At 42.1% G+C, this 243,793-nt stretch overlaps 3 protein-coding genes across 4 annotated transcripts; 1 reads left to right on the forward strand and 2 right to left on the reverse strand.

Moving 5' to 3' along the window:
* Positions 1-12,713: 12,713 nt before the first annotated feature.
* IRS1 (insulin receptor substrate 1) lies at positions 12,714-76,872 on the reverse strand. The gene is made up of 2 exons (XM_019977769.2): positions 72,746-76,872; positions 12,714-13,737 (listed from the first exon to the last, which is right to left on the reverse strand). The coding sequence occupies exon 1, from the start codon at positions 76,478-76,480 to the stop codon at positions 72,767-72,769; it is 3,714 nt and encodes a 1,237-aa protein (XP_019833328.2). The 5' UTR covers positions 76,481-76,872; the 3' UTR covers positions 12,714-13,737; positions 72,746-72,766.
* A 7,120-nt stretch (positions 76,873-83,992) lies between these two features.
* On the reverse strand, positions 83,993-99,337 carry LOC139186237 (large ribosomal subunit protein eL21-like). Its single transcript, XM_070800412.1, has one exon. The coding sequence runs from the start codon at positions 86,087-86,089 to the stop codon at positions 85,592-85,594; it is 498 nt and encodes a 165-aa protein (XP_070656513.1). The 5' UTR covers positions 86,090-99,337; the 3' UTR covers positions 83,993-85,591.
* Positions 99,338-108,456: 9,119 nt separating this feature from the next.
* Positions 108,457-242,321, forward strand: RHBDD1 (rhomboid domain containing 1). 2 transcript variants are annotated; one of them, XM_019977790.2, is made up of 8 exons: positions 108,457-108,780; positions 110,818-110,984; positions 136,752-137,249; positions 139,178-139,310; positions 173,262-173,350; positions 176,750-176,806; positions 186,523-186,666; positions 241,244-242,321. In XM_019977790.2, the coding sequence occupies exons 3-8, from the start codon at positions 136,817-136,819 to the stop codon at positions 241,354-241,356; spliced, it is 969 nt and encodes a 322-aa protein (XP_019833349.2). In that variant the 5' UTR covers positions 108,457-108,780; positions 110,818-110,984; positions 136,752-136,816; the 3' UTR covers positions 241,357-242,321. The 2 variants fall into 2 exon arrangements, with proteins under 2 accessions (XP_019833349.2, XP_019833339.2); XM_019977780.2 differs by lacking the exon at positions 110,818-110,984 and having other exon boundaries at positions 108,459-108,780.
* The last annotated feature ends 1,472 nt before the right edge of the window (positions 242,322-243,793 follow it).

A 243,793-nucleotide genomic window follows, 5' to 3' on the forward strand; every position in this document is an offset into this window, starting at 1 on the left:
CTGTCCAAAGAGTCGCACAGAGTCAGACATGACTGAAGCGACTTAGCATGCATGCATGCATTGGAGAAGGAAATGGCAACCCACTCCAGTATTCTTGCCTGGAGAATTTCAGGGATGGATGAGCCTGGTGGGCTGCCATCTATGGGGTCACACAGAGTCAGACACAACTGAAGCGACTTAGCAGCAGCAGCAAGCAGGGTGACAAAATACAGCCTTGATGTACTCCTTCCCTGATTTGGAAACAGTCTGTTGTTCCATATCCAGTTCTAACTGTTGCTTCTTGAGCTGCATACAGATTTCTCAGAGGGCAGATAAGGTGGTCTGGTATTCCCGTCTCTTTAAGAATTTTCCACAGTTTGTTGTGATCCACACAGTCAAAGGCTTTGGCATAGTCAATAAAGCAGAAGTAGATGTTTTTCTGGAACCCTCTTGCTTTTTCAATGATCTAACAGATGTTGGCAATATGATCTCTGGTTCCTCTGCCTTTTCTAAATCCAGCTTGAACATCTGGAAGTTCTCAGTTTATGTACTATTGAGGCCTGGCTTGGAAAATTTTGAGCATTACTTTGCTAGTGTGTGAGATGAGTGCAATTGTTCAGTAGTTTGAACTTTCTTTGGCATTGCCTTTCTTTGGGATTGGGATGAAAACTGACCTTTTCCAGTCCTGTGGCCATTGCTGTTTTCCAAATTTGCTGGTATAGTGAGTGCAGCACTTTCACAGCATCGTCTTTAAAGGTTTGAAATAGCTCAACTGGAATTCCATGGCTTCCACTAGCTTTGTTCATAGGTCCACTTGACTTCGAATTCTAGGATGTCTGGCTCTAGAAGAGTGATCACACCATCGTGGTTATTTGGGTCATGAAAATCTTTTTTGTATAGTTCTGTGTATTCCAGGGAAAAAAGCCCAGTTTATCAGAAGTGTTTTTGTCGCTCCAGAAGGGCCTTGGGTTCCAAAAAATCATTTTGTGAAGGGAAAATACCCAACCTCAACCCATCTGTAGAGCTGACGGGAGAAAGTGGTGGGGACAAATTTCACTGATCTAATATTTTGCCATAGGCTAGCCCCTAAATTCTATTAAAATGTTCTGCTGCTGCTGCTGCTAAGTCGCTTCAGTCGTGTCCGACTGTGCGACCCCATAGACGGCAGCCCACCAGGCTCCCCCGGCCCTGGGATTCTGCAGGCAAGAACACTGGAGTGGGTTGCCATTTCCTTCTCCAATGCATGAAAGTGAAAAGTGAAAGGGAAGTCCCTCAGTCGTGTCCGACCCTCAGCGACCCCATGGACTCCAGCATTCCGGGCTCCTCCATCCATGGGATTTTCCAGGCAAGAGTACTGGAGTGGGGTGCCATTGCACACCATAAAAATCATGAAATTTTCTGATTCTAAGAAGCCATCTATTTGTTTCGAATCTTTAATGACTATAGTAGAAGTCACAGACGCCATGCCCAGGAATAAAAAATGCACAGTCATACCCAGGAAAAACAGTACATTTGCTTTTAGAGTGTAGACAAATTTTTGGATCTCAGGTTAAGATCAGATAAACTTCATATTTTATAAACAATGAAGGAAAGAGCCAGAGAGGAGTGCTTTGCTCAAAGTCACTCAGTGGCAAAGCAAAGATGAGAGCTGAAGTGTTGCACAGTCACTAAAAGAAATACCCCCATCAGATTCTCATCTGTCAAACATTTCAGCAAACACAAATAGCAGGGTTACTCTATTCAGGAAGAAATTTGTTTAGCTCAGCCAACCTTATTTTCTTTTTCAACAGATGAAGTAAACCAGATTCAGAAATCTAATACATTTTTACCTATGGGGCATGAGACCCTGCTAACTGGAGTAGTTGGTATGTGGTAGTGATGAAAGTGGTATGTAAAATTAAAGGAACAATTTGAATTTAAACCAGAAACTCGCTGCTGATGTAAAAAACAATTTAGTCATTTTAGATGCATCATTAACTTTTCCTCCTAGAATTTTATGATGGGGTGGGGAAGGAAAGGGGGCTGTGGTGTGCATGTGTGTGTGTGTGTGTGTGTGTGTGTGTGTGTATAAGTGGTGTGATATGGTGCGTGTGCGTGTGAGACGTGCTGTGATGTGCTGTGGAGGGTGTGTGTGTGTTTTGGCTGCCATCTTCTGTGAAAAGCAAATGTTAAGTTGTACTTAATTGAGCTTCAAGAGGTTAAAGAGAGACAGCTGAGGAGCACTTGCATCCCAACCTAACAAGAGCCCCCCAGAATCGTCAAGAAGAACGTTAGACTTGGGAGGTGGGAGTGGGGGAAGGGCACATGTTGGGTCCAGCAATGGGAGTGTGAATCAAGAACTCTCCCCATGGCTACATTAGTAAACAAATAATAATAAGAATATGTGGAAGTAAAAAAATATATTTTAAAATAGATTTATTGTCCATATATTAGCAGCTGGAGAACAAATAAAGTAAGTCAGCAGATCAAACCAGTCAATCCTAAAGGAAATCAACCCTGAATTTTCATTGGAAAAACTGATGCTGAAACAGAAACTCCAATACTTTGGCCACCTAATGCAAAGAGCTGACTCATTGGAAAAGACCCTGATGTTGGGCAAGATTGAGGGCAAGGAGAGAAGAGGGCAACAGAGGATGAGATGGTTTAGATGGCATCTTTAACTCAATGAACATGAGTTTGAGCAAACTCTTGGAGATAGTGAAGGACAGGGAAGCCTGGCATGCTGTAGTCCATGGGGTCACAGAGTTAGACATGACTGAGCCACTGAACAGCAACAAAGTTTAAAAGAAAATGAAGCAAACAAAAAAAAAAAGAGAGAGAGAGAGAGAGAATTTTCCACAAGGCATTTTCTGACAACCCTGTGCCAGAAATGTGTATCAGGATTTCAGTGAACATTTCTTTTTTCCAGGTTCCATGTCTTGCAGTTGTTGAAACGCTGGAGTTAAGATGGGAATGAGTGGGAAGGCCAGCGCTACACTTACCATCAAATGACCTTAGACAGGTTTCCTTCTAGATCTTAGTTTATTTTACTCTTCAAAGTGGGGTTATATGCAATATCTACAAACATTTGGGATGAAGGCATAGGAGCTGATCCACGAACAGTGACAGGCACGCAGCAAAATGCTTGAAAATGTGAGCTGTGGGTGTTCCTCCTTGGGTTTTCACTATATCTGATCCAGAAGGAGTTCTGAATTCATGGGCAGGGGACTGGGGCCCTTAGATCCCTGACTTTACCTAGGAACAAGGAGTTGTACCATTGATGTGTAAAGGATTTAACCCTTTCAGATTCTCTGATGCCTTCTAGTCTCTTTGAAAGCTGGCTACAGGAGCCTTTCCACCTGGCTGCTCTGATTCCCACACTCCAGCTTTCTGGTCCTTATAGCTGTCCCATTTCAACGCTGTCTCTGTCCCAAACTCCCCACCTCACTGACTCTCCGGGTCAACCTCAGCCACCCTCCAGGACAGGACTTCCCAGTGTGCGCGCACTTCATACCCTGCAGACAGGGCCATGAGAGCAACTTAAAAGGTGCTAAAAGGGCGTTAAAGCCCTTTCAGGGTCTGTTTTAATCAATCTGGTACAGATACAATTTTAAAATAAAGTCATGTTAAATAGCAGTGGAACAGAAATTCAATTTTCTTACCCACAAAACAAGTGGTCCAGACATAGATCACTTTCAGAACAAATATGAGAGCACCACGGGAACAAGAACTGGGGCAGCTGACGCAGGAGACATGGGTTGATCCCTGGGCCCAGAAGATCCACTGGAGTAGGAAATGGTAACCCACTCCAATATTCTTACCTGTAAAAATTCCTTGGGCAGAGGAGCCTGGTAGGCTACAGTCCATCTGTGGAGTTGCAAAGAGTCGGACACGACTGAGCATACACTCTCTACGCTGCCACATCACAGCACATAATGCTTACAAGCTCACTCAGTCATGTTCGACTCTTTGGGACTCCATGCATGGACTGTAGCCCACCAGGCTCCTCTGTCCATGGAATTTTTCCAGGTAAGAATACTGGAATGGGCTGCTATTTCCTCTCCATAGCACATAATAGTTCCTCAACAATACCATGGATGTGATGAAGGAATAAACAGTGGGATTTTATAATTTTAAAATACCAAGGATTCCTTTCCAGCCTAATAACTTTTAACAATGGTTCCTTTTTTAATGCAATAATCTTCATCTCATAGGTTATTAGGTATTATCTTCCTGACCAGAATCCATGCTCTTGGCACTGTTTTCATTCTCAGCACTCCAGTTGATGACAAGTTGGGAAAAGGGAAAGGATGCCTGTTTACTGTCTCTCCCATTGGTCGAAGTCCTGCTATTCTAGAGACTATACTCTATTTTAAACCTCCTTTAGAATCTCTTGAGGAAACCCTCTATTTCAAAGCGATAACATTTAATTGATGATTTGTGCTTTTTTTTTTTTTTTTTTGGCTGTTGATCTAGAAAAACTGAGGCACCAAGGACAAAGTATCATTCTAAATTTACTCTAACTCAGCTCCATGTGCCTAACTGTAAAAGTATTTTAGTATTTGTAGGCAAAACTTGAAGAAGTCTGTTTAGCACTTCAATAATCAACCACACAGGTTGATCCCTGGGTTGAGAAGATCCACTGGAGTAGGAAATGGCAACCCACTCCAGTATTCTTACCTGGAAAATTTCCATGGACAGAGGAGCTTGGTGGGCTACAGTCTGTCCAACAGGACTGTAATTGTATCAGCAGATCCAAAAAGCTGCTTGAACAGGTCCAGGAGAATTTCAGAAGCTCAGGGAAAGGGTCTCTGTCTCATTCCAATTGTCTCTCTTAAATAAGGCTAGACAACCTTTTTTGATAAAGGACCAGACGGTAAGTGTGCTAACTGGGCGGCTGTTTGGTCTTTGTCACAGTTACTCCACTCTGCCATCGTGGTGCCGTAGGCAATATGTAAATGAATGAGCAGGCCTATATTTCAATAAAATGTTATTTACAGAAACAGGCTCCCGGGCTGTATGTGGCTCCTGGACTATAGCTGACAAACTATAGCTGATTGAATGATCACGGAGTGTTGTGATGTATGGTAAAACCAGCACATGGGGATTCACGAACTCCCTTTGTGTTTTATGGAATATTTTTTCTTTCTCATTATAAAAATCAGACATGATCAAAAAACCCAGAAAATTTAAAATTCATCCATAATGCCATTAAACATGCCACCACTTGTAATATTTTGAGATTTTTGTTTGGGATTTTATTTTATAGAATCAGGATAATGCTGTATTTATTGCATATTTACCTAGTACTTGTATTTTTATGCTAAGTTTTACATTTCTGCTTTATAGATTGTGCTTTTTCAAGAGCCACGAGAAACTCCAGCAACATCATCATTTCTCTCACATTTACAGTTAGAGGCTATGGGACTTGAGATTTGGAGAAACTTATACAGAGAAGGGAGCAGAAAGGATACTGCCTCGTGACTGCCAATAGCACATTCCACCAAGGTCAGGGTGTAGAACAGCCCCAGAGAGAAGGAGTGTGTGTGTGTGTGTGTGTGTGTGTGTGTGTGTGTGTGCATGTTGGGGAAACAACTTGTCACAAATATAGCTTCCTGAGGCCCCTGTTAAAAATCCTTATGTTGTCAGGAGATTCTGTAGGTAGTATACAGTCCAAGTTTTGAGAAGGACTATGGGTTCATGGGATTCAGGACACACCACCCGCAAATACAACCGTCTGGCCACTGAATATTTTAAGCTAAATGAGTCTGAGAAAGCAGCAGCAGCAGGAAGGTCACTCTGACCTTCTCCTGCCCTTCTCCCCTGAAACAGGTCATAAAACCCTCATGTGAGAGGTGCCCTCCCTATACTCAGAGCAGAGGAGCATCCTTATTCTCAAAGACAAAGAGACATTAAAAAGAATGCAAACAGACAGGACTTGCTAAGTTTCCCCCAGTTTGGTACACTAGCCCCAGACTTCTTATCCTATTCCTCCATGAGGGTCTGCACTCATCAAATGCAGCACAAAAACACTCAGCTGTTTCTTCGGGTCCTTAGGAAGGCTCCCATGTCATGTAAAAATTCATACATCTCAATTTATAGGTTTTTCTCTTGTCAGTTTGTCTTTAATTTTCAGTCCAAGCCAGGGACCTCCAGAGAGTCAAGGAAAACCTTTTCCTGCCCTACAGGGAATATGAGAGAGGGGATTCCTGTACTGAGGCAGCTTTGACCATTCTATCACTTCAAGTCAAGACCCTCTCCAGCTCAGATGACCCCACTTTTTCCTATCGCCAATCTTCGTCATTGATCTAAGCATCAGTCTCCCTACCAGAGAATGTAAGGAGGTCTGATTTAAAGGGTTTAAGGAGGCAATATGTAAAACCTGATGCCAAAACACACCACACACACATACACACACACACACACACACACACGCATCTGGATTTTTTGTGGCTTTCACATCTCACCTACTTTCCTGCTATGTTCCTGAAGTAAAATCATCTCTATTCTGCTGCTGGGGACTATGTAGGTAGCTGAAGTGCTAAAGAATCCACCCTCCAATGCAGGAGAGGCAGGAGATGGGGGTTCGATCTCTGGGTAGGGAAGATCCCCTGGAGAAGGAAAGAGCAACCCACTCCAGTATTCTTGCCTGGGAAACCCCATGGACAAAGGAGCCTGGCGGGTTACAGTCCCTGGGGTCTCAAACAGTCCTTGCTGAAAAAGGGCAAACTTTTGTTTGCTTATTTTTGGCCATTCCACACAGCTTTCAGGATCTTAGTTCCCCACCAGCGATCAAACCCTGTGCTCCCTGCAGTGGGAGTGTAGAGTCTTAACCACTGGACCCCCAGGGAGGTTCCAGGGGTGAACTTCTTAAGCAAACCAGTATGGAATCAGAAAAAGACTTTTCACACTAGACACAAAGATAAGGAATTGAAATAAATGTAATAAGGGTCTATTACTTTGTAGGGTGAAAGTTATAAGTTGGAGAGAGTTCTTCTTTCTGGCTCCTGTGAAATCATATTTGCTCAGTACATTAATAATACCAAGGCAGGTGGAATGATAGTGTTTTTAATGTACAGAATTCATTTTTTAAAAGTAATTGGAAACCAGAAACTTGCAGTGGTGAAGATGGGAATACAAACTTTGCCATCGCTCAGTCCATGGTTGAGAGGCTGGCCATCCCATAATATCCCTGGACCACATCACGCGCTTTCTCTCTTCTGCTTGCCTTTCTGGGAAATAAGGACCAAGATAGTATATACCTCTGGTTGATAAAAGGATAAAATGAGATAACTGTTGTACATCCTGGCAACTATGAATACAGAATAAATGCTGCTATTGTTTATAATAGAATCAGTGAGGTAATTACAGATTATCCTTGCCTGTTCATTCTCACAGGCATCTTATTGACAACATCTTACTTGCTATAGTCCGGCATATGTGTAAAGGTAATAAGACAATTTTTGCTATAAATTGGACCATTAATTCACTCCAGCTAGACTTCCCTCAAATTAATACTAATTAGCGATGTTTACTTGTAACTTCAGTAGAAGTTAGAGTGATGTTTGCTTTGCAATACCACTGGGAGGGGAAAAAATCATGTTTTTTAAAAGAATAAATGGAGGAAGCCAATATAAAGTGAAGAGAAAATAATGACTTCAAGCATTTATTCAGTCACGTTGTGTGCGACTTCTGAGCAATAAAGATATCATTTACACTGCATGCCAGGCAGAACGAAGAGTCTCTGTCCTGGTGTACCAAGTAAGGATAGGAAAGACAGAAGTATCAGTCTTTTTACTTTCAGTGGAGCAATATGCTCATTAACCAGAAATTAATTTAGAAAATTGTATCTCAAATCTGTTTCCAAAGTGTTCAATAATTTGGGTCTGCCCTAACAACATGAGACTCGTCCATCATCTGTTTGTTTAAGCAAGAAAGCTCAATTTGGGAGGACCTGGGGAGGTGGCTGTTTATATATTGGCCACATAGTTTATTATTTTCAAAAATCATTGATGTTCTACCCCTTCTTATAGTGAAACAATCCAAAGACTCCACTTGTACAGAAATCAGGATTTTTCAAACATGCCAACCACAAGGGTCACTTATTTAAATACACGTTCCCAGGCAGCTCCAGGGGATTGGCATTTTGATGACTCCAGTCATCAGATAAGCTTGAGCAATAGTTCCCATACCCATTCTCAGCCCTGACCTGTACTGGAGTCTCCTAGAGAATATAAAAAGCAACTGAAGGTGCAAGGAACTGAGAGAGTAGCAGCAAAACATATACATTACCATGTGAAAAATGATAGCTAATGGGAAGTTGCCGTATAACACTGGGAGCTCAACCTGGTGCTCTGAGACAACCAAGAGGGGTGGGATGGTGGGGTGGGAGGGAGGTTCAAGAGGGAGGGGATATACGGCTGATGTAGTTGTGGATGGCAGACATCAGCACAACATTGAAAAGCAATTATCCTCCAATTTTAAATAATTTAAAAAAAGGAAAGCAGTGATACCCAGCTCCACTCCAGACAAAGTGCATCAGCCTCGCTGGAGGTGGCCTGGTCAGTTTTGTTTTTCAAAAGCTACCCAGATCTGCATCAGAAAAAGAGCTTTGTTGAAGATCAACAAAGAATGCAAGAGACCCCAGTTCAATTCCTGGGTGGGGAAGATCTGCTGGAGAAGGGATAGGCAACCCACTCCAGGATTCTTGGGCTTCCCTGGTAGCTCAGACAGTGAAGAATCTGCCCACAATGCAAGAGACCTGGGTTTGATCCCTGGGTTGGGAAGATCCCCTGGAGGAGGGCATGGCAACCCACTCCAGCGCTCATGCCTGGAGAATCCCCGTGGACAGAGGAGTCTGGTGGGCTATAGTCCATGGGGTCTCAAAGAGTTGGATGCAACTCAGCACAGCAACAGAACACATATCTTTCTACTCCAGGAAGGATGGATTTTTGCTCCTCTCTCTCTTCCCATTACTTCACCACCACCAAAAGCAACTCCTAGTCTGTCTTTTCAGAGGTCTTTTTCTTTATCCTCTTGGCCATTGGAAGCCAGGTGAAGAGGGACAGGGTGAGGTAAATCTATCCATTCAAAAATCATTTATTACAGCATTTAAACAGTGTACACTGCTCTTACCCAATCAAGTGGCCCAGAAAACTTTAATTGGCAGTTTGTTTCATGTCCCATAATTGAAAACATGAAGGATCACTAGCATTCACATCCGTGAATTCATTTAGACAGTTTTCTTTAATTAACGATGAAGACACTACAGTTCTAAGTACCAGACAGAATCAGGGGGGAAAGAAAAACTGAAAAATAAGCATAACACTCTAAAGAAAACTTGGAAAAAGTGAATCTAAATAAAAATATAGACCTGGCCTGGTACCCATTACATATATACATCATACATATGGTATACACATATATACAGTAAATGTTTTGGTAGCAATACAGACCATGCATTGGTCCTTTTGAACACAGATGAAGTAGCACCAGAAGCAGCGCCACCATCTTAAGATGATAAACCTAACTGCACACACATCAAATGAAAAAATATAGATGGATTTAATTTGGCCCACCCTGTAGCCAAGAGGTGTAAAGAAAGAACTTTGTAAGAAAAATGGTTCGGGAACTATATTCTTAAGCCAATAGCAAAATTCTAACAAGAAGGAAAAAAAAAAGCACTAAAGATGTCCATACAGACACATTTTTCTGTTTACTGAATTTATCCTATCATGTGGCATCTTGATTAACACTGAGGAAATTAACAAAAAAAAAACAGAGAGAGAGGTGAATAGCCAAAGTCTATAATACCAAGATCTCTTGGTGTACACATCACAGATGCCATCAACAAACTAGGAAGACACCTCTCCAGCCATGCCTTTGTTTTTCTAATCATATGAGCTAATTCTAAGCTCTGGATTACTGATAAACTCATTAAAACTAGGGTCAAACACCTCCAATATCATTCCATCTCCTCCCAGCATCTAATTTGATGCTCTGGTTACAAGTAGGCAAGAAACCCAATATGCTATCTGACCCATGCCTTGTCTGTCCACCCTTAGTAAACTGATTTCTAGAGCTGTGGAGGGACCCTCATGATCCTCTCTGGCTTAGCTTTAGAAATGACCAACGGCACCAAGTGCTTAACCTGTTGGTCTACTGATTACAAGGCTCTACTTGCCCTCCATGACTAAGCTTACAGAGTGAAAGTCTTTTCTCTTACTGTTGGCAAGGTCCTATGTCCTCATATCCCTAGAAGCCTATGCTTCTTCCTTTCGAATTTCTCAGCAACCTATGCAAATGCAGCATTACCTCCAACGAACATATACGAGGTCCTAGGAACGCTAACTCTCCTGTCAAGTCATCGCAAAGGATCGAGTTTCTATCTGGCCTCCATCCATTCTCCTTCCCATGCCTTCCAGAGGGTCTCATCTTTCCCCAGTCAAGGTCTCAATGTGTGGAGTGTTTCTAGTTTCAGTGCCTCCCTGTGTGACAGACCAACCCACAGAGCTCTGCCAAAGCAGCTGAACACTGTACATTCATCTCATTTTTTGTGGCTCTGTCTTCAGTGGATGAGACCTTCCACCGCCCCCCGCCCCACTTTGAAACCACCTGTAGTAAATAAAAATCAGTTTTCAACTACATGGCATATTGCATTCAAGATGCAGGACTGAACAAAACAGGGCTTCAGCATTGTCAAATACTGTTTCTTACGGTTTAGTAAAACTGTTTAACACTTTAAAGATCTCAGATTTAAAAGACAGCTAGGAGGCAAGCATCAGGGAAAGAAAAGTTAAAAATCACTACTTTTGGTTAGATGATTTTTGGAAAATTCAGTTTTTGCAGTCAACGTCAGTTCGTCAAGAGAGTCCCTGACCTTTGAAAGTTAGCAAGAAATAGCCACAAATGTAACATCAGTACTGAATTGTCATTATTGACTCAGGTGGTTGATCATTAATGGATTCTCTTCACTTTTAGCTGGTTCTAGAACTTTTTTGTCCCCCCAGGATAAAGATATCATCAAAGTCATGGAACATATTTGTTCTTTCTACAAAGGAGAATTTTAAAACTCTGCCTAAAGTCTCTAAGAAAGAACACTGTGAAAGGTTGGTCTCATGAAGAAAAAGCCACTAACTTATAGGTTAACCAGAGGCCACTAGAAGTCTCATTAATGTAAGCCCTTGGCTGGCTGACAAATACTTTGAAACGGATAAAAGCCAAGTCTCCCAAATAAGAACTGAATACAAGGACTTAGCAGCTGAAGGTCAACCCCTCAGGGAGACAGAGCATAAGTTTTTTCCTTAAATACCAGCAACTTCCAGTTTTAAACGGGTGAAGTTTGGTACTACCAGCAAACCCAGCTCAGAGACCACTAGAAACAGCTTAAATAGGAGTGTCTTACCTTTATACTACATGACTCAACAAAACAGATGAGAGGAACAGAAACCAAGAGACGTTTTTCCCGTCTGGTTCATTTCTTGTTCGCACCCAAAATATGTTAATAATCCCACGTAAAGAGGTACCTTGGTAATACATATTCAAAGTTTAGGTTCCTTGAGAAATAACCACCTTTATAGGAAAGTGGGTGGGGCTGACTTTGTTCACTGATATCTGTCCTTGACTACTTATGTCCTCAAGGGAAGAGAGTGGGACAGCTTGCTTCCTTCCTACACAAGCGAGAGTATGAGTCACAATACTTGAAAAATAAGAGCTTGACTAAGAAAGTCTTTTTCATGAAAGGGTACAAAAACAAAACCGTTTCATATCAGATTTTAAAAATCAGTGGTGTTGTCTCCTAATAGGAAATGATGTCATTCAGCAAGTTCCTTGAAAACAATGGGTTCTTATGACTACAGACGTATTTATCTTAGAAATTGATGAGCATGCAAATGCTTAGAATCTGCAATGGTGAACACTGTACAAGAGTCTGTGAGGTACATGTCATCCGGCTGAATTAACAGTAACACGGGCCTCAGCAGGTGAAGGGGTCCACTGATCCCTACTCCCTTTTGAGTAGAGTGAGGGGTGGGGGTGGGGGTCCCTGACCCGTTGATGAGCAGCCACTGCGATGGCCCCCAACCCTGGCCCCTTCCTGGCAACCCCTCCCCCAACCAGGGAGCTCAACCCTTCAGTGAAAGAAAATCTTGCTCCTCTCAACAGCAGGGCTGGGGATTCCTGATAGAGCATTCACACGGACTCCAGGGGAGCCTGATACTAGACTTAATTCACTGAACTTTTAGGAAGTTTCCTGATCAAAAGATTCAAAACTCTGTAGGCAATTTCTTTTAGTATGTTCATTGCCATTTCTCTTTCATGAGGAAAAATTCCAAGATGTGTGTACTTTCCAAACAAGAAAAGGATTAACATTTTCACTGCTGGCTAGATGTTTCCCTAGCAGGTCATTATGCTTTGATGTGCTCTCTGCACCCTGGGTTTTATTAACTAATCACACACAGGCCAGTAGCCACCAGGGCGAATGGACCAAATTACATTTGGTTAAATAATGTTACACTGGACGTTCTCAGAAAACATGAGATAAGAGTCTTAAGGAAAAGTGACAATGTAGCCCTGGTCATTGTAAAAGACACGTTCTGGAATTTTAATTTCTGGTTAGAAATGAAAGACAAGTACTCACTTGTCTTACATCTTTTTTGAGACAATGCAGGAAATGAAAGATCCTAACGTGTGCAACAGGAAAAAAAAATTTGGTGGCAATGGAACAGGAAGTGGGGGAAGGGGGAGAAGAAAAGATCAACAGTCTCTAGTTTATTATGAATAGAAAGAAATTTCCAGAATTTACAAACACCCACATTATTCATTCCAAAGAGAGCTTTTGATTCAAAGGGATCACCCATGTCTCCTCCTCTTTACAGTATATACAAAGGAAGACACTGATTGCCTTTTCTTGTAATTTTGCTTCCATTCAATTGCCAATTTTAAGCTGACACTTGAAAATACCCAGCAGAATATATCCTTCTTCAGTTTCATTAACATGGCCTATTGCCTTACAGGAAAAAAAAAAATACAAAATTAAGATCAATTCTTGTAAGGATCTCAGCTCAACATCAAGGCTATATTACAAGAGATAGTATCAGCAAATAGAACTATACAATTGAGAACCAAAATCTATGGCACTATGATTCTTATTATATTACTTTTCTGAATTACAATCTTAAAACAAGGATCGTACCCTATTCTACTCTTGTTAGCCTTGTTTTAAGCATTTGCTCCACTCTTTCCAATAGAACACTGTATACCTCAGTTCCACATCCCCCCCCAAAAAAGATGTGCTGTAAGAAAAGTTACATTTTAATTAAAAAAATTACACATATAAATCAAAAACCTATGTTAAATATTTAATACTCTCTCCACCCAACGCAACAGTTCCATAGGAAATAATTTACAATGATGCTCTGTCGTACACGGTTTCAGCAGCAGATGAAATGTGTCTTGTAAATGCAATGAGCGTAAACTCATTCTCTTGTGGCACGGTGGCCCATCAGCTCATGTGGCCAGCTAAGTCCTTAAGGTTGAAGATGAAGTTTATGCAGACTCATTGTTCTGGTGTCACAGTGCTTTTTTCTTGGCACGATATAGAACGTGCAGTTCAGTCAACAAACTCCTGAGGATTGTGTAAAGTAAACAAACTGAAATGGGTGCATCGTACCATCTACTGAGGAGGAAGATGTGAGGTCCTGGTTGTGAATCATGAAATATTTAGAGTCTGGGTACCCATGAGTTAAAGGAGGATTTGCTGAGGTCATTTAGGTCTTCATTCTGAAAAGAAAAATGAAAGAATCCGTCATCATCAGCATCTCAAAACACACGTTCAATCACTTCTTTAGCGTTTTTCTTTAAAAAGGGACAGCAGGACAGCATGGGATAAACTGAAGTTACAGGCACAGGCAGTACTGAGTACTTCAGAAAAATAAACAAACTGTATTTAACTTCTTTTTTTCTTTTAAAATGCAAGAGTCTAAAGCAATCACAAAGTCACAATAGTCAATATTAAGTCAGCAAACCAATCGATGTGGTTTGGAGGTTTCAGAGGTTTAGCAACACAAAAACACAGAACACTTTGATGTTCTTATGATCAAAATAAAAACGTCCACTGAAGCTTTTGTGTAAAACAACTACAAAATATGGTAAGCAGGTTACCATCAGGCTATGTTTAATCTTCTTTTGATTAAAAGTCAAATGGAGATTTTAGAATTTGAAGTTGCAGGGTTTTCCCATTATAAAATCTGAAATTGGTTTTTAAGTTGACATTGGTTGATAGGAAAATTCTAGATGCAAAAGAATGTCTAAGCAAAAGAGACCTAGTTAATCATTAAATTTAAAAAGGGGGTTCTAATTTAGGTCTAACAGAGATAAGTTATTCTGGCAGAAACACAGCATTTCTTCTACGCAGTTTAAAAGTCAGATCACAATGAGCGTTACCCATTCCCCTTAGGAGTAGACCCCTTCTCAAACTTATAAAGTCTCATTCACTCTCAATCTTAACATTAGATAGTCCTTCTGAGAGCCTTATTTTTCACGCATCCAAAAGGTATCTATAGAAACATCAATATTTATAGGATGTCCTGAGAAGGAGGAGGCACAGCAGAGCTAATCAATAAATACCTGTCAAATAAGTAAATGGTTGCATTAAGTACTACCGAGGCTACAATGGTGAATTCTGCTATAGGCTCCGCTTTCCAGAAATTCTAGCGAGGAAGGTAAGCTTCATTCACAAATAGAGAATGCAAAGTTGAAACAGGGTGAATTCCACAAAAGGTACAATAGGTGTTTATCAGTGGTCCCCAATCTTTTTGGCATCAGAGACCAGTTTCATGGAAAACAATTTTTTCCAGGGCTGCAGAGAAAGGATGGTTTTGAAGTGATTCTCATAAGGAGCATGCAACCTAGATCCCTTGCATGCACAGTTCACAGTAGGGTTCACACTCCTATGAGGATTTAATGCTGCCACTGATCTGATGGGAGGCAGAGCTCAGGCGGTAATGCCAGCAACGGGGAGCAGCTGTAAATACAGATTAAGCTTCCCTGTCTCACTCATCCATCAGTCACTGCCTGATGTGTGTTTCAGTTCCTAATGGCCTACAGACCAGTAACAGTCCATGGTCCAGGGATTAGGGCCTCCTGCCCTGGATGTACAGAGGAGAGAAGAACATTTCTAGCTGGGAGCGTAAAGGAAGCACCTCACTGACACACTTGGCTTGGTTTGGAAGCCATGGAAGAGTCTGGAGGTGTGGAAATGGTGTTTCAGTGCTGGCACAGAGCAGGAACTCACTAAATATGAGTGGAAGGAATGAAAGGGACAAGGCACACTTCCCACGGAGGGCACAGGACAAAATAAGCCCAGGGGGGATGAGCACACAGCCCTGGTTAGGCCAAGTGAGGAAGGTAGTTTTGTCAGAACACAGGGTATCTGCAAAGGGGAAAGAGGAGAGACGTCTACAAACGCGGGTTGTGTAGGTGGTGAGGCACCGTGAATGAGAGACCAAGACATCTTTAAATAAGTGAAGGGACCACAAGGACATGCTTTGTGATATGATCAGCACACAGCAGTAACGATCCATGTCCATGGCAAGGGCGGCAGCAGACCTGAAAGTCCACACAAGGTAAATGTTGACCAATACAAATTTTTTTTTTCCCCTCTGCCTCTCGCTCTCCTCTTTGCAGGAGAGTATGGCTGGGACCCACCAGCATTGATCGTCTACAAAACCGCTTCAGGTAAGCTGAAATTTACCAGATAAGGATTCAAGTTTTACTAAGAGATTTCTGTTCATTTCACAGTATTAACTTCAGCCCTAAATAACAGATAAAGTCTATGTTTCTACTTACAAATAAAGACTTGACATGGAGACATCAAGGTAAAAACAAACAAACAAAAAACCACACTAGGCTTGTCTCTTTTATTATCAAAGAGACAGGATTTACTTCATGTGGTGGCTACAAGTGAAACAATAACCTAACCTTTCTAAAACCCCAGAGATCTTACTTACTTTCAAGTTTCTTCTGAACCTATATTGCAATCTATCAAAATGTTCCTACCAGGATATCTATGTACAGCTTAACACAGTTTCATACATCCTAAAATTAGGTAAGAAGGCCATGTTTTATTAAAAGGCTTGAGACAAACATGCTGCCAATTTAAAAAGTCAAGGGTATGCTTTTGATTTTACATCTGGCTCTTATCCAGAAGAGCTGAATGAACAGCTTAGCACAGGAACAGACTATAACCAGCGGTGTCATCACACGTGCCAACCTGCATGGATGCACAAGGGTGGAAATTGGGGCCCCTTTGAGGAGAGGAAAAGAAAAATATATAGTGCCTGGAGGCTGAAATCTATTGCTGTGGACCACACACACATACCCGTGCACCCTTGAAACCATCCTGGTAATTTTCCACAAGCAGTATGGTCAAAGGGCAGGAAATCAAAGGATATATCAATCCCATCATATACCGTCCCCTCCAAAAAATTTCGGCATACTACTTTTCAAAGCCTTCATCATAAATCCTGATCAACACAGGCCTCAGTCACTAATGCAACCTACCAGTGCCAGCTGGTCTAGGAATAAGTGAGAAAGCGGTAGGTAAGGTTGACGCGGAGGGGACAGGAGCAGAAGCTATCGATAAGCAAGAGAGGAAAATTTAAAGGGACAGTCTGACATTTGCCCAGTTTATTTTTGTGCAAGGGTGTGTGTGTGTCCGTACATAAAGTTTAGCTACTGAGTAAACAAGACAGATTTTTCACAAAGATCCTCAGTGAGGACTCTTGCGCACAGCCACCTCAGATCTGCATACTTATTCCAAGCATGCAGCATTGTTCAAAGCATTTTTGGAATGCCTTCTTCAAGTCCCCTTTCTTTCTTTCTTGCAACTGCCTTCTCAGCTTTGGGCATACCCTTTTGAATGGTCTCTATAGCAGCCAGTTTGGCCCTTGGAGGGCACATCTGATCTTTGGAGACAGGCAAAAAGCTTTGAGACCCAAATATGGTGAATAAAAGAGCTGATTAAGCTGGGTAATGGTTCCCAGTGAGGTATTATCTAAAGCCAAAGAACTCCAAAACTAAAGTTCCAAAAACATCACTGTAGAGTTTTGTTGGAAAGGAACTGTCCTAACTTTACAGACAGACCTTAGCAGATGCCTCATGGGACTTCAGTTTATCTGTCTATATGCCTGCCACTACTTGCAATCCATAAGGGCTGAGCTTGAATAAAGCAACCCACTTGAAGAAGGGCAACCATGCAAATTTATTTGCATGCCTGGCATGATATAGTGACTAAACGACAAAAATACACATCTATGAATGTATATTCATACATTTTTGCAACTTGGAAATATACCCATCCATTCTAAGCTCCCACAGTCATTAAATGCAATAAACATCTGTTGAGTGCCACAAATACAATGGTAAAGACTGTAATACATACTGAAAAAGAAGACATGGGTAATGTGTGTTTAATGCACTTTATATACACAATTTCAAGACTCCCAATCAACCACACAAGGCAAACATTGCTAGGATGTTTTACAAAAATTCATTTGTAGCACTCATAAACTGGAAACAAGAAAAAGCAAAACATATCCTTGGAGAAGAACTGTGTAAATATCAAATGGTGATGTTCCTGTGATCTATTCTCTCGAGTTACATCACTGGGGAATAACTTTTGAACCCAGAAATACGATGCACCTGGCACAAGATTTAGTAGCAGGAAATTACATTTTGACAAAAATTTCATCACCACATCAGCATCTATGGTCCGCATGTGTCTTCTCACAGGATAAAATCCGCCTAATCCCGTTGCCAGTAATGAAAAATGCAATTTTTAAAGCATTATCAAATAAGTCAACACTTGACTATGCTACTTGAGACCTATGGATTATTGCATTATTGTATCCAGTAGGAATTTACATCTCCTGGACTCGACCCACTTAAACTCTGCTGGCTAGAGCTGAAAAACAAATAAAGCTTCTGCTTCCTTTCACACTGTCTCAGCCTACTGATTAGTCTCCACTGGGTGAGCAGCTGAAACAGCATACAGTTATGATATAAGCACAAAAGAAGGATCTGCTCCTTTTCAGCAATACATTTTTAGTCAAACCCACTGTCTAAAAGTTTTTATCTTGTATTTAAACACCTTGAAACTTCCTGCCAACTTATTAAGTGCAACATAGTTGAAATACCTGGTTAGAACACCACTTTCTACTTTACTAAGAAAACAGAAGTAAAAATATTGTAAGTTGCTTGGCTGTTGTCATGCACTAAAATGTAGCCAGAAAGAAACTCTTCTTCATCCAACTATGGCTGGGAAAAAAAAAAAAAAGACTATAGTAATGACTTTTCTTCAATGGAGATCATTGTTTGAGATCTTACACTGTAGACTCAACTAGAAAAATTCATATAAATAAATTCCTCCACTTGAAGAAATGTGTCAAACAGCATATTTCTCTTTCGCTTAACATAAACAGCTGTGACTGAAAACAAAAAAACCTTCAGCATAATAAAGAAAATTTATAAGAGACAGTAAATGTAAGGAAGGAATAAACATAATTCATTATAATCATTATAATTCCTGTCACCTAAGGAAAACTACTATTTAGCTATGGTTCTGATTTTACTATTTACTTAAAAATTTTGAACTTTTAATATTCTATATCTAATGTCAAAGATGTTTAAGTAGCGAGGAAGATAGTGCTTTAATAGATTTAATATTTAGATCTTTCCCATTCTGAAAAATCTGTGATAAGATAAAATGTTAACCAACTTTTTAAACCTTCTTGGTATTTTAACCCCTTTCCCATCCTCCCAATTCATTGTGTATGGGGAGAAGTATGATGATTTAAAAGCAGGAAAAAAAAAAAAAACCAAAAACCCTCTGGCTTCTTGGGTTTGTTTTCCAAATGCCTAAGTCCTTAAGGAAATGGCACATGCAAAGCATTTAGAAAAACTGGTGGGGGCATAAGGGAACTCCTTTCAGAGAAGATTACCTTTGATTGGGATTAGAAAAAGAAAGAAGGTGGAAGGGATGTGAGAGCAGAGAGGTTGGTGGGGAGCTCTGTACCTTGCAGGATGCTGAACACGGCACCGGTGATATCTCTCTTTATCCTGTCTTCCCAGATTTGTTCATTTCTTTTTCACACAGTTATATTCAACTGTGTACCACTAACCATGACCACAGTTTATTTCTTTGGCTACCCCACTGATGCTAATGCAATTAATTCACAGTCACGTATGGATATGAGAGTTGGACCATAAAGAAGGCTGAGCACCAAAGAATTGATGCTTTTGAAGTGTGGTGCTAGAGAAGACTCTCGAGAGTCCCGTGGACAGCAAACAGATCAAACCAGTCAACTCTAAAGGAAACCAACCCTGAATATTCATTGGAAGAACTGAAGCTGAAGCTCCAATACTTTGGCCACCTGATGCAAAAAAGCCAACTCACTGGAAAAGACCCTGATACTGGGAAAGTTTGAGGCCAGAAGGACAAGGGATCGACAGAGGATGAGCTGGTTTCATGACTCACTGGACATGAGTTAGAGCAAACTCCAGGAGATGGTAAAGGGCAGGGAAGCCTGGCATGCTTCCATGGGGTCACATGGGGTCACAGAGTTGGACACAACTGAACAACACATGGCCAATTTAAAGCTGACCGAGCCTTCTAGAACGCTTCCGTATAATAGAACACCTTAGAAAACACTGCAAAATTACTGTTTTTAAGTGTACCTGAAACCTGAAAAACAGGCCCAGTAATTCTTTTTTAAATCATCAGTATCAAATACATTTATAGTCCCCGAAGTGTACCATGCAGTCTCAGATGGATAAGCAAGAGCAGGGATCTGTCTGATGGACTGGGTGAAAGTCCTTATGCAAAGAATTTCCTGGCTCAGAGTTTGGCTTGTACCAAGCGCGCTTGACGGTAGCATCTAAGGCGGAAGCAGAGTTACCAGCCCAGCTACCCAAGGAACAGAGAATTAAATCCAGACAGCTTCAAGTGTGGGCCAGGGGGACTGTCTCTCTGCTTTTCACAAGGTACTACTGAAGTGTACAGGCAACCTGAGACTTTGGGAAAAGACAGATCTAAGTAGTGAAAAAACATTCTCTTTTAAAGCCTTCAGACCATCATCACCAAAAAGAAGGAAAAAAAAATCAAGTGAGGATTGAACTCAAGAAGTCAAGTCAGAAGTAAGACCCAAGGTATTTGCTACTTTATGTTGAAAGGAGACAGTCATTTTAGCTAAAGAAAGGCAACCAACCTCTTTCAAAATAGGCCAGAAGTGAGCTGGAAAGACTTGGTTTCATGGTCTTAAATGGCAAAGGGTAACCGACCGGCCAAGCCAGTGCTTTAATGGAGCTGCTTAAATAGCAGTTTTGCCCAGTGCGAGTCACATGGGGGAGGGCTGGTGAAAATAACACGGTTGCTGGCCAGCCCTTCCATGGCGCAGAGTTGCCAAGGAAAGAAATTCAGGGAGAGCTGCCAACATGTGAGAGGCCATCTCACTCCAGCTTCCCTTTTGTCCCAGGGAAAGACCTTCTGGCAGGGCTGGTGACTTCAGGAGACCACCAATGAAGACAGGCACACGTATTATGCACAGGAAAGAAGAGAGGGAGGGACCAAGACCCTGCCCATCGCACCTGTGGGCTCCCGCTGTGGTCCAGCCAGGTGAGGCTGGACCGGGTGATGCTGGATTTCTCCTTCCCCAGCAACAAAGGGGCAGAAGATGCAAGGCACTGGAAACCTTTTAAGAAGGCTAGGGACTTATGGAGAAGCTGGTTTAAACAATGACAACATATGGTCCTCAACCATGAAAAGTATTCCATCAATGATCTACTAAGGAAATCTGAATAAATATTCAGAAATCTCTGAAGCCAAAGACTAATCACTTCAGTTACTACCCATATTTTTCTTAAAGATGGAGCATGCTGATAAAGCCAAAGGTAATTAAAACATAAAGCAAAGGGGGTGTCAACACCCTAATAGTCTCCCCCACTAAATGTGAACCCAAATGCCTCAAATCTCTCTTCTGCCAAAATTCTAATCTATCCCCATGTAGTAGTACGAGAAAATCAAGGCAGAGGAAGTCAGAGAAACAATCCCTCTAACATTTCAAGTCAGATCACGTGTGCTGGGGGACAGGAAGTTTTCATTTTCAAAGAGCTCAACTAAAATAAACCTGTTACTTGAAGACATGAAAATAATATGATCTCATCTTCCCTACCTGAGGAAGAAGGTCATAAAAGTTGCTTTCTTCCGCTTTCATGGGAGCGCTTTCTGCAGTATATTCTCCCCAACAGGAATTACAATTGCACCTCTGAGGTTTATACTGTAATTTCATACCAGTTTTGTTTGTTTGTGTCATGTTCAGAAGTATGGGACATAGCTTTTATTTGGCTCTGATACAAATCTGTAGACTTAAATGACAATCACTTCATTTACAATGTGGTGTAGAGAGAGTAAAAAGTGTTTGCAAAACCATTTCTACTAATTAGGCAAAAGGAAAGCGGGTGAACCTCATCCCCTTGCCTTTATTTTTTGCTGTTAAACACTAAATAGACGTCACAGTCTTTGCCCACTCCCTAGAGTCTTCTCGTAAACTGAAAGAAACAAGCGCCTGAGTGTACCTTCGAGTAACTGTCTGGCTGCTCAGTTGTTCATTATCAGCCATCATCAGCATTTTTGTAACAGCCCAGGAACAAGAGTGTAGAACAAGTATTCGCACAGACGGCCGTAGGTCTGCAGAGGGCTGAGGCAAGGATCATTAACGCCACTGACATCACTTTTGGCAGCCAGAGAAAAGGGAAAACCTGTGTTTAATCTATTTCCTACTCACCACAAGTTTTAGTCGGAGTCCCCGATAATATGGGTTGTGGTTGACTTTATGGAAGAACTTGGTAATGCAAGAAAAATGTACTGAATTGTACAAGCATCTTTCAAAGGAACCACGAGGTACCACAGCCATGTGGCCCTGATCTCCCTCCTGTAGGTGTTTTGGTCATTAAACTGGCCTAACAGAGAGCAGGGCCATTGCCAGCTGGTCCTACGAAGGTCAGACTCAGTAGAGGACTTTCCCTACTACACGCATCTGATTAACATCTCCTGAAACACATCATTCTAAATCACAAATAAAAAGGATTTAGCCTTTGTCTTCCTTCTTTTTGCTTTGAGTATATCAAGGGGAAGTGTTGGGAAGAATTCATCTGGGATTTTTGGCAGTTAAATATGCATGTACATGCTCAGTTACTCAGTCATGTCTGACTCTCTGTGACCCCAGGGACTGGAGCCCACCAGATCCCTCTGCCCATAGGATTTCCCAGGCAAGAATACTGGAGTGGGTTGCATTTCCTTCTCCAGGGGATCTTCCCAACATAGGGACGGAACTCGTCGCTCCTGCATCTCCTACATTGGCAGGCAGATTCTTCACTACTGCACCATGTAGTTAAGTGAGCTGTTTTTCTTTTTTTTCCTTAAGCAGCCTAAATAATGAAAGAACACTCTCTGAAACCAACTCTTTCCCTTGAGTTGCCACTACCTGAGTGATACGCAAATAACCTGTAAGCAATCTTGCCTTCTAAAATGTAGTTTAGGACACTCCACCCACAAAGGTTATTTTGAGAATGAAGATAGAGCCATTACACGGTTGTTGCATGTTTTTAGACTGATCAATTTTAACTCAGGACTTATGTCCAAGTTAAACTTAAAAAAGAAAAAAAAAACTAAGAATGTACATTCTCTCTTCTCCTGCTTCTCTTCCCTCCGTAATTTTGGGCAAGTTACAAACTCTTGTAAACCTCGGTGCTGTCACCCATAACATAGGCTAACAGTGCCCATTCTATAGGGTCATCTCTTGAGGTTCAGCGAGATAACACATGAAAAGTTCTCATCATTGTGCCTTGCACATAATAAGCCCTCAGACATTAACTCTTACTGGTACTATTCTCATGAAGAACTAGAAATCCTTGGATCTCCTATCCCCTTCTGATAACCCGAATACATGGCAGACAAAAATGTCCTGGTGGGAGAAGGAAGCAACAGGGAAGCCACAGACAAGATGGCGGCCAAGAACCGAACCTGAAGTCAAGATTAGGAGGTGTCTTGGGAAGAGAGAAAAGTTACTTCAGAGAGGAGGTGGGTATGGGGGAAAGGCCAGAACAAAACATAAAAGTAGTAAAAGTTGTAGCAGTAAAATGCTAAAAGTAGGACCTTGTGAGATGAAGTCCTTGATCTTTAGACAAAAAGTCTTGTCTTCAGACAAGACAAAGACCTGCTTACCTACTGAATACAAAGGGAACAGCTCCAGTTGAACACTGGGATAAACAGCATCACCAGGTCTTTGAGCAGCTCTTCAATGGATGCCATCTACAGAAATGTCACAGAAAGGCCACTTCTGCTGCTTGCCAGGAAGAAATTAGAAGCTTGAAGATCCCCACCCTATCTAAGTCAGCTAACGAAAAGACTTATGCATGAAAGAATTTACAAAGAGTTCTCATGAATAGGCTTAAATGGATGGTCACTGGGACTCTTAGGTACTCTCTCCAGGTGCTAAAGCATGTTTCTAATTGTTGGGGAAGGGACTGAGTGCTTGTTGTTTCCGAATTCTTTTCCCCAATCTCTCAACTGAACAGGAGAGTGAGGTCAATGCTGCTTGAGGAACTTGACGAAAAACTGAAATTGCTGCCAGATGCACATGTCTAATTGTTGGCAGCTGGAAAAGGAAGGGAAGACATCAGAAAGATGATCTGGAATAATTGATAATGGACACATCACTCACATCTCTAAGGTCTCTGAAGCAGTGATGCATATTTCTAACCAACTGCAAACACTTCTTTATTGTCTCAGATAAGGGGGCAAAGCTCTTCCAGTGGAAAAGGGGGGCTGACCTTTCATGCACTGACCCCAGGCTCCTGGTCCTCCACTTTCATCTTTCAAGTCTCACCACCCACTGTGCCCATTCTTCCCTCTTTTCTTCCATTATCAGACATCTCAGCCTTGTCATTTTTGACTTGGAAAATGATATTTGCTGAAAATTCCCTACCAGCATGCTGAATTAAGTGCTTCATGCCAGTTCAGGGCTGAACTAGAAGCATTCTGAAGACAGTTGGGCCAAGTTCTTAATGAAGATGTAGTGACAACTCTTAAGGAATTCTTATGAAGAATATTTACTGGGGGCTCTGAGGTAATCACAGTCCCAAAGGAAATAAATGGGGTCTGTGAAGGTGATCCCCAGCCCCACTGGAGTACCAGGCAAAAGTCACCTGGACTTTAGCTAAACGGTACTTGTGGGGCTAAGCCCACTTCTCACGCCTGAGACCTCCTGCTGCTGCTAAATCGCTTCAGTCATGTCTGACTCTGTGCGACCCCATAGACGGCAGCCCACCAGGCTTCCCCGTCCCTGGGATTCTCCAGGCAAGAACACTGGAGTGGGTTGCCATTTCCTTCTCCAATGTGTGAAAGTGAAAAGTGAAAGTGAAGTTGCTCAGTCGTGTCCGACCCTCAGCGACCCCATGGACTGCAGCCCTCCAGGCTCCTCCATCCATGGGATTTTCCAGGCAAAAGTACTGGAGTGGGCTGCCATTGCCTCCATGTATTCCATGAAGTCTCTAGAGCAATAATTCTCAATTTGAATGGGTAGGGATAATTTCCCCCCTCAAGGGACACTTAACAATGCCTGGAAACACTTTTGGTTGTCACAGTTGGAGTTAAAGTAAGAGAGAAGCTGTTGGTATTTAGTAAGTAGAGACCAGAAGTGAAAAGTGTTAGTCGCTCAGTTGTGTCCGACTCTTTGCAATCCTATGGACTGTAGCCTGCCAGGCTCCTCTGTCCATGGGATTCTCCAGGCAAGAACACTGGAGTGAGTTGCCATTTCCTTCTCCAGGAGATCCTCCCAACCCAGGGATCAAACCTGCATCTCTTGCATTGGCAGGAGGGTTCTTTACCACTAAGTCCCCTGGGAAGCCCACAGCAAAGAATCACCTGGCCCCAAATGTCAGTTGAGCTGAGTCTGAGGAACCCTGTTCTGAAGTTATTGCTATAGCAGAGGAAATGGAGGAAGACATACACATGCTTATCAGCTGTTTCTGGAATCCCCACCAGTTTTAGGGAAGAATCAGAGGGAAGACGTGCTCTTGGTTCTCAGGCTTTATTTCTGACTGTCACACCATGACTTGAGTCCCGAGGGTGCCTCCCAACTTATCACTGATGGGAAGTTACCTCTACTGAGTCCTGCAGCCTCATGACCTAGAAGACATCTAGTTAATCTGATTAACCAGTCCTACCCCACGTTTGCCTCTGTCCCTGCTCCAAAGGAAAACAGGAATCTTCTGGATGCAGGGAACAAAGCTGACTGAAGACGTTAGATTAGCAGGATTGCTGAGGCCAAAGCAACAGATCTAGGGGAAGACTATCATGGTGTGATGATGCTCCTCTTATTCTGACCCACAGGAGACAGATCAACCCCACAAGGAAATGCATCTGAATACTCCCAGGTCTGTATCTCTGCCCAGCCGAGCCAGGACCTTCTGTCTGGTCTTGGATGAGTCATTTGATCTCATTTTGCCTCCACAGTACAATGAAGTGGAGAAAACACCTCGTTTTCACAGTCACTTGCAAAACTCCATTAGATAACAAGAGAAGGACATTGTGAAGCAGAAGACAGTTTCCTTATGTGGCTTGTGACTATTAGTCCTGCTCATTGCCCTTCAAATATCTGGGAGGGGGAAAAAAATTAAGGATTAGGTCAACTCTATTCCAGAGTTAGTCAACTTTTAAATTAAATCCACTAACTTTGCTCTCTCAGGGGCGACTCCTAAGTCACAAAACTGTTTCCCACACGTTTTCACTTTATGAAATAAATATCCACCTTGGAAGATGATTTATTACCAAAAAAAAAAAAAATAGTCAAAGTACAAGACTGAGATAGAAACAGCAACTGGAATTTCTAAATATAAGATGTGTTCCCAGGAAGACACTTTTAGGTCTGTTTTCCCTCAACTTAAACTTGAAGAAAAATAACAGAGGAGGTGGAAGAAGCGGGCAGGGTACATGTACCATCATCAGTAAGAGAATTTAGGGTTCAAAATTCTAAAATCTAGACCATGAGCAGAAAGAACAAATTGATTTCCAGGTAGTTAGATACAGATTTTTTTCTGATAAAACTTCGTGATAGTAATAAGAACAGATCCTCTTTTCAATACTGGCCCCAGAAGCTGCTACGGTCCTAAGATACACAAAGAAAACAATAGCTTCTATTCTTTCTTGACTGTAGTCTGAGCTGCTGACAAAATGCCTTCAAAATAAAACCGAACCACACAATTTCACCATTACTATCCACCAGCGACAGGCTATAATTAACACTTAATTAACAGCTCTATGATGAGCTCTGCTGAATTCTGCTCAAAAATTGCCTTACATTTTTTCCATAAAACCAAGTCACCAGTGGACAATGGCCTACCTGTTTACTTGGTTTCTCCACGCTTTCCTTCCTCAACAATCAGTTAAAGAAGAATGGGACTAGGTTGAGGTCCAGACCAAGACGGATTCTTCAGAGATACTCGTCTTCTGACTTTCAGCTCTCCTCACTCCCAACCATCAGCAGTTCCTAACAGAGACCCTAACACAGCCACTGACTTAACACACATAGTGTCTTCTTGGAACCTCAGAGAACTTCCAGTAGAAATAAAAGCCCTTGCAGAGTCTTTCAACAGAGGTGCAAGCACTGGGAACACCCAGATCTTCGCTAATTCCTGTGCTACAGGCATTAGCTGGAGAAAGTCAATAGGAAAGTGACTTGAGAACCACTGCACATAAGTAAATAAGCTAGGACCCTTCTCCACGGTGGCCTTCTGCCTCTGCCTTTGGCCATTCAGTGGTTTATTAGCACTTGTTCCAGAGACAAAGCCAGGAAATATAAGAAAAACTCAACAAAAAGTGACTCACACAATATCACTTACATGTGTAATCTAAAATATGATACAAATGAACTTATTTACATAAGAGAAACAGTTCACAGACTTAGAAAACTAACTCATGGTTACCAAAGGAGAAAGCAGGGGAGAGATAAATTAGGAGTTTGGGATTTGCAGATACACACTACTATATGTAAAATAGATCAATAGTAAGGTCCCACTGTATAGCACAGAGAACTATATTCAATATCCTGTAATAAACCATAATGGAAAAGAATATGAAAAAGAATATATCTATGAATCACTTTGCTGTACACCAGAAACTAACACAACATTATAAATCAACTATACCTCAATTTTTAAAAAGTCCACTTAGCAAGTTTTTCCCACCTGAGAGTTCTATCAGTTCTATCAAAGTAGTAAGGAGGATGGTACAATGACTAAGCAAAATATACATATGGATGACAATTATCCCAATTTTTGTTCTAGACACCCCATTCCTATTGCTATAGGCAACTTCCACCGCATGATCAAGCCACTGTATAAAGGTCTCATGGATTAATAGGAACAGAACAGTCAAAGTAGTCCCAGGGCTGATATTATGGGGACTTCCCTGATGGCCCAGCAGATAAGGAAACCACCTGCCCATGTAGGAGATGCAAGGGACATGAGTTCAATCCCTGGATGGGGAAGATACTTTGGAGGAGGAAATGGCAACCCACTCCAGTATTCTTGCCTGGAAAATTCCATGGATAGAGGAGTCTTGCGGGCTACAGTCCAAAGGACTGCAAAGAGTCAGACACAACTGAACAATTGAGCACAGTGGTACCTTGACCGTGTGGTTAGTTAAGAGTTAAAATGATCACTAAATGAGTTGCCTGAGCTCACAAAACTGGTTAGTAGTAGCACGGAGGTAAGATGGAGTCTCCACCCATATTCTTTCTAATCATGAGTCACTGAACTCAATAGCCCAACTCTTTAGAAAAACAAAATAGAAAAAGAAGATAGGATAGTATTCTGTATATATACGTGCAAAACAAACTCCATGGCAGCCCAGTCACTCAGCTACAAGCAGGGGGTTTCTTTAGGTGATGGACGTCAATACGGAGCAGAAAAAGACGTCCTCTAAAGCCCCTGAAGACTATATATTTGCTGTAACTGAAGATTACACAGCAATTTAGTTTGAAATCTTTTAACATCATGGGTATGAATAGGAACTGAGATAGAAGAATACTTCACTAAAAATATTTCTGCTTTTGCAGTACCATGGCTGACTTTGGCCTCCACTGTTAAGGCATACTAGAGAAGAGTACAGAAAAAATGAATCACAAAGAGAAAATGAAGCAGTGCTTGTCTCACTTTAACGTGCTTAGGGTCTCCTGATGATCTGGTTAACAATGCAGATTCTGAATCTCTAGGTTTGGAGTGGGGCAGGCCCCAGATTCTGCATTCCTAACCAGCTCCCAGGTGATGCCAGGGCCACTGATCAGAGGACCACACTTCAAGGCGCAAAGGAGTGGTGATAGTGGTAAAGTCGTTACATTGCGTCTGACTCTTTTGCGACCCCATGGACTGTAGCCCGCCAGGTTCCTCTGTCCACAGGATTTCCTAGGCAAGACTACTGGAGTGAGTTGCCATTTGCTTCTCCAGGAGATCTTCTAGACGTAGGAATCCAATCCACATCTCCCACACTGGCAAGTGCAGTCTTTACCAGTGAGCCATCAAGGATTACACACTGAATCAAAATATGCTTCCACTTTCCCCGTAAGAAAATTTGAGATACCAAGGGAGCATTTCATGCAAAGATGGGCTCGATAAAGGACAGAAATGGTATGGACCTAACAGAAGCAGAAGATATTAAAAAGAGGTGGCAAGAATACACAGAACTGTACAGAAAACAGCTTCAAGACCAAGATATTCACGATGGTGTGATCACTCACCTAGAGCCAGACATCCTGGAATGTGAAGTCAAGTGGGCCTTAGAAAGCATCACCACAAACAAAGCTAGTGCAGTGATGGGATTCCAGTTGAGCTATTTCAAATCCTGAAAGATGATGCTGTGAAAGTGCTGCACTCAATATGCCAGCAAATTTGGAAAACTCAGCAGTGGCCACAGGACTGGAAAGAGGTCAGTTTTCATTCCAATCCCAAAGAAAGGCAATGCCAAAGAATGCTCAAACTACCGCACCATTGCACTCATCTCATACACTACCAATATAATGCTCAAAAGTCTCCAAGCCAGGCTTCAACAATACGTGAACTTCCAGATGTTCAAGCTCGTTTTAAAAAAGGCTTAGAAAAGAGGTTTAGAAAAGAGGAACCAGAGATCAAATTGCCAACATCTGCTGGATCATGGAAAAAGCAAAGAGAGTTCCAGAAAAACATCTATTTCTGCTTTATTGACTATGCCAAAGCCTTTGACTGTGTGGATCACAATAAACTGTGGAAAATTCTGAAAGAGATAGGAATACCAGACCACCTGACCTGCCTCTTGAGAAACCTATATGCAGGTCAGGAAGCAACAGTTAGAACTGGACATGGAACAACAGACTGGTTCCAAATAGGAAAAGGAGTACGTCAAGGCTGTATATTGTCACCCTGCTTATTTAACTTCTATGCAGAGTACATCATGAGAAACACTAGACTGGAAGAAACACAAGCAGGAATCAAGACTGCCGGGAGAAATATCAATAACCTCAGATATGCAGATGACACCACCCTTATGGCAGAAAGTGAAGAGGAACTAAAAAGCCTCTTGATGAAAGTAAAAGTGGAGAGTGGAAAAGTTGGCTTAAAGGTCAACATTCAGAAAACTAGTATCATGGCATCTGGTCCCATCACTTCATGGCAGATAGATGGGAAACAGTGGAAACAGTGTCAGACTTTCTTTTTTGGGGCTCCAAAATCACTGCAGATGATGACTGCAGCCATGAAATTAAAAGACATTTACTCCTTGGAAGGAAAGTTATGACCAACCTAAATAGCATATTCAAAAGCAGAGACATTACTTTGCCCACAAAGGTCCGTCTGGTCAAGGCTATGGTTTTTCCAGTGGTCATGTATGGATGTGAGAGTTGGACTGTGAAGAAAGCTGAGTGCCAAAGAATTGATGCTTTTGAACTGTGGTGTTGGAGAAGACTCTTGAGAGTCCCTTGAACTGCAAGGAGATCCAACCAGTTCATCCTAAAGGAGATCGATCCTGGGTGTTCATTGGAAGGACTGATGCTGAAGCTGAAACTCTAATACTTTGGCCACCTCATGCGAAGAGCTGACTCATTGAAAAAGACCCTGATGCTGGGAGGGATTGGGGGCAGGAGGAGAAGGAGACAACAGAGGATGAGATGGCTGGATGACATCACCGACTTGATGGACAGGAGTTTGGATAAACTCCGGGAGTTGGTGATGGACAGGGAGGCCTGGCATGCTACGATTCATGAGGTCACAATGAGTCAGACACGAATGACCGACTGAACTGAACTTCCCCGTGAGTATTAATTCATCCTCCAAAATCTCTCTGAAGAACAAGGATGATTCCACGTGCTAGAATCTCATCCCTAGAACAATCGATGTGTGCAGAGGAAGACCCAGAAGTAGTACATTGTATAGTATCAGGGGACGAGGCAAAGCCACCATAACTTAAAGGAATCAACATTTGGGAAAAACTGAAAAATAAGCACAAAAAGATAGTCTGTGTGTGCTAATAATTTCCATTCAGGTCAACAGGCAGTAGGAAATTGATCCCCATTTCTACAAAAAGGCAAACAGCCCTGAGTCAAGAATATGGCCATCAGTCTGATTTATCAGGTAGTCAGTTATCAGATTCCATTGCCCTATCCATGAAGTTTCACAGGAATGCAACACCTTCATTATTAGATGGCAGCTTCATTCCCTGGGCTGGACCGTGTGCTCTGACCAGGAGGTACAAGTTTACTGGTCTGGAACAGAAGCCCAGGCAAGGCAAGCATAGATTTCTAGTGGCTTGAGGAAATAGCAGGAAAATGATGAGGTGGCCAGAGATAGCCTCCAAGGGCTAATTCCACTGGGCATGGCAGTTCACATGCCATGCCTTTCACACAAGTTGTTACCCCAACTATTTGGGACAGAGAACGTATTTTGCCAAGATCTCTGGGAGACAACAGGAAGGGAAACTGCTGTTGGACCCACGTGGACACTGCACTGTGGAAGACTTTAGCGCCCCCAGTGCCACCTGTCGGGGAGGCAGGAACTTGAACAACCTCGAACAGCATCAGTGAGTTTCTGGTAAAATGCCATTAAAAGCACCTAAGTCACTAGCCTGTAACAAGGCTTAAATGAGAGGGTGACTATATAACATGTGACACAGACTCTGACAATTGAGCCAATTACAGAACAATTCATTCATTCTATCCAGTAGCTAGAAGCCACCAGAAACCATAATGGGAGGGGGACAGAAGAGGAACGAAAGGGGAAGGAAAGCACCTGACACTGAAGCTCTCTGCTCTTGGTCATGCTGCAGACATGTCTGCAGAGGGGAATATCTCAAAAAATGTTGTCATGGAAATGCCAACATTTACACTTATCATATGACACCACTAGTCTCAAATTAGGAGTATTTCCCAAGTTACAGCTGTTTTAACACTGGGTATGAAGGCACTGGAGAAGGAAATGGCAACCCACTCCAGTGTTCTTGCCTGGAGGATCCCAGGGACGGGGGAGCCTGGTGGGCTGCCATCTATGGGGTCACACAGAGTCGGACACGACTGAAGTGACTTAGCAGCAGCAGCAGCATGAAGGCACTTCCTATGTTGTTTTCAACTTAAAATTTAAAAGCTGATCCATTATTAAAATTGACTGTCCTTAGTGAGTATAAAGCACTTTACGCTTTACTAGTTGAAAGGAAAAACTACATCTATGCATGATAAGTTCACACCATATTCCATATATTCCATGAAGTTTAATTTCCTAAGACTGTGAAAAAGCTTCATTTGACTGACTAATATCTTTTCCCTAATAGTTTTTGAGGTTTCTTCTCTGCAACTCTCAGCTTGACTTATCAGTGTTTAATACATAATTGGCACTCAATAACTGTATTATCTAAAAAAGTATCTATAGGAAAATCATAAGTACTCATACACATATTCTAATGTCCAAAAGACTTAATTAAGGGTAATTTCAGCCTAAGAAGAAATGGGTTATTAAGTTTTCTGAGATTTGCCTCACATTTGGCAGTGAGTAAAGTCAGGGTTTGTTAACCTTTTAAAAGTAATATCCTCTTTTGCTAAATAATATTAAAATCTCAATCAATTTTTTAATGCTACAAGTTAAATATGGCTAAGAAAATTAAGAAATTTTAATCTCAATTATAACTGATTTCAAATAATACAAACTCCTGTCTTCTCCTTCCTCCTCAAGTATTTAAGCAAACTATTCCTAGGGTAAAGATGTGGTATATAAAATTACCAAATCCACTAACACTCATGAACACATCACAGTAATTTAGAGTCTTCATCAACAACATAGCCAGCATTTGCTCCATGTCAGGCACTATATTAGGGGTTTTAATATGCATTATTTCATTTAATCCTCACAGCCACCCTAAGATTGTTCTACTGTCTCTGTTTAAAAATAAGTAAACTGAGGTTCAAAAAGAATGAGTAAATTCCTCCAGATCTCAAAGATAGTAAGTGAGGCAATTTGGATTCAAAGCCATGCTCTTGATCATGAATGTATAGACAATGCTATAAAAAGAATGGGTGGAAGTGCTGTCAAACCTCTCATCTAAATAGAGGCCACTAGAACACACAAAGTTATTTTTATAAAAGGAAATGAAGAGTACGCTTCGTGTTTACAAAGGGTAATGAGAAATTACATAGTGAAATGCCATTCTGATAAATCCATATGAAATCAGCTAGAACAACATTTCACATAATAGGCACCTGGATATCGGAAATGCCTTCACTTCTGGAAAATAGTTTGCAAAAGAGATTGTCATCATAAAAGTACCTCTTCATCCCTTAATTCATGCCCTCCTGGAAAAACAGTAAATATGAACTCTCTCATTCCCTGGAGAGTCTAGACAGTGGTAGATGCAATAACTGGGTGTGACTAATAGATTCTGACAAACACACACAAACAGAGCCCTAAGGTAAAGAGTGAGGCTGACATTTACTGGCCCCATAAAATAGAAACCCTTTTCACTCTAGGATCGTAGCTCTTCTGGCCCAATGCTTGCAGCTCAAGATCTAGTGGGCTCGGGGCTATTTTTATCTGACAACTTTTCCTTCAGTCCCTTCCATCCTTTATTTAGAAAGCCAAAATAAAAACCAAAAAAAGTATACTTATAGAGCCATAAGCCATACACTAGAATAGGTAAAGAGAAGTCCTCTGACATAAAAAGCCACAAAAGAACAGAAGATGAAAAAGTAAATCATAAACAGCTGCATCTCCCCTCCCAACTGTTTACATTCTTAGACATCCACTTTTCAAAAATATTCCCTACGTAGATCAAAAACAGGCTGTACTTTGAGAAGGGGCAAACAATGACGTTAGCTTTAAGATATTACACAGTTTACATATAAACAGAGCTGAGTTTATGTGCCTTATTCTGGTTGTCGAGAACAGATCTGAAGGGCTCAAATAGAGAGCTATCATTGTGTTAATTATCTGTCTACAGAAAACTCTAAAATACAAAGGTGACCTTTACAATTCTCTAGCTTGAGTGTATGTTCCCCATTTACGGTATAAGATACTACTGGCTTCACCAATCAAAATAATCCAAAAAGCCTTCTCAAGTTGAACTTGGGTAGCACAAGCCCTGGCTGACGCTGAATGCAGTTACTGGGGGCACTCTGTCCCTTCATTTCCCATACTTTCCTCCCAACTTTACCCCCTCCTCCTCCCAACTTCCCCCCCTGCTCTTTCCCCTAATCCCTTCTACCTATCTATCACTCAGAGCCACCCATAAATACTTCTCAGCATTGATATTGATACTAATCACTATTACTGGCCCCATACCAATAACCACTGTTCAGATTCTTGCCTTTGAGAATTACAACACGAATCCACAATTAATGATCCCTAAGGGCATGGATCTCCCCATCCCATCATCACCTATGCACCTGGAAGAGGAGAAGGGAGGACTTCAATCTCTAAAAGTCTAGTTTGTTACATTCTCAAGATACCAGCAGTTGGCAAAACCTCTTTAAAATACGCCATCCATTCACAGACCTCATGGCATTTACTTTGAACTGTCCATATATCAAAGGAGAGACTTCATTCTAAAATGTTCCAGCTTTAAGTGAACACAAGCCCACTCCATCAGGAGCAGCCAATTAATGAGAGCCAATAAAAAATTCAGGAAGATAAAAGATTTGGCTGTCCTGAACTACCATTAAGAAATCACTTATCCTATACCCACGTGTCTCAGGTACAAGCCAAGGTGAATCACCAGCTTCATCTTTCTGAGAAAGTTCTGATATTAAAATCTGGCATTGATGATCTCAATGAAATCAAAACACATGCTCCATGGAAGGTGGTGAAACAGCCCTGAATATGCCTTCCTTGTCAGTGAATCATGGTTGCCCAAAAGTTTCCAAGGACTGTTTGTAAACATTAACCCTACAACAAGGTCAATGTCTTCACATCCAAAAAGGTAGCTGCAAGTGTTTCACACCTAGAGGTTTCATGATGAATAAACAAAACAATATATTCCACCTTTAGAATATTAGTGAAAAAAGGTAGTTTTGAAATCAGATGACTTTATTGATCAATTATACCTTTACTGATACAATAGCAATGTGAATTGACTCAGTGGTCCAAACCACAACTCCGATAGAACTACAAGGAAGCACCAAATTGACTCCTTTAAGATATAATGGTTCCGAGAAGGCTTTTTATTGATCTTTGCTGCCCAGAGTCATCATTAAAAAGGTTGGCTTATGTATATAAGTTTGCTAAAGAGGGAATCGAAAAGGTCTGTAGAAGCTTCAATGCTCTGGAAGAGAACTCTTCTAATCAAAAATGTTATAATTAAAAAAAAAGATATTATAATATCTTTTTTTTTAATTTAAATTTAATTTAAACTTTTTAAAATTTAAATTAAATTTAATATCTTCTTTTTATAATTTAAAAAAAAGATGGTTAAGATTTTATGTTTCTACTGCAGGGGGCATGGGTTCTACCCCTGGTTGGGAAACAAAGATGCTGCATACCCTGTACAGTGTGACCAAAAAATAACAAATATATTTAAAAGAAAAAAGATACGATGGTTTCTCTCCTTAATAGTCTTCAGAGAAGGAAACCACATGTAGCCAAAGAGAGGTCTGGAGGACTGTATCCTTATTTTCAATGATGAAAGGCAGGTATAAGAAGTACAAATTTGATTGTTTATAAAGTGTTACAATGAATGGAGTCATAACAATGACTCCAAGTAATACAGCATTTAGGGACCTACAATACACAGAGTGAGAAGTCCTAGTACATAATGGTTAGCACCACTTCTGCAGACCTAGTCCTGGATATGCAAAAAGCCAGCAGTTCCAAAACATGTTCTACAGAACAGGCGCTCCAAGAGAAAGAAGGTTCTGTGGCCAATGACACTTAAGCAGTATCTCCCTCTTGACATTAGAACCTTTACATTTTGTTTAACCTTGTGTTTCCTAAACTTCTGATCAAAAAATATGTAGATTTTATTTCACACTAATGACTCTAACATCCTGTAAAACACACTTTGGAAAAGACTATGTTAAAAATTCCAAGCCCCCTCCCCCATCCCCATTCCTTGCAAAAAAGCATTTGCCCCTGAACTTTGCTATTCAAAAAATATTATGATGACATATCAGACAAAATAATATACAGAGATAAACTAAAGAAATGTATTGGGGGATGGAAAAGTCGATAAAAAATTAATTGAACACAAAAATATACTTTGAGGGTATCTCATCTGTTTTTTATTCCTAAATTCCTAATATCATTTGTAGTCAATAATTTACAATGTGGCATGCCATGTGTCAAAAGTATTATTTGCCGCTTTGATTTTTGAAAGAAAATGAATGTACAGAGATAAAATGAAGAGTGGCGAGAGCAAAATTCCTTCCCTAATCCTTTATAGACTTGATTTGACTTCAGAAAACCATCCTTTAGTTTTCCTGGTTCATGTATGAAAGGTGTTTTATTTTCGCCTTCATGGCATTGGTGGATAAAGGTCATATAAATGAAATGGTTTATTACTGTACAAATAGTTTTAAATAATAATTGAAGAAATACAGACAAAAGTAAAAATATTTTACATTGCTAGAAAAACCAACCCTACCATGAGTCTACCACTATGACCAACCACCCAGGATGAGTACATTTAAAATTAAAAAAGAAAATTAATGACAATATCATACATTATTTCAAAATATTAAACAGAATATATTATTTTTAGCCTAAATCATTTCTCAAGATACTGCTGGGTATACTGGAAGAATGTGAAGTCTGAATGTTTAAATGTGAATATTTAGATGGGCAGAAATTTTACCTTATGAGGTTAAACCTTGATTAATATAGAAATAATTACAATGACTCAGACTATGACTTTGATCCCTTTCTTGGCTTCCAAAAGGCTGCAATGATATGCATATTTTCTAAGATATCTTTATGTATATAAGTTATAAACTCCCAGAAATATGGAAATGAAATAGAGCATAACATTTTATAGGAGTAATCAAAAAGGCAACGGTGGCAGGGAAGGGAAGTTAAAGCACCAGATGTAAACGGCAACAGCCCCAGAAGGGCTGCTGAGGACACAGCCAGAGAGGACACAGTCCAATCGAAGATGCCTAAAATGTCCAAGGAAGTAGAATTTTTGCAACTCTTCTGATAGACACAGGGATTATCTTGAAGACGTTTTTATAAATCCCTGAAGCAAAAATGCTCAACGCACATTACAAATTACTGTAGCCAATAATTGCAGAATAAGAGAGGCTGTGCAATTATACATTCACTTCTGTTTGTGCCCAGAAGATGACTCACAGAGGCCCAGTGGGGGATCAAGTAAAAATAAGCCCTAATATCCAAAACTGCCTGTTTCAGGGGAAAAAAATATTACACAAGGCTCAAAGCACAAAGTCACAACTAGTAAGTAATATTCATTAGGCACTCATGTAGTATGGAAACCTAAATGCTCATTTATAAATGTGAGATAAAACTGCTGTATTTTTACAAATGAAATGCTGGTAAATGGAAAAGTTCTTTCCACAAAGCAAAACACCTTGTTCAGAGCAAACTTTTATGGAGGTCTGGAACAAATGAGCTTCTAAACATGGTACCTGCATGTAATAGAGGGGCAAATGAGTACTGGGTTCTTGAGTCTGAAATTACAAAGGTTTTGACATTGCCAGCAAAGCATGGCAGCTGGCAAACATTCCTAACCATTAACCCACCGAACAGCAGCTGAAGCAAGCCACATTCCAAAACTCTACAACCTCTTCTTACAATGTAATAAAATGCTGATGTGCAGGGAAATTTATTTCCTCTACTAAGGCTGAATGAAGATCATGTGAGCAGAGAATAGCTCATTACAAACAGAGCAGAGAGAAATTTTCATATGTATTTTAAAAGTGAATGAAAAATAACACCAAAACTTAACAATTTTCAAAATTCATGTGAAGGCAAATAAAAACCACTTTTTAAATCTAATTTAAAACATGCCATTTTCTTTACGCTAGTGAAAACTCTATAGAGACTCGAACGTCACAATAAAATGTAAATATGCCATGAATCATGAAGCCATGAAAACATACTGAGATGTTTTGTCTTCCAGAGATCTGTTAGAACTCATACACAGGCTTAGACAAGAGAAAAGTCACTCACAGAATAAGCCCACCCTCCAAACAAAAGTCTTCTCCTTTAGGTGCATAAATGAAATTTGGAGTTCATTTTGCTTGTTTTATTTTTACATTGCTTGTTTTGTTGTCTGGTGTCCTAAAGACAAAATTAAAAGTTAACTTTAAAACCAAGATTCCATAAGTGGCTTTATGAAAATGTTGTCTGAAATATTATTTCAACAAAAGGTAGCATTTAGAATCTCTCTATTCCTTGGAGCAAGTTGAAATACCCAGTTAGTTTATAAAATGTCAGTAGCAGAGAATCTCAGGAACAGCAAATCTAATGGTGTCCGGCGCACACTTCCCTACAAAGATAAGCAGTCATCCTTTTTTTCCCTTCTTAATCTGCTGTGGCTCCATTAGTAAGCCCCTAAAAATGTAACCTGGCATTTACACTCTTATCCATCTGGAATGTCTCTACGTCAGAGGAAAACCCTCACCCCTCTGTGAAAGATGAACAAGTACACAGCTGGTAGAGATCTGGGCACGTAGGAAGGAACCCCGCTTAAGTGCCTACATCCACATGGCTCAATGGTTAATCCCGCATATACCCTCTTCTTCCCACCTTCCGATGAAGCCAGTGAGGAACTGAGTGGGTTTTTTTAATCACTGAATTCTGTACTATTATCAGACACCTAACAATTCTTTTGTTAAAAAGATATTGCAAGAACAAAGCCTGAAAACTCGCCAGAGAAGCTGTCTGAAGTCCAGGGTGTTAACCATCACTAGAAACCTTGGAAGCCAGTGTGTACAAGGTTAAGGCCAGTTTTGTGAAAGTAACATTGTGAAATCTAATCCTGCACCTCTGCCCACCTCCCAGCAGTAGACTCACACATGTGCCTTGCCGTGGAGATTCGGGAAGTGCTGAGGTTTTCCACGCTGCTTCCATGAAAACCAACACTTCTAGGTTTCACTGCTGGCTCGCGATGTGAAGCTAAACTTAGACATCAAGCTGCGTTCTCTATCAAGCTACAACATCTCACTGGCTGTAGACAGGAATGCAAACGTACAGACGATTCCAATTAACTATTGCTTTTAACGAGCAAAGCAGGGCAATCAAACCCAACTCTCCAGATAAGTTAACTACAACAGCATAATTGTTTTGGAATGCTTTCAAAGCCTGGTGGGCTACGGTCCGTAGGGTCGCAAAGAGTCAGGCAGGATGGAAGTGACTTAGTACACATGCACGCTCCGTATTAAATTTAGCTTTTGTTGAACCTGAGGTTTTGACATTACAACCACAGGGGGTGCTATTTACACCATCATCTGTATGAAACAGTCCTAAGGAGTGGTGATCAGCTGGTTGTGGGTTTTATTAAGTCTACCCAGAGGTATACTTGAAAATTATCCATTTTATCTCTGATACTATGTTTATGTAACTCTTCCCAGCCACTTTCTCCACACTGGTCAACTGTCAATTACAGTGATAAAGTTTTGCTTCTCATCTAAATTTACACTAAATAAAGGTCAGTTGAGGTTTCAAAGAACCTCCTTCTTCCCACCAAGAATCCTAAATTGCAGATGATAACAAGTTCTAAAATTTGAACAGAACTAAGATTTTACAGGTATTTCAATAAATCTGAAATTCTCCCAAGCCAAGGAATTTGCCCGAAGAAGTGGTTTTTGATCTAGCGAAGTTCTAAGTTGTCAGCCACTTAAATGACTGTTTCATTAAGGTAACTTGGAAATCATGATAGAGCCATAAACATGGTCACAAATAAGAGAGGTTGCCAAGTGACATTGCTTTCCTTCATAAACTACAGGAATATTAAGGTTTATCATTAGTTTAAGCAAAGATCCCTGATTACTGGCTTGTACAGGCACTTCATTCTGATTATCCAAAAAGCATATAACGGTGGGCAAAAATGACTGATCTGTATATAGGGCTGATCTACAGTCCTAGATCCATATAATTCTGGCTTACTACAGAAGCACTCTGAATACAATTAGAAGGCTCCCTAAGGCTCATGCTCTTCCAACAACTGGGAATCATTTTCCAGAACAACACAGGTTTAACTTTGGTTTGACTGATTAGCAAAATTTTTAAAAACCTTGCTCTTCATGGTAGAAAAACGCACTATTACCATCTGAATGTAGCATCCTAACTCAGAATCAATGCCCAGAATTCTTTGGGAAGCCATTATGTCTGTCATAGTGTACTAATAACTGAAGACACATAACTCATGTCTCCTGTGATATAACCATCTAAAAAGGCATGAGACTATAGAAATGTAAAAACAAGATAAGGAGCAAAACATTACAATGTACATTTTACCTACCAGGTCTACCTACAATTTCTGTTGCAAGACTTCAATTCTGTTGCCACAGCTGGAAAGCAACCACAGACAATACATACATGGGTTTAGCTGTGCCCCGCAAAGCGACAGAAACAAGCGATGGTCAGATTTTAGTCTCTAAGACTAATTTGTTGACTCAATCTAATGTGAAGTCAGTAAACCACATATTTCACTGTAAATCAGGAGTAAGAATACAAAAGAAAGATAGTGCTAAGTCATGTCCGACTCTTGCGATCCCATGAACTGTAGCCCACCAGGTTCTTATGTCCATGGGATTCTCCAGGCAAGAATACTGGAGTAGATTGCCATTTCCTTCTCCAGGAACTCCCTGACCCAGGAATTGAACCCAGGTCTCCTGCATTGCAGGCATATGCTTTACCGACTGAGCTATGTGGGAAGCTTTTAAGAATACAAAAGGGACTGCACATAAAAGCCAAACTGGGGGGCAAGGGAGGGATGGATCAGGAGTTAGAAAGATGGCACCCCACTCCAGTACACTTGCCTGGAAAATCCCATGGACGGAGGAGCCTGGTAGGCTGCAGTCCATGGGGTCGCTAAGAGTTGGACACGACTGAGTGACTTCACTTTCACTTTTCACTTTCATGCATTGGAGAAGGAAATGGCAACCCACTCCAGTGTTCTTGCCTGGAGAATCCCAGGGACGGGGGAGCCTGGTGGACTGCCATCTATGGGGTCGCACAGAGTCGGACATGACTGAAGCGACTTAGCAGCAGCAGCAGGTGCAAACTATTATATACAGAATGGATAAACAAGATCCTGCTATTTAGCACAGGGAACTATATTTGATATCCCGTGATAAACCGTAATGCAGAAAAGAATATATAGGGAATTCCCTGGTAGTCCAGTGGTTAGGACTACATTCTTCCACTGCGGTGGGCCTGGGTTTGATCCCTGGTCAGGGAATGAAGATCCTGCAAGCTGTGCAGTGTGACCAGAAAACAAAAGGAAAAGAATGTGTATGTGTGTGTGTGTGTGTGTGTGTGTGTGTGTATACTGAATCACTTTGCTGTACAGTAGAAATTAACACAACTTTGTCAATCAACTATTCTTCAATTAAAAAAAAAAATCAGCTCACAGTAACAACCCTACAAACCGAAAGCACCTTTCAAATGCAAGGAATCAGGTAAGGAAAATAGCTAACAAGTGGTCTGCCCAAATATAAATAGGTTATTTTTATTCTTATGGAATATTATAATGCTATTTTGATCACCCAGAAGAGAACAAGACTACCTTCAGAACATTCTGTGTCTTTATCTTCCTTTAAATGTGTTTGTAGTAAAGAAGGCACAGAAATTTTCTGAATGGAAAGATAAAAGGGGGAAGGAGACAATATCTTTAAAGGCAAGGGATGAAGATAGTGAAAGGAATAAAGAAGCTTCAAAGACCACATGGCTGAAGCGCTTACACTGGAGGGTCTTGTTAGTTTTAAATTCACCATTCTCTAAATATTCCCCATACCAGTCTATTTTCGGCTCCTTTTTATTCAAATGACTACATTTTTAGGGTTTTTCTTTTTATACCATATTGTGGTTTCTTCAGTCCTGAAATTATGCAAGGTTCTGTATGAAGGCTCTCTGAGAAGGCTACTAAGCACATTTATGACAAAAATATGACAAAGAAAATCCATGAAAAGTGCCAAAGAGACACATCTCAGATCCTGGTGGTTCCCCCACTTTGAATGCTAGCATGACAATGAAATGAGCCATTCAGAGAGCATGACTTTTAAAAGATACCATCTGCTTTCTCTCCCTCTCTAACCCCAATGATCCAAACCATTATGGTACATTTGATTTCCAATGGCCAAGGTATCAACCTCTTTGTGGTCTTTCTCTCTTGGTTTCTATAAGTTATATTCCATTTGGAATTATTCATTATCCTCACAATAATTTCAAATCAATTTTAAATGTCATCAAAAAGGACCTTATATAAATCCCCCATTCACAAAAACTCTGACTTCTGAATTGAATTTCTCTTTAGTAATACCAAAACTATTTTTTCTTCTTTGGCAATACCAACAATGAACCTCAGGACATTTAAGATATCCTACTTAATATAAAAATCTCTGAACCAGTCACTTAGTAGTCAGAGCTTCAAAACTCATTTATCTCAATGTGATACAATATATAAGCCACAAATACTAGTACTAAGATGAAAACCCTTGACATAACTTTGCAAAAGAAGCATGGATAACTTTTAACAGTACACAATCCAGTATCATTTTTACCCCATTTGAAAACAAGTTTTATTATTTTTTCCCCACACCAAATTTTCTAAATAATATTTTGCTTTTGCTTTTATTGCACTAATTAAAGTGTGTGCTCCTTTGGTGATAACAAGGGATCGCTACAGAAATGTGACAAAGATTCAAGTTTTAAAATATGAATTTTTAAAATTGGACTCCACAAACCTAACACATAAAGACTGGAGAAAGGAGAGAACAAAGGAGGATGTTAAGAATCCAGAAAAGGAGCTGAGGCAGCAGACCATGGTGTTGGCATTGTGGCATCATCATCTCTGTGTGAGAATGATCTATAGTCAACTTATAAATTCAGTGTTCTAACTCATGAGTGTTGTAAGTGTTATAAGTGTTTTAAGATATAAGTGGTATAAGTTCAGTGTTGGAGTCATCAAGTTGTTATGCTCATCTGTACATATGTGAGGGAAACCCTGATGGCTCAGTCATCTAAAGAATGTGCCTGCTAATGTAGGAGATGCAGGAGATGCAGGTTCAATCCCTGGGCTAGGAAGATCCCCTGAAGTAGGAAAAAGCAACCCACTCCAGTATTCTTGTCTGGAAAATTCCATGGACAGAGGAGCCTAGCAGGCTATGGTTTATAGGGTCGCAAAGAGCTGGACACAAAGGAGCACCCATGCATACATACGTGAGCAGATCAGAACCAGATCACCTGCCGAGCTGGTTTTCCTACAAGATTATGCCCCACGTGCTACTAACGAAGTGCTCCCTAAAAATCTTAAAAATGCAACAAACTAGTGAATATAACAAAAATAAAGCAGACTCACAGATCTAGAGAACAAACTAGTGGTTAGCAGTGGGGACAGGGAAGGGGGGAGGGGAAAGGGCAGGACAGTAAGAGGTAGAAAGTACTGGGTAGAAAACAAGGTGCAAGGATATATTATACCACACAGGGAACATGGCCAATATTTTATAACAACTAAAATGGAGATAACCTTTAAAAATCATGAATCACTATATTGTACATCTATAACTTAATATTGTATAGCAACTATATGTCAACAAAAAAATTAATTAAAACAAATAAAGACCTAATGGGGCACAATCACACTGACATAATGGGTACAGAAATGCCATCACTATAACGCTTAGAACGCTACTGCCCACATTTTGATTCTTGGTAATTCTCTTCAAAGCCAAGACAATTCACTTGTATTTCCATTTCCTTCCCCTTGGATTATACCCCTATCTACCTCAATCTCATGCTAGCACTTCATCATATCATATTTCTTTCTTAGGAAAAAAAAAAAAATCTGCTCAAACTCTCCTCCTTCAGGAAACACACAGTTGAGCTGACATGGGAATTGGACATGAGATAATCCCTTTAAGATCTAAAATGTTATTGACTAGTAAGTAGCAAGCTCTTCATGAATAGCTATTTGTTGTCAGACAAACTTCTTTGGAGGGTCCTCTTGATGCAGCTGTCTTCAGGACTGGTTCATATCCAGCGCTCAGGGCCAGGAGGAATTTTGATGGGGGCCCTGTGAGAAATCCGCAATTTACTTGTGTTTGCTACAAAGTTGGCTAGCATCACTGTTCCAGAGAGTTCTTGAAAACAACCCATGAGCACTAGTGGCCTTTCTTGGGCCCATAGGAGTGAAATATCCCTGGAGCTTTGCCACCTGCTTGTTTAACAACTGGCCTCGCAGCTCTGAAACAATAAGAAACTCCAGTTTCTACTGAGCAAAATGCAGGGAGCAAAAAAAATGGGCTTCCCATGGCTGTCTTCTACCACACCCTGAAAAGGAATATGTATGATGCCATTACCAGCTGAACCTAACTGGTACCAGAATAAGGTCATTTTCAAAAGTAAAATTTATTTAACACAGGGACCTGATTTTCATAGTTAAGAAAAAAAAAAGGTGAGGGAGAGGTTGAATGGAATTTTATATCGGAAAACTAAAATATTGGACATATTCAAACTAAAATATATGAGAAAGAGCTCTTTTATTCTATGCTTATCAAAAAAGCCTCATTTGCATCTACTAGCAAAGTCTCAGAATGAACAGACTGTGATTGAGTGCTCATTTTTTGGATTATTTATCCTTCATGTTTCATCTTTGATTTCTTGTTTGGTTTTCATAGAACAATCATATAAAGGATCATTTCTATAAAAACAGTCAAAGGCTTCACTAGTTTCCCCCAAGGGCCTCTCTTAATCTGATCGCTTTACCATGTGCATTAAAAGTCCTAGGAAAATAATTATCTTTGATTTGTTTCTTCAACCATTGACTCATCTAATTCTGCTAGATCTTATCATGACTACTTGTGAATCCTGGCCCTTCTTTAACCACTTTCATTGACTTCATGAAATCCTGCACCTTTTGCAAAATGTACGTTTTCAATGTTGAATATAATGATGGAGGCACAGTCCCTGGTTTAATGATCATTGTTGTTCAGTCACTAAACTGTGTCCGACTCTGTACGGACTCTACCAGCCTCCCTTCCTTAGTTATTTGTAATGTGATTATAACTCAGACTTCTACAAATCCATTTAGAGAGAGAAAAAATTCATTTAACTGTGTTCTTGTTTAGTTGCTTCAGTCATGTCTGACTCCCTGCGACCTGATGCACTGTAGCCCACCAGGCTCCTCTGTCCATGGGATTTCCCAGGCAAAAATACTGGAGTGGGCTGCCATTTCCTTCTCCAAGGAATCTTCCCGACCCAGGGATTGAACCCATCTCTCCTGCATTCGCAGTGGATTCTTTATCACTGAGCCACTAGGGAAACTTGGTATTAATGATAGTGAGATAATACACAATGGGAGTTTTAAAGCGGTTCATTCATAAATGATATTTTTATAGCTTCTACTTCCCAACTAAATCCTTATAGCTGCAGGAACTCGTATCATGAAGATCACTCTTCCACCACCACCCACCCCAGCTACCCATCTATTAGGGTTTCATCAACCCGTTCACACGTCCCTATGCAACTACTATAGCCAGCTGTCCAGAGCAACTCCAAATAAGAACGATCACAGAATTAACACCTTAAAGCACACAGCATATCCAAACATCATGAAAAGTTACCTCGGCCAACATTTTCCAGGAAGTAGGTAAAATCCGATTTAAAGAAAGCAATAAAAGTCAGTGCTAACTCATGCTACCTGACTGGTGCCATATGTTTCCATGATAGGTTTTAAATGTCACAGAAAGAACGCTCTGAAACGTAGGAGTTGGAGCAGACTAGTCTCTAGCATACAAAAGATTAAAGGATTAAAATGAACTAATACTGCACTTCCTAAAACATACAGATTTCCACTCAGGGCCAGTCAACTGACAGCCAAGTGATACCAGCAAGTCTAAATTTGGATCTCATAATCTAAAAACCACTTAAAATAAAAAGAGTGCTGAAATAAGTACAAGTACTAATAGGGCCAATATGGGAATGGGTCATGTCAGGTGACATGGATTCCAAAACAAAACAACCGAATCGAGGTATATAAAAACTGGGTTAGTTATTTACAGTTGGTATGCTTGTTGGAGGCTTATATCAAAGCTCCTACCCCAGAAGGAAGGGCTTTTGCCATTCTTTTTTTTTTTTTTGGCGGGAGCAGGGGGGAGATGTTGGATGATCTCTCTTGGTTTATTTTATTTTTTTATTAATTACTTTTAATTGGAGGGTAATTGTGTTACAATGTTGTGTTGGTTTCTGCCACACATCAACATGAGTCAGCCATAGGTATACATATGTCCTCTCCCTCTTAATTTCCCATCCCACTCCTCTAGGTTATCACAGAACACTGAGTTTCAGCTTCCTATGTCATACAGCAAATTCCTACTAACTATTTTACATATAGCAATGTATATGTTTCAATGCCACCCTTGCAATTCATTCTACTCTCTCTCCTTTCCCCACTGTGTCCACAAGTCTGTTTTCTATGTCTGCAACTCCACTGTTGTTGTTATTGTTCAGTCACTCGGCCATGACTGACTCTTTGCAACCCCATGGACTGCAGCATGCCAGGCCTCCCTGTCCCTCATGATCTCCCAGAGTTTGCCCAAGCATCTCCATTATTACCCTGCAAACAAGTTCATCAATATCATCTTTCTAGATTCCATGTGTGTGTGTGTGTGTGTGTGTGTGTGTGTGTGTGTGTGTGTTAGTCGCTCAGTTGTGTCCGACTCTTTGTGACCCCACAGACTGTAGCCTGCCAGGCTTTTAGACTCTCTCTCTCTCTCTCTCTCTCTCTCTCTATATATATATATATATGCATTAATAATGCCATTCTATACAGAAGAATTGGGATCTGGCTTTAAAGAAACTAGAGAGGTATGTCTTACAAGGAATGTGTCAACAATCACCAGGTAGGCGGCTGAGCATCCAGATTGGCCTGGAACTGAGACCAAACTGTAGTCATAATATTCAAAGGGCCCCGTTTGGCCAGTGGGCATCCCAGGGGCCTGAGCAGTAGGCTGCAATGGCAAGACTGAAGAGGAAATCTCCTGAATGCACCCCTGGGTGATGCTGGGAATGAATGTAGGAAAACCAATCTAGGTCACAGGTGGCTTTAGTTCCTATCTAAGAGATCCCAGCTGATTGGCTCTGTCAAAAGAAGAACTCCATACAGAAGAACTCCATGTCTCTGCAACAGGAAACTTGGTAGGCATGTTGGGTGGTCCTGGCACATATGCTAACCTTCTTAATGGAATTCCCATCACACTTAGAATGAATCCAAATGACTCACCACAGTCTATCAAACCCGCCAGGATCTGGCCCTAAATTACTAGTCCAGGCGCATCTTCCACCCCTCTCTCTGCTCCTCTGGAAGCATTGGAACATGCTGGAATCCTTTCCACTGTAGGACTCCATCTGCTGCTGCTCCTCCTGAGAACAGTCGTCACCGGCACAGTTTACACGACTTTCTCCTGCACCTCATTCAGGTGCTCAACACTGCCTCCTTTTCTGACTACCCTTATCGAAAACAGCCCACACTACTATTCACCACTATCACTATACACTACTTAATATTCTCTGCAATGCTTAGTCTCTGAAATTACAGGACTTTTGTTTGCTTGTTTATCATTTGTCTCTTCCACTGCGATCATATATACTCCATGAGGACAAAAAAATTTTCACTCTGCCTGATTCACTAGAGAATCTTCATTTTCCAAAAACATATCACAGAATAAATCACAGGGCACAGAATAAATACTCAACAAGTAATTGGACACATTTCGATTGCATTGATATAAATAATTTTATGACATAATAATGAAAATAAGCAAATAATCACTGATAAGATGAAAACAACCCCAGTCATGGCCAAAGGGCTAATCAAAGGCAAAAGTGTTTGTGTACTGCATAATACGCCAAGAGTTGACTGGCAAAACTGCCTGGAGCACTCCTCTGTATTTGCTGACCTTAAAATCCACTTGAAACTAGGCTCTGGCTATTACCGATTTGGATGCCCTCAAAAGTTCACTAAGTTCTTGATTCTTCTTTAAAGTCATCAGAGCTGACTGAGGCAGGATAGATGGTACCTTCTGTGACCCATTATCCAACAGCATTGTAACACTTATTTGCATGACAGGACCATTCACACACTGTATTTTATGGAACTCTATTCAGTATAGCTCAATATTGTTTATGCAACTGAAAAGATAATCAGAACCTAGAAACTGGTACTAGAATTCTCCGAATCCAATGCTACCACCATCACCAAATCACTCTGTGACCACAAGAATGCTCTTAAAAGCATTGAAGACATGCCAAAGATTGCAATCAATGGCACAGAGTCAGAAAAGAGTTATGAACAAACAATGAAACTGAAGTCAACTGAGGACATCAGCCCTTGCCCAGCCAAGGATGGTCACTGACAATGCAGAACACAAACGCAAAATCAGGACAGTCCAGGTTCCTATGATCAGTAACTGACAAGGAAAAAGAAGCTCAATCAAGACTGCCCACGGTGTCTCTGGCAAGTTCAAAATTAGACCAAAGCAGTCCAGGGCTCTAACACCCTGTGGAACCACTTCTGGGTCTGGCCTTCCAACCAACCAGCCCATGGATGGAAGACATAGCCATGCAGGACATGTCATTTCAGGCTCCCTAAGAGTTTCACTGACTCTTAGGCAAATAACTGACTCATTGGAAAAGACCCTGATGCTGGGAAAGATTGAAGGCAGAAGAAGGGGATGACAGAGATCAAGATGGTTGGATGGCATCACCGACTTAATGGATATGAGTTTGAGCAAGCGCAAGAGTTGGTGATGGACAGGGAAGTCTGGTGTGCTGCAGTCCATGGGGTCACAAAGAGTCAGACATAACTGAGGGACTGAACTGAACCAAAGAGTTCCACAAGAGGCTAGAGACTTAACTTCCATTTGAAAAGCAACAACTTACCATTCCATCATTATAATATCAAAGTTGTTCAATAAAGTGATTCTTTTAGTGGTAAAAGGGGAGATAAGAGGATGATTCTTCTGGTCATTATCTCTAGAAAACTTTGCATCTATGACTCTTGGAAAACAGGTGTGTGCAAAAAGTCATAAGCCCATGGAACAGTCTTCCAGCTCTTCTGAATGAACTCGGGTCACACTGATAAAAAGCATACATTTACCTTAGTTAAGATATATCATCCATTGATTGCCTTACTATTATATAAGACATGCCCTTTCAAGTTGTGTAAAATATAGCATCATGGTTTTCATTGCTCTCCTATATGAGAAGTACAGTCACTGGAAATATACTCCTCTCCCAGAAAGAAAACAGGAGATTGAAAAAAAGAGCATTAATAAAGTTCTAGTAGTCATAAATGCATTTTTAAAACTTTATGGTTAGGGTTGACTAAGTCATAGATGCTCCTAGAGAGGGAAATGGCAACCCACTCCAGTATTCTTGCCTGGGAAATCCCATTTGTCAGAGAAGTCTGGCAGGCTACAGTCCATGGGGTCACAAAGAGTTGGTCACGGCTTAGTGACTGAGCACTCACTCAGGATGATAATAAGGGTTCTTGGCTGATACTACCACAAAAAATCTGTGTCATCTTGAGCAAGTTATTCAGCTTCTCTGGGCCTAAGTTTAAAAGTGAAGTTGCTCAGTTGTGTCCGACTCTTTGCAACCCCGTGGACTGTAGCCTACCAGGCTCCTCCATCCATGGGATTCTCCAGGCAAGAACACTGGAGTGGGTTGCCATTTATCTATACAATGAATGGTTTAAGCTTTATAGTCTTTAAGGATGCTTACAACCCTAATATTCTTCTTAATAAACTCAAGAGACTCATACATGGTTTATATAATCCACTCTACGTGGAAAATAAAATAGCAAAATAACTAAAATTCTAACTCCTGACCTCTGGGTAATTATAAATTATTAAGTAACTATGGCCAATGACTAGCTACAGAAGTGTGACACAATTTTACACCTCCTCCAGTTTACTCCTTTGTTCTCATTTTTCCCCTGTTTTCTTTTTCCTTGACTGATGGAGCTGAATGCCCTGAACTTTGGACTACAAACGCACCTAGTGAGCCCTTGAAATTACTGCTCTGGATAGCTAACTAGTATTGTGCACCTGAGCAAAGGAAGGAGCACGCCGCTGTAAACGCATCTTCAGTCACGTGTACCCTCCTGTCATTTTTTGTCGCTGTTGTTCACTCGCTAAGTCATTTCTGACTCTTTGTGACCCCATGGACTGCTGCACACCAGGCTCCTCTCTCCTCCAACTATCTTCCAGAGATTGCCCAAACGCATGTCCATTGAGTTGGTGATGCTATCTAACCATCTCATCCTCTGCCTCTCTCTATTCTTTTGGCCTTCAGTCTTTCCCAGCATCAGGATCTTTTCCCATGAGCTGGCTCTTCGCATCAGGTGGCCAAAGCATCCGAGGTTCAGCTTCAGTCCTTCCAATGAATATTCAGGGTCATTATCCTACTGTCATTATTCTTCCCCAAAAACCATGACCTTGAAAAATGCAAGTCAGGACCAAGAATGTGCTCACATCTCAATACCCACTCTCCCCTGTGGGGTAAAAATAAAGGGTAACCTTCAAAATCACAACATAGCCCACACTACCAAGGTCATTTTATCCCAGCAAGAGTAAATCCCATTCTTTCAGCCAGCTTACAGATTCCAAAGCTTGCTTTCTTTAGGACTAGTAAATTGCACCATTCAAATTCTAAGATCAACTTTAAAGAGTTAATCTAGTTCCTTCACTAAGTGAGTCATACTTTCCTTTCCCTGTGGCCTCAAGATGGTCACCATTCTACCCAGCACAGCAAGGAACACCAGTTTTCTCTGGCAAAGGGTGCCAGAGTAGAGATATTTATCAACAAGAATTCTGTGGAAGGAAACATTCAGTGCCACCCATCAGTACTTTTATTTTCCATATTTAGTGTATAAAAAAATCCATAGGAACTATAAAATGCATCCACATACCTCCTTTTAAAATTTAACAAATACACCGCAGTCTTTAATCCTGATTTATACTTTCAGCTTCTAAAATAATTTAGCCCACGTGTAGAGTTCCTTCTGTGCCAAACTAATAATTCCTAGAATTTCACAGTACAAAATACTCATGCACCGAGAAACAAATATCTGAACTAGAGAGTCAGAGTCAATGTATCTTTTCAGGCACTCAGTCACAATATACTTTTCCAGTCAAGATGTATATAGGAAGCTGATCGAACTTGAAAAGCATTTTGAATAAGGAACAAACATAAACCAAAAGCATCCTTGTGTTGTAAGGGCAAAAGGGAAGTGGAGGGATTTAAACTCAAACCACTGCAAATCTTAGGCTCAAAAGGCAATTCGTAGTTTCCAATTGCACTTTTACTTGATTCAAACAAAACTGTGAGATTGGGGAAATACTACCACAGCCAATGTTACGGACCAGAAAATCAGGTCAAAGAAAGCTGGATCCCAGGAAGTGGCTGAATCAGGAATAAAATTCACATCTCCTCATTTCCTGCCCATGCTGGTTCTATCGTATCATTCGACCTTTCATATATTATAGTCTACCTGGCCTTGCCTTGTAAACAATACAGAATCAACCTTATATGCACACACACAGTAGATGAGCCAATGGGATGAGTGAACATTAGTATAAGGTTCTTCTCCTAGCAGAGTAAATACTGTTGAGTAGTAGGAAATGAAAGAATCTTATCGAGACAGGAAAAATGATGCTGGCAAATTCTCCCCAGACCCCTAAGCCCCCCTACCCCCCTTTCTAAAATCCTCTTACAGAAGCTCATTACAAGAAATCAGGAAAGCAGAACTGAAACCAAAAGCTTATCTGACTGATAAGGACATACTTACACAGGATGCAATAAATTACCATTGCTTCCTGTTTTAAGTATTCTTATCTGGAGGACACTAAATGTTTTTTTTTTTTTTACCACAGAACCTCACATTTAGGACACGTCCCAAAATAGGAGCTTCTGATCTTCAGCTGTCAGCTGAAATTGTTTCATAAATAGCCCAGCATATGTACTCTGGAGGCTTGCTAACACTCTAAATGCAAATATAGTCCAGTCACACCAATTCCTCTTAGACTTTGGTGGCAATCGAGAAGGCGCAAAATCCAGCAGCCCCAGAAATTCTACAGAGGATCCCATGAATATCCCCAGTCAATGACCTATGGACCTCTATTTGGGTATTTTTGGAATTTTGAAACAAAAGCCATTAACAGATACAGATCCCTATTTTTAATATCTGGTTCGTAAAGGAACGAAGATTTATTTCAGGTCAGTTAATTTTTAAACAAGTTTAAAAATAGTTTTTGCCCAGAGATTCATTTTGATGAAAAGGATGTGTTTAAGGAAACCCTTGGGCCCTATATTTTTAAACAACTTTTCCAGAAGCTTTGCTAGTCAACAAGTACAGACAACAAAACTGATTATACGGGAATGTGCTTGAAAAATTACACATGTAACCCAAGGTAAGAATACATGCAGACGCACACATACACAGTATAAAAGACGCCTAGCTATAATCTTTATGATCTAGTATGTCAGGAATTCTATTGCCAGAATTACACAACAAGTTGAGACCATTTCAGAAAGAGAGAGAGAGAAAAAAAAAAATCAATGTTTCCCCCTTAACTATGCCACATAACATAAACGGCCTGGGACCGTATCACTTGTCTTTTGTGTCTTTGTATTTGAGCAAAATATCTATGCCTTTATGGCCCTCTTATCACTCTGTGCTATGATTACCTGCCCTACAGCACACTCGCTCGCCCCAGGCGGGTACAAAGGGGTTTGACTGTTCTCAATGGAAGTCAGTCTACAAGAGTAGCCTTAAGATTGATTTCACCTTGAACACAGTAAATGCTCAAAAATTTTTGTTGAGTGTTGAAAAACTCTTCAATATGCTCTTCAAGCCCCTTTTAGACATTTGTTAAGTAACTGCCTTTTTTTTAAGCCCAAATGATAAGCACAGATTCCCACAGAGTGGCCCCTTTATGAGTCTAGGAACAATTCTGCAATCCAGGAAGGAAAGCCCTGTCCCCAGACTACAGGTCCAGACAGGAATGAATTTTGTGGCCGTCTTGTGAAATCCATGTCTGGTGTGAACCACGTCTTGTGTGAACCACACACTGCACCCAGACCAGGCAGCGGTGCCTGGCCAGTTCCAGATTCCTATTGCAGAATCGATGATGATCACGCTCACATGATCTGGATTATTAACTTGATTCTTTGAGACCTGGGAAAGAATTATGGTAAGAAAAACAATGTGTTTTTAAAATATCTATGCTAAGTTGCTTCAGTTGTGTCAGACTCTTTGCAACCCTAACTATAGCCTCCCCTACCAGGCTCCTCTGTCCATTGGATTCTCCAGGCAAGAATAACTCAAGTGGGTTGCCATGCACTTCTCCAGCGGATCTTCCCGATATAGCGATCGAATCCACGTCTCTTAGGTCTCCTGCATTGGCAAGTGGGTTCTTTACCACTAGCGCCACCAAAATATCTATAGTAAGGCAATATCATAAAATATTCCTTAAAAGATTACTAGCGAAAGGATTCATAAAACTGTTTTAAAAAATCCAAGTAGCTAGGTCCTTGGAGGAAGAGAGCTTGAGAAGGAGCTGGTGATCACAGTGGCTCCAAGGTGATACAAAAATCTATAATGTTCTGATTTGCATTTCTCTAATAACTAGCGATTTTGAACATCTTTTCATGTGCCCATTGGCCATCTGTATGTCCTCCTTCACACTGGTCAGAACGGCTATCATCAAAAAATCCACAAACAACAAATGCTGAAAAGGGTGTGGAGAAAAGGGAACCCTTTTACAGTGATGGTAGTAGCGTGACTTGGTATAGCCACTATGGAGAAGAATATGGAGGTTCCTTAAAAAACTAAAAATAGAGCTACCATCACCTTGAAATCCCACTTCTGGGCATATATCTGGAGAAAAACATGACCCCAAAGGATACATGTGCCCCAGTGTTCATTGCAGCACTATTTATAATAGCCAATCAGTTCAGTTCAGTTCAGTCGCTCAGTCGTGTCCGACTCTCTGCGACCCCATGAATCACAGCACGCCAGGCCTCCCTGTCCATCACCAACTCCCAGAGTTCACTCAGACTCACGTCCATTCAGTCAGTGATACCATCCAGCCATCTCATCCTCTGTCGTCCCCTTCTCCTCCTGCCCCCAATCCCTCCCAGCATCAGAGTCTTTTCCAATGAGTCAACTCTTCACATGAGGTGGCCAAAGTACTGGAGTTTCAGCTTTAGCATCATTCCTTCCAAAGAAATCCCAGGGCTCATCTCCTTCAGAATGGACTGGTTGGATCTCCTTGCAGTCCAATGGAAGCAAATGTCCATCGACAGAAGAATGGATAAAGAAAACGTGGTACATATATACAACAAAATAAATTCTCAGCCATTGAAAAAATGAAATAATGCCATTTGCGGCAACAAAGACAGACCTAGAGAGTATCATACCAAGTAAAGTAAGTCAGACATAGGAGGAATATCATACGACATCCCTTGTATGTGGAACCTAAAAAGAAATGATACAAATGAACTTACTTACAAAACAGAAAGAGACTCAGAAAATGAACTTATGGTTGCCAAGGGGATGGGATAGTTAGGAACTCTGGGAAGGCCCTGTACACACTGCTATATTTAAAATGGATAACCAACAAGAATCTACTGTATAGCACATAGAACTCTGTTCAGTGTTATATGCCAGCCTGGATGGGATGGAGTTTGGGGATAATGGATACATGTATATTTATATGGCTGAATCCTTTGCTGTTCACCTGAATCTACTACATTGTTTATTGGCTATCAGTTCAGTTCAGGGTTTAGTTAATTGGCTATACCCCAATACAAAATAAAAAGCTTAAAGTTTAGGGGAAAAAATCTATAATGGTCTGCTGTTATTGAACAAAGAAACACTGACAAAGAGCCAATTAAAATGGAAAGAACTGGAGAAATTAGGAAGCAAATCTCCAACTGTATGCTGGGTTGGTCTGAAACACTCTACTCCAGAATACTGACCAATTCTGGGCAGGAAAAAGATGCAGGATATTGTGTAGATTTGGGGAAGAACCACAAAATTGACTAAAGGTTTGAGAAACCAGAATGCCAACTAAAATCTAATAATGTTTAATATAAAGGAAAAAACTAAAAGCTGACTTCACAAAGGTCTTCAAACACATGTAAGAAAATATCCCATAAGAGGTCAGTGGACTAGATAAACAAACTATGGTACATCCATATAATGGAATATTATTCAGCAACATAAAGAAATGAACTATCAAGCCACAAAAAAGGACATGAATGAATCTTAACAAACATACCACTAAGCAACAACAGACAGTCTGATAAATAAATGTATGTACTGTGTGATTCCAATTATATAACATTTTGGAAAAGGCAAAACCACAGAGATATTAAACAGATCAGTGGTTTACCCCCAGATGCTGGGTATTAGGAAGAGGTTTAATAGGGAAGCACAGATAATCTTCAGGAGAGTGAAACTATTCTGCATGATACTGTAATTGTAAACACAAGACCACAAGCATTTGTCAAAACCTAGAACTTTATATCAAAAAGAATAAACCTTAAGTGTATGCAAAAAAATTTTTTTTTTAATTCAAGAGGTCATTGATTACAGGTGGAATACAGAATGTGATGGAAGCATCTAGATATATCACAAATGCATGAGGCAATCTCCCTGAGGCAGGTGGAGATATGAGGTGCTGACCTAAGTAACTCTGGAAATGTGGCAAAAATCTACAAAACTAAAGGCAAAAGAAACTGCACTCTAGTTGATAAAGTCGTTTCCTATAGGGCATGTGTTGACAATCTGACACTGCTACATACACATATGCAGTGAAACTGAACCAGTAAGTACATGGATGAAGGATGGTGACAGCCGAGTTTCTCCCTGTTGGGGTGGGACGTAAGGTTAAGCAAAGGGCAGAAGCTAGAATAATCCACCAATAATCTGACCAATAATGATCCAGTGATCAGAGTTCAGACATTAGCATGAACCCATGATTAGCTTAAGTTACTTACAGATGGTTACATGCAGAAATTTTTATAGATATGTGTGCGTGTTTAGTTGCTCAATCATGTCTGACTCTTTGCAACCCTTTGGACTGTAGTCTGCCAGCCGACTCTGTCCGTGTGTGTATGTATATGTGTATATGTGTATGTACATGTATATGTGAATGTATATATACACACACATGAGCTTCTCAGATGACGCTAGTGGTAAAGAGTCCACCTGCAATGCAGGAGATGCAGGTTCAATCCCCGGGTCAGGAAGATACCCTGGAATAGGGAAAGGCAGCCCACTCCAACATTCCTGCCTGGAAAATTCCATGGACAGAGGAGCCTGGCAGGCTACAGTCCATGGGGCCACAAAGAGTCAAACACAACGGAGCAAACATATATATATATATATATATAGAGAGAGAGAGAGAGAGAGAGAGTCTATCTATTATATATCATATATACTATATATAATTATATATAGTATATATAATATAGTATATATTATATATACTATAATATATAATTTTAGTATAATTATATAGTATAAATATATATAGTATAATTATATATACTATAATAATATATACTATATAATTATATATAGTATATATAATTTATAAACATATATATAGTATTATATATATCTAGGTTAATACACACACATACATTTCCTTGCTCTGACAGCTGAGAGAGCAAAAAAGAAATAACATTCCAGTAGCAACAAACAAATCTAGTGCCAAGATCTTGGTTTCTAACACAATTCTCTAGTAAAAGGAATCAGAGTTCCCTAGAGGAATGGATGATATTAGGACAGGGGCAGGAAATAAGATAATCGTGGAGCATCTTATAGCAATAGAAAGTAGAGAAATGTTTTAAAACATTCCTACTGGGTTAAAAATGAGCAATAAAACAAGGTTACTGCTGCTACTGCTAAGTCACTTCAGTCGTGTCCGACTCTGTGCGACCCCATAGGCGGCAGCCCACCAGGCTTCCCCGTCCCTGGGATTCTCCAGGCAAGAACACTGGAGTGGGTTGCCATTTCCTTCTCCAATGCCTAAAAGTGAAAAGTGAAAGTGAAAGTGAAGTCACTCATTGCCTTCTCTGAAAACAAGGTTAGGTGATTTTAAAAATATTCATGTGTTCTGCTCTCTAAATGGTTTTCAAACACCTTTAAATTTCCTGGCCACTTTAAAGAACCCTAAATGGTAAATTTGGAGAAGGCAATGGCACCCCACTCCAGTACTCTTGCCTGGAAAATCCCATGGACGGAGGAGCCTGGTAGGCTGCAGTCCATGGGGTCGCTAAAGAGTCAGACACGACTGAGCGACTTCACTTTGTCTTTTCACTTTCATGCATTGGAGGTGGAAATGGCAACCCACTCCAGCGTTCTTACCTGGAAAATCCCATGGACAGAGGAGCCTGGTGGACTGCTGTCTATGGGGTCGCACAGAGTCGGACACGACTGAAGCGACTTAGCAGCAGCAGCAGCAAACGGTTAATTGTATTTGATGACTTCTTCTTTTTTACAGAAAAGTAGGATGATGCAAAATTGCTTTCAGAGGAAACTGACTGCAATTAAATGTCAGCAAATAAATATATATTTGAAACCCAGAAAGTCATATTCAGTTTAATGAACATTGTCTACTCACTGATGAAACAGTTCATGTTTATGGCTATTGTCTTCTAAGAATTTCTGTTTAAATTTATTTCCAGCCTCATTTCCTCTTTTAGTAAACTGAATAATAACAACAGCAATGTTGTTATGATTTCCTGTTTTATATTCTGCACACTTAAATGCATTGTTTTATTTTTTCAATGTTTTTTTAGAACCTTACTGTACCTTACAGAAGTTTATATATATATATATAAATTTAAATATTCTGATAAAAATATAATTTATATCTTCAATTTAAAAATAAAAAGGACAGGGGCCTTGTTCCTTGTTATCACTGCTAAAATCAGAGTGAGGGAAATAATCTCACATTTCCTCACCATAAAAACTGGTAACCACTAAAAAAGTCACCTCAAAATTGTGGAATTTACTCTTGTGATGTATGGATATACCAGGAACATACCGAATATCCTTATTAGTAAATTACACAGTAATATAAAAATAAAAGCATTTTTTTAAAAAGTAGTTTCAAGATACTGGTCTTTCCTCCCAAACATTTTATACAAAGAATAGATGCAGAGAAAAGTAAACATATTAAATAATTTTCCATCAGAATTTTCAAACAAAACTTCAGAAAAGAATTGGTATGAGCCATAACCAGTTTTGCATAATAGTCTTCAAAAGAAACCTCTTAAACAGTGAAAACTACTACCATCCAGTACCACGACATAAGCTGTGGTTCACGGCATCAACATACACACGTGGCCCAACACACGGTGGTGGCCACACACAGTCCCAGTCTTTTCTGGGGCCTCCTGGAGACCTTACTTACCCCTCACACCCTTCCCTGAGTGTTACATGTTCCAGATATTGCCTTTCACATAAGGCAACCTCTCCCAAGCAGACACACACCAATTTCAAGTCTTTACTTCCTTCTGTTTCATATCCTGTCCCATGAGGTCAGAAAAATGTGACTTTGTTTCATTTGTGAGTCACAAGGTAACCCTGATCACAAGTGAAAAGCCACAAGGAGTATAAAAAACATACTTAGATCCAGGCAAAAGGATGTGATGAGTAAAAGTACAGGAATAAATCAATGTGAACCCTTCAAGTCCATGAAAAGGGCTGGCAGTTTTTGTTCCTTCTCTCAGTGGGCCTTATTTGTCCCCCAAGGAAGCCGATCCTTTCTAGCCTTTCTTTCAACGGGTCCTCAAAAAAAAAAAAGCTCTATGAGAGCCTAAATTTTCACCTGTTTTCTTTACAGTTGTAATTCAAGAACTCAGGGATATGCTTGGCACTCAGGAGAAACTCACAAACTCCTTGTTGCATTAATTAACCAGAACGTTTGAGTCTTCAGCACTTCCCCACAGCTATCTTCAAGTCGGGTTATGATTTCTTCAAATTTCCAGGTTCAGTAATTACAACAGCTTAATTTTGGAATGAATGGAAATGTTTAAGAAGTACTTACCAAGTGTCAGACAGTGGTAATGTAGCTAAGAAAAACTCTAACTCTCTGTCCTCCTGAATAGAATATGAATCTGTTCTATAGATAAATGAGGTGTTGGCACCTTTCCCATACTGTAGTTTAAAAACATATGGCCCCACATTCATTCATTCAGTATCTACAACAAATAGTGTCGACCAAATGCCAGAGGCATTGCACTAAGCATGTAAACCTTGTCAACCACCCTGGCAGAGAGAAAAATAGCCTAATTCAATACCAGACCCATGCCCATTGAAAATACTTTCACATTTTAGAAAGTAGCATAAATGCCAACGTGACTATGTAGGACCAAGAAAATTGAAGTCCTATTTAAAATAAAACAGAACATATTTATGTTATAGATCTTGGGGACTTGTGGGGTTTTATATTAAAAACAAAAAATTTTTGCTATATATAAAATTGCTTGGATGCTAATTGTTAGCGTAATACTTAAAACTTCAAGCAATGTTGAAAAAAATTACTATAATAGGTGATAAGCTAGTTTAGAACACATAGTCTAATCCTTTGGTCATCAAACTACTCCAGCTTCAACCAAGCGCAGAAACAGAATGCAAGAGGAAAGTCTCATATCTTGGCAATGAGGGTCAACTGCTCAGACCAAGGTAACTTTTTAGCAGAGTAATAACAAGTACCACACTGGCAAAATGGACTTGTTTAAATTTAATTCCTTTCCCCAGACCTTATTCATATTTTAGTAGAAAGGCGAATTAGCAACAATCTACTCAAGAGGAAAAAAAAAGGATGAGCATGGGGACAAATTAGAAGGGTCCTCTATGAATCACATACTTAATAACTGGCCTCTTTTTTGAAAAAACAGAGGTAACTATGATACAATAATTATTTTTCAAATACTTTTTGCATTGCTTTTGATATCTTCAAACCTCAGTAAAAACGCTATGCTTTGACCTAGATCAGTAGGCTACAATTAACATCAGAAGAACTCTATTAGTACAACAAAAGTTGATGAACTACTGTTGGAAGCAGAGAAATAAATTTTGTCAAAACAAAGCAAAATTTCTGTCAATCTTTCAAAGAATGGTTTGGGGGAGCAGAGGAAGTATGCAAGGATTTCAGACACAGCAATGATGCAGCTGTAATTAATTTTCCCCCAGTTTTCACATCCGGTCATATCAGACTGCAAAGATTCCTATAATTCTGTTTGATGATTTTTTAAATATCTTGTTAAATCTGAATTTGACTTTAAAAATATTTGGCAAATGAAAGGGTTTGAGGGCCTCAAAACAGATCCGCAGTGTTGTCTTCATTTAGGATTTTTCTAAAGCTATCCTCTTCCTGGATTCAACAACTCTCTCCTTAACCGTTGATAAACAAATTTTTAATTTGGCAAGCATTTTGTGAGCACCTCCACTAATACTGGAGTCATGAAATAATTAAGTGAGACTACTCTCAAATAGCTTACAATTTCTAGGAGGAAAGAGGAGCATGAAACCAGTGATTCAAGCCAGGAAAGGGGTTTCCAGCATCTCTCAGGAAGGGGTAAACTTTCTGAAAGAAAGGAAAGAGACAGCATGCTAGGTACACTGGAACCCAGGAAACCAAAGGCTCTAGATATTTTCTTTGATCAATTAAATGAATTGATTTTACACTGCAAATGCAATTTTATAGATGGTGAAAATCCATTCTGAACTCATCAGAGCTAAGAACTTTTCATTTATGTCTCTAAATACCTCCTGCCACTATTTTTTTAAATAATATTCTGCAAGCCAAAAAAAGAAAAAGCCTGAAATGTCTTTATCTCATGAGTAACCATGGAATGGTGTTCTATTCTTAGAGAAGAGACATTCATTTAAAATCCACCAAAAAGTAGCTAGTGAATTAGATCAAATTGGGTGGCATGGGGTTTTGTTGAGTACTTGATGCTGCAAAGACACTTTGCAAGAGCCCAGTGGGGTGGGAAGCAGGCTCTGAAGGCACAATGACATTCCTCCAGCGAGTTTCAAGCTGGAGGCTAAAAGTACCAGCCATTCATTTTTCCGTCCTGAGACACATTCCTCACCCAGTTCAAAGGCCCAAGAAACACAAGCCTGCACACTTTCTGAAGGTCATCCCTTGCAGGGACTTGTGAGGGACCAAGCCCGCAAGATATTTTTAAAGACCCAGTTTTAGGAATAGAACCCTTTTTATCAGACTGTAGTTTCCTCTCCATAACCCTCCGCTTCACCTCCCCACCTACTCACCTCCCCGCCTACACACACATCTAGGGTGCCCTACTAGTGGAAGTAAAGTATTTTCAGAAATTAAGTCATTACCTACTCTTTTTTAAAAAATGCAATATTTATATTCCTTAACCTGAGGAATGGGATCAGGTTTGAAAGGAAGTTATTGTTTAGCTGTGGTTTAAAGCATACACTGGAATTGGGCAGGGGGGAAACAGCAATCAAGGGAGGATTTGGGGGTTAGGTGGGAGTTGCCTAAAGTAGGTTATAGATATCCCGCTCAGCCAGGCCCTCGAAACATTTTCAGGATGTCCCTCCCCTTCCCCTGCCATGACATACTTCCTACAGGGGCCCCATTTTGTTTTGTTCTGTAACCCTGGGAGCATTTACGGCATGGGGATTCTGGTAAAAGAAAAAAGCAAATGCTGACTGGTACATGATCTGGGGCAAAGAATTACAACTCTGCCTCGGCTTTGAGTGTGATGTTACCAACCCTTTGGGTTTGTTTTCCGATAATTAGCAACTCTTGTTCCCAGATCTGGACTCATACTCAAGTGGGAAAACCTCTTTTAAGCCATTTAAAAGTCTTTGACACTATTTCGGTCATGGCTTCCCAGCTCTCCCCACTCAAGTTTCAGTTCTCATCTGTTTCAGCTTCAGGGGTCCGTGGGGAGAGGGCAGTTTGGGTGAAGAGGTAGAGAAAGGATTGTTCAAAATGTCTAAAGCCCCCCTGGGCTCTGGATGCCTTTCCAGGACATTTCATTTCCAGTCCTATCTGAGCCATCTGAGGACTATTAGAAAGGAAAATTCTCCAGTCTAGGAAAACACCATGAATATTTTTACCAACCACCAATGGCATTAAAAATATAGACAACAGCCTGGTATGAGAAACCCCAGTAGTCACGTTTTTTGTTTTTCTCAGAGGTGAACTTCTAGCTTTCACTTATCCAGCAAGAGGCATTCATTCTTTCGAACTCTCAGAACTATGAGACTTCGGTGTCCAGAAACTCTTCAGAAAGATCCTTAACCTTTATACTTAATCCTACTACACTATATTAAGAACTAGTTATTCATTCAGTCTTAAAGAGGTTAAGGGCTGGGTGTTGAATGCTCGAGTACTACTATGAAAGTGAACTGGGGAAGTAAAGAAAGCTATAAAATGATAGTACGTGAAAATCTAGATACCTTCCCCTTCTCTAACAATTAGGAGAAATGCTTCAAAGTTAGAAAAAGAGACCATTTTTTAACCAATGCTTTTCTTCTTCCTGGGTTATGTGCTTATTTTAACTTGATGATTCAAAAGAGGCATGGAAAATAGAGTACTTTTCTTTTTCCCTTTAACAGGAACAAAGCATTGAATCCACTCGAAGAGGTATCTTGTCTGCTGTGTTCCTTTCCTGCAGAAATGTGAGGTCTGAGCCTGTTCTTCCATGGAAGACTGAGTTGTTGGGCATGTAACCAACTTTATATAACTAAGTTTCAAGATTTATGAGCAGCTCATCTCTAGAAAGATAAACAATAAAACAGTGTTGGTGGTGACCTCTGAGAAGACAAACTGGGGTACAGGAGTGGAAGGAAGTCTTAATGGTGACTCTATACCTCTAAAAAATGTGTAAACCACTTGAAACTTAGAGCATGTTATATGCATTGCCTGTACCAAAACAGTAAAGGGGAAAAAAAAAGCTTGGATACAGCAAACTATCATAAAACTTGGTGGACTTTTTTTAAAAAATGCTTTTTTAAATATTTCTAGAGGAAACTACTACAAGCTTAAAAACAAGTATGACTGCACACCATCAAAACAAAGAAAGAGAGAGAAAAGAGAAATGGCAAATCTCAAAAGAGATTATACTTCCCGCCAGAAGCAGGCTCAGGAACCAGAGATCAGAGGGCTAGACGTTTTCACTACTAAAAATAAAAGCCACCCACCCAAAGGCAGGGAGGAAATGTCCTTGAATATAGAGCTTCTAAGACCAAAAAAAGAGATTTCACTTTATTATTATTTTTTTTTACAGTTCTCATCCTCACCCCATGTTTCCTAACACTGACCAACCCATGACAAGTACTCACTAAACTTCTGCTCATGTAACACCTGGACCCCTCTCCTGGCTACTCCACTTAGACTAAAGATAACTTTTTCATGTTTCTTGCAAATGTTATGTTTGCTATCAAAAGAGGCAAAAATGAACCATTTTTCCAAAGGAGAATTACAACAGCTTTATAAACTCTTTCAATATACTAGTGTTATGGTGAGGCAGGAAGCTGAGGTTAGAATGATTAAGAAAAGTACAAAACTTAAAGGTAGATGGACACCTGAAGTGTAGGAGAAAATGCTAATGTTCATAAATTACACCTTCTGAATATTCCCTGGTGGCTTCTTAATATTTCCTGGTGGCTCAGATGGTAGAGAATCCGCCTGCAATGCGGGAGACCTGGGTTCAGTCCCTGGGTTGGGAAGATCCCCTGGAGAAGGGCATGGCAACCCACTTCAGTATTGTTGCCTGGAGAACCCCATGGACAGAAGAGTCTGGCGGGCTTACAGTCCATGGGTTCGCAAAGAGTCCGACATGACTGAGCAACTAAGCGACTAAGTGCGTGCACACACACCTTCTAAATCTTGATTTCTACCTTTCCCCAGCACCCACCCCCACCCCCACCAAGTTCTGCCAGAAGAAATTTGGTAGTTCTTGGATAAACTCTCTTCATTCCCATTTTCATCCCCATTTCCTTGTCTCCATCCCCACCCTCTTAGCAAAACAAGTGCCATCTGGAATACAACAGGTGCTCAATGGTACTTATTGAGGCAAAAGGGGAGGGAAACCAACAGGAAATTGTAGTTTAGGGTTTGTCTGGCCAAAGAAGATCACTGACATTGAGGAAGGGAGGTGGGTGGCCTCTATAGATCTGGAAAGTTTTTCTGATTATTTCCACAATCCCTTAGACTCAAGGATAAGTATGATTATTCCTCACATTCCATAGAGCCCATTCAATAATTTAAAAAAAAATGGAGATTATTTTATTGGAGAATACTGCATAATAGTTAAATACATAGTAATTGGGAAGATCCCCTGGAGAAGGAAATGGCAACCCACTCCAGTATTCTTGCCTGGGAAATCCCATGGACAGAAGAGCCTGGTGGGCTACAGTACATGGGGTCACAAAAGAGTTGGACAGGATTTAATGGCTAAACAGTAACAAAATAACAAAGTAATTACTGAATATTTCAGAGACCTTCAATTGCTCTATTCTTAGCAAATGTCTTTTTTTTAAATGTTGCCAGTCTCATTTATATCATAATCTTCATGAAAGTATGAATCATGACTCTGTGCAAAATTTAATTTGTTTGCCACACTAGATATATTTGAAGGAAAACAACAAAAAGAATGCCTCTTTGATCATTTCAACAAACATAATACAACTATCAATTTCTCAAGATGAACTAATACTGCTCAGTTACATGACCTAAGTATGTCAAGGACAATCAGAGAACTCACACTTAAGAATTTTTTGGTCAACAGAAAAAAAGAGGGGAGGGTATAGTCTTTTCCTTACTACAGTCTTTCCCTTACTACAACTTGGGCTATACAGACATCTTCTTCAGCCTGACCAATTATTATCAGATGCATATGAATTTGGCTCTAACAGAGCCAGGGTGATGCTGGACAGGGTGACATAGAATGGAAAACAAAAACAACAAAATCAAGGAATGGCAAAGACCATGAATGCAACTCAGTTTACTCAATAAAATATTCAAACTAGGGTAATAAAATCACAAAAGTCTCCTCTCTGATTGAAGATAAATACAATTAAAATTATACTTAGACCCATATTCAATTCCATGGCCATCATTAACAAAAATGCAGAAAGGGGGCTAAAAAAGAAAAGCAGCATTTTTAAAAGCTGTGTTATGCAAAGACCACTGACTCATTGAAGAAGCACAAATAACATTTAGCCAAACAAATTTGTTTTAACAAACAGACTACAGTAGAGCCTGCAGCAAGACTATTAAGATGGAAAATGTTCCTCTTCCCATAGATGATAGTACCTTATACTTATCTGCTCTATTCTCCCCCTATTCCTTTAAATTAAGAATGGGAGAAATACTACCATTTTCATAATGGAAGATAAGAATAGAAAAAAAAAGATACACTAGTCCATCATTTTAAAAAGCTTTACAACTTATTTTTTGCCATATTTCACCATAGTTTGAAATGAGTATACTATGATACCATACTAATATTAAAATGTAATTCTGTTTGGGGGAGGAGCTAAGATGGCGGAGGAGTAGGATGGGAAGAACACTTTCTCCCCCACAAATTCATCAAAATGTAATTCTGTTCAAGTTCAAAGTGATTACAACTTCTGAGCTTATTTCAACATTTTTAAGAGAACTTTTCAAGTTTGCCACATAGCTATAGACTTTCATGGTAATGAAATAATGTCAATTACATAATTATAAATGTGGTACAGTATCTATAATTTTAAATACAAGAAAAGTACTAGCATAAAAAAAGTTACAGAATATTTAGTGTGAAACTGACTTCAAGTTAATCCACCAGAAGCAATTTTCCCTTAATACAATTTCCAGTAAGTCTGTAACATAAGGAAATAATTGAGGAAATGGTTTTCTTTAAAACAAAGCAAAACAAAATGGTGAAGCATTCCATTATTCTAAAACTACCAACCCACCAAAATAAAAGGAATCATTTATATACAATACAGCTAAGAAACATATCTGATTATAGGAGGAGAACTGGAAAAGCATAGGTCAATGAAGTTTTGAATGAAAGAGTCAATAGACTATTCTAATGATTTATGAAATCCACATGGAAGTGCCCAAAGGCTAGAACCTTCTGAAAGCATTGGCAACTGGTCAGGGAGGGTTACACTGGGTCAGCAAAGCACTGAACAGCTCAGACGACCAATCAAAAATCTGAAGCACAAAAACTGGACAGTGCTAACTTCCGCCAGCAAGAGAAGCTTTGAGATTTTTCACACACCTAACAGAGAAAAATAAAACTAAACAAAAAATTGTGCATGACTTCCTAGAGTTCCCAATCAGCCTCTCTGATTTACTCTCCATTCATTCAAGTGGCTACCTCATTGAAGGATTCTGATGGAACAACTGAGAAACATTATCCATAAAGAGACCACCAGCTCTATTCCAACAGAATAACGTCATGGACATGGATTGGTTAAAGCCTGACCTAAACTGTCAATAAGGAATCTTCCTACGAAGCAGGAGATAAGGGTTCGATGCCTAGGTCATGAAGATCCCTTGAAGAAGGAAATGGCAACCCACTCCAGTATTCTAGCCTGGAAAATCCCAAGGACAGAGGAACCTGGTGGGTTACAGTCTTGGTGGTGGTGTAGTCAGTCCCTAAACCATGTCCAACTCTGTGACCCCATGGACCGTAGCCCAGCAGGCTCCTCTGTCCATGGGATTTCCGAGGCAAGAATACTGGAGTGGGTTACCATTTCTTTCTCCAGGGACTCTTCCCCACCCACGGATTGAACCTGGATCTCCTTATTGCAGGCGGATTCTTGACCAACCGAGCCACCAGAGGCTACAGTCTATGGGGTCGCAAAAAAAAAAGTGGGACAGGACTTAGTGACTAAACAACAGCATATTGTCAGGTGGGGAGGGGTGCTTCTAACAGCTGACCTTAAAGTGAAGGAATCAGCAGGTAACTTAGATCCTTCAGTCAGTTCAGTCATGTCCGACTCTTTGTGACCTCATGGACTGCAGCACACCAGGCTTCCCTTCCCTATCCACCACCAACTCCTGGAGCTTGCTCAAACTCATGTCCATCAAGTCAGTGATGCCATCCAATCATCTCATCCTCTGTCATCCCCTTCTCCTCCTGCCTTCAATCTTTCCCAACATCAGGGTCTTTTCAAATGAGTCAGTTATCCACATCAGGTGGCCAAAGTATTGGAGCTTCAGAATCAGTCCTTCCAATGAATATTCAGGACTGATTTCCTTTAGGACTGACTGGTTTGATCTCCTTGCCATCCAAGGAACTCTCAAGAGTCTTCTCCAACTTACATCCTTACATAAATTTTATTTTTAAAAGGGGAGGAGGGAGAGGAGCCAAACTGAGTTTAGAGAAGGTTCTAAAAATTTAGACTGGTATAGTCAGGAAGGTTTGTCTTAAGGTCTGTTAAAACCTGAAAATGTTCCATCCAAATAAGAAAGGTTGAAATCAGTCCTGAATCAAATCAAAAGAGTGATTCAGAAGGTAGAACGGGACAGAACATTCTAAAGCACTTTATTACAACCACAACAACAGCTTCTCCAGAAAGAACCCTCATTACAACTGACCCATTAAAGAATATCTGTCATTTTCTACAAAATATCACTATGTTTAGAGCTGCAAAAGAAGTTAGAATAATTTAGAACTAAATTCTCAAGTTACTGAAAAGGAAATAGGTCCAGAGAAATTAAGCGACTTTCTCAAGGTCACCCGGCTTAGCAAAGGACACAGACTGTGTTACAACCCAAGATCTCTGGTTCCCAGAAACTGTTCTTTCCATTGTATCATTCAAGATGGCGTTAAATTATTTTCCAGAAATTTTGATAAACAACAACAACTAAAAAGAATAGGGAGACAGGAGGGTAGTATGCCCTTTTGAATTCCAAGTCTCTTACTCTAAGACAACTTAGAGATACTGTTTATTTGGGGGCGGGTCAGGGGGCAATCTGGAGAAGGCAATGGCACCCCACTCCAGTACTCTTGCCTCGAAAATCCCATGGACGGTGGAGCCTGGTAGGCTGCAGTCCATGGGGTCACTAAGAGTCGGAGACAACTGAGCGACTTCAATTTCACTTTTCACTTTTATGCATTGAAGAAGGAAATGGCAACCCACTCCAGTGTTCTTGGGTGGAGAATCCCAGGGACGGGGGAGCCTGGTGGGCTCCCTTCTATGGGGTGGCACAGAGTCGGACACGACTGAAGTGACTTAGCAGCAGCAGCAGCAGCAGGGGGCAATCAGATAAATGACTACAATATGTGAAATTTTTATGGATTTATTCTTAAAATAAAAAGCTACCCAAACAGTGGTAGAAATTATGAAAATCTCAAAGTTTTTTGGAACAGAGAAGCTTGCTCCCACCTGCTCAGACACAGTATTGGGGGACAGAATTACTCAGGGGGCATAGAGTTACTTCCTTACATTTTCACCTGCGATGTTTCAATCGACACCTAAGGAAAAATGCTGCCTTTGGGGCTTATGATTCAGCGACTACAACAGTGATTGCTGGCTGCTGAGAAATACTTATTTGAGAGGCATGGAGAAAAAATACTTTCACAGAATTTGTCTTTGTTATTTTCCCTCTTTACTGTAGAAAAGACAAATTTGAACAAATTTCCAATCTCATCTGGTTATACAGCGCAGAGAAGTTTGGCTATGTTGAGGGAGCACAACACAAATTTAGCAAGCTTTCAAAATCAGTTCGTCCAGCCTGTCTGATGAGCTGTCACTAGAGCTGTCACTGATGGGGGGTGGGGGTGGGGGATCGGTTTTTTAGAAGCAATCCGAATTACCTCCAAACTCAGTAAGGAACCCTACCCAAGCTCTTATAATGAATCTCTAGATTCTCACGACTGGCAAAGATATATCAGATGTTTTCATTTCACTGGGAACTCCCGAGGGCCTAGGATGGTTAGTTTTTGTTGATCTTACCTAGCTTCGTGCTTTGCAAATTGCAAGCACTCAGTTAAGTGTTAACTCCAAGGCAAATGCAAGCCAAACGTGTTTTCCGAATGATCCCCACACGGTGCCTGCCACAGCACTTGTATTTTCTACTCCAATGTTTTGTTTTGTTTTTCTCTCCTCCCTCCCAATAGTGAGAGAAGTAAATGTAAAACTCCTGAGCCAACCCAATCAATCCTAAGCCACGTGCTGTAGTTTTCTGGGAAGGTGAAGGAACAGGAACGTGGCGTAGTAGTAAACCGTAGTAAAGAGAGGAGGGAAACAAAATGGGGCACGTCACATGGTCACGGCCTGGATTTTTCTCAATTAAATATAAGAGGAAGTGTGCGTTTCCGGCCTCTGTCAGTGGGCTGGTTGGACTTTCTCATTCTTAGGATTCTGGTCTGGATGCACACTAATAGGGCCGGCTGCACAACATCCTCCGGGAAGGGGGTGGAGGGGGCGTGTGTTTGGCTCCGTTTTCCCGGCACCAGAGGGAAGGGGTGGCGGGAGAGAGGTAGGCTACAACCCGGATGCCTGGCCCGCCGCCCACGCCGGACCCCGGACCAAGGCCCCCCAATCGACCCCCTTCACCCGAGGCCCCACCCCACCGCTGCTGCAGCACGACCTGCGCTCGCGCTGATTGGCTCTGGCGGGGGCCAATCAGCGCCCGGCTGCCCCGCCCACTCGGGGCCAGTCTCTGCCGCGCTCTGCTGGGGCCAAGGGCTCGGCGGCGGTCGTCGCCGCCGCCGCCGCCCACCACGCGCGGTTCGCAGAAAGGGGCCCAGCCGCCCCCCGCGCCCTCGGGCAACCGGCAACGGACCGGGTGGGAGTCTGAGGGTAGCCTCCGCCTCGATACTAAGCCCCCCAACCCCGGGCCAAAAGGGACTTGCAGGAGGGAGAGGGAGCCAAGCGCCAAATAAATAGAGAGGCATGTAAGAAGCAGAGGTGACCGTGGATATGAGAAAGTGCCAGACAAAAAGGCCACACAGCGAGGTGACAGGAGGGAGGAATGGGGAAGGAGAGATGAGAGGCAGACTTGGAGGTAGGAGTCCTGGAAATCACAATTAGGAAATGCAGTGGAAGGAAGAAAAATGGACTTTTTTCCCAAGGGGACAGAACAAAACGACCAAAAAAAAAAAAAAAGGAACCTAAAATAAATGGCAAGAGCCTATGTCTTTGCCAAAGCCTGCTCTACCTGCCCAGCTGCAGTTTCCAAACAAAACAAACTTGAGGTAAACGCTGGTTGAAGATAGCTGGCTGTTGTGCCCTTTCTGCCCTGCTTTTGGGGCTCTCCATTAACTCTGGGGAGAGTAGGCCACAAGTACTGCGAAATTCTGAAATGGAGCCAAAGAGAAAGAGAGAGAGAAAAAAAAGACAATGGCAGGAACATGAAATAAGAGGTGGGAAAACAAGGGGGATGGGAAAGGAGGGTACCAAGAAAAAAAAAAAAAAAATCCAGCAGGTTAGAACCCAGAGGAGACACCGATGGACGAGAGAGGAGAAGATAAACAGAAAAGGTGATCAGACAGAAGGTGAATCAAGGGCAACCAACACTCCTGGGCACCTGCGCTAAATGCCTCAGAAACATTTTCCTGTAACAGACGGTGAAAAACATTCAACAAGCAGAGACGTTTAAAATGAGGAGTTAAGGGAAAGAGCACACACACATCTCCAAGTCCCTCATTCCTTTTCCTGTTTTAGGTTTTACCTGAGAAATAGGAAAGACAGGCAAAGATAGCAATTGCTGAGAAGTTAGGAAAACAATGTTTTCACAAAGTAACATACTCCTTCCCAGGCAAAGGGGTTTGCCACAGACAGGCTTGATTTCTTTTTGTTTCATATGATAATTACCTATTAAATTACAAATTTAAAGGCAACAGGGCAAAGGCAAACAAGCAGAATTCAAGATGTAAATGTGCCAAGTAGCATTTGGTGCCTCACTTAAAACACACACACACACACACATACCCTCACCTCTCTCCATTTACATCTTACAAATACACATTGTAGAATTTTTCTGGCATGGTGCTGTCCATTGCTGGTCTATTGCTGCTCCAAAATTATTAAGGAATGATTATATGGTTGTTCCAGAATACTACATTTTTCCCTCAGAAAGTTAAGAATAGAAGATTGTTTTGTTTGCGTTGGTTTGTTTTTAATGTATCCTCCATAAAAGGAGGATTTTATTTTAAAGCCGTTTTGAAAAATGAAAACTTTATTTGGTCAACTTCCTTCAAAGCAAAATATTATTTATTCTACTTTCAAAAACAAAAACAAAAAAACCCTGATCAAATTAAGAAAACAGGTGAGGAAAACTTATTGTTTCTTAGCCTCTTCTTTCCTCTTTAAAACCAAAATCTTGGTTCTGCTTGGATTTTTTTTCCCCCTTCAAATTCCCATTCTTTATAAATGAGAAACTTTGCAACACAAACAGTTAAAGTGTTAGAGGGATCCACATGTCCCAAAACATCATTTGAAACAACCAAAATTTTTACTGTTGATGCACACAATTAAATCTCTCTTCTAGAGAAGGAATCATGAATGTAAATCTAAATACTAATCAAATGTTTTGCATAATATATATCCCCTAAAATCTTAGTTTGAATGTTTCTATACCTGTACCTTGTTCCAGAAAACAGCAAATGATATGGGTCAAATATTAGAATCAATAGGAATATGAACCCAATATACACATGAATTCCTTATGGATGGGCACATATTAAGAAGAATAATGTAAAAGCACATTAGATGAAACATATATAAAAAGGTTATCACAAGATAATGTTTGTCAGAATAAAGTGTTTCCAAATGCTGGAAACATCTACATTGCCAACTCATCACATTATTTGCAAACTATACTCCTCTCCTCTTCCCACAATTATGACCACCAGAAAAAAGGCTCAACAGAATGAAGAGTAGGCTAATTTCCTATTAGAAATGTTTTTCATTTTCAGTACAGCCTTAGCCATAGAAGACCCGAAGCCAACTTTCAACATTTAGTGAGGTATCCACTCTAGAATTTAAAAGGTAAACAGTAAGTATCCTACAAAGGAAGAGGACAAGGTTTAGCTCTTACATTCAATGCAGATGAAAACCAAACTCTTCCATCTCCCTGACTTAATATTTCTTTTCAAAGTAAAAATGTTAAGTAATTTTACAGAAGATGTACAGTAGCCCCCATATGATCTATGTGGGGGTCTCTGTACAGGCCTTTGCAAGAACAGACAACTGTAAGGCTGACACAGTGGGCTGAATTTTCATAACTCTTAACTCAATAATGGGTCCCAGATGCATGCAGACTTCACTGTGTAAAAGCAGCCATGCCTGTGAGGTGATGGGTCCGTGTGTGGGTAATATTTCATAAATCTTCATTCAGAAACAAAATGTCACCAATAATTACTTTTTAAAGAGAGTCATAGACAGACAGCTATTTCTCTAAATCTGTAAGCCTAAAGCAAGCTCGTACTTCTGAATCTTTTTAGGGCAACAGGAATAAAAATTGATGTTTCCCACTACTAGTTATGTTGCCTTGGTATTGTGAAATCACAGAACTAAAGTGCACAGGGCAACTTGATAAGATCAACCTCAAGAGCTCTGAGAAATTACCTTTAAATGAAGGGCTTAGCCCCTGGATTAACAAATATTTTTGTAGAACTGTCCCTTCTAGAGACTGACCTCAGTATATAGTCAAAAGAAAACTTCCATAAGGAGATCAAGGTTCTTACAAACGAACTTTACAAACCTCAGAACTGGTATTAACAGGATATATGTCTTGGAAATACTAAAGTACTTCACTTGGGAAACTCAAGAGGAAAAGCCCTCTGGAGTGGCTGCTCCTATAGATTTATCTAACCATCAGGCACATGTCCCCTCCTGTGCCCAGACCTCTCCCTCCCAGGAGTGCACTCCCTACAGAAGCAGAGGGAGGAGAGAGAAGGGCCCTGGGGCACAGAATTCGAGCACCAGGTTAAAAGCAGTTTTGTCTTCTGACTTTGTCACCATGAAACGCACCTGCTGTGATGTCCAGTTGAGCTACTGGAGGTCCTCTGGCTGCTTCTGGAAAGTGATGCTGGCATAGGCGCTTAGATCCTCGCTGGAGCGGCTGGTGGGGCCGCTCTGACTACTGGCCAGAGGCTGATGAGGGGCCGGGAGTGGAGGAGGCTGCGGTTGAGGTGGGCACTCTTGAGGGCGCTGTTTGAAGTCCTTGACCAAATCCAGGTCTATGTAGTTAAGACCATTCTCCAAACCCCCAGCGGCCCCGCACACTTGGGCCAGCTCCTTGGGGGCTCCCCCGAGCTCCCCAGGCCTCAGCCACACGTTCTCGAAGGAAGCAGAGCTGTGGCGTTTGACATCCTCGGCGCTGCTGCTGCTGCCGCCACCGCTGCCCCCGACGGCAGCCCCAGCTCCGAAGGGCATCGTGTTGCCCACCCGGGTGGCACTGGGTGTAGAGGAGAAGGTCTCGGAGCTGTGCCGCCTCCTGCACCCTTGAGGGTCGGCACGGATCACTTTGGCACTCTGGTTGCGGTTGGGACTGAGGTTCACCCGCGTGAAGGCGCTCGGGCCCCCCAGGAGGGCCGAGCGGGCCGCCAGCTCCCCTGTTCCCGGAGGAGGCGCAGTGGAGGAAACAGAGGCTGTCGAAGATGAGGAGGGAGCGGCCGCGGTGGCCCCGGGCAAGCTGGCATCCTCCACAACGACGCCCGTCCGCATGTCGGCGTAGCTGATGGGCGCGACAGGTGAGGTGTCCACGTAGCTCTGCCGGGGACCACCCATCTGCATGGTCATGTAGTCGCCGCAGCTGCTGGGCACTGCCCTAGTCGGCCTGCACACGCTAGCAGCTCCAGGGGGCGCCGGGCCCACCCTGCCGGGCTGGACCCCCACGCTCTTCTGCCAGGTGGCCCTCCGGCCCGGCCCCAGGTCCATGTTCATATACTCTTCTGCGCCCGTATCCTCCTCTCTGGGAGCTGGCTGGAGCTGGGACGGACACCTGATGGAAGGCGAGCTGTGGGACGCCACCGGGCCCGATAAGTAGCCTGGCTGATCGCTCCCAAATTCAATATTCACATACTCCCCTGGGCTCTTGGGCTCCGGAGGGAGCAGCAAGGGGGGCGGTGGCTGCTGCTCTCGGGCCCGAGGTAAGGTGCTGGCCTTGGGATCCCCCAGAGACAGCCTCGTGGGCCGAGCCAGGCGGTTGTTGGTCTGGGCAGCTGTGTCCACCTTTCGAGGCAGATGGGCCTGCAGGACCTGATGATGGAGATGCGGGAGGCCGGGCTCCGGCCGAGCCCCACAGTATCCCCCGCCCAGGCTGTCGCTGCTGGTGGACGAAGAGGAATCTTCTGCGGCCGCAGTGTAGAGCAGTCGACCGGAACTTGAGGAAAGGCGGAGGTGCTGGTGGTGCCGGGGCTCCTCCAGCTCCCCAGGACGCTGGGTGTGCTTAAAGGACCTTGGCAATGAGTAGTAGGAGAGGACGGGCTTGTGCTGGGGGTCCTCGGGGCCATAATAGCAGTCGGAGGGGCTGCTGGTGTTGGAGTCCCCGACGGGCGACATGTTCATGTAGTCACCTGTACAAGACAAGAGTTTGCCACTACCGCTCTCCACCGGAAGTTTGGGGTGTGGCAGGGCGTGAGAGTGGTGGCCCCCTACCCCGTTTGTCCAAAGCTTGCCATAGCTGCTCCCAGAAGGGGCGGCACCGCTGCTGCTGCCACCGCTGCTGGGCCCACCTCCAATGTCAGGAGAGCAGCTGCCGCTTGGGGACATCATCATGTAGCCGTTGGGGTCCACTCTCTGGGGATGGCGTCTGATGGGGTTGATGATCTGCTGCGGGGCAGACACGCTCTTGGGGCTCATGGGCATGTAGTCCCCACTGCCTTTCCGGCTGCCGGGCACTGGGGCCACCCCTGGGGACATGGGCATGTAGCCATCATCAGTGTGAAGGCTGGAGGTGTCTGGGCGGTGGTGGCCCCCACGCCGCTCCAAGGGGTGCATTTCCAGACCCTCCTCTGGGTAGGAGTGGGTGGGCACGAAGGCGGAGTGCCGGTAGCTGGGTACTCGGCCTCCACTGCCACCTCCTGGTGGGTAAGCGGGCATCATTTCGGTATATTCCTCAATGGAAGCCACAGAGGACTGAGACGGGGTTTTCTGGTGGGAAATGGTAGGCGAAGTGCCCGCAGAGTGAGTCCGTTTTCGGAACCGATTATCCAGATCTGCCGCACCGGCTGCTTCTTCTCCTGGCAGGGCTGGGCTCGTGCCCAAGCCGGCGGCTGGCACGTAGCGGTGACCATTGCCACCCCGGGGCAAAATGTAGTGACCATTGGGGGCAGTGAGGGTGGAGGCCCCCTTGCCTCCCATGCAGATGTAGTTGCTTAGCTCCTCCTCACCCCGGGCGGGCGGGGTGTGGCCCAGGGAATCTGGGGTGACGCTGCGGAAGGAACTTCGGAAATCGCAGGGACTGGAGCCATACTCATCGGAGGAGATGAAGCCGCCATCACTGGGGGAACCAGACACAGAAGCACTAGACCGCCGCGGGAAGAGGCAGTCTGAGGTGGAGCCATGGCCACTCGTGCTGCTGGACGACAGACTGACGGGGCTGGTGGCGGAAGGCGAGCAGCGAGAAGAAGGCATGGGGATGGAGCGGCTGTGGTTGAGAGGCGGGTGCAGCCGGGAGCTGCCTCGATGGCGGTGGGCGTGGGTCCTGTTGGTGCTAGGACTCACAGGACTGCCGTCCACTGAGGCGGGGCGAGACATGGTGCCTTCGCCATCACTGGAGGCACGCACGCGGAAGGAGCCCTGCTTCCCGCCCACCAAGCTGGCCGGGGAGGTGGCTGTGATGCTCTCGGTGCGCGAGCGGCGGGTCAGCCCCACCTGGCTGGGTGGAGGGTTGTTGAGGTGGTGCCTCCGCAGGGGCACACTGATGGGGTTGGAGCAGTTGGAGGAGGACTGGCTCTTGCTTCTAGGGCGGAACTCATCGCTCATGGCCCGCATGGCCTCCAGGATTGTCTCGTGCATGTTCTGGGCCACCACGGAGTCGTCCACCTGCATCCAGAACTCCCCGGGGCCCGTCACTGCGGAACGGCCCACTTCGATGAAGAAGAAGTTCTCTGAGTGGCCGCAGCGCCTGATGTTCATCAGCTGCAGCACCACGGCCGCCGCCTCCGAGTTCAGCTTCACGAAGCTGATGGTCTTGCTGGTCAGGCAGAGGCGGTAGATGCCAATCAGGTTCTTTGTCTGACCCAGGCCCTTGGGTTTCAGGATCACCTGCCAGACCTCCTTGAAGGCGGGTCCTGGGGGCACGTCCCCGTAGCTCAAGTCCTCACCGGCCTCTCCGAGGCCGGAGCTGCCACTGCAGCTGCCCCCGCCGCCTCCCGCCCCAGGCGCCGCGGCCCCGTCGTGGTGGCCCTTGGCACGGTTGTGCAGCTGCAGGAGGGCCTGGTACCAGCTGTCCTGCTCGGCCTCGCTGTCTGCCGCGATGGCAAAGTGCTCGTCCCGGGTGTAGAGGGCCACCAGGTGCTTGTTCTTGGAGTCCGCCCGCTTGTTGATGTTGAAGCAGCTCTCCAGGGGGATCGAGCGTTTGGGGGCGCTCGACTTGTGCCGCCACTTCTTCTCGTTCTCGTAGTACTCGAGGCGCGCCGGGCCCCCAGCCTCGCTGGCCGCCCGCAGCACGAAGAATCGTTTGTGCATGCTCTTGGGTTTGCGCAGGTAGCCCACCTTGCGCACGTCCGAGAAGCCGTCAGTCTCCGGAGGGCTCGCCATGCTGCCGCTGCCGCCGAGCAGAGGGAGGCGCCGAAAAACAACCGGGTGGGGGGCGGAGGCTCCTAGCCGCGGCCCCGCACATGCAAACAGGGCTGGAGGAGGCAGAAACCCCGACTCCGAAATCCACACCGCCCTCTGCGCCGGGGAGGGGCGGTCGAGGGAGGACGCAGCAGCTGCGCCAAGGAGATAGCCCCGACCCGAGTTTACTGGCGTTTCATGCCCTGGGGGGGAGGCAACGCGTCCGGCGCGAGTGCAGCCCGGATCCCCCGAGAGCCAAGTCTCTTCTCAGCCGCCGCGGTCGGGAAGAAGCTAAGATGCATCTCTCACCGCCGGGGCCAGAGTCCGGCGCTGGCAGGCGGCGGCCCGGGCGGGCGGGCGGGGTGTGTGTGTGTGTGTGGCGGGGCGGGGGGGGGTGGGGGGGGTGGTCCTAGCCTGGCCCCTCCAGGCGCGCGCGCGCGCCTTCCCTCCGGAGTTCCTCTCTGGAAGTAGCGATTCCCGAGGCAAATTAAATATCCTTGGGCAGGGGGAGGCGAGCTGCCAAGTCCCAACGTTGCACGGGGTTCTCCCTCCTCCTCCTCCTTCGCCTCTTCCTCCGCCTCCTCCCACCTCCCGACCGTCCCCGCCGCCACCAGCCGCCCAAATACCAGCTCAATCGCGGAGACCGCGGCGCTGCGGCTGTTGCTGTTGCTGCCGCAGCCCGCGGACGCGTCCTCTGCAGCCCCCGATCGGGCCCATGTCGGCGGGCGGAGAAAGTGGCTTTTCCACGCGAAACACGACTAGGCAGCCTGGGGAGCTGGGGGCGCGCCGAAGGGACAGGCTCATCCCTGCCCCTTGCTCCAGTGGGCCGGGGAAGAGGGGAGGGGACGAGGGCGGGAGGCGAAGGCGGGGAGGGGGGGGTGTCGGGGGTGCGAGCGGGAGGCTGGGGAAGGAGTCGGAGGAAGACGCCTCTTTCCCGGGAGGCGCTGCCGCTACTTCTCCCCTCCTCCCTCCTCCTCCTCCGAGAGTTGCCGAGAGCCCCAACCAAAACAAGCGGCGGCGTCTGGCTCTGCGCGCCGACCGCGCCGCCGTCTCACTCGGGAGGAGAAAAAAACACGTGACGGAGCCTCCGCGCTCCGCAGCCCGGCCGCCGCCGCCGCCGCCGCCGCCGGGAGGCTCCCGCCCGGGTCTCTACATTCCCGGCCGAGCCCGCCCCGCGCCCGCCCCTCTCCGCCCCCCGGCCTTGCCGCAGAGGCGCCCGCGCCCGGCCTCGGCACCGCGCTCGGGCAGCGCCCCTACGCGGCCGGCAGCCCGGGCTCAGAGCCGGCCTCCTCGCGCGCCACCCAGGGCGCCCCCCGGCCCGCAGGAATCCCCGCCGCGGGAGCGGGCGGGGGTGTTTGGGTGTCTCCCCGAAAGCACGAGGGGAGTCTGGGAAAACGGGGGAGGGGGGCGAACCCGGGAAGACGCAGGAGTGAGGGTGGGGGGCGACGGGGGGGGCACTGCGGCTACTGGGCCCTGCGTGGGAGGGCCCGGGGAGGAGGGGACTCGAGAGCTGGGCTGGATCTTACCTAACAGGTAAGAGCAGCCCCTCAGGAGAGAGTGTTTCTAGTCAACGCTTTTTTTTTTTTTCCTTCCCTCCCTGGAAATCTAAAAGCTGGATTTCAGTTTCAGTGTGATAGGCCATGGTGATATCTGTATTTTCGTGAGGTTTTACTAAAAGACTTCCGGGCCAGCCTTTCACCTTGGAATCCCCGAATTTGCTGCAGTGAAGTACCACGAAAGAATAGAGGGACGCCCAAGGGCAGCGACTGGGGGAGGGAAGGAGGAGGTTATGGTCACTCCCAAACAAGAAGAGTTCGGGGGAAATGTCGTGTGTCCGGAATGGTGGGGTTAGCTGCTGATCCATTAGGGAGAGAATGTAAATATCACAGCTTCTCCCCACCCCATCCCACTCCCGTCTCATCCTAGCGGGCGGTCGGGGAGTCACACCTTGGGAGTGAAGGCTTGGGGAGAAAATGAGACGCCCCTTATCACATTCCGAAATCTATTTGTGATTAAAAAAAAAAAAGTTAGGGACCTACAGAGGGTTCGTAAGGTCAAAACCCTACTGGGTAAACATTGGCCGAAGTGTCTGTTTCACACACAGCTTCCACACCCATCGAACCACCCCATAAAATTTTTACCCTTGACTACAAGGATAATCGTGAGAAAACAAGGACGGTGCCAGCTGAGCTGTACAGGAAAATGGGTGTTTCGTGGGTAGCAGAGGTCAACAGCTTAGGTCTACTTGCGGAGACTGTTAGGCTGTTAGCTTGCGGTATCAATCACCACAAGCAAACGCTCCCCAAAGTTTTGTTTGTTAAGGTGATCTACAGATCATTAAGGACCCTTTAAAAAATGACTCCTCATCTGTTTGACGTTATCTTATTTTACCACCCCAGTCCTGGCCCGTTTGGGGGTCTCCACCACCCCCTCGGCGCAGGAGACACTCCCTAGTAGCCAGCACTCAAGCACTACCCGAGGCTCGCGGCAGTGCAGGCGCTGGGCATGCGCTGGGCAGGACCCGCTGGGCTGCGGAGAAGCCAGCCTGGGCCTAATACCGGGCTGAGGGGCGGGGAGAATTTCTTAGGATAGCCTGCTGATTGGTGGGGCTGCCTGTCTTTCAAACCTTGCACTGCAGGAGGGGAGGTGGGGAGAGAGGGTGAGGGTACCAAGGTAGGTTGCAAAGCGTAGTAAAAAAAAAGGAGGAAAGAAAAAGAACCAAAGGCGCCATTCAGCAGCGTGTGATACATGAACTGGGGTAGCCGGTAACTGTAGAGGAGCTACACCCCACCAAAGCCTGGGAGCTTTTCATTTCTTCCCTCACCTTCTTATTCCCTGCCATCATGCAGCCTCATCTGAGCCTCGTTCATCTGTAATTTGTGTACAAGCTGTTGAATTGAAAGCCCGCCCTTCTCTCCCTCTGACAGCTTGGTGATGTGGGCACACGTGCCCACAACAGCAAAGCTATAAATAGCAGATGTAATCCGGTAACTAGGCGGCAAAGACAGTGACCGGGATTCTGGGGGAATAGCGTGTTTTATGGGGAGTAGAAGAGGAGAATGCGAATAGGAAAGTCTGAAGTTAGTAGTAAAGTAATTGTGGGGTTTTACCCTTGGAGAGGGGAAAAAAGGTAAAAGTGTTGTTTACTAGTAACAATGTAAGCTAAGGCCAAAGGGCTTTTTACAGGTTTGATGTTTAGCGCAGGGTGGGGGTGGAGAATATTTCACATTTTGTGGGAAAAATAATCCAAACCCATTTACTTTAGAAATGATGCCTCCGTTCAAAAATAAAGCTAAATGAAGGTAGTATACCTCTATGGGAAACAAAATACTCTTTTCTAGGAAAAAGAGGGATCTGAAAGATCAACTTAATTTGCAAATATTTTAGAAAAATCTTCACAGAAAGGTTAGAATTTTGGTCATACAAAAATGTTATTTTTTATTATAAAAGCTTTTTAAAAAAAACTCTGTGGGAAAGGATCTCTACTTTAAAAGCACAACTTCAGTGGCTAATATATTCATTAGAAATCATGAAATAAGTCAGATTGTTGACTTTTTTTTCCCCAAATCAATGGATTTCCCATCATAGATAATCACTGATGGTAAGATGTTCTTGTCCTTTCTTCCTACTTGCTGATGTTTTACTACCAATGTTAAAGGTGTTTAATAGTTAATTAAAATTATACTATAGTAATTTATATTTCTTTACTTTTTTCTTTTATTAATGGGTTGAGCTAACTCTGGAAATGCGTATATGATTTAGATACAGAATAAAAAGGATGCTTTTGTGGAAACTAACTGAAGTAATTTTGAGCAGGTACAAGTATTATCCTGCCAGCCTATGCTAAATTAGTCTTTTGGTGTACTATAATGAGATATACTGTATGAAAAATTGACTCCCAACTGAAAATTCTCAGAAACCAAAACAGCATCCTTATCAAATACTAATCTATTGCTCAATGCTGCCATCTATAGGACATTTAGAGATGACTTGCATAACAGGCTAAACTGGGACAGTTACTAGTCTCTTACTCATGTCTGAGAGACACGCAACCCCATGGACTCTAGCCGGCCAGGCTCCTCCATCTATGGAATTTCCCAAGCAAACATACTGGAGTGGGTTTCCACTTCCTCCTCCAGCGGATCTTCCTAACCCAGGGATCAAGCCTAGGACATACAGAAGTATAAGTTACTGGCAAAAACAACCAAAATGAGAATTGAGTTGGCTGAAGGCTCAACTAACCATTTGAAAATTTTAAAGTATTTCTTATATCAAAGTGATGCTTTATTTCAGTGAAATAGATTGCAACTGGAAGAGCTGTTTAAATATTACCAATTCTAGAATTAGTTTGGACAATTTAGAATGATGCTTGGAGGAAAATAAAATTGTGTAGTTTTTCTAACTTCAGTGGTTTTTTTTTTTTTTTTTTTTTAAGATTGCTCTCAGTAGTAAGCAATATTTGAGTGCCTACTCTGCAAGACAGTATGAAAAGTATAAAAAGAAGCAGCTTTTTACAGTTTTGGTGGGCTAATAAGAGATACAAAATAATTGATAACCAAAGTGTGTGTGTGTGTGTGTGTGTGCGTGTGTGTGTGTACGTGCGTGCGTGCATGTGCATGCTAAGTCACTTCAGTCGTGTCTGACTCTTTGGGACCTATGGACTGTAACCCACCAGGGTCCTCTGTCCATGGGATTCTCCAGGCAAGAATACTAGAATGGGTTGCCATGTCATCCTTCAAGGGAACTTCCCAACCGAGGGACCAAACCGTCATCTCTTATATCTCCTGCACTGGCAGGCAGGTTATTTACCACTAGCATTAAATGTCAAATAAGTGATATTTACTTAGAGCAGATGGAGATTATGCTAGGTAAAATAACTAAAGAAATATTTTAGAGGAAAGAAGCCTTAAGCTTAAACCTGAAGGGTGGATATAATTCATAAGTGATTGGCAATTCCCGGCCCCATCCCACCCCCACATTCAGGCATTTCGGAGCACTTCCTTGGGTTAGGCCTTAGGCTGGCCACAGAAGATTTAAATACCCTGAGGGGATCCTGCCCACAAGAAGCTTACAGTGAAGAGAGACAAACGAATACAGTTCAGGGTACTGGGGTCTCAGGCCTCTGTGATCTACAGAAAACGGTGATCTCAGGTGAGATTCCATAAAAACCAACTGCCTTCTGATTTTAAAAGTCATAAGTCACAGAGTCAACTTGGGACCCTTCAGTTGTCTCTCTCCTTAATAATCTTATTTTCTCTTGTAATTAAAATCTTTCATCCTTTTAGATTAAAAATGTGAAACAGTGAAATCAAAATAGTTAGCTAAAAATCACATTTAGCTGGAAAATTTGCAAGATCAACACATCTCAAACCTGAGGATCTTGTTAAAATGCAGGTTCTGATTTAGAAGGTGTAGGGCAGGCTGAAGTCTGCATTTTTTACATACTCCTAGTGATGCTGATTCTGCTAGGGGGTAGATGCGGGCAGTACACTTTCAGTAGTGAAGTTCTAAGTGATTGATGGTTCATTTAAAGGCACGGTAATATGAGGCTGTGAAAGTCAAGCAAGATACTTACATTTTAGGATTGTATGCATACCAAGAACAACGGCAATAAAAAAATCAACTTAACTAGGACAATACAACATGAAGGTTTCTCTCTTTTCTATCTCAAGTATCAAATCTTTCTGACAAATGTGAAGAGTTAATTCTCTCTCAAACATTTGTGTTAGTGTTTTCCAAAGTGTGATGATAAATGCACTGTGAGTGCTCAGTCGGGTCCCCAGCTCTTTGTGAGACTGGACTGTAGCCCACAGGCTTGCCTGTCCATGGGATTTTTCAGGCAAGAATACTGGAGTGGGTTGCCATTTACTCTTCCAGGGGAACTTGCCCACTCAGAGATTGAACCCTAGTCTCCCGCACTGCAGACACATTCTTTACCCCTGAGCCATCGGGGAAGCCCCAGAGAATGTTACTTACAGTAAAATTTGAGAATCACTGGTTTAGGCACACAGGAAAATTAATTAAATACTTTGGGAACAGGATTTCAGAAAGACACTAATACTTTCAAAAGACAATTTCAAGACATTTTTTGGTTTTGATATAAATTAAGCCAGAGATAAGGGGCTTTGCTCAGTGGTAGAGAATTCGCCTGCCAACACAGGAGACAAGGATTCGATCCCTGCATCAGGAAGCTCCCCTGGAGAAGGAAATGGTAACCCACTCCAGTATTCTTGCCTGAAAACTCCCATGAACAGAGAAGATTGGTGGGGTCACCAAGTTGGACACGACTGAGCACCCAAGCATGCAAGCCAGAAATAAATAGATGAGGTTGAAGGAAAGGGAGGGGGTAAAAACTTTATGCTGTTGTTTAATTTTTCCATTTCACAAATTTTACCAATTGGTGATTTTTTTAGGTTAGCCCTTAATAACTGACACTTATCCAAAAGACTTGCTTTTGCTTTTTAAAAATTGTCTTGATTGCTTTAATGTGTTTTCATTTTCCTTTGCATTCTTTGGTGAGGATTGAGGTTTGGCAATTTGTCGTCTTAGATAATGCCATCAAATCTGTTGATAAGTTAGTTAATCTAAAGAGAGAAGCCTCAGCTGTTTCTTGTATTTAAAGAGACATATGTTTTATGCAGAAAAGCACATGCCTAGAAGGGTTTGTAAACTTTATAACACTTCTTGTTGATTTTGCCTTATCTTTCATCTTAAAGTTGTTGTGATTCTTTTGTTTGTTTTTTGGTGCAATGCACTCAGTACAAAATGTGATAACTAAAAAATCTCTTCAAAATAATATTTGTTTCTTAACAGAAATTGAAGTAATGATGAATTTTCAATGCCTCTGTTAGGTGGCTCAGGTAAAGAACCCACCTGCCCGTGCAGGAGACAGAAGAGACATGGGGTTTGATCCTTGGATCGGGAAGATCTCCTGGAGGAGGGCCTGGCAACCCACTCCAGTATTCGTGCCTGAAGAATCCCATGAACAGAGGAGCCTGGTGGGCTACAGTTCACAGGGTCGCATAGAGTCAGACACGACTGAAATGACTTAACATCCACGTACCCAGGGCTCTAGAGGTAAAAACTAATAGGTTTTACTAACAAAGAATTGCTGGATCCACATGACCCTCACTTTTCTCACACTCTCTCCTTAAATGCAAGATTAAAAACCATGTTTTTTTCTTCTCTCTCTCTTTTTTAAAAATAGTTCCTCAAACTTCAGACTGGGCTCATGACTTCAGGTCCTTCATTTTAAAAAACAAAAACCAGCTGATTAGAAGTTTAGACATATTTGCTATGTGTGGATTAGGAAGATAGGAGTTAATCTGAACTCAAGATGTTTGTAATTACAGAGCTACCAGCGGTGTTGCAGGGTGTGACTCTTCAGATGGGCAGAGGACCACCCACATCAGAATCATCTGGGTGCTTGTTAAACTCAAAGCTTACATATTCCCTAATACCCCCCACTAGCCCTCTCCCCACAGGGTCCCAAAGTTGGATGTTCTGTAGATCCATGTGCCCTTCCCCATTTCCTACCCCTGCTGCTGCTGCTGCTGCTAAGTTGCTTTGGTCGTGTCCGACTCTGTGTGACCCCATAGACAGCAGCCCATCAAGCTCTGCCATCCCTGGGATTCTCCAGGCAAGAACACTGGAGTGGGTTGCCATTTCCTTCTCCAATGCATGAAAGTGAAAAGTGAAAGTGAAGTCTCGCTCAGTCACGTCCGACTGGTAGTGACCCCATGGACTTCAGCCTACCAGACTCCTCCATCCATGGGATTTTCTAGGCAAGAGTACTGGAGTTGCTTGCCATTGCCTTCTCTATTCCCACCCCTACTCCCAGGAATTTTATGTGTGCTGAGATTTGAACACTACTCATTAGCCTGCATCTACACTGTAGGATATTATGAAACTCCTATGGATTGAACTCCAGTAATTGCTACATTCTGTCAATAGTTTTATTCAGAAATACTCTACCATATTTCTTTAAAACTTTTGACCATGACCTAGAGCAAAAAAAAGAAAAAAGGACTTCCCTTGTAGTTCGTCTGGTAAAGAATCCGCCTGCAATGTGGGAGACCTGGGTTTGATCCCTAGGTTGGGAAGATCCCCTGGAGAAGGGAAAGGCTACCCACTCCAGTATTCTGGCCTGGAGAATTCCATGGACAGTGTAGTCTGTGGGGTCACAAAGAGTCGAATACGGCTGAGCGACTTTCACTTTCATTTTTCACTTTACAACAAAAATACATTTACAAACCTTGTACCTCAAGCCCTGTCCACAGGTACACTTAACCGAAATAAACTTATTCTTACTCTTTGTAATGCACTCAGATCATTCTACTTTCTTTCTGTCCCCCTCTTTTGTTCCCATGGCTCTTTTTTTCCCAAAGCTTGCTGCTGCTGCTGCTGCAGCTAAGTTGCTTCAGTCGTGTCCGACTCTGTGCAACCCCATAGACGGCAGCCCACCAGGCTCCCCCATCCCTGGGATTCTCCAGGCAAGAACACTGGAGTGGGGTTCCATTGCCTTCTCCGCCAAAGCTTGCTAAGATCTAGTAAATTAATTTCCAAGCACATTCAGGTGTCATGACTAACAGTGTGAAAAGTTTGTTTGCCTTCTTGTGTCTTTAATGTAAACTTCTAGACATTTCTTAAAATTTTGAGAGAGGGGAGAGGAGAAGAGAGGGATAGAGAAATTTATAGGAAAGATTTCCAAGATAGTGTGTTCTTATTTTTACCAATCCTTTAAAAAAATATTTTCAGATGAAAGTTTACTTCTAGAAATCTACTTCTAGATTTATTAAACTTTACTGATTTAAAATTTTTCCAATAACAAATAACAGTTTTCCTCTTTATCTTGAATTACTTTTTTATATAAATACTATCTGGCAATTTATTAACAACAGAGCATACCAAACAACAAACTGTTTTATATCTTTCAGAAAGAAAAAAAAAAGACTAAATTTGAGAAGATGGCACCCACTGAATTTGGACACAATTACAATGTGGTTTAAGTATTTCCTTGGGGAGGGGACACGACGCCTCTACTCAATTAAGAGAAACATTTGTACATTTGTACAGTCTTTATTTTTACACCCATCATGCCGTGAATTTATAGAGAATGGGCTCCAACAGGTCAACTGTTAGAACTGTTTTTAACTCCTTAACATTGATCCTCACAAAGTATACTTCTCTGGGTGGAGGAAACTGTTGTTTCAGCTGAACCCAAGCCCCTTTCTCTTTGGTTTCCTTCTTGTACTGATCATTTTCCTTCACACATTTCAGGAAACTGTCTCGGCTCTTGGAGTGCTTAATCTGCTTGATACACGCATTAATTCTCTTGACCAGAATCTTGCCTTTAACTTGTTTGTTTACAGTGATGCCAACAGCATGCTGGGTAATGTAGACTCTCCCAGTTTTGCCATGATAACATTTCTGGAGCATTCCTTTTTGAACATTACCCAGTCTCTTGGTGTCTACAGTATCATCCTTCTTGTAGATTTGCATGTATGTAGCCAGAGGAACAATTCCAAGTTCTCCAAAAGGCCTAGAGAACATGTGGAGGGTGCCCCTCCTCTCTCCCTTTGTGCTGGTCATTTTGGTGAATTGCTGGAAGAAGATGGTTCCAGCCAAGAGGTTGAATTACTTTTAAAGATTAATGGAAAATAATTTAGCACATTCAAACGACAAATATCAATATCAGCACTTCATGTTAAACTGGAAAAATAAGAAACAAAATCTTATGTAAAATAAATCAATACCCAACAATAAAATTATGCAAAACTGAAATGATTATATCATTGGTAAAAGTGAAAGTCACCCAGTTGTGTCCAACTCTGTGATCCCACAGACTACGCAGTCCATGGAATTCTCCAGGCCAGAATACTGGAGTGGGTAGCCATTTCCTTCTCCCGCGGATCTTTCCAACCCAGGGATCAAACCCAGGTCTCCTGCATTGCAGGCAGATTCTTTACCAGTTAAGCCACAAGGGAAGCCCTGTATATCACTGGTGGACACACAATTTACCAAAAAGTAAAAACCATAACTCTTGAATATTTAGAGAATTACTAAATATACTTAAACACATGTATCTGTGAATTGGAAGACTTTACTATTGTTTCAATTCTGCAATTTTCTCATCATGATATAAAAGTAAAAAAATCAAGAAAATCCATGTATAATTTGTTTTGGCTCAACTGAGAATGGCAGTTGAGCCATCTCACCTTTGCTCAGTGATGATCTGCCCACTTCCGTCAGAGATCTTGCTTGTTCAGTTCAGGTCAGTCACTCAGTTGTGTCAGACTCTGCAACACCATGGACTGAAGCACGCCAGGCCTCCCTGTCCATCACCAACTCCCAGAGCTTACTCAAACTCATGCCCATTGAGTCGGTGATGCCATCCAACCATCTCATCCTCTGTTGTCCCCTTCTCCTCCCGCCTTCAAACTTTCCCAGCATCAGAGTCTTTTCGAATGAGTCAGCTCTTCGCATCAGGTGCCCAAAGTATTGGAGTTTCAGCTTCAACAGCAGTTCTTCCAATGAATATTCAGGACTGATCTCCTTTAGGATGGACTGGTTGGATCTCCTTGCAGTCCAAGGGACTCTCAGGAGTCTTCTCCAACACCACAGTTCAAAAGCATCAATTCTTTGGTGCTCAGCTTTCTTCACAGTCCAACTCTCACATCCATACATGACTACTGGAAAAACCATACCTTCGACCAGATGGACCTTAGTTGGCAAAGTAATGTCTCTGCTTTTTAATATGCTATCTAGGTAGGTCATAACTTTTCTTCCAAGGAGCAAGCATCTTTTAATTTCATGGCTGCAATCACCATCTGCAGTGATTTTGGAGCCCCCCAAAAATAAAGTCAGCCACTGTTTCCACTGTTTGTCCATCTATTTCCCATGAAGTGATGGGACAAGATGCCATGATCTTCGTTTTCTAAATGTTGAGCTTTAAGCCAACCTTTTCACTCTCCTCTTTCATTTTCATCAAGAGGCTCTTTAGTTCTTCTTCACTTTCTGCCCTAAGGGTGGTGTCATCTGCATATCTGAGGTTGTTGATATTTCTCCCTGCAATCTTGATTCCAGCTTGTGCTTCATCCAGCCCAGCATTTCTCATGATGTACTCGCATTTAAGTTAAATAAGCACAGTGACAATATCACCATGCAATCTTGCTTGTGCATATGGACATTTGCACAGATTGCAATGCTTCCCACCAAAATTGCTTATTCTCTTTCAGTTTGGCCAAGGTTAATTGTGGTTTATTTGTTGGCAATAAAACTGACAAAAATCTTTCTTTCTCCCTAACAGCCTTTTCAATTTCTCTTTTCCCTAATTCCCTTCCTATCACATTTCAACTGACTGTAAAATGAAGCGCCAGCAGGTGGTTCAGGACCACGGAGAGCGTGAGGAAGAGGCACTACCAACATATTCTAGTCATACAGGTGGGGGAAAAGATGTTCCTAAAATAGTTGCTGGACAACTTTCACTTAAAGGACATTATTGTAATGAAGAAAAGTAGAATTTTGATTCTCTGATATTTGGGAGAAGGTATTTTTCTTGACATCATTTCAGTGTTTTCTAAACTTCTTCATCGAATTCTATGTAACGAAAGACAAGAAGACACCAAAAGTCGGCAGAGCCAGAAACTGCCAGTGCACAACCTCTTTTGAGGTTTCATGTTTATGATGTGTGGCCTTTTATGTAAATTTTCACATTTTTTAACAGTTATGAGCCTCACCCGTCTACCGTAGAAGAGAATGAAATCATTCAGAGATACATGAAGCTGAGGATGGATAATTAGAGGAGTGTGTGAAGGCTCCAGTCTTATGTTTCTAGACCTGCCCTGGGAACTCGCAGCTTGTCCTTCAGTTCTGTGAACTACCAGAATCCTTTCAGTGGTTTTCCTCTTCTCTCCTTTTAGTTTCCATAAGCTAGATTCATTTGAGTTTTGTTACTTGCAACTGTGTCCTACTACTGCAGATATGTAGGATGAGATGGATAAATGAGAAGAAAAGTAATTCTAGGCTAGAAGCAAAACAAGTTTATAGCAAGGAAGAAGGAATGTAACTTGGGATTTTCTGGGACAGTGAGAAAATGAGCTTAAGAAAATTGAAGTGGTTTATAAGGAATGTATTTAAATAACTTCTCTGTACTAGAACTGAGTAAGAGTATATTAATCTTTAAGCTCTTCAGAAGGCAGTTAAACAAGAGCTATACAAATTTTGAATGCATATGCCATTTGATCCAGCAATTCCACTTTCAGAAGTGAATTCTGTGGAAATAATCATTCATAGATATTCACTGAAATTTGTCTTGTGACTGAAAATAACATACATGTCCATCAATAGTGAAATTATTAAATAAGTTATTCCATATTTACATGTTGAAATACTGCATAGCCATTAAAGATAATTTAGGAAACTTATTTGTATCACTGTGAAACAATTCTCACAGGAAAAAAAAGTCAGGGTACAAAACTGTAATATAAATGCTCTCATTTGCGTTTTTTAAAAATCACAGGTATATTTTTCTACATAGACAAACTCTAGAAAGGCAAACAAATCTTAACAATGGTTTTCTCTGGGAAAGGGACTCTGTTTTCCCATATTCTCTTATAGTGCTTGTTTGATTTTTCAACTACATTCTTGTATTACTACTGGAATTAAACCATGATATTTAATATAGCATGTGCAGAACAAGGAAAATTTTAATAACACGTAATGGTTATCATTTGCTTAGGAATTTCTATATAACCATTGATTTAAGCCCTTTAATATGTTTTCTCATTCAGTCCTCCCAGCAACCCTGTAAGAAAAATGTGTTTCTCAAATTGCACTTGACGTTGCTGCAAATAAGGCTCAAAGAATCTTAATTCAAAGTGCCATAATTCCAAACCCTGGCTCCAGAGCTTTTATCTTTAACCATTCCACCCCTGTGCCTCCATGAGTTGCTCCTGACTTTCTTGTAATACACCCAAGGACAGATTTCTGTGGATAAAAAACTAAACTTCCTTGTAGATAGTCTATCAATGACATCCAGTAAGGATTTCTTCATAATGACTAATAAAGTAGAATAAGCTTACCCTTCTGTACCAGGTACTTAGATTTGGGGTAGAGGTTTTCTTAAACTGAGAGTTAAGGTAAACACCACTTTGTAAATTTCACTAGAGAGCAATGAATAATAATAGTTTATCCAGCAGTTGGAGCCATTAAATTGTTTAATCTGGGTAATGACAAAGTTGGACTTTGTAGTTAGATCACTCTTGTAGTTTTGGAGGATGGACTTAGAAGAGAAAAGGTTGGAGGAAGAAAGGTAATCAACATGGAAATTTATTAGGCATCTACACAGCATTCACTTTCTTCATCTCCTGCCAAGAGCACCCTGATCCTCTGTGGATTAATTCATAGAAGGCAATTAATTTAAGCCTTCCTTAGAACTGAATTGTCTTGTTCAATTGGCTCTGCCATTTACCATCATTGTAAATGTTGGTAATTATCTAACCTGCCTCATGTCTCAAGTATTAAAAACATGGGAATAATAATGGTTATCTCCCTGGGCCATTGTGAGATTTTAAACAGATAGTTCCTATATTATCAATGCTTTATAAATATTAGTCACCATCATTATTGTTGTCTTAGCCATGTATGTTGAATGAGATTACTCCCACCCGTCATCTCTCTCATCTTTAATCCCTCATCCTTTGCAGATCAGAGCCTACCATATAGTGGTGAGAATCATAGAAATTTTATCCTTCAAGAAGGAGTAAGAGTTTGCTAGGTTGACTCTCACCTTAACTTACTTTATTTTTCTTAAGTATCACAAGTTACATACGTTAAATATGCATGCATGTGTGCTTCAGTCGTGTCTGACTGTTTGTGACACTATGGACCATAGTCCACCAGGCTCCTCTGTCCATGAGATTCTCCAGGCAAGAATACTGAAGATCTCCAGGGGATCTTCCCAACCCAGGGATCGAACTCACATCTCTTACATCTCCTGCACTGGCAGGTGGGTTCTTTACCACTAGCCACCACCTGGGAAGATACAAGTTAAATATATCTCCAGACAAATATGTGTTGAATAAAGATGGCTTAAGGGAGCATTCCAGGCATGGAGAACTATTTGAACAATGGTGGGAAAGCCATGAAGAAAAGCAGGTGTTCTGTGTGGACTGGAAGAAAAGGAATACACTGCCTGACTATAAATGAGATCATGCATGTAAGGGATTAATCATCACATAATCATCACAGTTCCATTATAAGAAGCAGGGACTTATAAACTCTTCGAGGGGAAGAGGGTCCTCTTCATTTGAGAATCACTCATAGCAAGCACTCAGTACCCATTGTAGAACTGAGTGCTTTTACATTAACTCGAGGGCCCACACTGCTGACTTTGAAGGCAGATCAAAGAGTTTGGAATTACTTGGCAAATAATAAGGAGTACTTATGATAAACAAGGGAAGTAACATGAGCAGATCTGAAAACAGAATAAAATGGAAATCTTGGGCAAGGTAGGTTAGGTAGAAACCTGTTCAAAAGATCAAATGAGATAATGAAGGTCCGGGTTAGAAATGAGGAGGAAGGAACATATGTGGGAAAAAAAAAAGAAACAACTCAAGAGGTGGGGATACTGAACTTTGAAAACAGCCAGCTGTTTGGAACAATTTTAAGAGAGAAGTCAAAGATGACTGGGATTTTGGTCCTTAGCAGTTGGGAGGATGGTGGGACCTCTGACTACTTTTTACACTTTTCTTTTTTTTAAGAAATGGAAGACTATATTATGCACAGAAAAAGTAGTAGCTGGAAGTCAGCATGTTTGTGCCAGTTCCCAATCCCTCAAGCCCACAAGGATGACTTAGTTGGCTGATACAAACTTTGCATAGAATATAGAGAGGAGTCCAGGGCTACAGGCCTCACAAGCGGCAAACAAGCCACCCTCCATCCTTGCCGTTCTCCAGGGAGTGAGCAGATACCGGCAGTCACTCTGTGTGCTCCTTGATCTATTTGACTGCTCATATGACTAGCTACAGAAACTGCCCAACGTCAGAAGACAGATCTGTGTACCAGCTGGACACTAAGAAACAATTTTCAGAGACTGCTTTGGGCCCTGGGAGGATGCCCCTCCCAATGCCATTTTTTTCAAGTATACTCATTGGATCAGTTTTAAGGAAAACTTGCTTGAAGTTCTTTTCTTTTTTTGCTCAAACTCTAACCTAATTAATTTTTCTTCTCTTAATCCTTATTCATTATTAATTAGAATTGTTGGTAAGTAACATTGGTTTTTGTCATGAAATTTCTGTTCAGTAATTATATAAGCTAATTTCTGCAATAAGCATGGTGAAGATTATTTTTATAACTCAAAATAATGGTGTGTTATGAGCAATTTCCTAGAATCTGCTTTTGGAATCCTTCTTTGCATCTAGTTTGGAGATTCTTTTCCAAAATAAGGATCAGAACATCAGATAATACAGTTACTAAACATTTCATCTGAGCTTTAAAAATGCATTGAACATTTTACTGCTTAATTCCTCTAGGTAACATAGAAATCTTTGGGGAATTTTTGTATTGTATTAATTGAAGCATATCAAGGTCGATTGATTCTAAACACCATAAACTCACGTAACATGAGGCAAAAGTAAAAATTAAAACTTGTGATCTCTATTCCACTTCATTAATTCTTTTTGATGGAGGAAAAGGGTTATTTGAAGAGTTGTCACTAGATTTGTCTCTAGCAAAACTAAAATGCTTATTGTTATTATTAGTCTAGTTGCTTGTCAGTTGGAAGAGTGAATTTTCCAGGAATTCTTCAAAGTATAACTTTCAAGACTCTGGCTACCAAAGATTAATTCTTATCTTTCTCTAAGTTGTAATATATTCGTGGGTGCTTCAAACATTAAAATAAAGGTCGACACTTTGAAGTTAAGGAAGTAAAAACCAAAGTGGGTATTTATAGCTTTAAGTTTTGTTTGTTTTACAAAAAGAACTGCTTTGGGTGTCTCATTTGTGAGGTAATGCTGATGGTTCCTCTATTAGTGTGCAGGTTGGGCTGTCTTTGTCACCGTATCTGGCTTCAGCTAGGAGGTGGATTCAATAATGTTATGCTGACTTGCAGGCTACAAAGCCTCTGACGAAAGGTCATCACATCTGAAGTCTGATTTTATGTCAGTAGCTGACCTTCTTTTCACCTTCTTCCCCATGGACTTCTTAACTTAGTATTTCTAAAGATATTATACAGTGCCATCTTGCTGACTTAGACGAGACTGTGACAAATTTAATGTCACTTCACCTTTGCAAGGGAGAATTCAAGACCTATCACTGTGTCCAGAACCCAAGTAGCATATCTGAATATTGTAAACTGCAGAACTGGTTGCATTAACTAGACTGGAATGGAAATGATGAAAAAAAGGCAACTTGTGCAAGGAATTATCAGTTCATCTTCTGGAGAAGGTTATCTCGGAGGTCAAATGTTTCTTTTGTCTAACAATGTTGGAATAAAGAAACGTTCCTACTTATAGTCCAGGCTAAGGGATGAATAATCTTTTTAACTGTGCCCTATATCCAAGATGCTGTCATTTACAGGGTGTGAACACAAGATAGAAAACACAGGTTTAATGCCTTTCCCCACTCTCAATGTTTTTAAAAGAAAATTTGCATTTTGGTTGATTTTTCACTGAAGCAAAATGACAATTTACATTTCAATTGTGGTTTTCCCTCGGCACACTAAAATGTGGAGTTCATTGAACATGTCAGTCTATCAGCATTTTCTACAGCTATTGTTTCCAGTGTCTAAAATGGTGTGACAATACCACTTTGATGATACTATTTTTGTCCTGTATGACAGCACATAGTGAGTTACATACTCCTAATACTATGTTTACTCCGTGAAGGTATGAGCAGGCAAGGTCAGAAGTTACATTAATCATTTGGGGATGGGCTCATTTGGTCAAATGTCATCAAACAATCTTCTGAGAACTAAAAATTAGTCAAGTTATTGGCTTAACTAAAATGCCTGGTGGGTTAAAGTAAATGATTATTCAGTTAAGTCACAGACAGTTGATCTGGTAGGCCTCGTTGACAATGTTCTAATTAATGCATTATAATAGTCAATCAAAAATTACTTACTGGGCACCGATCAGGTACATTACACTGATACTCAGTAGGGAGCCACAAGGAAATAACCCACTAAGACATTAGCTAAATGAAGACACAAACTGAGCAACCATAAACTGCAAGCTAATGGGGCAGACATTTGTCATTATGAAGTATCAACCTGTAACTATGGGACTGAATGACCCCAAAACACAGATGTGTTATGATCATCCAACTAAGCAGGGATCCAAAGGATCCAAAGCCTAGCCCTCTTTAAATCACAGCTGTCTCTGCCTGGGAAAATAGGGAGGATGCAGAAGTTACGACTGGCAGTAAAACGACCACATAGCCTGCAAATTCTCCAAGGAACTCCATTAATAACTATTAGAATCATCTGGGGATCAGGGTGCTTGGACAAAGTCAGACTGCTAGAAGCCACCTGAGACCTCATTAATGCAAATCCAGTATGCACATTTTAAATAAGCTCTTTAGTTAATTCTGGAGTAGACAGTGTATAGTTTACATACTGAGAAATACACTTTATGGTTTCACCTAGAACCCTAGGCCTATACCATCCTTTTGTTTCTTTTGGGAAAGTATAACTTAAGTGTATTTTTAATGTATATGAAGTCTAAAATGGATATGAGAATTCAAAACTATGATATCATTTTCAGGTATTATTTCTATTACTATTATCTTACTTTCTTAAATCTGTAAACTGGTAGCCTGCTGGCCAGATGTGGTCCATGGGTGGTTTTTTAAATTGGTCCAAATAGCATTTTTAAAATTAATTGTCAACATAAAGATTAGAAGATGATACATCAAAATTTGAAATTCTAATTTCTCTTTAAAAATTAGATGATCTGAGAGCATTGGCCCTTGATTCCCAGATGGCCTCAGTCCGCCAGAACTGAAAAGCAGCTGCCCCTTTTGATGGCCAGTTTGCCATGATCACGTGGCTCCAGGTCACCCCCTGACACCATGGCCAAGTGTCAGGTGCCATTTGTCACCACAATGTTTCAGATGCTTTCTTCCATCCAGCCCACTTGACTCATTTGTATCACCTGCCTACCTCCTGGAGGCACTGGAGTTGGTGACCCCTGTCTTAAGGGTGCTTCAAAACCAATTGCTTTTGAACAGTATTTGATGATGAAGACAGATATTCTGCATTCAGACTTGTTCGACTGCATCCCCCTGGGATGTCCATACTATGCTCCTGGGCAGAATCTGGGCTAATTCGTTTAAAGAATGGCCATTAATCAAAAGAAGGCCCAATCTAACTCAAGTCTTTCTAAGAGGCTACACAATTTGCCTTGTCTAATTGATGTGCATATTTTATTTTGTACGTGTTTTTTATAGCAAAAGGAAAGATACTGCTAAAGATTGTTGTTTTACAGAAAACATGGTTACTATATTTTACCAAAAATAAAGATAAATAATAAATTTAAGAAACTCTTAAAAATTCACTTTAAATCAATCACATGTGATTAATAGCCCAAGAATATTAAAATAGGCAACATGTGGTCCATTTTCTTTGTTCTATAAAAAATATAGTTAAAATACTGTGTATTATTTCTCAGCAAGGCCTCAAAAATAAAATGTGTTACCTTTACCCCAGACCAAATATAATCTGGCAATGGAAAAACAAGCCTTTCTCTTCATTATTTTAATTCCCTTGATTATGCACACTGAAAACAAGTCTCAAGGAAATTCAAAATAAAAATCTGTTTATGAAATATTGCCTGGGTTTAAGTTTGAAAACTGCATCTCATATCATTTCTCTCTTGCAGTCCAGCTGTCCCTTTTAGCCAGGGCAGTGGAAGCTCTGTGGATGAGTTCATGGTGATTTAGGTTTGGGTTCTAAGTCTCTCATATTTTGTCTCTGTGAACTTAAAACTAGTCATTTTGATTCTGAGCTTCTTGTCTGTAAAATGTGATAATAATCCTACTTTATAAACTCATTAGGAGGATAAATGTAGTTTTATGAATGAAGTTCATGGCACAGGTTCAATAAATGATAGCTCTGTTTTAATCAATGAGGGTGACTCTTTTTCTGATACTATTGTTGTTCAATCACTCAGTCATGTCTGATTCTTTGTGACCCCGTGGACTGCAGCATGCCAGCCTCCCCTGTCCTTCACAATCTCCCAGAGTTTGCTCCAGTTCATGTCCATTGAGTCACTGACGATATCTAACCATCTCATCCTCTGCTGCCCCCTTCTCCTTTTTCCTTCAATCTGTCCCAGCATCAGTCTTTTCCAATGAGTTGGCTCTTCTGACACTGACTAAACAATATTTCATAGGTCCTAAGAAAAATCCCTAAAAAAGTATGCCGTAAACCCTTGTTTCAGTTTTCCTTTAAAGGAAATTTATTCACCTAATAAAAGAAAGGCAAAGGAATGTATTATTCATGACAAAGCAGTGTTTAGGCTAATAGCTAATCATCACTGCTGACTCTTGTTCAGTCTCTAAAAATTAAGGTCTACAGAAAAGTAAATGTTTCTTTTAAAGATTAACTTTTATTTTTGAAAGTAAGATCAAAAAATCTACTAACACAGATCCAAAAAGGAGTTGCTAGAAAGTCAGGTGATCTTTCAAAGAATCGCATTGAAGAAATGGGGCCTGTTTACTAGTCCAGGAAGGTGGATTAGTAACACCCCTAGTATCAGGCAGACCTTTTCTAGACTTCTGGTAAACCCATCCTCACTTATCCCTGCCACTCAAGCTGTTGTTTTTCCTCCTCAAAGCAGAAGACTGAATATGAATGATGGAAAGGTTGATATGACAGTTAACATCTTTTTGAACCCTTACTATCTGCCAATCACTAACATATATATTTTATATGACTTATCACAATCAATGGAGAAGGCAATGGCACCCCACTCCAGTACTCTTGCCTGGAAAATCCCATGGACGGAGGAGCCTGGTAGGCTGCAGTCCGTGGGGTCGCTAAGAGTCGGACACGACTCAGCGACTTCACTTTGACTTTTCACTTTCATGCATTGGAGGAGGAAATGGCAACCCACTCCAATGTTCTTGCCTGGAGAATCCCATGGACAGAGGAGCCTGGTGGGCTGCCATCTATGGGGTCTCACAGAGTCGGACACGACTGAAGCGACTTAGCAGCAGCAGCAGCATCACAATCAATCTTGACAAGAAGCCACAAAGGAAGGGATTATTGCTCTGTTTAAGAGGTTGGTCAGATCACACAGTCCCTTGGTTGGGCTGGGACCGAAGCCTGGTTTGCTTGAATTCAAGCCAGTTATAAATGCAATAATGATTGGTAGTGTTTTCTGTATTTTTTTTTTAAAGCAGTGAATGAATATATTTTTTCTTGTTAAATTTAAAATAATCAACTTATTCTTTGCTTGAGTTTGTTCCAGAGTTGTTGATTTTGTTTAGTTATATTTTTTTCTTTATTCTTTTCCTATGACTTACTGGCTCTCAGTAGATAGAGATTTTTAAGCTTAATTTTTTTTTTGACTCATGCCCTATAATTTAGGAATTTTCTTTGTACAAAGCTGTGATTGCCTCTCATGGACATGACAGCACAGGATATATTTATTAAGTAACTGCAAGTCATATTTAGTTTACTGACTCCCTCGATTTTATTTTCTCTGTTCCAAAATATAGCAAAACTGTATATTCTACCCATTTTTCTACACCATTAAAGTTTTAATTAAATTTAAGTGAATTTTTAAGTGTTAAAAATTATGATGATTCTTTATATCTCAAACTTTATCTTCCTTTTGGCTCAACAACTCTTAGGTCTAGTCATATTTTAATATCTTACTATCTTTGGTTTTTTCCAAATGTGCTATTTATTTTTTCTTTAGATCGTAGAATCTTAAAATACTTAAGCTGAAAGAGAACTTGGAAATAATTTCATGTGATTATTCCATATTACAGTTGAGAAAATTGAGTTTTGGAGGGTTTAAATGGCTTACACAAGACCACAGAGCTAGTGCTAGAGCTGAATATCACATTCCCTGAAAACCACTAGCGAGTTTGGGTTTTTCAGTATGAGCCACCCACCCAGTTTTCCTCCTTGCGTAGCCCTGCAATAAGCTTTTCTCTGCTCTAGCCTTTGCAGTTATGGTTTGTTTGGCCTCACTATGCATCAGGTACACAAACTTGGCTTTGACAACAAAATGATTCAAAATCGTGTGTATGTATATAATGTATGTCAATTAATATATTAATATTAATACAGCCTACATAGATAGAGAGGGAGAGAGAAAGAAAAAGCAACAAATGTTAACATTTAGGATATTTTGAAAATATACAGAAATTCTCTGTACTATTTTTGCAACTTTTCTATAATGTCTGCAACTATTTCAAAATAAATTAAAAACATAATTGGGAGCATGAAAACTTATGTGATATACCATCCACTTAAAGACTGACATTCTGATAACTTAAGAAAAATAAACAGTAAGCTATAAAAAATCTTCACTTAACTATATTTAACATTCTCAGATAAAGGTCAGCCTTTACTTAGATAGTTATCAATTGAATAATAAATTCCCTGGAAAAGAGATGCTTTTGTTAGAAGTCAGGTGTGTTAGAAAAAGAAAAATCTAAATTATGTAAAGTGAAGCTATCTGTGATCATAGGTGATGTCAAAAATTCCCTCCTCTTCTGCTCTGCCCATGGCTTCTGTTTTCCCTAGTCCTATTGTAGGAAATTGGGCAAAACCTTAGTAATAATTCTGCAAATTTTCCTACTGTGTCTTTTATCCCAGTTTCTCTGCTTCTTGTTCCCTCTAGTCAGGACTGCCACAAGCTGGGAGACAGGTGGACTCATTGACCTTTAATAAAATTGCTCAAACTCACGTCCATCGAGTTGGTGATGCCATCCAACCATCTCATCTTTTGTCATCCCCAGGAGACTCCGTGGTTAAGAATCTGCCTGTCAATGCAGGAGGCATGAGTTCGATCCCTGGGTCAGGAAGATCCTCTGGAAGAGGAAATGGAAACCCACTCCAATATTCTTGCCTGGGAAATCCGATGGACAGAGATGCTTGACGGGCTACAGTCCATAGAGTCACGAGTTGTGACTACACACACACTCATGCCTAATGGTGGATGGAAGGGCACTTTTTGAAGAGATTTTAACTATTAGCAAACAGTGGTGGAGATACAGCTGTGTATATGTCCTTAAAGAAGGTCCTAAAATCACCATGGACTATGGGCTGGTGGGAAAGACAGCCTGAATCACCTACTGCTACCATCATCACAGCCTCATTTTCCGTATCTTGATACAAATTCCTCTTTTGAATATTTTTTCCTAGCAAGAACATTTGCAGATCTTCCTTTGCTAAGAATTCATTATCTGAATTGTTTTTTCATAAAGGACATATAGAGTCATCATGATATATTCTGTCAGATTTGAGGAGATGTAGTTTGGGAAGCCTTCTATGAGATCTCATGGCACATAGAAAATGTGATATGGCAGTTTGGAGTGAAATTATTCATTGTAGTCATGGAAGCATCAGAATTTTAGTTGATATGAAAACAGAAGTGGCAGTTGCAGATGTGAAAGAAAAATGTTGTTAAAGGAACAATTTTTAAAATAAACTGCTTATTTAGGATTTATTATTTGAAAGAAAAAGGAACGGTCAAACAATATCTACTATTATCCTGGAAACATAAGAACAATGGGACATCTGTAAACTCAATTTAATTTTTAGATAATAATCATGATGAGTCAAAATACGATTAAGGAAGATTTATCCAAACACTCAATAGAAAAAAAAAAAAAAAAAAACTTCCTGAAATAGAAAAATGTAGAAAATTGAAAGAAACACAGTCATTCAAAATAATTCTGAAAGGGATAATAAATAGCTGTCATTTTATCTTTTATAGTTTAGATAATTAGAAGCAATGAAAACTTTATGTAAACATGTACATGAATAAAAACAAAATTACCTTTTATGTGGACAATGATATATCCAATGCAAAGCAGTACTGGATTTTAATATTCAAAAGTAGGAATAGCGTATGAGAAAGCTTGAGCGAGGGACTTCTCTGGTGGTCCAGTCGATAAGAATCTGCCTTGCAATGCACGGGGTGCAGGTTCGATCCCTCAGTGGAGACCTGAGACGCCACGTGCTGGCGGAGCAACTAAGCCTGCTTGCTCCAACTGCTAAGCCATGCGCATCAGGGAAAGATCCCACATGCCGCAGTGAAGACCTGACACAGCCAAGTAAACACATGTTTTTAAAAAAGAAAGCTTGAACCATCAATCCCTCTAACCACTAGCTTTGTGAGCTTTGGTAAGTTACTTAGACTCTCTGATCCCCTGTTTCCTTATTTTCAAAACGGAGGTGAAGTGCCTGGCCCATAGCAGACAATCAACAAATGGTGGCAATCCCATGGACAGAGGGGCCTGGTAGGCTGCAGTCCATGGGGTTGCTAGGAGTCGAACACAACTGAGCGACTTCACTTTCACTTTTCACTTTCATGCACTGGAGAAGGAAATGGCAACCCACTCCAGTGTTCTTGCCTGGAGAATCCCAGGGACTCGGAAGCCTGGTGGACCGCCGACGTGGGATCGCACAGAGTCGGACATGACTGAAGCGACTTAGCAGCAGCAGCAGCAGCAGTAGTAGTTAGAAAAACAGTTCATGTGCATAGAGTGTTTATTGTGTCCCAGGCACTTTCATAAGAGAGGTCTAAATGCATTATCTTACTTGTCAGGTAGATGTCACAGTGATGGTAATAGTGAGATCTTGTAAGATCTTAGAGGAGTGACAAAACAATTTTTACATTTACTAAAATAATACTGAGTTGTAAGAAAATGAAAGCTGTATCTGAAGGTCATAGCAGTAGAGAGTCAAATGTTGGGTTAAAGTTCGGGGAATCCTGAGACTGTTAAGCTAATACCCTTCCCTTCTCTGGGTGCTTTGAAAAGTACTCAGCCCCCAGCTCGCCCATGAAGGTACTGCCATTTCAGATGCTGAGATGAGTATGGCCTCACCATCTCTAGATCCTTCCAAGAGCCTGGGTCCCAAGAGAGAGCCTTTGACTGACAGCTTCCCAGTTACATTCTTGCTTCATTAGCCTGACTGAGTCGATTAGTGACAATTGATATGCAATTATAATAATGACCATAATAATGTCAAGATAATTAACCATCACAGGTCTACTGCAAGTGCATTGCTCCTATTTGCAGTTTTAGTGATAACTATTACTTCCAGGACTTCTCTTGTTGGCTGTAGAATGAACTCAATCATGATAGATTCTGAATTCTATATTCTTCATTTAAACCAATGGAAACCACTGAAGTTCTAAAGCACATGTTTCCTTATAAAGGCTCAAAGATCATTCATTGTAAGAATTTCCAAAACATTAGCATGTTGATAGCATTCTTATTATTAATTTTTTTCAAGGGGTATTTAATATTCTCTATATTTTACATCCACAGTTTACAGCTAAACTTTCCCATTATTCTCCTAATTTTTTTTTCCCATTCCACTTGGTCCAGCACATACATTATTATGCTCAGACCCTTTCCCATAACATACATCCTGGGTTGACAGCTTCATCACCCAGGTTGCTTGTGCTTAGTGTCACTCAGTTGTGTCCGACTCTTTGTGGCCCCATGGAATGTGGCCCGCCAGGCTCCTCTGTCCATGGAATTTTCCAAGCAAGAATACTGGAGTGGGTTGCCATTTCCTCCTCCAAGGGGTGTTCCGGACCCAGGGCTCAAACCTGCATCTGTTAAATCTCCTGCACTGGCAGGCAGATTGTTTATCACCAAGCCACCTCATACACCAAGAATACTGGACATAATAGCATAAACTTTTCCTTTTCATTCCTTGTTATTGACCAAAATAACACCCTACTCAGATGTTACACAAAATATAAATCACGTTAACGATTGATTCCTTGTAATATTGTTCTCACTTTACTTTTTTTTTTTTGCGCGGTGGGGGTGTGGGGAGGGGTTGGAATTCTCTTCCATTCATCTCAGTGAAAGAGTTAATTTAGGCAAATTGATAAGCAGTCCAAGCTAAGGCCCCTTTAAGGAGGAGGTGAACTTTCTTTCTTTTTCACATTCTTTTGCCTTAGACACATAGGCCTCAAAGTTAGCAGTATCTCTCATTCAAGGACTCGCTTCTTTTTTAGCTCAGAACGTATGTTATAGGAGAAGGTCTGGGTAAAACTTCCACAGCCTTGAGCTCTGGGTTAACCTGTTCCTTCTGGCTAATCTCGTGCTGATGTCAACCCAGGATGTATGTTATGGGAAAGGGTCTGTGCAAAATTTTCACAGTCTTGAGGTATTATTTTTTTTTTTTTTCTATTCTCAACAACTAGCAGAAAAGTATATATTTCCCTGCTTAAAACTAGCAAAGTGGGTAATATTTCTACCCGCTTCTGATGTCTATGTCAGAAGCTTCTTTCTGTCACTATTACTTTAATAACATTTCTACTACACAAAGCTCTGAATGACTGAGACTGTCTTTGGTCCCGGAGTTAAATCTTCTCCTTTGGAGACCATGAATCCAGCAGAACACTGTAAGCTTTGATCTATCATCAGTAGGTCCAATCCCACTTGGACCTCAAATAAACTATTTAGATATCAACTCCACAAAGCATTCACTCATCTCTGCAGTTTCGGTCAATATGATCTTCCTTTGAAGTCTTAAGTTAATTTAACTAAACTTCACTTAGAGCAGTTAGCTCTATCTGGTTTCACTGAAATGTATGTAGACCCCTCTACTCCAATACAAGACTAAAAGATCCTAGAGTATAGCATCCAAAAACAACTTTGAGGTATCAACAGGATTTACATACCATAAAGTTCACCCATTATCTGTGTATAGTGTGTCTTTGTGACTTTTAATAAATCTACAGAGTTCTGTAACCATCTTCAAAAACCAATTTTAAACATTTCTATCATCCCCCAATATTTTCACATGTCTATTTACAAAAGTATGAGTCCAAATTAATAGTCTTTTTTAATATAAATATCCAATCTTCCTAGCATTATTTGTTTAAAAGATTATCCTTTGCCTTGGCAATTTGTTGAAAACCAACTGACCACATAAAGGTTTATTTAAATTCCATTCCATTGATCTCAATGCCTATTCCTACACCAATAATAACCTGTCTTGATATTTGTAATGGTATCGAGTCCAAGCTCAATCTGCTCCCTGCTCTACAGGCTAGTGAATCCGAGAGATGAGGTGTTGAGGCAAGAAATATGACTTTATTTGGAAAACTGGCTTACCAAGAAGATGGCAAACTGATGTCTCAAAGTAACCATCTTATCTGGGTCTGGATGCCAGGTTCTTTTATAAATCAGAGATAGGAGGAGGTGAGACAACAAGGTAAAGAGGCCATTAATCTTGCAAATATCTCCTAGAATGGCAAGCCTCAGGCAGTGGGATGTGTTAATTTCTTCCTTTCTGCCACCTAAGGTGGATAGGGTTCTGAAGTCCATGGGGTAGCAAAGAGTCAGACACTACTGAGCTCCTGAGCGACTGAACTGAACTGAATTGACCTAAGTAAGGAGGATAGGGTTCTAGACAGTCACTCTAGTTTAAAAGTCAGGCAGAGGGGCAGGATTCTCTAAGGTAGGCCATTATGTATGATTGGGCTTCCAGGGTGGCTCAGATGGTAAAGAATCTGTCTGTTATGTGGGAGACTTGGGTTCTATCCCTGGGTTGGGAAGATCCCCTGAAGAAGGAAATGGCAACTTGCTCCAGTATTCTTGCCTGGAAAATTCCATGGACAGAGGAGCCTGACAGGCTACAGTCCATGGGGTCACAAAGAGTCAGCCACGACTGAGCAACTAATACACATATATATAATAACAAAAGCAAGTCAAAGAAACAGTTTCAATGTGGAGTCAGAATTGGATTGTCCCTGCAACAGTAACTTTAGAGTACATTTTGAGTAGCATCATTCCTCTAATTTTGTTCTTTTTCAAAGTTGTTTTGGCTATTATAGATGTTTTATTCTGTATTATAAAAATCAGCTTGTCCAATTTCTATCCAAAAATCCTAAGAATTTGAGAGATTATGTTGATTCTATTATCAATTTAGAACTGCCATCTTAACAATATTACAATTCAGGTCCATGAATATGGAATATCAATTTCTCTCAGCCATTTTAAGTAGTTTTCAGTGTATGAATCTTCATCTCTTTTGTTAGATTTATTTCCAAGCATTTTATTCTTTGTGATGCTATTTGTAATGAAATGTGCAATGAAATATTTCTTGCCATATAGGTAAAGAAGGATGTCACAGCCAGGAGGGATTCCAGCCTTTCAAATACAAATTTCTTAGCCCAGGAAGCAATACTGGTTATTAGACAGGCACCAACTGCAACCTAGGCAGCATATTAAAAAGCAGAGACATTACTTTACCAACAAAGCTCTATCTAGTCAAAGGTATGGTTTTTCCACTAGTCATGTATGGATGGGAGAGTTGGACTATAAAGAAAGCTGAGCGCCAAAGAATTAATGCTATTGAACTGTGGTGTTGGAGAAGACTCTTGAGAGTCTCTTGGACTGCAAGGAGATCCAACCAGTCAATCCTAAAGGAAATCAGTCCTGAATATTCATTGGAAGGACTGAAGCTGAAGCTGAAACTCCAATTCTTTGGCCACCTGATGTGAAGAACTGACTCATCTGAAAAGACCCTGATGCTGGGAAAAATAGAAGGCAGGAGGAGAAAGGGATGGCAGAGGATGAGATGGTTGGATGGCATCACTGACACGATGGACACGAGTTTGAGTGAACTCCAGGAGTTGATGATGGACAGGGAAGCCTGGCGTGCTGCAGTCCGTGGGGTTGCAAAGAGTTGGACACAACTGAGTGACTGAATTGAACTGAACTGCTTCTCAGGTAAGCTCTGAGGAGCTGGGAGTTTGGGTAGATGTTAGAAAGTGCAAGAGGCAGCCATCAGCCACATCTGCAACCCCTTAAGGAGAAGGAGGGATTAAGGAAGAGAAAAGTGAAAACCAGGATTTGGCCCCAGATAGATGAGAAGACTCCTGAGAGTTCCTTGGACACCTCAAACCAGTCAACCTTAAATCAACCCTGAATACTCATTGAAAACACTGATGCTGAAGCTGAAGCTTCAATATTTTGGCCACCTGATGCCAATAGCCAACTCATTGGGAAAGACACTGATGCTGGGAAAGATTGAAAGCAGAAGGAGATGACAGAGGATGAAATGGTTGGATGGCATCACCGACACAACGGACATGAACTTGGGCAAACTCCAGGATATGGCGAGGGACAGGGAAGCTTAGCGTGGTGCAGTCCAAGGGGTCGTGTAGAGTCTGACACAACTTGGCAACTGAACAATGAACAGGTGAGATGTATACGAAAGAAATGATTTTAGTAAGCTTGGATGTTTACATCTTCCCATACATAAAAGAGTGCTAAATCCCTTAATGCAGGATATCTGGTTTTCCTTAATTAACAATCATCTTTTAATATTCAGATTACCTGCCCCTTGCTGCAAAACTTCTATATAGCTTGACTCCTCCCCCAGCCTCCTGCAAAACAGTTCTCTCAGGGTCACCTGAGATGCCATCTCCTGGGTTGAAGTCCTCATGAATCCCATGTAATAAACCTAACTCAACTTTTAGGCTGCATGTATTCTTTCAGTTGACAGAAATGATCTTATTTTTGGACTTTTAACTTGTATTAGAGATACATTTAAAAAAATTTTGATCTTATATTCAAAAACTGTGCTAAACTTATTTATTAATTCTAGTAATGTTTATATGTGTTTACCCCACTGTTTTTGTGGCCTGGAGAATATACTTTAAAAGAATATAAACTCTGCTGTCACTAAGTTCAGAGGTCTATAGATACCTGTTGGGTTGACAGTGTTGTTCAAGGCTTCTATAGCCTTAGTGGTTTCCTGTCTAGTTGATCTACCCATTATTGAGAGTATGATATTAAATTATTAAGTTATTGTCTATTTCTACATTCACACCAATATTTGCTTCACGTATTTAGGACTGTTTTGGGTGCATGTACATTTCTAATTGTTACAGTTTCTTCATGCATTGACTATTTTATTACGAAATGTCTGTTTCTAGAAATACTTGTCTTAAAGTCGTTTTGTCTGTCATTATTATTGCCACTGCAAATCTCCTATGGTTGCCATTTGCAGGGCCTATCAAAATGGCAACCCACTCCAGTACTCTTGCCTGGAAAACTCCATGGACTGAGGGGCGTGGTGGGCTACAGTCCATGGGGTTGCAAGAGTTGGACATGACTGAGGGACTTCACTGGAGAAGGCAATGGCACCCCACTCCAGTACCCTTGCCTGGAAAATCCCATGGACAGAGGGGCCTGGTGGGCTGCAGTCCATGGGATCACTAAGAGTCGGACACGACTGAGCGACTTCACTTTCACTTTTACTCTTAAGTATTGTTGTTAGTCTTTTTGTCATAATACATGATGCAATTTTGTACTTAAAGTTGTTCTTGTTTTAATTTTCAAGTTTCATAATAATTAAGCTATAAATTCTTTGATGAGTTTCACACACCTTTCCCTACAGTGTTGGGTATAATAAATACTTGATCCATTAAAAGCAATCAGATAACAAACAAGTTCCTCTTTAAACAAAATAATCCAGTTGTGTTATTTGCTAACAGTGTTGTCGTCTGATGCTTTGTCACCTTCAGTCCAGGTTTTGAAACCTGAGAATGACACTTACCTGCCCTCCTGCAGTTCCAATCCTAGACTTATGAAGTGTACAAAGGTTGTTACCACAGCTCCTCTGTGTTCAAGAATCACATTTTAGGAACACTCATTTAAGTCAGATGGCTTAATCCTAGGCACTACTGCTCTCATGAAAAACTTTTATAAAGAAAATTGGGACTCCCCTGGTGGTCCAGTGGCTAAGACTTCATGCTCCCATTGCAGGGGGCCCGGGTCCAACACCTTGTCAGGGAACCAGGTCCCACATGTTGCAACTAAGACTTTGCATGCTGCAACAAAGGTTGAAGACCCTGCAGGCTGCAACTAAGTCCCAGTACAGCCAAATAAATAAATATTAAAAAAAAAATTGTCCAGACCATTACATAGGTCTCTGATATTATTCATAATGTGCCTAATACTGCTTATTCTCGCAATTAAGATATAAGAGTACACTTGAACTTTAGGAATCATGATCTTACAAGGTAATTTATAATTGTATAACTTGTGCTAAATGACCTTTTTGAGTATTGATTCTTTGATATTTTGAAACGTTGCCTCAGAAAAAAGATCTTGCTGACTGCCACATATGGTAATGTTAAAGACATTACAATTATTATCCAAGTGATCTGTTTGTCAATTTAAATAGGGTCTGAGTTTGATACATGTTGATGTCAATGGGCTTAAAAAAATTTGTCTGCTCAATGAATCCTATAGGACAAAAAAGGTCATTTTTTAAAAAGCTAGACTTTTTCTGTACTCTTAAATGGCTATGAAATTGTTCATTGATAATACTTGGAATTGAATATAATTGCCTAAGTATACTTCTAAATCCCCATATATGATGACATTTTTATGAGATTATTGCATTGAGCCTCTTTGATTTGTGGCTTTCTTAAAATCGCCTATGTATTTGATATGTTAAGAAAAGGACAATAAAAATTATGTGATTATAGAAAGGTGCAAACGGTAGTAGAGAATGGAAGCTAAGGATTAGTATTAACTAAATTGATGCTCATGATCATGGACAGGGATAAAAGGGAATGCCTTCTTTTTGAGAAATTACTTTTATTTTTCTAAGGAAATAAGGAGAAGGGGATGACAGAGGATGAGATGCTTGGATGGCATTACCTACTCAATGGACATGAGTTTGAGCAAGCTCAGAGAGTTGGTGATGGACAGGGGAGCCTGGCATCCTTCAGTCCATGGGGTTACAAAGAGTCGGACACCACTGAGCGACTGAACTGAACTGATACAAAAATATTCCTACTGGCAATTCACCTGCACCCTTCAACTGAATTTCTATTTGGAGAAACGCAGCTTCTCCTTGTCAGCCAAACTTTTTGATCAGCATATTGTTTTCAGAAGAAAGGAATAACTTGCAAGGCTCAAGGAACATACTTGCAAACTGCCAAGAATCTTCTTTATCACTTGAAAGTCTGTTATACACCCTGCACGTGAGCTAAATCTTCATTTAAATTCCAAACTCCAAAATAAACATTTCCATGAAGAATTCTTGCAATACATAATAACAAACGATAATCAAAAGGCTTCTGATTCAGGCAGTTTTTAAGTAGACTATCTAAACACAGCTGCTACAACTTCCAACAAATACAGGGCAGCATAGAACCACCTGCTCTTGGTTTCTTCCTTGGAAAACACGTTATTGTCCCCTTAGTTATTATATTGTATGAAATACAGCATTTAACTTAACCTGACTCCCACAACCGAACATAAAACTTGCTCCAGGGCAGAAATGGATCCATAATCAAAATAACATCAAATGATACAGTAACAAAAATTACTTAACACCTAAAGCCTTAAAATGGCAAATGAACTTCGAAATGTAGCCTCAAGTGGAAGCTCTACGGAGTGAAATGTACACCCACAATCTTGTTTTGCTAGCTTGCTTTGTAACCACGGGTTCCGCCCTGAGGGTCGGCTGCTCTTCGGAGTCTGATAACTCATGAACAGGTATCTCTTCCGCCATCCAGTCCACGTGTGTTACTCTTCCACACAGCTGGTCCTGAGCCCGTGGGAGGGCTCGGAAGGGCAGTTTCTCAGCCCGATCGGGCCTACTCCATCCCACGTCCATGTACTCGAATGCAGGCCATTCACTTGCTTTACGCATGACAGGCAGCCAACAGTTACTTATGGCAGAAGGAATATTATTATCTAGGTGTCACTCGGAGCTTGGAAGATGAGTGGAAGGTACAAACCCTCCACACTATGCTCGGCCGCAGCCCTTTCCCTGTCGCGTCCTAGGAGCGTCCTCCAAGCCACCAACACCGCTCGCGGTCCCTCGGGGAAACCTGCGAGGAAGAGCGCGCACGTGCGCGCAACTGAGCATGCGCCGTGGCCCGCCCACTGGGCGAATGCAGTAGAAGCGACGTCGCAAAGTCAACCACTCTCTCTCCCCGCCCCCAGGCCGCCGGGACCTGGAGCGTCCGGGAGCCGGCGCCCATGCGTGATGACGTACCTGCTCGCGAAGACGTGGGGACGCAGGCGGGCCGTAAGAGAGCGTAAGTTTCCGCGTCTGTTCGTCGCCGCTCTGGTAGTCCAGTCGGGGCCGCGGGCGCGGGCGCCTGTGGGGCTAGGGCTGCGGGCGGCTGTCGGCGCTTCCTTGCGACCCGAGCTGGGGCGGGGTTAGAGGCCCAGCCTCCGCATCCAGGGATCTCTCGGCCGGTCCGAGAATGGGGATTTCCTGGAGCAACTCTATCTGGAGATCTAACCGTCTTCACCCTGCGTCTCTGCTTGAGGCCGATCGCACCGGGAAGGACGGGCAGAGGCGCTGGGAGGATGGGATCGTTGGTTTCGGGGAGAGGGGGTGGTTAAAGGATCCCTGACGAAAGCTCGAAGTTTAAAGTGGTGTTGCATCAGCAGTGGCTTGTGGTTTCAGTTTCTCTTGTAAAGAGGAACTCTTTCTCTGCACCTGTGTTTGGCAAACAATCCTAACCTGAGTAGTGATATTTCCCTTAATAGGGGACAGGAAGTAAACTAAGTGTACACAACCCTTTTATATCCAGGCCTTATAAACCTATTCAAAAACGGATCCTATGCGTGTATGTTTTTCTAAACCAAGCATAAGCTCTCTTGAAGACTCAGGGTTACCAGCACAATAAATAATTGCGTAGTTATGACTGAGTCATCGAGATGGGTAGGCCCTTTTGCAGTGACAGCTGGACTTTGCGGCTTTTTGGGGTTTTTTGTTGTTGCTGTCCTTTGGAATTACTTCTTAAAAATCTGTCTGATGTCTCACATTTATATGACACACTTCTGGTTCTAATAACTTAAATCTAAAGCTTCTAATTTGCTGCTGGTGTGGCATGGGTTGAGAAAACAAGTCATGTTAGAAGAATGCAGTGCATTGCGTTCCTAAGTTGTCTCAGGATTACTGGCATCAACAACACCTGGTAACTTGTTGGAACTGCAAAGTGAAGAGTCTTACCCCAAACTCCATGAATCAGAAATCTGTTTTAAGGAGATTGCCAACTGATCCCAGTACACCTGGGTGCTAAAGTTTGAGAAATGCTGGCGGGACTGATAAAGAGCAGCCAGCCATTGTGGAGTCACAGAATGGAATTTGAATCCAGGTGAAGCCTTTCCTAGGTGTAGGACCTTGGACTGAAGTGAAGTGAAGTCGCTCAGTCGTGCCCGACTCTTCTCTTTGCGTCCCGTTGGACAGTAGCCTGCACCAAGCTCCTCTGTCCATGGGATTTTCTAGGCAAGAGTACTGGAGTGGGTTGCCGTTTCCTTCTCCAGGGAATCTTCCCAACCCAGGGATCGAACCCAGGTCTCCTGCGTTGTAGACAGATGCTTTACAGTCTGAGCCACCAGGGAAGTCCTGTAGGACCTTGGACTAGTTACAGATAACTTCATAAGGCTGTGGGTATTCTTTGTGAAAATTCAGGAAAAATGTTTTAACACAGATGGAAAACAGATGAGATGTTATTAAGTAATTTCTTAGAATGAGATGTTAAGTAATTTGCCTAAAATAAGTACATAGATTATGCTAGAAGGATTCTTCTTTGGTTTAGATGTGAGTTGTAGTGCATGAATATTGTGCCTCTGCTGCTGCTTAGAGGGCATTTTGTTTATGGATTCTCATTGTGTTGTATACAGTTGAGGTTGTCCAGTGTAGGATATTCAGTTAATACCTCTGCTGTGGTATTTTTAAGAACCACATTAGTAATTGTGTTAAAGAGTAGTTTTTAATTCTTTGGCCTTTTGGTCTTTCCCAACCTTCTTTTGCCCCAGAACTTGTTAAAAAAAATAAAATAAAGTGGATAACTGACCATAGACCAGCCTCAGCCTTAGAGTTGAGAAGTATTACAGAGCAGTGACTTGAAAACAAGAGGCAAGACTGAAGATGTTTCTCTCCTTATCTTTTTTTCCCGCGTGTCATACAGCTCCGCAATATTAGCAGAGAAGGCCTCATCCTATCCACTTATCTCTGTTTTCCGGAGGCATCACAGGAATTAAGTTAGATATGCCCTCCATCCACTGTTTTGACCAAACATCAGTTGCGGTGTTTGCTTACATTTTCCTTCCCTTTTCAGGGCGTCAGTGTTGGGGGTATATAGAGAAGTATTCAGGACCTGAAGCAGCTGCCCTAAAGCCTAGACTCACTGTGATGTTGAGAAGAGTGCCACACTGTGGTTGAGACTACACATCACTTTGATAAGTCTTTGCTCCTAAGTCTGCACTGTGGTTCCTGGGTATTGTGGTGAGTTTTCAGATAAACAGGAGTCAGCGTAGATTTCAGCTCCTATAAGTAGTTTTGTTAATGCTGCTACTAACTTAACACTGTCCCACCATGAAGCCTTCAGTTTTCACAAAGGCCCATTTTTCTTGTCCTCTGTGTCTGAGAGGCAGGTCTCTGCGGTTGGGGTCAGGCAGACTCTGCTTTGAACCCCGCTTCTTGTTACGTACTCATCATGTCCAGCGGACAAGTTAATATCTTCCCAGTATTCATTTCCTCTCCTATAGAGTAGGAGTCATGGTGTGGACGGAGAGGGCAATGGCACCCCACTCCAGCACTCTTGCCTGGAGAATCCCATGGATGGAGGAGCCTGGTGGGTTGCAGTCCATGGGGTTGCTAGGAGTTGGACATGACTGAGTGACTTCACTTTCACTTTTCACTTTCATGCACTGGAGAAGGAAATGGCAACCCACTGCAGTGTTCTTGCCTGGAGAATCCCAGGGACGGGGAGCCTGGTGGGCTGCCGTTTATGGGATCGCACAGAGTCGGACACGACTGAAGTGACTTAGCATAGCATAGCATAGCATGGTGTGGACTACCTTAAGACATTGAATAAAATAAAATCCAGTGCAAAACACGTCTGTGACACTGAGAGGCTCAGGTAACTGCTAAACATTGGACAAGGGAGAAAAGGTGGTTATCACCTCAAATCTAGCTTGATCTCATTCATTGCCTCGTAATATTTTTATAAATGAGGTGATTCTGTTAATTACCTAACTGCACTGATTTTTTCTTTTTTAAAGCAAAATGCTGAGGAGTCAAAGCTTTCACATTATTACGTATGAGAGAAAGCAAACACTTGGAGAAAGTTAAACCTCTAAGCCCAATGGAAGAACACCATTTTCAGGTCTATCACTGTAACAGAGCAACTTTCCTGCATTGTTTTGTGTGTGTACTGAAAGGACAGGGTCAGGATCAGGGGTTAATATTTAAGTATCTTCAGTTAACAGGGATAGCTAGAGGAAGGGGCACTTGTCACAGGAGATGAGACTTCACTGAAGACGTGCACCAAAGAATAAGAAAATGCTGTCAGCTCTGAAATCATTAGTTTGCAATATGGATGCTTAATGATAGCAAAGCAAAAAGTTTTGTGTTCCATTTTTTAAAATACCAAAAATCTCTTCTATTTCTGTGTATATTACGTATGAATATGTGAGCACGGAAGGTGTCATTACTAGGTCGTAATTTTGTTTACTTGGCAATGTATGTAATGTGGGAGTGGGGACAGATAATCTATACATTATATGTGTATTTGTAAAAATTCTTTTAAAAGCCATTACAGAGATAGAAATGCCTTAAAAAGATCACCTTTTGTGCTGCAGTTCCAGTCAGTCAGCTAAGCAGGGGACCTCAGATTTTTGTAGCAGGGGAAACTGTTTAGCAGCATCTTGTAAAGCTCAGGAGCTGAGAGGCTTTGAGAGAGTTTGAAGGGCTTATCCTGAACCTCCTGCAGTGACCCGGCTGAGTCAGAAGGTGTGAAACTCCTCATCTTGGTGTGGAAATCCTCAGGAGATTGAGCTGTACTGTACCCAAGAAGTCTGGGCGCTGAGAATTCCTGAGTGGGATTCACAAACATGTTCTAAAAACAACTTCCAGCATTTTCAGCAATGTCAAACATGCCATACATATGCTTCTCTTACAGAGAAATGAGTGGCTATTAGAAAAGAAAAATCCAACCTTCAACGTGATTAATACAAAAATAGGAATCTAGGCACATATTTTGAGAAATCATCTGAGGTTTTTTTTTTTTTTTTTATAATCACTCTAAGCTTGTGACATCTGTTAGCACATTTAAAACTATTTAGTATTTTAACTGGCTGTTGTTTAGCATTATAAGTGACTCAAGGAACAAGAAACAAGGAGTCAGTGGAAATATATTACTTGTGTTTACTGTCCTTTGGTTTTCTGTTGTATGAAAACAGCTGGTTTGCATTTATATGGTAAAAGGTTTTTCTTAAAGAGTTAATTTCCAGTTAAGAGTGAGCTTTCATAAGAAAAATAATCTCAAATGCTAAGTATTTGTTAGATTGTTATTAATAGCAGTAGTAGTATTATCACATTGTCCTTTTTCACACACTGAGGAGGGTTTCCTGGTGACAGCTGGGGTGTGGGGGAGGGGGAGTCACTTTCAATCAACCAGCTGCTCTGTGCAACATCATGATGGTGATATTTCAAAGCCAGTGGATAATTTTGGCTGTATTCAGAAGAGAAAATGTATCAAATTTCTGGGAAGCAATAGATAGTGTGCAAGAGCCCCTGGGGATCTAGCTGGTAGCCAGCTAACAATGTGTGCATTCAGGTTTGCATGTTGGTGTTATTTACCACCTCCTCTTTTGGACATTGTTACATGGATATCATAATTATAAAGCAATAAAGTCTAGTTCCATGGGGGCAGAAGGCTCATTACTTTATGGAGAAGAAGGGAGAATGGAAAACAAACTTTGGGGATGTGCTATGTGCTCTTACATGACAGGCTATTGCATTTCTTCTTCCTGATGATGCCAGAAAGTAAGTGGAATTTTCATCATCCTTGGATAAAGAAACTGAAGCAGGATTGATTATGTGATTTGCCCAAAACCACATACTAGTAAGTGTCTAGATTTGACCCCAAATCTGGCTTTAACCCCAGGAATGTTGTTACTACACCAATGGCTGTTTCTTGCTTATGCATTTTTTAAATCCAAAGTCACAATATCAGGATAGTTATGAATGAAATTTAGATACAGATGGCAATGACTTCAGTTTTGTATAAATAATATATAAGGGCCTATGTGTATTTCCCTTGAGCAAAGTCTCTTGGGCAACACTGTGAAAGAAATTTTGCTACCTTTTTTTTATGTTAAAAATACAAGACATTTGCAGTGATGTATATTGTAACGAATCAGTTGTGATGCTGACTTTGAACAGATGTAGGAATAAACATTGTGCCTGCTGCCCAGGTAGTAGAAGTTCCTACACACCAGAGTCTTCAGGTCTTTCTCTTTCCAAGGAATGTTCATTTTGTATTAATAAGGGACCTTTTTGCTTTCTAAACATTCACCCTGTGTTACATCCACCAAATGATGACTTAAAATTTCATCCATTTCTTTTTGTGGAATGGCTCCACTGCTTTGACTCTGTGTCCTGGACATTTCATCTCCCTCCGCGTTGCCCACAGGATAATACTTGATCCAGGACTTTCTTTCTTTCTTTCCGTCCACACCCCATAAAGTGTTAGTAGCTCAGTTGTGTCTGACTCTTTGTGACTGTGGATTGGGGATTGTAGCCTGCCAGGCTCCTCTGTCCATGAGATTTCCCAGGTAAGAATACTGGAGTGGGTAGCCACTGTCTTCTCCAGGGCATCTTTCCAAACCAGGGATTGAACTGGGGTCTCCTGCATTGCAGTCAGATTCTTTACAGAGCCATAGAAAAGTCCACATCCCATACTGAATTTTAAAACTTACCTTTGCTATTTTCCAGACACTTAATGCATCTTTATTTGCAGACCTGTTACAGTTCTTTATCACACTGTAATGTTGCTGTTTGTCTGTCTGTCTCTCTCTCAAGACTATGGTTGTCTATAAGGACAGAGCTTGTCTGTTAGTAGATGCTCAGATATTTCTTAAATGATGGAATATAGATGAAGATATATTGACTTACATGCTTAGTGCTTTTATTGCTGTCGTTTCGCATTCATTGGTTTTCTTCTCTGGGTTCACGATTAGAGAAATGTGGATATTTAGATCTGTTAATGAAAGTGCATTGTGGTGGAAAGGAGGGTTAAACCTTTCCACAGAAAAGCATGCAGGATACCTCTGCGTTCCTTTCTGAAGGCTATGAAATTTAAGTCTCTTACCCCCTTTTTCCTTTCTTCTCTCTCTTCCTCCTCTCCTTTCTCCCTCCTTTCCTCCCATGAATCTGAATAATTCATTGTCCTAAAGTTCTAGCCAGAAGTTTTATCAACTGATAACATTTTATTAGGTGTATAGACTAGTCTTACTTTCAATGCAGAACAAAGGGAGTACATCACTTCAGTAATTAGAAGTTTTCCTGAAAAACCATCAATTTTGTATAAGTAGAAGCCACATTTAAGACAATCAGTTCTTCCTTTTGAAATAATATTCCTTCATTTAGTGTCCAAATTTATGCACCAAGTGTATGGCACCGAGAGGGCTTTGCCTTGTGTATGCAGAAGCTGCTTTTGTGCTCACCTCCTCAGCTCTGTGCACGCTTCTCTCTCTGGGAATAGCTTGTGTATGGCCAGCCTTTGGGATGCTGCTTATATACCCTCCCAGTTGCGGTTCTTCTGGTCAGCTAGAGTGTTGTATGGACTCAATAAAAAATGAGAGTTGGTGATGCTTGAAAGATACTAGGATCTGCTGCTCGCCCTTGGCAAATGCCCTAATATCTGGGTAGGGTTCTTCGACTGTGAAAACAGAAGTTAACTAAGTTACCTTGATAACTTGTTCAAGAAAGTGAAAGTTGCTCAGTTGTGTTCAACTCTTAGTGACCCCATGGACTATACATGGAATTCTCCAGGCCAGCATATTAAAGAGGGTAGCCATTCTCTTCTCCAGGGGATGTTTCCAACCCCTGGGTCAAACCCAGGTCTCCCATATTGCAGGCAGATTCTTTACCAGCTGAGCCACAAGGGAAGCCCAACTTATTCAAGAACAGGAGATTTAATGGAAATATATAAATAAGCTCAGAAAATCTACAGAAAAGCCAAAACCACAGGACAGCAGCCAGATAAGCACTCGAGGCTTGAGTAGACTTGGGTGAAGTGAAGTGAAGTGAAGTCACTCAGTCGTGTCCGACTCTTTGCAACCCCGTGGACTGTAGCCCACCAGGCCCCTCTGTCCATGGGATTCTCCAGGTAAGAATACTTGAGTGGGTTGCCATTTCCTTCTCCAGAGTAGACTTGGGTAGATCTGGAAAATTCTTTAATGTTCTGAATATCAGATCCAGAAGCTGTTTAGTATCTCTGCACAGGTTTTAGATTCCAGGAAAAGAGCTGTTACTCCAGTTTTGGTCAGTGTCACCCTCGAATCCATGTAGGAAATGCACCCCTGATTTGTGGTCCTTCCAGGACCACATCCAATGGGAGTGAGAGCCATCTCTCACCTGTTATTAAAAGAACGAAATTGATGCTGGCCAGACAGCAAAGCAAAACAAACAAACCCAGGCTGTCTCCACCACCTGGTAATTAGCCGACGTCCTCTGTGCTTGAGGAACATGAACATTTCTGATGTCTGGCGTGCCATTCCCCTCTTGACTTCTTCCTGTGCTAGGAGGATTTCAGTTCCATAAATAATTCACTAACAGTTCTTACATGCGTTAGTTTAAATGGGGTTATGGCTCTCACCTTTTCACGGACTTTAGGTAAACAAAGAAATCCGGTGTGGAGTGAGCGTGAGCGTGGAGTTCCCTAAATCCTCTTGAAGGGAGTGACGGTGGACTGCTGGCACTGCTGCTCCCTGAGCGCCTCCTGGTTGAAGGACCCACGTCTGAAGGGCTGTCAGTCGGAGAACTTTAATGAGCCCTCATTACACTAAAACTTGTAGTCTGTGAGAGAAGGAACCGGCTTATGATTGATACTGGAAATCATAAGTGATGATGGATCAGAATTGGAGTTGGCACTAATTCACCTCACGATGGAGCACAAGTCAAGATTATATACGAAATCCAGTATTTTACTTTTCATGTATAAAGATCATCTAATCAAGAGTATAACACTCTAAAAAGGGGGGGGAAATTAAACTTTTGCCATCTGACATTTTTTTTTAATCCTAAAATGGAGGCTCATTAAATTCTCAAATGTAATGATTCAGATCATCTTGACAAAAACTCTGGTTTGAAATTTTATTGTTAAATTTATTTTAGTTAAACTTTTTTTTCTGTTTTGTTGTGCCTTCCACATAGCCCATCATGTTTTTTAAAAAAGTGTATAATTGTATCACACAATACAGTTTAAAAATGTAGGATCATAGGTAGCCCAGAAAAAGGCTATTTGGTTACTAAGTTATAAAATCAAGCTTTTTAGAATTTTTAATCAGTTCAGTTCAGTCCCTCAGTCATGTCTGACTCTGCGACCCCATGAATCACAGCACACCAGGCCTCCCTGTCCATCACCAACTCCCAGAGTTCACTTAGACTAACATCCATAGAGTTGGTGATGCCATCCAGCCATCTCATCCTCTGTCGTCCCCTTCTCCTCCTGCCCCCAATCCCTCCCAGCATCAGAGTCTTTTCCAATGAGTCAACTCTTCGCATGAGGTAGCCAAAGTACTGGAGTTTCAGCTTTAGCATCATTCCTTCCAAAGAAATCCCAGGGCTGATCTCCTTCAGAATGGACTGGTTGGATCTCCTTGCAGTCCAAGGGACTCTCAAGAGTCTTCTCCAACACCACAGTTCAAAAGCATCAATTATTCGGCTTAAACCTCATTTTATGTGTTTATATGCATTAAAAATCATATCACTTTCCAATTTATGATTTTATATACATAATCTCATTTGAGCTTCACAGTCCCACATGTGGCTACATTATCTCCTTGTACTGGTGAGAAACCAGCAGTTAGTAACTTTCCTATAAAGTCACATGGCTGGCGTATTTTGGAGCTTTTACCAAAGACCATGCCCTTAACTACTGTCCTGTACTCCATATGTTAATATTACTAGTCCTGTATGTCATTTTGACAAAAAACACCGTGATGTTTCCTTAGCTAGAATCTGTCTGTTTACCCCCCCGTTCGCTGACAACTTCTTTGTCTTCAGAAACTGTTCGAATGTGTTGTGCTATCCATCATCTTGTGCATCTGTTTGCTGTGGATGTGGCAGCAGCTCCTGTATTGCAGCATTGTGCCCTGTGAAGACTTGTCCTTTATGTCTTAGAGTAGCCTGACAGCCTCTCATGTTGAATTCAGCAAGGTTGCTTTTTGCCTAACAAAGCTGAGTGTTGGCTTTCTAGGTGAAAAGTAATTAAGTGCTTTTAAAGATGTATTCGATTAACAGGAAGCAGATCTGTGTAAATTAATTATAGCCGTAATGATGTCATAGCCTTGTCTTTTGTTATTAACCAGATAATTGACCAGAAGTTTGGAAGCTTATTGTCACTGACAGCGGTTTGACCTTGTATGCTGTCTGGAGTCACACATGCACAATGCATGTAAATGCAGTTGGCTCATTGAGCTGCATGTGTTGTCAGAACATCTGATCTTGGGTTCTTACTTTCACGCTGCTTTTACTTCTTTGCTGAAATTGTTGCCCTCGAATGTTGTACTGATATCTCTTACTAAAAGCATCTGGCCAAACACAGATGTTTTGTGTCATTGAATAATTGTAATCGGACGTGAAACCTTGACACTCCTAGGACATACAGTCAAGTAAACAAATGCCAAAATTAAATGAGTCTTGGTTTTAAATTCCATGTGAAGGAAGGTGAAATAGCTTTTGGTAGAGAAGACTTAAGGGGGGAAAAATGGGCATATTTGGTAGGTTGAAAGAGAATTTATCCCCTCTTATTCTAATTTGTCCAAGAAAGTTCAGAGTATATGGTGTTTAAATATTTGAGTGACAAGAGCCTCTAACCTGGGTAGTTTGGGTTACAGAGTGGAATGATAGAAATAAAATACAGAGTGGATGTGGGATAACATTGGCTAAAGAGCAGCAGTTCCCGAATACAGACTGTCCTCCTTCCCACACACTTTAGACTCGAGGAATAGTCAGCTCTGCCAAAAGTGACAGAGGCATTCCCCAAACCACCAGACTGTACAAAATCATGTGGTAAAAACCAGAGAGCTTATGGCGCAAAGGGTACTAGGAGCAAAACACTCAAAACCTTTATCAGTGGTACCTTTAAAAAAAAAAGATAGGAACCTAATGGTAGCATGGTTTTACACTCCTTAAATGATAAATACAGAAGTACATAAGAAATATGGCACTTTCCCTTCCCAAAGTTCTAAACTTTGCTGTCAGAAGTGGTTGTCAGAAGGACTGAAGCTTGTGAATAACTGTCAAGTGGTGGAGGAAGGATCATCTGGATGGGTGAGTCGTAGCTGGGGACGTGGAGGTGTGTAACTTATTAAATACGCAGTGAACTTTAGGCCGCTGGTGAGTGTTCAAAGTGCGCAAATGTGTACATTTTATGAATGTCTGTACAGCTTGCTTTAGCAGAGTGCAGTTTCCTGCATTCACTTAAGACTTGCTGATGAAACTGCGCAAATCCAATGCAGACTTTGTATTCAGATTGTTCCCTGATATATCAATATTAATTGCATTTGAACAAATCTGCTTGTTACAAAACAAGCATTATAGCAGAACTGAGCAGCCTAATGCGTTTAAACTTCGCTAAGCATATTTTGGGTTTCTGTGGTGGCGCAGTGGTGAAGAACCTGCCTGCCAGTGCAGGAGGTGTGGGTTCAGTCCCTTTGTCGGGAAGATCCCTTGGAGGAAGAAATAACCGACTTCAGTATTCTTGCCTGGGAAATCCCATGGTCAGAGGAGCCTGGTGGGCTACAGTCCTTGGGGTCACAGAGAGTCAGACATGACTGAGCAGGCACACACAAGCATGTTTCACCTATTTGCTGTCTCTATGCTAACAGCTTTCCTGGTGGCTAAGATGGTAAAGAATTTGCCTGCAATGAGGGAGACCTGGGTTCGATCCCTGGGTCAGAAAGATCCCCTGGAGAAGGGAAAGACTACCCACTCCAGTATTCTTGCCTGGAGAATTCCATGGACAGAGGATCCTGGCGAGCTACAGCCCATAGGATTGTAAGGAGTTGGACACGACTGAATGACTAACACATATACTAACAGCACAAATACCTTTCCTCCTTTTATCTGCTTTTTCAAAGTCTGATGCAGGTAGGGATTCTTCCTAAGGTATTCTCTGAATTGAATTGACTTAATACCTTTTTATATTGGCACATATTTGTACATTTATATTGGCACAAATTTGTACATTTGCCCATTTCCAGAAAGTGTCAGTTTTAGAAATGACTTAAGACAGAAGTTGGTAGTAAAGGGGGAAAAAAAGCAACCAAATGACTAGTAGCTCTCAGCAGAAGAGAGCACAGGCACTTCTTAGGTGAAATTAAGCCTTTCTAGCTCTGGTAGGATTTTGCACAGGGACGGAGAAGTCTGAACAGTGTTTTATGACAATGTGAAAATGATTCCTCTGCAGCAGTCCCTCGGGTGAGTGAGACCTATGTCAGGGCCTCAAATAATATGAAGGTACATTTCTGCAGAAGTCCTTCAAAGGCAAAATGATGTGATCCAACCAGGCAGCATTTGGAGATTTGGCAAAGAAATTTGCCTTAGAAACTCAAAACCCTTTTCCTTTGCCTTGTCACTTCTCTAAAAATGTATTGTTCTTTTGTTAAGATTCTGTATAAGCCCAAGTTCTAGCCATCTTTTGAGTTACTCATCACTGGGTACTTTCTTATGAATCATGATCACCCTGAATAAAATGAGAGCAAGGATGGGGTAAAGGTTACCCTTTCCTCCCAAAGAGGCTGTTGTATAGAAATTTTTACACTTCATGAGTGCTACCTAAGTATTTGTTGAATGTGAAAAGAAGATACCCCTTCCAGGGTGAAACACAGGGCTAAGAGTTGGAAAAGTGTCACTTAAGAGGTTGTTGTTGTTCAGTCACTAAATCCGACTCTGTGACTTCATGAAGTGCAAAACGTTAGGCTTCACTGTCCTTCACTATCTCCTGGAGTTTGCTCAAGCCCACATCCACTGAGTCAGTGATACTATCTTATCCTCTGCTGCCCTCCTCTCCTCTTGCCTTCAGTCTTCCCCAGCATCAGGGTCTTTTCCAATGAGTCAGTTCTTCGCATCAGGTGGCAAAAGTATTGGAGTTTCAGCTTCAGCATCAGTCTTTCCAATGAATGTTCAGGGTTGATTTCCTTTAGGATTGACTGGTTTGATCTCCTTACTGTCCACATAAAAGGTAGAAAAGATGTTTGCCGTTCTGTGGCTTAGATTAAGCCTTACTTTGCAGGATTGGGCCTGAGGGTGAAAGAATGCTGGGCAGGGCACCCTTCATATCCCTGTGCTTCATGCCCTTCTTTCCAGAGTCCTTGCCAGGTCGAGCCCTGGTCCTGGTGGGAGGAAAGTCAGCAAAGGAGCAGGGGCTTTTGTTCCTCAGCTTCTCTATGTGTGTAGAGTATATTCCAAAATGAGAAAAGTGACATTTGGATTACTGTTACTGTTTTGTTTCTTAACTTGATTTTAGAAACAGATTTTGTTGTTGTTGTTTTTTAAGCTATGACAATGACAATTACCAAAAGAGGTTGGGTATTTGAGCATTACTTTGTACCTCAAGTTACTTTGTGTCAAGAAACAGTTACATTTGGTAGAGTAAAAGCTCTATGTTCTGAAATTTTCTACATTTGAAATACTTCAAAGTGCGTATATATTTTGGTGTGTGATGAAAGTCACCAATTGCACTTTCTTAGCAAAGACAAGTCTTTATGCTCAAATAATGTCCTTCCTAATTCTTTTGGTGGTTGAAGTGTCATTTCTCTTATCAAAAGACAGTAGGAGTGACTTCCTATTTCAGCAATGACATGTGAAGAGCTTGCAGGTCATTACCCTGGTTTTCACAACAAGAAGAACCCTGAACAAACTGAAAATCAGTGACTTTTTCTTAGATCTGTCAGAATTGAGGTCACAGGGCAAACTGCCACCCCCAAATCTGGAGATAAAGGCTCATTTTGAGAATTGCAGCTAAGCTTGTGCACACAGTGGAAGTATCTTGGTGGTTGTTCAGTTATCCAGTCATGACCAGCCCTCTGCAACCCCATGGATTGCAGCACGCCGGGTCTCCCTGTCCCTCACCATCTCCCGGAATTGGCCCCCGTTCATGTTCATAGCCATCTCGTCCTCTGATGCCCACTTCTCCTTATCTGCAATGCAGGAGACCCGAGTTCAACCCCTGGGTTGGGAAGATCCCCTGGAGACAGGAATGACTACCCACTCCAGTATTCTTGCCTGGAGAATTCATGTAGTACAGCTTTTAGTGCGCTTCCCTGGTGGCTCAGATGGTGGAAGTACCACAGCTAGTGATGAGTAGCTCAAGAGTTGGTTAGAACTTGGGCTTATACAGCATCCTAGCAAAGGAACGATACATTTCTTTGAGAAGTGACAAGGCAAAGGAAAAGGGCTTTGAGTTTCTAGGGCAGCAAATGGTAGGAAGGCAAAAGGGTCAGGGAACTAATGGAAGATCAGGGCTAGCTGACAGAGTTTGCCGTGCACATCTTTTGGGGAGCCAATTTTAAGGTTGTCTCTGGTGATTAACTTTTGTCCTGCCTGGTAAAGGGGGAGGGGTTACACATATTTATGTCCTGCTTTTAAGCAGATTGGGGAAGCAGCTTTAGTTGTATCTGCTTGTTCTTAATTATATTCAGCTCAAGATAATCCTTATGCCAAGTGGCCTGTTTGGGGGTGCACCTCTCCTGCCCTACAGCTTACCTAGAACCATGGCCACTGAGCAGTAGTAACTCACTGAAATGCTTACATGGCAGTTCTGATAAACTACTACAAGAATAGGCTATCTTAAGAGTTAAAAACTCACAACTTTCATGCAGACAGACCTGATTCACAACTCCCTTTTAAGAACAAGGACTCTGGAGCCAGATTATCTTGATTAAAATCCCCACTCATCTGTAAAATGAAATAATACCTGCCACATAAAGTTTCGAGGATTGAATGGGATATGCAGGATGACAAAACTAAGACAACTTAGTGATGAGTTTGATGTCCTTTGTTCATAGAGTGGGGGGACAGGGCACCTCCCAAGCAGCGGAGCCTTATTCCTGGGGAATTTGGGGCCAGAGTGAGTTTTATGAGGGCTTCCCAGGTGGCATAATGGTAAAGAACCTGCCTGCCAATGCAGGGACGCGGGAGATGTGGGTTCGATCTCTGGGTCAGGAAGACGCCCTGGAGTAGGAAATGGCAACCCATTCCAGTATCGTTGCCTGGAAAATTCCATGGTCAGAGGAGACTGGCGGGCTATAGTCTATGGAGTCACAGAGTGTTGGACATGACTGAGCACACACACATGTACATGCATGAGTTTTACAGAATGTTAGAAGAGGCAAGAAACAGCATGGTTGGCTAGGGGGTAGGGGGTGGTTTCCTTTTGAGGCGAGCAGGACCTGTTTTTTCAAAAGAGTAAGGTGACCTGACTAAAGCTGATCTGGAGGATTGTGGTTGGCTTTAGGTTTCTTGGGCAGCGAGGCTGTTCCCATAAAAGCAGGCTGACTTGGGTTTAGATTTGTGGCATGAGCCAGACCTTTGAGGCAGCCTTCATTACGTGGGTCCTGATCTGTGAATTAACTTTATCGGGTAATAGTGCAGGTGTAAAGCTTGAGGACAGTGCTGCCAAGGATGAACTCGTACTATATGAGAGTGTAACTTTAGTCAACGTGTTGAGGAAAACTTAAACTCAGTAACAAATGGGTATCTCTGTTTAAGTCATTAAAACATGAGCTGAGATTGAATGTGTTGACTGTGTGCTTGACGTCATTCTAAGAACTTGGTGTTTTAGGTCACTGAATCCTTGCAAGAATTCTAGGATCAGGTTTGTTGTTATTCAGTCACCCAGTTATGTCCAACTCTTTGCAACCCCATGGACTGCAGCATGCCAGGCCTCCCTGTTCCTCACCATCTCCCGAAGTTTGCCCAAGTTCATGTCCATTGCATCAGTAGTACCATCCAGTCATCTCATCCTCTGATACCCTCTTTTCCTCCTGCCTTCAGTCTTTGCCCAGCATCAGGGTCTTTTCTAATGAGTCAGCTCTTTGCATCAAGTGACCAAAATACTGGAGCTTCAGCCTCAGCATCAGTCCTTCCAATGAATATTTAGGATTAATTTCCTTTAAGATCGACTGGTTTGATCTCCCTGCTGTCCAAGAGACTTGGACAGGATCAGGTTTAGCTATTATTATTATTATTCCATTTTCACAGCAGGAAATGGGGGCTTAGGTTAAGTGACTTACACAACTTCACACAGCTCTTAAGGCTAAAGCCAGTCACTGGGACCAGTTTAGACTCCAGAATATGTGCTCTCAAACCCTGAGGTATCCTGAAAACACAGTGTAGTGGAGATGATAAAAAGACATCCTGTTGGCACAGGTGGATCGTACACGTGGAAGGCATTGTGGGAGATTTTGTGAATGCTGAGATGGCTGAGGAATCTGACATTAAGGGTGCAACTCAGGAGAGGGGCTCTGAAGGTTGGGGCAGAGTTGAACGGGTTGGGAGGAGTGGCAGGGAGCGTGTCTCACGTCAGGGCATGATGCCCACATCCCTGTGCCCTTGGTGTCCTCTGACAGACTTCCAGCCTTCAGTACCTGCGGTTCTTTACCCGAGTGTTTCTGTAGCCCGTGACACCCAGGAAACTGCTCTGACAAGCCACCAGTGACAGGGAGTTAAGGCAGAGTCCTAGCCCTTGGCATTAACACTGAGGGTATTATCTGTACCAGCTCCCAGAGTTCCTGGTAAGATAAAGCCTGGCACCCACAGTGATAGCTCACTTGACAATGCATCCATTTCAGTGGGTCTCATTATTGCCACGAGCAATACCTACCTTAAACTGGGTGGCTCTATCTTAGCTCTTTGGTGAGATCTTACTTTTCATACAAGCAAACCCTTGGCTAAATGGAAATATTTAAACATTCACCCTTTTCTCACTTATGACTACCTAAAATAGTTCTCACTGAATTTTATGCTATATAAGGAGAGATTGAGCTAAAAATGAAATGTTTTAGTCTCTCTCTTTTTTTTTTTTTAAGAACTTATAAGAATTCTCTTAAACTTGAGTTTACCACCAAGAAACAGCTATGTGAAAGCAAAGTAGCTGACATCTTGTTTCAGGGTTTCTATGAAGTTAAAAAAAAAAGATGGACTGTGCATCAGAAGTTTGAGCTGTTTCCTGGTCTGCCTCTAGACCACAAACTAAAATTGCAAAAGATTTTTATTTAACCCCATATAGTCATTCCAGGAATTTCTTACGTGCTGTGGAAACGTGCTGCTGACAAGTGCTCAGTCATGTCCGACTCTTTGAAACCCTGTGGACTGTGGCCCTCCAGGCTCCTCTGTCCATGGGATTTCCCAGGCAAGAATACTACGGTGGGTTGCCATTTCCTTCTCCAGGGGATCTTCCCAAGCCAGGGATTGAACCCAGGTCTCCTGCGTTTCCTGCATTGGCAGGTGGATTCTTTGCCACTAGTACTACCTGGGAAACCCATGGAAATGTGGACATTTACTTTCTGAGTGATGGATAGGACCATGGAGGGGTCTCAAAAGCATAGACAGTAGCGGCAAGGATGGCGTTTGTGAGAGGCAGAAGGTTGAAGGGCTTGCCAGATAAACAAGCACTGTCTGGTATGATGAGCTGATTTTGAGTTCTAGTAGTCCAATTTAAGAGCACTGTCATCTTGGTCTCTTTAAATGAGAAAGAAATGGAATTTCTCTCTCTGAAGCTTTCTCACTAAAACTGCTGAAAGGATTTCCATTAAACTGGGCAGTTATGTTCTGAATGGTGGTGGTGGTGGTTTAGTTGCTAAGTCGTGTCCGACTCTTGTGACCCCATGGAGTGTAGCCTGCCAGGCTCCTCTGTCCATGGGATTCTCCAGGCAAGAATACTGGAGTGGGTTGCCATTTCTTTGTCCAGGGGATCTTCCTGACCCAGGAATTGAACCAGGGTCTCCTGCATTGCAGGCAGATGATTTACCAACTGAGCTATGAGGGAAGAACTCAGACTTAAAAGCTATGGTATGTATGTAAAATTCACTTTGGTGACCTCTGGTGGTGAGAGAGCCCCATAGGACTGCCCATCAGTGGAGATGGCCATAATTATTTAGCACCTTGGACAGAGGAATTTAACATCCCCAGAAAGTCTCAAGGGCAGAAGCTTCATTGAGCGCCTTCTCATCTGGACAGCTGTACAGAGCAGGCTTCAGAATGACTAGCAAGACAGTAAAGTGACATTTTTTTTGGGCCAGTGCTGGGTAGACCAGCTGGTAGATAACATGGAACTAACTTTGTCTTCCCCAGATTGTGAGAATTAAGTGAAATGAAGCAAGTATACTTAACTGTTTTGTAAACTATAAATAGCTACATAAATATTAGTTATTATTGAGAACAATATAGAAATATTATAGGACTGGAGTATAGGCTAAAATGCTTGAAGTTGATCTGATGATTATATCAGCTAATACTTACAAAGTCCTTGTTATGTTTCAGGCCTTGTCCTATGTGTTTTACATATATTCACTCATCAACTACTCTATGAGATAGGTCTTATTATTCTTTAATATCTGTTTTATAAGGGCTTCCCTGGTGACTCAGTGGTAGAGAATCCATGTGCCAATGCAGGAGACATGGGTTTGATCCCTGGGTTGAGAAGATCCCTTGGAGAAGGAAATGGCAACCCCCTCCAATATTCTTGCCTGGGAAATCCAATAGACAGCACCTGGCAGGCTACAGTCCATGGGGTCACAAGAAGTTGAACACAACAAGTTCATACAAATGACAACAAGGTCATACAATTCCAAATAGTTGAGCTGGAATTTGAACCCAAGCCATTAAGCTTCAGAGTCTACTCTGTTAACTATACTATTCAGTCTTATTACAATGATGATGTAGAGAAAGCTGATCTAGTAAGAAAACATGATGGATTGGGGGCAGGGAATAACATGATGACATTGGATTTTAAGCAAATCGAGTCAGGCATAACTTAAGTAAGATTGGGGGAGGAGCATCAGGTGATGAGGGTCTGACCTTTGGTTGGGTCTGTCACCACACATATGACCTTATTAATGGCTTCTTACTTGTCTGGAACATTCTTTAACTTCTATGTCATTTTAGTGGTCTTAAATCCTAACTCCCCAGAGGTCATCTATTTTGCCTTCCACATGGACAGCATTGATATTAGTACTTAAGACGGCCTTGTAAAAGACAGTTGGACCTAGTTCCAGTAAGGTATGGGAAATTTTATGTTTTCACTTGGAGAGATGGTATATAAGGGGGAGAAGGAAAGAGGAGGTCTCATGTGTTAAAAACTAGGTCTTGTGTCTTTAAGCTAGGTCTGGCAGCTGAAAATCAGAAAGACTTAGCCCGTTGGTATCTGAGAGAGTTTAATGGTCGTCTCGAGCCGGGTAAGGTTCTTACATAGCTAGGAAGATGAAGCGTACGAGATTGGAGAACCCTTGTGTACATGGCGATGTCAGCAGTCTTCAAAAGGGGAAGTGTTCTCAATTCTCAGTTTCTTCTGGACCAGTCCAAGCTGTAGATATTTCCATGCATAGACACTGGAGTGTAATTACTGAGTGTCACAGTATTCCTGAAGACTAGATTCCAATTACCTTCTTCCTATAATTTGATTCCAGTTTTCATTGTTTGTTCATGAAGTCAGTTTTCATTCAATTGTCCTCATTTCTTTGTATCTCTCTGCCTCTAATGTGAAATAAGAAAACAGAATCCTACTCTGATTCTCTTTGATTTTTTACCATTAACGTAGCTCATGAAGTCATGTAACAGATTTTGATGGCCAGAAAAAAATCTGTTGTTTATGTCCTTAAATGCTGATGGTGCTGTGTCGCAGCTTCCACACTGCACCCCTGGAGCTCCCCATTGACTCATCAACTCAGGTAGATGATACATTCTGGTCAATTGAACACCACACAGTGGTGTGAAGCCAGACCATCTGCTATTACAGTTAATGTTTTAAATACTAAGTTTTAAAAGTATACTTCCTATGTTATTGATATAACTGTGTATATTGTATTTAACAACTGTATCACATTTTAAGCTATGTAAGCTTTTTGAAATGCATTCATATATTTGAAAAGGGGAACAAATTACTTGACAAGTGTTTGGTTCATAAATTCTTATTTTCCACTAAATGCAAATACATATTATACTGAAGCATTTTCTTACTTTCAAAAATATCTTGAAAATCTGCACTTTGTAATTGGATTTTCTTGGAGCTAATACCTTTAGGAAAAATAAAATTATGCTAAGATGTATTACAGGAAGAACAACAGATTATATTATTATTGTCTTGGAACAAAGCATTCTCATCTATTGGCCCTATAGTAACAGGTGGTAAAAACAGTCTATGTTTGGATTAGAAAAACCATGAATGAAAAGGTTGCAGAGAGTTGGTGGCAATGAGAAGAAATGGTCCATTTCATTTCATTCTTAGAGAAAATAGACTATGCTGGCAGTGAGAGAGAGAGAAAATGCATCTAATTGTTTTGTGAATTCACTTGGGTGAATATCCAAGTCAGTGTGGTATTTATGATGCTCTAATTTGCTGTTCAGCTCTTGTAATTTCAAAAGTGGAGGACGTTTTTATGTTTAGCATATCCAATCTGCTATTTCCATAGTTGTTTTTTTGCTTTATTTGAATCGATAAATCACACTGACCCTCTGCATCTTTCAAAACAAGATTTTACAGTGTGTAGAGTTGAATGTCTTGGCCCCAGCCCGGCCCCTGCTACTGAAGTACATTTTCGTTCACTTTTAACACATCACATCACAGGGGAAGAGATGGATGGTAGTGCTAAAATTCTGGCAGTTTAACCAGAATGACTTTGTGGTTCCATCTTTTTTTTCCATCATCTTTCTTTTTTTTTTCTGAGGCATTTGTTAAACTGTTTCTTGAAGGGGGTGTGGGAGGGAGGCTGAGGGAAGGGACATGTTCATCTGTATGGTTACATGTACCAGTGAACATGCATATTTATATTTTAAGCAATAAAAATTTAAGCATGTGCTCAACATCATTAGTCACTAGAGAAATGCAAGTTGGTACTGCTTCACACACACTTAGGATGGCTGTAATAAAAAGGATGGATAAAAACAAGTGCTGTTGAGTATGTATGAGTATGGAGAAATTGGAGCTCCTTACACTGAAGGGGAATGAAAAATGGCACAAAAATTTGGAAGACAGTCTGGTAGTTCCTCAAAAAGTTAAGCATAGAGTTACCGTGCTAGGTCACTTCAGTCGTGTCTGACTCTGTGAGACCCTGTGGACTGTTAGCCCACCAAAATCCTCTGTCCATGGGATTCTTCAGGCAGGCAAGAATCCTGGTGTGGGTTGCCATACCCTCCTTCAGGGGATCTTCCCAACCCAGGGATTGAACCCACATCTCTTAAGTCTACTGCGTCAGCAGGCAGATTCTTTACCACTAGCGCCACCTGGGAAGCCCCAGAGTTAACCCAGCAGTTCTCTTCCTATAGGTATATGTCCCAGAGAACGGGAAAGGTATGTTTCTACAAAGAAATTGTACGTGAATGTTCATAGCAGCAGTATTCTTTATAGCCAAAAAAGTGGGAGTAACCCAAATGTCCATCACAAATGGATAAAACAGTGTGGTTTATCTATATAATAAAATATTGTTGGATCATGAAAAGGAACTCTTAAGTACCGGTACTTCATACAGTATAGATGAACCTGGAAAATAGTGTGCTAAGTGAAAGAAGCCAGACACGAAAGGCCACATACTGTATGATTCTGTTTGTATGGAGTGTTCAGAATAGGCAGATTCATTGAAGTGAAAAGTAGATTAGTGGTTGCCAGGTACTGGGTAGGTGGAGGGTTGAGGAGGTAAGTACAGAGAGTTTCATTTAGATGGAACAAAAATATTCTGGAATTAGATGATGGTGGTGATTGTGAAACCTTGTGAAATATACACAACCCACTGAGATGTGTAGTATAAGAGTAAAATTTATGGTGTGTGAATTATAGCTCAATTTTTAAAAATCAATATTTAAGCATCTGGAAAGTCAGGCATTAGCAAAATATTCAACCTGAGTGATAGCGGGCCTCTGATAAATACTTGCAAAGTGACTTGGACAAACATATGTTCTCCTCTATGATTTTTTTAAAGAGGATATGCTTAAATATATATATGGAGTTATTTTATTTTCATATAAATATATATATGAATGAAGTTTTCCAAAGGCGTGAAAATAGTAATAATAACATATCATTATTCTACCTCAAATATGTATTGATAATCCTTTTATTGATTCTTAAAGAAAAAGCTCACACAATTTTAAAAGTTCTCAGTGAATAATTTTAAGATCTGTTGCACTTTTAATGACATAGAAGGCTGTTTTCAGAATAGTGTTCAATTACTCCTATTAGGACTGTAGTTTCTTTCTTGTGATATTAATTTGGTTACTATCAGATGCCAAATCGGGAATATAGTTTATAACTATATTATATATAACTATATATAATATAGTTTATATATGTTTGCAGTTTAATAGCCTGAGTCCTTGAACATTTAAACTGAAAATTGAGATACAGGGTCACCATGGTAAATGGTGATGATGAAATATCTCTTGCTTTTGTAAGTAGAATTGAAAATCACTGTACTTAGTTTCTTTTCCCTTTTTGTAAAACTCCTTTCTTCCGCCCGTGAGACACGTTGGGCTCCCAGATTATAAATTCAGTTTCTTTTGTTTGTTCTAACCACTTAGTTTTTCTTATTACATACCTGTTTAATTTTTAATTTCTCATTAAAAGTAAATGCGGCTAATTTTCCTATCAATATTTTAAGAGGTCTTCCATTTCTCTCTGTCACAACCTTGATGTAGCTCTGTCTGGTGTGTATTACTGCATAATTAAAATGCCATTATTTTATCAAATAGTTCTGGCAAAGCAACTTACTAATACATTTTAAATGCAGCAGAAGTTTATTCCTGTAAAGTTGAGGTAAACGTTACAAACACTGTTCAAAAACTGAAAGTATTAAGTGGAATAATATGTATAGTGCTGTGAGGAAGGCTGCTGCAATTGTAGGAAGAATACTTAGGGATGAATGTATCATAGGTATTCAGACCTTGTCAGTCAGTCTAATTTATTGTATAAGGTAGATATATTTAACATGCTAATTATGATTCATTGGACAAACACAAGTCATATGAGTATATGAGTCACTATGCTAGGCTCTGGGTATTCAGTGTGGCTAAAACAGATAACTCTGCCCTCAGCATTTATGCTGTGACCCTGAAGTTTCTCGGGTGGGAGCACCTGAGTATCTGGATCATAGCGGATAAGGCAGAGACCAGTGTGAGATGAGCCCAGAGGGGCAGGCAGGGCACTGGTTATCACAAGCATGTAATTGTGGTCAAGAGTTTGGACTTCATCCAGCCTTTAACAATAAGCCTTTGATGGCTTACTGCAGGGTATTCCAACTTCAGTTTATAATGATTACTCTGAGCAGTGGTGGAAAGTGGTTGGTGGGTATAAGAAGGAGAAGCAGAATTTGTTGTAATCCAGGCAAGCTATGATGGTGGTTTAGGTTAATGTAGTGGATCTAGGGGTAGAAAGAGGGAGATTGATAAAAAGTAGTTTGGAAGAATTAAAGTGTGGTGGTTGGGATTTGGGGATAAAGAGGGGAAAGTATGTGTTCAGGATGTTATCAGCATCTCCAACATGAATAGCTAGGTGGATGGGGATTCTGTGTCCTGAGATCTGGAACGTGGAGGGAGGGCCAGACTTGGAAGGGACCTTCCAATGTTCAGGTTGGGACATGTTGAGTGTGAGGGAAAGAAAGTGTTTATAAGGCGAGGGCAGGGTTGGAGTGAGGGCCCAACCTGCTCTTCCTTGAGCTGGTATAACTGGTTATGGTCTGGGTACAGATTAGAATAAACAAATCACTTTCAAAACCAAACACATTGCTCCAGTTTCCAGGTCATCAATCTTGCTTCTGTGCTGTCTCCCACAGCTTCAGTTCAGTTCAGTCGCTCAGTTGTGTCCGACTCTTCGGGACCTCATGTACTGAAGCACGCCAGACCTCCCTGTCCATCACCAACTCCCAGAGTTTACTCAAACTCATGTCCATCGAGTCAGTGATGCTTTCCAACCATCTCATCCTCTGTTGTCCCCTTCTCCTCCTGCCTTCAATCTTTCCCAGCATCAGGGTCTTTTCCAATGAGCCCATTCTTCGCATCAGGTGGCTAAAGTATTCCGCTTCAGCATCAATCCTTCCAGTGAATATTCAGGACTGATTTCCTTTAGGATGGACTGGTTGGATCTCCTTGCAGTCCAAGGGATCTCAAGAGTCTTCTCTAACATCACAGTTCGAAAGCATCAATTCTTGGGGACTCGGCTTTCTTTATAGTCCAACTCTCATATCCGTACATTACTACCGGAAAAACCACAGCTTTGACTGGTTGGACCTTTGTAGACAAAGTGATGTCTCTCCTTTTTAATATGCTGTATAGGTTGGTCATAGCTTTTCTTCCAAGGAACAAGCGTCTTTTAATATCTTGGCTGCAGTCACCATCTGCAGTGATTTTGGAGGCCAAGAAAATAAAGTCTCTCACTGTTTCCATTGTTTCCCCATGTATTTACCATGAAGTGATGGGACTGGATGCCATGATATTAGTTTTCTGTGAAAAAGCTAACTTTTTCACTCTCCTCTTTCATTTTCATCAAGAGGCTCTTTAGTTCTTCTTCACTTTCTGCCATAAGGATGGTGTCTTCTGCTTATCTGAGGTTATTGATATTTCTTCCTGCAATCTTGATTCCAGCTTGTGCTTCATCCAGCCCAGGATTTCGCATGATGTACTCTGCATATAAGTTAAATAAGCTTAGCTTAACTCTCTAGAAATTTCTGTATATTGATGGACAGGACAATATTCATCTTATAGGAAATGCCACTTGTGATCTGTTCTGTTTGGTGTTCTTAGAACTGTGCCTGCCTGACCCACAAGGTCAAATTACATATTTGATCTTCACATTAACTAGTTGGATTTTCTGTTACCTTGTTACAAACAGGCTACACCCCTCACCTTGGATGTCTGACTTGGTATAACTTACAAGAAAGGAAACTGGGCCACAGATCTGATATGAAACAATACTTGGCTTGATCTTGGCTACTTAAAAGACTTGGATTGATCTTGGCTACTTAAAACTCAAAACTTTATGTTCCGTTGGCCTTTGTGAAAGCAGAGCCTGATACATATTTTGCACTTCTCACATATGGTTTTATCTGCCTTTGCACTATTAAGCGTGTCGTTTTATTCATCCTGTGATTTTTTTGCAGCCAGTATTTTTATTTCCTTCAACAAATAGAAATGGGCCATTTAGGGACTGAGATTGCTAGGGTTTTGGTCTTTGCTGTGCCTCTGGTGCCTGGCACAGGGGCTGGCATGCAATCAGCACTTGTTATTTATTAAATAAATTAGTGATTGAAGGTATGGCTGAATAGTCATTCTGTGAGAGCAAGAGAACGGGCAGATTATATTCTTCCTAGAAGGTTATATCTCTGAAATCTGAGAAATAAAGGCTGTAAAATATAAATTTGGGAACCATCCTGATAAAAAGAATTATAGAAACCATGAGAGTGGAATTCAATGAGTATATGCAAAGTAGAGTGTAAGAATGGAGGGAAACTGCAAAGTAAAGAAAGGGGGATTGGAAGGAGTCAGGAGATCTACAGGAGAGCCCAGCGGCCCAGGGGAGCAGGAGCAGCCATCAGTGGGGAGACAGAGGTGAGAAGGGAGGAGAACAACAGGGGGCCTTTGGGTCTGAGCAGAAGTCAAGCAAGTGTAACGTGAGCCTGGGTGCACAGTGTAAGAGAGGCTCGGGGAAATGCCACTATCTTTTTGTTTGTACTCTTCATCTCTAGTAATTCCAGTTGAGAGGAATTTGCTTTTCTTTTATGTCTTGGCTTTTCTTAAGCAAAGACAATTACTTTTGGTTTTCTGCTGCACATATGCCTGGTATCATAGGACACTGTACTAATACTGAAGGGTTTATTTTGTGATCTCTTTTAAGCTGGTTACTTAATGACCATGGCCATATTTTTCCATTATTCCCATTACAGGTAATGATGTAATTGCAAACTTGTCACAATAGTTGGAGGTTTGAAAATCAACATGAAAGTCAATGGGAAAAATATAGACTGTTTCTCCAAAATTATCTGGGAGCTTTTCAGTTGAAATTTTATTAAATTCTCTAGTTTATGAGATTGCTACAAAGCTATAATGATAAGCCCTGGCAATAAAGAAATTTGAGTGCTAATAATAGGGATACACATACGACACGTGCATATATGTATAATTTTTTCTTTTGGGTGTGATGTTAATAAGAATCCATATGGGGGGTGGGTTAGGGAGTACATTTGAGTCTTATTAGAATGCTCTCATTTGTGAAAGCTTTTTCTCTTAAGTGAGATTACTTTATTGTAATGAAAAGTTGTTGTTATTTAGTTGCTTAGTCGTGTCCAACTCTTTAGCAACTCCATGGACTGTAGCCTGCCAGGCTCCTCTGTCCATGGAATTCTCTAGGAAACAATACTTCAGTGGATTGCCATTTCCCTCTCCAGGGGATCTTCCTGACCTAGGAATCAAACCCACGTCTCCTACATTGGCAACTGGTTTCTTTACCCTTAAGCCACCTGGGAAGCCCCAGTGAAGATAGTAGCTACCATTTATTCAGCACCTACTTTATTCTAGACATGTTACAGTGATCCTGGGAAGGAGGTATTATTACTAATTTAGAGTGAAGTAATTGAAGTTTAAGTAGTTTGCCCAATGTCCCAGGGCTAGTAAGTAGAAGAGTCTAGCCATTTTTTAATCCAAAGCTGTGCACTTTCCAGTGTGCTGTCTGAATGAGAATCTTTAGTGTATCAGAGTGAGGTATGTATTTGACTGGAAGCCAAGAAAGCTCAGAAAAGGGGAAATCAGGCAAATCAGAAAACCACTAGAGGAGAACTTTTTTAGCATCCTTTCCCCTAATCTGCCTGTTTACCCATATCTGTACCTGACATTTGTCTTCTTCCTTGTTGTGGTGGACAAGGCTGTTCCTCTCAGGACTTGATTCTGTTTATCTCTTGCATCTTTAATCTGTGCCCCTTTCTTTACTAGCTTCCTCCCAAAAGCATAACCCAGACTCCTTCCAAAGCAAAGGCCTTTGGTGTTGTTTAGTCATTGCTGTGCAACAAACCACTCCAAAACTTAGAGAAATTAATTTAAAATACTTACTGGGCTTCCCTGGTGGCTCTGTGGTAAAGAATCCACCTGTCAATCCAGGAGACATGGATTTGATCTGTGGTCCAGGAGGATCCCATATGCCCGAGCACTCCAGTTACTGAGCCTGCTCTCTGGAGCCTGGGAGCTGCATCTCCTGAAGCCCACACACACTAGAGCCTGTGCTCCGCAATAAGGGAAGCCACCATACTGAGTAGTGGGCACTGAAGGTAGAGAGTAGACCCTGCTCACCACAACTGGAGAAAAGCCTGCACAGCAAAGACCAAGCACAGCCAAAAATAAACAAAAAACTTTAAATATCTTATTATTGATAAAAGCTATCATTTGTTTAGCTCACTGTTTTGTGAGTCAGCAAATTAGTCTGGGCTCAGTTGGATTTGTGTTTTAGTAGCTCAGTCGTGTCCGACTCTTTGTGACCCTATGGACTGCAGCCTGCAAGGCTCCTCTGTCCATGGGGATTCTCCAGGCAAGAAGACTGGAGTGGGTTGCCATGCCCTCCTCCAGGAGATCGTCCCAACCCAGAGATCGAACCCAGGTCTCCACGTTACAGGCGGATTCTTTATCATCTGAGCCACCAGGAAAGCCCAAGAATACTGGTGTGGATAGCCCTTCTCCAGGAGATTTTCCCAACCCAGGAATCAAACTGGAGTCTCCTGCATTGCAGGTGGATTCTTTACCAGCTGAGCTACCAGGGAAGCCCCCAGTTGGACTTACTTATTCACTTTTGGTCAGTTCAACAGGTCTGTTTCTGAGGCATTAGCTGATCAGTGGCTGCGGCCATCAGGTGACTAGAGCACGTGTCTTCCATCCTCCAGCAGGCTAGCCTGGACTTGTGTGCATGGTTGCACGGGAGGGTTCCAAAAGAGAACAGAAGTCTGCAAATCACCTTGAGCCTAGATTCCGAACTAGTGTCCTTTGCTCTTCATTCTGTCAACCAAAGTAGTTCACAAGGTCAGCCCAGGGCATGGAGAAGTAGACCAGTGAACAGGGTACTCTTTCCTCGCTGGTGAATCCAGTTTACCCTTCAAGACCATAACGTCAGGCTGAGTCGCGGCCTCGGGTCGCGGCTTCCTCTGTCCCTGCATTTAAAACACGGTGTGGCTGCTGTTGGTTTAGTTCTTAGGAGAAAATGAGTTCCTTAAAGACAGTGACCGTGTTTCAGTCCAGGATTTGGCACGTAGTGGAACATTTAAAAGTGGAAACTTTTGTGAAAATAAAGCATTGTAGCAGTTAACATCTGGCAATACGGACTAGAAGATAATATATCCTTGCATTTTAAGACTTGCCAGTGTCGAACAACTTTGGGGCAGACTCTAATATATCAACATTGAAATTTCTTTAAAATTAGCATTCTGAGAAGAAATCACTAAGTATCTGTGTAGTATCATTAAATATTTGTGTAGTATCTTTGTCTTTTTGTTAGGTTATAAGTATTTTTTATACAGGAGGCAAGTCACATTTTTATGGCATGTTTGTCCAAAAAAGCATACCCAACCATTCACTGGCCCACTGGGATTTGGGATAACATTTCTCCTTTAGGATGTACAATGAGGAGAGACGGCAGCCGGTGTCCTGGGAGTTGCTCTGGACGACATGGAATATAAATGTTTCCATTAAATGGGAGATGAGATATATGTAACATAAGCTCATCTTCCTGTGAGCATATCTTGTCAATGCCCTAATTCTTAATTGGTGGATTTTCATGTGCATTTTTTTATTGTATTTTAGACTCAGCTGCCTGTGTATTCCCCAAACCTGACCACATCTTCCTATCTCCGGCTTGATATCTCACCATGCATCGGAGATCAAGAGGAGTTAACATCGGGCTGCTTCTGCTCCTTTCTCAAATCTTCCAGGTTGGGATCAACAATGTTCCACCTGTCACCCTGGCAACGTTGGCTCTCAACATCTGGTTCTTCTTGAATCCCCTGAAGCCACTGCTTAGCTCCTGCCTCAGCGTGGAGAAGTGTTACTATCAGAAGGACTGGCAGCGCCTGCTGCTTTCCCCTCTTCACCATGCGGATGACTGGCACCTGTATTTCAATATGGTATCCATGCTGTGGAAAGGAATTCATCTGGAGAGAAGACTGGGGAGTAGATGGTTTGCCTACATCATCGTCACATTCTCCCTCCTCACTGGGGTGGTGTACCTGTTCTTGGAATTTGCTCTGGCAGAATTTCTGAATGAGCCTGACTTCAAAAGGAATTGTGCTGTCGGTTTCTCAGGTAAGGCAGACACATTTCTAAAGGTAGCCTGCCTGAAGACAGTAAGGGAGGTGCAGCTGTTGCTGTCTTATGAAGCGGGGGTCCCAGCTGGTGAGGGAACTGACATCTGAGTGGCTAAGGACTGTGGGGGCTTGGATTTTGGAGAAGAGGCTGATTGGAGCACAGGAGAGTCATTGATTTTGCTATTTCCTATTACGCTGCATTATTCATTCTTGGACAGTTTAGACTATGGTCTGCCCACAGGTGGTTTTGCAGGAAATAGGATTTTGGAACTATGCCCTGGCTCCATTGTGATGGGGCTAGAGAGAGAGATACACTGGTGTATTTGTGATAGGGAGTTCTCTAAAAAGATCAGCAGCCTCTCAATAATTAAAGGTACCATTAATTAATTAATACCATTAATTAAAAGCCATTAAAGGTACCACACCCTCTGATGGCACCTCCTTACCATGATATTCTCTATACGTGTGTGTGCACTCAGTCATGTCTGACTCTTTGTGACCCCATGGACTGTAGCCCACCAGCCTCCTCTGTCTGTGGGATTTCCCAGGCAAGAATACTGGAGCAGGTTGCCATTTCTATCTCCAACGGATCTTTCTGACCCAGGGATTGAACCTGAGTCTCTTGCATCTCCTGCTTTGGTAGCTGGATCCTTTACCACTGCGCCATTTGGGGAGCCCAGTCTCTATGCACAATTTATGCTATTTAATTAATGTAACAGGTCCATAGGGAGGTGGCCTTGTGTTGATTTTCTAAGTAAGGAAGCTAAGGCACAGAGAAATCAGTCATGGTTATACATCTCGTAAGTGATGGAGCTGGGATCTGAAACTAGTCTACATGACTTAAACCACGTGTTACGTTGCCTCTCACTGTTGCCCCTCACTAGTTCTTTTCTTAAATTTTTCTTGTAGGGCTGAATTGCCATCAGACTTAAAATAGGTCTTCTTTAAAAATTATCATGTGAAGGGTAGGAGGGGAATTGTTCTGAAACAGAAGGAAAATAAACCCTTCCCTTTTCTTTCCCTGCTGTCCTTTCCCCTTTCCTCATCTTCATGCATCTAATTATGTGAGAAGAAAGGAAATATGCCCTGCCTTCAATATGTCTTTCCATAGGAGTTAGGAAAAAACACATTAATGGTGTTTTTTCAAATTGAGTTAAAAATCACATAGCATACAATTAATGATTTTGAAGTTTAAATTCAGTTGCATTTAGTACCATTGCTGCTGCTGCTGCTAAGTCGCTTCAGTCGTGTCCGACCCTGTGTGACCCCATAGATGGCAGCTCACCAGGCTCCCCTGTCCCTGGGATTCTTAAGGCAAAACCACTGGAGTGGGTTGCCATTTCCTTCTCCAATGCATGAAAGTAAAAAGTGAAAGTTGAAGTCGCTCAGTCGTGTCCAACTTCTAGCGACCCCATGGACTGGCCTACCAGGCTCCTCCGTCCATGGGATTTTCTAGGCAAGAGTACTGGAGTGGAGTGCCATTGCCTTCTCCGCATTTAGTACCATTACTAGTATGTTATTCCCTTTTTATGTGTTATATATTTAATAGCATACTCAAAGGCAGTATGAACTTCTGTTAAGAAACATTGAAGGAGATTTCCCTGGTGGTCCAGTGCTTAAGGCTCCGGGATGCCACTGTAGGGGTTGAGGGTGTGACCCTGTTGGATTACGAACGTCCTGCATGCTTTTCGGTGCAGCCAAAAGATCAAAGGAAAAAAAAAAGAAACATTGAAGGAATGGTTACCTTGAGGATTGTCTTTCTGCCAAATGTTGGGTTGACTTGTTATAAGGAATAGAATATGTTTCAAAGTCAAGGGTTGGATGTAGTCAGATAATCATTTTTACTTCAGTTAGTTTTTTTTTGCCAGTGTTGATCATCTCTGCATTTGGATTGCTGATATTTGTTTGCTCTTTATTCTCTTTTAGGAGTATTGTTTGCTTTGAAAGTTCTGAACAACCATTGTTGCCCTGGAGGCTTTGTCAACGTTTTGGGCTTTCCTGTATCCAACAGATTTGCTTGTTGGGTGGAACTCTTGGCTATTCATTTCATCTCGCCAGGGTGAGTGTTTACTCTTAGAGAATACAAATGAAGGACCTGATATTCCATGGAGAAAGAATTGTAGTAATAATGAGGTAACCCGTTCTCTTTTACAGTGAAGTTTATTCTTTAACTCTAAGGACAGAATACAGTTAATGGTTTTAATATCAGATATTCCTGTGTTTGAATCCTGTCAGCTACTGAGCTGTGTGATTTTGATGTACTTCTCTTATGTGAGTTTCCATTTTCTCACCTTTTAAGTAGAACCTGGTACACAACTTAGGGGGTTAATATTAACCAGCCTGTCAATTAGTTAATTCTAATAATGATAATTCAGAGAGGCAGCTAGAAACCATATAATTTTAAAGATTAAAATATCAAAAGATATTTTACAGGACTAATGCTTTTAAGCCACTTAAGTTGTGAATTGTCTTGGTGATTTGATGATAAGCAGATTTTACCCACAGTCTTGACATATGAACTGGATCAACTCTGAACTGTTTTGGGTGGACTGAAGCACAGGACCCCATTCCCTTTGATTCACCTCAATGTCACTGTGGCTGTGTCAGAAGCACCTCTGGAACCCTGGAGCTCCAGGGAATACAGTTTGGGAATCCCTGACATCTGTAACTTTTCCTCTACAGATCAGGACAAGGAAATTCAGAAAGCTTGGAGACTCATTGAACAGCTGGTGGTAGATACCAGGCTAGTTAGGATTCCAGCCTTCTGATTCCTGGTCTGAATGTTCCCAGGGGAGTGGGGATGGAGTTGGGGGTTGCTTTTCCACTCTGATTCTTTTTTCTACTTTCTCTTCAGAAAAAGTAGTGAATCATTTTTTTTTATTTCCCTACGTTGATTCTTTTCTCTGCTTTCTCTTCAGAAAAAGGAATGAATTGTTTTTTATTTCCCTACCTCTTCCACCAGCTGCACTTCTCTTAATCTGTGTAATGCAACTGGAAGCCCATGGTTTGCACATTTATTTTTAAACGCTGGGGACCTGGAAGCTATTTGGAGAAGGGAGAGATTCAGGAAGGTTCAGAAAGAAGTATGGATATTTTTTGGCTGCTTTTCTTTTCAGTAAGGAGCTCTTTTGTTTTGCTTTTGGTTTGTGTGACTATGTTGGGTGTTGTACTTTATTTGAGAGTGTTCTCCTTGGGCTGCATGTCAGGCCAGTAACCTTGAGTCCTTCTTTAATGCTAATTTCCCCTCCCGTCAGGGCAGCCTTCGCCAGCTGGTCTGTAAAAGGCAGTGGTGTGGCCGCTGAACTCCACTCATTTGCAACTGTATTGTTATCTTGTGACAGTTCTACCAAGAAAGCCTAACAAAATCTTCAAAGTTTTCTTTGAAAAAGGGTCCAGTAATGTGTGTCCCATATCTGAACAGCCCTCTCTATACCTTGTCACTCACAGCTCCCTGACTTGCTCGATGTGACTCGGTTCTCTGTGTAGACCAGAGACTCTTGTGTGTGAGGGCAACACCCAACATTCATATGAAAATCACTCCCTCTGGTACTTGAACTTTTATTCTATAATGAATCCATTGAATAGCTGTGCCTTTAATATTCTCATGCAACTATTGCTTAAGACTCTCATCTTGCATTTTTATTTTTTAGCAATACCACCCCCGCCTCCATTCCTTTTACATAGAAAAGACATGGTTGCATTTTTATGTAATATGCTTATTCTGTATGGAGGGACCTGATATTCTGAGCCTGGGAATTAAATGGAATTTCCTTTGAAGTCTGAAAGACTAAATCTTTTGGTTTTTGAAGATTTGACTACTTTAGAATGATAAACTGATGATATCCAGGCATCTCCTTATGTGTGTGTCCAGTAGAGACAGAGTTGAGCGCTGGTCCAGCAAACCTAAGAAGGGAGTGCTTCTTTGAGAGGGATCTTGGAAGAATGGGAGAAACCAGAGCTCTGCTGTTCCGCATTATTATTCTCCTGGTGGTTGTCAATTAGAATTTTCATTGGGAAAACATTGTAAATCTTTAGAACAAAGCCTGCTTTATTGATGGACTTAATGAGCTGCCCTTTGGGAGGGGAAAAAAAAAAATCTGCCAAGCAAACATTTGTGGCCCTCTGTGTTTTATGAAATCCACAGAATTAGTAATTTCCCCCAGTTAGGGAGTTTTATGGAGGGAAGCCACTCCAAACAGCCAGCCCTGTGAGGCGTATGGACCTGCACAGCAGGGTGAAGTCACCACTCTTCTTTGCTGGGCCTTTTGCTTTTGATACTGAAAGCTCAGCTTCTCTGTACACCAATGCTGAATCAAATTTCAGAGACAGTTTTGGGTGAAGTAAAAAAGGATAGTTTTGCTGCTTTGCTAGTCAAAGGGGGACACACAGCAGGTTCAATGCCCTCAAAACCTTGTGTCCTCACTTGGGGAAGATAGAAGTGTTATAGTAATTATTCGAAGAGGGAATGATCAGTCCATGGCCATTTCTTCTGATGAACTGGTGGTGAGGTAAGTAAGAGTCAACATCATCAGTTTTCAGGTCCAACTAGTCTGGGGTCTACAGGCTTGTGGGCAGCATACTATCCTTAATCATTAACCTCTCCCCTTTGAGCAGGGGTCAGTATCCACAGAGCAGCTCAGAGAGGTTGTGTGTATCCATTGATGGAGAAACAGGACCTTGCCTCAAGGCTGCTCTTTTGACTGTTTCTCCCTGGCTTTGCATCCTCTCCCTTCCCTGATTAACAACTGCTTGAATCTGCCCACTGGGACTCAGGGAAGGTCCTGGAGGCTGAATGAAGGCTGTTTCCTATCGTCACAGAAATGGGGGCCACAGAGGCCTTGTGCCCAGGAGCCCCACAGGGCCCTGCACGGTGTCCCTGTCGTGGCTCCCGTGTGTGGCTTGTGCCAGTGACAGCTGCACCTCACTTGGTCGTTTCCTTTCCCTGTGTGTCCTGGGACCCCGCTTGGTGGTTGTGTCTGAAGAAGTGACCCTGCTCCTAAGGTGGCACAGGAGGGAGGAGATTCCAAAATTCTAATTTTCACCTTAAAGCTCAAATTTTATTGACAATAGATACCACTGGGTTTTTATGGGGTTTTTTTGAAGGCTCACATTGTTTATTTTTAAGAAAATGTGTGCCATTTTCCATTTATTTAACCATGGGCAGTCAGTTTTTCTTTCGAGTAAATGTGATGAGGGAGAGCCCTTAAAAACAGTGGCCAGTTCATCTCATAGCTCAACCAGCCACACTGGTGCTTTACTGGGAGATAAGCTCCTTAGTTGGATATAGAGTTGAAGTGCTTTTTGCCTATTTCCCATTTTGTCACATAGCATATGAAAAAGATGTATGCTTTTTAAGAAATTAAAATTTTACTATTTATCAAGGATATTCTTAAGCAGAGCTTCCATTTTTCTCTTTGAGTGTGAATCTGTGGCTGTGAGACACACAGCAACTCTTGATATTTTTTTGGAGTCATTGCCTTGATTCACTTGATTCAAACAGCCAAGCCACAAGCAGTTGTAGCTGTTATGTTGTTGTTGTTTAGTTGCTAAGTCTTGTCCAACTGTTTGCAACCCCCTAGACTGTAGCCTACCAGCCTCCTCTGTCCATGGCATTTCCCAGGCATGAATACTGGAGTTGGTTGCCATTCCCTTCTCCAGGGGATCTTCCCCACCCAGGGATCGGATCCCTGTCTCCTGCATTGGCAGGTGGATTCTTTACCCTTGAGCCACCAGGGAAGCCCCCGTTGCTCTTATATCATTAATTAAAATGCCAGTACATGGGAAAGGGCAAATAATGCCTCGGTATTCTTATGAAAATAGTTTGGACTTCATGAACTGCCGGAAGGGCCTCTGGGACCTCCCGTGGTCCAAGGAGCCCACTTTGAGAATCACTACTCCCAGCTCTCTCAGGCTGCCTCTCTGGCACTGCACTTCGCTGTGTCTTTTTTTTTTTTTTTTTTTTTTAATTTAACAAAAATTTATTGATTGCCTAGTATATCCCACTCCAGTGTTCTTTTTTTTGTTTGTTTGTTTTTTAATTTTATTTTATTTTTAAACTTTACATAATTGTATTAGTTTTGCCAAATATGAAAATGAATCCGCCACAGGTATACATGTGTTCCCCATCCTGAACCTTCCTCCCTCCTCCCTCCCCATACCATCCCTCTGGGTCATCCCATTGCACTAGCCCCAAGCATCCAGTATCGTGTATTGAACCTGGACTAGCAACTCGTTTCTTATATGATATTTTACATGTTTCAATGTCATTCTCCCAAATCTTCCCACCCTCTCCCTCTCCCACAGAGTCCATAAGACTGTTCTATACATCAGTGTCTCTTTTGCTGTCTCGTACACCGGGTTATTGTTACCATCTTTCTAAATTCCATATATATGCGTTAGTATACTATATTGGTGTTTTTCCTTCTGGCTTACTTCACTCTGTATAATAGGCTCCAGTTTCATCCACCTCATTAGAACTGATTCAAATGTATTCTTTTTAATGGCTGAGTAATACTCCATTGTGTATATGTACCATAGCTTTCTTATCCATTCATCTGCTGATGGACATCTAGGTTGCTTCCATGTCCTGGCTATTATAAACAGTGCTGCGATGAACATTGGGGTACACATGTCTCTTTCCCTTCTGGTTTCCTTAGTGTGTATGCCCAGCAGTGGGATTGCTGGATCATTAACTTGTATGAAAGGAAAGATGGTGGCTTCATGCAGCCAGGGCTGGGAGAGAAAGGGAAGCAGTGAAGTATGCAAGAACACATGTAACCATTGAAATCGCTAATTAACAATTCCTAATTAGCCTGAACTGTTAACGCTTTGTCCGAAGGAGAGTGGCCACTTGTCTCTGTCATTACAGGGACTGATTATAAGTTCTGTTCCACATGAACTTAGATGCAGGGAACTCTGGTCCTGCTTTGAGTTCTCTCCTTGCTTACATTTTGTGATAAGGTGCTTCTGGCATATTCATCTAAAATGCAACACGCATGTTCTTTCTTCCCCAGTAGTGCTGGGATAGGGAACATAAAAGGCATACCTTGTGTTTGAGTGCCAGTTGACACCTCTGTGGAGTTAGCTTCATAGCAGTCTGTTGGACTTTTGCCTTGGGAATTAGGAATGAGGTTGAGGAATAACAATTTGGACGATGATGGTTACATTGTCTCCTGTCCCAAGTGTTCTTCTAGAACTTCACTTAGAGATGGGGTCTGGGGCTCCTCCCCCTGAATTGAGTGGGTTTGTGGCTCATTGCAGTCAATAGATGGCAGCAGAAATGCCATGCTACTTCTGAAGCAAGAAGTCCTTTGCCTTATGAGCGGCAACACTGGCCCGTGGAGCCCACATTCCCTGGTTCACCCATGCTGTGAGCAAGCAGCACACAACACGTGAGTGAAAGGCTGTTAGAAATAGCCGTGTGTCAGCCCAGCCTCAACATGGTGGGGGCGACACCAGCCACCGTGTGCTTCCTGAATTCCTGACCCACAGAATCTGCAAGTGGAAGAAAGCAAGTGTTATTTTATGCCTCTGCATGTGGGGAGATTTGTCCTGTGTAATGCCAGACAGGTGAATGAAAAAGAAGTGGGGAAAGTAGAATGAAAAGCAGAGGAGTACAAAGGACAGTATGGGAGAGAGTCTGGAGTGAAGGTGGAAGAGAGCCAAGGAGGGCGGCTTGGGGAGGAATGCATGCTGGGATGCTGTGGTACCGTGGGTCACGACAGCATCCCCCATCAGGTAACAGGGCTTTAAAGCAGCGGTTGGCACTTGGGGGTTCTAATCCTTTAAAGGGTTCTGAAATCAGTGTAGTGAGACCCAAGCAGCGTTTGAAAGAGAAAGGAAGAGAGGAAGGAAGGAAGGGAGAGAGGAAAGAAAAGAGAAAGACAGACCAGTGTTGAATGTGGTAAGGGTGTTATTTCCAGGCACTTTTGTTTTAGGTGTATGTGTGCTGCATTTCTAAAGTGTATTTTTAGTGTGGGACAGTACAAAAATTTGGGGAGGTGCTGCTTTAAAGCAGCTATTAGTTGCTTAAACTAGAGTTAAATGCATTTACTCTAAGGTCCGGGACATTTATTGTCTTCAGTGGAAGAGCTTTAGATTGCCGGGTCTTGAGGGACGATGAGAATAGGCTGTGATGACAGATTTCTGCCAATTTATTGTTTTTCATTAGAATAAGTAGTAATTCACAAGACTTATTAATTAATAATCATGCCAGCTCTCCAGATAGCTGTCTATATGGATATGTGTGCTCACAGATTTAGACTTCACCTACCTAAATCAGAATTGCTAGTAACGATTGCTCAGTTATAAACATTATTCTTAAAAATCCTTTGGAATTCAAGAGAAAGGGTTAGTCTAGAGCAAAGGAGACGATGAAGTATAAAAGTTAACACATTTTGCCCAAAAGTGCAACGTTCCTTTCCAAGCTTTTTAATATATTGATAGATTCATTTCCAATAGCTTAGTAGAAAATAAAACCCAAATGAATATAGGGTTAAAACACACCTTGGGAGTTTGTGTAAACAAGCAAATGACAAATGGGTAAATCCAATGATACCCAAGTTAATTGTGCTTTGGAGAGAAAGCTCCTTTAACAAGATGGACACATACACACTGCTATATTTAAAACCGGTTACCAACAAGGACCTGCTGTATAGCACAGGGAACTCTGCTCAATGTTATGTGGCAGCCTGGATGGGAAGGGAGTTTAGGGGAGAATGGATACATGTATATATGGCCTACTCCCTTCACTGTTCACCTGAAACTCTGACAACATTGTTAATTGCCTATACTCCCATACAAAGTAAAGTTTTTAAAAATGGCCTGAGGGATGAGAGCTAAGGAGGAACCGTGGTCTTCTCAGGGCCAGGGAGGTTAGTGGCAGCTCACTGAGAGGAGAGACGGCAGCCGTAAGAGATTCCTGTTTTCCAAGTGTAGGTTAAGCTGTTTTTTCAAGAAGTTATACCAATTCATCATGTCATTTTTGTCAGTTTTAATGCAAATTGACCTGTATTGGAGGGGCCATAATTTTTTTTAAAAACCCACTTTTTTAGTAGGTGTAATGTATTGTTGCCAGGTTGTTTGGTGTGTTTGTGTATGTGTGTATATACAAATGTATTTATTGGCCAGGGTGAGCATTTTCTGAAGCATTGTTTTTCTGTTTATATTATACAATGACATCTTTTATTTTGTATCTACTGGCACGGTTGCATTTTTCTACTAAAGTTGGATGACACATGTATATAGAATTGATACTCACCCTCTGTTTTATTTCATGGAAGCATGTTTTCACAGCCTGTTAAGCAGTTCAGCTTGAGTCAACATTCCAGGACTCTCCTGAGCAGATTCTTCTTCTGCATTCCTTGGGTGTCCATTTATACATTTCCTTCCTTCTCTCTTTACAGGCTCCCATAAGGGAAAGTTGCGTGAGTTATAGAAAAGAGTGAGTGAGTTTGTCTGTCTCCCAGGAGGGCTTACAGTTGAACAGAGCTCAAGGTGAGAGCAGTACTTAACGAAAGCAATGATTCCCTAGGGTTAGGTTTTATGAGATAAGAATGAGAACTTTGGAGGCAGAGAACTTTCCCTCCCTGGAACTTTTTGAGGGACAGAGGAGTGTATAAATCATTTCCCTGGCTCTGGAGTCCAAGCTTGTGGCAAGAGAGAAGGCCCGTCCTTGTCCTGGACAGCTGAACCATCCCTGACCACTTAACGAAGAGCCTCAAGCTGAATAGGAAGTGCATCAAGAGCAGAAAAGAATTTTATCTGATTACTGTGTTTTCTTCTTTTTTTTAATGAGAGATTTAGTGTAACAGTTTCTTTTAAAATCTGGTTATATTACCTAAAGAATTAAACTGAAAAGAAAGCAGTAGCCAAATGAGAGTGTAACCTAATTTCTCAGCTCCTAATTGAAAACCAGTATATTCATGCCTGCATGGCATGGCTCATAGCTTCATTGAGTTACTCAAGCCCCTTCGCCTTGATAAGGCTGTGATCCACGAAGGGGTATTCACTGTAGGAAAGTTCAAAATATATACAGATAAAGAACACAAATTGCCCATAATCTCCTACCGGGAGAAAACCACTTTCAGCATTCTGCCATTGCACACCCCTCCCCTCAAACTCAATTCTGTTTCCTACTTTCTTGTTTAACTTGTTACAAGCTCAGCTCTTCAGAAGCCTCAGCTTTAATGGTTGTATAATGATTCGTGTTGTAGTTTCCTTATTTTCTCATTCACTAATTTAACATGCTAATTTTATTACCTAATCATGCAAATTAGAAGTGAGAATGTTTATTAAAGCATTATTTGCTAGTCTTGGCTCCCAGATCTGAATATGTCCTTGGAGTAGATTTCCAGAATCAGTTCATGGGTTTGAACTATGTTTCATGGCTCTTTTATTCATTTTTCTAACTTGTTTTCTCTAAGCTGGTTCTCATTTACAGCCCACCAACAGCATATGGGAGTGCCTACTTCTCCACTTCTTGACCAGACTGAATATTTGCTATAATATTTTTTTTTTAATTTGATACATAACAAAAATTGTTTCCTTACGGTTGTTTATAATCTTTTGTTAGTGAAATGGGACAACTTTGTATTCCTTTCTAATAAATTTTATTTCCTTGTCCATGACTTATCTTTGTGTCCCCAACATGCTTTCAAGATGCTACACAACTTAGTGACTGAACAATATGAATAAATTAATTGTTTATTGTTAATGAGTGGTGATACTGAATTTCAAGGGGTTCTTATTAGATTACATATACTAAGGGACCTTAAGTACACAGTACAGTTTTAAGTTATGTAAATAATAACTTGGGGCTTCCCTGATGGCTCAGTGGTAAAAAATTAACTTGTAACAGAGGAGACTTGATTGATCCCTGGGTCAGGAGGATCCCCTGGAGAAGGAAATAGCAGCCCACTCCAGTATTCTTGCCTGGAGAATCCCACAGCGAGGAGTCTCTTCGTAGTTTATCATGGCTATCTTCTTACTGGGTCTTCACATAACAGAGAGACTGAAAGAGAGAGAGCATGCGACCATCATGACCTTCAACTCAGTTCAGTCGCTCAGTTGTGTCCGACTCTTTGCGACCCCATGAATTGCAGCACACCAGGCCTCCCTGTCCATCACCAACTCCCGGAGTTCACTCAAACTCACGTCCATTGAGTCGATGATGCCATCCAGCCATCTCATCCTCTGTCGTCCCCTTCTCCTCCTGCCCCCAATCCCTCCTAGCATCAGAGTCTTATCCAATGAGTCAACTCTTTGCTTGAGGTGGCCAAAGTACTGGAGTTTCAGCTTCAGCATCATTCCTTACAAAGAACACACAGGGCTGATCTCCTTTAGGATAGACTGGTTGGATCTCCTTGCAGTCCAAGGGACTCTCAAGAGTCTTCTCCAACACCACAGTTCAAAAGCATCAATTCTTTGGCGCTTAGCCTTCTTCACAGTCCAACTCTCACATCCATACATGACCACTGGAAAAACCATAGCCTTGACTAGACGGACCTTTGTTGGCAAAGTAATGTCTCTGCTTTTGAATATGCTGTCTAGGTTGGTCATAACTTTCCTTCCAAGGAGTAAACGTCTTTTAATTTCATGGCTGCAGTCACCATCTGCAGTGATTTTGGAGCCCAAAAAGAGAAAGTCTGACACTGTTTCTACTGTTTCCCCATCTATTTCCCGTGAAGTGATGGGACCAGATGCCATGATCTCGTTTCCTGAATGTTGAGCTTTAAGCCAACTTTTTCACTCTCCTCTTTCACTTTCATCAAGAGGCTTTTTAGTTCCTCTTCACTTTCTGCCATAAGGGTGGTGTCATCTGCATATCTGAGGTTATTGATATTTCTCCCAGTCATCTTGATTCCAGCTTGTGCTTCTTCCAACCCAGCGTTTCTCATGATGTACTCTGCATAGAAGTTAAATAAACAGGGTGACAATATACAGCCTTGATGTACTCCTTTTCCTATTTGGAACCAGTCTGTTGTTCCATGTCCAGTTCTAACTGTTGCTTCCTGACCTGCATATAGGTTTCTCAAGAGGCAGGTCAGGTGGTCTGGTATTCCCATCTCTTTTAGAATTTTCTACAGTTTATTGTGATCCACACAGTCAAAGGCTTTGGCATAGTCAATAAAGCAGAAATAGATGTTTTTCTGGAACTCTCTTGCTTTTTCCATGATCCACCGGATGTTGGCAATTTGATCTCTGGTTCCTCTGCCTTTTCTAAAACCAGCTTGAACATCTGGAAGTTCACGGTTCACGTATTGCTGAAGCCTGGCTTGGAGAATTTTGAGCATTACTTTACTAGCATGTGAGATGAATGCAATTGTGTGGTAGTCTGAGCATTCTTTGGCATTGCCTTTCTTAGGGATTAGAATGAAAACTGACCTTTTCCAGTCCTGTGGCCACTGCTGAGTTTTCCAAATGTGCTGGCATATTGAGTGCAGCACTTTCACAGCATCATCTTCCAGGATTTGAAATAGCTCCACTGGAATTCCATCACCTCCACTAGCTTTGTTTGTAGTGATGCTTTCTAAGGCCCACTTGACTTCACATTCCAGGATGTCTGGCTCTAGGTGAGTGATCACACCATCATGATTATCTTGGTCATGAAGATCTTTTTTGTACAGTTCTTCTGTGTATTCTTGCCACCTCTTCTTAATATCTTCTGCTTCTGTTAGGTCCATACCATTTCTGTCCTTTATCGAGCCCATCTTTGCATGAAATGTTCCCTTGGTATCTCTAATTTTCTTGAAGAGATCTCTCGTCTTTCCCATTCTGTTGTTTTCCTCTATTTCTTTGTATTGATCGCTGAGGAAGGCTTTCTTATCTCTTCTTGCTATTCTTTGGAACTCTGCATTCAGATGCTTATATCTTTCCTTTCTCCTTTGCTTTTCACTTGTCTTCTTTTCACAGCTATTTGTAAGGCCTCCCCAGACAGCCCTTTTGCTTTTTTTGCATTTCTTTTCCATGCGGATGGTCTTGATCCCTGTCTCCTGTACAATGTCATGAACCTCCGTCCATAGTTCATCAGGCACTCTGTCTATCAGATCTAGTCCCTTAAATCTATTTCTCACTTCCACTGTATAATCATAAGAGATTTGATTTAGGTCATACCTGAATGGTTTTCCCTACTTGCTTCAATTTAAGTCTGAATTTGGCAATAAGGAGCTCATGATCTGAGCCACAGTCAGCTCCCGGTGTTGTTTTTGCTGACTGTATAGAGCTTCTCCATCTATGGCTGCAAAGAATATAATCAGTCTGATTTCGGTGTCACCCATCTGGATGTCTCTGCTTATTAATATGCTGTCTAGGTTGGTCATAGTTAGACGCTATTTTTCCTAAATGTCCATTTGTATAAGCATTAACTTCTTTGATTTGCCCTCTTGTGATTCAGAAGCAGTGTTCAGTTAACCATTGGCAGGATTTCTAAGCAAGTTTTTTGTTTTCTTTTTTTCTTTAAATTAATTTATTTTAATTGGAGGCTGATTGCTTTACAATATTCTGGTGTTTTTGCCATACACTGACTTGAATCAGCCACGGGTGTACATGTGTACCCCATCCTGAGCCCCCATTCCTCTAAGTAAGTTTTAATTTATGTGTATGAACATGTCTTGTCTTTTCTTAAATGGCACTGCTGTGGTTCCATTGTAAGATGTGCAGGTCATACACAGAGGTAGATATGAGAAATTTCCATCCCAACTAGAGCACACTAGCGTGGAGGACTCCTGCTGTCCGTAAATTACTCAGACCTTGTTTCAGACCTGCTTCACCCAATCTGTTGGCTCAGAATAACAGAGAAGAACAGTAGGCAGAAATGAGGAAGCAGCTGTTTTTCCAGTTGAGTGCAGAGTTGTCTGGAATAAGGTTCACTGCGCAGGTTGAAACTAATTGGCCATCATGCTGTGATGTAATTGTGGGTTTGTGGATGATAATACCTACCTAATCTGTACTTAACTAACTAGGCTTGTTAATGATCAATTCTGGTGACTTGGTGACAGGTGCAAAGCTTGGGTTTACTATACTGACTGTCTCAGGTAATGATGACTACAAGTTAGTTTTAAAAGATGAAACTTTTTAAAAATTAAAAAAGTGATATGCCGTAAGTTAATAGCTGCATCTTATTAAATTAAAGAGCCCTGTGTAATATGTGTTTTACAGGAAAATGTGTTTTTTGATCTGAAAAGTTAATTACCAATTGCAGCAATTATTTTGAGTTGATTGTTTTCTTACTAATAGTTTTTTCATTAAAAAAATGAGCCCTGTGAAGTATAGTACATTTATTTCCCTTGGGAGTATCAGTATTTAGAATGTGCACTTAGGTCTACTTGGATCTTTTTTTCAGGAGACATTTATTGGAGATAAATGTTACACAGAGTTCACTCTCAACTAGTAAGATGATAAATCACATCTCTGGAGATTTTGTGGTATATTTACTTAATTCTTCCCATTTCAGTATAAGAAGGAATGTTTTTAAATAGAAAGCTCTTTATATTTGCTAATTTCTCCCTCCTCTTCTGCAGGATTAAATGATTTTTAGTTAAAAGTCTTGGGAGTTAAATAGTCAAGAGGACTGTTTTCCATTTACATTCAGGTTTGGTTTAAATTATGCAAAATGAAGACAGTCGGTGCTATGAATTGAAATCATTAGTGCATCAATTATTCCATGATAACCAGCTGAGAGCAGGCTTCAGACTACATGAATGTTCCTTCCATTTCAACTTGGCTTCTCATTAGCTTATATGAGAGATAAAATAATTTGATTCTAATTTATCTCTCTTTAAATGGACATTGTTCCCCTCTGAATTCAAGAGGAGATCATTTTAATTTTGCAGTTGTTTATAACACACAGGTCAAATAAATAACAAATTTTATTTCCAGCAATATATGTCTCCTTTATGATTTATATTACCATAGTTTCTTGATTCTAAGACATACTTTTTCCCCCTGCATCTTTTTTAGGGCAAAATAAGCCGTGAACGTAATAAAGATAACATCATAAATCTGTGGGGATAATAAGGGTTATTTAGCAAATGGTACTTGAAGAAGACTTTAACCATTTGGAAGAAACTGTTGTTGTTCAAGAAACTGTTGTTGTTCAACTTATAGTTTTAATTCACTATAGCCTAAAACAACTTTCATGTATTATGTTTAGAAGATTTAAAAAATATCATCTAAAAAATGTCTAAGAAATTTCAGTGAGGTAAATTTTTCAGGTCTTGAGTTGAGAGGAAACTTCTAAACATAAAACAATAACACAATCTCAAATGTAGGTAAAAGCAATTTTCTCTAGGTCCAAATATACTATTAGTTAAAAGACCAAAAATATATTAGAAATATATTTGGAAAAAGAAGATCATATTTTTGTGGTGAATGGTACTAATTGCAAGAAAAAGTCCATCAATAGGCTGTTAACAGAAAAAAAAATGAATGCGTAACCTAATAAATGTATGACAAAAATTCATTATTGACCAAATAATGAATATTAAAATAATGGGCTACTTTACTTATTAAACCAATAAGACTAAAAGATTATCACTGTTGTTAAAAGTTTGGTAAAATGAGAGTTTACATAAACTTCTGTTGGTGCTGTATCTTGGTATAAACTTTCTGAAAAGTCATTTGGTGATATGTATCGAAAGCTGCAAAAAGTTTATACCCTTTAATTTGATAATTACTTTTTTGTCTAATTGTCCAAATTAGAAATAACAGTAAATACAAAAAACGATAGATGTAAGCGTATTTATTGTCATAAAGTGTTGGAAAATTGGAAACCACTTAACAATCCAATAACAGGTAAATGGTTAAAATATAATGTAGTAGAATATTATATAGCCATTAAAATGCTATTTTCAGAGATTATCTTAATAGAATTGGAAGATCTTCAAGTTGAGTAGAAAGTAGAATACAAAGTGTTACATGTGATGTGGTTTCAATTTTTTTTTCCAAACAAAAAGGGCTAAGGAAAAACAAATAACAATATTATTAGTGTTAATGTTGTGGAATTTTATCATCTTTCTTTAACTGTGTTTGGTCAGATTCTCTATAGTGAGCATGCATTATTTACATGGAAAGACTTGAGTTATTAAAATATAAACACCGTATTTGCATAATCCTTAACTTTCTTGTCCCTCCCAAGTTCCAGGAAGGCAGAGCTATCATCTATTCTGTTCTCTGCGTATCCTCAGTGTCTACAATAGTGCTTGGTACATCATAGCTACTCAGTAAAATGTATGTTTGTTGAATAAAGACACTTTTGAGGTGACTAGCCCAATTAAAGATAATAGGCAAAGTGTAAGTTGAGTTACTGACCTTGTTCAGAAGTCTAGCATGGAAAGAAGTCAGATGTAAAACCTGAGTGCCTAGTTAGAAGGCAGTGTCCGTTCAAATGGGCAAAGAGAAAATGACATTCATGAGGCTGAGAGGCAGCTCAGCAATGGGGCTAGAATGGTGGAAGTGCCCCTGGGCTCATCTCATCCTCCTGAGAGACCACATGTTCCTACATCAGATAATGAGATAAACAGGGACTGTGCACTGGCTACAAAGGCAGCTTGAATCACCTCTAAAACTGAAGAGATTTTATAGGCTATATTATCTGATCACAAAGTAATGATAAGGACTTAAAAAAGTAAATATGAGGGGCATCCCTGGTGATCCGGTGGCTAAGACTCTGAGCTCCCTATGCAGGCGGCCTGGGTTCACTACCTGGTTGGGAAACTGGATCCCACGTGCTGCCACTAAGCCCTGGTGCAGCTAAATACACAAATACTTAGGGGGAAAAAAAGACTGAATTTGAGTAAAAGGAAAAAAAACAATCCCAATAATTACTCATAATCACTTGGAAATTTAAATAACTCCTTGATGAAGAGGAAATACTTTCAAATGGATGTATGTTTTCATAAACTTTTTTTCCCTGTACTAAGAGATAGCTTTTTTGATTATTAAAATTTTGGACTCATTAAACCCAAAATTTCTTTATAAAAGAAAACATTATGGAACAAATAATACGCGTATGTAATTTTTTACAATTCTCTGAGTTTCCAAGAGGTATTCCAACATCAGTATTGCATACAAACTTGTAGAATTTATTTGATGAGATCTTACCAAGTGTCAGTTTGTGAGGACTTAAATCCTGTCACTTTGGAGGGAAGATGTCCCAGTGTAGCTGAGATTGCACAGATTTTTTTTTTTTTTTTCTTGTTTAGAACTTCTTGTTTTAGTGGCCATGTGGGACTTTAGCTCCCCAACCAAGGGTAGAACCCATTCCCACTGCTGTGGAGGCACAGAGTCTTAACTGCTGGACCACCAGGGAAGTCCTGACATTGTGCAGATTTTGATGAACCAGCTGATTTTACTTGGAGGGTGGCATGCATTCATCGAATGATATAGACCAAGTAACTTGAACTCTGAACAAAGGCTCGCATTGCTTCCTATTCCTCTCCAGAGATTTTGCGAAGTGTGCTGCTCCAGTGGGTAAAAATACTTAAGGACTTGATAGTGCAAGACTGTATACAGAGTCTGCTTCTCTAGCACAAATTTTTATAGATGTTGAAAACGTTGTTGTCAAATGGTATTTTAAAAACTGTCAGGTGTGTGTGTTTTTCAAAAGAGTTTTAAATAATTCAGTACTATGCAGGCGGTAGAAAAACGGCTTTATAAACTCGCAGTGTTCTTTTGTACTGAATATACAAGTAGAGTCTATGAATTAAAAATGAACACTATCCAATCCATCTTTTTACTAATAACCAGTGTAGTGTTGATGGAAATTCACTGTTACTGTTTTTTCTTTCTTTGTTTTTTTACATTTTCCCATTAGAAAATTGCCTTGAAGTTATTTAAGCATAGGTGTCTTGTGTGTGTGTGTGTGTGTGTGTGTGTGTGTGTGTGTGTGTGTGTGTATGCATGTTCTGTTGTGTCTGACTCTTTTGTGACCCCATGGCTGTAGCCCGCCAGGCTCCTCCGTCTGTGGGATTCTCCAGACAAGAATACTGGAGTGCGTTGCCATTTCCTCCTCCAGGGGCTCTTCCCCACCCGGGGACTGAACCTGTGTCTCTTGCGTCTCCTGCACTGGCAAGCAGGTTCTCTGCCACTTTGTCACCTGGGAAGCCATCGTGTGTACTTACGGTGAAATAGGTTTCCAGCAGGAGCGGTGTCTGGTTTGTCTGTCCTGATGGCTGACTCCTGGCAGCCTCCTTCCCTTTTCTTCCCTCTTGTGTGCTGCTGACTAAAGGATGAGGAAAGAGTCCATGTGGAAGGTAGTTCACTTTGAGTAAGTGTCAGAGTCCTCAGAGCATGCCCATCCAGACAGTTGGTGTCTGAGTAACCTTGTGGAAGATTAAAAGTCCTCTCCTTGATTTGAGAGTCTAATTGGGAGTAAAAAAGTAAGGGTCATGGATTATTATGAGTCTTCACCACATTTCTCATTGATTCATCACTCTTCTCATATTTCTCCTGATCTCATCCAGGAAAGCTCATCCCTGGATAAAGCTAAGTGGCATGCATCATCCTGTGTACAGTTCTTCTTCCTGCCCATAAAGAACTACAGGTTTTCTGAAGGCAGAAGAATTTTCTTCTTCATGATGGTCATTACTATGGCTCATATTTGGTTTTGTTTCCCTCGGGTGTTTGGCACTAATAGTGGTATTAGTCATGTTCTAAAAAGACGCTTACTCCTTGGAAGAAAAGCTATGACCAACCTAGACAGCATATTAAAAAGCAGAGATATTACTTTGCCGACAAAGGTCCATCTAGTCAAGGCTATGGTTTTTCCAGTAGTCATCTTTGGGTATGGATGTGAGAGTTGGACTATAAAGAAAGCTGTTGTTGCTGTGTCATTTCAGTCATGTCCAACTCTGTGCGACCCCATGGACTGCAGCCCACCAGGCTTCTCCGTCCATGGGATTCTCCAGGCAAGAACACTGGAGTGGGTTGCCATTTCCTTCTCCAATGCATGAAAGTGAAAAGTGAAAGTGAAGTCGCTCAGTCGTGTCTGACTCTTAGCGACCCCATGGACTGCAGCCTACCAGGCTCCTCCGTCCATGGGATTTTCCAGGCAAGAGTACTGGAGTGGGTTGCCATTGCCTTCTCCCAAAGAAAGCTGAGCACCGAAGAATTGATGCTTTTGAACTGTGGTTTGGAGAATACTCTTGAGAGTCCCTTGGACTGCAAGGAGATCCAACCAGCCCATCCTAAAGGAAATAAGTCCTGAATATTCATTGGAAGGACTGATCCTGAAGCTGAAACTCCAATACTTTGGCCCCTGATGTGAAGAGCTGACTCACTGAAAAAGACCCTGATGCTGGGAAAGATTGGCGCGAGGAAAAGGGGATGACAGAGGATGAGATGGTTGGATGGTATTACCTACTCAATGGGCATAAATTTGAGTAAACTCCTGGAGTTGGAGATGGACAGGGAGGCCTGGCGTGCTGCAGTCCATGGAATCGCAGAGAGTCTGACATGACTAAGCAACTGAACTGAACTGAGTCATGTTCTGGAGTTGTCAGATCTCTAACCTGAGAACCTCAGAGTTAGGCATTAAATGGCTTTCATGGCAAAAGATTTAAGGTGTATTTGCCAGGATGGAAAAATGACCGTAAAGTCATAGTGGTTGAAAACACCTGTCTTTAAGCTGTTTTGCGTTGTAGCAGTTTTAGGGCAAATTTTAAAGATTCGCCCTAAGAAATGGTAAAAGTTCATTTAAAATTCATAAACTGCACTCCAGTGTCTCTCAGTGCACCACATATGATTGCTATCAAGATTGCTATCAAATGTCTTGAGCAGACTGATTATATACTGTTTAACACACATCCTTTGTAATGGTGTTTCAGATAATACAAGACTGACTTGTTCTGAGTACAGTAGGGACCCCCTTCTTCTGAGAAAATATGTTCCGAGACCCACAGTGGATGCCTGAAATCAGGGATCATGCTCTACCCTGTATGAATGTTCTTCCTCTACACACATACCGAGGATAAAGCTCAACTTACAAATTAGACACAGAGATTAACGGTTGTTGTTGTTGCTCTTGTTCAGTTGCGAAGTCATGTCCAGCTCTTTGCAACTCCGTGGACGGCAGCATGCCAAGCTTCCCTGTCCCTCACCATCCCCTGGAGTTCGCCCAAGTCCACATCCATTGAATCGGTGATGCCATCCAACTGTCTCATCCTCTGTCACTCACATCCTCCTGCTTTCAGTCTTTCCCAGCATCAGGGTCTTTCCAGTAAGTTAGCTGTTCACATCAGGTGGCCAAAGTATTGGAGCTTCAGCTTCAGCATCAGTCCTTCCAATGAGTATTCAGGGTTGATTTTTTTAAGGATTGACTGGTTTGATCTCCTCACTGTCCAGTGCAGTCTCCAGAGTCTTCTCCAACACCACAGTTCGAAAGCATCCATTCTTCTGTGCTCAGCCTTCTTTATGGTCTGATGCTTACATCCATACATAACTACTGGAAAGAGTAACAGTAACAATAATAAAATAGAACAATCACAACAATATCCTGCAATAAAAATTGTGTGAATGTGGTATTTCAGAATACCTTATTGTACAAATTTAATATTTTTTCCATCTTAATTAAATGCTTATCACACACCATGATAGCCAAACGTTTGCAGTTTGAGATGTGCCAGCAAAGCTAGCACAAATCTTTTTCCCTTCTTCTCAATTTCATTGATAGAAGATTCATTCTTATTGCAGATTTTAGCAACCTCAGCGTACGGTTTTTCCTCTTTATTAAGTTGAAAACTTTTACCTTTTCACTTAAAGGAAAAACTTTATGGCTTATCTGTGGCAGATCTGAATTGCCCTTGTCCTTTGGGGCTGTGATTAAGTAAAATAAGAGTGAGTTGAACACAAATCCTCGGATACCATGGCAGTTGATCTGATAACCCAGATGCTACTCAATATCTCCAGACATATATGCTGGACAAAAGGGTAGCTGACAGACCGAGACAGCGACAGATTTCATCAGGCTACTCAGAGCAGCACACAATTTAAAATTTATGAATTTTTTTTATTTCTAGAATTTTCCATGTAATATTTTTGGACCATGGTTGAACCTTGGGTTGCTGAAACCTCAGAATGCACGATCATGGATAAGGGGACACTGTTATATTTAGCCTGAAATGACTCACGAGAGCTGTTGTTCCCTGTCCACATAGAGGTGGACTGCCCAGCTAACGAGATGGGTGTTTTTCCTATGCTCTGTGTTGTTCTAAGATCCTCTTCCGAAGTCTTCATTTTTAATGATGACTTTGACGTCTTTTGATCTACATTCTATAGAATTTTGCATGCTGGTTTCAGTTGAGTTTTCATAAGGTTCAACTCAGAATCAGCGCTTTAAAAAGAAAAAAGATTGGATGGGGAACGGGCATCAAAAGATCTTAGAAAACAGTAAAGAAAATTAAAACCACCTGGTGAAACAAGTCTTTTAGTAGATTTGAAGGAGGCACACATAGCTGTTTTGAAGAAGTTTGTTGAGGGGTACAAATTAGAAATCAGTACATTAGTTCATTTTGGGGAAATGTTTTATGGGTAAAACATGATCCAGTATATTGTTAGACTTGTGTTACATGAACAGTTATATGGCTTCTGGTCACACGTGTGGCGTCTTATCCTCATGTTCCTCGTTGAAGATTATACATCCTAATTATGCTTTCCCAGACTTAAAAAGTCTGAGCAAAAGCAAGAAGAAGGTATATCCATCAGTGAGGAAGTACTGGGTACAGATGCATTACTCAGTTCTCCTCCTTTCAACACACAGTTATTGAGCATCACTCCTGCTTTCTCTTAGATCTCCCTTTCATAACCCTGGCCCTTGGTTTTACTTTTCAAAGATTCAGTTCCTCATCTGTTATGTAGGAACTGCAACAGTATGCATTTCATGGATTTGTTGGGAGGACTAAAAAGATAAACAGAAAAAGTCCTGAAATCAGCATCAGACTCATTGGAAAAGCTCTCACCATTTCAGTGCCTCTGAGCTGTCTTCTGTGGGTAGAAGAATGGCAGATGAAGCTCACACAAGTCTGAGGACATCAGAGTCCCTGAGAATGACACCTTACTGGACAAAAGTATCTACGTATTTCAGAGAGCTCTTGAAATAGTAGGTGCTCTGTCGCTCAATAGGGTCCAAATCTTTGCAGGTCCCGACTGTAGCCTGCCAGGCTCCTCTGTCCATGGAATTTTCCAGGCAAGAATACTGGGGTGGGTTGTCATTTCCTACTCCAGGGGATCTTCCCACCCCAGGGATTGAACTCACATCTCCCATGTCTCCTGCACTGACAGGCAGGTTCCTTACCACTGGTGCCATCTGAGAAGCCCTTTAGAGATAGTAAATGAGTATTTAAAAATAGTGTTTCTCAATTTTAACAAGTGAGGTGAGTGGATTTTCACTCACATTTTAACACTTCCAGTGTATTAAGCATTATATGGACCACTTTTATATGTATTTTCTCTTTTATTTCTTGCAATGGTATTTTTATTTTCTCCCACACGTGACAAATTGAGCTGTATCTAATACAAGGGTATGGTGGTTGATTTAGTCACTAAGTCATGTCCTACTCTTATGACCCCATGGACTGTAGCTTGCCAGGTTCCTCTGTCCAGGCGATTCTCCAGCCAAGAATACTGGAGTGGGTTGCCATTTCCTTCTCCAAATACAGCTCACTGGGAATTCATACATTGAGTTGAACATTTGGGTTAATATTTCTTTAGTGTGGTAACATCCTTTTTGACACTTTTATTAGAATTTTCAAGCCTTACATGTCAGGCTTTCTCACGAGACTGCAGCAGAGATGTCTGTCAGCACAGAGGTCTCATTTGAAGGCATGACTGGGGAAGGAGCTGCTTGCATGCTTATGTAGCTTTTGAAAGAACTCAGTTCTTTGTGGGTTGTTGGACTGAGAGCCTTGCTGTCGACTCTCAGCCGGAGGCCATCCTTAGTTCTCTGCCACTTGAATCTCTCTGTAGGTCAGCTCACCATATGGCAACTTCCTTCATCAAAGCCAGCAAGGAAGAGTCTGCTCACAAGGCAAAAATTAATTTTATGTCATATGATCATGGAAGTAGAATGCTTTATTCTATAGGTTAGAAGCAAGTCCCAATCCCATCCATGCTTATGAAGAAAGAGTTTATGAAGGGCATGAATACTAGGAACCACCAAGCTCCTCTTAGAATCTGTCCACCAGAGCTTCTTTCTCAGGAGAGCTCTCTCCACACAGTGACAGGGTAGACCAACAGCTCCTGTCTTACGTCATCATAAAGCTAGTGATTCTAGAGAAAACAGAGCCACTTACCTCCTTGTCATCCATATATGTACCTGTTCCTTACCAGTTAGGATTCTTGATGGAAAACAGAAATTAACTCTGGCATATTTAACCATGGAAAGATGTACTGGAAGGATGACAAGCAACTCCTAGAATTGTTGAGAAGAGTGAAGTATTGGGCTGGGGGAAGACCTGTGAGAACTGGATCGACCCTTGTGCCATTGTCACCGCCTCACTGCACTCTCAGCACTGTCTTCTCAAGATTAGGTGTGAGGTGTGTCTCACTGGCCATGTATCGGTCCCGTGTCTGTGCTCCAGCTGCCAGCAGGGGAGGTGAGGGGACATCTGCCCTGCATGGGCCTCCATCAAAGGTGGGACTGTGTATCTTCAACTGTGACAGTGCTCCTGAGATGAGCCCCTGTGGATCTCATGGCTTCACTGGGATTACGTTGTCCACCCAGATGTTCAGCCTAGTATGTTGTCTTACATAAACACATTCTACTCTAATGGGCGGTTTTCAGAACTGTTGCAGCTGGCGGTTCTTTGCCCTTGTTCAACATCAACTGTGCCTCACAGGCATACCAATAAAGCGGCTACAGGAGCAGCATGTGATGTCCATGGCATGTCTGGGTCTCTAAGTCGTGGTGAAGGTTGGGCATTTGTAATTTTGATTCAGACCAGATTTAACCACAAATGGAATTTACCTTTTCTGAAATTATAGGTTAGCTTTATGATCCAGTTTTCTTTCCTAATCTTTCTGTTGGATTTAGAGGCTCAGGGATTACCGTAGCTCTTTACTGTCTTCAGTTTTGACCATGTTTATATGACTCTCTTGAATACGTGGGTGTATTAGCTAAATTATCATGTTTTCCTAAGAACAAAAAACTTGTAAATCTTTTGAAGTAAGTTCACATGTTTCCTTGCACGTATTTTCAAAGCTATACCTACTCTCTTGCTGCTTTTCAGAATATATTAAGACCAACTTACCAAGAAGGGAAACAGATGTCACTTCTCTGGGGGTACATTGTAGGGTAAAGAGTCTTGCCAACACTCAAAATGTTTTTCTTGTTAGCCTGCCATGCCAGCTGAAATCTCATCATTAGAATTTGAATTTTGGCTTAAGATCAGTGGGCCTCAACCCCAACACATAAAATCACCTGGGGAATTAAAAACAACATAAATCAACAAGTAACCCAAAAACAGCAATGTCAGGATACCACTCGAGAACAATTCTGCAGAATTTCTGCGAGTGGTGTCCAAGGAACTATGACTTTGAAAATCTCTTTAAGAGATTCAGTTGAGTCGCCAGTCCAGGTTCAATGCACGATACTGGATGCTTGGGGCTGGTGCACTGGGACGACCCAGAGGGATGGTATGGGGAGGGAGGAGGAAGGAGGGTTCAGGATGGGGAACACATGTATACCTGTGGCGGATTCATTTCAATATTTGGCAAAACCAATACAATATTGTAAAGTTTAAAAATAAAGTAAAATTAAAAAAAAAAAAAAGTCTCAGTTGAGAGCTAGGATTGAGAGCCAGTGGATTAAAACTACCACCTGATAAGAGAAGCCTACCATTGGTGTTCTGGTATGTATAAGCACAGTGTAGAAGTCACCGCCACAGTTCCCAGCCAAGACTGTTCCTTGCTGTCCTTCTCTTCTTGTGTACCCCATAATGAACTGTCATTAATTGGGGTCATCTAAGCCAGTCTCTTCCTACAGCTTCAAAGAGCCCAACTACCATAGGGCCATGAGATTTCTATGACACTCCTTCTGAAAATACCTCTAAAAGGCTGATTTGCTTCATAACAGTAGCATATGTTAAAATCAGGCTATAAACAATCCCACTTCTCTTTCATTTCACATTTACTTTCTGGAGGTGATATGCACATAACCATTCATGTGGTATCCAGAAATATTTTCGTCTGTAGTAATAGCAGATGGCAGAGCATTTTCCTGTGCCAAGTTGCATTTACTCTGCCGCAGCACAGTGTGGAAGTGATCATGGCCTCTTTCAAATAGTCTGACTTCCCGTGTGCATTTCAGTTGTGGTGGGAAGTTTTCTTGCGTATCACTTCAATATGTTGTAGATTTACTTGGAATCCTTGGAATGTGTGCCTGGTGTAGTCACATGAAAAGTACTTTGAAAAATATTTTTGAAGCTTAATGATTAAAAGTCATCAATTCAACAAACATTTCGTAAGCATCTGCTGTGTACTAAGCTAGTGGTTTTCCACTAGGATAGGTGGTGTGGTCTCCAGGAAGGATGTTGGAAATTTACAGGGTTATTTTCAGGTATCATAATGATTAGTGGGGGAGCTACTGGCACTTGGTTTGTGAAGACCACAGGTACCAGCTGCCCTGCAGCCTGCAGGACTGTCCCCCTCAACAAGAATGTCCTGCATACACCACACCCCCATTCTGTTGAAAGGACTTTTATGTAGGTGAAAAACCTGTTTATGATTATCTGAGCCTGAAACCTAATTGTGCTTTTCATGTAAACACAAAGATTTTCTCTTTGGCATGGATTTAATAGGCAGTGACTTTTTCCAGGAAAATTGTAAATTGAATTGTAAATGTCACTTAAGAGAAGATTGTACTTTGCATTATTCAGAGTCAAAAGTCTCCCATAAAGTCACGTCACCAATGAAACCCTGCCCGCGGTGTTTGAGTCACAGAGAGCCCATCTGTCCCCACCTGCCTTTGTGAATCTCTCCTTCATGCAGATTCTGTACATGGGGGCAAACAAAGGATCACTTTGTGTGTCTTCTGGTGGTGGTGTGCCTGAACGTTTTTTTTAAAATCTCGTTTATTATTTTTGGCTGTGCTGGGTCTGCTTTGCTTTGTGAGGGCTTTCTCTACTTGTGGCGAGTAGGGGCTTCCCTTGTTGGGGAGCATGGGCTCTGGGGCACGGGGGCTTCAGTAGTCGCAGTGTGGACTCAGCAGTTGTGGTGCATGGACTCAGCTGCCGCACGGCTTGTGGAATCTTCCCGGGCCAGGAACTGAACCCATGTCCCCTGCATTGGCAGGTGGCTACTAATACTGAACCACCAGGAAAGTCCCTGAACATTTGTAATTCATAGTATTTTATTGTGTGATTTAAAATTTTCTAGTGTTTACAACTGGGGCGTTGAATTGAGATTGAGTATATGTGTTGTGTCTGTGTTTTTAAAAATGTGTGTATAGATATGTTATTTATAAATTCCATTACAAGAAAACAGAGTGAGCATTAAAGAATATTCGGGCTTGGGGGTCATTGGGTGTGATAGGGTTCGTAGCCAGTAGGTTAAGCAGCAGGGCAACGGCAGACACACCTGCAGACAAAGAAAGTCTTAAATGCTATCGTCTTAAAAACTCAGACGATACTCCAAGAGCCAAGAAGCCGCCCCTGCCTTGTCCTGAGGCAGCAGTCAAGGGTGATCAGGAAGGCTGTTTCACTCGGGCTCAGCTAGGCAAAGGGCACAGTGCATATTAAGCTGTGCGGAGTGGAATCAAGGCGTTTGCAAATGGCTCAAGCCTGGGATGGGACAGGGATTGAGGGCAGTGCAGAGCAGATGGAGAGATTTGGGGCAAATGGAACCTACTCAACAGTGATATGGAAGATATGAGAGAGGGAACCTAGGAGGTAGCCAGCTACATGAAGTGTCTGGTGAGGAAAAGAACACCAGCCTCACTTAGGGAATTACACTGACTCTAACATCTGTGCTCCAGTTAAGTGTACTGGGTTATTCATTTATTGTGTGTGTAATTTCACTTACCTGTTTTTCTCATTTAATTTGGCACAACTTCTCATTATGTTTTGAAGGAGATTTGAATAATAGCACAGTCTCTAAAGAACCTTATTAATGCTACAAAGCTAGTGATCTTGATTTCCATCTGGAGGTCAACTTGGAAACACTAGCATGTGCCAAATGGAGGAAGCTTTCTTAACAATTTACCTCAACAGCAAAAATAGTTAGATTTATCCACCACATCAATGAGAGAAATGTTGTCTTTTAAACAAGAACCTTGTCCAGTTACTGTTTTCTTTATATATTTTTAAAAAATAATGACATTCTTCCCAAGGTAGCTCAGTGGTAAAGAATCTGTTTGTCAGTGTAGGAGACATAGGAAAATACAGTTTTGATTCCTGGGTTGGGAAGATGCCCTGGAGGAGGAAATGGCAAGCCACTCCAGTAATTTTGCCTGGGAAATTCCGTGGACAGAGAAGCTGGCTCCAGTCCATGGGGTTGCGAAGAGTTGGACATGACTGAGCACCCAGCAACATAGTAAAAACACTCTTTTAAGAAATTTGGAACAAAGAAGCAGGGATATTCGTTTCCCCCATATTATTGGTTGCTATTTCTATGTATCTCCTATTTTTAGATATGTATATGTGTATTTGTGTGCGTATAATGCATCAGAACCAGGGCTTCCCTGGTGGCTCAGACAGTAAAGATTCTGCCTGCAATGCAGGAGACCTGGTTCGATTCCTGGGTCAAGGAGGACCCTGGAGAAGGGAATGGCTGCCCACTCCAGTATTCTTACTTGGAGAATCCCATGGACAGAGGAGCCTCATATGTTATATACTTAAAGCTATAATATCATGGCCCTATGTATACAGATATTCGAGGAGTCAAGTAAAGTTAAATATATGAATTTTGAATCATTCTTCCTCTCAATTTCCAACTTGGTATCCAACTATCTAGTGAACACTCCCCTCAGTATTTCTGTTTAATTGTCTTGCAGGCATCTCAGAGTAAACACATCAAAATGGAGCTCTTAGATTCTCCCCCTTCGCTCCCCTTTTTCTCTGGTTTTCCCCATCTTAGTAGGTAGTTCCCTCATCTGTCTCATTACACAAGCCAGAAGCCTAGCTTTCTCCCTTTTCCTCACCCCCTGCACTGAATGTATCAACAAATCCTTTATCTTGGCCACCAAATAGACCTCAAGCCATTCTTTTCCTCTCCATGCTTACTGCTCCCACCCTCTTCCAAGCTGCTGCCTCTCACTGAGCTACATTAGCCTCCTTCCTGGTATGCTGACACTTGATAGTCTGCTCAGCAGACAGAATAGATCACTGTTAAGAATTCTCCTTTTTAAACTTCTCTGGTGGCCTCCCAATGTACTTATGAAATAACCCAAATTCCTCCACATGGCACATAAGGCCTATAGGACTTAACTTTTACCTGTTTTTCTAAATTCATCTCATGCTGAAATTCATGGTTTCCATCATCTCGCTATATTCAGCCACCTCATAGCCATCTCAGTGTTTTTAAAACACCAAGTTCTTCCTTCCCTCAACGTTCTTCCATATGTACTTTTCCCTGCCAGAGGCTCCCATCCTCGCCTCGTGGCCTGCCAGCTTCAAATCCTGTGTATGTCACTTTAAATGCCACTTAAGGAGCCATCCCAGACCACCCTAGGGAAAGTGGAGTCACTTCCCTACACTTAACACAATTTACAGTTAGTGTGGGTGTGGGTGTCTGTTTCCCCCACCAATTATAAGCCCTGTGAGGCAGTGACTGTCTTGTTTATGTAGTAGTCAGTCAATAAGTATTTGGTGAATGAACGAATGCTACTTCCTTGAACCAGCTCGTGGGATTCTCTTGCCGCCAGGCTAAGAGACGTGGACTTGAGAGCCAAGGAATTGCTTGGTATCATCTATTATATTGGAAGTGCTTGTGCAAGAGAGGCTCCTCCAACCTTTGTCATGCTTATTTTTGTCTGGGTCTTGTTTGTCTGGGACTGAAGTAAATGTCAGCAGTCAGCTCCCAGCTCTATGTTTGAGGTTGGTGCCATGTTTATCAAACCAACATGGAGACTAGAGATTGCATTACCTTTAAGGAGATATAATACTGGAAGGAGACTAGTTTTTCCTTCTGAGGCCACAGCGAGCTGGAGAGGGCATGAGGAAGTTATGGTGAGAGACACACAGTTCAGGCATCTCCCAAAGTGCCATTGCTAAAGAAACAGTCTGGCTGTGGTTGAACAAAGCATCACAGATAGAAAACAGATGGTTTAAGAACAGGGTATCTTGGGAAGAAGCCATCTGATCAAGATTTTCCATAGTGATGTTCATTAAAGCTGAAGAATTCTTGCTACATCTTGTTTCTGTCATGGCAGTCAGGGGCCTTTTATTAAGATCCCCAGACCTTCTGATCCACTCAGTCCCTGCCTGGTAGTAACTGCTTTTACAGGAGGAAATTCTGGAACATCCGGTACCAGAGGCCACTTCTACCTGACTGTCTTTAACCCTACCTTACCATCTTACCTTGTCCAAGACCAGGTCTCCATCAAGTTGCATCCTTAATGAGGTCTTTTGCTGTTCATCCATGGTGAGATCACGTCTTAGAGTAATTCATTGCCTGCTTTCTGAACTGTGCCTGAGAGGATCACCTCTGCAACTGTGGGCAGAGTTTGCCATTTAACAGAGGTCCTGTAGAGCTTGTCCTGGCTTCTGATCATAACTTTAGTTTTGATTCTTCAACAGCGCGTGTGACATTTGTATAACTGCTTAGCTCAGCCTGTTAAAGGAGTGGGGATCAGCCGAGGCTGGCATAGTAGGAAAGAACACTGTCTGCTGGTATTAATAATATTGTCTGCATATCGTCTGTGGAACTAAAATCCACAATAGTATCTTTTCTTCAGCTTTATTGAGAGGTAATTGACCTTTGATCCACAATAGTATCTTAGTTTTGCTCCCAAATTATCTTTCCACTATTACTATTCCTTACATGTAGCAACATTGATTTGATATTTGCTTTTCATATTTTTTTTCAGTTTTTTTCTATAAACACGTATTGAACCCCCACTCTGTGCTCAATACAGAAGTGCTGCATCGCTGGAGGTCCACAGGATGAAAAACAATGAAGATTTTTCCTAACTATAGAACGACATGAGACCTCAGGTTGAAAAAGCAACAGCAAATCTCAAGGAGGGAATTAAACCAGTTTACAGCTGGATTGGTCCACAATGGCAGTAAATCTAACATAAAGAGGAAATCTTAAAGGCTGAGAGAAGAGCCAGATCACCTATAGAAAAATGACTGTCCAATGGTCAGAGCATTTCTTAGCAGCAGTAGTAGATTCAGAAATAGGACGTTCTTGAACAAAAAGACTGGCAGAATTTTTTACTCTCTGACTTGAACTGAAAGAATTGCTAAAAGTTGGATTTTAGAGAGAAAGAAATTGATCCCAGATGTAGGTTCCACCATGAGAGAGCAATGGGCCAACAAAGAAGTTGGACATGTTCATAAACTTAAATGATCTAAGGAAATGGCTGCCTCTGTGTTAGGATTTGAATACAAACAAAATGTTTTTCCAATTGAGGATGTAACTGCTTAGACTTAGTGCCGGTATTGGAAATTCTTCTGTTTGTGATGAATTGTTTTCAGGCAAGGATTTTTAATCAGAGGTCCATGGATAGGATTCAAGGCATCTGTGAACTTCTTAAAATGATAAGTGACATACCTTGTGAATGTGGAGTCTTTCCGCAGACAGGACCCATGGCGTTTATCAGACATTTAAAGGGATTTAGAACCTGGACAAGCTAAAGGACTACTGGATTATTGTATTGTCCCCCCGTTAAGAAGAAATTATATCAGCACTTAACTCTCCCTGACAGTGAGATCAGAGCATCTGGATTTGAATATCGGATCTGTCAGTTACTTTGCAGAACCACTGAGACCCTGGACAGGTGATTTGCCTTCTGTCTGTAGTTCACACAGCACACAACCTGTGTGGCCACACACAGCAGTGGTATATCTGGCTCTTGTGACCACATCTCACCATCACAGTCAATGTTTGACTATAGCTGTTAGGATTTTCTAAAGAGTCCCTCTTGAGCTATGAGAAGAAACAAAACTTCTAAGTCATCAATTTTTGGCTATAATAATAGACTTAGTGCTGTTGTTCTGTTCAGTGAACACATGGTTTGTGTAATATGTTGTCCAAGTGTGCAGGAGTGAGCACGGGGAGGAAGTGTGTGTTCAATCATTGTCTCTCCCAGTGAAACTTGATACTAAAGCAGCTATTCACTGGTGACCGGTGTTACTTGTGCTTTTAGAGTGTAGTTGTACTGTAGGTCAGATGTGTGCGTTTGTGTGTTAATTTTAATTCTACTTCTCCGCTCCTTCAGGAGTTGTTTACTAAGAACTAGAGTTAGGCCACTCACCAATGCTGCTGATGCTGTACCAGCTGTGGTCATGGATGCAGAGTTGAGGACAGCGGTTCCGTCTCTGAGGAATTGCCATAGATTAGGATGGAGGAGACAAGGTCTCCACCAAATCCTCACGCCAGCCTGAGATCTTCTCAGGCTGTTCCTAAAAGCAAAGTTTCCCCAGCCTGCCACCTGGGGTGTCAGCCAGCAGGTATAAGTAAGAGCAGAGAAGAGTGTACCTTCTAGGAGGGCTGCTGTGGAGCTCGGGGAGCCTCAGATGTCAAAAATGTTGAAACATCTGTTTAGCATGTGTCATTATGATCCTAGTAACACAGTCTGTTTCTAAAGCTGTGACATTTGACATTCCCAGCCACTAATTAGAGAGCCCAGGTATGTCTTCTTCCCTCAAAGCCCCAGGCCTCCTTTATCCCTGCCTCCTTCCCAGCACTCCCAGGGGCCGGGATAAAGTGTCCTAATCCTAGGACTGGGCTGCCCCATCCTACTGGGGAGAAGGTAGCTCCCAGCTCCACTTCCGTTTCCTGTCTGCACGTCTGTTTCCTCTCTCATGACATGGGTATCTCTTAGAAGGCGAAGGGCAGTGGTTTGTCAAACAGTTACCTATAGCATGGAGCAGGTTAACTCACCTCTTGAGACAAGCATGTGATTCCTCTGTCATGGATGGCATCGTTACCTTTTCTGTGTATAATATTGAGACTTTCTCAGGGGTTGGTTGTTTATGTTAGCTATGCTGTGTGCAGCAGGTGGGATCTTAGTTTCCTGACCAGGAATCAAGCCTTCACCCACTGCATTGGAAACGTGGGGTCTTAACCACTGGACCACCAGGGAAGTCCTGAGAGGTTCTCAGTTTTGACTGAATAAGATCATAAGCTCTTCTTGTTTTTTATTTTAAAAGAAAAACACTTCTGTATAGCTTAAATGAAATGATAAGGACAGTAAGAGTATTGAGATGAGACTTTAGTGGAAAATGCTGAATTTAGGCAGATAATGAGATCAAATTGCCAACGTCTGCTGGATCATGGAAAAAGCAAGAGAGTTCCAGAAAAATATCTATTTTTGCTTTATTGACTATGCCAAAGCCTTTGACTGTGTGGATCACAATAAACTGTGGAAAATTCTGAAAGAGATGGGAATACCAGACCACCTAACCTGCCTCTTGAGAAATCTGTATGCAGGTCAGGAAGCAACAGTTAGAACTGGACATGGAACAACAGACTGGTTCCAAATAGGAAAAGGAGTATGTCAAGGCTGTATATTGTCACCCTGCTTATTTAACTTCTATACAGAGTACATCATGAGAAACGCTGGACTGGAAGAAACACAAGCTGCAATCAAGATTGCCAGGAGAAATATCAATAACCTCAGATATGCTGATGACACCACCCTTATGGCAGAAAGTGAAGAGGAACTAAAAAGCCTCTTGATGAAAGTGAAAGTGGAGAGTGAAAAAGCTGACTTAAAACTCAACATTCAGAAAACTAAGATCATGGCATCTGGTCCCATCACTTCATGGGAAATAGATGGGGAAACAATGGAAACAGTGTCAGACTCTCTTTTTGGGGGCCCCAAAATCACTGCAGATGGTGACTGCAGCCATGAAATTAAAAGACACTTACTCCTTGGAAGGAAAGTCATGACCAACCTAGATAGCATATTGAAAAGCAGAGACATTACTTTGCCAACAAAGGTCTGTCTAGTCAAGGCTATGGTTTTTCCTGTGGTCATGTATGGATGTGAGAGTTGGACTGTGAAGAAGGCTGAGTGCTGAAGAATTGATGCTTTTGAACTGTGGTGTTGGAGAAGACTCTTGAGAGTCCCTTGGACTGCAAGGAGATCCAACCAGACCATTCTGAAGGAGATCAGCCCTGGGATTTCTTTGAAAGGAATGATGCTAAAGCTGAAACTCCAGTATATTGGCCACCTCATACGAAGAGTTGACTCATTGGAAAAGACTCTGATGCTGGGAGGGATTGGGGGCAGGAGGAGAAGGGGACGACAGAGGATGAGATGGCTGGATGGCATCATTGACTCGATGGATGTGAGTCTCAGTGAACTCCGGGAGTTGGTGATGGACAGGGAGGCCTGGCGTGCTGCGATTCATGGGGTCACAAAGAGTCGGACACGACTGAGTGACTGAACTGAACTGAATGAAACATAGTCTCTGGTCTGCTAGCCTCCCTTCCTTAGTTATTTGTATTGTGATTATAGCTTAGACTTCTACAAACCCATTTAGAGAGACAAAAAATTCATTTAAGTATGTTGTTGTTTTCTGACTCTCTGTGACCCCATGGACTGTAGCCAGGCTCCTCTGTCCATGGATTATCCAGGCAACAGTTCTGGAGTGGACTGCCATTTCTTCCTCCAGGGGATCTTGCCGACTCAGCGACAGAACCCAGGTCTCCTGCATTGGCAAGGCAGATTCTTTACTGCCGAGCCACCAGGGAAGCTTAATACAAAATATACGTCTTTTTTTTTTTTTTTTTTTTTTTTTACTATATTAACTATTATGCTCTAATTTATAAATGAGGTTTAAAGCTGATTGTTTAATAGGTTGGGATTTAAAATTGACATTTTCTCCCATATCATGTTATAGCTGTATAACTTATCATAAAGATTTGCTTGAAAAGTTTCAAAGATATTGATGTATTTTATTCTCTTCAGTTAAATTGAAGTTACTGTTTTTAAAATTTTGATTCTGGCCTCTTCTTTGCTCAAACCACCACTTTCTTTGCCATTCCTCTAACTAGTTGGAGAGTTTATTTGCCTAAAAATAGAATAAAATAAGTACAGTTTGGTTTTTTTTTTTTTTTTTTTTTTGGAAAATCTAAAGGAGAGCACAGTTAATATTGTTCTTCCCTGAAAATGGGAAACTGACTGTCTGATCCCATGTTTTTATTATCAGGTCACACATGCTGTTAGTTAGAGATATTTGATGAAAATAACAGCTATCCTTAAGGAATGATTATGTGTATGTGTGTGCACACATGCATGCCCACATGTGGTGTGACCTTCAGTGTGTGTAGACGTATGCAGAGCCTTGTTTGGGCAGTAGTGTGATTGAGTTGGCTATTGGGCAGGACTGTCCTGACTACACAAGGCTTCCTTTCATCTTTTTCTCTGAAGTGCTCCCTTGTCTGTTTCTTTCCTGTGAGCCAGCAACTCTCCCTGGCCCTGAGACCGTGGCAGTTACTTGCGGCTGCCTCACTTGTGGCGTTAAGGGCCTCTTGCCCCTGTCCTTTGCTGCCATGGTCACAAGGTATATTGGATTTGATTCTACATCTCACGAGGGTGACGGCATCAGTGGCATGGCTCAGTCCCTCCCGTGCCACAGCCATCTGAGGCTGAAGGTACAACGACTTTAAATTGCCTTCTGCTCTTCTTGCTGAAACCATCCTGGGACACTGGAATCATGCATTCCACACATATTTGGGTGTCTGTCCTGTGCCTGGCACCATCCTAGGTGTGCGAGATACCCCTGTGTAAACCACAAAAGTCCCCGTGCTCTTGGAGTTCACATCAGCTCCTTGGTAACTTTCAAAGGAAGAGGAACCCTTCACCTGAGATGTGAAGAGTTTTTATGATGGGGTACTCTTCAGTTTAGCCTTGGGGTCACCAGTGAGCTCTTGAGGGGTATGGCAGTGGGCTGTGGGGGTGGGTTTAGTAGGAGATGAGGATGGAGAGAAGAGATGGGCAGGGCCATGAGTGGGAAGGCCTTGAGCACAGGCTAAAGTGTCTGTAAGCAGAGGAGTCAGTGACCCCCTACAGGATGGCCGTGACATACAAGACCTCACCTCTGTTTGGGGGAAAATAACTGATGGAGGGCGTGGGCTGCACAGAGAGCAGGAGCTGGGGGCGGCAGAAAGCCAGGCTGGATGATCTTCAATTTACTCTTTTTACTCATTCAGCATATACTTAGCTGGGGCTTGCCTTGTATTTATATTTAGAAGCAATTGCTAATCTTAGACGCTATTTTAAGAAGAGTGGAACCGATTTAAAGCTCTGTCTCATCTTTCAAGCTTGAAGTTTACATTTTGGGGTTTTGGGGGGGCTGAGGGACTGAAAGATCCACATTTATGTGAGGGGTGCGGAAGAGGATGGACATCTCAATCTCTTCTGCAAAGTTTCTCTTGCTCTTTGCCTCCCTCGTCAGGGTGGGAATACTGTAGCTGTCTAATCTGCAGTGAACACAGGTAACACCTGTCCCTCACAGTGGCTGACTAATTCAAGATTTAATTCAGAGGAAATGAATTTCATTGATACTTCCTAATAAGAGCTACAGACATAAAACTGGAAGAAGTATAATGGGTTGTCTTGACAAAAACGCTTCTGCTGCCCTGAAGGAGCCAGCTCACTTCTCTTGGTCAAGGAGGGAGATTGCCTTTTAAACCTGTTATGTTTGTTATTCACTGTACTTTTTTTTTTATTGTAAGGTAGGAAGTGATGTCCTTGGGACTGAGTTAAATGCTGCTCCGCATGAAAGATGTGATGCAGAACCAGAGCCTGCCAACTGTGACTAACTGACATGCCCCTGGCCATTGAGAAGACAGTGTGTAGTCTGCAGCAGAGCAAACACTCACGAAGGTCCTCCTTCTCTCCTAGGACTTCCTTTGCCGGGCATCTGGCTGGAATTCTTGTTGGACTGATGTACACTCATGGGCCTCTGAAGAAGATCATGGAGTTGTGCACAGGTATGGAGAACAGGGCTTCTCCATTGGCTCAATGGTAAAGAATCCACCTACCACAACGCAGGAGACACGAAAGACACTAGTTCGTTCCCTGAGTTGGCAAGATCCCCTGGAGTGGGAAATGGCAACCCGCTCCAGTATTCCTGCCTGGAAAATTCCATGGACAGAGGAGCCTGGTGGGCTGCAGCCCATGGGGTGGCAAAGTCAGACACGACTGAGGAACTGAGCACACAAGCACAGAACACCTTTGGCTTGACTAGTTGGAAGTTCATCTTCATTCTAATGGGAATAAAAGCAACCCCAAGTTTCCCTGTGATTCAACTTAGGAAGTCCCTAATAGGCTCTTTTTACACTAAGAGGTGAACCAGCTGGCGCTGGTCCTCTCATGGTCCAAAAAGGAGACTGAAAACCCCAGTTTTAAACCTGATGCTTTCTTAGGGGACAAATGAAGTACACACTTACACCCACAGCGTTATTGCCACTCACCAAAAACCACTATTTCCTTGAAATTCATAGAACTAAAGCTGGTTTAAAATATGCTTTCTTCTGTAATATTCCATGAATTCAAAGTGCAAGGCAAAGTTAAAAAAAGAAAGACAAATCTGTATTGAAGTACAAGGTCAGTATTTTAAACAATTCAGAATGACCACTAGGTCCTTGGCAGGCAAGACATATATTCATGGATGGCCAAACCAAGTCTGTTTTTCCTGAAGCGTGGCTCCTGCTTTTTAATTTAAAAAATTATTTCCCTTCTAATTGCTGCTCAATGAAAATACTTTATTTTACTTAGGAAACCTATAACTTTTTTGGCTCTCTTAATTGGAAATGCTATACTAGTCATGACTTATAAGGAAACTGTTTTGCAAACACTTGTTCTATAGACCATATGAGTTCCAATATTTCATCTTTTACTCATGGGGAATCTTCTGAGACTATTTTACCTTCTCTTAAACCATAAATAATTTGTTTTCACTATTTGTGCTAATAACTGGTATTCTTGCAAACCATATAATATTCATGATATTAGAAAGCTTTCTAAACATTGTCCCCTTGCCTTTATTAGCTGGTTGTATTCACTTTTGGGCGATTTTTACAGACTGTGTTGCATCCACGCAAATTTTTATTTTCCTACCTTTGCATCTTACTGTTTTTCTGGTGTGTGTACCTGGAGGAGGCAGCAGGAGCTTCCTGTATTGAAAATGTAGGGTTTTATTATATTTTTAATACAACGTAATTAATGGAAATCCAGATATGAGTTTTGTTGCCCAAATGTCCTCAGTGCTGATACAGGAAAAGAAATGATTCTTGGGAATCTAGTATTTTGTTTCCTTTTTGTGTGTGTGTGTCTGAGGATTAAGTGGTTAAGTAAAGCTTTCTTACAGACATATTATGAAATTTAGGCAAATGTTTTGTTTTTAAAGAGGATTTCCCCCATAATTGTAACATTTTAACTTTTACTTTCCTCCCTGAAGCCTCGCCTGTTTTCTAAGGAGACTTATTTTTATATCATTCTATTTTCAGTATAATAAGTAGAAAATTGAATACTAGAAGTTGAAACATTTCAATGCTGTTCGCAAATAGCCTGCAATCTCTGCCTTTTTTCCGGTAAAGCAGGAGAAAGATCTAGAGTGATTTGAGAACTAAGGTGACACAGGAGCCCTGTGGAAAATACATGAAAGCTGCTGTCTGGTAGCTCCTGGGAAAGGAGCATCACACTGAAGGTGTCCCCTGTTACTCTTCCCTCTCCTTTCCTTCACCAGTGCTGAATTTTCTGTCCTGTGTTTAGGGGTAAGAAACAGGAAAGTCCGTTAGGAAGGCTAAGAACACGGCTCACGAACACCCTTGTTATGGGGCATGTTCTCTCTATAGCCAGAGCATCTCTACTTGTACAGAGATCTCAAAGACCAAGCTTGGTCCCTTAGAAGGCAGAGACCATCTTATGTCGTCAGGAACCTTAAGGAACTTCAGAGAGTATAAGTTAGAGTTTCATTGTCCCCACCACATTGTGTTCCCTGTAGGACTAACCCCAAACAAAAGAGAATATATTTTAATTGTTCAGAACTTATTTATAATGACTTTGAGCTTTGTTGCAAAGAAGCTAATAATTGTTGGAAAGGCTGGTAGTTACAGCTTTAGGGCTATTCTGTTCTATCAGACAACATGTCTATTTTTATTCCAGTACCATCCTGTTTTGTTGACTATAGCTTTATAGTATACAATGGGCTTCCCAGGTGGCTCAGTGGTAAAGAATCTGCCTGCCAGTGCAGGAGACAAAGAAGACACAGGTTCGATCCCTGGGTCAGGAAGATCCCCTAGAGAAGGAAATGGCAACCCACTTTACTAATCTTGCCTGGAGAATCCCATGGACAGAGGAGTCTGGCGGGCTACAGCCCAAGGGGTTGCAAAGAGCTGGGCACGGCTCCGTGACTGGGCACACACATGTGCACATACTGTTTTGTTTACTGTAGCTTTATAACATCCATCGCAGTCAGGAATTGTTAAGACAGCTATCATCAAAAAGACAAGAGATAACAAAGTTAGGTGAGGATGTTAGTGAGAATGTGTAGCGGTGCAGCCACTATGGAAAATAGCATGGAGGGTCCTCAAAAAATAAAAAATAGGACTACTGTATGATCCAGGAATCGCACTTCTGTGTGTATTTCCAAAGGAAATGAAATCAGCGTCTCGAAGATCTATCTGTACTCCCATGTTCCTTGGGGCATTTGTTCACTATAGCCAATATAGGGAAACATCCCAAATGTGTGATGAGTGGGTGAAGAAAATGTGGTATGTGTGTATATATAATGGAGTATTACCAGTCATGAAAAGAACTCTAATCCTGTTTTTGATAAAGTGGGTGAACCAGGAGGACATTGTGCTAAGTGAAATAAGCCAGATAATTAAGTATGTTGTCACTTACAATGTGTGAAATCTAAAAACGATGAACTCACAGAACCAGAGAGTAGAACAGTGGTTTCCAGCGGGTAGCATGTGGGGTAAATGCAGAGATGTTGGTCAAAGGATACAAGCTTTCAGTTATAAGATGAGTAAGTTCTGGGGATGTAATGTTCAGCATTGTGACTATAGTTAATAGCACTTTATTAATATTTGAAATAGTACTTGACATTTACTAAGAGAATAGATCTTACATTTTCTCATATATATACACACACAATGGTAAGTATATAAAGTGATAGATGTGTTAATTAACATAATTGTGGTTATCATTTCATAATATATATGTATATTAAATCATTCCATTGTACACCTTTTAAAAAAATCATGACCAACCCAAACATGTACAATTTTAATTTGTTAATCATACCTCAGTAAAACTGGCAATAGGGGTCAGGGCAGAGCCTATGGCTACAATTAAAATGTTTTTTTTTCCTTCATTTTTAGGCATTTTCCCATCCAATAGTGATTACCCAGGACAGCAGTACTACTTTAATAGTTCAGGTAAGTAACTTTATTTCATTTAATACAGTTTAACTTGTTTTTAAAAATTATACTGTTTGTTACTACAGAGCTCCTGTAAGGTAATATGGGTAAACCCATATTATTGCTATTGGAGAGTACACCAGACATTAGGTCCTTGTACCTCTAATGTTACTGGAAGCTAGACGGGGACACTGTCCAGGGAGCATATTTGGGTGCATGGTTAAGGAAGGAGGGAACTCCAGCAAGAAAATGTTAAATGATTGGTTTGAGGTTTCTCAGACATGTTAAGATATATATGAGAAACAGGCCCCTTGATACTCAGCCTAAGAGACCATTCACTGGCTAAGTGTTAGAAGTTACTTTCATATATATATAGTTCTCCACAGTCCACTCCACTTACATATGCAGGAAGAGTCACATTTACTGTAAGAAGCTAAGATAGGCATTCCTTTAACAGTTAAAGAGGAGAAGGTATTTTTTTCTAGAGGTCTTTGTAAATAGGTAGAAAGGATTTCCTATTGAAGCATATGACCTTTTTTAAGCTAAAGCCCTTACATTCCAGCCTGGCAAGGCTGCACTGTAATATCCTGAATCGGTACCAGCAGACAAGCGTCGAAGAACCTAAGCACCAGAGGCAGTGGGTGGCTTTACAGTCCTGCCTGTTGAGAACCACTGTAACTTAAATCTGGGGTCAGCAACCTTTCCTGTAAAGGGCCAGGTAGCTACTGTTTGAGAGTTTAAAGGCTTTGTTGACCATATGTAGTTTCTATTTCAACGAGGCAACCTGTCGTCATAGTGTGACGACGACCATACACTGTTCTGTCACTCAGTCGTGTCCTGTTCTTTGTGACCCCGTGGCCTCTAGCATACCAGTCTCCTCTGTCATGGAATCTTCCAGGAAAGAATACTGGAGTAGGTTGCCATTGCCTCCTCCAGGGGATCTTCCCAACCCAGGGATCGAACCTGAGTCTCTGCATCTCTTGCATTGGCAAGTGGGTTCTTTACCACTAGTGCCACCTGGGAAGCCAACCATATACTGTTCATAAGCAAGGGTCCTTAGTTGTGTTCCAGTAAAACCGTATTTATAAAGACAGGCAGTGGGTTGTATTTGTACTCCTACTTGTAGCTTTTTGACCCCTGGATTAAATGATACAAGTACAAAGAATTGTGTAGCTAGATATATATCGGTGCTTTTGCTTTGTTCTCCCATACAGTGCTCTGACCCTCAGTCTGGTTTACCCAGTAGCACCCTCTGAGTGGTCGTGTTGTGCACGTTTGTTAGACTGACCACTGCGGGAGAGAAAGAAAGAGCTATAGTCCTTGTCTCAGAGTTTATGACCAGGACTTGATGGTAGATGCCATACATTTGGAAAGGCAAAACAGTAGAAGCGAATAGGACTAATCTAGGTATAGAAAACAGAATGATGAACCATGGAATCGAGTAGTACAGAATAACATGATGATAGTTAATGTTCAACAGAATCTCCAGTTGACCCCAGGAAGATTTCCGGAGCTTTTTCTGTCCACATAGTTTTCTCCTTTGCTGTATTCCGCCCTGAAAATTCCAACTCTACTCAGGGAGCCAGCGGCATCCACCTATGTCCCTCCCTGCTCCCTGAACCACAGTCTAGAGAGTGCCTTCAGGCTCATTTCCTTTATTTCCCTTCTCTCAAGATTCAGAATCTTGAACTGCCAATTATACAATGCCCGAAAACATCCATCTCATATGTTTTCTCCCATCTTCTACTTGATTTGGTAGATCTAGTCCAGTCCCAGTTGCTCCTTCCTGGCAGAGGTAGGAGTCCATTTCAGAGATATTGATGAGTGCAGTCAGTGCTCAGCCTGGAAGGGAGGGAGCAGAGTTGCAGTTACTGGAGGTCATCCAGAAGAGGTGGAGTGCTGGGTCTTGATGAGTTAAGTAAGCATCTTTACTTGATGAAGTTAAGGAAAGCAATGAAAGGAAAGGGCTTTTCAGTTCTTTATGAAAAAGCCTGCCTGGAATTATCCAGAATGTAGTGGAATGCCACTGAATGATTTACTCAGTAGAATGATACTGTTAAGAGTTACAATCAAGATATGTTTTTGATGTAGTTGTAAAGGCTTGGATCATGATGGTCAAACTTGGCTGTTTATGTGAACCACCTGAGAAGCTTTTACAGTGTGTCCATGGCTTGAATTCAACCCAGACCAGTTAAGTTATAATTGGGATAGAGACAGGGACTTGGGCCTTTTTAAAAAAAAAAAAAAGCTTCTCAAGTGATTCTAATGGATTCAGGAAGAAAAATCATAGGCTTAGATGATTGGGATTACCTAGGCTTATGGACTACAGTGAAGAATACTGTTGTTCCCCAGCGGCTTCACTCTGAGGCTTTCACTTCTGATGCTCTGGAGGCTTAAAATCCTAGAACTGTGGTCTTGGTGCAGGAAAGGAACAGTTGTTACACAGTGCGGGCTCACTTGTTTCTATCTGAACTCACCTGAAGAGAGGAGGTGTGATGGTTAGTTGTCAACAGAGCTGATACAGTCTTATGGAAGAACACTGGGTCCTTTTGGTTGTTGGTTATGGAGGCCAGCTCACACTGACTTAAGTTTGAGTAGAGGTTTCTCAGCTCATGTGACTCAGAAGAGATGAATCATACAGGAAGACTGTTTTGGCTGTCTCCCATTGTGATTTCTCTTTTCCTATTGACCTTATTCTCTCTAGTATTTATGGCTCCTAATACCTCAGAGTACTCAAGGAAAAGGGGCTTCTCTCCTGGTTCATTTTTTAAATCTCCAAGAGAAACGGGAATGATCCTCTGGATGAAGAGAATAATAACATATTTGTGCACAGACGTGGCTTAAACTATCATAAATGACCTCATCCCAACATCTTCTGTGACAATTGGGAATTGAGGTTTAAAAATGTTAAGTATTTTGGCTAAAGTCATCCGGGTACTTAGTTATACAGTTAGGACTAAACATGCCAGTCACTGATTCCTAGCCCCTGCTTTTTCTGTTGTACAGGGATATGACATAGGCATTCTGCTGATTTAACCTTACCAAAGAGGGCAGGTTTCCTTACTGACTTTTCTTTCATCTTTTTTGAACTTACAAAGAAAAAAGGGAAAGCTGCTAAAAGCCTCCTTCATATGAAAGAGGCATAAGCAGAGCAGACACACAGACCAGAGAATGAAAGGCAACAATAAAAGCCTCTCTTGCCTTCCTTTCCTATCCCCTGTAAGATTATCATATTTATATTTCTTCCGCTGAAGTGATTGGATTTCTTCAAAGGCAGCACTACATAAGGCCAGGTGGCCATGCTAATGGTCACCTAGGGAACTTTTATGAGAGCATATGTATCTCTTACAGGCAATGATTTATTCTGAATATGGCTGTCCTTAGCTGGAAAAGAATTTATAGGTCACAGAACCTCATGAATGTTTAAAAAGCGGTTACCAATCTTTCTGATCTTGGTGGTGTTTCTTGATCTCTTTTGCCGTGAAATCCTGGTATGTGTATAAGGAACAGATGGAGTAGTTTATAGAATAATGATAACCAGAATTTCTTTTATTACAGAGCCAAAGTATATAACTACAAAAGAATATTAGACTAGCATTCATCGCAGGATATAATTTAAACTTATTTATCTTAAGTGTTTGATTGTTAGGTTTTTCCAGCCATGTTTATTATGAAGATTTTAAAATATCTGATTGGGCCACTAGAACAGCTGTAGAAAATTTTTGGTCCTAGGAGACCTCTTCTCATTGTAATAGATATTGATGGGATCTTCAGTCCTGTTGATAACTCGTGACTGACGATGTAGAACGTTTAACCACACTAGTCTTTTTGACTTAAAGCATTACAACTTTCCCTTTCTCTCTCCCCATGTTTTGTCTGGCAAGTACCAAATTAGATTTTATAATATTCAGATGTTTAGAGTTGCAGGCTTTATTTTGTGAAGGCACTGTTCAGTTGTACTTTGAATAAGAAATAACATGAAGAAAGATGTTCTCCTCTATCAAGAAAACATTGCCTCAAATCGTAGCAAATTTATCTGTCAATTGAAACTCCACAGATGTATGTTGTGTTTCTGGTATCTGTGTAGATAGGTATTCAGAGCTTTGGGGCTATTTTGGATTTTGAATTAGCTGAATATTTTTGAGGGTAGATAGGTAGAAATGCTGCTTAGACCTTCTGCAACAAAATGACTTTCCCCAGGGATTTGAAAGTGGTAATGAGCCATATGGGAAAGTGCCCAGTGTGCTTTTCGTGTTGCAATAAAATAATTGGCACTCTTAGGGAATTGGGCAGTCTCTCTATTCAGGATTGCTAAAGCATCCTGTGGTATTCAGTGACTTGTCCATAAATATTCTATTATGTTCTGGAATGGTTGCCCCTGTCTTTGTTCTTTGTGAAGTAGATGTATTTATTATGTATTGATTATTTGTCCTTATGTGAAAGGTTTGGGGGGTTATTTTTTTGGTTGGTGGTTTTTTGTTTTGTTTTGTTTTTTGGCTTTTCGGTGAAAAGCACAGAAAGCAAGGTTTGTAGCAGTGCCATAGTCTCCTTTATCTTAGGATATGAAACTTGCTGGTATGTGTTGCCCAACACAGTAGTGGGAGCTGAATATTTCTGATTGTTCTGTTGAGTGGAAACCAATTTGAGGAAGAGTGTCCATATGAAAAATTGTGTCCAGATCCCATTTCAGTCCCAAATCATTGAGGGGATTTGAGGATATATCCTTATCCTGATTTAAATATCATAATGTTTATATATTGACATGGGAAATGTGAGAGAGAATACAGAAGTTGGGTTAAACAGGAGGTGTTTGGTAAATCCCCACTAATTTCTGGGCTTCCCTGGTGGCTCAGCTGGTAAAGAAAGTGAAAGTGAAAGTCACTCAGTTATGTCCAACTCTTTGTGACCCCATGAACTATATAGTCCATAGAATTCTCAAGGCCAGAATACTAGAGTGGGTAGCTGTTCCCTTCTCCAGGGGATCTTCCCAGCCAAGGGATCAAACCTAGGTCTCCCACATTGCAAGTGGATTCTTTACCAGTTGAGCCACCTAAAGAATCCACCTGTAATGTGGGAGATCTGGGTTTGATCTCTGGGTTGAGAAGATCCCCTGGAGAACAGAACAGCTACCCACTCCAATATTCTAAGCCACCTAAAGAGTAGAAAATTGTGTAACTTCTTTGGAAAACATTCTAGCGGTTTCAAATGGTTAAATATAGAATTACCATATGACCTAGCAATTCCACTCTTAGGTAAGAGAAATGAAAACATATGTCCAAATAACAACTTGTATACAAATATATTTGTAGTAGCATTATTCACAATAGTAAAAAGGTAGAAATAACCCAAAAGACATCAATTGGTAAGTGAATAAACAAAATGTGATATATTTATACAATGAAATATTACTTGGCCACAAAAAAAGAATGAAATAAGGATTTGTGCTACAACATGGATGAACCATGAAAACATTATGCTGAATGAAATAAGCCATACATGAAACACCACATATTATACGATTCCTTTTATAAAATTGTCCATAATAGGCATAGCTATGGAAACAGAAAGTAGACCAGTGTTTGTTTAGGACTAGGATGACTGTCTTAAAACTCAACATTCAAAAAACTAAGATAATGGCATCCAGTCCCATCACTTCATGGCAAATAGATGGGGAAACAATGGAGACAGTGACAGACTTTATTTTCTTGGGCTCCACAATCACTGCAGATGGTGACTGCAGCCATGAAATTAAAAGACACTTTCTCCTTGGAAGAAAAGCTATGACATACCTAGACAGCATTAAAAAGTAGAGACATTACTTGACTGACAAAGGCCTGTCTAGTCAAAGCTATGGTTTTTCCAGTAGTCACGTATGGATGTGAAAGTTGGACCATAAAGAAAGCTGAGTGCTGTAGAACTGATGCTTTTGAACTGTGGTGTTGGAGAAGACTCTTGAGAGTCCCTTGGACTGCAAGGAGATCCAACCAGTCAATCCTAAAGTAAATTAGTCCTGGATATCCATTGGAAGGACTGATGCTAAAGTTGAAACTTTAATACTTTCACTACCTGGTGTGAAGAACTGATTCATTGGAAAAGACCCTGATGCTGGGAAAGATTGAAAGCAGGAGAAGAAGGGGACGACAGAGGATGAGATGATTGGATGGCATCACCGACTCGAACATGAGTTTAAGCAAGCTCCGGGAGTTGGTGATGGTCATTCCAGGTGAAGCCTGATGTGCTTCAGTTCGTGGTGTCTCAAAGAGTCAGACATGACTGAGCGACTGAACTGAACTGAGGCTGATCTGGGGCTGGTAAGTGAAAGGTTGTTGATTTCACACACACAGGCACACCATAGAGTTAGTAAAGTATAGCAGAAAACATGTTTACTAGGAGAGTAAGGAACTAAAGCTTCAATCATCCTTTCCTTGTCTTGAAGATCCCGGACAAGCCCCCAGGATGAAAGGTTGCTGCTGTGAGCTGTGTGTTACACTGGATTTGTGACCTCCGGAGGAGAGGATTTTGATCCGGGGTCAGAGACGAGGCTTGACTACTTGGAGCTTTTTGTGTAGCAAAGTTTTATTAAAGTATAATAGAGATAGAGAAAGCCTCTGACATAGACATCAGAAAGGGACAGAAAGAGTGCCTGCCTTCCTAGTTTTTAGCAAGGTGTTTTATGTCTGTTAGAAAGCTATTAATCAGATAAGAGAGATGCCTGAAGGCTGAAGGAGTTGCACTAGGCCCCTTTCCCACAATATGTACTTTTGAGATAGGTTGGCATGAGGTGTGTCATCCCCAGGCCATCAAACAGTTGACAGGAATACTGGTTTGTTGAGCCGGAGTCCAAGGTTTGAGGAAAGGAAAAAAGTCTTAGGAAGAACCATTTTGAAGAAAGGCGAATTTCGAAGCAAATACATCGTTTCATTAACATAAGAAAAACACGTTGGTTAGCTCAAGGCAGAACCCGGTGTCCTCAACACAGAATTAAAAAGAGCCGCTCTTAATTTTGTGTGGAGAAGGAAAACAGACGGCCACTTGCAGTTTATTTCCTCCTGCCGCTCGGGAACCTCTGCCCTTCCTGCCTGTTAACTCTCTCATCACTAAAGAGTGCAGGTTTCTTTAGGGGACGATAAAGGTGTTCTCAAGTTGTTTATGGTAATAACGGCACAACTCCATGAATTTACTAAAATCCATTGAGTTATATGCTCTAAATTGATGAATTATATATAGTATGTCAGTTAAATCTCTTGAAAGTCGTTGTAAAAACACAACCAACAGACACAGATACTTTGCATGGCAAATATTTATATAAGCACTTATAGTTAGATTATCCAGCTGAGTTCTATTGTCATTTCCTTTTTAAAGACTAATTACCAGAAATTCTGAACACGAAATTTTAATTAACCAGGTTCTACCATACAGAGTTCTTGTTGGCTTTTTTGTTCCCCCCTGTAGTCTTATTAAAGCAATAAGTTTAAACTCAGGCCTGTACTATGGTGACATGGAATGATATGGAGGCATATGGCACAAGATGCATAGTGAAGGGTAGGAATTTTCATCAGCAACAGGGAGCACATTGATTAAACATTTGAAACATTATCTTCAAAGGGTATGACAGTGGCAGGAGAGAAGGAAAAAAAAGTAAGTGGATCCTCTCTCATTATGGGCTTCCATAAGGTAGTGAGAACCTACCTCCCAAGGCAGGAGACATAAGAGACTCAAGAAGATCCCCACAAGGAGGGCATGGTAACCCACTCCACTCTTCTTGCCTGGAGAATCCCCGTGGACAGAGGAGCCTGGTGGGCTACAGTCCATCTAGTTGCAAAGAGTCGGACATGACTGCAATGACTTAGCATGTGCTCACTCTCACTCTGTGAATTAAGTCGTCAGTCTTCTGTGGGGAAAAATAACCTCTTCCAAACAAATTCCATAAATGTGAGCAATAAAATAAACTCAAATTGAGTTGAAAAGTTTGATGGAAACATCTTGCAAAAGTCAATTTGCCCCTTGTTAATAGTATGTAAAAGTTTGACTCTTAAAGCATTATTTAATGGCCACGCTATCTCTTCTCTCTTTTGATCTAGCAACCAGTTTCTCAAAAGGGCTAGTAATAGAAACTATGATCTCTGACATAGAATTACAATGAGGGAAACTCTATCTTTTATATCTTACTGTAGTTATTACCGCCTGAAGCATCATGCCTAACACAGAAGTCCTACAGTATATGTATTAAATATTGGTCTGTCTGTCATTGTTTGGAACCACTGGACAGTAAGGCTTTATCAACTGTCATTTTAACCTTTCTCTCAAGTCCAAACAAGTCTTCACCGACGGTGTTAAGTAGCTCTAAACGGAAAGAACTCACTGCATACGTCAGTGGCCCATTCCCGTCCCCTCCAGTACTGCTCGTGCCTTCTAAACTAGTGTCTTCTTGTGGAAAATAGATAATAAGAACCTAATGTAGAGCACGGGCTTTCCAGTTGGCTCAGTGGTAAAGAATCTGCCTGCAATGCAAGAGACGCAGGTTCAATCCCTGGGTCAGGAAGATCCCTTGGAGAAGGGCATGGCGACTCACTCCAGTATTCGTGCCTGGAAAATCCCATGGTTTTTTCCAGTGAATTGGCTCTTCACATCAGGTGGCCAAAGTATTGGAGCTTCAGCATCAGTCCTTCCAGTGAATATTCAGGGTTGATTTCCTTTAGAATTGACTGGTTTGATCTCCTTGCTGTATGGGAAAGTGAAAGTGAAAGAAAGTAAAGTCGCTCAGTCGTGTCCGACTCTGTGTGACCCCATGGACTGCAGTCTGCCAGGCTCCTCCGTCCAGAGGATTTTCCAAGCAAGAATACTGGAGTGGGTTGCCGTTTCCTTCTCCAGGGGATCTTCCTGATCCAGGGATCGAAACCAGGTGTCCCGCACGGCAGGTAGACAGACTCTTTACCATCTGAGCCACCAGGGAAGCCCAAGTGAAGTAAAAGTCGCTCAGTCGTGTCCAACTCTTTGCGACCCCGTGGACTGTATAGTCCATGTTTGAATTATCCAGGCCATAATACTGGAGTGGGTAGCCTTTCCCTTCTCCAGGGGATCTTCCCAACCCAGGGGTCAATCCCAGGTCTCCCACATTGCAGGTGGATTCTTTACCAGCTGAGCCATAAGGGAAGCCCTGCTGTATGGGAATAGAATCTAAAAAAGAGTGGGTAAGTATGTGTGTATGTGTAACTGATTCACTTTGAAGTACAGTACAAATGAACATAATATTGTAAATCAGATATACTCCAATAAAAAGCAATTACATAAATTAGTATCTACTTCATCTTCAGCACATAAGGACTCAGGCGTGTCCAGTCCCACGTGGACACTGTGGTACCATGGTGACAGGATGATTATCACCCACCCTCATGAAGGCATTCTCCATTGGTCATCTTTTTTTTTAACTTTCTTTTTTTTTTTAATTTAAATATATATTTTAAAATTTTGTGATGTTGTATTATTTTCTGCTATATAGCAATACTAATCAACCATAATTATACATATGTCCCCTCCCTCTCTGGTCTCCTTTCCCTACCCCCTCTCATCCCCCAGGTCATCATACGGCACCAGTCATCTTTTCTTATTTTGAGAATTATTACTATTATCAGAATAATGACATACATTATTTTAATGTCTTTGCTTACAAAATAGGAAGTATGAAAAGGAATAGTCCATGGCATTGTTCCATAACTTGTTCATTGCACCTGTAGGCTACTCTGGATATCAGGATTATTACCCATATGGCGGGCGAGGTGCCTATGAAGATGTCCCCAGGAACTATGACACGTACACCGCGGGACTGAGTGAAGAGGAGCAGCTGGAGAGAGCATTGAGAGCCAGCCTCTTGGACCAAGGTAGGGAATTTGCACCCTTCACTTATTTTAAAGTACATACCTCACATGGTGTGATGTCTGAAAAAGGGCTGTTTGTAGCAAATTAAACTTTAAATAGTTTATAAAAAGGAGATGTAGATGAAAAAAATGTGTGCAGATTGTGATTACAAAGAATGGGGTGCGATGCCATATTCCCAGCAACCTAAGCTAATAAGGTGCCAGACTATGTATGTATTGTTAAAGTGGTTCTTTTTATAGGCCTGCCGCACTCAGTGCTTTGGCATTAAAGTCAAGAAGCCTAAGAAAAAAATTCTAGGTACATGAAGGAAGGGTTTACTTTGAAATGCATATCTATAAGGCAGGCTATATGTCACTGTACATCAGTGTCGCCCACAGGCCTTCTTGAGAATCACATGGGCAGCTTGGTGAGAATGCAGACTCAGGGTTTAGCTGCAGGCCTACTGAACCAGTCTCCCTGCGAGCAGAACCTAGAAATTTGTATTTTTAACTGACTTTCCAGACGATTCTTTTACCAATTAGTATATGAAAAGAAAGTGAAAGTGAAGTCGCTCGGTCATGTCCAACTCTTTGCGACCCCATGGACTGTAGCCTACCAGGCTCCTCAGTCCATGGAATTTTCCAGACAAGAGTACTGGAGTGGGTTGCCATTTCCTTCTCCAGGAGATCTTGACCCAGGGATCGAATCCAGGTCTCCCACATTGCAGGCAGATGCTTTACCGTCTGAGCCACCAGGGAAGCCCTATATGAAATAGTACATGAAAACTGCCCTATTTATTTTGCCATCTTTCTTCTAGGTTTGGTAATAAGTTTTGGTATTCCTGTTTTTATTGTTTGTGTGTCTGAGTGTTAGTCACTTAGTCATGTCCAACTCTTTGTGACTCTATGGACTGAAGCTTGCCAGGCTCCTCTGTCTATGGAATTTCCCAGGCAAAAATACTGGAGTGGGTTGCCATTACCATCTCCAGGGGATCTTCCCAACATCTACTGCATTGGCAAGAGGATTCTTTACTGTTGAGCCACCAGGGAAGCCTGCTCGATACCATAAGTAACCATAATATCAGGTACTTAAGAGAGGCTTCAGCCATTTGCTGGAATCCGTGAGAAGGGGTGAGCTTTTTCTTAACTAGATCTATCAGAGTTTCACAGAAGAGGTGGTATTTGAATTGATCCTTGAAGAATGTGTAGCATTTGCTGAGATGTGAAAGGGCCTTCGAGGCAGGAATCATATCTTCTCAGACACAAGAGTAAGGGGTGTGGTCATCCCATCCTCGCTTTTGAATAAAGTGCTAAGAGAAGAAGGGGAAGAAGAGTGGGTAGCTAGGCTGGGGCCTGATCACAGAGGTCCCAGAATTAAATAGGCCACGTGGAAAATGGGTCTGGTCTATGATGTAACTTCCAGTAAGAGTTCTGCACAGGAGAGTGATCTGATCAGAGCTGTGTTTCACGGATCCAGCAACAGTCATGCCAGGAACAAGGACTGAGCATGAAGGGGGGTATCAGGCATTACAACATATGACGGGAACACACAGATTCCTACAACTTGGTTTCTGATGTTAGGAATACGGTCTTAGCAGTAAGTGTGTATGGAGGTAGGCAGTGACAACAAGAGGGGAAGACAAATCAGAAGACTTGAAGTAGTCTAATCATGGAACAGAGTCTGGATGATGAAGGTGGCTGAGGCAGTGGAGAGGAAGATACATCAGGACTTCTCAGATGAAGAGTCTCAGAACGGTGGCCTATCAGTCGTCTATTACTGGGTAAAATTGCCCAGACACACTTGGCCTAAAACAATACATGTTTCTTCCACATTTATGGTTCTGCACGGATGATCCCATGGGCCAGGCTTCGCTGGTCTCGGCTGGTGTGCTGAGGTGTCTGCGGTGGTCAGTTGGGGCTAGCTGCTCTAGGACACCTCCTCTACCTGCCTGACTGACCGCTATCTGATGCGATGGTGGCGATTGGTCCACATGTGACTCGTCATCCAGCCGGCCAGGCCAGGTTCGTCCACAAGGCCTCAGCGCGAGGGTTCCCAGGGAGAATGTGGGAACATACTTAGGCTGGTGTATTGTTGATTCCGCTGTATTTTGTTACCGAAGCAAATCAGGAGACCAGACAAAATTCAGGGGATAAGGAAGTAGATTCCACCTCTTCCTGGGCCAAGCTGTAGAGTCACATTACAAAGAGGATGCACAGAAACAGAGGGGGATAACCAGGTATATTCTTGCCATCACCAGCCTTAATGGACCGCTGATATCACGGTCACTGGAAGCGTGCCTTAGCCTTGGAATCCTAAACACTGGGGGCAAGGCCCAGAGGCTGTATTTTAACAAATTCTAAAGGTTAGTCCTGGGCACAGCAGGTGCTTAATCACTGCAAGGTGAGACATGCAATATTATGGGAGGTAAGGATATTATGTATTTAATTTAATTTGGAACAAACCATAATCTTAACAGAACTGTGTCTGAATTTGTTACCTTGGACTGTCCACTGAATGTAAATATGGTATGCTCTATTGGATGTAAATCTTAGAAGTGCAGTAGAAATGTTATCACTGATAAAAATATTAATCCCTGCGTATCACACACACAAATGTAAGGAAGTCAGAGCAAAGCTACTAAGCCTGGACTTTGTACAAAACTTTAGTACCATAGAGAGACAACAGGAGGGGATTTTTGGAGTGATGGCACTATTCTGTATCTTGGTTGTTGTGATGGATACACTACTCTTTGTGTTTGTCAAAACTCACCTAAGTGTATCCCACAAAGAGAACATTTTCCTAAAAAGGAGTTTTAAAAGATGTAAATAGAAATTAGCAAGAAACCCAATGAAATAACTGGTAGTCTTGCAAACAAACACTATAAAAATCATTAGTGAAAAGGTCTTATTTAGAAATGGAACATTGTTGCAACGATTCACTTTGGGTCTTGTTTAGAAATGGAACATTGTTATAACTGATTCACTTTGCTGTACACCTGAAGCTAACTCAACATTGTAAGTTAGCTATACTCCCCCCACCAGAAAAAGAAAAAGAAAAGGGTCATTCACATGGTGATCAAGGGTCACTTCCTAGAGGATGTGTTAATAGGGAAGCAGGGAGACTTAGGAGTCATCACCTGATCCCAGCGATCAAATTTGGCAGCATTATTATGGGATGGCCTGATAGTGTATGTCTCCTGATGCGACGCCATATGAGGAACACAGCATCGACTATGACATATTCTTACTAAAAATGTTTCGTCTTCCAGAGGAAAGGCCCATATACAGGAAATACATGGAATAGAGGAATAAGTCAAGACATCATACAAAACATGAGGTTTCTACAGTTTAGTGAGACTGGTCTCCTGGAAAAAAATCAATGTCAGAAAGAAAGCAAGATGTGATTTTTATATTAAAAGGAAGTAACAATCAAACATAACACAGCACCTTGAAAAACTGGTTCCTATAAAGAGACCTTTTCTGAGGAAACAGAAACTTTGTATTTGGACTTTGTGTCAGATGTTATTTGGGAATTGGACTAACTTTCTTTGAGGTGACAGTGGTATTATGGATAAGTACCAGAAGGTCCTTATTCTTGGGAGATATCCACTGAAGTATTTGGAAGCAAAGTAATAAGTCTGCAACTTACTTTCAATTTTTAGCTGAAAACAGCTCTCTCCTCTATTTCCTTTTCATTCTGCCTCTCTCATTCACTCAAATAAAGGTAAGAAACTGCAAACTTTACCCTGCAATTTATCTCTTGAAAATCCAGAATGACAATACTGACAATTCTTAGTTCTGCAATTAAGAAACCAATTTATGAAATTAATGTTTTCCTAAACTTACTTGACCACAGAACTTCATTTTCAATGAATGTTCTTAAGAGCGTATGGAACTAGTTCCAATGAAACTGTTCTGAACTGATGTCTTAAAGTGCGTATATGTACAGTAATGGGTGACAGCGAAGGAAATCACTTTGCAAATTGTTTATATTAATTTCAACTTTATTTCCCTTAAAATATTCATGTCTGTCTTACTAAGAGTGAGACGCCAAGGAGACATTTTTTAAAACGGGCTTTATTATTTCTTACCTTTATTTCCTATAGAAAAATATTTGGTTTATTTTATAACCGTTGACCATTATGGTAGGTACACTTGTTTTGAACCTTATTTTTTTTCATTCATTATTATGTTGTAATCATCTTTTTAAATGCCATTAAAAACTTTGAAACATACAGACCCTCCATATATTTTCTTAAACTTACACCTGTTTCTTTTTTTTGTTTCTTTTTAAGACAGGAGATGTGCTGTAGGGGCTTCCCAGGTGGCTCAGTGGTGAAGAATCTGCCTGTGAATAGAGGAGACACAGGACAAATGGGATTGATTCCTGTGTTGGGAAGATCCCCTGGAGAAGGGAAGGGCAACCCATTCCAGTGTTCTTGCCTGGAAAAATCCATGGACAGAGTAGCGTATCAAGCCACAGTCCATGAGGTCACAAAGAGCTGGACACTACATGCAGGCACAGTGTGTTATTAATAATAGTATTTTTAATTCTGTGTTTGTTGAGATCATTATATACTTTTTGTTCTTTAGTTTATTATTAATAACATAGTAAATAATTTTGATTTTCAAACTCTGTCCTTGGAATTCTCCAGGCAAGAATACTTGAGTGGGTTTGCCGTTCCCTTCTCCAGGGGATCTTTCTGACCCAGGGATCAAACCTGGGTTTCCTGCATTGCAGGCAGATTCTTTACCATCTGAGCCACCAGGGAAGCCCCAATCTATTATTAATAACATACTAAATAATTTTGATTTTCAAACTTGAGGCAGGTTTGCATTCCCAGGTTAAATCTCCTGTTTGTGATGTTTCTGGTGCATCCTGGTGAAGAGCCATGTGTACCCAAAAAGACTGCGTCTTCTGCTGTAGTTGGGTGGGGTATTCTACAAATGTTATTTAAATTAATTGAGTTGATAGTGTTGCCCAGGTCTTCTAATCCTTGCGGATTATCTGTCTACTTGTTCTATTGAGCACTGTATTTTGAATTTTGTAGAATTACTGTAATATTCAATATGTACTATATGGTTACCCTCAGCGTACCAACGGCTTTGAATTCCTCCGCCGTTACCTTGTTTCTAGGGCGGGGGCTGATGTGCCTGAGTGTTTCTCAGTGTCTACTTGGACTTCGTTTTTAAATCTTGGTGCTGTAACTGGGTTAGGTACTCTGTCCCCTCCCTCACCCCTTCTCCAGTGGGTGGCACACTGTTGTTACTCGTTGTTGTTCAGTCGCTCGGTTGTTTCCAGCTCTTTGTGACCCCGTAGACTGCAGCACACCAGGCTTCGCAGTCCTCCACTATCTCCCGGAGCTTGCTCAAACTCACGTCGGTCAAGTCGGTGATGCCATCCAACTGTCTCATCCTTTGTCACCCCCTTCTCCTCCTGCACTCAGTCTTTCCCAGCATCAGGGTCTTTTCTGATGAGTTGACTCTCCTCATCAGATGGCCAAAGCATCAGAGCTTCAGCATCAGTCTTTTATTCGTTCCTGACCCAGGTATTGAACCCAGGTCTCTTGCATTGCAGGCGAATCCTTTACCTCTGAGCCACCAGAGAAGCCCCATTTGCTTGTTGCTCTCTGCTTTTTAGCTTGGCTGCGGGAGGCTAGTGTCGGAGAAGGCAGGGGCACCCCACTCCAGTACTTTTGCCTGGAAAATCCCATGGACGGAGGAGCCTGGTGGGCTGCAGTCCATGGGGTCGCTAGAGTCGGACACGACTGAGCGACTTCACTTTCACTTTTCACTTTCATGCTTTGGAGAAGGAATTGGCAACCCATTCCAGTGTTCTTGCCTGGAGAATCCCAGGGACGGGGAAGTCCCAGGGACGGGGAAGCCTGGTGGGCTGCCATCTATGGAGTCGCACAGAGTCGGACACAACTGAAGCGACTTAGCAGCAGCAGCAGCGGGAGGCTGGTGTAGGGTGTGCTCTGATTAAGGCTCAGTCCAAGGAGTCATTGTGTCCCTTGGTTTGGAGGCATGGTCTTCTCAGTATCCCTGACCCTCCAGTTTAGAGGGTGGTTGTTTTTTTTTTTTTCCTTCCTCTTCCCTTTTCGAAGCTGCAGAAGGCTCTCACTATTTCCCTAAGGGAAACTTGGTTTTTGTCTTTCTTGCAGGCACTTAAGTCTTTTGTTCCTTAGGGACAGTAGGGAGGAAAGATCCAGGCAGGCTTTCCTGCGGTGGCTGTTGTTCTGTCCCTCAGGACTATCCCAGGAAGGACAGAGGACAAAGGACACATGCTCTGAACTCACCTGTGTCTTTATAAGGACCACTGGAGGTCCTGAGAAGAGCCTGAAAGTGGGTGTGAATTCCTTTATATTGCAGCCCCCATGTGTTCTGTGTTATGTATTCTAAGAATATAATCTTGCTAGCTGTCGCTCTGCCTTAGCAATGTGTTAACAGTGTTGGCTGAATTCTCGTAAGCGTCCAGTAGACCCTGTCCTGGGTAAACAAGGGCTCCTGTAACATCTTGGACTTCTGTCTAGCTGACTGCCCTACTGCTGTCCCTTTCTCATAGGTTCAGGCAGAATATTAATTTGCAAATTGTGCAGAATTTATGCTTAAAGATGATAGTGGTGCTTTTTCCAATTTTCTATGTCCCCAGTGGAAACCAGAAGTGTTTCTGATTCTTCATTTGGGGTTTCAATTTATCATCTTAGTACATTTATTTATCAGCTTTTTTAAAAAAAATAAGGAAAATCTTTCCCTCATGAAGAAGGTAGAATCTATAGGCTTGTTTTAAAAGGCAGGGTAAACGCTTAATTCTTTTTCTTTGATTCCCAGTTTTCAGAGAAGTTAGCGTAGTAGTCACCATTAATACTGGGACTTGAAAGGGCCAAGTAGTGGAAATTCATTTGGTGGAATGCCAGTCCAGCAAGAAACATCCAGCACCAAATTAGTTTCAGACCTCTCTTTAGGTCGATATACTGGAAGAGTAAATTAAAGAATCAAGGTAGCAACTTTTTTAACCTCAGAATTTGCTGTTGTCATATTTCCTAACAGTGTACCTGGCTATAATTACAAGTCCTAAAGCTCATGCCAGGAAGAATAATACCAAAGTAGTCTTTGTAGAAGAAATATCGAAATCCCTATTATTTCAAGAGGCTTTTTGCACATTTACTACCATTAACAAAAATCTTGTCCTGTTCTGTTGGCAGTCTCAGCTTTTATAAACGAATCCAAGAGGCAGCTGATGCCACAATAATAGAAAAATTCTGGATGAGAGCCATCTCTTTCTTTGAGTCAAAAGGCAGATGCCAACTAGGAACATTAGCTCATTCCATTTTCCTCTCCCCCTCCCCCACATCCTTCTATGTATAATTTGTGCCTTTTTTTTTTTTTTTTTAAATAGCCTGTCACCAAGTTCAGCTGGCGGCTGGGTACAAAGCTGTGTCCTTTTCAACTTCTGTCTGCCAGCCTGGAGCATGTGTACTGGTTAAAACTGGAAATCCTCATGACATGTGGAGTAACTTGTGTTGCTTTTCCTAGACTCCTCTGAAAGGCAAACGGCCACAATCACACTCCGGCTCTCTTGTGAAAATCAAGCAGTTTTGTCACCCCCTCCCCAGACTGTACGGTTGGGGTTACTGGCTGGCCATATGTGGAGCTGTGGTGGGATAAACTATAATACAAAGGTCTTGGCTTTAGATTGAAATGGGTTCCTGCTTTGTCTCTAAGTCTTCACATGTAAAATTAACCAGGGGAGCTATATTGGAAAAGAGTATCTAGGTTCCAAATTAGTATGTAGGGCTTTTGTTGCTCAAAGATCACTTGACAGTATCTTTGAATCCTTTTTATAGGCATTTATATTCATAGGGATCAATTCAGGTATATTGTAAGTGAAAAAACAAAGAGAATTTAACTGAGTTGTCTGTTTTGCCTTTTATTGAAGCTGCACCAAAGTATATGCAAATGACATTTGTCTTGTTTATTATTGTACAGAAAATTTTGGAAAAAATGGAGTAAATTACATACATGTTTTTAATCTTTCATCATATGGTACATCACATGGTATGAAGAGAAGAGGCTGGGAACTGCAGTGGTCTGAGCGTCAGTCCTCAGTGAACTAACTTTACTTAAGATGTATGTCACTGAACCTAATCAGACGTTTGCATTATTACTATTCTTTTTTTTTAATAATGGTGGTGGTGGTGGTTTAGTCACTAAGTCGTGTCCGACTCTTGTGATTCCATGGACTGTAGCCTGTCAGGCTCCTCTGTCCATGGGATTCTCCGGGCAAGAATACTGGAGTGGGTTGATAAGAGAGTTGAAGTGGGTCCCCTTCAGAGTTTTCTTTCTTTTCCATTATTCTGTGGTAATGGACTGAATAGGGCAGGTGTAGCCAGAAATGGGGACATTGAGAGGTGTCAGGAATACTGGTGCGTTTGTCATCTAGGTCTCAGGGCTGACGGATAAAAGATCATTTCTGTATCGGAAGATAAAGTCACACAACTGTCTAAGGCAAATCTACATTGATATGTAAATACGTTTGATGGTGGTACCTTCTTTAGTCGCTTGATTATATGACTCTTCACTGGCCCAATGCAGGCATAATGCAGTTGGTGATTTTTAACGTATGCAAATGTTCACGGCTGGTCTGCTTGGCTTTGCAGGCGTGTTGGAGGCCAGGACAGAGATGCACAGCTCATTCTGTGTGACCACTTAACTTTTTTTTTTTAAGTAATTTGGTGTGTTTTCCCCTAGGAAAACTTTCTCTGTAATGAAAAAGTGCCATCTGCCAGATTTCCTAAAAGCAATTTCATTGCAGAACGCTTCCTTTAGATTACTGGTTCTTACTCCCTACTCTCGACATTAGAGATATTCATTTCAGTGAGTAAAGTTTGGTATTCGAGACTGTAGCTAGATGTGAAATTGTGCGTGTAAAGAAATATAAATACACGCTTTTTCAAACCTGTGAACTAACATGTGAATATATCCCAGTCAGGAAGAGAAAGAATAAAATAAGTGGACCAAGGTTCTGTTTAGGTTGCTATTGGGAAGGAGCAGCCTTCTGTTGAGGTTTAAGACTTAGAAAGATTAACTATATCTTGGCCATTGCTAAAATAAAAAAAAAAATAATGATACATGGAATTGAAACACATTGAGAAATTGACATTAATAGTTCTTTGTGAATTATTTTATAATTTTTCCTTTGCCACCTACCCCCCAGTCACCATTTATTTAAAGCAGTATTCAGATGCTAATGAGTAGGTTTAACAATAAACAAAACTCTAATGAAGTAGTTCCACCCACCCACACCTTCTCCACCCTGTTTTGGGGGCTAGCAGGTCTTAGTGGTTGCAGGCCTGTTGCCTGGTGCATTTGTCACATCGCTCCGGATGACTGTTCATTCTGTTCCTTAGCAAGTCCCTCTCTGAGTCCCTTGTCTATATGTGATACTGTTGTTGAGTGATAACAGGGTACAGAAGTGAGTAAGTCGTCTTCTTTGCTATCAAACCAAAAGTATTATTCTTTTTGCTGAATGATAGAAGAGGTAAGTGACTTCACTTCAGCTACCCCAATATATTAGATTTAGGAAAGAGATAAAGTAACTTTCAAAATGAGTTAGTCCCTTTACTTATCCATCTATGAAATTCTCTGATTCAACAACTGTGATTCCTTAAGCTGTGTAAGAATTTTATAGAATAGCAAATTTATTAATATGATGATTTGGATACTCAGGTTATCTATACAGTTTTTTTCTTTTTTTAATCTGTACAGTCTTTAATACCAAAGTTATTGATGGGTATATTCAGTTTCTCGTAAGATCAGACTATAGGCCTGTTTAAGAGACTCTTCATTCCTATAAAATGTTTTCATTAGGAAGAGAGTTGTCAAATAGTGCTTTAAAATTATAGTAGATTCTACATTCTTATTAATCAAACAATTGGAGGTGTGAAAAATTTTCTAATTCTGTGTATCTGTACTAAAATAGGAAACAAAACAAATTCTCTTTTTTTGGAGCTAAAGGCCTAGACTTTGTTTCATTGACTCAGCAGTTGATATTTTAATGAATAAAATTAAATAATTTTTTTTTTTAATTTGAGCCTTTCTTGTAACATATACCATATAATTGTACCATATAATTTTAAGTACATAACTGCAGTCTTGGGGAGGGACCTCTTAAGTCAATCCTTTGCTTAATTTACTTAAATTATTTTTAAAGTAGGTAATGGAGAATGATATAAGACCATACCATTTTCAAACACGAGTGGCACGGAGAGTGACCTTAAAGGTCATCATTGTCTGACCCTTGATTTTACCCAATGCGGAAGCAGACTAGGAGAAGTCAAGAGACTTAAATCCTGTCTCAGTGTGTATCTGTGTCTGTTAACTGTGGACAGTGGCCTGCCCTGGGGATGCCAGTGTGATGTAGGTCGGCTTCCCCAGGCATGAGGATCCTGGGAGTCAGAACCTTCCTGGAAGGTGCGAGATTGAATCCACATTTCCTTGTGCTCCTATGAATCCAGGTGGGAGCAGAGCTGAGCCTTGAATTAGCTTCCACATCTGTCTTCTGGGCTGCCTGCAAAGGGACTCCCAGCTTTCTCCCAAAGTCCTACCTGAATTCCAGACGTCCCAGGGTGGGTGTTGCTGAGGGCCTGAGGCAGGTGGTGATGAGTACCTCAGTTCAGTTATTATGGTCTTCTAGGATTTGGACAAGTGTTGTCATGCTGGTTAGAAAAGAATATATTAACTGTGGAAAATACAAATCACCAAAAAGAAAAGACAAAAAATAGTTCATAACTCCACCACCCACATTAAAACCACTCACATTGACTCCTTGCAGCTACCCATAAGGTAGGTACCCAGAAGAAACCGCTGTACATGTTTTGGTGATTTTTTCCCCAGGTCCATGAGCATTAATGATTCTGTGCCAGAAAGGTTCACACCCCCACACAGAACCCTATGAAATAAGCATTTATCATTGTAATCATTGTTTTAGATTGGGAAACAGAGCACAGAGAAGTTAATTGCCAGGCCCAGGGTCACATGCTGAGTGGCAGACAACAGATGAGAAGACCAGACTCCTCTATTCCTTGCCAGGGCACTTTCTACATTGTCCAACACAGCCTCTTCAGAAAAAGCACTTGTGGGCTGCTGTGAATTTTCAGATACGGAAGAGTCCAGCATGAATCTGTCTGTAGCCCTCCACATAGTCAGCCCGCATGGCTGAGCTGGAGTTATGTTTGTGTTCTTGGAGGTGGATTGGCCATTGCAATCATCCTGACATGAGAACACTGAAAACTCTTAGGTAGGCATGGTCACGATAGAACAGTCTCAGCTAAATTGAAAAAGACAGTATCATTTATAGAATGACAGTGACATTTCTCTTACTATTGTCCTCACATCATTGGCCTTGTTCTTTGGTTGATTTTTTTTTTAAGCAAAAGAAATCCTGACATTAATTTAAAATTGTGAAATCAATAGTTTGTATAGGAGAAGAATGCCCTTCTTATGGCAAGAAACTTGCATATTAGGTATCTAATAGAACACACACCAAAAAATGTGCTTCCTATAGACAGTCATAAATAATCTTCTGGGCAGTCATTCATTTCTACCGAAAACTATAGCATGTGAGTTTGAAAATATTGTGTTTACCGTGGGCTCAATTAATGTCATTTGAATTGATATTTGCACTGTTCATTTAAATAGGATTCAATTTTTCTTCTATGGCTTTCTTTTTAGAAAAAGATTCATAACAAAAAGGAATAAATGCGCTTGCACCAAGTTTGCCTTAAGACATCAGAATTTTACATTGAGCTACCATCTGCCAATGCAGGAGATAAAGGAGACAGTTCGATCCCTAGATTGGGAAGATCCCCTAGAAGAGGAAATGACAGCCCACTCCAGTATTCTTGCCTGGAAAATCCCATGAACAGAGGAGCCTGGCAGGCTACAGTTCCATGGCATCAAAAAGAGTCAGACACGACTTAGCAACTGAGCACAAGACAAAAACAGCAACATTTTACACATTCTTCTAGTTTCTTGCTGGGCTTCCCTGGTGGCTTAGGTGGTAAAGAATTCGCCTGCAGTGCAAGAGACTTGGGTTCGATCCCTTGGTTGGGAAGATCCCCTGGAGGAGAGGGTATGGTAACCTACTCTAGTCTTCTTGCCTGGAGAATCCCCATGGACAGAGGAGCCTGGAGGGCTGCAGTCCATGGGGTCATAAAGAGTCAGACACAGCTGAGCGACTAAGCAGCAGCTAGCTTCTTGTTAATAGGAATCATTCATGTGAGAATTTTCACTGTCTTTTACTCAGCCTCTTGAATCTCACTTGGAGTTGCACGTGTTCATCCATTTTGTTGTGTTGTTTTGCTAGTGAGAAAAATCAAGAGTCATATGTTGGTTTCCATTTATTACAGAATCACAAATAGCTTTCAAAGTGGTCTAGTTTCATCACATGGCAGTTCTCCAAGGATTCAAAACTATTTATAATTCTGTTGTACTTTGTTATAGAGAGCCAGATGTGAGAGTCATGCATAATATGTATTTATATATCTTCGTGAATCTCAATTAGGGACCAGCAGTCTTCCTGTGTCACATCTGTGTTATTTAAATCTACTTTTGTTGTAACACAGGACCAAAATTGTGCAGCGTTATTAAGATTGCTATAAATATTAAGCTGATTAAAATTACATTGTAATCATCTGCTTTAGAAAAATCGCAAATGGCCTAATCATGCCCCAAAAGGAGAAATAGGTGAAATAAATCATGATCTAGAATAATACTCAGCCACTAAAAAGAGAAGCAGGTTCACAGTGAGTCAAATGAGCAGGATATAGCAGTATTCTTAGTAGAGACACATCTATTTTTGTAAGACCTACTAAATGTACTATAAAAAAGATTGGAATAATATTTAGCAAAATGCCACTCATCCTATTTCTCGGGAATAAGATTATGGTGACTTACTTTCTTGTTTTGACTTCATGCCATTCTCTCAAATGTCTGCAAAATCACGTAGAACTTTTATGAAAATCTACACACTGCTAAAAATATGCAGTATTGGCCTTCCTCTTCTTTGATGTTATCCACAGTCCCACTCTGTTAAAGGCATCAGGCTGTTTTTTTTAGAGGAATGCAGAGAAAACTCCACCTCACGCCTTCACCTCCAGCCTCTGTGGGCTACTTACTCCATCAGAGTGATGAGGGAGATGGTGCAGAGCTGATATCCAAACTAGGATTTCTCTACATCCAGTCTCCACTTTTCCTTTTTGCTCATTTCCTTCTTTGGTTTCTTATCTATCCTTCAATCCTTCCAGGCTGAAAGTATCCACATACTCTGGGCATGAAGAACAGTGGCTTCAGTTACCAGTAGCTAGCTCTCCCTGGCTGCTTCAGTAATTTTTTTTTCCTTTAATTAATTTTTTTTCTTTAATTAATTTTTTTTATTGAAGGATAATTGCTTTGCAGAATTTTGCTGTTTTCTGTCAAACCTCAACATGAATCAGCCATAGGTATACATATATCCCCTCCCTTTTGAACCTCCCTCCCATCTCCCTCCCCATCCCACCCCTCTAGGTTGATACCGAGACCCTGTTTGAGTTTCCAGAGCCATACAGCAAATTCCCGTTGGCTATCTATTTTACATATGGTAATGTAAGTTTCCATGTTACTCTTTCCATACATCTCACCCTCTCCTTCCCTCTTCCCATGTCCATAAATCCATTCTCTATGTCTGTTTCTCCACTGTTGCCCTGTAAATTAAGGGATCCAGAACACACTGGATCCTGTCTCATTGAAGCCTTCAGGAGCCACAGCACCACGTGTTGCCATCTGACTTTACAGTTTACAAAAGTTAAAGCTGCGCACATTTTACCAAGCGTGTTTTTTTTTCAGATCAGTTGTGCATCACCTCAGTGGAAGGTGTCTAGTGACTGGCACTCAGAAGTTTGGGTCGCCAAGGAAAGGGAGAGTCTGGCATGCTTTCTGTGGAAGAGAATTTTTGTATCGCAAAATACACTTTTTGTGTTTCTAGGAAACAGTGGGAGTTGACTCTCAGATCATAGTGTTCAGGATTCCCTACAAATCCCTACAGAACAACCCAAAACCAGTAGTTTGTAATTTTCAGCTCAGTGAGACTGAAAGGAGCTCGGGGTGATGCCGAAATAAAATGTAGCCTAGCCTACCGACATTAAGGGAGATAAAGTGTTTAATCAGTGTCTTCTAGAAAGAAGTGACATCTGTATGGAACACCTGCTGTCTTCATTATAACTTTAAATGAGCTGTGTCTCTGGGGGTTAGCAGGCCCTTCTTTTGGCACACTGTGCTGTGACAGAGATAAACTTTAAGCCCCGAGTAATTCACCATTGTGTGGAAGATGCTTTTTAGTGAGACGTGGGGCTGAGGAGGAAAATGAGCCCCTGCCTTAGATCACTCAGGCCCAGCGAGAACCATTTTGAGCATAACTTTGACACTGTGACACTTGTCAGGTTACGACAATGTTTTCTTACCCCCTCGGCAGCCCTAATTGTTTGCTAATTATTATCATTTTAATGTTTTATGCATCAGGAAGGCATGAAGACCGTGTTTCTTGGTTTACGGGCATAGCTGTTTTCTGGATTCTGGATTTCTTTTTTAATTTTAATTTTAAACTTTTTCTTTTGTATTGGGGTGTCACTGATTACCAATCTTGTGATAGTTTCAGGTGAACAGTGAAGGGACTCAGCCACACGTGTACATGGATCCATTCTCTTTCAAACTCCCCTCCTATCCACGCTGGCACGTAACACTGAGCAGAGTTCCATGTGCTATACAGTAGGTCCTTATTGGTTATCCATTCTAAATACAGCAGTGTGTACATGCCCATCCCAAACTCCCTTTCCCTCCCCCTCTGGCAACCATAAATTCGTTCTCTAAGTCAGTGAATCTCTCTCTGTTTTGTAAGTTTATCTGTAGCATTTCTTTTTAGATTCCACATATAAGGAATGCCATAAGATATTTCTCCTTCTCTGTCTGACTTAAACTTCAGTCAGTATGACAATCTCTCGATCCATCTGTGTTGCTGCAAATGGCATAATTTCACTGTATGCTTTGAGGAAGGGATCTGAGTAGTCACTGAGCAGTGCCCGTGTTGATGGCTTGTTTCTCTTACACTTTCGCTCATTATTGCAGGAGCAGACAGTCCTGCATGTAAGGGACGAGGATGCATAGAAGGGGAAGAGCAGCAAGGAGTGCTTTCTCAGAGAGCCTTTCAAACCAGTTACCATTTTGGCAGATTATAATCTAACCAAGAATTATTTCCATAAGCGTGGCTGTGAAAAACCCTTATGGCCCCAGAAAATAATGTTTAACCAGCCATGTGGTTCATCTTATTAGCCTGAGGGGAAAATAACTCACCACCAAATTCTGCCATAGTGTAGATAGGATTGTTTGAAACCCACATCAAAACATCTGCTGTTTTTCTACTGTGCGAACCTAATGCTTTGTCCTCTTAAAGTAGCAGCAGTCCTACAGCTGCTGTGCACTCTGTATCTCAGACCTTGACACCAGATAAGGGGGACATCTTCAGAGTTAATGAGCTATTAGGACATTCTTTCCTGTCAATTAACTGGTAGAATAATGAGATCAAATGAGCACTGTCCTTAAAAACACCCAGACTTGTATTTTCTAAGAAGAGTGTCTTTCTCTGCTGTTTTAGTTACATGAATAGACAGACAACTGTTTAACATGAAAATAAAAACTGCACCTACAGCAGACATAAGAGAGGTATACAGACAGGATCCTATTTACTCAGGATTCACAGGTTTTCCTCTTGAGAGGATGTAATGATACCATAGCAACTGCTTTCACTTTGATTGTCCTAAAGACTGGCAGACAAACATTTAGGGGGTGAGCATGCTTTCCCATGTGAATACATGTATCATATCTAAAGTTTGAGCCAGTCAAGGTATCTATCCTAAATTTGAATTAGTGGGCTCCAGACCATGGACCATCTAAGGATTTTGATTTTCCCCTGAATGTGATGAGAGGTTAGGGAAGGGTGTGACCAAAGGAGAGAGGGGACCATGGGGAAAGACCCTGAGATGAGAGGGTGGCCCACTGTACGTACTACAGTGGTTGCAGCAGCAATAGATTTTTCAGTGTGCGGACCAGAGTGGCAAATGGGTGAGAATCAGGTTGTCAGAGACCCAGTATGTTGTGCTTAAGGGTTTTGCACTTGACCTTGGATCCAGGGGAAACCACTGAGACTCAAGTGCGGGGGTAGCAATAAGATGAAATCTGGGTTTTAAGCCCACTTTGCTATGTGTGGGTTACAGGAGAGAGATGGAGTTTGAGTTCCAGCACGCCAGGCACCATTATTTAGTGACATATGCTTGCATATATATGTGAGTGTCTATGTGCATGTGTGTTCACTCAATCCAACAACTGCAAATGAAGTGTTACCATTTACCCATTTCAGAGAAGAGGAGACTAAGCTGAAAGGAGGCAAACTGAGGTCCCATAGCTGCTAGGTCGTAGAGCAGAGATTTGAGCCCAAGGAGTCTTGGTTCCAGAGTCTATTTACTTAATCATTACATTGTTTCGCCTTTCATATTGTATTGCTGGGGTCACCGTCATATTATTTTACTTGATAATTAATATAATTAATAGTATTCTAAATGCAACTAGTATTTTACTGGCTTAATGAACTTTTTCTTGGTATTCATACTCATAGGAATGAAATTAAAAATTATAATGAGCTAGAGTTTTCTGTAAAATATTCATCAAAAACTTTCAGGCTTCCCTGGTGGCTTAGTGGTAAAGAGTCCACCTGCCAATGCAGGAGACACGGATTCAGTCCGTGATCCAGGAAGATCCCACATGCCACAGAGCACTAAGTTCGTGTGCCATTAACTACTGAACCTGTGCTCTAAAGGCCGGGAACTAAGACTGCTGAGCCTGCGTGCCCTAGAGCCCATGCTCTGCAACAAGAGAAGCTACCACAATGAAATGCCTGCATGCTGCAGCTAGAGCAAAGCCCGAGCAGCGATGAAGACCCGGCAGCCAAAAATTAAATAAAAATTAAAAAGTTATCAAAAAGTTTCAAATTAAGTTTTCCAAATAGAGGTTTTTTAATGTCTTCTTGGTCAACGTTAACTTTCCTATGGGAATTTCTACTACACATTTCATGGTCGAGTGTTTCCAGAACCTTCAATGGAGACGTGTGAAAGTGGAGGGAATATAAAATCCCCAGATATTTTCCAGCCCACAGCTAACACTCAGCCAACTATAGACAGAATCTCCCACTTCAGTGGAAAGTTAGAAAAGATGATATTAAATGGAGGACTTTTATGAAAGGTACAGCTCACTGACATCAAGGAGAATTAAATGTATTTGTGACCACACTTGATTTCTGGAAAAAAGAGAATCACCATTGGTATCCAGCAAGACTATGGGTCCATCTAAGGCCTATGAGACAAGGAAGGTCAAGTGTACTGTTACTGAGTAACTCGAGACGATGTTTCAGAGATTTTGGTGGTTTTCAATCCTGGCTGCCCGTCGGAATCATCTGAGGAGCTTTTAAAAATTATCGGTGCCTGGACCCCCAAATAAACCAGAGTGCACAGCCAGTGGGGCAGGGGTGAGGGTGCATACACTGAGACAGCCATGTGGGCGCAGGCATTAGGGTTGTGTTATGAGCATCCTGTGATGTGTGCAGGCCTTCACATGGGGAGCTCCTTGAGGACAAAGGAGAGACGTTTCCATTTATCTCTATATCATTCTTTAGCTGTAGAAGACGACAGAGGGTACCTTTTTTTTTAAAAAAAATTTTTTTAATTGAAAGTACAAATAGTACCATCCATTTAGTAGTTACCTAGATTTCTAAATTCTATGTAATTTTTAGAATATATGGAAAACCCATATTGTGCCAGGTATGAGCAAGGTAGCCACCCCCTCTTCCCCTAAAATGAAGATTAAAACCAAAGTTTCTGCCTGCAGGAAACTTAGTCAAGTGGAAGAGAGAGAAGGAGAAGATTAGAAGGAGGGAACTAAGAAGGAATCAACAGAAACAGCCGTTGTCTGAGTTAACCTGTTGTTAATCAAAGAGAAGGGTGACTGATGGTCGGGAATATTTAGGAATGGGATGGATTGATGGAGAGAAGGAGAGAGAGCGAGTCGTGAATGGTTTCCTCTTAGGTTTACATGACGAGAAAGGAAACCGTTAAGACCAACTTACATCACATACTAGTTCTTACTGGAAATCATACAATTAAGAAACTGTAGAAGAGCATGTTTGTTTTTCATTTATTCTGTTTTTTAGGCTTGCCTTTATTAATGAGGAATGTTGACATAAACATAAAGCAGCACATTTTAATGATTATTGCTTGTAGTGTGTTTTCTTTTTAAATTATTTTGCTTTTTAACATGTTTCTTATTACAGAGGCATGAGATTCTTTTCCAGGCCTTTTAGTGATTAGGAAATTTGTAATTCACAAGAGCACCAATTAGAGACTATTATAACCTGACGGGCACGACTCTGCCATTTGAGGAGAGCTCAGCTGACACTTTCAGAAACTGCAAAAAAATGTTAGTCTAAGAGCTCCGTGGCAGCAGTTTGGCCTTATAAGAATTCCACAGAGTTCGTTTGTAATAATATAGTTATTCCTTGGATTATAGTAACTCTGTAAGAGCCTTAGCACTCACCACCTTGGTCTTAACCCCCTTGGCACAGTGCACCCTAGAAAGAGAGGGTATTGGCTGGAGCCACATGGCTTGACCATCCCTGAGCTCGCCCTGGAGTCTGCAGAATCATACTCCCTGTTCAGAGCTGTTTTTTCCCGTATCCCCCCAAGTTCAGTTTTAAGCATAATATGTGATCAGAAAAATGAACGGGATTATTCAGAGTAATAATACACATTCTCACCATTACAACTACAGGGTTGGCCAAAAAAATTGTTGGGTTTTTCATAAGCTGTTATGGAAAAAACCCGAATGAACTTTTGGTCCAACCCAATACATAGCCCCCTCTACCTTAGAGGGTTGTCAGTAAGATCCTTTGGTGCCTGCCTTTGCTTCGAGACGTGCCTATTGATTGAGCAACTAGAGCAGATAGGCAAGGATCTATCCTTTAAAATAAATTTTAACAAGTTCCATCGACCAGCTCACATCAGCTTGCTTTCTAACATGACGTTGGGAACTCTGGTGGGTTTTCTTGCATCTTGTATTTAACTGAGCTTTCTTGTGGATGGATCCAGAACATCCTCCAACTAGATTTTCTTCTTATGCACTGAGTGTCTTGATAATGTGAATTTTTGGCTAGATTAATCTTTAATTAATTGATTAAATTAAGTATCAAATGATTTTTAAGACAAAATTAGGAGTCAACTTATATTTTCTTAGTCTAATTTTATAACCTTTGTACACAATTGGATTTTCAGTTGAAATCAGCCCTAGTATTGACATTTTGCTAAATGCCAAACATTAGCTCTTTGAATTGAGGGGGGACTCCAGCAAATGCTTCTCATTCATTCCCTAAACACTCCCAGCAGCATCCATGTGTTGGGCCGTCATCACACAGTCAGAAATGTGCCTCTTTGGAAGGACCTTTCAAAACAACATAAAGCGAGAATAATTCTCTGTTTTGAGCCCCCTTGCCCAAGTTGGTACTTAAGAGGATCAGAAAGTTGATTAACCCAACTTAATTTAAAATTGTCTTATGGTAGTTATTTTATGGTAGTTATCAGATACAGTTCAGCTAGACAGCCGAAGCTTTGCCTATCAAGAATTTGGTTTTCTCCTTTGAACTTTTTATTTTATATTGGTGTATAGCTGATTAACACTGCTCTGATAGTTTCAGGTGAACAGCGAAGGGACTCAGCCATACATATACATGTATCCGTTCTCCCCCAAACCCTCCTCCCATCCAGGCTGCCACATAACATGGAGCAGCGTACCCTGTGCTACATGGTAGCTGCTTGTTGGTTATCCGTTTTAAATATAGCAATGTGTACACATCCCTCCGTTTCCCCCAGGCAACCATAATGATGACTTTGTTTTAAAAAAATATGTAAAGCAGGGAAACAGGGAAAAGATAGGAAGAGCGGAGAGTCTGTCTCCGCCTCAGTCTGTGAGGAAGCCCGTTGCAGCCTGCCTTTCACGCCTCCACACAGTGTGGGCTTCACAGCCAGTCAGGCCCCAGTTGGAGCCCCAGCTGTCTCCTTCACCAGTGAACAAGGTAATTAGGGGATTTATGGGGATTCTGTGGCTGGTGGTTAGACCCTCCTCTTGGGGCCGTGGTGACAGCCGCCTGAGTCCTGGGATGAGCGCCCGCCCTCCTCCCCTGCCCAGAGAAGGCCCTGGGAGAGCACCTCCTCTTTCACACGTGCTGTCTCCGCTCATCTCAGGCCACTGGCTAACATTTATCTTTTGGCATTCATTTCAAGCCATCCTGGAGATATCTCCAAAAAAGATGATAAAGGTAATGAATGCTGAAGCACTAATATTTAGCAAGCCCCCCTGTATGTACCAGGCCCAGCAAGGATATTACATGCATTTTTAAAAATTTACTTTGTACAAGAACTCATGAGGCAGGGCACAGTTGAGGCTTATATATTAAACGTATTAGGGCTCGGTTCTGATTCCTGTTCCAGGGATCTCTTCTCGGAGTGTGAAATTCTGTTTCTACTGCCATCCAAAGCCTGCCAGGTGGCTCAGTGGTAAAGAACCTGCCTGCCAGTTCAAGAATGAGGGTTCTGTCCTTGGCTTGGGAAGATCCCCTGGAGAAGGAAATGGCAACCCACTCTAGTATTCTTGCCTGGAGAATCCCATGGACAGAGGAGCCTGGCGGGTTGTAGTCCGTGGGGTTGCAGGAGAGTCAGACACAACCTAGCAACTGAAACAACACAACAGTCAACCAGCATATACCTTGAGCTGGGTGCTGCTCTAAGCTCTTCCTATGTATTAACTGAATTAGGATTCACCGTAACTTTCTGGAAGTCCTACTGATGTTCCTATTTTTCAGATGAGAAAACCAAGGCACAGAGGGGCTCAGTAACCTGTCCACTTACAGAAGGTCACAGAGTGTAAACTGGGTCTCAAACTCTGGTTCTTAAAGCCCCCAGCTGTCCTTCCCCTTTCACTTAAGCAGTTCTTAACACTTGTTTTACAATAAGTCTCAGACTAATCAATGAGAAGACAGCATCCTTAACCATCCCAGCTATTCTTTCTGCTTTTCCAGTAAACTTGCAGAATTCTTTTCCTTAGCCTTGCTACAGTCCTTCTGAAGTAGTGATATATTGACTATTTCATCCAAAGGCGAAACCAAGACTAACGCCTAAGCAAGGAAGAACAAATAGTGAATTCATTAACTGGGAATCTATTTACAATCCCCAGGGCTCATTGTGCGGGCAGTGCTTCTGTATCATTTAGAGTTGCTAATAAATGAAAGTCTTTGCATCTTTCCAAGCATCTTGATATTTACCAGTCTCATATTTTACCATAGGAAGCGGCTTCAACAAGCATATTCATGTGTTGACAGTTCTAATTAATACAAGTAATTAGTCCTGACAGTAGAACTGTGAAAAGAAGACCCATTCATAAATTTGCTAATTATGTCACTCTGCTCAGAATTTAATTGCAGTCTAGTCTTTAATCATTTCTGTATATGGGCAAAAGGCCAGCTGACTAAATTCTTCAGACTTTTACATTTACCACTCGTAAAGGAATTTTGTCAAAATTAATTTACCATTGGAACATAATGGTCTGGTGTGCAGAAGTGGTGAAGAACAGAGCTCCTTCTGCAGAGAAACAAACAGGAGAATGGGAAAAGCCAGGCAAGGAAGGAGGGAGGGAGAGAGGAAGTCATCAAGAGCATCCACATCCTTTCTTACGTATCTACATCTACAAGGTTTTGTGAACTCATATTTCAGTGTTTTTCTAAAAAGTAAGGTAGTTTTATTTAGGCTGTTCATATGCTCATGGTACAGAAAACTTGAAGACAATTTGTTACCTGGATCCAAAGTTGAGCCCTCCTCTCTCTGATGTAAATAGCCTACTTTTCAAACAAGGACGTCTGTTCTAAAACAGGGTTTTTCTAACTGAGCTGTATTGTGTGCGTGTGCACGTGTGTGCTCAGTCACGTCCGACTCTTTGTGACCCTGTGGACTGTAGCCTCCCAGGCTCCTCTGTCCATGTCCATGGGATTTCCCAGGCAAGAGTATTAGAATGGGTTGCCATTTCCCCCTCCAGGGGATCTTCCTGACCCAGAGATCGAACTCGCATCTCCTGTGTCCCTTGCATTGGCAGGCGGGTTCTTTTCCACTGCACCATCTTGAGAAAGTGTGAGTCAGTCAATCTTGTCTGACTCTTTGTGACCCCATGAACTATACAGTCCATGGAATTCTCCAGGCCAGGATACTGGAGTGGGTAGCCTTTCCCTTCCCCAGGGGATCTTCCCAGCCCAGCGATCGAACTTGCATCTCCTGTGTCTCCTGCTTTGGCAGGCGGGTTCTTTACCACTGCACCACCTTTGGGGCTGGATAATTCCTTGTTGCGGTGGGGGTGGGGCCATCCTGTGCACCATGGGGTGTTGAGTAGCATCTGACTTCTTACCCACTCGGTGCTTGTGCATCCTTCCTCCCAGTTGTGATGGCCAAAAATATCTCCAGACACTGCCATTGTTCCCTAGGTGGGCTAAATTGGTTGAGAACCACTGCACCAGAGTGTAAGTTTAGATGAAAAAAGAATCAGGTAAACTTGTGTATAGGATGCTTACATAGAAGCAGTTGTAGCAAAATCAATAAAGCACATCACTTAAAAACAATTTGGTAATATAAAATTCAGATGGAATGATGTTCCTTGAATTTCAGTACCTCCTTCAGTATCAGGTTCCCTCTGGTTCTCTTGGATTGTAAGTACAGTAGTGTTTAGTATTAATAGAAGAGTAGTTGTATCTAAAATCCTTTGCTTCTTGTGTTAGATACATTGGGCTCTTAGCTTTCGTGGATTTTAACATTTAGAGTTCTGACCACTTTAAGATGACCTTAAAGTTAAGGACACTCAGCTGCAGGTGTTCTTTGTTTTCAAGTTCATGAATTGCTCCCTTCTTGTCTTGCCTCCATCCAGTGCTTAGATGTCTAGTCCTTTGTTACGCTCTTACAAATACGTTAATGCCCTTGCTGCTCAGCCCTTCGTCCACCTATATGGAAAAATCCTCAGACTTCAATGAGCCCAGCCACAGGGCATCTGGGACCCTGCATCTGGCGGCTGAGCTCAATTGGAGAATGTGACCCAACAGAGCAGACTGAGCCTGTTATAAATGACATCAACATCTCCCCTGTCCTCGACCTCCCAGAGAAAATAGAATCCACCTGTAGGTAACACCTTCGGCATCCCATCATGAAAACTACAAACCTACCTGCATCCACTCCCACACTTGTTCCTCCTGACAGCTGGGCAGGGAGGGCTCATTCCTCTTTTCAAAAGCTAGTCGTTCACCTGTCTTCTCTGCTCAGGAAAATCTGTTGTTACTGATTAACCCTCTCTCCATTCTGCCTTCAGCTTTTGAGTCTACCAGATCCTTCCTATCAACATGTCAGCCTACTTAAGTCTCTTTCCTCCCTCATCCCAAAGAGGAGGAGACAGGTCAACAACTTGACTGACTTTTATTCACCACCTTTCCTTTCCATTTACAGTCTCCAAAGTCTTCACTTTCACTCTGGATCTTCCCTCCACTTCTTCAGTCATGCTGCTGCCCACCCCGCACCCCCCCCCCTTACTCTAATGAAAGTTCCCCAGTGATCTCAATGTTGCTGAGGCCTGGAGACACTTTTCTTCCTTAGATGTACTTAACGTTACCCATCCACTCCTTGAAACCCTGCCTTTTTCCTCCAGTTCTCCTGATGCCCACCCTCCCAGCTCTCCCACTGCTACTCTGCTCTGAACCTTTTTCTTGGTCTACTTTGCAGGCTTCCCCCATACCCCCAACCCCTACCACCATCCCCTGCCACCTTGGAATATCAGTTTTCCTAATTACTTTATTCTAGGTCTTCTTGTCTTCTCTTAAGCTTTAGTTACTATTTGTACTTCAAATTTATCTCCTCCGCCCAGATCTCTTTCTGAAATCATAGGTAAATGAGCTCAAGGACATCTCACGTGCATCATGTACAAACCTGAATTTATGGTAGCTTTTCTACCTCCCCAGCTTGCTCCCCGTCAGGTGTTACCTCCTGGGTGTCAGTCAGTAACCAGGTGATCTTGATGCTAACTCAAAATATGTCTCAAATCCACGTCCACTAGTCTGGGCCACTGCTATGACTGGACTGTAGGAGGTCAGGACAAAGAGGTGTAAGAGCCAGATCCCATAGGGCCTTTCAGGCCATTGAAGGCCTTCAGTTTTTCTCTTGATGAGATGGGAGCCATTAGAGGGTTTTGAGCCCAGGAGTATCATAATAATTTAACTTGATTTTGTAAAGGGTCACTGGGGCTATTGTGTTGAAAATAGTCTGTGGGGTGGCATAGTGGGTTGAATGGTGACCCCCCCCCCAAGAGATATATTCACCCAGAGCTTCAGAATATAACTGTATTTGGAGTAAGCCTCTTTGCAGATGTAATAAAGTACAAGGTGATATCATCCTGATTGGGTCCATTGGGACCTAAACCCAATGGACATGAGTTTGAGTAAACTCCAGGAGTTGACGATGGACTGGGAGGCCTGGCGTGCTGCAGTCCATGGGGTCGCAAAGAGTCGGACATGACTGAGGGACTGAACTGAATTGAAACCCAGTGACAGCTGTGCTGATGAGTTAGACACGAAGAAGACAGACACAGAGGAAGGGGCACAAGTGGAGACAGAGGCAGAGGGGAGCAGCAGAAAGACCAGTTAGGGTCCTGCTGCAGTCATTCAGGCAAGAGAGGACCACTGCCCCGATTCTGATGGTAGCCGTGGAGGAGTGCAGAGTGGTCTTCTGCACAGAGCTTCTGGATACGTTTTGAAGGCAGAGTGGAAGCATCTTTGACAGAATGGTGGTGATTATGAGAGAAAGAGAAGTGAAGGGGGAGTAACATTTTTGGCTGAAGGCATTGAAAAGTTGGAGTTCCCATTAACCTGAACACACAGAGAAGATTTGCAGGGGAAAAAAATAGAGCTCAGTCTTGGACCTGAAGAGAGTGACAGGCTTATGAGAGCTCCACGTGGGGATGGAGTAGGTGGTTCAGTATGAGATTAGATGACAGGTATGGTCTGGAAGTATCAGCATGATGTAAATATTTAAATTCTTGAACGTAGATGGAATCACCAGGGGAGTGAATATCAATGGAGAAGAAGATCAAGGACTGAGCCTTGGGGGTCTCCAACATTAAGGGGTTGAAGAGAAAAGCAGGTACCAGCAAAGGAGGGTGAGAAGAAGGAACCAGTGAAGCAGGGTGAAAAAAAACAGAGAAAAAGAGAGCAGGTGGTCCTCGAGCTGCGGTCCCCAGCCTCTGGCATCTAATGCTTGATGATCTGAGGTGGAACTGATGGGAATAATAATAGAAATAAAGTGCACAGTAAATTTAATACTTTGTGTGTGCTGTGTGTGTGCTTAGTCACTCAATCGTGTCTTACTCTGCGACGCCATGGATTGTAGCCCACCAGGCTCCTCTGTCCATGGGATTCTTCAGGCAAGAACACTGGTGTGGGTTGCCATGCCCTCCTCCAGAGAATCTTCCCAACCAGGGATCAAACCCAGGTCAACCCACATTGCAGGCAGATTTTTTACCAACTGAGCCACCAGAATCATCCCCCCAAACCACCTGCTTCCCTGGTCTGTGAAAAAATTGCCATCCATGAAACTGGTCTCTGGTGCCAAAAAAGGTTGGGGACCGCTATCCTCGAAGACAAGTTTTTCTAGGAGGAAAGAGCATTTTTCTGTACTAGGTGCCCCGGTGGTCCTGGGTAGACGAGGACTGAGAAGTGACCCCTGGGTTTAGCAATGCCGAGGTCAGCGGTAGCCTTGACAGGAGCTGTTTCAGGATGTGAACAGTTCCTGATGTGATACAGACCCTGCTATTGTCCCTTGTTCCACCAGAGTTGAAAGCCCTGAGCTTCTAAAAGCTTTGAGTTTCTTAATCATCCCCCACCCCTAACAAAGAGTAAAGAGAAGGACCCTCGTGACTCACATAAGCTCCATTGCTACTGCTGGGTTCCCTAGCCTTAAGTAGTAGTAAATATATAAATTCCTGATGCTACTCATCCTAAGCAACAGAATCAATTGCCCGTGTGAGAAGCGGCCTAACCACAAAGCAACATTTGCCTTTGGTGTGGGCCATCTCGCCTTGTGCTTTTTCAGCGTAAGGCCAATAATGGAAATTCCTAATCTCCCCGCTGTAGTACATGACCGTATATGGAGGGGTTTCTCCTCAGGGTCCTGCTCAGTGGCTCTAGAGCAGCACCATCTTATAGAAGTTTCCGCAGTGATGGACATGGCCTTTTATCTTCTGTGTCCAAAATGGTAGCTGCTAGCCACACGTGCTGAGTGCTTGGAATGTAGTTAGTACAACTAAGACACTGTATTTTTAAGTTTACTTCATTTTAATTCATTTAAATGTGGAAATAGCCATGTGTCTTGGGTGGGACCCAAGAGTCTGTAGTTCAACAGGCTCTGCAGGTGATTCTCTTACACACTGAACAGAATGGTTTCCCGTGTTTAGAGCTGGGCTCCACCCCTAAAATTCCTGACTGAATGGGTTTGGGGATGAGGTGTGAGAATTTGGGCTTCCCAAGTGGCTCAGTGATAAAGAATCCACCTGCCAATGCAGGAGACACAGGCTTAATCCTTGGGTCAGGAAGATCCCCTGGAGGAGGAACTGGCAACCCACTACAGTTTTCATGCCTGAAAAATTCCTTGGACAGTGGAGCCTGGTGGGCTGCACTCCGTGGGGTCGCACAGAGTCGGACATGACTGAGGCTGTCACACAGTAAACACTTGACTTGTTAAGAGTTTCCCAGGTAATGCTCAGAAGCTGAACCGGAGATGACTTTGAGAACCTGATGTACCAAATGGGCCTTCTCTTTGTGAGGTGACCCCAGATCCCCAAGAGTCAGTTCCATAAATGCCATGTAACAAATACTTTGCAGGATATCCCGAGTGTACCCTATGAACTTTATGAAAATCTTTTTAGCTATTTTCTCATGATCCAGTAATGAGCAGTGCCTGACTCATTGAGGAGCTCACAGTTCTGGGAACTGAACCAGCAAGTCTGCAGTCTGTAGACAGGCCTTCAGGAAGGGTGGCAGAAGCTCCAGTTCTTTGGTGGAATTTCTTCTTTGTCCAGGAAACCTCAGCTTTGCTCTTTGCAGTTTTCATCTAATTCAGTCAGGTCCTCCTGGATTTACTAGGATGGTCTCCCTTGAAGTCAACTGATTAGAGACATAATGACATAAAGGATCATAGCTTGAAAGATGTGGTATTTGTTCTGCTCCTTGAAGAATGGTAGAGTCTAGTCAGTGAGGACTAAGGGAATGGATATTCTAGAGAAAAATGAGCAATAAAAGGTGCCAGGGCAGGAAAGTACAATTGGTATTTGCAGAGTGGCCAGTTGTTGCTGTATGATCTTTCACTGAATCTCCCTTAACCCATCTAAAAAAAATGGGTTAAATGCTTGTCATAACTGTCCCCCAAAATGGAACAAGGTTGTGTTTGAGGGTGCATTTTTGAAACCATAAACACTATTTGATCTCTAGTAAAGAAGGCAGAATGCCAAAGAATTGATGCCTTTGAACTGTGGTTCTGGAGAAGACTCCTGAAAGTCCCTTGGACAGCAAGAGCAAACCAATCAATCTTAAGGGAGATCAAACCAGTCGGTCTTAAGGGAGATCAACCCTGAATATTCACTGAAAAGACTGATGCTGAAGCTCCAGTACTTTGGTCATCTGATGCGAACAGACAACTCTTTGGAAGAGTCCCTGATGCTGGGAAAGATGCAGGGCAGAAGGAAAAGAGGCCATCAGAGGATGAGGGGACTGGATGGATCCCTGATGCAGTGAACATGAACTCGGGCAACTCCAGGAGACGGTGAGGGACAGGGAGGCCTGGCGTGCTGCAGTCCATGGGGTCGCACAGAGTCAGACACGACTGGGGGACTGAACGACAACAGCAGCAGCAGCGCACCGTGAAGACTCAGACACTGTATAGCAGTGGTGGTGGTGGTAGTGTTTGTGTATAAGTTTGCGTGGCGAAGGAAAACAAAAAAGGTTTGGGCAGTAAAAAAGAGCCTGATTCTTGTGGGCTTTGTCCAAAATAATGCTTGTTTGGGGAGAAAAGAGTATAAGGTTGGACAAAAAGTTTGTTCATGGTTTTGCATTACAGCATACCGAAAAACCCAAATGAACTTTTTGGCCAACCCAATAGTTTCAATTGGATTAATAGGAAATAAAAATGTCCCTACATATGCAGTCCCACCTGATTGCCACAAAGGTGCGGTAGGCATTTGATCAGCACCTAAGATAACTCAACATTTTTTACACAAGTAGACCTTAGGCCTCTATTTTTGATGCTTGAGATATTAGAGGTAAGGGAGAGTCATTTATTATACACTTATTGAAGAGTTTGCCTAAATAGGGAGAGAGAGTTAAATAATTTCCAAGAAAGTTGTTCCCAGGCAATGGCCCTTGTAGCCAGTTGACCTGGTCATCCAAGAGAACGGGTGGGGGTAGGGGAATGCCAGAGTGACTGCCATTTGCAAACTTCTTTATTCTGTCCCCCACCCCCCACCCCCCAAGCTCTGCTCTACAAACCAAGCTAATTTTGCCAAGCCAATTTCCCCTTGATTTTTAAAGCCCTATGCATTTTGGATGAAATTTAATCCACATGTTCCTCCTGAGTCTCTCATGCCCAAGCCACAAAAACATTATTTATAAAATGTGATTCCATGTTTGAAGTCACCGTAAAGTATTTTTAGTAGATTTTCGTTCTTCGTCATGCAAATTTTTTCTTGTTTTGTTTTCTTGTTTTATTTAAACTCATTGTATATGATCTTAACACACATCCTGTGGTGAGACACAAAGGGAATCTTCAAGCCAGAAGGAGAGGCTATTCTAACACAGGTGAAGCAGCCAGGTTCTACTTGAAGAAGTTTGTAACTATTATCCCTCTTCAGTTTGTTATACTGTGTCCTGGACTCCTTTTCACCTGGGCACACCCTACCCCAGCCTTCTCCTACCCCGCTCCCTAAAAGGGTGCCCATGAAGATGAATAGGGAAAAGGGAAAATGAGAAGTAATAGAATCAGACTGCCTCCTAGGACACATTTCTGTGTTATACCATGTGATCCTTCCTTTCCAAAGCTGAGTTCATTTTCTCCTTTTACGTGTGTGCTAACATTGCCACCCCTGGAAAGATTAAGTTATTTCAGGAAATGTCTACAAAAACAAGAAGTAAAGTCAAATTTAGGAGCGCTCTGCAGCTTCTTATTCCTAGGGCAGAATAGATGGTGGTGTCTATTTAGGGCTGAGCTAATTGGAAAATGGCTTTATTTTTACCAAAGTAAGCAATTTTTGTTTGTTTGTGTGTGTGTTTGTGCGCACACATGCTTAGTTGCTAAGTTGTGTCTGACTCTTTTTGACCCCATGGACTGTATCCTGCCACACTCCTCTATCCATGGATTTCCTAGGCAAGAATACTGGGGTGGGTTGCCATTTCCTTTTCCAGGGGATCTTCCCCACCCAGGGATTGAACCTGGGTCTCCTGCATTGCAGGAGGATTCTTTACCTGCCGAGCCTTTAAACCATTGTCTCTTTGGAATCTCATGATATGGACCCGGTTTTATCTTTACATGAAGCATCCTGGTTTATGTACGTCTGTCTCTCAGAGACATGTGTGGGCTGCAGAAGGGCACCAAAGCAGCCTTATTTTTAGGGTGCGGTGGAGATTTGTCTCTGTTCTGAGCACTAATTCCCTCAGGTTAGCAGGTATAGCACCCAACAGGGTAAGAGACATTTCCCACCAGGAGGAGCTAAGATGAGAGGGGTTAAATTCTGACTTCTCATGACTCTGAGCTTATGAAATACTTTCCTATCATTTAATAAAACATTGGTCCTCAATGTTTACTGCCCCTAAGGCTATGGTTTCTGGTTGGTTATTTTTTTCATGAAGAAAATGAGGCCCAGAGGGGTAACTTTCTTAGGCATTTCACAAGGTGATAGGGGTTGTTCGCGTGTGGCTCTGCCTCTGCTGCACTGTACACTCCAGGAGGGCAGAGATGTCCTGTCCATCCTGTGGGGGCATTAGGGACTTCTGTGGGCTTTAATTTTGGAAGCCCCACCTCATACTCCGTATCATCTCAAATGTGTTCAAACGTGACATCCCAGCTATAGTATATTAATACATTTTTAAGTAAATGGCTGTAAATATATATATATTTATGAGTTGAGATATTAAATGATCAATATGGTACATTTCATAGGCATTTAATAAAATATTACTGTTGCGTTTTATAGGTTTCCGTTCCCCCCCCCCTACTTAGGGAGCCAATTAATTATTTTGAGATCTCAGACATTTTCACAGGCTTAGTCCCTGAGCACTGGTCCCACAGAGGATAAAGCCATCCCCCTGCTCACTTTTCTGCTCTGGGAAGGTGCTTAATAAATATTTGTTGGATGATGACCACCTAGTGACAGAGTGAAGGAATGAACAAATGGGTGAATAGTAAATGGTAAAGTCTGATATTAAAGCCCACATAAGCCCTGGATGGCCTATTTCTTTTACACAGCCATCCTGGTGGACATTCCCAAACTGCATTCAAAACATAGACGTTGTCTTTCTCTCATTGTTCTTTTTCGAGCCGATTTTCTACCCTGTTCCAGCTAAGGCACACAGAAGAATAGACTACAGGTTCTTTGCATTTTGGTAGTTCTTATGAGGGCTTCCCTGGTGGTAAAGAATCTGCCTGCCAATGGAGGAGACTCAGGTTTGACCCCTGAGTTGAGAAGATCTTTTGGAGGAAGAAAGGGCAACCCACTCCAGTATTCTTGCTTGGAAAATCTCATGGACGGAGGAGGTTGGCAGGCTACGATCCATGGATTCGCAAGAGTTGGACACAACTTAGTGACTACACATACACACCGAGTTCTTATGGAGTAACTACCTTGGGGTGATCATCAGTTCTCTGTTTAATTGCCCTATTTATTTGCTTTGCCTTACAAGTGTGGGATAAATGGTAGCTGTTATTAGTATTCAGATACTCATTTTTTTGACAAAACCAAAGAAGTGTTTTTGCCTGTCTTTTTTGTTTTGTTTAGCATTCTAAGTGTCAGCCCTCAAGTATTTCTCATGTGATATCTGTGTTTTCAGGAGATGTGACTTTTTTTTAATCTAAAAGTGAATCTTTGTGGTTTCTCTTCAGAGCTCTTAGATTTGGATTTGGTAACTATTGAACATGATAGAAAGCTAGAGAGTTCCCTTCTTAGGCAAGAAAGAAATACAAAGGGAGCCACGAGAGGAGAGGGAAAGATGAAGATTGTGTAAAGGACAGAGCCATGCTTTCCTTCCTCAGCCCTGAGTTCACCTCTACACGCTAGATCGCTTCAGTCGTGTCTGACTCTTTGCACCCCATGGACTCTAGCCCGCCAGGCTCCTCTGTCCATGGGATTCTCCAGGCAAGAATACTGGAGTGGGTTGCTATGCCCTCCTCCAGGTAATCTTCCTGACTCAGGGATCAAACCCACATCTCTTAAGTCTCCTGCATTGGCAGGTGGGTTCTTGACCACTAGCGCTACCTGGGAAGCCCTGGTTCACCCCTAGAGAAGTGGATCCTCACTTTTCTTATGTAAATGGATACCAGGATAGATTGCTCTTCTCAGATCATCCCAAGGTCTTTAAAGGCTGTGATGGATCTCGCTGGATGGCTCTAGGACAGACCAGGGCTAAAGTAAAGACCTGCAGTGCCCCTTGATTGGCTGAGTTTGTGGGCCAGAGGTGCAATGATGGAGCTTACTCTCCATCCATGGAAAGTCTTTGGCATTGAGTCCTTCAACAAATACTCACTGGCCACCTGCATGGGGACCACCACCAGGACCAGACAGACTTCTCCCTGGAGTCCAGACCCTCGATCAAGCTCTTGCCTGAGGTATAATTTGAAATGACCCTGGTTTTTATATCTCATTTTTTGGTTGGATTTGGTTGTATGTGCACAAGTGTCCTTGTGTTTTCAAACGGCTGAAACCTTCTGCTTATAAAGTTGGAGAGGGAAAGAAAGCCTGTAACATAGAAAATGGAAATGTAAAACTTCAGTTCCTCCACTGCTTTATTTTTTCTGATTTCTTTCCAAATCTCTTGATGGACTTGGACTTCAAAACAGAGGAATGCAGAGCCCTTTTGAGTTTGTGTTGTCCCCTGGCACTATCCTTCCTCACGGATTCCTGCCTGAACTTCCAACCTAGGCACTCGTGCGTGTTCAGTATTTGCTTTTTCCAGGGTGTGTATGTTGTGTATATACATATGTGTCCTACACATGGCCGTGTATATACACACACGTGTATGTATATATATGTATGCATATGTGAGTATATGATTATCCTTAAATGATTTGATTGTCCTTAAATGATCTTTCTCTAAACTCATCTAGAGCATCTAATTTGTGGCAGGAATCCCAAAGTATATTCTCCCCAGAGAAAGAACAAGATTTGCCTGGCATCAATTTAAGAAAATAATTACTTAAGAAAATTGTGCAAGATGTTTTCTTACACTGGAGATTCTGGTGACATGAAGTGGGTGCCTGCGTGGGGGGACCTCAGGCCTAATTTTGTCTAAAGAAGTTGGGAAGATAGTATTTTCTTTCTTTTTTTTTTTTTTTAATTGAAGTGTAGTTGATTTACAATGTTATGTTAATTACTGCTGTACAGCATAGATTTATTTATATATATATGTGTGTGTGTGTGTGTGTGTGTGTGTAATATTCTTTCCCACTATGGTTTATCATAGCATATTGAATGTAAGTTCTCTGTGCTAGACAGTAGGACCTTGTTGTTTATGTATAAAGGCTTATATCTGCTAACCCCAGACTCCTTTCCGTCTCTCCCCTAGGCTCTTCCCCCTTGGCAACCAGTCTGTTCTCTGTTGTCCATGATTCTGTTTCACTGATAGGCTCATTTGTGTCATATTTTAGATTCCACATATAAGTGATATCATATGGTATTTGTCAGGAAGGTAGTGTTTGCATATTCCACTCAACTTCCTCATGCTTTGCCATTTACCCAAAACTATCCCCTTTTGAAGATTGGTATTTTCTTTATTTAGAGCAAAGCTCCATTGCCTTGGGAGTATTTTCCAAAACAGTTCCTAGATATGACCTCTCACTCTCCCTGCCCTGTCCCCTTCACCAGGAACTTTTCCATTATTTTACATTTGAGTTGTTTTCTTTTTAGAAAGCAAGGTAAATTCGACCGAGAATAAGCAAGTAGAAAAGTCGTAGAGATGGCCATTCTTGGAAAGGCCAGGCCTCATATTATCACTGCTATTATTGTCTTTTAAGGAGTAATAACCAGGGGAGAAGAACCTTGACCTGATTCTTTTGTTGACAAAATCATAGCTGATTTTCTCTCCCTGGTAGCATGCCTGTGAGCCTTCACATACAGCTCTAGGGCCAAGAACTATGAGTATTCTGTCCTAGAGTTGTAATCCTGACTATTTCCCCTCCTAGCTGCCCACTCCTGTGTGTCCCCTTTTGCTCACATGAGCTAGTCAGTAGCAGAATGCCCACCTACCCATGGTCAACTTGAGGCTTTGAAGAGAGGAGACCCACATGCCTCACAGCCTTTCCTCGATCTTGACAGATGGCGGCCATGTTTCTCATCCAGGACATCTTTACGCAGCACTAGGTGTAAAATTTAAGGAAACAGAATTCCGACTCTCCTCTGCTAAACATTCAGAGTTGTAAGCATACTTAACCATCAAATGTAAGTCTGAAATTTGGTTTGAGATTAACTGGGCCATTTGCCTGCTGTTGAACCAGGTGGGAGGAGAAAGTCAGTTGAGGGGCACAGAATTCTTTCGTGGAAGGTTAACAGCCTACCAACTGCACATTGGATTATCTGTGGCCCAACTTCAAAGAGAAGCCACAGTTGTAACATAGTCATGTTCTACCCTGCCTGAGCACGGCGGACTGTGTCCTGTGGCCCGCTGAGCTGTCCAGGTGAGGACCCCTTGTGCTTGTAAGCTTGCTCTCTGGAGCACCTCTAGCTCTTCCAGGACACTTATTTCTGAGAAGTGGAAGGAAACCCGTCTGCCTTGTATATCAGGTTGCTGTCCCATTACAGGGAGAAGGAGCCTTAGGAGGGCGCGCCCTGGCGCCTGGGCACTGCTTCTAAGCCTGCAGCAGGTCCTGTGACCAGCCTGCTGCAGGCGTCTGGAGGGACCCCAGTACTGTTCTTGTGATTTTTTTTTCTTTTAATTTTATTTTTGGCTCTGCTGGGTCTTCATTGCTGCCCCGGCTTTTCTCTAGTTGCGGTGAATAGGGTCTACTCTCTGGTTGCGGTGCACAGGCTTCTCGTGGCAGTGACCGATCTTGTTGCAGAGCGCGGGCTCCAGGGCGCACAGGCGGCAGCAGTTGCGGCTCCTGGGCCCTAGAGCACAGGCTCAGAAGTTGTGGTTGTGCACGTGCTTAGCTGCTCCTCAGCAGCCCTAGAGCACAGGCTCAGAAGCTGTGGTTGTGCACATGCTTAGCTGCTCCTCAGCATGTGGGATCTTTCTGGATCAGGGATCAAATCCATGTCTCCTACATTGGCAGGTGGATTCTTTACCACTGAGCCACCAGGGAAGCCCCCATCCTTGTGATTTTTTTTTTTTTTTTTTTTTTGCTCTTGATGGTATTGCATATGTAAAACTTGTGCTTCATTTATTCTGCCCCAGTTGTTTAAAGAGACATCATCTTTTTCTAAGAGGCCCCGCACCAATACGGCAAGAGGCCGTGTGTTTGGTACGAGATACAGGTTCCTGGCTGTGACAAGGCTGTGCCTAACAAATCAGACTGGGAAACCAAGTCACTGCCCTCCTGAGCTTCCTCTCTCCATGGAAAAGGGACCTCTGTGGTCATTTCATCCTGTGCCTTTGTTTTCAAAATGAGGACCTTGAAGCCCAGCGAGGTGAAGGGCCAGGGCTAGACCTTGCCCCTCTGGTTTCCCAGTTTGGACTTCTGTCGGCCCTACAGCTCCTCCTCCCTTTTGTTTTGCATTCACTATGGCCTTGCCTTCGTGACCGCCTCCTCTTTTTCTCTGTAAGCATTAATGTGAAATATATTTGCTTTGCTTTTCAGCCTTGCCTGCCACCACCACCACCGCCCACCCCCCCACCCGCCGTGTGTCCAAAATAGCCGCCGGAATCATGAGAATGTTAGATCTTCAGATGTTTATAATCCAAAAGAATCCCTTCTGTTTTTTTTTATAATAAAACTACTTGGATGTCGGTATTTTATGTTGGAAAGGCAAGCCAAGTTCACAGTGCAGCAATTACAATGCAATGCATTATGTATAATTTGTAGCACGCCCCAGGAGCAACGGTAAACCGTGAAATGCCATCCCAGCCCCACAGCATAATTAGCAGGATCAAACGCTGCCCAGAGAGGAGCACAATGGTTGTCGTCCGAGGTCCACCAAAGTAAGGGAAAGTTCCGATAAAAGCAGTACACCCCAAATTATATAAAAAGCAGCCCCTATATCAGGCTGCAAATATGTCAAGAACCTTCACTGCTAATTGAGGAAACCTTTTGAGGTTTAACAGCTCATAAATTCGCTCTGGGAATGCCCCATTGTTCTGGGGTTATAAGTCTTGTCTTTGAAATTTAGCAGTTGTACTTTTATATTGCATTCCTCCAAGAGTCCCGTTGTAAACATGAAGGGTTTGCATTTTAACATAAATTTGAACAATGTGGTTTGAAAAGAGCTCACCACATCAAAGGGGGAGGCTGTTTGGGCATGTTTCATAAATTCTTTTTTCTATAGTATTTAAAGCTGCAAATGACTCATGGAAGTATGTTCCATTTAGATCAGTCATACTAGTGTAGCTTTTAACGCCCTTGTTTTTCCTTGCCTAAGAGTGCCTGTGTCAGAAAACAAGTCTGCAAGCCTTTGACAAAATCAGCTGGCCTTAACCTAGAATCTTCAGATCCATAGAGACAGCTCTGGAAATGTTGTTCCATTTGGTCTAAATAGCAATAAATTTTGTGCATTTTCATGGTCTTTTTTTTTTTTTTAACTCAAAAATCTCCCCATTATGAACTCTAAATTTTTTATTTTATCCACATGACAATTACAGTGTGTAGTCCATGGGGTCACAAAGAGTCGGATATGACTGAGCAACAGGCTTCCCTGTTGGCTCATATGGTAAAGAATCTGCCTGCAATGCAGGAGACCTGGGTTCGATCCCTGGGTTGGGAAGATCTCTTGGAGAAAGGAATGGCCACCCATTCCAGTATTCTTGCCTGAAAAATCCCATGGACAGAGGAGCCTGGCGGGCTACAGTCCATGGGGTCACAAAGAATTGGACACGACTGAATGACCAACACACACCCCTGTGTCCTCATAGTCCCCCAGTTTTAAAAAGAACCCACAATTTATTTATTTATTTATTTTTGCTGAGCTCCCAACTAATGTGAAGAGAGATGTGGGTGGTGGTTTCTGAAGCAGCGTGGTTGGGGGTAGTGTGGGGAGCACTGCTCTTTGGTCTGGCCTCTGGGGATCTCGACCTCGGGAAATCACACGCCACGCTCGAGCCTCAGTCTGGATGTAAAATGAGGACAGTGGTTAAACTCCTCCGCATCTTCCTCCCTCCTGTTTCTGGTTCCTTTATTTATTCATCCTGGAGGGGAGAATATGAACACAAAGCCTCAGTGCTCACCCCACAAAGCTCACCACCTTAGGAGGATGCGCTAGACTGAGACCACCAGAATCCTGTAATTTGCTAGAAACTACTAACCGTGGCATTGTGTGCTTTGGAGAAAGGGGACGTGATCCTGGGATAGCACAGAGCAAAGTGGGGCATGGCCACTTGCCTGAGAGCTGGGGGAGGCGGGGAACAATCCTGGGATTCGGTGCTAAGGGAGGGCAGGCTTGCTGGACTGGCTACAGAGCTTGATCTTTGTTCTTGGATGAAAGGAAACTCCTAGAGGGGTTTAGGCCGAGGATAAAGTTGATGAGATGAATGTTTTAGGAAAGCGTTCCAGCACCCCTGTGGAGCATGGCTGGTGGAAGACCAGAGCTCGGTCAGGACACCGTCTCAGGGCTCAGGCACCACCCAGGCTCCCGAAGCAGGTGGCTTAGGCAGGGCTGGTGATGGGGCAGGTGCTGGGGAAGGGACGAGTCAGAGGAATGTTCAGGTGATGACGATAGGATTTGGTGATGGGCTGCAGGGGGCAGGTGAGGGAGGGGCAACTTCCAGAACAACTGGGATCTGAGCATTTGTGACTAACTGAGTGGATGGCAGGAACATTCCTGGGGTGGGGCAGCTTGCAGAAAGTCATCAGTGTAATAGCAGAAGACCCTGACCCTCCAACGCTTCGTGCCAGACCCTGGCATCCTTTACTCCCGTCCATTTAGAGCACATCTCTAGGTAGGTTTCTGCATTACACAGACAAGAAAATGGAGGCGTGATGAGGAAAGTGACTTCTCCGAGGGTCCAGAGGAAGGGGCAGAGCCAGTATTCAAAGGCAGCTCTGTCTGGCACCAGAGCACATTCCCTTCCACCAGAGCCGGGTGCCGGAGGGCCCTCTTATAAACTCCGATGTCCACTCCAGACTTGAAAGGGGGGTTGGATTCTTCAGGATGAAATGGCCGAAAGAGAAAACAGTGAAGCCTGGTGACAGGACCAGAGCCCCGAGAAATGCAGCATCTGGTTCTTCCCCCTCTTAGTTCTGCAAAGCAGGAGACCCAGTCACCCTCTCTGGGCTTCAGTTTCCCAGCTCTGAAATGCAGACAGAATGCCGCTATCCCAGGTCCTCCTCAATCTCACTCTGAAAATCCATGATTTTAAGATGTGCTGGCTGCGTCTCACATAGAATCTCCTTTCCACCTGTGACACAGTCTTTAAAGCTTCTTTGTTGAAACTATAGGTAGGCCTTTCAGTACTCGCCTTTGCTATGGTCACAGCACACACTTAGATATTCCCAAACATGCTCAAGAGAGCAACATTTTCCTCCCCACTTACCTAAAATCATGTTATCCAAAATAAGCTTCACTCTAGATTCCTAACTTGGAATTTAAGGTTCAAAAAATTTCGTACTGAGGTCTCCCTTTCTGTTCATAAGTTTGCTTTTACTAGAAATTGTTTGATAGACGTGTAAGAAGAAGGTAAGGAAGTGGCACTCCTGTATTCTTGCCTGGAGAATCCCATGGACAGAAGAGCCTAATGAGCTACAGTCCAAAGGGTCGAACAGAGTCGGACACGACTGAAGCAACTTGGCACAGCAAAAATTAGCTATTTTTGTTACTGAGTCTCCATAGCACAGGCCATTTTAGAATCGTTTCTGAACAATTCTAGGTTAGTTAGAGGCAGGCTATTTCAAAGGTGTGTCTACAGTCTGAGAAAGCCCCTGGCTCCTCCTCAGACTGGGAGGGCTTGTTTATTGGAGACATTTCAGTCACAAGGCATATCTGTTAACACACATACTCGTGCCCACACACAAGCATGCACACACACATACACGCTCTTTCTTTAATGGATCAGAACTTGGTACGGGTGGGGCGAGTTAGTCAAACCTAACAGAACACAAAAAACAGCAGTGCAGCTCAGGTTAAATACCGTCGAATACAAAAAACAAGCAAGTTTTTAAGATGGCAGCCCTGCCTCTGGGGTAGTTTATCACGTCATGGAAGTTCACCACCGTCCCAGTTCGGGGCCAGCTCTGACCCAGAGGAAGCATTTCTCAGCTCCTGGTGCAGAGAGCAAGGCTCACACCTGTTCGTGTTTGTGCACAAGCCTGTCCCTGCCACTTGGTTCACAGAGCTTGCCCACTCTGAAGATTCACATGTGTCTTCCTCACCTCCCTGGTAATCTAGGCCTTGGCCAAGGAGCCCACCCTGGTTTTCTAATCCACCAACCATTCAGAAATCACGGGGCTTGGACTGTTGACATGGATGTTGTTCCTCTTCCAGTTACTTTTCCTCTTGGTCCCTGCCCTTTTTTAACCCAGCAAGTGCATCTGCCAAGACCCTTGCATTGCTGTTTCCTCGTGGGCTTTAGCTGGTGAGTCTCTCGATGCCCACCCCACCCCACCCTGCCAGCCGGGCCCCTTTGAGACCAGCTGTGATGCACTCTCATTGCAGGCTCTTCCCCGAACAGCTTGTCTTCCTCTGTTTCCACCTGCAAGAGAAGCTGGCCAGCAGCTTCCAACTCTTGTGAGAGCTTTGAACCACAGTGTTCTCCTTGACTGCTCAGCATCTTGGGGACCATTTCCTAGGTCAGGGATCATTTCGTAATTGCACATTGATACTGATGTCTCTTGACGTGTAGTTACGCACTTCAGTCAGTTCAGTTCAGTTCAGTCGCTCAGTTGTGTCCAACTCTTTGCGACCCCATGAATCGCAGCACGCCAGGCCTCCCTGTCCATCGCCACCTCCTGGAGTTCACCCAAACTCATGTGCATCGAGTTGGTAATGCCATCCAACCATCTCATCCTCTGTCATCCCCGTCTCCTCCTGCCCCCAATCCCTAACGTGTAGTTAAATCAGGTTTATTTGGAAGTGGAAATAATTTGACTTTTTACAGCCTTTGTGATAGCATTCATCATGGATATACATATCACATCTCATATCTCAGCCTGCATCCAGGTATTGAAGGCCTCTAATGTAGTGGAACCCCGGAGCCCAGACAGCCTCCATGCATTGGTTAAGGGAAACAAATAGACGAATTGTTTTCCGAAGCCTCCTCTTGCCTTTTCTCACCCATTTATGTCTCAGGGTTTGGAAGCTGGTTGTTGGCAGAGGTGAGAAACCAAGATTCTTGGCCCTTGAAATTCCCTAGCTGCTACTATTTACCTGTATCTTTCAGGGTCCTCTAGCCCCAAGGGCCTGATCTGGCCTCCCGGTCCCCAGCCTCCTCTCTGCCCAGCCCTGCTGTCATGTTAGTTGTTGTTTTGGTTCATTCAGCAAACATTTATGACGCCCCCACAGTGTCCCAGGCACCTGAGATTCAGAGGTGAGTGGCTTTGTTCCTAGGACTGCCTGAGCGGCCAGTGTCAACCACTCTCACATTATAATTAATAGACTCACCAGGGCAACACTGTGATCATATTTGGTATATTCTTCAGGAGAACAGCGGAGAAGGCAATGGCAACCCACTCCAGTACTCTTGTCTGGAAAATCCCATGGACGGAGGAGCCTGGTAGGCTGCAGTCCATGGGGTCACTAGAAGTCGGAGACGACTGAGTGACTTCACTTTCACTTTTCACTTTCATGCATTGGAGAAGGAAATGGCAGCCCACTCCAGTGTTCTTGCCTGGAGAATCCCAGGGACAGGAGCCTGGTGGGCTGCCGTCTCAGGGGTCGCACAGAATCGGACACGACTGAAGTGACTTAGCAATAGCAGCAGTAGCAGTCAGGAGAACAGGGTTGCTTTGGTGTCTTACGTTTAAAATCCATCTCCTCCAGGACTAAGCACAGCACATCCTGGGAAACCACCAGAGCAGATTCTTTACCAACTGAGCTATCAGGGAAGCCCCAGGGAAGACATGAGAGAAGACAATGTGTACAATACCAAATGGCATCATACCAGTGCTGATGGTCACAGCCAAACAAAACCCCAGAATATAGCACAGCATCCCTCAGACCCAAGTTTCTCGGTAGCATCAGACTCACTTGGGGTGCTTGTGAAAAGAGCAGATTCCTTGATCACGTTAAAACCTAGAACCTGCCTCTTGCCACGCTCGCCCACGTGCAAGTTTGGAAGTGACTATTCTAGACCCGGTATCTAATCTCTAGAGCTTTGATGCGCCATGTGCTCTGCAGGATGGTGACATGGAAGCAGTGGGTGGATGTAGGACCTGTTACATGTTTCATCTTATTTGCTGCCAGTCAGTCTTGCCACCAAGCCTGGGGCCAGCTGTCCCTTCCCTCCCAGGCCCAACACCCTCGCTTCTCCTGACACTCGGTAACCCGGCAGTGGTTGTCCAGTGTGATCTGGACGTGACCCCTGAGTGCTTGCTCTCAGCAGAAGTTCCTGATCAAAGTTTCTTTGCCCCTTTTCAAAGCTCTCCTGTTGACCTTCCATCTTTTTACTTTCTTTTATTCTTTGATTTCTTGGGATGATCTTTACTTATATTTTTTTATTTGTTGTTGTTCACTTGTTCAATCATGTCCAACTCTTTGTGACCCCATAAACTGCAGCATGCCAGGCTTCCCTGTCCTTCACCATCTCTGGAGTTTGCTTACACTCATGTCCATTGAGTCGGTGATGCCATCCAACCATCTCATCCTCTGTCGTCCCCTTCTCCTCCTGCCTTCAATCTTTCCCAGCATCAGGGTCTTTTCTAATGAGTCAGCTTTTCACATCAGGTGGCCAAAGTATAAGAGCTTCAGCATCAGTCCTTCCGATGAATATTCAGGACTGATTTCCTTTAGGATTGACTGATTGTATCTCCTTGCAATCCAAGGGACTCTCAAGAGTCTTCTCCAGCACCACAGTGCAAAAGCATCAGTTCTTTGGTGCTCAGCTTTCTTTACTGATCACATGGGTCATAGCCTTGTCTAACTCAGTGAAACTATGAGCCATGCCATGTAGGGCCACCCAAGACAGACAGGTCATGGCGGAGAGTTCTGACAAAACGTGGTCCACTGGAGAAGGGAATGGCAAACCACTTCAGCATTCTTGCCTTGAGAACCCCATGAACAGTATTTTTTTATGCCCAAAGGTTAAAAGGTATTTTCAGAAGATTATTATTTGAGTCAGTTCTAGTGAGGTGGATGAACCCAGAGCCTGTTATACAGAGTGAAGTAAATCAGAAAGAGAAAAACAAATATAGTTTATTAATGTATGTATATGGAATAATGGTATTGATGAACATATTTGCAGGGAAGGAGTGGAGACACAGATGTAGAAAACAACTTGTGAACAGAGTGAGGGAGGGAGGGAGTGGGACGAATGGAGAAAGTAGAGCCAACATACTTACATATACTATGCAAAATAGATGGCTGGTGAGAAGTTGCTGTAAAACGCACGGAGCCCAGTCCGGTGCTCTGTGATGACCTAGGGAGGTGGGGTTGGGGAGGGGAGGGCGGCTCAAGACAGAGGGGATGGATAAATGTATAATTATGGCTGATTCGCATTGTTGTATGACAGAAACTAACAACATTGTGAACAATTTTTTAAAAGCATTGAGGTTTCTGAGGGAAAGATGGCTAACTCCAAGTGGTCTATGATTTTAAAAGTCAATGAAAACATTACCTTGGGCCTTTGCTTAAAAAGCCGGACATTGATTCCAAACTCAAGTTGAAGGAAATGAGAAAAAATTGAAACAGGTCTAAATATCATCAGCAGTGCTTCTGCTCTCTGCCTCTGCCTGCGAGTCTGGGCAAAGAGCAAGTGTACTGGGGATTTTGTTGTTTTCTGAGTGGAGGACCCCGTGTGTGACACTCTGTCCCCGTGTGTGACAGAGAGGGTGCCGTCTACTGGGGTTTTATCCTGTTTGGGGAGGAGCCACTGTCCCAGGCAGTTGTGAGCCCACCACTTAAAGCAGGGCCTCACCCACTAGGAAGCACATCCACGCATCCTTCAGATGGTTGAGGGTCTGCCCAGCACCAGAGATAGTTCAGACCTGTTCTGACATACTGGTTACCAAGCTGCTGCCTTCCAAGACACCCTCAGGGCCTCTCTGAGCCCAGGCTGGCCAGGACAGCAGCAGCTGAGTGTCCAGGATCACAGGCTAAGGAATTAGTTAAGGAAAACATTCTCCAGGGAGGAACCTGGAGGTGCTAAAGGCCTTTGAAGATTTCCAGGACTCACTAATATTCCGTTTGTAACACCCTAGTCCTACATGCTTTGAACCACTGCATCAGGCACAGTGAACATGGGCGCTCCATGGCCCTCCTTGACCTTGCTTCCTCCCCGGGGTAGCAAGGACCCTGGGATCATCAGCGCAAGGAGAAGGGCAGGAGGATAGAGGGTCGGGGCACATGTAAGTGAGGTTCTGGGTAAATGTAAACCAGGAAGCAGAGCCACTTTGATTAGGCAATGTAAAGCATTTTTAGGACTGCTGCATCCAGGATTCGTTGTCTGATTATCATGGATTGTATCTCTCTCTCTTCTCATTTGGAGTTAGAATGATACCAGTCATTTCCAGGAAGAAGCATGCAGCCATGAAAGGCAGTATGCACCCTAGCAAGGGTAAATTCTGAATTTAGAGCTGGTTAAAATATCTACATCCACATCCATACCCATAACCACATCTGTATCTCTCCCAGGGCCTTGTCAGTCTCCTTTGCCCTGGAAGAAATCTGATATGACATAGAAACTGCTAGACGCTGGCCAATAATCCCTGGGTTTCAGACCATCCAGACAATAAACAACTCCATAATATTCAGTGCAGCAGCTTCTGTGAGAGCCCATCTGTTTCAAAATAACCCTAATTCTGCTTACTATGCGGAATGCTTTGTTGACTGGAATTTGTCCTAGTTTTCTGCAGCAGATTCCGAGGCATAGGCCTCTCACTCCACCTGCTGGCAAGTATGAATACTGGCCTGAAACCCCGGGTGGATATTTTCAGTTGGAAAAAAAAAAAAATTCTGAGCTGTAGCTCAGGGATTCTCAAAAGCTCAGAGTCACCTGGGAGCTCATTAAAAATACAGTGGCCTGGGCTCTGTGCCAAGCCTACTGAATCGGAAACTCTCAAAGAGCTCTCCTGGTGATTCATACACTCACATCTCTGTTAGAGAATCTGGAATTCAGGGATCTGAGCCAGCGAAGGTCAGGGATGACCCCACCCTATCCTGCTCATCCTCGAACAGGGAAAGTGATGAAGCCAACTTTAGGTACCCACTTCTATATTAGTAACTCTTGGTGGTGAGAGGCAAGGCTTTATTCCTGGATTTCCCTGGTGGCCCAGTGGGTAACAGTGGATAGGAATCCGCCTGCCAGTGCAGGGGACACAGGTTCGATCCCTGGTCTGGGAGGATTCCACATGCCATGGAGCAACTAAAGCCTGTGCCCCACAACTTCTGAGCCTGCACTTTAGGGCTTGTGCTTTCAATAAGAGAAGCCACTGCAGTGCAAGTCCATGCAGCACAAGGAAGAGTAGCTCCTGCTCACCTCTACTAGACAAAGCTCGCACACAGCACCCAGCACAACCAAAAAGGGGGAAGAAAGGAAACTTAAAAAAAAAGGCTTTATTCCTTCCCCAGGGCTCAAGGTGACATCACCAGTGATAAGTCATATGATTGCATGGAGTAATGGGAAAGGCACTTCTCCTTTCTGGGATTCTGCCCAAAACCCTAACCCCAGTCTAATGATGAGGAAAAGCATCAGTCAAACCAAGTGGAGGCACATTCTATAGGCTAGTGCTCCTCAGAATTGTCAAGGTCACGGGAAATAAGAAAAGACTGAGAAAGTACCGCCAGCAGGAAGAAACTAAGGAGACCTGACAACTAGATGGGGTGTTGGACCCTGGAACAGAGAAAGGCAATGAGTGGAAAAACAAGTGAGACCCAAGGCAAGTCTGGAATTCAGTTAACAATAACATGCTCATCCCTGTAAATGGTTGGTCTTGACAACTAGACCGTGGTAATATGTTTGGCTGTATTACCTTGGAGACTTTTTAAAATCTAAAAACTATTCCCAAATAAAAAGTTTATTAAAAATTAAAATATCAGGGGGTGGGGAAGGACACTGAGTTCAATCAGATAAGTTGGAGGAAGTTTGCAAGGAGCACAGCCTGGCCAAATCTCAGTCCAGCTGTCAGAAGTCACGGCCAGGCTGGCTGACAGTCAGGCAGAGGAGCTGCCCAGACCACCGGCCATGGAGGAGGCGGGTTGCTGGCACGGCCCACTCTGCCTTCTTTGGCCAGCCAATCCTGCTGCCTCATTGGGTGGGATCTTCCATCTTTGTGTGGAGGTCTAAGATGTCCAGTCCAGCTCCCTCGTTGTGCAGACAGGAGCCTGAGACCCTGGAGAGAAGTGAATTGTCCAGAATTCTGGTGGAGCCAGATGCAAGCCCACCGGTAAAGACCTGTGTTCTCTTCCTCAGTGATTCTCAGTCATTTGATACATTGTCTACAGGAGAAACACCTAGGTGGGTTTTCATTAAAATATAGCTTCCTGGGCCCCAAGCACTTAATGCAAAGAATCTCTGGCCTTTAGGATCTAGTAACTCTGCATTTTTAACAAGTTCTTCATTATTGTGCACACAAAACTTAAAGAATCTTTGCAGAAAACCAGACAACTCTCCCATTTATAGATTCTCCAAGACAGGCTAGCTTTGCCCAGACCTCTTGCATTTGACCTCCTGAAGGGCTCTGACTCCTGTCTCCATTGGCCAGCTGCTTGCTTTCTATGGAGACTGTGCTCGTAGCACAGGGCTACTAAAAGGCCTGCGAGGGGAGAATTCAGTCACAGCTGAACTCTTTTATGATGATGCCCTGGCAGGTGGTGAGCTGCCCGACCAGAACCCTGTGTGTCTCGAGAGGAGGCTATTTAATATCTTTTTGAGCTCAATTGATCATAGTTTAAATAATCTCATACCCATTTCCCTCTCCTTTTAAAACATAATTAAATTATAAGTTGCTCAGGCCTTCCCTGATGGCTCAGCGGTAAAAGACTCTTCCTGCCAATGCAGGAGACATGGGTTTGATCCCTGATCCAGGCAGACCCCATGTGTCATGGAGCAGCTAAGCCTGAGTGGCATAACTGCTGAGCCCGGGAACCGCAACTACTGAAGCCCGTGTGCCCTAGAGCCTGTCATCTGCAACAGGAGAAGCCACCACAACTAGAGAGCAGCCCCTGCTTGCTGCCACAACCAAAGGAAAGCCCGCGCAGCAACGAAGATCCAACACAACCAAACGTAAAAATTAAAAAAAAAAGTTACTCAAAGATAACCCCATGACCAATAGACAAAAGGAGGCGTGGGATCCAGGCTCCAAGGAGCCACCAGAAGTCCCATCCTGCTTGTCCTTTCCCCACCGTGGCCCGTCTTAACTTCATCAGAAAGTCCAGGCAATGAAGACAGTGGAAGGCCTCCTCTGTCTGCGAGATAAAGATGAGAAGTCAGAGCTGACAGAGGAGAGGAGCCAGAGACTTTAATAGGTAACCATTTGGCCCTTGAGATTCCCTGCAGGCAACGAAGATGCAGGCCAGGCAGGAGGTTCAGGGCAGTGGCCCCCCACTTTGAGGTCCTGCTAGGGCCCTGTTTGCGGGCAGGTGTGGGATCTCCATCAAAACATCCAGAGAGGCTGCAGCCGCCCCTCCTGGGCAAGTCAGGCATGTTGGTCTTGGAGCTTCAGAGAAGAGTGTGGGATTTTATCTTTCTGAAAGGCCTTCGTCTTTTATCTAGCATTGTCTGTACTCATGTATATGTATGTGTGCATGTGCCTGTATGTGTTTTTTTTTTTTTTTTATCAGAACTCTCTGCCCACAAAAAGACTTCCTTATTCAGCTTCCTTTTTTCTGTTGTGAAGTATGTTCTCCAATCTGTCCCTTCAGACAGAGCTCATGTCCGGTTTCTCTCTGCCATCCCAGACAGGCATGTGGGACCTTGTGGTACTAGGCAATGAGGGTATGGGAGCAAAGGGAGGCCTGCTTCTAGTTTTCCAAGAATTTTCTCATATCTGTCCAGTGGATATTCTTAGATGATTTTGAATTTAAAAAAATAAATAAAGATGCAGTCCCAGAGTGTATGGAACTGGGAAAGATATTCTTGGAGACAGTTAACCTCAGTTTGCAGAATCAGCTGAAGTCACTGAGTAAACTCCATCTGAGGTACCTCTAGATTGGTGAGCATTCTGTTTTAGATGCTCAAAGATCAAAGAGAATTGATCAGTGCTTTAGATCAAAGAGAATTGGAAACATCCTAAAATTTGAAACATTTACATATTCAATGTATATCAATCATTGTATTGACTTTAATACTAAAGAGATTTTTACTAAAGGGATTTTATGTATAAATATATATAAAAGGTGCTTGAAGATCATTCCTAATTTCATTAAAATCCCTCTTGATAAAGTGTTAAGATGATGACAGAATTGTGAAAGGATTACAGACAGATTGGTTTAAAAAAATGGAAAATCCCTTTAGTGTGAAAATCTACATCCATTTGTTTAAAGTAATACATACCTCATGTTACAGTGGTTCCTAATGGGAGACACTTTGCTCCTCAACCTCTCACTCTATCTCTCTTCTTTTAAAAATTTATTTGGCTGCACTGGGTCTTGTGGCATGCAGGATCTGGTTCCCTGACCAGGGATTGAACCCAAGCCCGCTGCATAGGGAGCAGAGTCTTAACCACTGGACTACCAGGGAAGTCTTCAGCCTGTCTGTTTGCTGCTCCTCCAGCCTATTGAGAATTATTTCATAAGAACTTAGAGGCTGTTCTCTGTTTAGAAAATACATGATGTAGTTAATTACCAAGGATGACATACACAACTGGACCTCTTGCCTAAAACCTTGTCAAGGGAGATCCTAATTCTAGTTACTTTGTTATCCAGAAAATCTTGCTGTTTGCAATGAGGCTTATCTACAGCAGAAGGTAACATTTTCCCACTGCATTCTAAACAGACCCTGCCTCCAAATCAAGTGTAAAAGCAATAGTATTGTTCAGGTTTACAGAGTCTGGTTTCAGAATTAAGACAACTGACACACTGCATGTCTGGAGCAGAGTAGAAATAAACATGAATTTGACTTTGGACTCAGTTCCTGACCAAACTGTGTGGCCATGGCAAGTTCCTTAAAATCTTTAAGCCTCAATTTTTCTATCTGTAAAACAGACGAACTTCTACTCAGAAGAATAAGTAGAATAAAAACTACGTAAAGCAATATGGTGAATCTCATAAACATAATGTAAAATGAAGCTACTCACAAAGGGTACATATTGTATGAATCCACTTGTGGACAAAAATAGACAAATCTCTGCTGTGAGAAGTCCGTGGACCACTGCTGGGAGGGAGCACATGGAGGCTTGTGAGTGCTAGAAATACTCTTGTGTTTTGGTCTGGATGTTGCTTCCATATGTTCTGTTCATGAAAATTAATCAAGTTGTACACTTTTTCAAAGGCAGGGAGAGTAAGTAGGGAAAGCCTGTAGCAATTGCCCAGAAAACACTATCTCCCCCTGGACTTTCTCTCTCTCTCTTTTTTTTTTTCTGCTTCATGACATGTGGTGGCTCAGTGATAAAGAATCTGCCTGCGATGCAGGAGATACAAGAGATGAGAATTTGACCTCTGCATCAGAAAGATCCCCTGCAGAAGGGCATGGCAACCCATTCTAGTATTCTGGCCTGTAGAATTCCATGGAGAAAGGAGTCTGGAGGGCTGCAGTCGATGGGGTCGCAGAGTCAGACACGACTGAAGCAGCTTAGCACACATGTGGGATCTTAGTTCTCCGACGAGGGATCGAACCTTTCCCCCCTGCATTGGAACCTGGAGTCTCAACCTCTGGACCACGAGGGAAGTCCTGGACTTGGTCTTTTTGTTTCAGAGCTCAGACATTGCATTGTCTATATTGCAGAAAACTCTAGATCTGACAAAGTAGACCCAGTATTTTGGATTACTCAAATTGTGACTGAATTATATATAGCCTGTTGATTTTAAGTCAGTTGTGGCCAGTTAAGGTCCCCCAAAGTAGCCAACTAGAACAGGCAGAGAAGTACAACAGAGAAAGTAGTAACTGAGTTGATTTCCATTCAAAGCTGCTCATTTTGGGATTCCAGGTACTGTCTCAGAACTAAGAAATTCCTACTCCGGTTACTTGATTGGTTTTTGTTGTTGTTCAATCACTAAGTTATTTTTGATTCTTTGCAGCCCATGGACTGAGCACGCCAGTCTCCCCTGTTCTTCACTCTTTCCTGGAATTTGTTCAAATCCATGCCTACTGAGTCAATGATACTATCTAATCCTCTGCATCCCCCTTCTTCTGCCTTCAGTCTTTCCCAGCTTCAGAGTCTTTACTTTTTCAACTCATTGGTTGAGGAGTAGAAATGTGAATTTTTCTCTCTCAAGTCACACCTGTTAATACGTGTTACATTTACTATAAACCATAATGAAACTTCCATCTGTATGAAAATTATGAGACTTTAAGTGATTTCAAACTCTTTTTAGAGATGGACAGATGGATGGATAGATAGGTCATTGTAATTAGTGACTCAAACAATAGAGTGGTCTTATTGTCCTTGGGCGCCTCCCACTTTCAAAGAATATCTTGCAAATTGTTGCGCTTGGGATTTCTTCCAGGCCTTTTTGGTCGTAGTAAATGATTTAGCAACTGTGCTATCAGAAAGCGTTTTGTAAGCTTTAGAATTCATGGAATTCTAATCAAGTAACATTTTTGAAAGAGAGACTATGGGTCCCATGCTACTGCCCTCATTTGACAAAGGAGAAGAACATTTAGAGGTTTCTTGATTTAAAAAAAATTTTTAAGTGATTGCCTCCATGGGTCCCTGATTTAAGGGAAAGATACACCATCCTGCGACTTCACTTTAGTATAATTTCACTGAATGGCCTAGAGGGCTCATCAGATCATGGCAGCATCTATGAATACCAGCAAATTAAGCATCTCTGTTTACAGGAATGGTGAACAGTAGGGAAAAGGGCCATCAACTCACAGCATTCTTTTTAGCAATTCTTATGTGGATGGAATTGCTTCTCCTCCCTCAGATGTAAAACGCAGAGGTTACTGCATTATACATAACCGTAGAGAACTGAACATTTTTCCATCAAGAACCACAAGTCAATAAATCTTATGATCTCACCATTGGTGCCATAATTGAGCTAAATCTTCTTAAACCAGGCACTGTTCCTGAGGTTCTTTGAAGCATGCTCACTCTTTCTTTCAGTAAAATTGAGGGCTGACCTCCATTTACAGGAGCACAGAAGCAAGGCTCATAAATACTAATATTCTGTACCAAGTTCATCAGAGCGAGGCCACTTCACCTAAGTCTGTAAACGTTCAATGCATGGTTTTACTCAGCAGAGAAAAGAAGGTCGCCAACTTTCCCAAAGCCTGTAAGGCTCCTTCTGGTTACAAAAGTGGGGCTCACGAATTACCCTTTTTGTATCTGTTTCTTGAAGGGCAAATATTTAATAAGTAGTGACCCCACACTTTGTACAAAACACTCCCAGTTGTTCCTCAAACAGAATTAGGCTCTATCTTTTAAAAAATTTTGTATGTATTTTTGACTACACTGGGTCTGCGCTACTGCACACAGGCTTTCTCTAGTTGTGGCTAGCAGGGGCTACTCTTTAGTTGCAGTGCATGGTCTTCTCGTTGCAGTGACTTCTATTGTTGCGGAACATAGGTTCTAGAGCACAGGCTCAATAGTTGTGGCACACAGGCTTGGTTGCTCCTGGCATGTGGGTCTTCCTGGACCAGGAATCGAACCTGTGTCCCCTGCATTGGCAGGTAGATTCTCAACCACTGGACCACCAGAGACTTCCTGGGCTCTTATCTTTTAAGAAGTCATTGGTAATTTTATTTTATATCTGTCTTTGTCAATGATAGTAACAAGCAGACATTTAACCCGTGATTCTCACTGATGTTACAGTTAAAAGTCCCAGCGGCCATTGGCCATCAGGCACTAACTGCATGCTTGGCACTCAGCGTTTTATATGCATCATCTCTTCTTATCCTCTCAACAACCCAACAGAGGAGGTACTGTTACTATTCCCATTTTATAGATAAGAATACTGAGGCTGAGGGCCAGTAACCTTGCTCAAGGATATATAACCATACATGGAGGAGGCACAATTGAATTCCAGTCGTCAAACTCCAGAGTTGTAGCAAGGACCCTGGCAGTCACCTTGCTCCTCAGCCTCACCTGACAAGTGACCCAACCAGAGCCTGATGCAGTGAAGTTTTCCCTCGGGTGTCCCCGCAGCTGTACGCAGGGCTGGAAACATCTCCCGTTTCCAGTCACCCACAGGGACCTCTTCTTTTACCATCCAGTTTAGATCTTTTTCTGTGTGCTCAGGCTTTCCAGGTGGCCCTAATGGTAAAAAACCTGCCTGCAGTGCAGGAGACATAATGAGACATGGGTTCAATCCCTGGATCGAGAAGATGCCCTGGAGGAGGGCCTGGCAATCCACTCTAGTGTTCTTTCCTGGAGAATCCTGTGGACAGAAGAGCCTGATGGGCTACAGTCCATAGAGTCGCAGAGAGTCGTACACAGCTAAAGTGACTTAGTACATATGTAATCAATATAAGTAGATATTAAAAGCACATTTCTTAAGACCCTTTGAGAAATAGCTTCAGAGGATCCTGGAGTCTAAAGAGAGAAGTGATAGATCATGTGACACAAGAGGAAAACACAGAAATGGGTTAAAAAACAAATGAAAAAGTGTAGATTTGGAAAATAGAGCTCAGCTGAGACTGAGCATAGCAGCTGAGAGGCACTGACCTAAAGTACAGATGTGATGAATAGGATGGGTGGGTTGCCATCTGATACCAAATACTCAATTGCCTTTAAAATATCACAGATTAATTTAGACTTGAAAACTTTCCAAGAAAATTAACCACCAGCATTAAGAAGAATGGAGTTCAAAACCTGAAATGAAAGGATTAAGTCATTCTTCAGACAATAGGGTGGCTTTGATAAATCAGAAACACTGCGTTTGAAGGACTTAAAATATCCATGAAAACATCCAAGTCAGGCATTGTTGTCATTGTTATTTTGTGGTTGCTATACCAAAGGCCTTCCGATCCTAAAAAAAAAAACCCAACCACTCCAGCAGTCAGTAGAGTTTAAGGGGACCCAAAGTGGGAACTTTGTGGTGGCTCAAACAGTAAAGAATCTGCCTGCAATTCAGGAGACCTGGATCGGGAAGATCCCCCGGAGAAGGGAATGGCTCCCACTCCACTATTCTTGCCAGGAGGATTCCATGCTTGGCATGCTACAGCCCATGGGGTTGCAAAGAGTCGGATACAACTGAGTGACTAACACTTTCCCTTCTGTGTGGGAACTTTGTGGCCACATCTGTGATGACAGCAGAGTCCCATCAAGTTGAGGACTTAGGCTGGTTCTTCTTTTCCTCTTTTCAAATAGTGAGCTCCCCACATATCCATACAGGAAAGGGACTCTCTGGGTTTGGGCAGGAGGATAAGGTAGAAGGAAAAGATGAGATGCTTAACATACTCGGTGTGTTAGAAGGAACAGTGATACAGGATTGCGGGAAAGGGGAGGAGAACGCAAACTGCAGTCAGAACACCTGGGTTCAAGTTTGGCTTCCTCTCGTGCGAGCTTCACGACCTTAGGTTTGCCCTTAACTCTCCCTGAGCCTCAGTCTCCTCCTCTGTAAGGCTGGCTTCATGAAATTAGGAATAAAAACTAACTGAAATAGGATACCTCACAAGGCTCTCATGAAGGAGTGATTATTTGTTCCTCTCTTGATGTGAGTTTTCTACGTGGGCACGTGGCATTTCTGCCCTTGGCTCAGCCCTGGTTCTCCTCCAGTGCCCCAAGCGGGGGTCCAGAGAGCTTTTGTGCGGGCTGCCCACTTTGAGAGCTGGACCCCTGGAACCTTCACAGTCTGTCCTCTCTAATTCCTCCCTTCGAGGAACAGCTTTTTTCTCTTGGACACTGTGAGTCCCCTTGGGCGTCTGAGCATCTTTCAGCATCTGTGGGCTCGCGCCCTGTGGCCCAGAGTCAACATGCCACGTTGAGCTCTCTTCTGACTCTGCCCACAGCCCAGGCCTCCCAGTTCCCTGCCCAGCTGGAATGGGCTGTCACACACTGGTCCGTGCTCATGAGTGCAATTAAGGATGGACTTGTTAAAAACAACTGTCAGAGGAAAAGCAGGATTTGGATCTTATTGTATAAAGCAATTTGAAGCCATAAACTAATGGTAATTGGATTCATGAGTTTCTCTGTAATTTCAAAGTGTTTACCACTTTAAACAGAGAGAAAGCCCTCTACAAATGTATATGGAGAAAGCTGTATCCAGTAAAACTTTTGCTCTTATAGGAGTCATAGAATCTCTATGGTAAAAGTGTTCTGTGTCTCGAAGTGGAGTTTACCCAGTGGGAGTGAGTGCTGGGCTTGGCCCACCCCGTTCACTTTTGGGTGGACTAGTCAGAAAATGTTACAGGAGGTCTGGGAAGGGTGATTCCCTCATGTCTCAAAAGGAAAGGAGAACCACATATGGGTGAGTCTTGGGGTCTCTATCACAGTGTGGACCAAAAACTGCCTTCTTAGAATTTTCTGTCTGACCGCTGAAATTCTAGTTGTAGCTCAGCAAACTGACCGTTAGCTTCACACTGCTTTCTGTATCATCTTTTCATCATAGGTTTAACAGTCGCCACATCAATATATTGACCTGTCAACATCGACACTCGGAGCGTGAGCAGGAGGGATCAGCTGTTCACTTGTTTTCCCTCGTGGCTCCAGCCCCGTTGCCCACCACCCAGCCTTCATGGCTCGGCCAGGACTTCCAGTCTCAGTTGTGTCAGAACCTCAGAGGGCAGTGTTGAGCGTGGCGGTCTGGCTGTAACATATAGAACTTTTGATGGATGTAGGTAAGGGGAGCAGGCCTTTCAAAGTGAGCTCACAGAGTTAGCAGAGGCTCAGAAGGGAAAAAGTACAGTCTTTTTGATCCACATGCTTAAAAGTGAATCTACTATTTGTCGGTATCCATCAGTGATGCCCTGCACGGTTGCCTCATCGTGAACGTTAAAGCTCTTTTATTAGAGTTAGGTTGCTGGTTCCTTGAGATCAAGGACTGTCTGTTGTTATTCCTTTATTACCCACCCCCAACAATGCCTGGATCTTCCCATTGTCTTTTGTTTTTAATGCAGTAAACTGAAGTGCTTCTATCATTGCAGATGATTTTCTTGGTCTGTTTGCAGCGCCAAGAAACTCTTTTCAGTAATGACTTCCATGGTCCTTCATATGATCTTCGCAGATTATGCCTGTATTTTTGTCTGCCTGCCCCAATACTGGTCATTATGGTAACACAGCCTCTGCTCTGTGGGCCATGATGCCCTGCGGGTGTTGTGCATCTCAGGCAGGTGTGATTCCCACTGGCTGGTGAGGTTCAGGAGATAGCAGGTTAGAGGGAGGGAAAGGGAGACCCTCAGACTCATCGGGAAACACCTCCGACACCTCACCATCTGGTGAGGACGTTACAGATAGTGACAAAGTTATTTCTGGGCATTAAGAAAAGATAAACTAAGCCCTTGAGACATTAGGGAAATTAAATGATGCAAATTATGGAGCATGGTCGGCGGGGAAACAACATAGAAATGGGAGGATTGTCAAGTTTCAAAATGAGTCAAATTAGCTTCATGGACTGGACCTCACTAACACGTGTACTCGATGTCACAATGTCACATTGACAGCTGCAGCTGAAATGTTTGTTCTGTCTCTGTTTCGTGCTAAAGATAACGCCCAAGCCATTTCCCCCCACCCTTGGAATCTGGGATGCAGAGCCCTGTGAGTGTCAGAACAAGGGCAGTGCTTGACGACCTTGTGCTCTCTCTCTTCAGGAAATCGCAGAAGCAGCCCCCCGGCCTATGGGTTCCGTCTCTCACCAGAAGAAGAAATGAGGAGACAGCGGCTGCACAGATTCGATAGCCAGCGAGGCGACCCAGCCTTGTGAACAAACATGGTCCAGTTGTGCAGTACTTACCCCCAGACCCTCCGTTTTGTACAAAAGCAGAGCGGGCACATCGCCATCCCAGTTGCTCACACCTGCAGTGGCCTGTCATCCTACGGCCACCATGAGTCCAGTTGATGTCTTGAGCTGGTTGATGTCTTGAGACCAGGCTTGTTTTGACAGCCCCCAGCTCTCTGGGAATGGTACTTCCGACCTTGTTCTCTTGCAGACAGGAGCTTGGGCGTCTCCACTTGGGGACCAGTCTCCACGCTCCCTTCTCTCACTGTTGACTCAGTGGAGGCCCTGCCTTGTTATGTCTTTGAAGACCTTGACCTTTGCCAGGAGGTTTGTGTTCACCAGCCCAAAAGATCAGGCCCCCCTCCTGCTCAGTGCCCAACTTGGCAGGAAGTGGGGAGCCATCCCTCATCCTCCTGGCATGTTGCCATGGTGACTTTCCAGGCATTGGATGTAGCCATCATTGCAGGATGTCGTCCTGGCCTCCCTTGCCCAGGCGCCTCGGTTCCTGGGGCCCCCACGTCTGAGTGGTGTCTGCAGTGAACCTGCTTTTCTCTGATGCCCCTCTGCCTTCCCGGATGTGTTAGTGGAAAAGCTTAAGTGAGACCTTGGACAGGAAACCAGTTCCACACTCCACGACCCGGCAGGTGGCACCAACAATCCAGCTACAAGAGCCTCTCCAGGGATGATGTCACATCCTGGAGATGCAACTTGTATTGAACTAACCAGCAGAGCAGCAGCAGGTGCCACATGCAGAAGAGTGACCAGCAGCTTGGTCACAGAGAAATCCTTCCTGAGGAAGTATTTTTTTTTCTCATAAAAGTGCCTTTTAATTGACCACTGTAACAGCCACCCTCCAAGACACTCCCCAGCACACAGACCGCAAGTCACTTAAGACGTCTTTCCTGGTGCTTGAGTTTCATGAATAAAAGGAAAAGGTCAAATATCACTCATGTCTTATGTCACTGAGATATTTATATTTAAAAAGTTAGAAGCAGAAAAGGATCTTCCTCTATGGCTTTATCTAGCATTTATATAGTTTTCTGATTATGAAAGTAATATATATACCTTGTATATGCATAAAGCCAACATCTGACAGGAAATGCACCCACATATTAACAGGTTATTTGGGAAAGTGGAGTGCATAGGAGTTTGCTTTCTGTTTTTCACAATTTTATATTGTTCTCTTTTTAAAATGCGTGTATATGTATATATGTGTACTACTTTTGCAGCAGGGAAACTGATTTATATAATAATAAATGAAGAAATATATAATCAGGAAAATGGACTCAAGAATAAGAATTGTGTCTCTGTTGATAAAATTTACAATATAAACAGAAATACAAAAAAATACATACGCAATTTAAAAATCACCTGTGTCTCCACCAGGGTCAAGACTTTAAGGATGTTGCTTTCTCAGTCTTTGTTTCACAGATTTGGAGCATGCCAACTATGCAGTTTTGTGCCTGGTTCCTGACCTCAGCTGACCTGGGTGAGCCTCTGTCACCTGCATGTAAATGAGCTAACAAACCATGTGAGACCGGGAGCACTTTGACCTGCCAGCTGGAACAGTGTTACCTGAGCTCCTCAGCTTAATTTATGACTGATACAAAGTGACATGCAGCACATTTATAGTATGAATTGTATCTCTGAGTCTTGCAGCTCCAAACATTTTAAAATTGAAATGTTTAAGCCAAATGTCATTCCTCTTCTCCCAAACTCTTCGAAGTTGTTTCCCATGACCTCTGCTGGCGATGCGTGCATGCTAAGTCGGTTCAGTCATGTCCGACTCTTTGTGACTGTAGCCCACCAGGCTCCTCTGTCCCTGGGATTCTCCAGGCAACAATACTGGAGTGGGTTGCCATTTCCTCCTGCGGGGGATCTTCCCAACCCAGGGATCAAACCCAGGTCTCTTACGTCTCCTGTTTTGGCAGGTGGGTTGTTTACCACTAGCGCTACCTGGAAAGCCCCCTACTGGGAATAACCTCATTCTTACGCTCCATCTTCTGATAGCACATTGTAAAGGTAACTCTGACATTTATGTTTGGCTTTATGATTATTTGTATACAACTGTAGAAAGACATGCCTTCTACACAGGAGCACAGCTTATGAATGGCTGTGGAATGAGGTCTTGTTAACTCCGCACTTTGCAGCTCTCTCACTGCATCACCCAAAGGCTGGCCCCTGCCTCCCAGTAGAGGCTTATTCAGTGTTGGTTTCTCACCAGAGTGTTTTTTCAATGCAGTAAAAAGTCCAGCCACTGTATATGGAGGTATTTATATTTTTTATGGCTGTCAAGTCTAGTAATAGTAGCTCCTTGCTCTGTTTCACTTGTCAGATGTAAAGACACCAGAATTGGATTTCAAATGGTGTAACTGTAATAAGCACATCTTATTTATGGAGTGGATTATCACTAAACTTTACA

The sequence above is a fragment of the Bos indicus genome, chromosome 2 (assembly GCF_029378745.1).
Source record: "Bos indicus isolate NIAB-ARS_2022 breed Sahiwal x Tharparkar chromosome 2, NIAB-ARS_B.indTharparkar_mat_pri_1.0, whole genome shotgun sequence".
In the NCBI taxonomy this organism is placed as follows: Eukaryota; Metazoa; Chordata; class Mammalia; order Artiodactyla; family Bovidae; genus Bos; species Bos indicus.

What these genes read in the sequence shown, in the direction of transcription:
- RHBDD1 (XM_019977790.2), top strand. Translation starts at nt 136,817, where the DNA reads ATGCATCGGAGATCAAGAGGAGTTAACATCGGGCTGCTTCTGCTCCTT. An exon ending in TTGTGCTGTCGGTTTCTCAG is followed by an intron (nt 137,250 to 139,177) that starts GTAAGGCAGACA and finishes ATTCTCTTTTAG; the next exon opens with GAGTATTGTTTGCTTTGAAA. An exon ending in GATCATGGAGTTGTGCACAG is followed by an intron (nt 173,351 to 176,749) that starts GTATGGAGAACA and finishes CTTCATTTTTAG; the next exon opens with GCATTTTCCCATCCAATAGT.
- IRS1 (XM_019977769.2), bottom strand. Translation starts at nt 76,480, where the DNA reads ATGGCGAGCCCTCCGGAGACTGACGGCTTCTCGGACGTGCGCAAGGTG.
- LOC139186237 (XM_070800412.1), bottom strand. Translation starts at nt 86,089, where the DNA reads ATGACCAGCACAAAGGGAGAGAGGAGGGGCACCCTCCACATGTTCTCT.